The sequence below is a fragment of the Pagrus pagrus genome (genome assembly GCF_965226575.1).
Source record: "Pagrus pagrus genome assembly, chromosome: 9".
NCBI classification, from domain to species: Eukaryota; Metazoa; Chordata; class Actinopteri; order Spariformes; family Sparidae; genus Pagrus; species Pagrus pagrus.
In genome coordinates this window covers 18342757-18631114 of record NC_140193.1, presented here as the reverse complement: position 1 = coordinate 18631114, position 288358 = coordinate 18342757, and the positions used below count along the sequence as shown (strand labels likewise).

Here is a 288358-nt window from a genome sequence, read left to right as displayed (position 1 = left end):
CCTGTCTGTCTCCCTCTCTCCCTTCCTCTTTCCCTCTGGTGGTAAGTGCAATAATTATCCCATTATTCTTTGAAGTCTTCGTAAAAATCCAAAGCCCCCAAAACAATCCCCAAACATGTGAATACATGCTCCTTTTAAGTATTCGGGGTCCTACGTGGTTGCCCGCAGCTGGAATACTCCCTCTTTGAAATTCCAACAGGTCAAAATAAACCCACGAAAGAACATTGACTTCAGGATGGAAGAGGCATCCAGGAGCTTAAACGATACACAAACCTTTTCCTTGAGCAAAGGTGTGTACCGAAGGCCAGAATTCAACTTCCGAAGATTATCTCTGAACTCGTAGCAGTGTGTGCCTATTGAATCCTCATTACGCCGCCATTGCTTACTGCTTTTTTGAGAGAGAAAGCGCACACAGATGCCTCAAGGTAAAGTCTAATGTCTATAGAGCTCAGTGCTGAGATGAACAGGCTGAGCTTTTGGAGAGGGTGCTCGGATACCGATTTCTAAATGGCTTAATAGGGCGCTAATGTTTTAAAATGAAAATTTGTCTCTATTTTAGGACGGGTTGTATTGCCGGCTGCAGAGTCTCACACATTCACACATGTGCTAGACACAAGTTATTATCCCCTCATCCTTTTGAATTTGCAATTAAGTATGCAGTGCAGACTGTCATCTTGTGCAGAGAAGCCAGGCGAAATGAATATACCGGCATGTGTTCCTGTTTCTATGCATATCCAGATGAAATATTGATCATGAATGGCAGCTAGAAACCTGGGCTATTAGGTGGACTAACATTTCACAAACATGCACTCTCACCTTAATTGAGTAGAGACATTAATACGTCAGTGATGTACACATATCTGAGTCCTGCCTGCCACTAGGTATTACTCCGGGTTACTGCCTTAGGCTATACAAATATGAGCCGAAAATGAAAGCAACTCCATAACTGTTTGGATGGTGGATGGTCTGATAGACGTGATAGAAATACTCAAGCTGTTTATGTCGTCTGAGCCGGTGCTCTTCCCCTGCTTTATAACTAAATCCACAAGAGAGCAGGGAGAGAGGTGATGGTCAGCTGAATGATCATCGCTGGTGCGGAACAGGGACATAACAGCGAGCACGAAGCAACACATGTCGAGACATGCATGCAAACACGCGCAGGGCTTACAGACAACATGACACAGCACGCATGCCAATGTACACACTGCGAGCTAATTATCAAGTGTAAACAAATGCATGACACAGTATGCTTCCCATTGTAAAACGCATATTTGATGAGTGAAACATATGCAGCCACATAACTTATTGAATACACAGCAGCAGAATGAGTGCAGTGCGAGTTGGATACTATCATGGCTGCAAATGATCACCCAAAAGATGTGAGCAGAGGCTGTCATTAAAGGCACAATGTGTGTTACCGTGGCAACATCATAGAGGCCTCCATTTTTTTTAATGCTGTGGTTGTGAACAATCAGCGTTGCACCCAATCCCCTTGTGAATTAAAGGCACATAGCTAAATAAAGCTCAAGTACCCTGCTGCCTCACTATTACAATCCACTGTTTGTCTCTCCTCTGCGGGGAATTCTGTAACAACCTGTTTCAGCGGGGAAAAGTAGGTAAAGTATTAACACTCGACGGTGGACAAGATGGCTCTGTGTTAGCCAGAATTTCATTTAAAAACAATTACTGCGAGGACAGAAATGACAAAACTGTCAGATTTTGATTGTCACATATGTAGGTCGCAGCGATTAAACAGCTGTGTCTCTGCTCTCTTCTTCTTCTTCACTCATTTGTCACGATCACACAGCTGACAATATTCTTTCATTTAGTGTCCGTGGTTAAATGTAACTAAGTCCAACTCCCCACACAGTTACTTTTCCATTATGTTCCTCAACGACCTCTCTGACCAAGGTAATTACCTCGGCTCTTGAGTCATTGGAGTCAGAGATAAAGCCCGCAGAGATCTTCCTGCATCAGATTAGCAGTGTGGTTTTTGCAGTCCTCAGAGGGCTGAGGTGCAGTTGTTCATTCTGGACCTGCACTGTGATTTTTGCTTGTTTGTTTGTTCATTAGCATTTGATCTGTCAGCGAAAGGAAAGACGTCTTTAGTTTACAGGAGAGTCTTGACAGCGCTAGGAAACTGAGATAAGGTGAATGTAGTATTTAATTAAGAGGGAAAGGAGCCCTCCTGGTATCTGGCAACATACAGACACCACAGCAGCAATTGACCTTAGTGATCATGTCAAGACTTTATCTTGCTCCAATCAGCCCTGAGCTCGAGTTGTGAAGACTGTAAATAGAGACAGCCTTTTGATTTCCACAGGCAGAGCGTGTAGCATTTTCAAGTGGTGGCTCACGGTGTTTAGGTGTTATATTTCATCCAAGAGAGGCAACATTGTTTCATGCGTAGTGTTTCTAAATGCTAATTAATGCATGTCGTGTTTTTCTCCGTGCAGGCAAATTAACTCTTTGCTCTTTTTTTGCTTCAAAATATGTGTGACAGGAGGAAACAAATTGCACCGAATTTACCATCAGTTTAAGAGAGAATGTTTCCCCGAGCTGTGCTGCAAGTATATGACAGACTTAAGGGGAAAACACACTCAGAAACAGGATCTGCAACGTGCTAGTTTTGAACAATAAAACGCAACTCAGAGCATCAAGATTTGGGATTGAACATTTTATCATGTGACAGATTCTGAGTTGGTCCATCTTCATTTAATTAGTGAATCTGTGACATATTCAGTTCAAATCATTTATAAGTATTTTCCAGCTGTGAGTCAGTAAATGATCCTAACCCTAAACACAGACAGAGACAACAAAGGAAGGAGCAGGGAGGGTAAACTAACAAGATTCTTTCCTAAGTCAACAGTGCCACCTTGAGGTTTGAGGTGAAATTACACGTCATTTGCTAGATTGCATGGGTTGGTGCAGGTTAACTAAAAGATAATTGCCCAATCATATAATTCCAACATCTGCAGGAGTTAGGGAGAGAGTAAGAAAAGGTGAAAGAACAAGCATGAAAGGGAAAGAAAAGAAGAAGAATATTAAGAAAATATGAAACAGGAAAAAGGAACATGAAAACAACAAAAATAGACAAAAATAGACTTTAGTTTTGCCACAGGCACATTAAAGTGGGGCTATTTTGATTACTTCATATACTGCTATATAACTAAACCTATAACTAGAATGGCAATCGGGAGAGTGCATACCTCCATAAGGCCCGGCAGTCAACTTTAATCCAATCAAGCTTAATCCAATATCAAATCAGACATATTTAAATCCAGATTTTTATTACAATCCACATCAGATTGTACTCACTCATAGACACCAGTCACCAAAATCCGCCAGATTTTTCTCATCAAGATCCACGCGTTACTCCCTGAGAAATTAAGTAACATGTTGAAAAATGCCCTATCTCTCAATGTCAAAGAAAGTGAGAATAAATTCCTGGATCTGTACCAAAAGTTAATGGGGTCCATTCTGGGTTGAGACCCATCCTCCATACAAATTTTGTGGTAATCCATTCAGTAGTTATTGTGAAATCCTGCTGACAAACCAACCAACAAACGGACACAGATGAACAAACGTAACCTCCTTGGTGGAAGTAATACTGCATAATAATTTATTTGTTGATTTGTTGATCTGAATCCGAGGTAGAAATGTAAAGCAGCATAAAATGGAAAGCACAAGTACTACTGTACTGTACTGAAGTACAGTAGTTGAGTAAAAGTACTTAGTTATATTTCATCACTGCATTTGATACATGTATTTTTTGTGAGGATAAACTTTCTATTTCACTGAAATGTTCCTCTGAGTCACCATAAACCAGCAGCTGTTGGAGTGAAGCACTCACTGCTCTGGGTTCTTGTCAGAGATCAGACTGAAGCAAATGGACGTAACTGGAGTGAAATTGCTTGCAGTTACTTCCATTTGCTTTGGTTTGATCTCTTTTACTGCATGTCATAGAAATGAAGCAGTCACACTCAAGGATACCAATAGCTTTTCTTTTTTGGGGAGGGGGGGCAGTGACTGTTGGTAATAATTCTAGTTCTTGACCCTGGTGCTTCAGACGTGTACTCACATCTTCAACAAGCAGTTCTCTTCAGTTTTTTGGGTCACTCTTCAAGTGTTAACATGGCCAGGCAAGTTAAAAGAAATCTTGTTTTTCTTTTGTCGGTTTCTGATCTCCCAGCCACTTAAAGTGCTGTTTCATTCGTAGGGAAAATTTATTTCAAATATTTTTTTTTTCTCTCTTATTCTCTTCATTTCCAGCCAAAAATGCAGCAATACAGCACCAGCACAGGCTGACTATTCATCACAAACTGCCACGTCCATGTCATCTATACAGGTCAACTAAACGTATGATTAATTTATTGGTCAAGATGTGTTTTAAAGATAAATGTATTCATGATGTTCTACAGTGCACGAAACTATGTTTCTTCACAGGCAGAGAGGGAAATGAGAAGAGCTCTGCCTGCCAGTTTTATTCTGCTTGCCCTGACACAGTATGGATACAGCACCGTCATCCCCTCAGATATATAATCCCCACATTGTCTTTTATCTCCTCCTGCTTTTGTAGTTCTTAAATTTGACCAAGAGGTGGCGTCATAGCAGTTACCAAAGAAACAAACAAAAAACACAAAGGCTCTGAGTCTGCTCCTTGTTATGAGCAGTGGTGTCCGCACCGGGGTTCATGGACCACCAGCAGTCCTTGAAACCTTTCCAAGAGGTGTCAGGCAGACTGTGATGGAGCTACAGGGTGTTTTTACTTTAATTTCTCTGACAGGGAAGAACAGAGGACTTTCAGAGACAGCATCAGCACTTGCATCATAAACAAAAAGCGTAAAACATAAACATTCAAAGGCGTAAATAGGGCATCAGCAGTAAGAGGAGTATCTGTCAATGGGCCCTTGATATAAAAAATGTTATGATCTTGAGGATGTGGAATTATGGCATCATAAACGTTATAGATCCCACAAGGGAAAGCTAAAGTGACACTGCAGCAGGGCTAGTTGAGGAAATGACTGAGTAAGATCATATATATCAAAAATATATATACAACAACATTGTGCTTTAACATAAAAACTGAATCCAGCAGCAGTTTTCCATTGTTGACAATTGTATTTATTGCTGCTAATCCTACATCAAAATCTCAGTAGGAGAAATTTTGAAAAGAAAAAAACAGACCACAGGAGCACAGATTCAAAGAGAGCCCATCCCCCCTCAGGTGACTGGGGGTGTAGCTGGGAAAATGCCAATTATATAAAACAACAGGAAGTCCTCTGCAGGTCAAATGAATTAAGTCCAGTTTAATATTAGTTCTTCAAAAGTCCAGGCTGCCAGGTTGGAGGCATTACTGGATATTTCCACTATGTTCTTAAAAGATAAAGAAGCCTCATAACCATAAAAGAGAAAGAGCTGCCACGGGTAAAGACAACACAATGAAATTTAAGGGGTTGGAAGGATTTTAATGTCATATGCACATTATCTGCAGGCTTGAGGAGTACAGAATACATGTGACAGGATTACATAACTAGGATACAAAAAAAAGGATCACTGTATTCAGGTAAGGTTACAAAAAAAGGTGTAATTAGATTACAGATACATTCAGTAAATTACAGATACAGACCAAAAAAAGTGTGATTACTAACAGGACTACAATCCTAAAATACATTATAGACATTTTCTGTAACCATGCACAAGCACAACACTTCACAAGGCTCACACAGCATCGCTCTGCTCTCAAAGGGTAACTCTGAAACTTCCCATAATAAAACAATTGGACTCCTTTCAAAACCTGGCGCCTACATTACCCACAATGCAACTTAGCCATCGAGTGACATCACTAGAGGCAATTTAACAGATTTCCTCTGGAGCCGAAAAAGGCTTTAGTCTACTTATTTTTCCACGTACGCAGTAGTGCTCCCCAAGACCTGTGAACACACTTTAATGTTTAAAATTGCTGGAGTTACCCTTTAAGTGAATATACACACACTCAATATTAAAATTAAATAAGTGTTATTATTGACATTTCTTTTCTCTTTTCTTTATCTGCATATGTTTGATACTGAGGTAATCCAAAAGTAACGGAAAGTAATCAAGTTACGTTACTATTGTGATACTTGAATAACGTTACTAACTACATTTTTTAACAAAAGGTTTTTAAAGTAACCCCTCCCAACCTGGATTATATATGCACAATATAAATTAACACTATCACAGTGCATGAAAAGAATTAAATATATGAGTGTTGTGGAAAAAGGGGGAAAGTGTTCACAGATAACAGACTGCATTAGATAAACAATGTGTAATGAATATAATTTGATTTTAAATTTGCATTTTAATGAAAACGTAGTCAACAGCATTGTATACGTTTGACCAGATCTTGGACACTTATATATAATAGCTCAGAAAGCATTATTATATAAAATTACATCTTATTGTCTGGGGATTATTATGGTCTGCTGAGAACAGTGGAGACTGTGGAGCCTCGTAGCAGCAGAGATGAAAAACATGTTCTGTGTGCCTTTATTTATGGAGCTGCATGCCATAGAGAGAGCCGCCCTCGGCACAGGGATCCATGTGGGGGGTGAGAGGTGTTGTCCATGATGGCTGATAATGTGGCCATCATCTTTTTCTCCCCCAACCTCCTGGAGGGAGGTTGCAGATACCCTGGGAGGCATGTTCTCTGACTGCCTGCTGTTGGATTTCTTGTATACGAAGATGTTTTTCATGCCCCTACAAACTCGCTCACATTCCTCTGCTGCAGCCTGTCCTCAGTCTTCCTCCTGCTACAGCTTCTTTTTTTGACCTCGCTGATCTACCTCTTCTGCTTCCTCTGTACCCACCTCAGGTCCTCTTCGTCCCTGACATAAAATTCTTCTTTTTTGTCATTCAGTAGAGCCTTCAGTTGTGGGTCCCAGGACTTGTTGGAAAAACACTGCACCTCCCTGCTGGACACGTTTTCAAAGATTATGCATGATGCGGTGTGTCAGGCTGTCTGCAACCTCCTCCCCTTTGAAGCAGCTTCTGAGAGCCTAATCTGACCGTCTCCTTACTGTCCTCAGGGTCACAGGTTGTTTCTGCACCAGCTTCTTTTATGCAAGGTACAAGTACAGGGCGAAGGTGATTAATAAAGGAGTATTTTCTTTCTTTTTCTATATTACATCAATTTATAAGTAGACCACTTTTTGCAAGTATTCATGAGGCTAAAAGCTTTTAGAAACACAGATAATACCAATAGTAGATTCTGACAAAAGAGTACATATTACCCCACTGTTAGCTTTATAAACAGGGGCTACGGAGCTTTTGCATTCAGAGCACCATAAAATGTGCTTTTACTTTATTATTTTATTATAATTCATTTTAGATTATACCTAACGCTGCTGTAAGTGATACATTTTATTATAATAAGTGGTAAATAGCGCTATATTTCAACAGTAATCACTGTTATAGAGAGGGTCAGACACCCAGGTCTCTCCTCCCCTGCTCATGCAGTAAAAGAGAAAAACATGTTCTGGTATCCCTGCCCACTTCATCCAATCAGGACTGAGAACTCCAAAAAGAGGCGGTCCTGTCCTGAGAGCAGGATCCTCCTGTTTGCTGCCATGTCTGGTGTTTTACCACTCTACGTTCATATGGTGACGTAGAGATGAGGGAGGGGATTGCTAACTACAAAACAGACAGGAAGTTATCTAAAATGACAAAACACTTAGAGCAGCTTTAAAGGTATAATTCGTAGAATATGGTCGAAATGCAAAGGTTGCTCTAAAAACATAGCGGGCAGCATAACACCTGAGTAATGAACAACTGCCACTGTAGCTATCCCTAGCTACCATCAGCCGATTATATCATGGTTTGGTTTTTCGGTGTACTTGTTTTATTTTGGTTGATTGACCTTTATGTGTCATTTTTCATTCATGTGTCTTTCCACTTCCTGTCTTTAAGTTTTTCCTGCCTTTTTAAACTGCCCCATTATTTTCTGCTGTCTCTTATTAGTCTCCCCTCCCTTGTGTATTACGTCTGTGTCTTTCCCTCTCTTGTTGTCAGTTCATTTGTTTTGTTCCTGATGTTTGCTCTGTGCTTGTTCCTTGTGTTTCATCTGCGTTCCTGCCTGTGTTCCCCACACTTGACTCTGTTTGTACTTGGATTCACTTTTGAATGTTTTGTATTTCCTTGGTTCTTGTTTTTTTTTTCTTCTGGCTATTTTCTTATTTTTTGCCGCCTGCTTGTTTTTTGATATCAGGTTTTCATTAAAGCTGGCTTTTTTCTTCCTCCATTTGCCTGCTCGGAGCCTGCATTTGGGTCCTTTCTTTTGCTACAATAATAACATATTAGCTCATGGCTCACTTAGCCGTGGAGCCGGTGGCCCTAGAGTTTGTCTGGACCAGGACCTCAGATCACAGGGCGAGTCACCATGGGCGACAGGGCCCAGCTAAACCGGATTTGACTGCCTGACATGAGAGTGAAAACGGCTGGACACCGAACTGTGACTGAACACAGCCTCCAAAACCGACTGAGGTCAGTTTGACAACAGGGAATACAGTACAGAGGTGATTCACAGCAACTCTGACCAAGACTGTGACTTCAGGGATGACAAGACACGACAGGCGGGGATGAGAGAGGTGTGATGACGTGATGTGGAAAGACAAACCAAGACCGTTGGTGAGTTTTATGTCATTTATGTTGAGTTTGAATAAAGTGTGTTTAAGAGGATTATTGAGGCCCTTAAGCTCATCTTAGTTAGGTAAAAGAGAGTATGGTTGTATTTTTCTGTTTAGTAAGGAAACTAGAAGTAAGAGTATTTGATTTCTCGACATTTGTGGGTTTAATTTATTACTCTTAACAGCTGGCATATAGTGTATCTACCAACCTAAACTAGGATCGGCTGGGGCTAGCTGGTTAACTTCAGTAGATATCTATACAACTATTCTGATAATGTTAGTTCATTATTTGAATGATTTAAACAAAAAATCTGGCCATATCTCACAAATTGCTCCTTTAATTTCTGCGGACATTGTGAACACCTTTAAAGGTGCAATACGTAACAAATTGGGGGGGAAACATATCACTAGAGTAACCACCACTAACTGCTGCTAACTGCTGAAGTTAGCTAGATAGCTCAGTTAGCCGTGCAGCTAGTGGTCCGGACTGGGAGCCTGGAGCACCGGGGAAATGTTGGTATTTCCAACACTTGCCAAGGATCTTTGGACTAAGGCTAGTTGGTTAGCATGCCATCTTCCGTAGATGTCCGCGCAACACAATATGTAGACGTCATGACCTCAAAACTGTGATTTTTTTGTATGTTTTCAACTACAATAGGTGCAATATGGGAGAATATTGCACCTTTAGAAAGCTGCTCAAGAATCATTTGTTTCGACTTGCATTTGTGTGATTTATTTATTTACTACTTCTGTGTCTGTGAAGCACTTTGTGACGTCTCTTGCTCTTAAAATGTCTTATATAAATAAACAAAGTTGCTTACTTACTTATTATTACTATAACACCCCCCCCCCCCCCATGTTGCGCTGCTGACATAATAATCTGTGTCGTCTAGTCGTTGGCTGTGTAACATCACTTCTGATGCAACACAGAGCCCTGACAGTAATGTTGTGCCAGACAATAGCTCGGGATGCCGAGTGTTCTTGCATGCTCCAGCTGGACACAGTTGACAAAGTGCGACGCACCATCTGTAAGGAACATACATCAGAGGCACTACCCATCATCCTCTGTGGCACGGCTCCAACTCCATTTGTGTACTTCTGACCTTGGAGCACATAATTGTTAGTCATCATCATTTTCTTCCTCTCATTTGTTATGCTGATTTCTTCTTATGCGTGTGTGAGTGTGTGTGTAGAGAGACAGAGAGACAGAGAGAGTCTTCTGCTCCCAGTTGGAGATTATGTTCAGTGTCATGGAAAACTTGGAGAGATATTAAATGAGGCTCGTATCATGCATCGCCTGCGTGGGCCTCATGTTCCCTCTGCACATTGTGACCATGGACAAACATGACTTTTCATACTGCAGGGAGATGCAAACATATGTGAGAACAGCATCAAAATGCAAAGACACAACAGTCACACAGCCAAATTAAAGAGAATAATTAATTAATATTCAAACAAACACACCCCTCATTCAGATATCTGCAATGACGGCTATTTTAGTGAAATAAGATATAAACCAGCTGCATAATTTGATTATCACATTGCAACAAACATAAATGCTAATTTATGCAGGAATAGTGCTGTAATGATGGGGTTTAGCTAATGCTGAGGCTGTAGCCCAATATGCAGCGCGAATCTCTGAAGGCAGAGGAAACAGAAGCACAAATGAAATTGCATGCAGGCTGAATACAGCCTTCATACTCTTTAACACGAGCCACAGGCAGTGTCCCTGATGTGCCTGCTCTCCTCCCATGTGAGCAAGAGCCAAGTGGAGAGGATGATGGATATAGCTCCACGAGGACACAGCAATATACAACGATACTTGACGTGTTTCCACATCAGTGACACTGCATCAGGTTGAGCAGTGACAGGTCCCTTTCTTTACCTTTTGGCCCTGTCACTAAACCAACGCCACCTATTATTTGTATGCGACATGTGCCACCAGTTCAGATCTGATAAATTAAAATGAGAGGGTTGGATAATTCCCTCTAATTGCACCTCTGAGATAACACGGGCCGGGACGGTTTGGTTTTCATTAAGATCAGGTGAAAAGACACTCAGCAGAGGCCGATGAGTCATACTCTGTGTGACTCACAGTTTACGGTTTTAATTTCAATAAACCGCAAGGTAAATTGTTGCGCCGCCATTATTTTTCATTTCCAGGCTTTCTCTGCTGGCACAGGGTGATCAATACTCATCCTAGCATGGCAAAGCCCCAGTGTGTTCATGCATTATGCAGTGGATGACATGATTACTGAGGCTGTTCTGCACAGGCCATATAAGCACTTTAGTGCTGCTTTTGAGGAGTCGAAATGGGATCAGTGTGACAGTTTATTCAAGAATCTCCCGCTGTTACACGGATTGTGACAAAATTGTGACTGAACTGTAAACCTTTTAACAACCCCTGACCTCCTAGTGGCGCGTTGGATGTGGACAGAAAGTTTAAGAAGCCTGATCAGCCGACAGAGCACCTCAAGCACTCTGACTTAAGATGTCCAAAAATAGCAGCTGGGATAAATAAACTGCTGTCAGTGTGAGGGCTGGAGAGATGTAATCAATCCCTGTCAGGTCAAAATAAAGACACACTGTCACCGGTGTTCCAGGCTCCATCTCCCGCTCCCCAGCCACCAAACATTACAGGACAGGCAGAAAAAAAGCTGATGTAACCTGGCATACAGAGGAAGGCTTGTGTTTTATTTATTTTATTTTTTTGTATTTTTTCCTCCTTCTCAGGATGAATAACATGATAAGCGGTTTAACAACCCGCCTGAGCGCAGGAGCGCGCCTCGCCCCGTGAATTATTGATATTTTTTGGGACATCTTTTCCGTAGGTAGGTCAACATCTTTTTGGGGGGGTGGGGGGGTTGGATGTATCTCGGTATGATGCTCCACTGAGCTGATTCTTTGTGCATGAAATGACTTGACATCCTCCCGACCGACCACCGAGTGTGCGGGCGTGCGTGCGTTGCGCGCGTCCACGCAGAGAGAGAGCGCGCAAGAGAAAGAGAGAGAGAGAGAGAGAGAGAATAAGCAACTTTGTTAGCAGGCATAGCGGTGTCTCCTCTGGCACAGCTGGGTTAAAGAGAAGCATTTGGCAGTTATGGTTGATCAGCGTTTCTTTCATCCTCTCCGGTGCGTTAGAGGCGACATAGGAACGCGCTCCTCGCGTTGACTAGATCCCATTCTGCTATTTCCCTTTTTTTTCTCTTTTCTTTCTTTCTTTCTTTATTTGGACCGGGATTTTAAAAAAATTACAAGAAAAAAAAAAAAAGAAAAAAAAAAAAAAAAGATGCGCTGAAACAGCTGAAACGAGCCGACATCTTCATCAATGTGCGCGAGGTACGTATATCCTACCAGGAGTTATGAGACAGAAATTATGCGGGCTGTCTCATGTCTGACAAGGCGTGCACTGTGATGCAGAAATTTCCCAGCTAACCCTCTTTGTCGTTTTCATAGCTTTTTAAATTCAAACGCGTGATTTAATTGCATCTTTCATGTCTTAACAGGCAAATGCGATATGGCTTCCCCCAACTCCCCCCCCCCTCACACCGGATTTGGACCGTTGTTTCGTGCTTATATGTCTTGCTTTGACCTTGCTGTTTTGTGTTATTTACATAGCTTGAAGGAGTTGCTTTCTACCCTGCTTTTGTTTGAGCCATTTTAAATCAGCAGCCACACAGCCAGAAGTTACCTCTGGGTAACAGCAAATGAAGCTTTGACTCATGCAGGATACAGCTTGCTATGTGTGTGTGTGTGTGTGTGTGTGTGTGTGTGTGTGAGTAAGTTGCTTTCAATGCAAGCCCGCCTGTTTTCACATCACCTTGTATGTGTCTTTTGTTTCTAGATGACATTGAGGATATCTTAGCAGGACTGTGAGCTCGGCCCCCGTCATTTGCAGGAAAATGCATCTGTGGATGTCATATGTTTTGCTGAGTGCAACGTCGGTGTGCACTGTTGAGATGTTTGGCAGTTATGGAGAAATATGTCAAAGACTGTGTGCCTGCGAGGAGAGAGAGGGGATAGTCACGGTGAGCTGTGAAAACAGAGGAATTGTAAGTCTCTCCGACATAAAGCCGGTGCACTTCCCTCAGTATCATCTGCTGCTCACAGGGAACATTTTGAAAAAGCTATCTGCCAATGATTTTACTGAGTACAATGGACTTACAATACTACACCTGGGGAATAATGACATATCTGAGGTGGAAGCGGGAGCTTTTAATGGACTTCAGGGATTAAAACGATTGCATCTAAACAATAACAAGATTGATGCCTTGAAGGAAGAGTTTTTCTTTGGCCTTGAAAGTCTGGAGTATCTACAAATTGATTACAATTATATCACTCATGTGGCGCCCAATGCCTTCAGCAGACTTCGACATCTGGAAGTCCTGATTCTAAATGACAACTTAATATCTGCGTTGCCTGTGAACATTTTCCAGTATGTACCACTGACTCATTTGGACTTGAGGGGCAATCAGCTCAAAGTGCTCCCCTACTCAGGTCTGCTGGAGCACATGAACAGCGTTGTGGAGTTACAGCTGGAGGAGAACCCCTGGAACTGCTCCTGTGAGCTGATCGCTCTTAAAACCTGGCTGGAGAGCATATCCTACACAGCTTTAGTGGGCGATGTTGTTTGCGAGTTCCCTTTCCGTCTCCACGGGAGAGACCTTGATGAGGTTTCCAAACAGGAGTTGTGCCCGAGGAGAGCCATCGCTGAGTATGAGATGCCACCTCTGCCACATTTGAGCACCGATGCATATTATAGGACCACCCCGGCTCTAGTCACAGCCTCTTTCACCTCATCTGGGATTGCCCGGTCGTCATCGAGGCCCACTAAGGGGCCCCGCCAGTCAGGCAAATTAAAATCAAGGCCCACTTCTCGCATCCCATCTAATAAACCACAAAATTACGGCCAAATTATTTCATATCAAACCAAATCCCCTGTGCCTTTAGATTGCCCGACTGCCTGTACCTGCAATCTTCAAATTTCAGACCTGGGCCTGAACGTGAACTGCCAGGAGAGAAAAATTGAGCAGATCTCAGACTTAGATCCCAAACCTTACAATCCTAAAAAGATGTATCTAACAGGGAACTATATTCCTGTGGTGCGGAGATCAGATTTCATCGAAGCAACTGGATTAGATCTGCTTCATCTTGGTAACAATCGAATAGCTCGCATACACGACAGAGCTTTTGCCGATTTGACACATCTAAGAAGACTCTACCTTAACGGGAATCTGATTGACCGTCTTACGGCTGATATGTTTTACGGATTGGACACACTGCAGTTCTTATATTTAGAGTACAACGTCATCAAAGAAGTCGCCTCTGACACCTTTCAGCACATACCCAAACTTCAGCTTCTTTTCCTCAACAACAACCTCCTGAAAACTCTGCCAGTGGGAACATTTACCGGCCTGACATTAGCCAGACTGAATCTTCGCAACAACCATCTGCGGTATCTGCCTGTCAGCGGCGTGTTAGATCAGCTTACAGCGCTGGTGCAAGTCGATTTGTTTGAGAATCCCTGGGATTGCTCTTGTAGCATACTGGAGCTGAAGATGTGGCTCGAGCAGCTTAGCACAGGCACAGTTGTAAACAATGTCATCTGTGGCTCGCCTAAGAGGCTAGCTGGGGAGGATATGAGATACATTAAGACAGCTAATTTCTGCCCTAATAACTCTGATATACTTGCCTCCATGATCCCACCCTCTGAAGAATCTTTCCCTGGCAGCACTATCACCATAGAAACATCCTTGGACTCTGACACACAATACGGCGCCATTCCTTTATCTGTGATGATTCTTGCACTGCTCCTCATGTTCATTGTGTCTGTGTTCGTGGCTGCGGGGATGTTTGTGGCGATGAAAAAGAGACGCAAGAAGAGTCAAAACAAGCAGAATATCTCAATGAATGCCTGCATCAGCTCCCTCAACATGGAATATGGCCTTTACAAAAAGGCATCCATCCCCAAAGTCAGAACATCTGCCGGACATGTGTACGAGTACATCCCACCTCCCGCAGAGTCCACGTGCAGAAGTACCGCTCACACCCCGATGGACAGCAAATCAGTGGACGGATTTAGAGACTTTGACGAGTTGAGCGGCGCTTTTCTGGGTAACTCGGATGAAGAGGCAGCCAGTAATGTAATAAGCTCTGAATACAGTGCCACTACTCCTGAGCCTCTCAACAAGCCCTGCACCCCTCACCAAGATGATCTATGTTACTACAGAGATTCGCTCGAGCCTGACAAGCACACACGCTACAGCAATACGTTACCATGCAAGCACACAGCTCATGCATCGAGTCAGTATACCTCAGACTGTGATGCAAGGCATCAATATGTGCACCCGGAGAGAATACAACAGACAATACTTTATTGTACAGCACCAAGTACTGTTTATGTAGAGCCCAACAGGAGCGAGTACTGGGAACTGAAAGCAAAGCTTCATATTGATCCAGATTACCTCGAGGTTCTCGAGAAACGAACAACATTTACACAGTTTTGAAGAGACTGGGCCTCTGGACTGATGCATTGATACAATGTGTCCATTTTAATCAGGAATGAGACCATGTTTAAAAAGCAGGCGGAACTACTTTATCACCTTTATCAGTACAATGCATTGTGAGCTACAGGAAATGCTTTACAGGATTGAATCATAAAGGGGAACACTACTCATTAAAGTATCACTTAACTCTTCATCCCTGCGGTGTTTAACAGTTTGGTTTGGATTTGTAAATATGAACAGGCAACCAGAGATTCAGGGCTCTTATGACTCATCCCGCCATTAAATACATCCTGGAGGTGTTTCATTGACAATAATGAGAGACTGCACTGAGCTTACTCTCAAATTAGCTGCATTTCATGAGTGTTAATGAACCGTGCAGATGATATGTTCTTATCCCGAAATAACACAGGTTTTTGTTGCAGCTATGTGTCTGGCTCCCAGTCCTGTCTTTTCAAATTGATTCAAGGCAAAAACATACACATGAGCCTAAATCTGAAATAATCTGCACATAAATTTAGCTATAGCCGTGAATTCGACCACCATGTAGGTGTTGACAAAAGTCACACAGCCTGATCATGTGTTCGGAAATGTTTAGCTCCAGCGAGACACATTTAGCGAGGTAGTTTCTCCTCCAGTAGGCACAGCTCTGGGATGATAATTTTAAATGCATGAGATCATAAAACAAATTTCAATGTAATATCTCAAAGCACAGATTAGGCCATTAAATCTCTGCTGTCTTGTTTGCAGATTTGGGAGAGAATAATTAACGTATCCTAAAAATATACCGAACTGGCCTCGTGCATATACTGTAGGGTAATATGTGGTGTTCCCTCACAGCGTCCCCGTCTCCAAACCAACTGCTCTTGTGGATTATGGTCACATGTTGCACTTGTGTTGTTTAATTAATATGTTATGTAACTTTACTCAGATAATCACAACTGCATTCAGGTGTGTTGCAACTGAGAGAAAATGAGCTTTAACTGCAGGTTTACATCTATGGAAGAGGATAAGGGCGACTGTAACAAAAAAAAATTGAGTTCTGATTTTTTTTCACATCTCTGACTTAATTCTCAGAATTTATTCTTTTGTCTCTCAGAATTCTGACTTTTCAGAAATCTGAGAAGAAAAACTCCCAAATTGTGGAAATAAAAACGTCAGAACTTTCTTTTTTTCTTTTACAGTGGCCCTTATCCCCAAAATATGTACACATACGTTTCTTTTGGGGCATTTTACTAGTAGAAGCAGGTTGAAAACATACTTGTTGGAAATTGATGATCTGTATTTACCTGCACCTGAACCAAAGCACTTCACACTAAAATATCAACTCATAATATATGCAAAGTTTGAGAACAGAGGGTTACATCAAAGCACAATCCTGCGTTTTAATGTACCCTAACAACCTTTTTTTCCTTAATTATATGTCTGAATACAACCACAAAAATGTCTTCCAGTTGCAATACACTTGAGTACATTTGCATCACAACAAGGGTCTAATGTTTCTCCAGAAAGTTCTGTTAGAAATCTTTTAAATCTGTTGGTCCTGTGCCCATATGAAACATATTTTAAATGACTATTTTTATACAAACAAATATTTCCTTTCTTTGTTTTTTGGGTTTTTTCTTTTGCAAAAAATGCACTATTGACTTCTAAAGGTCAACAATGATGTCACTTTCTGAAATGCACAACATGGTAACACGTGCGTATAGCCATAGAAGTAGGTTTGATAACTGCATACGTCAAAGTAACTCATGTTTAAAAGATCTTGCACTATGCATAGATATACAGTAGAGTATACTTAGAGACAATCTGTACAAAAATGCAGCTCATCCCCTCAGTCACCAACCGACACTCATGATAATACATGATCAAACATGATATTAATAATAGTATCACATCCCATAAACACTTATCTGAAATTTAACAGACATGGATATTAATAATAGAGGTACTTTTGTGCCACATTTTGGATAATTCATATTTTCTAAAACTTCATATATTTTTAATTACATGTGTTTTTAGGGGACTACTGAGTGGATTTGTTTGTATTGCATTACCAAGAGAAACACTGTCTCATTATTTGGCATTGTTTGTTTCATCTGTTTGGTGCGGGCTCGTATGAAATCTGGCAATTTGACTGCAATTAGCAGTCTCTGTTGCTCTCCTTTCAAAGAGGGATTGATGGGATAGCGTGACAAATGCGTAAAGGTCCGTGGGAGCTTTAGCTATGAGATTGAAAAGCACAACAAATGAATGCAGGGGTTGAATGGCCATCTTTATACATAAAAATGTCCTATGCTCTAAAGCAAACTAAGCACATCATACAGTCTTAATGCAGTCTAACCAATTTCTGGGTCAATAGTATAAGCCCCAGAAATCTGACTATCCCTGAGAGTTTAATACACAGAGTAAATTCACATCATTTGCAGTATTATGCACCGAACCTGTCATCTTAGCTCAGCTAATTAGTGGACATGGTATATCTGGACCCTGTCTGCACGTCACCATGTATTACACACTGCAGCATTAGTCATGCTGTTTATCAACTATACAGTCTTGGTTTGTTGCCTTTCACATGTTCACAGTCCCTTTGTGATTATTTTGTCAGTTGACCTGTGTCTGCTCTTTGGAGTTTCATCAGAACTAAAACAAAATCTACACAGTGAAGCATGATGTAAACCTGCACAGGTTTGTACTTTGTTACATGTGGGATTTTGTGAATCAATATGTTGCTGTGAAGTTCGTGGTGAAAACACTGTAAAACCTGCAAACATGCACAGACAGATACACAGAACATGTTTTTATTGTGACCAGTGGCCAATATTTAGTTCATTGATGATTATTTTTTAAATGTCTGGTGAGTTTTGTATAGCTGAAACTAATGCAACGGAAAATACCACATCCAAAAAAGGGCAGACAGTTTAGTTTGCCGGTGTATCTGGAGGAAAATCCGACACTTTTAATTTTTATTTGTCATGGCATTTCTTTGAATTTGTAAGAATGTTGCAAAGACAACTGCATTTACTGTATATAACAGACATTTGTAATATGTTTTTTTGTAATCAATGACCAAATGCAGATTTCTGTCACATGTGAGACTACAAATTCTGATAATCCAAAAATATGTGGAACTGAAATGTGACTGTCCTGTGTACATGTGCAAATCTTTAATTTGCAAAGACGAGATGAGATCCGGTCAGTGTCTTATTCTTACTCCAATTCTTATGTTTGCTTTTGTTTGGTTTTCTTATGAAACAGTGATTTTTCTATATGTGTCAACCTCTGATTTGTAAATAGGACACTTCATCAGCATTTCCATGCAAACTCGCGTCGGCTCTGAAAAGCAAAAACCTAGTCTCTTATTGCAAAGACACAGTACAACTAGGAATATGTGGGGTAAATATATCTACAACGTGCTGTTTCTTTAGTTGTTAGCTGATGAATAAAAGATATGCATTAATTTGGTATACCCTTGTTTGTGTGTTCCCTTCACACTCTTAAAGCATGGTGTGTGCAGCAAATGTCACAGTGCACACAGAGGACACGTTTTAAAATGCTGCACAAAACCCCCATTGGCATTTTTTTTAGAACATTACTTAAATTACAATAGCCATTTTAAATGTTCAGATGAGGCCATTGTCATGGTTTCAATTAGGCAAATGGGAAATAACGAGTAGAGCTGCATTGCATAATCAACATCAGAACGACATGGTTCATACATTGTGATGCCTTAGTATCACCCAAAGACATTCTGACAAAGAACTTAAATGATCAAATCTCTCATGTATGAATGAAATGATTATCTGATGCCCAAAAAGTTCAAACAGCTGCACAAATCGCTGAACAGGCCTCAGGCAGAATGACAAAATGTAGTTTGATCAAATATGAGTTTCTTGTACACCTTTGAATTCAAAATGTTTGATCTCACGGCAACAAAGGAGGCATTTGTTGTGTCAAATGTAATGTGCATAATGCTGGGATAAGGACACCCGACCCCACTGTAACTGTGAAATATTATCAAATCTGCATGCACATGCTAGCAGAGGAACTTTATTCTTAGCAGACAGCCCAGTATCCATGGAAACATCCAATTACCTGACAGAGAAAAACAATTCTCGAGCGAGAGGTGCAACGCTGACACAGACTGAGAGCTAATTTGTAACTCAGCTTTTTGACATTTGTGTGATTACTGCAGCGGTAGAAGAAATACTCAGATATTCCACATAAAGGTAAAAGTAGCAGCACCACAGAGACACAAACTGCTGCAAATAAAAAGCTGTGCATTCAAAAGTTTACTACAAGTACAAAAGTATTGTCAGCAAAATGTATTTAGGCTATCAAAGTAAAAGTACTGGGATTTATGACATTATAAGATTGTTAATGAACGTTGCATCAAATTTTAAAAAAGCATTGTACTGTCGTAGCTGCTCAAGTGGAGCTAGTTTGAATTACTTTATATACATCTAGCAGGGGCGGGCTCAGGATGATTGAGGGGCAGGGGCGAAAAAAATTAAAAGGGCACCAGCTGTATGTGGCGGAGCACCAGCATGCAAAAAGGGCACTGAAAGGACACCCAAAGAGGCACTTCACCACATTTTGTCCCCTGAGTCCACCAGTGACAACGAGCTTAGTCCAGCCTCGGGTTTGGCTGCCTCCAAAAGGACATGAGATAAATCTAAATGGTCACGATATGATTGATGGGAGAAGAAAGACGATAAAACGCAATTCTGATACACCAGTCTGTATTCGAATTTGTGATTTGTTTTATGAGATTTTACATATCTTTGGGCCTCAAACTGTTATTTAAATGAAATGATCTGAAATCTGAATCTGAAAAGTTTAAAGGTGAAATGGCTCTGGTGAAGCTGCTAAAAACTCATCTGATATGCTGCTACACACTGCTTTTTTAAAAAAGAGGTCACAGACTCAAAGGGTTGGAAATCACTGGTTTAATCTTGTGAATTATGATTTTTATCATGTAAAATCTTAATGTGAAAAGTATCTTGTAACTATCAAATATAATGGAGCTCCAATGGATTATAAAGTAGCATAAATTGGAGTGTAAATAAAGTATCCTTTCAAGGGTAGCTCCACTAGTTTTACATGTTAAAGTGTGTTTACAGGTCGTCATTCTGCTTCAGAGGAAGCTGCATGTAATCTGATAAATTTCCCCCTGCGATGTCACTCACTGGCTTAATTGTATTGTGGGTAGTGTAGGCACCGGGACAGTGGACAGTTTAAAAGCAAATGAGCATTATTGGTACAGCAGAACCAGAACCATCGGCTCTTTTATTCCGTGCATTCTTCTTCCTTTTCAAAACGCGGCACCTACATTACCCAAAATGCAAATTAGCCACTGAGTGACATCACTGGACGCGATTTATCAGATTACATGCAGCTTCCTCTGCAGCCACAAAAGGCTTTATACTACTTTTCTCACATATGAAGTCCCCAAGGCCTGTAAACACACTCTCATGTCTAAAGTAAGTGGCGTTACACTTTGAGTAAATGTACTTTCCACCACTGTATTATTGTATGTTGCTTGTCTCTTAATTGTTCACATAGTGTACAAAAGACTAAAGACGACTTGCAAGGAAAACTATAATAATCTCCCCGCGTTGCATTCAGGCGTGACTGATGAACACAGGCTCTGTGTCTGCGGAGTGTCAATTTTAATAAGACAACTAACCACTGTGGATCATCTTTGACTCATCTGTTTGTCAGATTGATGGTGTTATGTTGCTTAGCCGCTTGAAGACCCCAATTTTGCGCGGGAGACGGAAATTAGGGCAGATCTGCATTATGTAAGCTTGAAGAGATGTGTCAGGCAGTGTGAAGACAGCATATGACTGTAAGCACTCACCAACGGGAAAACCTTTACTATCTGCTTACATCAGCCGAGCCAAGGCATTAGAAATACCACTGAGTCAAACACCCTTGATTTCTCTTTCCTTCATAGACGAGAACGGAATACATTCTCACATCTGGCGACATATGTATGGCTTCCAGTTGTTAGTCTTCAGTTTCTGTCCCTGAAGCTTTTTCAGTCCTCCGCTTGCCTGTGCAGCAACGCTCTGTTCTCTCTCTCTCTTTCACTTTGTATGTGTGTGTTTGAATGTGTGTGTCTGGCTGCATAAATTATTGACTGAGTGTATTCATGCTTGCCTCGAGGACTTCAGCCAAGCAATGTAGCAAGACCTTTATCCTCTCTCCTTTTTCGTCTTCCAACATTTTTTGTTTCTATAAGCCTTCACGCGGCTCGCCGGCGAAGCAAAGGGCCTCAGTAATAATTGATGCATTACATCCTGAACATAAACTGTCATTTATCTGTGTCCGGTGCACTTGTATATGCTGTTTGTCATGGCAGTGCCCATTGTTTTAGGTTGATTTGAAGAGAAATTGCTGCTGGGTTAGAGTGGTATTTGCACACTCAGCGAGGGGGGATTTGGATTTGGGATGTGCTAAACTTTGCCAGTATATTTGCAACAACTGTAACAGTATGTATGAGACACACTAATATTTATGAGGGCTTATCCAGGCTTATGACTGCCAACCTGAAAAAAGTAACAAAATCCTTCTTCATCCTCCCATTTATGGTAGTCTACACTAAACATGAGAATGATATTTTCACATTGAGGAAAAAGAAAAGCTTTGGCAAAAAGGCAAAATAAAATGTTGTGTTGTGCATACAGTCAATTGATGTTTATAAGAGGCTTTCATAGCTCTCAGGCGCTCTGTACTACAATGTCAGAATGCTGGCTGGATGCATAATATCAATCTCTTGAGATTTCCTGCCAGTATTCACACAAATGAATGACTCCCCAAATCGGAATATTAGCCGCTCTGTGTATCATGTTTCCCCTCCTTCAGTCACAAGCAGACTGTGCAGCTCGGAGCCGCTCATCTCACATTAACCTCTGCCCATGCCCGATATCCACCCTCTTTTTATCTGGCCCCATTTTCCTCATGGCTCTTCGGCACAACAAGGGCACGTCCTCCTCTGTATCCTGGCCTGAAGTGTCACTATAACTGCTACAACAGACTGACATGCTTTGGCCTGTAATTTATAGCGACAACAAAAATGCCTCGATGGACAGCGGGCCACATTTGGGAACATGTTGTGAAAATGTGTCTTTAAATTGAAACATTCAATCTGTTTTTCTTTTCTTTCTTTTTTTTTTTTCTCTTGCGGTGTATTTATTTATAAATGCGGCACACCAGCGGGATCCACTACAGCCCTGTCTCCTCCTGATTTGAAAAAGATGTGACCTGAAAGGGCCCTGTTTGTGTTCCCTCGTTCAGCTGAGAGACGGGAGAGACACAAATCTCACAATATAAAAAGCAGCCCTGTCTGAACAATAACGGTATACTCAAGATCAGAGGATAAAGGGCATGATTCTCTGCTGGAGCAAAGGCAACTGACCATAGAAACAAAACTGCAGGCAAGATCATACATTTACTTTTAATGTCTTGGATTACTATCGATGCATTCAAACTGTGCTTTTATTTTCAGAGCTAAAACAATTTACAGTTGTATCTGGTATTATTTTATACAGTCTTTTCTGTGTCAAAATCCCTCACACTGAGATAAATCTGACTTGGCTGTGAAGCTTTTGAATCAAGTGCTATGATGTGTGAGCGCACTATTACAGACTGCCCATGTACTGTGGCAGCCTGGATTTAAATGCAGCCACTGCTGCTCTGTTGCACATTTCCTTCTTCTCTTTCCTGACCATCTCCTAAAAGCAAGCTGACAGCTGGAGGAAGGCGGCTAACCGCCCGCCTTTGTTCAAACGTTCAGTTTGTTCTGACACGAAGCACTTCAATCTGATTAAACCTTTCCATAGTAGGAGTGACTAACTGGAATAATTATTCGCCCTGAACATATTTCCCGTTGAGTATTTCTTTGAGGGGCACAGTAATAGTGTCAGAAATTGTACTGGATGATCTAAATGAGTTCATGTAATGATACATCAGTCCTGCATTCCCTATAGAGGGCTAACATTGAATATATAAGTGTAAGTGTTGAGGATTAAACCTTATATTAATGGTCAGTGGAAGCGATGGCAGCTAAGAGACACAGATGTAATGTAACAATATTCTGAAATGACCCATTTTATGGTTTCTAAACCATTATTTTATCAGTATCATGATTGTCACAAGTATCTTTTCTAAATACATTTCTGTTGTTTATTGTCATTGCTGAAGTTTCTGTGGACAGACTGGAAAAGACTCGATCTGCAACGCTCTACATTTATATGGAAATACTTGTGTATAATACTCGATAAACCTCAATCATAACCCTGTAAATGGACTTAAAGCACACTGGAGAAAATATCCGCCAGCACCTAGGCCTTTTATTTCACTATAAGTTTTTATATATACCGAGTATATTCCTCAACCACAAAACTCACACAGGCACTATGAGTGGAAAGAGGATCACTGTTGGAAATGAAATATTTTCATCCTGGCACACTGTCAGATGAGTGATACGACACCTACTGAGCAGATAAGGGTTGCTCAAGGACACTGCAGTAGAATAGACCCTTTAGGTGACAGGAGAAAGCTACTGTGACCCTCAACACCACACTGCACAAAGTTCTGTGCTGGAATCAAGATTTAAGGTGATGTATTTCTCATTTTACAAAACAGGGTTGAAAAACAAAAGGAAAGTTTGTAAATGTCTTCATGCTACAACATATATTCTATTATTTATATACATGTACATAAATAGATATATAAAATTTGGAAACATGAGATTAATTACCTCATTTTACTGAATGAATATGTCTTTTAAGCCTCAAACAGGATAATAACTAACTGAAAAAAGATTGAAAAGAAAAAAGCAAATTAGGTCTCCTTTAAGAGAGGAGATTGTTAGCGATATACAGACAGAGGAGGAGTTTTCGTTTTAGATTGTCACGCTGGATGTATTTATGCTTACATGCACGTGTTGGGGGTGCTTGCGCAGACTGAGGTCACTACAGGGGAATATGAGTGCTACATATAAATACTGCTGATTCTGTGGTGTTGGTATGTCAGTTCTGATGCCTGCAGTGCACCATAGGAGCATTAAATGATGCCCTTCAATTGAGGTGTATCATTTATCGCTGTCAGTGTGTGGGCATCTGAGTAAATGTCTAAGATTAAGATGTAATATACCACATTTCTGCATTAAAATGTCTAATCAACAACTGGCCTACATCATCCCAAATGTTTCCAACACCGTTCAAGCGCAGAAAAATCTGTAAGTTTACTTGTAGTGTAACGGTGCGTTTCAATTGGTTGCCTGTCAATGTAACTTCCAGGAGAGTCAGGAAGGAAGAGAGGAAGGAAGGAAGGAAGTCAGCTGAAGAGAATGAACGTTAACAAACCTTTAAATCATGACCTCGTCTGTGAACATGTCTGCCCGCGTCGTTGGTTGTTGTTAAACAATGAAGACAACAACCCCCATGATCCCACGCTACTTATATCTTTTGTTGTTTTGTTTTTATTGAGAGACCCCTAGTGGCAGAAGTCACAGACTGTGCATTTAAATTATTTGCTGATTTATTTTTTGGTGTCTTGGCTTTAATTTTTTCAGTGAGCTGAAATTCAAGAATGCAAAAAATACCTTTTTGCTGATATGCAGCGTATTTCACTTACAATTGTGCTGCAACGAGTAATTTGATCTAAAAACCAGCAATTTCCCCTTATTTCAAGCCTGTGAACACTTATCAGAGCCCATGTATTTCCAGACTGAACCAACGTTCTTCAAGATTTCTTGTAAAATAAAATGATCTACTACGCACTTCAATATCAAAGTCATTTTCTCCTCACATTCACTGTTTATTTCTTGTATTTCAGCCCCCCCCCCCTTTTTTCTTTGCAGTGCACACATGCTTTTTGCATCTAGTTCAGTAACTTCACAGCTGGTTTATAAAAATGCAACATAATCCCTGCCTTGCCTGACACAGGCTACTGTCCACTTAAATCAGTGTTCTTACTGAAAATCATAGAAAACAGCGAATACCTTCTAGTTATTTTCCTTTCCCTGTGTTTTTCTAATCTCTCCTTGTGTTGCCTTTGGCCACCATTCCTTACAACACACATTTCTTTGCAAGTAAATATAGAGTAACTCGACTACGATAGTAGCACTGTAAATTTAAATTTGAATGCAGTTTCATTGTTCATCCTATTTATGTATAAACACGTGTCCCTGTGCATCTCAGAATGCTCAGAAAGAAAGAGATATTTATGTACACAGCCATGTCTGCGCACACTAAAAGAAAACTCCCCTCTCTGTTCAATCGGTGGCAACTCAGACACTATTATATTTAAACCTGAGGATAACTTTTTATGCAGTGAATAGTTCATGGCAGAGCACGACTTTCATATCATACTCAACTCTCGTGACAGGCTGAGGGCGTGCTGAGGTTCCTAAAAGCACTTTTCCGTGTTTCTGTCTCTCTTCACTGTGACTATCCTTGTGGGATTTCCAACAAGCTACAATGGATCCAAACAGATGGCAAGGTGGGGGTGTTGGGTAACCATCTTCCTAACCCTAGGGAGCAGTGCCATATACAAGCTGTCAAACAAATGTCTTCACTCAGAGTTTTATCTCTTATAATATAATGAGATCCTGACTTTGATGTTCATTTTCAAAATTGTTCAGCCACCCAAAAGAACTGTGAATACAGTGTGAATGTTAAATCCTCTGGCTCTTGTTAAGAAGTTTACGCATACACTCCCCTTCTTAATTATATTGTTGTTATGCCAACAGCATCTTCATATCCTCTATGAATGCATCAGGGCAACAAGGCCATCAGGAATTTACATAAAGTGAAGTAGCAAATAGGTCATGAATATCATTAATATTCAAAACTCAGCACTTCAAAGAGTGGTAACTCAATGCCTCAGCGTTAACTGCATTTGACCATTCATATCTTTCCTCATTAACCACACTGGGATGCATTATTTGCTGAAGGCTGTGTACTGCGGGCTGGTGGCGAGTGCATCAAAACAGTTCTTTCAAGTTCCTCCCTGTGTTAAGCATCGTAGCTACACAACTCCTAACAAGCCAAAAGACCGAGGAGAGCCGCTGCCAGTATGTGTCAGCTCCGGCAATGCTGATGAAGCTCATAGCAATTTATGTAAGACACTACTTCAGTTGTTCACTCCTGACTGGATAATTGACAGGCTATTGTTGGTTGACTGCCAACACTCCCTAGATTTCCCAAAAGACATGTCAAATTTGTCCAGCCAACCGCTTAAAGACGTCACAAATCTTTGACAAGGATTGTTTCAGTTTTGCACGAACAAAAACGCGTGCCTTTAAATAAGTTGAGAGATGTCACCGAAAAATCAAAACATAACAAAACAAATACAAATAGCTGCTTCTAAATGTACCAAGTCCATTTAAATTCTTAAACGTCTTACTGTATGTGCCAAACCCGAACCATATCTTACCACTTGATTTCACTGGTCTCTATGACCTTGTGTGTACGACAGGGTTTCGTTCCATCCTCCATGCAGCCTCATAGTGTTGCATGACATAAACATGCCCGCCTGATATTGTTGATTTGCTTACTTGTTTATTTCCTTGATATCTGTGCTCGCACCATGAGTGAGCAGGCTACGCTGTTAAATTGTGTTTATTGTTATTATGTCTAACTTTATTGTGCTGAAGTTAAAACGTTTCTTTTTGTTGCAAATGTAAGCTTCTTCAGGGTTCGAGTTACAATCTGAGCTTCGTGGAGGTCTCTCAAATAACTAACCCTAACCAATGTAAGGGCGGAAATAGATAAATAGGATTATGGCGAATACAGCTGGTAAGTTCTGAGAGAGAGACACACAGAGAGGCTTTTCATGTTTGGTGTAACCATCTTATCATAAGTGGACAGCTTCAAGCCCGTCAATTCACACCTGACATTAAATTCGTCTCGAGTGGCCACTTGTGATCGGATCTCACTTCCCCACTCAATATGTAAATATAGGCCTACACCTGCATCATTATGGATACAAAGTTTTTTACACAAAAAATAATTATCTTCATGTATAATGGTTGCCGAATGAACAAGTAGGCCCAAATAGTTAAGAATTTGTTTGACAGCAATTCACAAAGATTATACAGTTTCTCCTGACGCAACAAGATTCAAAATTGAGTCTCTTTTTAAGGGAGTCCGGCGTCTTTCTCTGCTTTCTTCTTTTTCCAAAGAAGTCACAGGCTTTTACATCGATGCTGTGACAAACTGACTTTACACGCGGAAAGAAACACCTTAATGTTTTGTATTTATATCTGAATTTACAAGACAGCACCAATAAGTTAAAATTTGCCGCAGCCGTTTCACGAAGTTGATTAAGTTTCTCCTCATGCAACAACAAGCAGCCGCATCAAGATCACTCAATTTGTAAGGCAGTCTGGAAAATCGCTGTTACTTGTAACTTCACTTCATTACTTTCACAGACACAGACACACACACACACACACACACACACACACACACACACACACACACACACACACACACACACACACACACACACACACACACACACACACACACAGCAGCCCACTTCTTATAACAATCCCTTCAAGAAGATCACAACAACAGTTATTTAATTCAATTTAAATAAGGTATCACATCAGCACCCAGGAGAGAGAGAGTTAGGTTTTACCTTTAACCTGTTTATATCATTAATGTAAAAAATACTCTTTTGCAGTAGTAATACTATTGAACAGTTATTTGTGATTAAAATAAAGGTTGGTAATGTATTAGTGACCCGCACAGATCTGTGATTTTGCTGCTTTCAAGTACCTCGAACCCTGAGATTGTTTAGGTTCAATCTTCAATTTTCCTCTTGTGTGCTGTGCTTATGCTCTGGTTAGGTTCAGGCACAAAACCCACTTGATTTGGGTTAGGAAAACATGTTTTGTTTTATGGCTGGAAATTGTTTCGCGGTCTCCTTAAATATCAGTCGACAAAAATAGTCAGTGGTTTCGCACCTACTTAAAAATGTTGCAATGCAGACTCAAACTGCCGTGTCAGCCTTTGTCGCCTGAAACTCCATCACCGTCCACTCCAGCTCACGACCTGAAAGTCAGGTAACAAACAGGTAGTGTGAACGTTATGTGGCATGTTTTGTGGAAATGTAAATAAGGTACATAGCCTATGACACGTACAATTTGATTTGATCCGCATGTATTCCCTGTGGAGCAGAGCAGAGCAAAGAGCAGCTTCTGGAACACTTCTGAAATGTGCATGGCACACCTGGTGGTACCATCGTCTGGACCGGCTGCGATTAGCTCATCGTGGCGGGAATGCGACGCAGACGTGTCCTGTGGGATCTGAGAGTTAGTCTGCACACATTCCAATCCAATCGCCAGAAATAACTTGGGCAATTTATGTTTCTGCAAACCACAGATATGTTGAAATTTTGCATTCCTGTACGTTGCAAATTACCACTTGGTTAGGATTAGGAAAATATCCTGTTTTGGCTCACCTGGTTCTGTTGGCACAAATATGATTGGAAAACCTCCCGTTAAAAATACCAGATCTGGCCCACACAGATACATTCATCTGGCCCACACACAGCTTGGAATGATGGAACTGGAGCATTCCTGCAGCTCCTGGAGCTCCTGGCCATGCCACCAGCAGGCCATAGCATGGCCAGATGTCAGCCAAGAGCGAAACAAATAAACCAGATCTGGGCCACAGCTCAATCTATTCTGATGGGCTGGATCTGACCCAAACTTGGGCCAGTTTTTGTTTATCTGGTTCGCTCTTGACTGACATCTGGCCATGCTATGGCCTGCTTGTTCCAGGAGCCCATTGCACATGGTACGTGGTCCAGATGAGGGAGTCCGCTAAAGTTTGCAATCTTGGATGGATGGATTGGCAAAAAAGCACATGTTCAAGATTCTCTGACTATGAATCTGAATTATTTTGTTGATCATTTGATCTTTCCTCTAGCGCCACCATAAGGCTGACGTTTTGAGGATTTTAGGTGTTGACAACTATGGGATAGATTGCAATTACATTTGGTACAGACAGTCATGTTCCCCTCAAGATGAATTGTAATCACTTTGGCGATTCATTATCTGAGAAACATCAGCATGTTAGCATTGTCCTTGTTTTGCCATGCTAGTATTATTTAGCTCAAACATTGTCCAAGTACATTCCCACAGCAGGAATGTAGACCTTAGTTTTGCTCTATTATGCATTCCTCGCATGAACAATGAAACCATGAAAGCACAGCACCACAAATGCTTTTTGATATTTTTTCAAAAATATATCTAATAAAAAACAATTGAAATACTGGCATGAATTTGAGTCCACACAAACCAAACAGAGAACAAGCAAAAAGAGGACTGTGTTCAAACACAAAAGAAATGACACAAAGCTGAGGTTAGCACTAAAATGGTGCAGAACACATCTAAAGAGAACACTGTCATTCCCTGATGAGTCTTGAACACAGCTGGATCTGCCACTGCAGCATCAGCTACACCAACCCAGGTGACTGCAGGCCTGACTCACTCCATACAGATCACTTAACAATGTTCAGCCCTGGTGACTAAGAGAAGAAAAGTAAATCCCTTTTGTGGCTGTGATGGCCTTAATTAAAAGATCAAATGAAGTACTTTTTTAGTGAGACCCAAAGAGAGCGGGCTTGTTGACTGCGCGTATAATACAGGGAAGAGGACAGATATTCTTGCAATAACCGAAAGGCAGTCTGGTTACAGGTTCGTCTTTTTGTTTACCGTCACAGAAGAATGCGAGCTTACCACCACAGGCACAGAGGCGCTGCTCTGCTAGGCTCCTTGAAAGTACAGTACACTCTTGTGGCGACACATCCAGGTGTAAACTAAGGGATTGCCCTTCTGGAAAGCATGAAAAAAGATATTAGTGTCTACTCTGTAACCCTGAAGTCACCTGCTGCAGCTGAGCTCAGTGAGACACAGAAGGCTCCTCTGCGCTCTAATTAAAAGGTAATAATGTTGCTGTTGAAATTAATACAAATTCTTTAACAATGTGTGATGGCAAATCAATCTCCACAGTATTTTACAATGGGTAACACATAAGAATGTAAAAATGAATTATTCAAAGGCACTATTTTAGATTTCACAATGTCTGTTAATAATTCATCACATATCCTGCATATTTGAAAATACCTGAGTTTCTGTGGAGGTTTACATGCATATTTATAGTGTCTTTGAATGCACAAAAATCAACGTGGCAATCCTGCACCAAAAAAAAATGAAAACGTGTTTGAGAAGCCAGAAGATAGATCTCCATTTCTGTGTCTGTGTCCTTTCAGAAATGTCATGCAATGAAATACTGGAGCTCTTTCAAAGAAGGCAATCGATCGCGAGAAGATGATAAACTCATACGAGCAGATTACAACAGATTTACTCTCCTTTAATCTGAGTGCTGATTGCCATCTTGATGGCTTCTTCTGCCTACGGGGAGAATTCTCCCACTGGTTATAACACAGTTAAACTCCTCACCTAGCCACTGGCTACTAGATCAAAGCAACATCCACTCACAGGAAAACAGTCAAGCACGGAAAAATGCTGGTTGCTATAGCAACTTATACCACTTCTTGTATGGTCTCACACTACAATTTTATTATTAGGACAGGAGCATATTAACTACATTAATCAACCTGAGCCCTCGTCGTAGAGCAACAACACCTGCTGGGATGATTGCAGATGGCAGCAGCAGGTTTTGTTTACAGACTCTTATTTACAGACGCTACAATGAACCGAGCTCTAAATTTAAAACTGTTTGACACAATGAAGGAAATATTCTTCACAGGATAGTACAGTATATATAGGTTACGTCCATAATATCCATCTTTGAACATGAGATTTCTTCCATCCATGTATGAATAAATCACATTCACTCTGCATGTATGCCCCTCTGTCCCTCCCAGGAGGAGACTGAATTTCTATGGCACAGGAGGATGACAACATCAAATATTCACACTTGGATTTACCACACTCTGTGGTAAGAGCGTCCTTGGAAGTCTGACATCTCCTGTATAATTAAGTTGTCCGGATTAAAGCAGGAATGCAACCTAATCAGCAGCAGGATGCGTTGATAAGCATTAAGCCACGAAGGCAGAAATTATTAAAAACTCCTTCTGATCAGAAGGTCCCATAATGCGTCAATCCGCACGAATGAGGTCAACCACTTTGGGTTTGCGTTCAGTCAAATCCATTAAATATGTGGTTTTGACAGCTGTGGAAACCTGCGCTGGCAGCTCAGTGAGGAAGAAAGACAATAAAAAAATGTCCTTCTTCCCGCAGTGTCATTGATTATGGTTTGTTATTTCTGGGAATGTAAAACAAGATGACCCTGAAATGCAAGACCTGCGGTTTCTAACACAACTTGACATTTCCGGGCAACTTAAAATAGCTCCTATTTTTCAATCTCTCTTTTGAATGCGAAGCTTCCTTACAGTGTTTTGTTGCCGTGCCCTGACATTTGTCCTTTCTCTTCTGCTAGACCCTCTTATTTACTGTCCTCCTCAGCCTTTTGCTAACTGAGCACCCATTTTAAATGTCCCTTTGAGTCTGATTGCAGCACTTTGGCACCTACTGTCGCACGGATAAATGCCCTTCCTGCACACCACTTTTTGTTGAAATGGCTATTACTCATTATTTGTCATGAGGAGGGTATGAATCAGATAGCAGAATTCCTGTTTTTAAGTGAGCATATCACACCATCCCTTTTCCCATCTTCTTCTTTCCCCCTTCTCCACGGTCACGAAATGGAAATGTTCGACAATAACGTGCAGCGGAGCACAATGTTTTGCAATGTCAAGGCAATGTGAATGTACTGTAAAATTCATCTATTATTTATAAAAGGAAGTCGGAACATTGGAAAGATTTTAAATTTCTCCAGCTCTTTCATCCACTGTCTTCCCCAGCATGCCTCATGATGATATAATGTAGTACGGGCAGAATTCATTTATAAACAGCTCTGGGTTTTTCCGACTAGTGTGCAGCTTGTGTGTCTGCCCTCTCTCACATCTCAATACCTGATCTCCAAGTGTTCGAGATAATGCAATTAATCATTACGGAATCATTAACACATCACTTTAAATCTGTCTACTAGGCGTACTGGAGTCTAATTACAGACTAAAATATGAATTCCCATTAAGCAGAAGATGGGTTCCGTGCACTTAAAAGCAATTGATGTGGACAGGCTTAATTCATGCTCAGGGGTGGGCTGCGCATCACTCTGAGCTACAACATTAAAGCATAATGTGCTTCTTAATTTTATGAGACAAATTCTGATTATGCTCCTGCACTATTTTGTAATTCCATCCTGCAGTAAACGCAACTTTGAGACCAAAAAAAGCTGCAGCTGATTACATAGCATAATAGAGAAACCGGTTTTACATCAGAGGCATGTAGAATCAAACTTTCATGGTTGGATGTTTGCTCCAGCTCCTGATGTTGCAACTGCTGCATCACCCCTTTGTGGCATTTGTACCTCTATTTATGACTACAAATTACACTCATACATAACATAAATAAACCATGAATTTGTCATGCAGAGGAAACGCATGTCCTAAAGTCTAATTTAAACTGCCAACATTATATATCGTCACATATTGATATTAACCTGGAGGCTAAATGTCTGTTTGTGTGATGAGCTTGTAGTGTTTGAGAAGGCAGGATAAACATGATGAGCAGAGCCTGTCAGTATTTCGTTTTCATAATGTGGGCGCCCATTATAATTTGTATTTCAGCACAGGGTAGTCATCACTGGAGAGTTATTAGGAATAAACAACTGGGTAAAAAAAAAAGAAAATGCAGCAAAGGCTCTTCTTTCTAAGAAAACTGAAGAAGTTCAGAGCTAGACTACTGTCAGCTTTTACAGACGAGCAACAGAAAGCATCCCGACTGGAAACATCACAAACTGGTATGGTTCATGCACGGCCCAGGACACGAAGTCTCTGTAGCGGGTGATTAAAACCGCCCACACCATCATTGGCACCCATCTACAAAGCATCAGTGATATCGATGAGGTGAGGTGTCTGCACAGAGCACAAAGGATACTAAAAGACAACACCCACCCCATCCACAGCCTGTTCACCCTGCTGCTACCACCAGACTACGGAGCAGCTTTCCCCAGACCGCATCCGATCCACACTCCACTCCATATAATTGTTTTGTGTTGTTGTGTTTTGATTCTCCTGTGCAACGTAGAGGAAATTTCAAAATTTCATCTTTCATAATTCTGTTTTTCCTTCACATCATTTTACCAGGCTGGGTAACAGATCCCTGCAGGGACATACAGTATTATCAATTAATGTTCAAACAGTGTAGCCTACTACATATTTAAAACACATTAATATCCACAGTGGAATTGTATACTTTCCTTTACAGCACTTAAACACAGGACACTAGCTGAGCAAAATGCAAATCCATTGACATTTTTCAAATCGGTCAAAGCTTCACCCCAGCTCAACATTTGTGTTAGTCATTAATGGGTTAATTAGGTCCTGAACATACTTTACTTCAGTGACCATCATGCTATTGGTGTCTTTTCGACAATGACCTAATGCTCATTTATATGCAAATGAAACTAAAATCCCTGCAAGTGCTCCGTATCCTAATATATGTGCATTTGGTGCACTGAGCTATCTTCTAAGTGCGTCCAAAATTAGGATGTCATTGATCCAAACCAAAATTGTTCTTCCGGTCTGTCCATTTCAGCTGTTTCTCATCTTCACCCATCCTGCACAGTAAGCATCCTGAATCCTGATATGTGTCAGACTGAAGTTACAATGCAGTGACTCAGCTCTTCTTGAAAGTTTTTAATTCCTAATAACTGAAAGAGGATACACAAACCCATTTAATATCCATATAAAGAATGAGTCCATCCATCTGAAACTGTCAATAAAAGCTTACAAGTAGGTTCTACTCCTGTGTATTCTGCCTTGCGTTGATTAATTGTTCAAAGCCACACATGCTTGGTGTAGTTTGCTGTCCTTTTTTTTCTTTTTGCATTTTTGCAGTGTAATGAGTCTCAATAATTTGAGGGTTGAACAGAGGCTTTTTTTGCCTTTTTTTCTGCATTAATTACTATCTAACATTAAACACATTCTTATACTTTTATATCAAAAAAGAAAAATGACCACCCATAACAAATTTTCACAGTGACAAACCAACAATGAATTAGCACCTGACTTAAAAGTCCCATTCAGCACTATGGAGCGTTTTAGCATCTTTCAGCTCGTTGTTTTGGTTTCAGCCTCAAACTGTCGCCGCTCGCTTTAACCTATGTTTCAGCAGCAGCAGACAGCTGTGCTCTATACCTACCACAGCAGACAGACACAGCTAACAACAAGCTGGTGAACATAGTCGACCATTTACAGGTGAAGAGCCAGATATTTCCCTCAGGGGGTGGTGGAGACTAAAATAGAGTTCAAAACAGGATGAGTGCACATTGGATTTATATCCACCAGGTCTATGACTAGAAACACAACTCATAATGTTGATGCTGCTCTGCACTTACCGGATTCGAAGGTGATCGTTTTTTTATCAACTTTATAAAGTGATTTTGTGTGAATGTTACAGCTTGTAGCACTACCGCCAAAAAACTCAAAGTATGATTAAAGATATAATGTGTTCTTGGCTCCAGTTTTGGCGGTGCATCCCGCATTGTTGGCACTAGTCAGACCTTGTCGACCTTGTCGGCTTTTTGGCTTATTCAACATGTAGAATCGATTGTGGAGCCCATTGGTGAGAGTAATCAGTCTGATTGGATGTTAAGCTGAGCGAATCAGTGTACGATGGTATCCATGATTTAACCCATTTAGTGCTGTTTCTCCTTCTTTTTCCACCTCCGCCTCTTCAGTCCATTTGCAACCTTTAATCAGACATATTCTTGATTAGAAGTGGCTATAAGAGCGGGACTTATTTCCTCTGAGGTAGGAGGAGAACGTAAGTTGTTCGCTGTATTGTCTCAAGTGCAGCTTTTTTGCTGGAACTGGTTACGTGAAACAATGCAAGAGCTGGCTTTCGTTGGCGCTGGCTTTCGTTGGCGCTCGTTCTTTGACGTCTTTGTCATTGTTTTAACAAAGAATACAGTTAGTGGTGTTGCCTGACACCAACTTTCACATCACATCCACATTGTACATCCATCTTTTCCCTTGTGCACTGGTAGCAAACTTGAATCCTACAGCATAGCAGGCTCCACCAATAACAGTGAAATTATAATGACGAGAAGCAATTACAGCGCACAGATTCACAGATGGGATTTTCCTGAAATATCAGGCATAAATAGCACCGAAAATGGTATTTGAAGTAATAACATCTCGTAGCACTGTCATGCAGTAAACCCAAACTGACCTTGAAACGCCTTCAGATACGCCCGCCAAAACGTACATGATTATGGAGTTTTTTTAACAGCATAACCTCCCTGAATATGCCATGTGGAACTGTATTACAGTGACTCTGCAGTACACTTCAACTCTGTTTAGTGACCTCACATCAATCCTGCTTTGAGCTGTAATGATCTGTGTGACCAACTGATGAGAGTGTGGAGGGACAGCCACACGGTTACGCAACACAATGCTGCTCTGCACAAGTGTCATCTTGAACTTGTCTCACACAGAGAGCAGGGACATATAATGTTAATTAGCTCAAAAACACAGAACTGTTTTTCTTCCGATACCTTCATCTTTTTTTTTTACAAGCGCGCTAAAAATAGTCGCTGCAGTGTGATCGAGGGGATTTTTTAATTACAACAGCATATGCTTTAATTAGTTCTCTGCAAATGTTTATTTCTGTTGAACTTGTGAACTGAGTTGCCAAACCACATTTTATCATTATTATTGTTGTTTGTGTTCAGCCCTCTTTCTTTAATGCGCCTTCAGGTCATGATGGATCTTTTCATGGGCCACCTGCTAATGTTTCTATGGGTAGCTTGAATTAACAAAATCCATCATAGGGAGCAAGATCTGTACACAAATGGAAATCTCTGGCGACCCACTGCTATGCAATGTCCATTGCTTGCGCAGAATATAAGTGCTCCTGGTTAGATAGTCATATATTACTCTATATGGGAGACTATAGTTTGAGTAATAGTGCATGAAATTCTTCTGAAACGTGCACTTTATTTCATAAGGGGACAAAAATACAACAGTAATAATCTAAATCCAGCCAAATCCACTGTGTTCTCGAGGTGAAAAGGTTTATCCCCTAATAAATGGGGAACGGAGCGAGCAAATCTTGAACTCGGTTAAGTTAATAAAGGTCTATCAATAGCAGCACAGACAGGCACTGAATGCAAACACTCCCTGTCAGTCGTGTCCCTGCAGCAGTTGGTTTAGCAGAGAGTGTGTGTTTGGAATCTTAAAGGCAGAGATCCAGACACATTATTGAATGCCACCGAAAGGGTCAGAAAGGAAGTCACGCTGAGATTGAGTGATAGAGAAACATTAACTGGCAGTAGTTAGCACCACCTTGCGCAAAAAAAGAAAAATGAGATGCCGATGATTTGTCGGTACTCTCCAGGGAAGATCATTTGCATGTCTCTGGTTAATCCCTACCTGTTTGGCTCACTAAATAAAGGATCCGAGCCTGTGAAGTGGATTTTTCTGTGACAAGTAGAAGCAGGGGTCTTGCACCAATGCTTAAAGAATATGTGACATAAGGATTTGCCTGTTTCACACAATAAACTAAAGAAAGGCATTATGCCAGACAGAGTGGTATCTCTATGTTGAGATAACTTAAGAAATGTTGATGCAAGTTTAGCCTACATTCACACTGCGCTGGATTAGCTTCCAGGCTGAGAAAAGCAAAAGAATTGAAATGCAAATAAGACGGGGATTACTGAGAGAGCATTCAGTCTAGCAGAGCCTCCTCCATTAGCGGGTGAAATACTGGTCACATTTTGAAAATAGTGTCTAAGCCTAATGATTATTCCCTATGTGTTCACTTTTGTTTATAGCAAGTTAATAACTCAATAAATGTCTTGTCAACGGTGAGTCATGAACAAGTAAGAGAGTGTTTAGCACCTTTCCTGGTAGATTACACACAGAATAGAATATAATAACAGCATAATGATCCAATCTAAGCCGATAATCATCCCCATTACTCCACACACACACGCGCTAATAAAACTAGTGCGCTGTGGCAGGCAGTCCCTATTCCCTAAACATGTTTGCCCTTGTTAGCATCAAACCTGCGAACATAATACAGCTGACACAACATCAGTGAGAGAGGTAGTCTAGCTAACATTTTCTCCCTATATAGGCTTCGTGGATAAGGGATTTATTTGGCTATCCGGTGAGTTGCATTTGAATCCAAAGAAAATGGTGCTAAATGAGAAACTGAATCATCTCAACTTCAAAAGCATGATTCCTGCACACCCAGAAGTGTGAAATCAGTAGCTGCAGGGGTGGCGCTGACATGAAAGTGGCCAAATGTGAATTCCCTTTTATAGTTTTTCAGATCTGTGGAGAATAGGAGAGTCATTTATTGACTCTTCCCTACATTAAAATGTGCTCACTGCACTCAAATCTGTTTCTGTCTTCTTTTGTTAGATCTGCAAATTGACTGTATTGTTGAAACATTATGGTATTGACAAAACGTTAAACACATTTTCTTTGAAAACGTCCTTTTAAGCTTGTTTTCCCTCCATTTGTCTGAAGACAGTGGTGCACACCTTGCTTTTATATTAATATGAGTTACATGAAAAGTAGGTGCCATGGGAGTATTTAATCATTGTGAGTCAGACATAACGTGCAGATTCCTAAATAGAGACTGCCCTCTGCTGGCTAATTGTGATCACAGCGCAACTATCATCCTCCTCTCATTCATCCTGATGAGGGAGAAGTAGCAACAGTGAAACCAAAGTGTCCCTTTTCCCCAGCAGCTTCCTCCAGCTCCCCCACGGGGATCATCAAGCGCCCCCACGCATGCTGACAGATGTAGTAGTGTTGATTGAATTTGTCTTTCCTACTGCTCATTTCCTTTCCTCCCTTCATGCCACTTGTCTCTCATCAGGAAGCGAGGGAATGAGGCAGCAGTGAAGAGAATTACGACAGTTGTTTACTGATATGTAAATTCACCGGTCTTGACTTAAAAATTCAATCTAATAACCAATTATTAAATCAGTTATTCCAAATTATGTGTTGGTTTCTACTTCTCAAGACAACAAACATACAAACTGCATAGGGAAACCCTTTACACACCTTAAAGTTTGCTACATGTAAGAAATGTATGTAGTTTAAAACATAAAAAAATGAACTAAAACTATCAACAGAATGGAAACAAACAGTTGTAACATGCTTTAAAATTCTTACATATCGTACCTTTAATGCTGCTGGACTGTGGATTTCTCCATGAAGGACTCGGGTCGGCTTTCCAGCGACAGTCCAAAGGATGCGACTCTCTCCACTCCGCCTTTACAGAGAGAAACAGTAGCTAATGTTAGTTTAGAAATGGAGTCAGTACACCTAAACAGCTACCACAACACAGAGTCCCTTTAAAGTAGGGGAAATGAACTAATGGGCATGCCATTAAAAAAACATTTCTACCTGCAGGCTTTTCTTGCATTTCCTTCAGGAGACCTTGAAGCTGTTTTTGACTCCGACAGCATTGGGACACCTGGTAAGATGGAAGCACTAACTCCAGTTTCTGGGTCACAAAGGATTTGAGGAGTTATAGAGGGAAAGAAAGAGAAACATTTTAAGGGGAAGACAACACACCTGTAGTCTCTCTGGTGTGTCTTTACCCCTGCAGCTTTTTCTTCAAGGAGAAATGAGGATATCCTGTTTACGGATGTTTCCGTACCTTGATATGACAGTCTAGCTGACTTTGGTTCAAAATTAGTTTCATTGTTATGCGTTTGAAGACCGGTAAATAAATAAAAATGTCCATCGACCACCTAAAAATCTATTCTGTCTTGACGAAAGGCCAAAGTGGTGGTTTTATACATTGTAAGTCTACAAATATATTTACATACTTGTATGATTTATAAAGTTTAAATATTCTCCTTCATTCCAGGCAGCCACTAATTTCCATTCATGTCAATATACCATGAAAATCAACTTCAAACAAAATCTCGCCTGAGCTGGGCAATTCATCACAGTGATACCAGTATATCTACTTTAAATTTTTTGTCAAAGTTACTCTAACCTTGTGCGGTAATGTGTTTGAAAAGGGCCGACTCCTTTGAAATTTCTCCCGTTGATTTATGCGTCTTGATGGGAGGCATCTCAAACCTTCGGCTGTCGGACTGAATTGCATTCACGAGTTACGCTGTCAGAAAACCAAAACCCTGGAAAACTTAAACATGTTGAATTTGTGAGCCTGACAGCTCTTTATAATAAAACAAATCTGTTCAGGTGCCAACTTTTGTTGCTCTGCTATTCTTACAACACCTCGTGTTTACACAAGCTGACAGAACAATATGCTAAAAATGTGTCAAAGGAAAAAAGTCTGACAAATTCTTTCTACCTCAAAGATACAGATAAAAAAACAAACAGTGGCATCTGTGAACACCCCTAATCCTGCTGCAGTGGTGCAACGAGAGATGGACAGATGACCTCCACAATGAGGTCATCCCGTAACGGCTTGGAGGAGTCAAACATGGAAACATCAATTCCATCCCAGTGTGAAAGGATTAATGTCCCAGAGTCAGTGGGGCTGTGACCAGTCTGTCACTTGGCACGCTCTGACAGTTTCAGAGGTGTTGTTCACAGTTTTGCACAATCTGATATAAAAATCATGGTTTGCATCGTTTGTCACAAAAAAAGTGACAGTGGAATTTATTTATGTAGTGTCGCAGATTCTATTTTTGAGAAGCCTTGAACAATTTATACCTTTCGAACCTTTCAGAGAGGTCTCGGCACAATGCTACAGTCCCTCTGGGGTTGTAGTCACTGGTAGTATTGCATTATACAGTACTCCACCCTCTGAAAAAATAAACATATTTATATAGAATGCCATTCACCGATAAGGTGTCTGTTATTTGGAAGGTTTTTAAGCTTGAAAAGAAGCTGAAAGCTATAAATTCTGACAAAAATCAACTGTTACATAAATGTAGCTTCTGTACTTTCAAAGTTTATTTGATTCAGGGTTTATGGACAGTTTTGACATTTATTCTTTTTGTTAAACAGTGTCTGTTCATCTTAGTTTAACAAGGACACCACTCTGATTATCCATGGTGTAGAAATATTCAGTAAATCTTTCATACTTAATATAAAGAATATATTTTACAAGAACAGGGATTTAGACGCTGTGCAACAAGTGTCCCACTTTAAAAATGTATCTGTTCTTCCTCATGGGAAACATAATGGTTAAATTTTCTTTTGACATTAACATTCTAAACAGAAAGCTGTTCAAAATATGAGTATGCCGAGTAACAAAGGTGCCAATTTTATTTAGAACATGAAGAGAAAAAACGCCTGCAAGAAAAAAGCAAATGGGTCTCTGAGAGCTTTCTGACAGACAAGGCAGCTATTATATACAGATGCTTCACTGAAATGAATTATTTGCCTCCCCTTTGATAATAATTTGTGAGGGTTTTAATCCTTGCTTTATCAAATTACATAACTGATTCTTCTAGTCGGGAGCATCTGTTTCATTCCACACTCACGTCAGTTCAAAAGATCAAGTTTGACCTTTGCCGTGCAAAGTGGGCAGCAGAAACGGGCACACTGACCTCATGCATGAGTGAATGTGATTAAGCATCATGCAAAACAAGTTTCTCTTTATACTTCTGCAGATCCTCGAGGGCAAAAGCAAAACAAAATACATTCCAAATTTCTACTGACTGAATCCTTTTTTTATTTGCATTATTTTCAGAAAAATATCTTTAAATGTCACACATTTTGAAAAAAACAATCCTTAAGAAATGTGTTTAGAACTAAACATGTAAAAGTAAATAGTGGGTGAGGGTAAACAGCCGAGTAAACTGTTGATGGTTAACGTTTCTGCAAACCACTGATACATTCACATTTGTACGTTTCATACGCACCATATATACAATATACATATACAATAAACGTGGTATCACATTCACATTACATGTTTATGACCTGACTTTCTTATTGGAAGAAAAATGTTGAAGACTGCCACAAAAACGTATATTTTTGACGAGGAATCATCACATCTCCGGCCAACAAAACCAGGTAATTTAAGCCAAAACATGATCTTTTCCTAACCCTAAAAACATGTTTTTTGTGCCTAAACCTAACCAATACATAAGTACAGCATTTTCAAAAACACAAAAATGAAGTGTCAACATATACATGGTTTGCAGAAACCTTCACTGCCAACATTTATTCTGGCAATTGTGTTGGGAAAAACAAATGTCAGTCCATCGCCATAACTGAACTGTTTCTGTGTGTTGCAGATACAGTATATACATAACGAACTAGAGATTGCCCAGAAGCCAAAGTGCCCACATAGTTTGCATTGCAGTCTGAGATTTTCCTGTTATTTCTTTTGGCTCTTGGAGGTCAAAGAATCATGACAGACTGTTGTAGATTTTGCAGTGCAGGTATGCCAGCTTCTCAGTCCTGCTTTTCCTCAGCATGGGAAACCACTCCTGATAGCTAAGCTCAACAACCCTGTAGCCTGCCAACTTCAACTGCCTCCTTTTCATTTCATGAAGGCCCAACAACTGCTGTGAACTGTAGCAGTAGTGGTTCCTATTGGGTACCTGGATTGCAAGTTTGACGGTGCCGTCGGATTTCTCGGGGGCTGAGGCGGGCCTGCTGGGTCTGATGAGAGCGTCTCTAATGTCACTGGTCAGGACTAGCCCTGTGTCAAACAGACTGACACCTTCATCAGGCTGTACTCTGTGAAGAGAAGGTGGTTTAGCGGTAGCAGATGGAGTTAGAGGTTCTTTGGTGTTTTTAGTACTCGTGAGCTGTGCAAAAAGTTCGTCAGTTATAGCTACTCCTATATCTGTTCCATCCCAGCTCTGATGAGAGGGAGATTTGGATGAACTGTTCTCTGGAGATAACATGGCTGTGCCAGATGGGTTCACAGGTACAGGCTGTCCAGTAGAGTCCAAATGTACTTCCAGGTCGATGGAGCGAGTGTGGGGCAGGATCATCCTCTTGCATACAAACTTCTCTCCTCCGAACAGATCCTTCAGGGCAGATTCTGCCTCCTGCACCTCTGCTTTCTGGCACACATCTGATTGAGCAAACTTCCACAACATTTCTGTCACCTCCTCTCTCAGTTCACGGCTCAGCTGCGGGCCAGTCCACTGAGGCAGCTCAAGCGCCACAGCCCTGTCTAAAGTGAACAAGTCTTTTTTCAGCTCCAGCTGCGTGGATTTCAGTGCTATGTTGACAAACTCAGGGCTCAAAGCTAATGCAATTAGGTCCTCTGGGAAGTAAGAGACAAAGGCCATGCCGAGAAGACCAGTCAGCAGATGTTCTGGGTAACGCTGGAATTCAGCTTTCCTCTGTCTCAGGGCCTCTGTCAGGCTTGGGTAGAAACTTGGGCTCTGAGTGGGGAGAAACCTTAATGTGCCAAATGCCCACAGCAGTTTGCATGAATCTTTACTCCTACAGTGTGGCGTCAGCGAGGGAACTCTTTCAGCAATTGCCATTAGGATTTGATCACTGTGGTGATGCAGTGCCGAGCATGTCAATGCCACATGCATCAGTCCCTGGACACCCATCCCGTGGGCCCGTCGAGGAAGTTCCTGTGCCATGGTCTCCAGCCACAGCCTGTGGTATAAGTAGCTGAAACGCATGAATTTTAGCACATTCACCATGGCAAAATCGCTCATCTCCTCCACAAAATAGTGTGCCATATCGACAATACGCGTCGCTGCAGCCTCAGATATTGAAGTCTGGGATTTGAAGAGACCCAAGCAGACAGTACCAACCTCCTCGGGGTGCAGTTGGTGTAAATGAAGCATGAGAAGCTGCTCTACAGGACGGATCATGTCTTTTGGGCACTGCCTACCCTCTCCCATTATATACAACAGGTGAACAAGCTCACAAACCTCCATCTGTCCAAGGTACGGGCGGACTGAATCATAGAGGTGCTTTAAGAACTGGGGTACCTTTCTCCCAAAACAGCGCCACAAGTCGGCTGCAAAAAGCAGCTGGTGCAGACTCATCTGGTCGGCCCGGCGGCTCAGCTCGGCCTCATACAGCCCGAGCACAGTGTGAGCTGAGGGTATGTCTATCCTCATGAATGCCTGCAGCACCTCCAGCAGCTGAAGCAGAGTAAAGAGGTGAAGGTGTTCCACAGAATATCTGAGGAGCATGATGAAGCGTTGGTCACTCCTCACTAATGGCATCGTGTCAGGGTGCAAGCGGCTGAGCTCCACAAGGAATTGAGACACATTAGATGGCTTCATGCTGCCCTTTAAAACAGTCACTTTCTGCAGCAGCACCACAGCCTCTTCCCATTTGATTGGGTGAGGCCGCTTCTTGAGGTCGAGGGTCATGCAGGCATACTCTGGCCGGCATTTCAGGAAGGCACGTGTATCTACTTTAACATCTGGCGGTATGTGTTTGCTGTTGTACAGTGACGCTGATGGCATCGTAGGTTTAGAGCTTTTGTCGAAAGCCAAGTCAAGAAGTGTGTTTTTTGAGCTGGAGAGATGTCGTGAGCAATTCACACTGTAGCGATTGCTCTGTTGCCAGAAGAAAGGCGCAAGCATGGAGAGACACTCGTCCTCATCATTATCTGTTTGGCTCCGGGAGGTTGCAGCGTGCCACGCAGAGTTCCACACAGAGTGATATGAGCTGGGGTTGTAATACAGCCTGTATCCTGCTTGAAGAGAGGCTTCATGGTGTTGCACCACTTCTTTCTTTCCTTCTTGATCATCAGTCTCATCCACTCGTTTGACAAGCACATGCTGAGCCTGGATAAAATCCTTTCTCAAGCCTGGGAGGTAACGTAGCCTGGGCACACGTCGACACAGCACACAGGTAGCCATTGATCTGCCAGACTACGAAGACAAAGACATGACTTTAAAAGACAGCTAAGAAATGCCAAATTAAAAGTTGTATGTCAACCAAAACATGCAAACATGCAAGATCTAATATGCATGGTCCAGTTTTGAGGCACCTTATTTTGATTTGAACAATAAAAACAAATATTAACAAGAAGGTTTTAGTGTATAAACCCATTACTGTCTGAAATCTTCGTAGAACACAGATAAAAGTGATTCATGTCACAATCTTAAATTTAATTGAAAATTTCATTCAGTTCAGCTTGCTGCCGGTTAGGGGTGGGACAAAATATTGATGTCATATTGCTGCTTCTTACGATACAATTATCAATACACTGGTGCCAAGTATCGATATTTTTACTGCAGAATTGCTATATTATGGGCAACACATCTTGAATCATATTGTATCATGAGTACTGTGATTCCCAGCGCTACTACTCATATACATTTTTATGTACAACACCACTTATGACCAACTGTTATGAACATTTCCTGCCTGAAACTGAGAATCCCACTTGTTGGAGTGGATGAATACATATACACACAGCATATACAATAATATCCAGGTGAAACAGGCAGGTAAGTACCATTTACTGTTGTCATTTTGCTTCTTCAATTTGTCCATGACCTATGACTAGCTGTGTCGAGACATGGCCTTTAAGAAATCCTTCTAACAAGTTGACAGCCAGCTCATCTTTTAACTCTGAAAATGTACCTACTTAGTATCACTTTAAGTGCTGTGCTATTACATGCACATAGGGTTAGACATCAGTGAGACAACAGGGAACATTACTATTTTACATTTTTCACAGTCATATTGTACTTTTTTCATATTTTACTGGCAATTTTCTGTTTATGTTTCATGACTTGCAGTATTTCCCTTTCATCTTTATTTCCATTTTCTACTTACTGTGTTTATTGTTACGCACCATAACCTCAAGGCCTTGATCCTTGTACTGTATGTATGTGAAAACCTATTTGTCAGTTACCCTGATTGTGATTATGTCCATGAACAGGCACACTTTAGCTATGTGGTTTCGGACAGCAGGTGACGTTGATTTGGCTTACGTTGCTGAATAACTTCACACTAATCAGATAACACACATCCGTATAACATGCAAGTACTATGTTTAACTCACCTTTATCCCCCCAGCATCGACGCCGGCCTGTTATTCACAGTTTGACATGTAAAAGCCTCACGAAGTTAGTAAGAGACGGAGCCATGCTGCGGTGACACCGGAACTCAAGTATTTCAACCTTCAAAATAAAACAGCTAGACATTGTAAGCTACACGATGTAGCCATCGATGTACTAAAAACAAGTTAAAACATTGTACTGTGATGAACACGTTGTAATAAGCTATCGGAATATTCAACATAAGTGTAAGATTAAGGGTAAATGACTGAAAAATATGGTGTCGGACTTGGGGTGTAACATTATTGTGGCAGGTCGACGTGGCTTCCGTGCTGGGCAGCCATAACTGAACACAGTATGACCTATGGCAGCCGGGTAGGTTAAAACATAAAGACGACGAAAAGCAATTTTTAAACAAAACGCTGAACATGGTAGTTTAATTTAGTTTAGTAATACAGATCCACCGTATTATTGTGTTTAAATGATTTTTTAGTTAAGATTCATGTCACTGAAAAGTCAGTTCAAGCCCTCTGTTTTTCTTTCATCAGCTGAAAAGCACATTGAGAAAAGATTCTTACAACAAACAAATGTTTAAACAGGTTTTCAGACTTAACCTATATCAATTGTGTTCAATTCAATTGTTAAAACTAAAACATAAAAAATAGACATTTTAAAGAACTCAAATTTATCACAACTTTACAATACATTTTTTAGCATAATTACAACACCAAAAAACAGTTCATTTAACAGACAAGGCCTACTTAATTACTGTAATTGTATAGTTATGATAGAATACATTCAGCAACCGAAAACTATTTTTTGGCTTAAAAAGAGAAAAACCTTTAAGAACAAAAGAGCAGGTCAGACAGTAATTACTTTTCTTTGTTCCCTCTGTATTTTCTGAAGTTCAATATCCTTATTGGAACATAATATTTAGGCCTCACATTACAATTGAAAAAAAATCCCTTTCAGTTCACTGTAAAGCTTATTTAAATTACTGTAGCACATATATTGGTTTTGGAGTTAGGTTTTCTTGCAACACTTGTAACTTAAAAGATCAATTATTAGTTGTATGTTTCTGTTAAAATGATGTAACTTTAAACTGGCCTAAAACTGAAAGAAGTAAGAGAGGACAAATGTCTTTTTTAAGCATGACATAGATTTGAACTTAATTCAGTTCAATCAGCCATTGGGACTACTCCTAAGATCACAACTCTACTGGCTCAAAGCACAGGTTTAAATAAAATGAATGAAGACTGATTTTCTTTTAGCTGCTTCAGTTTCAGGGCCCTGGTATTACTGTGGTTCACTATCACACTGTCGTGGCTTACAACGACACATGAATATTAGTCACACATGCTTTTCCTGCTTTGAGGAGTAAAACAAAGTTGCTGTGAAAAGGCCTATTGGTGGGAGTTAAAATGATTTGGTGATGAGTTTTGAACAAGGTCATTTTTTTTTCATTTGCATTGTAAAAAGAATGTATTTATTTTTTTTATGTAAGCTGTATATATGTCAGGATCTATGCTACAGGCTATTATTAGCTCTTTTTTCCCCCACTAATCGGGAATCATACTGCAATTGTAATACTGTCAAAATAATTGTGATATATCTTTTTTACCATAATGTGCAGCCCTGAGCTGCATCAGTGAGCACATCAAAGTTTTGATCATCCCCACAACAATCATAATCCACTTCACTTTGTGGTCTGATGCAGTAAAATGTCTGTATTAGGCAAAAAACGGCTGAGGGTGGCTTATACTGTTTTAAACCTACAGTATGTCTGCATCTGTATCCCTTTTGGTGTTAGTGAGTCAAAATGATTTACTTTTTTAAAACTGAGTTAAGGCTTGTATTGCTTTGAAATGTTTTTGGAAATTATTGCCCAACAATTGTCTTTGTATTCATAATATTTCAAATGTAATAACTTATACTCTCTATTTAATGCCATTTTAATTACATCTATAATCTCTCTTCATTTTGTCAACATAATCTCTGTGATAGTTCAGACATTAATATCAAATTTGTTTAATTTGTTGAAAGAAAACTACACTCATTACACCAGTAATGTCCCCCAGCCCCTCTTGTGTTTAAGAGAGAAGTCGTTTTTGACATCTAAAAAATTAGTTATATTTTTAACATAATTGGTGGATTTAAGTAGAGAACATTGTGTGTCTCTCAGCTGATTTACAATATATGTTTTAATAACTGCCTTTATACCTTTAACCACAGTTTTTATAGAGGTGAAAACATTCAGTGTTATGTCGTCCCCACTTCCTCACCATTATAGGCTACTTGGTTTTTATACACAACTAAAGTGAAGTAAGTGTAAGTGTATGTCACACGTATGCATCAAAGTTGATTTAGAAGTTTAACTCTTTGGAATTACATTATATTTAGTGTTTCTTTTAATTTTGTTGTGGCTTTATATTGTCACATTTAACCCAAAACACTAACAATAATACTTTAACAATAATCATAATGCTTACAATCAGACTGCAGTACTTCTTAACATTCTTGCATGGTCCATCTGTGTGAGCAGGGGGCGACTTCAAATTCTGTGCCTCCATTGTGTGACTTCACACATGGCTGAATCTAGAGGTGAAAGGTGAACTAGACTGACCCACGGTCATAAGCAAGACAATCCCCCTGCGTTTCTGCTTGAAGGAGGAACACTCCTCCGCCCTTTCAGTGGGAGGAGCCTCGGCAACAGATGCTTTAAACCATGTTGGTGGCAGTTACATCCACTTTTATTAAAAGTCTGTGCTGACTACTTGTGCGTCAAATATATTGACTGCAATTAAGTTTCATACTGAAACTGCATATTTTCTCAGTAAAATATGTGGCCTTGAGTAAAAGAGTAACTTAACACTAAAGCAGGCCACAATAAACCTGCACTGTCTTTGTAACTCTGTTGAATTTAATGCTGAAGGATTAGTTTTGTTGTAAAATGTTGATACAAGTTACAATTATGATCATCCAAAAACCACATCATGATGATGCAGAAATACATCTACAGAGGATGGAACAAATTGTTTGTGTGCGTGCTATTAAAGTCTTACTTTCTCTTATTTTTTCTTTTCTTTTCTTTTAAAGTTAATGTTCACGTAAATAAACTTTTTTTCCAACAATATCAAATGAAAATGATGTTTCAACAGCGGTTTGTATCAGCAAAATAGACTCTAAGATATGAATTTATTTTATATTTATAGTCTATCAAAAGGCATGGTTATTAGGTAATATTTTTAACTCAGGCACATCAATCCAACAATCATGTTTCATTTATGAGGCATGTGTGCAACTCTCACTTAATTAATAAACATGCATCCTATGTTTTGATAAATAAAGGATTAAATTTAGTTAACAGATTACAATAGAAATACCTCATATATTGTGCAGATACACTCGAAATACTACCTGACACTAGAGCTGAGGGAAACTATTGTAAAGATTATATTGTAAAGTTAAAGACTATATGGAAAATAGAATTATGCACCAGCAATGTGCCAGATTGTTACTAAAGACTACAACAAATTAATCTGAGTAGATAATTTTTCGTTAGAATAACATGCTACATTAATTTCTCACGTCTATCTATACTCATAAAATATTCTGATATTTACATTAAGCAGGGAAACGTCAACAAAATCATGTTACAAAACTTTATGGGCGTCGACTTTCAGCTGCTCGTGTGTTGACGCTGCCTTCAGTGGCGGCCTGCCTGTTTCCTTGTTCTTAAGGCTGTTTTTTAAGTGTTATTTGTGTTTTTTTTTCCCCAAACGATGAATTTTTAGCTGGTAGTTTATATATTTCGCTGCCGCTGCGTGTTTACCAACAGCCTGGAAATCAAGTGGTGAAACTTGAGAGTCGCACTTGGAGAGGAAGTAGTTGATTTATGCTAATGAAGGAGTTGGGGTTTAGCTACGCTGGCTGGGAGCCGCCCTTCATTCACCACATGGTTAAACCTCGAGTGTACTCGCGCCACTTTCGCAATCTTACTACGATTCCCAAACTCCTAGCAAATCATAATAGTAGCACATGGTTGTGCTTTTTGGATTATACGTCCTAGCTGCTACTCTTTCGGCGAAGTCTTTTTTTCCTCAGCTTTTTGTGCAGATGCCCCCCGAAACAGAGTGAGTAAACGGTAAGTCCGCACAAGTGAGTGAAGATGGTGGATTTTTTAGAAGCCAGTGTCTTATTACGCGCATGTTATTGGCAAGAAACCTGTTGTTAGCCCCCTTTTTTCGGAGAGATGCGGTAAAACGGCGAGGGAAAAAAGTGAAATGCTCGGCGACGTATGCGACACGGGAGCCGCACTTTCACGTTAACACCGGGGGGACGAAAAAAACCCCGCTTTTAATCGTCAGTTTCCGCATTTGGAAACACTGTTGTAAAGAGGCGCATGGCAACCTCTCCTCCATGGTTGGAGAATGAGGGAGATTTGAAAAGCATGTGTTGCTGCTGCACCTCTAGTCGGGGAAGTCGTACTCACCCGTCAAAAAATGTGCATTTACAACACTTTGGTGGCAGCTGCGAGTCGTGGACTCGTGTGCTCCTGTTGTCGGGCACATGTTGATGGAAATTGGAAGTTTTGGGTCGATGTGTGCGCCGTGGTGTACACTTAAAAGTGCCCCCAGAACAAAGCAGCAGCACATGGGGCTGCAAGCAGGCCGCGCGCCTTTGCTATCCCGCGAGCTTGCTGCGTTAGCTAGCTGCTAATGCTAACGCATCGATGGGGGGAAGATAATCGCTTAAATTACATTGACACGGGCTCGACCGGCCGTGCTGTGCACTCTTTAGTGAAAATATAAGCATTTACAACCACTCCAAACCTTTACATTCATATTTAATGTTGTGTTAGCGTGCACGAGTAGGCTACATCCAAGCAGCTAAGTTGGCTAAGATAAGAGAATGCTCTGAAGTGGACGGGGAGGGTGTTAGCCAACATTAGCCCGCAGACTTAACGTGTCTTAACGTGTCTTTTTTTAAAAGCGTTTCGCCCACATGCTGTGTTTTATTAAAACCGACCTGTGGTGTTATTAATCTTTATTGGATATCGGTCTTTTCTGCAAGCCTAGCCGCACTCGCAAGGCTACACGCGCTAGCCTGTTTGGCTAGCACATGCTCGCATCGGACTGTTTTGATGGAGCCCTCGGGTGCTGCTAGCTTGTTGTGTGCTTTGCTTTCTTACTTTAACTTTGCAGTAGCTCGTATCATACGCTTGGTGCGCCCAGTCACAATGAGCGCACGCTTCGCATGGACGTGATTTCACTTGTTAAGTGCACGGACGGTCTCGGCGCCACTAATGTAGTCACACTTGTGATGTTATCCAGTCGGTGGAAGTAGGTTTTTTAAAACGCTCAAAATGTGGACTACTGGGCGCCATGTTAGCGCATGGGGGAGGGGTAACGTTACAGCGGTGTGAATGGGGCGCAAGTGTTGCTATCCTCAAGCAGTCCTGGCTCACACTCAGGCTTCCCTTGTGAACTTTGTTATTGGAGACATTTCACCATGTGGTCCTTTTTTCTTATTTCGTGTTAGTATTAAACACTTGTGTGTGACAGCAGCATGATGCTGGATTACCATCTGGACCCATAGCTTTAGCAAAATACACAGTAATGGGGCAATTTGGCGGGTTGTAGGGTGCCTCCATCCTCGGAGTATAAGGGCCTTGTGCACGGATGAATGTGTTAAATTGACCCCCCCTGGCACGATGGTAGAAACACTTCGTATTGTTGCAGTGAAATGGTAACATGTGCCACAGGATCTTCTGCAGTCTGCTGCGTCATCCTATGTGTTGCGGATGTAAGAAATGAAATATGCTTTTGTAAAAGCAAAATAACCCCTGACTGGATTTAAAATCAGTTTTTGCGAGCAAGAAAGTTAGGTTTTTCTTAAATGTGCACACAGGATTTTTGTTTTTTGAGAGATCTTCAAAGCTAACAGACAAAATCAGCAGTGTAAACATAACCTCCTTATTGGAGCTTACGACACAAGGCTGACATAACAAGGGTCATTCTGGTGGGAGACGAGTCATACAATGCACTCTTTGCCTACTGGTAATTTGTATGAGTACTGAAGTTATTTAAATACAATGAATCAATGATTTTTTTTTTTTAATGCGTAATTAGTCTTTTATCAGTCGAATGCCTGATAGTCTCTGGTTTGTAGTTGTGAGGATGTGCTGCTTGCCCCTGTTTTTATATAGTTGTAAATTAAAAGTAATTTTAGTGATAATGAAATTCATTTATTTCAGGCTTGAATTGAAGTTGCTGACATTTTCTTGCTGACATGTCTCATTTATGCTTGCAGACCCCTGTGCACACCTGTATCTCCCATGGAAAGCCCCTCACCGTGGATTGAAAGGCATCCTAATTGATTCCTGAAAACTCCCCACCAACAGTTTGGAGTCAATGTAGTGTCAAAGTGCTTACAGTGCAGGTAGTTTTAACAAATCTACTGCAGTGAAGGCACTTTCAGCACTATTCTGATAATGGTAACTAAAGGACCGGGCCTATTCACAGACACAGCTGGTTCATGCCAGTCCCAGGAAAGACTGAACCTGAATACTTGTGAGTACACATCTGGCAGGACCTCATCCTCCATCCAGCTGTGAGGTTCGGTTCCCTGCTGTACAGAGTGAAGCAACTGTGTTCTGGAGCGAGGCCTCTATGTCAAACATGCTTGATATTTGTGAGCCATCGTGCATCTTGTTACTTTTAACCGCATTTAATTCAACAGCACATGAAGTCTGTGTGGCTACAGAGATATTTTCTTTTTAATTTAATAATTAAGTCCCATGTAATACAAACAACATGACATAAATGTAACTTTTTCTTGCATTTTATTGCAAATGTACTGTTATGATTTGTTAAACAGGTGTTCACCATTGCACAACTTGCTCTCGCGTGCCTTCCACTAGTGCTTATGCTAAGGTGCATCTAGTGCAGATAGTGAAGTAGACTAGCACCTACTGCCCTAAGTGCTCCTTCTGGCATAAGGAGCTGGGACTCTCATCTGCTCTGTATTTTTTTTTGTGTGTGTGTATATATACGCACTTAAAATTGTGGCAGCTCTCTGTTAGTTTTGCATAGTTGCGCTGCAAGAAGAATTAAGTTGTGCAAATCTATGCAAAACTGATGGTGTTCTGTGCTTCCATCTGAGTCCGTTTGGTGGCTACTGATCCTTCCTCCATGGTGGTCAGTCACCTTCTGTTAATCAGGTACAGACAGGTTTCAGTAGTATTAAAGTGCTTATAGTGCAGGTAGTTTTATGAAAATCTACTGCAGTGTGAGCACTTAAAGTACTTCTAGACGCGTGTTTCTTCTCGGAAAGACTGCAGAGGTTGCGCGGGCACATGGGTCTCTGGTTAGTTTTGCTGGTTTGCTTTCAGCTTTTCGTTGTACTGCTGTGCAAATCCATGCAAAACTGATCATAGAACTGAAATCAATCCATCAGATGTGATCCCTTTCTGTGCAGGTTGGGAGAGGTAGCAATGCTCTCAATTTGCGTGGTATTGCACTTGTCCCGGCCTGTTGAGGAAATGGGGAATTGTTCTGCACAAAGTTCTCCAATGAAGTCCAAGTTCTCCACAAAGTTTGCTTCAGAGTTAAGCTTATATGTGACCACCGAATGTAATGTAGATGACATGAAAATTTTTTTTTCTTACAAAGTGTGTAAATACAGTAATATTTTGGAAATAAAATGTTTCAATTGCTCACTGAGGTATTTGTTGCCTTTTTTGACCAGAAATCCCACTAATATACCGAATAATGCCTGAGGAGATTTAAACAACAAATGGTGATTTATCTTTTATTTTATTTAAGAGTATACCCCCTTTTGGGGATATTTTGGATTTATCATCTAAATATGAAATTAATCCTTTTGTTTTATGGTACATCAGTGAAGTATTGCTGTCATGAAGGTGTGTGTAAAAACAACTGATCTCATTTTAAACTTTAATGACACATTTTATTCATTTTCCCTTAGATTTTATTAAATGTCTGGACAGCCTTAGATTACTTGTTATTAATCTTTAAAAAATCCCTTTCTGTTGTATAATCTATTAACAAAATATCTTAAATGCCTTTTAAGCCTTTGTAGAGTGCACAGTTTGTTCAAGTATTATGAAATGATAGATCTTTTATCATACACCAGATATGCAATAGTTTGGATAACGTGGAGGGAGATTTGGACATTGGCCCTTAAAGTAAACTCTTTTTGGATAATAAAAATACAGCAATACCCAGATAATACAGATTTGATGAGGTCATAAGCATTTTACTTAATATTAAATGGTCCTGTAAAACAATTTTAAAATGAAACTACATAAGTTTAGATTGCATATTGGTACAAATTATTAAAAATAAAAGAAAATGGTGTTTAACATTTAGATGCCAAATGTTTGGCAAAAATGGGTCGTTAATGTTCATAAACATCTAAGTTTTACATGTACAATGAAGAAGACATTGTGTAAATTATATATATAAACTATTTACCGCAAAAAAAAAAAAAAAGATAAAGCTATTGGCTGGTATTTCACCCTTTGCTGCAAGAAGTGTTGGTGTGGGGATATTAAATTATGTGTTTTTGTATTTTACAGTGTCAGTCGTGCTTTTTCATTTGGATTGATGCTCTAAATAGAATTTGCAGTTTGAAGAGTGCAGTTTTGCCTTCTGTCCAGTAGAGGGAGGTATCTGTACACTAAATAGTGTCCACTGATTTAAGGGTAAGTGGCCAATCTGAGCTGAATGTAATGTCAGTGTAAAGTGAATCAAGCAGCAAGCAATTTAAAACAAATATTCCAACTTCAGACACTGGATACTGTGTAAAAAATAATGGCTGCATGCGTTTTGGGGCTTTGAGCGAGTATTTAAAATAAAGGTAACGTGCAGTTGAACTGTATCACCAAATGTTGATCAATATATAAAAATCAAGATTATGTTCTTGGTGCTTTTCCCCCTTATTCTTAATATTATGGCCTCTGTGTTTTGAATTGTCGCACCGTGTGAGCTGGAAGAATGTTTTCCGTTGCTATTTCCCTAAATCCCATTGTCACAAGAAGATGAATGCACCACCTATCCTACACACACCACACACACAAGTACACATCCAACATCCAGCCACCCTCTGGCCAATGAGCAGAGTTTTCATTATACGGCATTGTATGGTAGGCTGGCAGTGAGAGCCATTCACTGGAGTGTTCACCTTTCATTATCATGTCCTCTTTACTTGACAGTCAAGATAAATGGGAAGCATCAAGAAAGGACATGAACTCAAAGATGCATTTCTGCTTGTCAGCCCATGCCGATTGCTCTAGCAACCTCTATTTACTTTGATGACTGGAAACTCGTATGCCTTTATTAGACACAGAATGTGGCATGATGGTGGCTTGTCAGCTAGATGGCACCTGCTGTTTTCAAGTTGTTGTGCTAATGTGGCCAAACTGTCAGAGCTCAACTAATGCAGTCATTGTCCTTATTCCAAATACATGATATTTAAACAAAACACTCCAAGGGAAGCTAGCGGTAGAGAAATGTGTGCATTACAGCTGAACACTGTTTTCTTTTTATCCATGCTTGTGGTACGGCTCTAGGGGTGGCAGCACCTGTCTTCACCTTTGTCTTTGCTCCAGATCAGATTATATCAACAGCTATCAAATTGTTTATTCATGACATTTTGAAAATCCCAGAAGATGAAGCCTAATGACTTTTGCTGATCACCTGACTTTTCCTCTACTGCCACTTTTGGTGGGTTTGCATGAATTGTCAGAAATAATTGTGTGGAGTGACATCAAATTCGGGATGAACTGTAAACACTTTGCACATCCCTGACTCCTTGACATCTTACGCCAACTATCGATCAACTCCAATTTGTGAAAAATATTCTGGTTTGTGACTAAACACCTGCAAAATGAATTCCCATCAGCTTGAGCTGCACTTCTTCAGTCCTCTTTGGCAAATGCTAGCATGCTAGCACGCAGATCAAAGATGGTGAATGGTGTAAACATTATACCTGCTTAACATCAGCATGTAACCATTGTGTTTTAAAGTCACAGTTCACCCAAAATCTAAAATACATGTGCTCAAATCACCAAAAATTTTATTTGCGAAAACTCTCCATAAATCTAGACCCAAAAATTATCCACAAACCTTGGTGTGAGTTTTTCACATCAGAGCTATTTTCTTTTCATATCACCGCACAGAACGAAGTGGCCATCATGGCAGAGCGGCTAGCTAACGTCACAAGCATGAGCCTCTCGTCCATGAGCAACTCAGTTGCACAAAATAATTGTTAGCTAAATATGTCTCTGCAAAACCATAGATAAGTTCAAATGTAACATTTTCTTTATGTTACAACTTTACTTTTGTTTAGGTTCAATTTTCTATTTCTCTTGTCATAATGCTGTGCTTATGCTTTAGGCACAAGTATCACTTGGTTAGGGTAAGGAAAACGTTACGGTTTGGCTAAAAACACCTGTTATGGTTGTCAGAAAAGCACTTGGAGATGGCCTGACTTTTCTGTGAAAAACAACTGGGTTTGGTCGCCAGAAAAGAAAAAGCCTGTCCCCACAGAGTCAAACTGCGGTTGCTTGTTTTGTTAGTTTCTTATAACGTCACCTCCTTCCAATCCACCTACTGGTGTGAAAGTCCACTAATAAGCATATAATGTGAGCTTGAAATGCCACATCTGGTACAATTGTCAACCTCGGACGTGTCTGTGGTTTGCAGAAACCTTTAACTGCTAACATTATATCCTGGTGACTGGGCTGCCATGAGTAGATGCACGTTTCCTCCAGGTGTGGCTCGTCAGAAAAAGAAAATAGTTCCTACATGAAACTGCTCACAAGAAGGTCCATGGATGTCTTGAGTGACTGGGTCATGATTATAGGAAAGAGACATATAGTTTTTCTATTTCTTTTCTTTTAGCTTTGAGCACCACAAGCCGAGTGCCATCTAGTTCCATTATATTTGAGAGAAGTGATTCATCTCTACGGCCGATATCTCCAAAACCTAACAACTCACACCAAAACAGTCTAGATAGATAAATAGCACTACAGACAAGAGGAAAAATATCTGATTTTCCTTTTGGAGTGAACTGTCCCTTTAAAATTAAGCAAAGCACCACTTTGTGCATGCAGTAAGTGCAGCTGTAGACTGTCAGTCTTGTTAATTATTTTTCACCCTAAAGGAAGCTGAAAAGAAGTCATGTCACTCATTCCAATAAATGTGCAATAAATGGTGAAATGGCCTCATTTTAGTGAATAATACTCTCACTTGATTGACTTTGTCGGCTGTATTATAACAGAAATCATAAGTGATTACTCCTCAGTGGGCCATGCTGAACAGAAGAATGAAGGTGATGAAACGTGTGGTGGCGAGCTCATGTTATTAATATTTCAATATGTTGTTTGGGACATGTCTTCACATTACATTTGTTATGGGACGGCGATGTGAGAATATCTGCTCGTGAGCCATTAGGTGTAGCCATGGGAAATGAACGGTGGTCTCCTTGCAGATGCCAGTTGTCTCGAGTCATTCAAAGGCAGACTCTAATTAAGACACAATCCTCTCAGCACAAAAGTGCTCTCTGCGAGATGTGTTTGGGCTTCCTGCCTTTCTGCTTGATTGTGTTGCTCATCTCCGACTCGTTCCTCCCTGATCTGTATTCAGAGTTCAACCTCTCCCTCTCTCTCTCTCTCTCTCTCTCACCCTCTCTTTCTCTCTCTCTTCATCCATGGATGGGAAAAGATAGAAATTTTACTAGCCCCTGAACCCGTCACTGGTATTTTTCATCTCTGGTTTATGCAAAACTGACCTTTTATTGTGAAGTTATCGCCCTCACTCTACCTGAATTAGAGATGATATAGGACACAACGGCCTAATTAACAAGACTGTTCAGCCATTGTCTGGATCTGATGTGCTCTCCTTTCCTGGGAGCAACAACCGAAATCAGGAAACAAGAAAATCAATATGGTGTGATTTCCTGATGATCGCGCTGATGGGAGTCTTTCTGCACACGCTTGTGAAGTTGTCGGCCTCCTCGTCGGCCTCCTCGTGCAGTTATTGTTCCTTGTTCATTCCTCTCGGAGGCTTGCTCTTCATGAGCTTCTTTTTGTCATCGGTGATGCCGTTTAGGATACACATGTAGTGTAGCAGATCTCTTCTTGGAGTTCTCCGTCCAAATTGCAGTATGGTGAAACGAAATGTCTTTTTATAGATTTTGGAGGAGCTGGTTGGCAGTGAAATTGGGTACTGCCTCTCGGGTTTGGGTTTGTCGAAAGGCCACACGGGGCAAACGGTGGTGAAACATCTGTGTGTGTTTGATCAGTCTGAGTCATTCTTAATGGAGCTTTGGCTGCTTTCTCCCACATTCAATAGCCTCCAACTCTCCGCAGACGGCCTCAAACACTTAATCATAATACAGTACGCCTCGAACACAGACTCTTGTCCTGATAGTAATTACTCAAGCCCTGTGTTTCTGACTACAGAGTAATATGTGGCGCAGTGTAGCAGCTATCAACTTGAAAAGTCTTTAACCCAGAGTACTTTCATATCAGGATGACTGATTTTTAGACAAACCTGGTTACCTCCTCTTAGTACTTGTAGGCCTAATTGAATATTCAGAGGGGACCTTGTGTGTGTTGATGTTATGTCTCAGGGGATTGTTTCATTCTGCTAACAGACACAAAAAAGCCTGTGTCAGCCATGCTGCTGAGGCTGCAATTCACTGCCGGCATTCACCCTGATGGGGGTCTGTTCCTTCAGCTGACCTCTGCGAGCTAACCGTGGCTCCGTCTCCGGGATCGCGCCCGACCGGAGGTTGAACTCCCATTTTTAAGTATGCATATGGCAATCCGCAGCTGTCAATTTATGCTAATGCGCTTTTGAATTAGCAATGAAAACAAATTAATTTTCAGAGCAGGTTGATGAGGAGTATTCACAAGGAGCTTAATCACAATCTTTTGTGCTCGAACACTTGCTGACTGTGTGGCTTGTGAGACGAGACACGGGCAGAATTCAAAGAACGTCCAATCGAGATTAGGAAACAATCTCTCGCCTGCTTAGTATACTGTACGCACACATGATCTGTTGGGATGTCGAGATGGACCTTTGTGATTTTTTTGAGTTAGTAATGATTACATCAGTGATTCCAGGTTGCCAGTAACACAGACATCCAAAATAAAAGATCTCTCACAAGTTTGAGAACATTTGACAGCAGTGCATATTGAACCAACTGAAGAATCAAAACTACTTTAAGACCTTGAATAAGATTATACAAAATTACTGGCAAATCCAGTAAAACCGGACAGATGATCACCCTGCTAAAGCTATGGTAACAGAGGGCTGACAACACCCATACTAACAAGCGTACCACGCGTAGGGTGATAAAAGCAGAACGATCACCATCAACATTCAGCGCATGGAGTGCAATCTGCTCCCAAAAATGAAGTTTTCTGTCTCTGTTGGGAGTGTTTTCATCTGATAAAGCTCAGGATGGACGACAGATCGAATACATGATTGTTTGCCTGAATGAAAGTGGCGGTTACTCCACCAAAGCCTTTTCTAAAAAAGGTGGATTGTCTGAAAAAAAAAAAACACTACCTGGACACGGGCCCTATCAACTTTAAGCCTGATATTAATATGGGTTGGCAGAAGTTACTATATTTATTATTTATTAGAAAAATATTTACAGAACAGCCTCAGAATTGAGCTTCAGATCGATATTTTTGATCACTTAAAGCTCAGGCTGCCAAGTTAGTGACCACAGTTTAAGACTGCATTTTAACATTTATAGGTGAATCATTGGATATTTTTAAGGGGACCTTGGGAAAATGTCCAGCCATGTTTGTGGCAACAATAAACAGATATTTTGGAGGGGGTGTTGGAACATCTCCATCTCCAAACCGAATGTTTATAAGCATGTTCGAAAAAACACAGCAAAAGTGCCCTTTTCAATGCCTCTGTGGTAGAAGCAACATGGTAAAGTGCCCTCTATTCACCTTGAATATATCGTGACTTTCTGCGCACTGGTGCCCTTTTTATTTATTTGTTTTAACATCCTGTGTCTGCCACTGTCTCCAGCCATGTTTGTGGGGTCAAAAGCAGTTATTTTAAGCCGAAACATGATGCTTTCCTGAACCTAACCTAAGTGTTTTTATGCCTTAAACCTAAACTGATCATAGGCACAGTGTTGTGACAAGGTAATATTGAAAATTGAACCTAAAGAAACATAAATTGCAACATGAAGAAATGTAAAGTTTAAACATATCCGTGGTTTGCAGAAATGTACATTGCCATTACAAACACACATTACGTTTATTCTGATAATAGGATTGTGTTGTGTTCTGCTTAAGCTATTTCACTCACATAAGCTTTGACAAAAAAAAAACACTGTCAAAATGCAATTACTCCTATACAATAGATTATGAACATATGATTTGGGCAATATACCATCATCGCATATGCCCGAGTTATTTGTGGATCTTGACAATTACTTCTCCGAAGAACGTCCTTGTAAAATATAGGCCAGTTTGAGGATGGTTGTGGGAAGCTGCAGTCACTATAGGGCCCCAAAGGCACTGTGTGCAAGCACTGCTGTGGTTATAGACTGGGCTGCTAAATCACACAAAATGTCTTTAACCACACTATTTCACAGCTATCAGCAATCTGTGTCCTATTTTTCACTCAGCCTCACTGTCACCTGTCTCTCATTTCCTATCCCTGGGGAGTCAAGTTCCCATTGGCTTGAAAACCTCTCCAATCTTTTTTCATCTGCTCAACTAATTTCCAGTATAGGCCAGGCTGTAAGATGGTACTGGCAGAGATTTCAGCAGTGCAGATGTTGAAGCACTAACTGCTGTACAGTTTTCTGGCCCTGCAGTCTGAGAGACAATTTCAGGGTTGTTACTGAGGGGACAGCGCTATCTAGCACGGACAGTGTTTACTCTATTAGCGATTGTGTATTTCCTAAGCAGCCTTTTCAAATGATGCCGTTCAGGATATACTGCTAGCAAAGCACATGTCTCTATTATGGGTTTTCTGTCCAAATTGCAGTTTGGAGGAACATAATGTCTTTTTATGGATTTGGGGAAGCTACATGGCAATGACATTTGGCACCGTCTCCTCAGTTTGGGTTGTCAAAAGACCACACGGGGCAAATGGTGGTGAAACATCTGTGTGTATTCCATCAGTATTATATGGTGTGAACTATCCAAAATTAACCATCTGGGCTTTTGGTCTGTTGGTAACGTTTCCACGTTATCTTTATCCATCAAATATCTTCCATGTTACCCTGTTGCTGAAGACTTTTAGCCTTTTGCTTTAAAGATTGCAGCGTACACTAGATTACAGTGGGTTTATTAAAAGCCGTTCACTGAAAACAACTGCCTTCTGCTGCTGCTGGAAACAGGTTGATGTGAGCAGTGAGACTGAACCAAAACAGTAAAGTTGCGGGCTGTAAAACTGAAACAGCGGTGAGCTGAAAGGCACTAAAATGCTCTGTAGAGCTGAGGGGAACGGTAGATTAAAGTGATAAATCTGTGCAAAGAAGCCATTTTTATTGAAAACATTCTTATTTTAACCAAGTATTTTTGTTGGGTCACTTTGTGTTGAAAGGTGCTTGAGTCATAGGGTCTTCACAATTTATGCATTGTGAAAGAAAATTACATTGCGCCTTTAGCTGTTAAGTTTAACTGGTTTTTGCTTCAATGCTTAAAAATTCCTCCTGTCATTATCATGAATCAGGAACATGAAGGAAACTGTAACAAGGTCAAATCAAATCATTGATTTGATTTTGAATTCTTCTGAAATTCCACACAATTAATGACACATTTCACACAATTTAATACCACTCTCTCAATCTCTGCCACTTGGGGCCACTACATAATAAATCATAGAAATATACAGAGGCTTGGTGGTGGTGGATGTTTGTGGGGCAGTTGCAAAGAATTTTTTAAGTTGTGATACACTTTATCATGTTTCGTCTACTGGAAGGGCACCCTAGAGGGCACTTTAGCTGCATTTTAGGGTGCTGTAACCCACTATCTTTTCATGTAGGCTACCATAAAAAACAAACAAAAAAAAAAATAGTGAATAAGATGCAATACTCTTACTATGTTTGCAAACCTGAGGATATTCCTAATCAGTCCATCTAATGTATTACACCCTGATTTTATAGTATATGCTCATAATATCTGTCTTCCTATGAACAGCAACAGTTATTCTGCGCATGCTGTAGGCTTTTGCTGCACTTTAACTTATGATGGCACCCAAATGACCTAAGTCAAATTATCAGAACTATCCGATCAGTCTGCTTACAGAGGATCTGCCAGATCAGAAAATATATGTGTCATAAATATGTTGTTGTGGAGAAGAATAACAAACATGTAGGACGTACAGACAGGCAACTAATTAAAGGAAAAACCTGAATAAATGCGTTGAGAAATATGACAGATGCAGATGCTTTATACACAGAAATCGAGGGAGCATTGAACGGTTTGATGAGAATGACTCAATTGAACACCTATAGAAAATAATCTGTATCTTCATTATGTTGGTAGAAGTTACCTATAGAACTATAAATAGATGTTTCACTCAGGAACAAAGCGACAAACGGCGGCACAGCTGGTGGGTCACAGATCACCGCCATTACTGTGACATTCAGCTAAACCTCACTGCAGAGTTAAATAGCTTTAATAAATTCTCCTTAGTATTTTAACTGCAAGAAAATGGCCCCCACACACAAGATTTTTACAGTATTTTGCCTCCAGACTGGGTTTTGTGGGAGGAAATCTAGTGGATTACTGTATAACACAAAACAGGAAGCAGGCTGTTTCCAGAACAAATACAGTGAATGTTTTCTGAAGCTTTCTGAATGGCAGATGGTGGATCAAGTGAAAGCCACTACAGAAATCCTTTTGAAGTATTTCCTCCTTATAAAAGAGAGAGAATACTTTGAAGTGAAGGATCCTAATTAAGACTAAAAGTAAACTGGTTTATGATAAATGCGGTGATGAGATGGAAGCTGCCTTCTACCTCAACCAGAGTTTCACATTTATGTACGTTGAAACATCAGCTTCATTAGCTCACGATTCCCACAGTATATCACATTTTCTTTTACATTTTCTGTTCACTGAGTGAGCTGAGAGCTTATTCACACTTCTACCGAAATAGCATCCAGGCTGACACATCCTCACAAATGGTGTCTCACGTTTCCATCACCTTATTCTTTGTCCTCGGTTGCACCACCAGTCGTGGCCAACAGCAACACTGAAAGATAAATGATAGAATGTGCCACTGAGGCCGTGTGTCTGCAAGACGTAAGGCACATTTTTTTTACAGAAATATGTATTTATTTTCCAACAGACAAAGAAGAGAAAAGATTGCAGCCGAGTCTTTTCAGCCCATTCTTATGTTTGATAATGGCAACATGAAACATTGGCTTAGCCTTATCTCACTTAAGGCATTTCACTGCGAGAGTTATGTTCAATCAAAGAGAGCTAAAGCTTTTCTCTTTAGTTCTGAGTATAACTCACGTCCGCTCAAAGAACAGCTTCTCTCCACACACGTACGTGCTTGAAGTTAAACTCCTTTTGGTATTAAATCTCTTAAGTTCTGCATTCATGGACGATTATCTACGAGAGTGTCACACTGACAACGGATCAACTCAAGGAATACTCCACTGATTTTATTGTTGGCAGTGATAAATAAGTTGGGGAAGTGCGAGCTGATTTATTTTAGACTTCCTCCCTGAGACTCTTGCGACTGCCTGCCTGGCGAGGGTCACACGAGGTAACATGCATTGATCCATTCAAGTCGAAGCTGAACCACGAGGCTGTTTTGGTCCGTTAGGGTTTTTGTCATTGCATTGTCAGTCTGGGGTGCTCTTGATAGGCTGCCTTCTGTGTTTACAGATTTTGCACCATTATAGTTGCTTGTACCATCGACCATATTCACACAACGGCCATTTTCCTCTAACATCACGCTCAGTGTAGGCAGCTCAAATGTCGTCCATGTCCTATTAACATTGGGAATTTAACTTTAAAACAATTCCCAGCATTCAAGCTTCCCACCCATCTAACGAAATTTGGCTGCTGTGTTAATATGGTCTATTCACCTGAATTATTCGAAGTGGCTGTGAGTTCTCCGACACTTGTGCCCTGATCTCTGACCGTGTGCGAGGATGCTGTCTCATCGCCTGACATTTTCCTTTGTCCTCCTGCACACTTTATCAAAAGTTTGATACAGAGGTCTCTGGGAAATGAAACCTTGTGGCAGCAGAGATTTATTGACAGCTCAAATGACACATTGATTTTCTCTGAGGAAACCAACCCGAGAAGAGAAAGACCCAAGCCCCTTAGCAGTGTCTCATTAATTAATAACGTGTCTCAGAGGGAAAACGAAGTGGTCTTGTAACACTGCATCTTGTGGCTCTGCGGGTGAGAAGCAGAAAACCTCAGTGATTTATAAAACCACTGTCCATGTGTCAACTATAATTAAGAGACATTTTGATGATGGGGCGATGCTCAGGCCATTTTTAGTCCTCAATCGGAATTTCAATCGGGAGAGACAAGTGAAGGAAGTAAGGGTAATGTTTATTACAGCAAATGATGTGTGATAATTGAGTCTTGGCAGAAAGTCTTTGGTGCTTTAAACTCTGCAGGGACGTCTGCCCTGCGGAGAAGAAGAAATATCCCCTATGTGGAGTTCAGACACTGGTGGTGGTGTTGATGGTGTTGGCTGATGATGAAGCTGATGAAGCTGGTGAATCTGCGAAGACTGGGCGGTGATGGGGAGGTGGAGGGGGCATACAAAACAGCAACATGGATGAAATAAAGGCAGAGAAAGAATCCTTTTTAAGAAGACAGCAGCTACATGATAGGCTGACGGTGTAGATGTGTTGCCCTGCTATTGGATAGATGTGGTCGGCTGATGTGAACAGCTGATATCAATTGACAGCCCCAGATAATGACCGGAAGGTAATTATAATTGAACATAAGAGGTTTGGAGGACTGAAACTGCCAAAAACTGCTAAAAACAAGGGAGGAGGAGCAGGGGCGATTTTAGGATTCAAGAACATCAGGGGCTAAGGGGACTAGAACAGGGGCTGAAGTTGTGCGCGCGCAAAGGACATTTTTTGGTGTGTGTGTGCCCTCACACTCTGTTTGCGCTGCTTCCCTCTCCAAGATGCACGGAGAAGGATTTATGTGACTTGGGCCTACACATTATCAATCACAACAAAACTACACTCACATCTGCACAATGTTTTTTTCAAAAAATGTGAAATCAGAGTATTCACAGTTGAAACATAGTAGCTACAGCTTCATGAGGGTCAACACTTTATGATGTATGCTGCTTTCTTTAATTTTTAAGGATCTACGGATCTGAAATAAAGTATTACTATTAAATCTGGTCTGCATTACATGATTTACTGAATTTTAGGGCTTCTAGTTGTAGCCCATGAGGTAGAAATTGAATTGTAGCCTATAAATACAACTCCAATACATCTTGAAACCGAAAATGTTGGAGCCAAAAATAATGTTTTAATTTGAAAGTTGGAGGAAGTGATTCCTCTACACACATACAAATTCTGACAAAGTATGTTGAAGTATGAACTTTGTACATACACTGATCACATCACACACACAACATAATTTTGCCATTTTGAGGAATACTTTCCTTCAACGGATAGCCCGGTGCCGCTTGTCTGGACTAACACAGAAGATAAACTGACGTAGCTAACAGTTTGTTTGGAACAACACGTGTGGAAGGGCATGTACAGACTCGCGTGACGTGAGTAAACAAACCGGCTGGTTAGCAGCTTAGCCTATTTGACAGCTCCTGAGTTGTGCAGGCAGCTGTGCTAAACAGTTGCCTAGCCAAGTAACGTTAACGTTATGTCATGTGGTTGCAATTAATCTGAGGTTAAGCTGTTGTTGCGACTCTCATAGCAAAACACAATAATTTACTGCAAGCCTAACTGTTACTCTGTTTCCACGTTAAGAGAAAATACCACTGTGCAGATGAATAGCCTACAGGTGAGGTGCTATCTAACGTTATCGTTACCTAATGTAACGTTACCTGAAGTTCGTTCTTGATTCTTTGCCAGCATTGCCTTTGGCCTGAAAAAGCTACGGATATCCATGTCTGCGACGTCATGCTCTGTTAAGTAGTTACTTTTACGTAGTTGAGGCGACTTCTCACGCGCAGTGATCTGTGCAGTTAGTGTCTGGGTTCGTGTCGGCGAAGGGGGCAGGTGAGAGTTGTGACCAGAGTCATAGGGTTGTGACTCTGGTCGATTTGATGTGTCTATTTCTGTATTAAAAACTGTAATTTTTGCCAGAAAAAAATGTCCGGGGCTAGGTTTAAAACATCGGGGGCTCTAGTCCCGGAAGCCCAGGGCTAACGACGCCACCAAGGAGGAGGAAGTTTTCATGAAGTGATAAGAATCAGCTAACATGACTGCTACCTGCTAATGAAAGCGAATGCTAAAGTTAGCAGCAGCTAGCCGTTAATTGAACAAGTAAAGCTATATGTCCATCTGAAAAACCTCGAGCAGCTGGAGGACATCAGAGGGAAACCCAGTGAGAACTCTCTCCATAAAATATTGGTGAGTCTGAAACTGTCTCTGACGGCCTCAGTTTTTTTTCTCCCAAGAATTTTTCCACTATTCCTGCCCTGCTGTGCTGTGATTTTCTCTGAATGACAGCTGCCTCAAATGCATAATGAACGAGAAATACATGAAAAAATGTAAAAAAGAAATACAGGAATAAGTTGAATGGGGGAAATACAAAGGGAAATGTATACAGAAATGCATTGAATTACCAAAGTTAAATAAATACAGCAGCAGATTAAAGCAGAAATATCTAGTTATGTCACATTATAGAAAATAATTAATGACTTTTATTGTTGGTGCATTTAATGGCATATTATGTTGCTTAGGGAGCCTAGGGGTGACATGATATACTTGTATTTACGATAACTGATGATTTTAAAGAATGAAATATTGATACTGTATTAATAATACTATATAATAAGTCATTTCTGTTTCTTTCCATTCTCACTTTTTCATAGGTGGCAATTTCATTTGAATTCATAACAATAGTCTTATCTTTCATTAGACAACAATGTACAAAACACACCGAGTTAGATTGATTATACTGATAAGATTATTTTTCTCAAACATTTAACAGAAATCGTGATAATATCGTTATCATGAATTCTTCAGGCCACAATAATTATTATTTTTATAATTATGTGTGAAAATCTTATATGGGTACAGCCCTTATTGAGCCATTAATTTATTTCTTTATTTGTTTTTAATTTTGGCAGTTTTAGTCCTCCACATAGAGGAGTGCATAACAGGAAGGCATGAGAAATAAACTAAAAAACGTATCCCCTGACTTAACTTTTGCTGGAGTCTCAATAGTCATCACAGCATGGTGTATTATATAGTCTGCTTCTAAATGTAAACTGGTTTGTGCCATGTTAAAAGCATTAATTGACAAGTACCTACTGCATTTAACCTCTTTAAATAACCTGAAACTGTCACTGATGATGCAAATTCGACATGCAAATGCGTATTGTTGAAGACACATATGAGCATTTGCAATACTCCTCCTACCTCGCTCACAGTGAAAAGATGTGTTTACAGTTCCACTGTGGCCAATGAATCATATAATTTGTCATCGCAGTGATTCCCCTCTGAGCAACTATTAGATTACTATGTCCCCTAATTGCTCCGACTGAATTAGCATAATATTTCAGCTCTATCCTCTGAAAGTTTACAAAGTAAAGCTGCGAGCAATTATCTGTCACCATCTTCAGTCGGGAGAATTGATGGTTTGACCCCACTTGTCTGAAAATCACACTTGACATGCGTACTCCTGCAGGCAATGTCAAATGAGACAGCTGGGGCCAACTCTGGCTGACACACATCACTGACTGCTGCTAAAGATGTACCATTTGTCAGAAATAAACTAATATTTCCTTTCAGCAACAGCTCTCTGTCCCTTAACGTTTCATAATTGCTGCAAGGCAGTTCTGACTGCGCGCTAGATCGGAAAGATCTCCTGTGGTACACACACAGCTCTTGTGCTGGCATGCCCTTTGTCCTAGATGTAAGAAGCAGTCTTTCTGCTAATGTGATCCAAAGGCTGCTCATGGAGTCTGGTCGAGTTTCGCTGTTCGACAGTTTTGACAAGAATCTTGGCGATGCTGCCAGACTGAGTTCTCGAAAGACTTTGAGTTGCCCACCAGAGAGACGGGCATCACAAAGCATTGGGCCAGACATTCTGAAGACTACAGTAAGGTTGATCATGACCTGCCTCGCTGGCACAATCCAGCACTCTCTTCACAACATGCCAGAATATATCTTGGTCTTTATACACAATGGACTTCGATGTAGAGATTTGAACTGCTTCATGCATGCATTTCATTGTAAGATAAGAGTGGAAATCAAAGAAGAATTCCCACTATAGAAATGCGTGGGATTACATGAAAACAGGAGGCTTGAAAGGCTTATTGACGAATTAGTGGGTGGATATCTAGACCTGCATAAGTGCATCTTTAGTGCCTTGTTTCAGGGTGTTTTTCATTAGAAATCAAGCAATTTCGGTACATTAAAGCAGATCTTTACCACAAGTAACAGCTGAGCATCATTATAGTGTACATTAACCTGTAAGAGATGTACACAATGATGGAATCCACCTTAAGCCAAGAGCATCGCTTAGAAGGGTATTGTTCTATAAATAAGAGCCTCTGGTTTAACCTTCATCATCCCACTACAAGCAATACAGGCTTTGAATTAATGAGCTGTAGCCTTTGTGGCAGCGCCATCTTGGTAATGAGGCGTGGACTGAGCAAGTTCACATCGTCTCACTGTAGCTGAGTGAGAGGCCCGGGGAAACCAGGTGAGACTGATGTGGATTTTAGTTTAAGGTTGGGCATATGTATCGTGTGCCAGGCTATATAATAAAATCCTTAATTATATTTTAAAGCATCCTGAAGAAGGGAAAAACAGGAGATCCTTGATTACGCTAAAATTACATTGAAAAAAATGATACTAAACATAATTAAATCAACAATGTTACCCCTAAATCCTGTTTTCCTGCCTTGTTACACTGTAATAATGTTACTTTACTCTGTAATTTAAAAGTATAAATTATATACAGTATAAACATACTGTATATATATATATATATATATATATATATGCAGAGTTTTATTGAAATTCATTTTTTTAAAACAATTTACTAGACCTTTGTTTTATCTTTTGTTGAGTTGTGTACTTACATTATCTTAAATGTTTCCGACAATGTTTTGAATCCAATATTTTGCACAAGGTAATGGTGCGTTTCATTTGGTCGCCTGTCGTGAGGAAGAAAGTCAGTGTATGAGACTTAACATGAATAAAATTATGTATTTAACGATGTATTCACCACCAGCAAGGCGAGTTGGATCATTTGTGTTTAGTGTTGATTTTCCCCAAACAGCCATATTAATTTTCTGTACATTAACCATAAATAGCAAACATCGGCATGCACTGAGGATGTGTGTCTGTGTGTTTAAATTTGGGTCAACTTTTACTGAGCTCAGCACTCACCATAGACTCCGGTTCTGTCTTTTCTTTTCCTGTGTCGTCTCGTTATGTTCACGAAGTATTTCCCCTCTCACTTCAGTCAGCAGTTAACATTACAGTACCTAAACACACGGCAGTGGTCAGTTTGATAAACGGAAGTGAAGATAAATCCACTTTTACATCAAAGATAAAAAGTAATGTCTGAGCTCTCCTCTCATCAGTAAATTACTCAGGAACAGAGGCGAATCTTATCCGAAAAAAATGTGTAATAGCCAAAAAATTGTAATAGCCAGATAAGATACCTGTTGTAAGTTGTGTTTTAAGTCCAAATGAATAAAACTGCTTATTGCCTGATACAAAATATCAGAAATATGAAAAAAACAACTTACCAAGACGTGGAATAAACTCCAAACATACTACTTTTCAGTGGCCAACGTCTGTCTACCAAACACCCACGACTACCTGAGAATATGTCCCTCTGCTCAATTATATTCCATCTAATAAAATGTGTTTGGAGGTGAGGTACCAAGGCCACTGAGGCTAAAGAAAGAGGCAGGGCTGTGTGCAAGAGCTTTCAGGACTATCACGTAACCAAGTTTAATACTGCAAAATAACACATATCCTCATCTCTGCGCCATCATTTTATAATAGTCGCTCGACCAAACCTCTATCACAGCTTCAAGTTGAGGATGTTATACCTGCCTCATAGCACAGAATGACCTCTAATAGGTGCTGATGTTTTCCAAAATGGCAAAGCCTGATGCGCTTAGAATCTTTCATTAAGACATACATGGCTTCTTCATTAGATCTGATCCATTGATTCTCCTCTTTAATTAGCTGGTTTACTGGCTGGCTTATTTATTTCAATTACAGGCTCCTGTAAACTGCCAGAAATCTGTCGATTGCTGATGCAATTTCTTGGCTACAGATAGAAGTCGATTAATGTACCATTTGCTTTTTAATTTCATTATCTTTTTGCCCTTGAGTTACATCATTTTTTGTCTTTGACTGCACCAGCATTGAGTTCGCCTACAGTATGGATTGATCCAAAGCATTTCTGCTGCCAGTTATGTTCATTTACAACTGATTTGCACTTGGAGCAGTGGTCTGAAAATCTACATGATTCCAGCAGAAATGTTCATAGACGAGGTTATGTATTAAAGTTTTATTCACATTGAGTTTGGTCATGTCAACCAACTTCCTTCCTCTTTCTCTGACTCTGTTGTTATAGCAACAGACAGCCAAATGAACTGCACTGAAACATTTATGAAGAAATGTCACATAGTATATCATTAACCAAGCACTACAATACCTTTACTAAGTGATTCAGTCCCCTTGCCTTCAGTAATTATTAATTAACTACAGTACTGTAAGGTAGTGGTGAATGTTAGTAACCTGAAATGTGCTGAGCTTTATCATAAGAAACAAAAATGGATTACAAAAAAAGTCTAATTAGACAATTAGACTTATTAGACACTAATTAATTAGTATTCAGATCATCTAATCTGAATACTTTTGGATTACTTCGAAATAGTCCAGTGTATAGTGTTCTATCTTTTTCCCCCTTTAAACGTCTCAAAACTTTTGCAATGCACATACATTGTGTTTCGTATAATCTGCATTAAATTCAGAGTTAAATCGAATGACCCTCACAGAAACAGTAGTAGCACAAACCATAAGTGTACTGTGTGAGTTCTACAAAGTGGGATGGTGTTTTCTTTAGTGTAAGTGTTTCTTCAGATTCGAAGCTGAGGTCTTGGCAGATGAGAGCGACTTCAGTTTTGGCTTGCAGAAATTGTACCTGACACAGACGTTCTTGTGTTGCTCATTTTTAAGTGATGGCAATATTTCCAAGAATGAAAGGCTGTTTGAGAGAGACTGCTGCTGCTTGAACCGTCCATCTTGACTGAACACCGGTTCTTTTTCCTCTCGCCACGTCTGCCTCAAAGTGAAGCACCAAGAAACTCCATATGTTACACACGATTAAAAGAGCATCGAATTTCCTGGAAAAAAGTGTCATAATTTCTTAATTAAAAATTGCCATATTTTAAAGGCATTATCAAAAATGTAATCAAGTAATCGTTTACAATGTTGACAACCTAATTACACATTTTTTAAGTGTAATCTGCTGCTATAGTTATATTTTTGTTAGTAATCTGGTTATTCAATTTAGATAACATGTTACTTACTACCCTGCCCCATTTGTATGTATGTAAAATGTAAAAGGGCCATGATGGATGTAATGTTCTCTCTGATGTAAATGTCGTGCTTGATAACATATTCAGTCTATTCACTGTACTGAAACTTGCACTCAGATGTGCCACAGTTCAGCCGAAGAAATATACGTCAGTTGAAAAAGTATCGCTGCATACGATGAAATACCTTTGAGCTCAATCTCACCTTTACTGTGAAAGGAAGACATCTGATTCTAAACTTCCTGCCTTTTCTCCAAGCTTGAATAAGTTTGTGACTTTCAAATAAAAGATCGCCTAATTAAAAAATTGGACCATACATGAGCTCATAACATTGAGGCCGATAGTGTTTCAAACTTGTCAAGGATTCCTTAAGGTTTTCCCCCCTCACATCCAGCTTCCATTCATTCAAAGGGTTTCTCATTTTTGTTGCAAGCAGTTTGATGTTTGAAATTGAATGTATTCTTGATGAGGGGAGCTGGGAATTGGCTGGCTGTCAGATCAGCACTATTATCTGCCTTTTAGGTTTGAAGCAAATTAGACTTGGGGTCCCCAAGGTGCCTGGACCCTTGCATACTGGCGGTGTTGAATTCTCAGAGCGTGTCACTTCCTTGATGGAAATTCACTTTAATCAGAAGAAGATTCACAGCCCCTCTGGACTTGTTCACAGCTTTTTGATTTGTTTTCAGGGCATGTCAGATAGCACATTTTTCACCTGAAACTAAGGAGGGGTAAAGTGTATCAATTAAATATCTTATGACATTTTTGGCTGGTTATTATTCTGGTGTAGGCACACAAAAATTCAGGTTATTATTTAGCTATCATACCCAATAAAACACATGTGTAACCTCAACACTTGACAGACCCATATTAAAAATACTTTGATGCTGCAACATGGAACAGGATTATGACAGGAAAGTGAAATGGTAACACTTTGCAATAATGACACATTGATTAGCATTAGACTTTTCAGTTAATGCATGCAATAGTTCATTAATATAACAATATATTTTAGTACATGTTAACAAATGTTGGGTAACACCTCATTTAAAAGATCTGGGAATTTAATGGTAAGTAGGTTGTAATTACCAAGCAACATTCATGTCTTGTATAAATGTCTTTGAAATTATCCCAATAATAAAAGTACTTCCTTCCTTTCATGCCAGTATAACATAATAAATCCTATGAATTATCGTGCATGTTATACTGTGTAAGCATTTCTTAACCATAATGAATGAATGAATGTTCTTTGTAACATTTACTGTAATGTTTAAAACCCAGCCCATATTACTTTCACACTTCGCAAATGCATCAGACTGCTGAATAAGCATTCATTTAAAACATAATTAATTTATTATTAACAACTGTAAATCAGTTAGTCAGGACAGCCAATTAACTGTAAGTTAATACTAACTAATGTATTAACTAATGTTAAAAGCATCTTTAAAAACTATTAACTATTGATTTATAGATGAGTTAAGTTAAGATGAACACCATTTGTAAATATTACTATCCACATTAATTAACTGTTAGTGCATGCTTAATACTACATTTATTCATGTTAATCAATGTATCCTTGTTGTAATGTGTTACCACTTAAAGTAAAATCAATAATATAGGCAAAATAGTGGCTAACAGGGGGCTGGAGTTCATACAGCAACAGAAACTTTCCTTGAAACATTGATTAGGAACAAAAAACACAGTTAATTACATTGTTGGATACACACTGCACATTGGAATTGAGTTGTTTGAATTGTGTTTATATTCAGAGGTACGCCAGCACAGTTTGGTGCAGAGCCTGAGCAACATATACAAAATTGCCTGGCTGGTGCATCTGTGAAACACACAATCAAGTTTTCTATGGTGGCCTTTGTTGAGGCACAGAGAGGCAGACAATCATGTTTTTCTTCCACTTCTTGCAAAGGAGAAGGAAATGCTATCGTCTGAGACACTGAGGATATCCCAGGTGAGAAGGCTTTGAAAATGTAAATATATCTGAGGTACTGAATTTTAATACTGAAGTACACGCTGTAGTTTGACTTGAGAAAGAAATAAAAACAACACAGTAGTGTTAATAGAAAGAGCTGTGAGTCTTTTTGATTGATTGTTGAGAAAGAATCAACAGATTCAGTGCCCTGCATAAGTTTGTTCGCGGTAACACAAATAACAGCGGTAAAGGATTGCCTGTAATAGCCTGACCTTGATTGTTGGGCTGCTTTGATGTAAAATGCATGATTTTTAACTGCAGTGAAGGGATTTTTGTTTTGGAATCCGCCTCTTGGAAGTTAAGGACAAAAATACACCCCAACTCACAACACACACATGCCCACACGATGACATGCACAGATGCTGTTTCCATACTTCTTTCCTGCCTCTTCTTTTCCAAAGACATGCACGTGCGCACATCAACGCAAATGAAACACACGCTATCAGTGCGCCAACTTGAACATTTCAGTAGCAGCACAGTTTGGATCTCGGCGCTCCTTCTCCGCTGCCATCCATCTTGTCTTATCTGTGTTTATAAGCCATCAGGTGTGTTGTGTCTTGCTGATTCCCACAGGTAATTTGATTATTTGATTAATTTTTTCAGAACATCTTCCAGGCGCCCAGAATAGTCCAAATCATTACGGTTTCTGGCAGATGCACAGCTAGCGAAGGATTAAACCAGAAAGGAGCCAAGGAGTGTCAGGATTTGGTTTGTTTGTCCCAGCTGTGTTGTTTACAAGCCCCTATGCTATAGTCCGCTCAGCCCAGCATAACAGACAGCAAAGAGGCGTCGGACCGCCAGAGCTTTGTCAAGCCTATCTCCACTCACACTTATTTGCAGGCGCTGTGTGTCCACCATTGGAGAGTGATTGACCACTAGCCTTAGATTGGAATTGATTGCATAAGGGCTATAACAATGAAAGACTGTTGATATTCTGGCAGTGGCAGTGGAGGAGTGTCAAAGGATGGGATACTGCTGTCACTAGGACAACTAGGTTTTATATTAGCGTATTGTCTAGTAGTCAGATGCCTAAGAGTGGAGTGGGCCCTTGATCCCAGAGATACTGTGTGTTCTAATTGGGTTCTATTGATCCACCCTGCCTCCGTTCATGACAAGCACAGTCATGATGAATGTCAGTCTGCTGTGCTGAATGAAAAACTGAAGTTACCAGCCGATTGTTGCCTCGAGTTCGGCTGGCTTTTCCGGGCGATGTGTGGCGCCAGGTTCTGGACATTTATAAACGAGAGAAATTTAATTGGGTGGAAAATCGCTGGCATCGTTACCTGTCTGCTCTAAAGTTTTGGATTGCTGTTGTTGGAAGATTTGAAGCCGGTTCAGTGTCCAGTACCAGTTTGTTACAAATGATTCAGTTGATTATAATCTAATTTATTACCTGAATGAGAAAAAAACATCCTTGCTTTCTTCCAATCACTAAGAATAATAATAATAATAATGATAATAATAATAATAATAATAATAATAATAATAATAATAATAAAAAGAATGATGCTAATGATGCCATGTTTCTACAGTAGCTCAGAAAGGACATTAAAAAAGAGTTGTTTTTAGGGGCCACCTGACCGAGGGTGAGACGAGGGGTGTTAAGTTGGTTGCTGTCTGCACCCTTACCACTACATGATACTAACACCTCAGCCCAGGCACCAGGATAAAATGCTTGCAGTTAATGTTTCTGCAAACCGCTGATACTTCCATACATTCAGATTACATGTTTATTACCTGACTTTCAAATCAGGTGGTTGCGTTACAGGCGACAAGGCTGCCACCAGGCTGTGTTTTGGCATTTGGACATGTGAAACTACAGAATATTTTTGATGAAGGAAGACGGCGTTTCAGCATTTGTAAGCATGACAGCATTGTATATATTTAAGGAGACTTTGGGACAATTACCAGCCATGTTTGCAACAACAAAATTAGCTTTTTTCCAACAGGTATTTTAAGCCAAACCTGAATGTTTTCCTAGATCTAACCAAGTGGGTTTTGTTCCTAAATCAAAACCAGAGGGAAGTAGAAATTTAACCCTGAAGAAGCTTAAAGTTTGAATCTATCTGTGGTTTTGCACAAATGTGCTTTGCTAACATTTATTCTGGTGATTTGGTTGAATTCCTACAAACTGGACCTTGAAGGTCTGGCAGAGAGAAGGCTAATAAAAATATTAAATAGCTCTAAGCAGCTCTGTCATGGTAAAAAAAAAAATGCCACTAAAAGATATATAATATTTCAAGTCTAGTTTGAGTTTATTTCCCTTTAACACACACACAGTAACATTTTAAAGCACCTATTGGATAATACAATGTAATTATGATCAGATGATAATGAGAAGAAAATGATAAACCTATTTTGCCCTGAAGCCACTGATTTCATGTTGCATTTATAATTCTGACATTTGTATATGACTATAGACTATAGAGAGTTACATAACCAACGCACTGTTCGGCATTTGTGTTTGCTTCTCTGAGCAACTGACATTAACTAATTAGTCAGCTCAAAGCATGTCTCTGAAAATTCATCTGCCATTTCGAATGAGCACGGCAGTAGTGTCCAACTGCACGATATGTTTGGGATCATGTCATAGGAAGTGTCATAGATCCATACCATTGACACTGACATGATCTTCATCTTAGAGCATCTGCCGTTGATTCATTATGCTGCATTAGATGCCCGAGGAGGAGCGAAGGGGCAAAACTTGAAGGATTGCACAGCATATTAAATGTGTCTTGCTGAACATCAGTTGAATGAGGAAATCCAATGAAGATCCAAATGCAGATATAAAATAACAAGTCGCTGGTTGAAATGCATGACTTTTAACTCACATGCAATCCGGGGAAATGGATTGCAGGCGGTGACATAACAGATAAAACAAGCAGGTTAATGTAATGTCACTTACTGTATGAATGGATGAATTTACTGATAGAGCTTTGTTGCCTGCAATGTTGTTGTGCTATTATTATTTTTTAAAACCCTGCCCATCTCCCTCTGCAGTCTCCAGATGAGTCAGTGTCATAATTACAGAGGAATTGCAGATCATCAAATTCAATTATAACCATTTAAGTAATCAATCTTCTAATATTTGCAAAACCTGCAGCAAGATAATGAAAAGTTCTTAATTATGGCCAGCTGAGTGTTTGTACTTGAAACAAACCACAGTGTTTAAACAGCACCGCCATAAAAGAGCCCAGACTAAACCAGGGCAGCCAAGGCCATCAGACTAAAGATAAATCAGTGAAATGGTCAGGTCTAATGACAGCACACTCATCTTTATGTGCTAATCTACCTGGCTTTATTGCTTTGCCCGGGCTGTTTGCTAGTGTTTGCAGGCCCTGTCAGGCGGAAGTCCTTTAGTCATGGTTGTCCACATTCAGAGTAGACTGCAATCCAATGTTATGAGAAAGCTAATTAGTTTTCTAAGTCGACAGCTTCCATGGAGGAAGGAGTTTGGGCTTTGTTCGGTGCAAAATTTGAACCTGTTGTGAAAAGTTGTAGAGCAAAAGTTGTAAAAGTAAACATATCGCGTTGACAGACTACTTTGGTTAAAGTGGAAGTCTCCCATACAAAGTTGACTTGAGTAAAAGTCTATATTAAATGTACTTAAAGGTACAATATGTGAGAAATTACATGTAAAAACTTTGAGAATGAACTCAAATTATATACAGAATGTAAATGTAATGTACATTAGAGTTGGTTATTTCCAAACCCCAGCCCGCCCTTTTTTCATAATACTACTCCCAGCAGTATAAAGTAGTAGAAAATCGAAATACTCGAAGTACAAGCACCACAAAATTGGTTTAAAAGCAACATTATGAAACTTTTTGACCTTAAAATAACAGCTTAAAAATCATGTTGATGGTACAGTGTCTTGTAACAGGGTGAATGGTGTCTCTGTCCCAGCCACTTCGCCCCCCCATCACTTGTTTCTGCACTGTGTAACTTCAGTGGGAGGGTAGGATCACAGCGTTACATACATGTTTACTTCAACATACAAGTTTTCAGCACATTAAATTGTTATGATGTAATGAGTTTTGTTTGAAGTTAGCACCGACGTTACGTCTGACAGACCTAGAATTTGTGTTTACAACGGTGTTGTTGCACTCAGAAACCATGGGGGGCGCTAAATCACACATAATACCAATTCCTAAATAATGTTGCTTTGAGGACAGTACTTGACTAAATAGCCTTAGTCAGGCAGTCACATTCAGTTGTTATTTTAAGCTGTGAATTTCAAATGTTTGAATTTCTGCTTTTGAGCTTTTCAAACTGCGGTACATTTTGGTTCAGATGGTACGACAGTCGATAACAGCAGACACAGGATTTATCATGGACTTAACTTGTTTTGTTGTTCGCTGTATTTGCATACAGTAACTGTTGATCGTTCTTCATTATATAATGGATTCATTTCTCGCAGACAGCCCGAGACATGCCCCAAAGACATGCTTGTTTCTAATGCAATGAACAATTGCTGAGGTGATGCAGAATGAGTAATGAAAATATATGCAGGCTTCCTTTGCCCCGGGCTTTTGGGTAATGTGTGGGACCTCTCTGGCCATACTTTGTGGAAGCTTCATTTCTGAAGTGCTGATGCTGTCGTAGACGCACTCACACTTGCCTTGATTTTCACACTTTTATCAGGTGTAGGTTCCAATGTAACATTTTATCTGAGTCATAGTTAGAATAATGAACTTTATGGAAATTAATGAATAGTATTGTGTGTATTACAATGGCTCTATAACAAGCAAGCAAGATGTTGTACAGCAGTTTCATCTTATAGCCATAAAGCTAAAGAAAGATTCAGAGAAATATGTGTTTCTATAGACCTTAATAAAACATATTTCCATGGTATTGGTTGAACTGCTTCAGATGTCTCTTTTATTTAGCACTGGGTAAGACATGAATGAAGACAGCGTAACCCTGACACCTTTCATCCTTGATGGCATCATATGATTTTGCCTTTAATATTAATAAGCAGAGTACGTCCTCCGCTTATTAATGTATGACTACTATCCTGCTCTGCAGCAGTTACTGTGCTCTGTATGAGCTGGGCAGTGCTGATCTTTTAAAATACATGATTTATGGAGAACTTCTTACGTAATTATGACAAGACTAAAGGTTCACATTAGCACAAAGCACAAAAAATGGATATTATTACTATCATTATTATCATATTTATAAATTAGCTTGACTTGTCATATTATTAGTGTATTCTTGAGGCTTGTGGGTATATTTAAGGTCATTTTGGGGTTCTTGTTTATAAGCTTTATCCTTGTCGCCATCCATCATGGTGGAGCAGCCTGAAATTAATCATCAAGAGTCTTATGACTTCAGATTTCCTCTGGTTAATTAGGGTTTTCATTTCTTTCCAAAGTATAATTAATGCCTGTAAATGATCTTTCTTTCTTTCTTTCTTTCTTTGTCCTAATCTGAACCTTTTGGAAATGAAATCATAAACATGATGTTGAAAGTAGCAGATTATTACAGTTACTTGAGTCTGAATAAGGAAACCCTCAGTGTATTTGTAGTTAAAAACTGATTTAATTAGAATTGCTTGATTTGATTTCAGGTGGCGGCGAATAGCTTTGTGTCTGTTGTCGAATGTGATTAGTTCATTTTAAACATAATTACAATCCGTGTTCAAGTGAGTTGTTTTAGTTTTCAGTTTTTAATGAGTCATGTTATCCCTACAGGAATGTAGGAAACTGATGTTGCCCTATAATATAATATAGTAACATAAAATAATTTACACAATCAGTATAGTGTCCCATTAGATTATGATACCTTCTTATTACAGTTAGCACTTACAATTGTGACTCGGACATGAATACATTTAAGAATAAGCTGGATGAGTTATAAATCAAGAGGAATTCATAAAAGGAAAATGAAGATAACTCGGCTTAGCATCAATTTTGTCAATGTCATGGCTGTACCCAATTAAGGGAGCTTTGTTGTGTCCAATTAAGGGAGCATCACAGTCTCATTAACGTACACTTTAAACTACATTTTAAAACTCACACTTTCAACACGTTCTCAGACACATGTCAATTGGCAGATATTTGAACTGCTTTCATCTTTTACTCTTCAAATGCTTTCAGGACCTCACTCAGGGGCCTCATTTATAAAATAGACCCACAATCAATTTTAACCTCAAGCATGACTTAAAGTGACAAAAGACAGTTGGACTCCATCCATTATTATGCAATTCATTATGCAATTCACAATCATTTGAAGCAGAAAACTAGTTATTTATAAAACTTGAACCTGAAAATGATCTTATGGTCCAAGCCTGTTGTGAACTTCGCATGAGCTTTACGAACAATGTGCATCTGCAACACATTCCCACACTGCATGTTTGGCTTTGCTTGTCAACCTCTATTAAGTCCACTCAATAACACTTGTTGGCTGGCGTCGATCTCCTCTGCCATCGCCACAATCTCGTCTTCCAAAAAGCTTGATTTTCTCTTTTGGTCCATGGCTATTCCTGACTAAACCCTTAATTGTGCTCAGGCAGGTGACACAAGGCAGGTGCTGTCAATCGAAGTCATTTGAGATTTATAGATCACAGGTGCCTCAGAGACAAATGGGATTTGTAGAACGTGCTTTAGCAAGTTCTTTTCTGCTTAGCATCGTGTATGAATCAAATGTAAGCGCACAGTCGAAAATTATCTTAAAGGTGCAATATGTAAGTATTGGCCACCTGTCAAACTCATACTCCAAACCAATAGGGGGCAGCATATCACCACAGTAACTGCTAGCTGTAGCCAGACAGCCAGCGGTCCAGACTTGGAGCTTGGCTTTAGACCAGGGTGAGCCAGGGCTAGCTGTTTAGCATGCTAGCTTCAGTAGATATCGCTCCAGCAACACAGATATCATAACATCAAAACTGTTATTTCCTTGCCCTCTGTTGACAATCTTTTGGTCAGATTTCAACATCAAATTTATTTGCAGAGCGCTTAAAAACAAACAGTTTGTACCGAAGTGCATATAGTTCAGTTTTTAATGTTATCAACTAAAATTCTTACATATTGCACCTTTAAGTCTAAGTATAAGTCCAAGTAAACTTTGTTTTATTTTATAAATGATGCTTCAGGCGTTCAACTTCATTCTCACACTTAAAATGCAACCTAAACCTCTTTCAGCACTTCCGCTTCACCTGTTTAAACCTCTTTTAGTTAAGTTAACTGTTCCGGTAGTTACTCTGTTCAAAGTGTTTCCAAACGCAGCAGCAAGAACATTCAAAATTTCTTCAATAAATATATCATTTTCAAGTTCTGCTTGGTCTCCATCTTCTGCTATAAATAACACAATTTGCTACGTGTTCTTGTGAGCAATAATGTTTAATACTTAATTGATGACATGTTTTTTTTTTATTATTCTTTGCATGAGACACACAGGTTGGAATAGGAATAATACAGTTGATTAAACAGAATTTATTCCTGTGGCTCATCCTACCTGAAGTTGCAGACTGATTACAGTGGAGTGCTTTGTGAGCCTCAGTAACTATGAGGTTGATTTGAGCATCATGCTCCTTGTAAGGACACCCAGGGTAGAGCGGTCTCAGGTGGAAGTCTAGGCGATAGCAATTCAAGAAGGACTCTACAAGTTATTTAATAAAACCCAATGAACCTCTGGTGCCCACTCCCGGCTTAGGAGCTGTGCATGCAGTGAAGGGTTCTGTATTAGGCTCAGGAAAAGCCTAATCATTTTGATTGCTAATTTAGCATTCGCGAAGTCGTTGTTTGTTTATTCTTGTCTCTGTGGGTCTCTGCCTCCCCGCTCTGCTTGAAACACAGCCGCTCGTTGCACTGGGAGTGGATTAAGAGTCCCTGTCCTCCTCTGAGCATCTGTTCAGTGCAGCAGGATCTGTTCTGTCTCCCCGCAGCTCCTGACTACTCATGCAAAAGCCTGTTTTCACATCTCAGAGAAATCTGAATGGGGGCGCAGGTGCCAAAGATATAGAGTGATACAAACTATTTCTCCCAGGAAGCGTTTCAATTTTTCAATGCATGAAAATACAACTAAAAAACAAACATCAAATAGACAAAAACTTTTTCATATGCACTTATTTCCCAGTTTGTAGATGCTCAGAGTCCCCCAGGGAGGGCTGGGTTGGTTTGGCAGGTTGAGAAGTTCAGTGCATAAAAACAGTTGAAAGCAGCTGATTTTTAAATGACTGTTCAGAGGCTCTCAGTTTGAAGCAGGTTGGTTTGTGGAGAGCTTCTTTCACTTGAAAGGCGTCGGAGTGAGAATAAAACATAGATTTTGTTTTTAGAAAGTATTTTTTTGTTTAGAATTTTCTGTGTATTTGACTCCAGCGGGAGCGTTTAGGAAGTGTGTGCAGTTCATTGCACTTTAACAAAGTAAGTAATAAAAACTTTATGGAGGAGATTATGAATGTATAGACATTGATTTTGGCTACATTTGTTTATACCTCAGCTTTTTCTTCTCTTTGTCTCTTTTTTTTTTCACTTTTAATCTCCTCTTGTAGGGCTGAGAATCTCAAGGTAATCAAGATTACAAACTCTATGGTATATGACATATTACAGATGATTCATCTACAATGCAACATAAAATCTGTGTAACTATCACATTTTTTGATTTGTTATTTTCTGCTGAGATCTGTTTGACCGTAAAAATTGAAAGAAACTATTGCATACTATCACATTCTTCATGAAACCTTTTGAAAGTGGTGTTTGAATGCCTGATACTGTTGTGGCACAGCTGCGATTCTATGAGAAGTTGATCTCTCAATTTTTCTCAAGGCAACACTGCACCAAATGAAAACACATTTTGGCTTTGGAGTTTAGAATAGACCATCTGCAAACTCAAGTTTAGAAACAGGAGAATGCATGGGCGGTCAATCCAGTTCAAATGTCAGCTTCCAAAAAATATTAAAATACAGTTTTTTCTCTCGAGGCTATGAGCTAACACTAAATGTGTTTTCAGTGACAGACTCTTGTGTCTTACTCTGGGAAAACATCCCTTCACACTCAAATATACAAACGCTTCTGTTAAATGAGTATCTGACAACATAGATTTATCTCAGTATCTGCAAAAACATAGCCAAAAGCCTCTAGCCTGCTATGGTAGCAGCATGACATGAAGATTACATGATGCTGGGGGGAAACTGTGACTTTGACATGTATTGTGAAGAGGAACTCTTCAGCCATTAACCAGTGTATGCTAATGATTCCAGGATTACGATGGAAACAGTCCTTTAAACATCTTAACTGTAGCAATGCTTTGCTCTGATTGCTGTTGTGTTATATCAGCATCTAAAGAAGACCACTGGCTGTTGAGGTAAATAATTGAGGATGTCTGTTTTAGTTGTTTGGATTCATTGTTATCACTGATGACAGAATGTCTTTCAACAGCGATGAGAAGGATTACACAGGGACAAAAGCTTGGAGGGGGTCTTTGATACCACAAGTCTCAACTATAATTACCTCAGGGACATGCACCGACGTTTGATTGGCAGTGACTCAGCTATCATTATTACTTTCAACATGGCTTTCCAGTACCAAGATATCTTACCAGCAGTCACATCCAATCGGAATTTCACCACTAGATAGCTTCAAGGCTGACAGATATGACCACAGATTTATTTAAGAACTGGATACCAGATGGAAAGATGGCACCCATTCCATCCAGTGACAATTGCCCGTCTTGGTTTTTGCTCATCCAAAACATTTTCTGCGTTTACTTCCAGGTTATGCAGCCCTTTAGATATGCACATTAAAGTTTCCACCACTGGTCCCGCCTGCAAGTTCCTCTTCGGCCCGTAGACTTTACATTGTGATGACTTCATGGTCCTTTAACAGATGTCTCTTTTATAATAGCAGTGTATTGGGTATTGCAATCACATGAAGACAATATGAGGCCAAATCAGTCTGTTATCTTTCTGTCTGTTAAATGTCTCATCAGATGACTCATCTGACATCATGGCTTCACTTTTACCCTCTGTGGTTGAAACATCACATTAGTAGTCTGTCTTTTTTTTTTTCCATGTGCATAATTTATTCTCTGCTTTTCTCTCCATCAGGCTACACCCGTAAGCGTGACTGATTAAATGCACGTGCAAGCTAGAATATCCAGCTACATTACAGCATAAAGTAGTAGTAGTAGTTTTGAAGCACGCACTGTGTGTGCATATATATTCAACTTATAAGTTTAAAGAGAACAGACACACTCTCACGCTCTCTGTCAGCCCGGTTCTCTACTGACTTCACAGCTGCAGCTTCTGCCATGATGCTGCTTTGAACAGTCATGCGGAGGTGTGGCTGCGGTGGAATAACAGAGCGCCAGCAGACCTTGGACCAGCTGACCAACAGATAATAGATAAATACATGTAGTGCTGCCACACAGACTTTAAAGATTGACCAGATGTTTCAACTCTTGATCATACATTTATATAGTGCTGTTTTGTTTTGTTTTTTTAATTCTAATTTTATATCTCAACGTAAATATAGGCCTATTTTTTAGGAAATAATTACAGAGGTCCAGACCTCCGTGACCTCATAGCTGGCTACAGCCATGGGTTTGAGTCACTATTGCCAACATCCCTGCTTCATCCATTTCTATATATCTGTGAATGCAGGTAATCCCTGCACGTCCAAACAGCTGACCCCAATGCCATAATCCCAGTGGACAGCTGCCAACACTCACAATAATCTCAGTACATCCACAACAACTGGACACCTTTGTGGGTGTGATTGTGAAGGCATGATTAGTCTTTTGTGCACAATAATGCACAATACACAGTGTTTTCACTTGAAAGCGATAATCAAGGGACCACAGGCATATGCTGATTTTCTACGTGTATTGATGATTTGGTTAAGACACATATGGAGTCACAGTGAGAGAGAGCTGCCTTCATTTTCTTAAGCCAGTCTGTTTTTTGTCCATGACATTATCCTTCAGGTTTCATTAGATCATGGAATCAGCTCTGGGATCGCCTCGTCTGACACCTCGGTTACTGCCATGAATAAACATGGGTCTCCTCGTCCATATAAGGAGTGAGCAGCTGCCCCAAGTACAGACATCAAAGCCCATCAGGATGCCAGGTTTGACATAATATCAACATTCTTCATATCAGTTTTCAATTTACATCCAACAGCATAAATCCCTCTGAGCACAGAACACTTCTCTTTTCATCTACTCGTACTACACTCGTACTTATTTTGCCCGTCTTATTTAGTGAACTACACATGCACCTACAGTATAACCCCGACAACTAAAACACACAATAATAAACAGAATCACTATACTAAGTCAGTTCTCAGACCTACTAACGTGCATAAAAACAAATGAAACTTGATGTTTTTCAGTTGATTTTGGCTCTTACAGGTTGAAGTAAAACAGGCAACTTTGACTTCATTGTCAGTAAGAGGACATTTGTCTTGCAGCCCATGGATCTACCAAGAGAAATCTGATTACAACATCATAGGTGGAGTCCCGTTCATTCATATAAAGCTGCTCAGTGGCATATGTAGCCAACAAAGCCGGACTTCCCAGGTATGAAAATAACCCAGATCTTCTGTATTGTGTGGCCCATAGAGCATGCGCACCAAATGTTATCGGAGGGTTGTGACGGCAAAAAAAAAAATCATCTGCAGTTTTACAGCTGTTTCTTTCACAATGTAGGCTTATGGGAAAAAGTCTTTTTGGCTCCCTGTGCATCACGTGATGTGAGTGAAACACTGTACACATACAAACTTTAATATGAAACATCAGATACATTAAATACATCACATAAGTATGTGCTTAAACCTAGACAAGCTCACATGATGATCATAATGCTCACACTGGATATTTCCACTAAAAACTGAACATATGAATGGAAATTTGAACATGCAAAATTTACATTTAACATATGACTAGATACAATCATCATCAATTTTTACTCATGTTCACATACAAATGGCTATTTTCACTCATGAACAAATATGTAATAAAACAAAATTGACATTTTCACAAGTGATTGGCTTTTCTCACATGTGGTGACAACCCGGTGCACATCCGGCCATCATGGCTGACTTACCATCAGCTGGCTCATCCTGAGCTTTCAACAGCTAGGGGTCTCAACAGCAGTGATGCATGCTGGATCATGTAGAGATCAATCCTCTCTACTTAATGTTTAATCTTATTTATGACCCCACACAAGCTTGACCACAAGAATAAGGTTTGCAGATACAAGCAGCCAAACATGGACTCTCCACAGGTGGTTGGTCTCACCATGAGATGTGGTGAAAAGTTTCAGTAAGCTCGGATGATCTCGAGGCTGCACGATTGTCTCTCCACATCAGCTGGACCTACATGACGTGGTTCGGGCACCTGGTGAGGGTGTAGCGCTCTCCAAGGTGCTGATTAAGCACAGGAACACAGGAAGTGTCAGAACTGACTCAGGCGCCAGGTCGAACGTGCCAGCTGGAAGATGCCAGACAAACACCAAAGCTGTTTAATTATTGGATCCACCTATTCATGTGGCTACGTGAGTTATTTCTCTTGGTCTTCACTAGCTGTTCCTGGTGTGCCTTTACCTGATAACATGTTCTTCACAGGTACAATTAAAGTGTGATAGTTAGCAGTATGATTCTGTACTTTTGAGGCATTGCCAAAGTTTAGTCACCACGATGGCTGCAGCACCTGCTGTTTTGCAAAGTAGTGTTTGTGGTTTTTTCCAAAGGTAATAAAACTAAATTTTTAGCGCATGCCCATCTCCTTTTTTTTAACTGCACTTGAGTTGGTGACTGACTCTGACTGACTGACTTTTATTTTCCTTTGGAGGAGAACTGGAAATGACCAGCTGGAAGGAGACCCCAAGATAAACTCTCTGCACACATGGGGGGACTACATCTCTAGCTAGTCTCGGAGTGCCTGGGAATCCCATAAAAGCCGGAGAAAAACATTTCTTGGCAACCCAAAGCATCTGAAATGGAAAATGCATACATTATATAACAAACGGTGTGCACAGGCAGCACCGGAGGCAGCCCACATGCCTGCACACACACATGGATACAGACGCCCTTCATGGAGCGCTTTACAGTCTAGTTAGGTAACTTGACAGCTATCTTAGCTGAGAATTTCCCATGAAATTAATTTTTCATTGTATTAAAAATGTTCATTTGGATGAAACCGTCCCCCGAGTTCAAAACTCGGATACATTAATTAACTGTGCCATGTTCAGGTCAAAAAGTCTCACTTTAAAAAGTAGAGCAGAGGATTTGTGGAGGGAGCTGAAGGATGGCTTAGATGAACCCCTGTCAGCATGTGAGAGCAGATTCATGCCTAAGATTTAATAAACAACAGTGTTCAGCTGATTAATTTTGAATATTTACGACATCGTGCACAAGACCACGTACGCATGAATCACCTGAGACAGAAACACACAGGAGTATAAATTTGTTTTTTTAAGACTGGTATTTTACAAGGTTTCTGACTCATCCTCTACCAAAGTTCACATGCCAACTATGTTTTTGGTGCTATTTATGTGTTTTGGTTCAGGAGAAGATACAAAACTTCTCCTGTGTTCAAAGGACATACTGCAACAAACATATTATTATTGAATAATAAAAGTATATTCTTAAATTATGTTTGCAAAAATCATTGAAAAAACAATGCACCATGACCTTATAAAAGAGGGGTAAGGGTTCTCTTACCACCCCAAAAGGAGACCCTCCTTCCCCCCATTCCTGAACCAATGTGATATGTGCTATCTGTCGCCCTCTTTCACAATGTGGTATCCCATAGCAATAGGACTCGTGCACAGGGACTGTAGCCATGTTAATCCACTGTTGATCTACCCTCGGATCAAGCTGTTCTGAAATCAATAAAGCCATGAAAGCTTGCCTTCTGGTCTTCATCACATCCTTTACATCTTCTGGTTAATGCACTTTGATACAGTGCTGCTCTTGTTGTTTCGCTTTGGTGCCAGAAAAAAAAAAAAAAAAAAAAGCATTTACATTTTCTGGATTCAGTAAAATCCCCATCACTGGAACACAAGACAGCAGGAGGTCCTGGAAAAGGATGGTAAAGTGTTTCAAACTGTGTTTAGAAACTGAAGACAGAAGGCCAAAAACCCACGTGGTCACAAATATTCAAATATATTATATAAACAAAACCTCAAATGTTATATCAAAAAACAAAATATTCCTATAAGGATTTAAGTAGTGATATGTCTCTTATTACCTTATTACATTGCTAATATTCCCAAAAATTCCTAGGGTTTTAAAGATTTGCTGTAATGGTTGGAAGTTCGTGAACACCGGGGTCAAAAATTTTGAGATCACTCTTTAGAATACTTCTATTACATTATATTTGTTTAAAATGTAATGCTATTTTTCCCCCTTTCCCCTTGCAGAAGAACAATTTGAATGAAAAGTTGAATCTTCGAAAAAAAAGTCCATGAATTTCAGAATATCACAGTATTTGGTTTGTCCCCCCTTTCGTTCTTCATTTGAGCGTAAACTCAAGCTGGCATAGACTCCACAAGTTTGTGCAAGCGTTCTGCCACATCACAAGAAGCTTTGTGGAACACTGTCAAATCATGTTGAGTCCATGCCAGCTCGAGTGCACGCCGTCATTAAAGCAAAGGGACGAAATTTTAAATACTAAGATTCACGGACATTTTCTAAAGATTCTACTTTTCACTCAACTTGTTAAACGTAATCGTTTGTAATGAACAAAAAAGTGTTTTGCAAAATAGTTTTAGTAATAGTATTTTGTCCGACTTTTTGACTATACTGTATATTGAAGACAATTAGGGACACTATACAAAAGTTTGTATATACGTATACATATTTTTCAAAATTCTGAAAGTCTGAGAAAGAAGTCAGAACTTTTTTCTGTGTCCCCAATCATCTTCCATACATACACTTGTAAACTGTATCAAAATTCATAAAATATACTCAATTTAAGTAGTATTTGTCTTTTTGTCTGATTAAACTGTTACATATTGCTGCACAACCCAATGGTATTTTCTTTTACCACATGTACTATACAACTTGAAAGAGATGGAACATGGGCAAACAATTTGGCAACCTAGATTATTTTGGTTTGATTACATCTTTCCTTTCCTTACTGCACAAAAAAACACAAATATAATAATAAAAACTACCTTGTGTTACCTCGAGGTTGTCAGTGTGTTTAAAAATACCATTGTCTCAAAAAATGGCAGCGGCAAATGCATCGGGCTGAAATAAACTTTAAAGGTGCGCTTGTCGTTTTGGAAAACACAAGAGAAAGCTCTTCACTGACTGATTTTTGTATGCGTAAACAAACTAAATAAATAAACTCTCTTCATTTTCATGACTGAATAAACTGAATATACAAACTGATCCTAAAGGACAACACAGTTTAACTTTGTTTATATTTGGCGGACCCTGCCACCTTTCTAGCTTCAAACAGTGTTCTGGGGACCTTATTTTCCTCTGAGAACAGCTTGATTATAGAGTTATAGAAACAAATTAATATTTCTGAGTTTGTATTGTTACCTCATTGATTTTATAAACATTACAATTCTGAGTTTGAATTTCTTCTCCTGAACTACACAGTGTCCCTTTAAAGTATGAGGAATCCATCTAATTTGGTTGCATATCAACGAATGATGAATGTATGAAGTTACTGTGAATTATCAGTCCTTATTGTAAAATACTGTTAAGATACTGACTAACCTTTTTGTTGCAGGACCGATACACCCTGCGTTAATTCGTGCATTGAATCACCATGAGTCATGCACTGGTTGATATGAAGGAGCCTATATGATTTGCACTCTTACATTTCGGCGGTGCCATTTATGTCCACCACATCTGTATCGGTAGGTCCCAGCCTGCAGCCCCCACCGAGGCTGGATTCCACTCCACATTTTGTGTCCCGCTTTGCCTCGCCAGTATATGTAACGTGCACACGGAGCGCTCCCCTCCACACAGCGCCTCCACCTTAACGCAGCCAGCAGCGGCTCCAGTCTGCGGAGCGAAGTTGAGTCAGCGCGTAACGCGGGGAGAGAGACGCACCGCCCGGATTCATGTGGCACCTCCACGCTCGCAGTCTTCTTCTCTTCTGCTGCGCCGGGGGGACTTTTTTTTTTTTTTTTCTTTTCACGACAGAAACCGCTTTGCTTTGGAGAAAATGTGTTGGTAGACACCAATAGTTGAGTTGCAACCGTTTTTTAAAAAGGCCAGTCTTTTTAAGTAGCTACCTGCGGATACCGCAGGGGAGTTTTGCGAGCAAGGATACTGCAGAGACCCCTCAACAAATAAAGGATCCTCTCAGAAGTGAACAATGCTTAGACTAGAGACCATCATTTGCACTTTTTCTGTGCTGTCTGTGGCGGCGAGGGCAGATTTTAAGGCGCGGAATTGCAGCGAGGTGAGGGAGGCTTGCACCGCGAAGGGCTTCAGCTTCGCACATGTTCCTCTTCAGGAGATCCCAGGTAAGCCGTCAATTCCCATACTTAATAATAATTACAATAATAATATTAATAATAAAGGCTTTTGTGGAATAACGTTCAAAAGTTACAAATCCGTGCAACTCATGTGTGATGCAGAGTCATTCCTGGGACTGCATCAGACGCATCAACCACCTGTCACGCACAAAGTTGCGCAAGAGTCAGTCTGACCAAACTTTTAAACAAGAGACACATGAATAATTAAAATCGCCCTATGACCTGCTGGATGAGCTCCTGCACCCAGCTCCCCTCCTCAGTGGAGTGACAGACCTGCTGTTATCAGGAGAGAGAAAAAAAAACCTCATTTGAACACACAACCCCGGGGCTATCAGTTTACGTGAACTGGTTTGCTGATCGTGTATTCATGCAGCGATAACATTATACCATCAGCCAGCGTATAGTGAATGTAGGGAAAAAAAGAGTCCCCCCAGGCAGCTGTGGCAGAGATGTGTCTGCGTGTGTCCGGCAGAGGTCTCCGACTGTGCTAACCAAGCAGAGATAATGAATGGTCAACTCTGCAGATTAACTCCTGTCCTGCGAAAATGAAGTGAGAAGGTGAAGTGGAACTGCTGGCTCCTGCAGTGGCTCAGCAGCAGCAGCAGCAGCAGCAGTCCATAACCACGAGTCAGTCGTTCTGCATAATCTCAGCCATTACCCTCAGGAGCAATTATTTTAAATACCTTATTGAATGAATGGCATATTAAGGCCTGTTTGCATATGGGTCCTGTGACGCCAGAGCCTGTGTGGAATGAATCATTCATGCAAATGATACAGGTATGAAAACGTTTAGTTGGATCCTCCACCGGCTCTCAGGAAACTAAAGTAGAGCTTTGACCGATTAGCTGTCGACTATTAAATTAATCGCCAACTATTTTGGTAATCGATTAATCGGTTTGTCTGAATTTTAAGGAACAACATTTCACAATTATCTGATTCCAGTTTCTTAAACATGAATATTTTCTGGTTTCTTTACACTTCCTCTGAGATTAACCTCAATATCTTTGGGTTGAAACACTTTTTCGCCATTTTCTCACATTTCAAAGACCAAGCAACAAAGTTAATCGAGAAAATGATTAACGGATTATTCGACAATGAAGATGAATAGCCTACAAGTTTCAAAACACATCTGTATTCTCTATAACTGGATGTAAATACATTCATTAACTGTGACATGGATATTAAAACATTCTGTTTGAGCAGTTGAGATCATTTTAATTAAAATAACCTCAGCAATAATATTTTACATGTCAGTGAATACAGTGTGTTCAGTTATGTGCTTCCACACAATTAGTAACATGATGATCATCTGTTGTCATACTGTACTGTATTGTTATTATTTTAATCTGAATCTGAGGAAAAATAATTAGGTTTTGTTAAAAGGTGGGGATTTTTTCTCTCGTAGTGCCCCAGCTGAGTCGTCTCTCCAGGTCATTGTTATGCTTCAGTGCCAGTGATTCTCTCTGTAAAGCAGGAAATCTGGCACAAGTAAAAGCCTGCATATTTGATAACAGGCACACCTGTTCAGAGATGGGCTGAATAACCAACTGATTAAATCCTTTGGATCCGTGACTCTGACATCACAGCTAATCTCCCAAATGAGTGAAAAATTCAATCTCTCTCATCTGCGAATGATGCCATCCTGAATAATTGTCTTTTGATCTGGTCTTTGAAAGAGTCATAACCTTACATGTCTGCTGGAGAGACAACGCATTATCAACAGCTCAGCACATTCGCACAGTGATGATGGGCATGTCCTTCAGGCTGCAACGTATTGCCTCTCGCAGCATTCGAGCTAAGCCAAGACTGGAGTAACAGTGGAGAGACGTTCATTTAAAAACTACAATAAAGAAATAAGTATCCGAGCAGAGACGCAGCTGAGCTGTTCAAACTCTGAAGTTTAATAATTTTGAGCCGATTTTAGATTGATTTACTAATTCCACTGAGTCTACTAATGATTGAGACGTTTGATATTTTATCTTTTGGTTAAATACAACAAAATCTCAAGAATAAATGTTTCTGAAAACCACGGTTATTTTGAAAAACCTTTATTTTTCTAAAGGTTAAACTTTATGCTGTGACAATGCTGTATCAACGGTTCTGGTTAGGTTTAGGACCAAAACCACCTCAGGGGTTGGGTTCAGAAAATATCATGTTTTGGCTTACCTGGTTTTGTCACCACAGACTCAGCCAAAAATTGTCCCAACATCTTTTCTTTTTGTTAAAAATATCTGGACTGCAGTGTCGAACAGTGGTCTCTTGTTAAAAGAATCCAGTGGTTTCATGCTTAAAAGAGGGAAACACTGGGATCTCATTGAAAATCCAGCGGTTTCATGTTATGACAGGTACAAATTTGAACCTATCCATAGTTTGCAGGAATGTAAACTGCCATTGTTTCATTCATTGCCTGTTCTGAATTGTCTCTGAAAACAGGCTGTTGAACAGTGTTCTCTCGTTTAAGATATCCAGTGGTTTCATGCTTAAAAATGTTTAAACGCGGTGTCAAACAGTGATCTCTCATAAAGAATATCCAGTGGTTTCATGCTTAAAAAGGTATAAACATTGAGTTCTTGTTAAAAATATCCAGTGGTTTTGTGCCATGACAGGTACTATCCATGGTTTACAGTAACGTAAACTGTCTGTTCTGAATCATCATTGAATTAACACAGTTTCTCCAATTAAAGTGATCTCAGTGCTTTGAACATTTCATCCATTTCATTGCCTTTTGATATACTGTGCTTGTTTGAGCATTTCAATGACAAATTGCTCCACAGAAAAAACACATTCCTGCAGCCTTTATATTCATTATTTTCATGCAGCAGGTTTGTAATATTAGCTGTTTAGGAGGAGGCACTGCAGGGGTTAAGAGCGTCCATATGGCAGACGGCGAGCCTCTTCAGTGATTACATTACATTGGAGTTAATATTCCCCTACTTGTTGATCAGTTGGTCCTTGTGGTACTCGGTGTAGCGTGGCTCTTTAAGCTTCCCCTATAGCTTATTGTAGTCCGTCAGACTTACAGCTGCCATCTCACCCAATTAACTCTGATGATCTGGCAAACACGTCTGCCTTCATGCCACTGGTCCACCATGGGAAATGATGCTTTTACATACATTCATGTCAAATTACTGCTCTTTGCAGTCGGATTTCTCGAAATCTCTGTCATTATATGAAATATGCGGAGCCTCCAACATCAAATTGTACCGACTGATGGATGTGTATGTGCTCTTGTAGCTTTTGATATAAGATGCCATCAAAGACGATATTTTGTAGAAAATTATGTGACTTACATTATCTGTCTCAAGTTAATTCCATCACACTGCTGTTAAATTCTACATTTACACTAATCTTTGCCTTTCGAGTTATGATCCTATGGCAGGCTTTATGGCCAATTTGAGGCACTCATTGCAGCCATTACAAATATAAAACAGAAATAACAGCAGGGTATTTTTCCACGAGTATTGTGTTCAGCACCACTTAGAATGCTCAAGCACTGCTACAGTATGTTTTTCATGGAAAGCTTATGGAGCCCAGATTTTTTTGTTGTTGGTGTTTGGTCAAACAGAAGGGACCAGGTCAGGTGGAATGACAGCAGTGGGGTCAGTGTTATTGACAGAAATGCTGTTATGATCCAAAGCCTAAAGGCTCAGTCGGTGCAGTAATTCCACAAGACTTAGGCGATGCTTCTGCCTGCTGACCAGGCCGCGGCTGGAGGCTGTCAACAGCTACGAGGTGAAACCACGGGGGCATGAACTTGAGGTTTGCTCTAAAAGTCTTTGACTGTTCGCATGTCGAAAAAATGCCCAGTGCAAGTCCCTCAACAAAGGTTTTATTTAAATCTATTTTATTTTTTAAATCTGGAACACCTAGCCTTTAAAATCCACTTCTTCATCCTCCGGTTAAAGATCAGACCTACACCCCGTCATGTCCCTGCCGTCTCAGTTTCAACTCGACGTCTGAGACAAGATGGCAAGATATGGAAAGTGAGTCATGCAGCAGACTTCTGGATTCAATGGGAACTTCTTAGCATGTCATATTCTGTGCTATCATTTGACGTCCGGCTCTGTTTACTCCCAGCCAGGAGATGGAGATGGGACAGAAATAACGGTGCTGATATTTTATGTGATACTTGGCCGCCTGCACACTGAGGCAAACGATCTCTGCTGAAGCGTGTAATGTGCACAGGTTCTCTACTGTCATGTAATGGGATGGGGAGGATTAAAAAGCGCTAAATGGGAGTGCCTAGAGACGGAATGGCCAGGTGACTTTGTTAGCCCCTGCAGCATACGGCAGTATTGCTGTGATGTATTGTCAGATCATTGTGACCTTCCTGTCTGTCACACATGTGGAGGCAGATCTGCCAAGGAAGTCCTGAGGGCGCTTAATGGGTTTATGGTGTGTTTTTGCTTTCGCATTTCCTTTATCAAACATAAAAATATTTGTGATAGATTTGCAGATAATTGGACATCTGGGATTGATAGTTATTGTTTGAGTTTGTCTACAGTAGTACCAGCGTTTGAGGCTGCATTGGGCTCTATAATGTAATGTGAATGTGTCCTACTGAGACGCAGAGGGGGGCCACTATCAGGGGAGAAGAATCCAAACAATCATCATTTTTCCGGCGGCAGAGGGGATTTCTCAAACTCTGCCTCCATCTCTGTGTCATCAATCATGCTTATGAATGCCAAAATGGCCTCATGATGGGCTCTCTCTGCGGGTGTTCCCGCTGAGAGCTGCAGGAAACATTGTGTCCTGCAATTGTTTCAGGGTTGCAGCATTGGAGGCAGAACAACAAAACACTTAAAGCATATCAAAAAGCTTAAGGAAGTGTGATGTGAACATTTTTATTCATTTATTTTACTTGTGTGCCTCATTTTAAATTGATGAGATACATTTTAATTTACCATTAAATCAGGTTGTATATGATACTGAATGAGTGTGGAGGTGTGTTCGGTACATCTGTACAATTTACTGCCCACACAATACATGCATGCATGAAAGACCATGAAAACTTATCTTCTTACTTGGTTTTCTCTTGGGATTCTGCATGAGCACAAACATAAAGTTCACATGTGAGATTTCTGTATTTGTGGCTTTGCCCTTCCGTTTGAATCAAAATCTAATGGCAGGTTGTTTGCTTCAGCTGCTAGCAGTCACATGCAAATGTGATTAAACCGCACCAACACGTCATGATTAAGCACATTAACTAGAGTGTTAATCTTGAATTAGTAACTATAAAATGTTTTCCATAGCTGTGAATTTAATGTCAATAAAGTAGCCATGAATATTTAAACAAGGAATTTTTAAGCAGTTATGAAACCATCTCCATTTAATAACACTGGAAAATGTCTCTTTTGTGTTTCAACCTAAAGGTCCAATTTTTAAAAGAAAGTTGATTTTTGAGTCTCATTCCAAACTCGTCAGCCGACCCGACCTACAACTTCAAAGCGTCAGTATTTGACGAGCCCGGAATGAGACTCAAAAATCAACTGTCTTACAAATTGGACCTTCAAGTGAGAATGGGTTTAAGTTATAGCTAACTCCAGGGCTAAACGCTCTTCACTCTAATGAGAAGGTGACAAGTGAGACAAAAGAACTTGGCTCTGGTCTTGAGGAGTTGAAGCATTTATTTTCAGACAAATAGCCCAACTTTACACAAACACTGCAAGTTTACAGCTGACGTTACTGCGCACTCCATACTCATTGTTGCACACGCACTTTCTCTTTCTCTTGACAGCATATCTGCTAACATTACACACTCAATGTATGCCTCGAGTAATTCCTTAAAACTAATTGCTACTTAAAAAAAAAACAAAAAAAAAAACATACCACCACAAAATCCCTGAGGATGAATTGAGGGGTCTCACATCCTGAGGAAAGACGCTGCTCTGTAGTCCGTAGTGGTACAGCAGCAGACGGCAGCAACAGCTGGCTTATAATGTAACGTTTATATTGGCTTTGCTACTGAGCTATATCTTGCTGCTGATTGATTAATATTAAGACATAGTATTACAAGGGATTGTCGACAACTTTAGCTTGCATAATAATATTACTACTACTGAGCTGTGAATCTGTTATGCCTCGGCCTCACTACACAACTTTCTGTCTTGTTGTCGGGCTTTGCACACTACATGACTGATCAGTGAGGGGGGGTCACACATTATAGGATCCACACACAGAGACATGGCATGGGAATGACACAAGGCCAAGTTGTTTGTGGGCTGATTTGCAGTGAAAAGACGAGGAAGAAAAAGAAAAGATTATGAGTTAGAGGACGGATTAGGATGCACAGGCAGCGTGGATTATTTTTTCACTGAAGTCGTAAAACTGCCTGCTTGAATTGTGGTACAGCGAGGATGAAACGCTTACAAATACTGAAAAGCTTATGTGAATTCTTGTAGACTGTAGGCTATTACTGTGCCTGCTCCTTACAAATAGATGCATGATAAGAGGAGAGAGGGAGAAAGGAAATAGAGCCCGACCGATATATCGGCTGGCCGATATTATCGGCCGATATTAGGCATTTTCCAAACTATCGGTATCGGCATTTATAATGGCCGATAAATGAATATTTAAAAATTAAAATAAGAACGGATGAAACACCCTTCAACCATGTTATGAGTGTTGGCGTTGCATATTTTGTCCACCAGAGGACACTCTACAACGTCCCTGTTGGTGGCACTCGTGTTTAGAACGCCACAAACCCGACAACCAGCTGATCCAGCCAGAGTCGGGCAGAGCGAACCAGTTACCCACGACTGAGATCATCGGTGGAGTGTGTTCATGGCAACTGTCACGAGAAATACATTGCTTGAATGACAATTAAAAGAACATCCTCATCAGTTCTCTTAACTCAAATAAGCATGACAAAATTTGTGACTACCATGTCCAGTTTTGCTGCTGTTACATGTAAGCCGAGAGTGAAACTGAATTAGCAAGTAATTTTGATGTTCCTCTGTTCTGTTGTGACAATAAAACAAACAAGTTTATTTTTAAACTGCATTATCATATTATTTCAGTGAGGACTCATAAATAACTACAAATAACTAATGTTACGGAAATCTGTTGTATGTTTTGTTACACGTTTCTGGATTTTTTTTTTATATATATATATATATATCGGCTGATATATCGGAATATCGGATTTTTAAATCACCAAATATTTGTATCGGTATCGGCCTTAAAAATCCTTTATCGGTCGGGCTCTAAAAGGAAAGGAGTGTCTGCTCTCATTGGCTGGCATGTTTGACCCCCAAAGTCCAGTTTGTTTGACTAGTGTGAGTGCTCAGTACACTTCCTTGGCCCTGGCATGGTTGGAAGAGGTGTGGTACAATTGCTCATGCACAAGCACAAGCACAAGCATGAGTGCACAGCATGGACATGAAGTATAGTTCTGCGTATTACGCCGCCTTGAATAGTCAAGAAATCCAGGCATGTGAGAGGGCCGTCTATGACCAAAACGACACAAAATAAGCCACAAATAAGTCAGTTAAGTTAGTCATGTTCTCTGTGATGATGTATGTACTAGAGATAACCGTGCTCAGGCCCGGTTGCGGCCAGAGCAGTGTGAGCGCAGGCCAGCGGGGGACTGGGGAGGAGGGACAATTGTGCACGATACGGAGCAACTGGACCGAGTGTGAGCGTGCCCTTAACCAAATTAGCCTGCTGGACATCCTGCAGGGAGTGGCAATGCAACAGCAAGCAGACGACAAGCTCCTGGATCGTGTCTTTGAACAGTTCTCACATGTTGATCGTCGCACATGGCTTGCCTCTGATCTCTGGCTTTTTGTCAGCAATCTCCAAAAACAGTCGGCGAATGGAAAATCAGGGTCAAAATCCTGAAGCGTGAACTTAGTTTTAGCTGTAGGCTTACAGTATGAACGCCACTGTGCAATATGTAAGAATTTCTGTCAATGTATCATGTATTGACTTTCTGTCAAATTCATACTCAAAACAAATAAGGGCAGCATATCACGAGAGTGACAGCTAACTGCTGCTAACTGTAGCTGCCGTTAGCTTGTTAGCTCAGTTAGCCATGCAGCTAGCTCGGGAGCTCGGGAACCAGGGGAGAGTTAGTGTTTCCACCACTAAACTGGGATGGGCCGGGGCTAGCTGGTTAGCATGCTAACTGTAGTAGATAGCTCTCCAACACATTACATAGACATCATAATGTCAAAACTGCTATTTATTCAAATGTGATAATAGGATGATCCTAATTGATTTTCTTAATGTTTTCAACTAAAATTATAACATATTGCCCCTTTAATAACTGTAATATAATGATGGCCATACATTTCCACATTGCTATACATCCTGCAAACAACTATGTTTAAAAAAAGAAAACAGAATCAGATATACGTTGCGTCTTTCTTTCACTTGCTTCCAAAACCAATGCACAGGCTATCCGGATCAAGATCTTTTCAACAGGAGGTGATGGTGTTGATACCTCTTTTGTCCACAGGGGTCGCCAGAGTCAATAGATTGAAAACTTCTTGTAGCTGCTTTAATGTGAGTGAGAAATACGAAGTTTTCTGGGGCATACCATTGTGAAGCTAATGTGCTGTTGACCTTTAGTCAGAGACGTGTCTACACTGCATTCTACTGACATTTCTTTACACGCACGAGAGGAGCAGGTGTTTTTCATAAAGTATTGATCATATTTTCTTCCATTTTCCTTCATTTCTTACTCGTACAGTATCTGTTCTTTTGGAGGTTTTTTGTTTTGTTTTTTGCTTGAATTCATTAGTTAATATTCACAGCATGTCCATGTCAGTTATACAGCCTTCATGATGCTATTAGTTTTGTTGTCTGACCAGCAGTCCAAAACCCAAGTTATTTGATTCTGTCAGCCTTCAGTCTACGCAACAATTCTGTTTAAGCTCTCAAAAGTTAGATATCTTCAGATGTGAATTTTGACGTGTTTGGGTTTTCTTTTGAAAACTCACGTCTTCGGGGGGCTACTGTTTTTTTAACAGCAGAAGTAGCTTGTGGATAATATTTCTAAACCTTAATCCTGTCTGTGACCCAAACTGTTTATTCTGTTTTTTGGCCTTCAGCAGGGTTTATGTCCAACTCGCTGCTGCTCATAACTCCAATTGCTGTAATGTTAAAACAGCCTGCACTGTTTAAAATCAGATGAGATTCTATTAAAGATTCTGTTTGTTTCGCTAATTCACAGAGCATATTCTATGAAAAAGGAAATCATAATTCATTTTAAGTTACATTTAATTTGCTTCAATATGGCAACAAAGCTTTACAAGCACATGAAAGAGATAGTACTGTAGTCTATTGAGGCTTGACCAAATACTGTAAGCCCAGCATGCGTTGATAAGCAGCTGTTAACATATAGGTTAGTGGAGGAATGATGCTGCGAACACAGCCATGAAGAATTAATGTTTGTGAAAACTCATTTGAGATAAATCGACTGTGAAAAACAAGGAAATGGATTGAAGTGATTCTCCTGAGACGACGTGGCAATAGCTGTTTAATGGTTTAAGAATCATTTGAAATGTGAAAGAATGAGTGCTCACGCTGTCAACCAGAGATTGAATAGATGTTATTTTGATCTATTAGTTCCTGTCAACAACTGTCCAATTAAATTCTAACCTGGAGCCATTGAGAAGGCGCTTTTTTTCATTCCTCACTTAAGAAGCTGGCATAAACACATTTCCACTACCGATCCTGTTTTCTTTTCTTTCTTCCTTGTCTTTAAAATACTTTTGACCAGTATAGACGACATATACATGAGTGCTGCATGCTTGATTTATTACAAAAATAGCATTCAGCTCCTTTCGGTGGGTTACATCTCTCTCTATTTCAACCAAATCAGTCAAAATCTATCTGTTCAAGCTCAAAATGGACTTATTCATGTCCCCACATCGAAGTGGAAGGTAGTTGAGAGGTGTTACTTCTGGATAAATTGTGATATTGACTGTCATATTTTTCTCGCCCGCAAATCCCAAATCATAAAATGCCACCAGAGTTATGTTGTTCTGTGAGATTATCAGATGACTGGTGTTGTTATTCAGACATTTTTGGCACATATCTCTTACTTGATACCTGACTGCCTTGTCTGATTTATTTATTTATTTTTCAGCATTGTTTACACGCTTTCCAGTAGTTGACTTTTTTTTTTTTTTTTTTCACGCCACCCGCTGATCCTCGCTGACTTTCAGAAAACAAATCCTCAGGATCAACGTGCGCTTCTTCATTGACATGTGGATCAAATTTGTAGCTTTTGGCTGTGACGTATAGCTGGTGCTTTTTCCCCGACACCTCATCTGCCTGTCAAAACCTAGCCACCGTGAAACAAAGCCCCCCCTCAAATGCCTCGTTGCTGTCGTTGGATCTATCTTTAGCTACCCGTCTGCCACTCCTGTCTTGTTGACAACGTCTGACTAGACATGATGTGCAACTGGAGAGGATGTTTGCCATTACGCTGCTCCTGAGGACGCTCCGGTGTGGTGTGTCTGAGCGAGCCGTTGTTGTGCAGTTCAGCTGTGTCCTCTTGCTCCCAGTTAAGCACTCTGTTGACCGGAGGACACTTCCACTGTAACAAGGTATCAGGGCTAATAATGGCCAGTGTGGGTAAACTAAGCTGTAAATGCTGAGTGAAAGGTAATGATCAGTGCCGGTCTCAAGGCCCTGCAGGGCTCCAAACAGCCACCAGCTGCTACCTGTAGTGCAATCCTCTGCCATGCTCCACTTAGCAGGCTGACGCAGAAGAGAGTGGCTTGCCTGCTCGCGCCTCGTTCTCAGGGGCTTCTAGGCGTGCTGCCCATGTGGATCGAGTATCCACAACCGGCTCCAAGTGCCTCCACAAGACTTTTTTATTAGATACTCCTCAATAAATATCAAAGCCTAGGCATAGTGCTACATGTGCTGATTATGCCGCGCTTGTCATTCCTAAATGTGCTGCACATAGTGTTAGGGAAATCCATACATTAATCTCAGCTGTAATGATATTGCTGCACCTTGCAGAAGGGTATGGTACATGAATATTCCACGGCTATTACCCTCGAGGTCAAACATGTTGTACTTCTTGGGTTGTATATTTATCTTCTTGGCAAAGATTTATACAAGGATAAGTCCAGTCTTACTGGGTTTTTTTCACATGCAGGCGATTGTCTCACTGTACAATATACAGCAGGGCTGAAACATTTTCTTTATAATATATTTATCTGCTGAATATTTTCTCAATGAATCATTTGGTCTGTTAAAAATAGCAAATACTCCACATCACAATTTTCCAGAGCCCAAGGAGCAAATCTTCATATTTAACACGCTGGAGGTTGGCTTATTGACAGAAACATTCAGATAGCAAAGTTAAGGTGGGCGATGTCTACCGAATTGCAGCCCAGTCTCCAGGATATACTGTCAGCAGTCAGTGTTCCTTCAAACCACAGATGCTGAGGTTGACATTTGTGGCAAACGTGGCAAATCAAGTTCACATTATATGCTTATTAGCTGACTTTCACATTGGGAGGTGGCGTTATTACAGACAACAAGGCGGCCAAAAGGCCAACAGCAGTTTCAGTCACACACCTGGACACCTGGGGATATTTCGAGGCCATTTTTGTGGCGTGAAAGGCGGATGTTTTTTTACGGGAAGTTGGTCCATCTCCGTCTGTGATCACGGTGACCAAAATCTGTATTTTAAGCCAAACTGTGATGTTTTTCTTACCCTAACCAAGTGGTTTTGTGCCTAAACCTAAGAAGAACATAAGCACAGAGAGAGAAACAGAACATTCAACCTAAGCGAAGGTAAAGTTGCAACATAAAGGAATGCCCAGTTTGAACTTATCTGTGGTTTAGCAGAAATGGGTTGCAAATTGGTAAATGATGATGTCCACACTGAGACATCATGATGATGACGATATAGGGGGTTTGGTGGGGCGGGTTCAGGAAGGCTGCCCTGTAGCAGGAAAGTCGACTTGCTCAAGCGAGCAGGGAGAATCATCGCTTCCTCTCGCTGTCGCACTGACGGCAATCTCCAACTGTCTCACTCAGCCGAGAAAACTCTGGCTACAGTCACTAGCGAAGGAAGCGGGCCCCATGCCAGGTTTAAAAGTGTCTTTGTTTCCAGAACAGGTGTCAAAAACTTATTTATGTTTGGTCTCTGAAGCTTGAAACAAATTTGGACCAGGGTGAATGACAATATGGTTGGCAGTCTGCCTCTCCTCGTCGGCTCTGAACACGGTTCACCTGTTGAGTGCACCAGTTTGAACCAGGATGTTGAGTTGGAGACAGGTCTCTGTAAAGATGCGGAAACAACAGTTTTTGGTTGCTGGTTGCTTGAACAGTGTCAGAGAGTCCCATTTGTCCATTTCCGGTGACCAGACATTAGCAAGATATCGTCTCAGTGTCTGCTGCTCTTAATCCAAAGCCTGTGCTTTCTTCTCCAATGCTGATGAAAGTATTTCTGCCATAGGCAATAGGTGTTTCAGCAATTAAGCCCCAAAAGTTTAAAAACAGAAAATGTAGCAAAATTTGAAGGCGCTACCAGTCGCTGCATCTGCATGCACAAACTTTGCCGACGCCATAATTGAAACAAACACACAGATAGCAGAAAAGCAACACTGCTGCTCAGTGTAACCGATCCAAAACAAACTGGACATGGAGACTCAGTGCATTGACCAGAAACAGCTACTTTTTTTTATTATTATTAAAATCCAAAAACTCTAATCAATTGCTAACCCAAATCAAAATTGTTACCGATTAATTATTTGAAGATCAAGTAATCATTGATCTAATTATGTGTTCAGCTCAAGTGGGCTGTAATCACTTTAAACATCCCTGTATGAGAAAAACCCAGAATCATCCTCTTTGAACTCAAAGCAGCAGGTATCAGTTGCAGCTTCAGAGGCAGTTTTATGTTCCAATGTCACAGCGAAGCCTAGTTTTGGGAACGATTGACTTGCAAACAAAATATATTGTTTAGAAAACCTATTCCTCCACAACACTTCCTTCAAAGCCTCTTAAAAATATTTTTCTGCGGTGACAGAGGGCAGTTGTGCATTTATATTTCTCTCCTCAAAGACGTTTTTTTTTACCACCCATTTAAAAATATTTCAATATGAAAAAGCGTACCGTTGAATCAAGCCGTGGCTGTTTTATCATGCACACAGCCTTGCACATGGCATGTTGCAGTGGAATATCTTGACACATTTGGGGGAAAAAAATATAGTGACACATTTGCTAGGAGTATGAAACTGTTCCAACATCTTTATTCCTGTCCTTTTTCCCTTCACGCCGACTCTCCCGAGGATGAAGAATACCATCATACCATTGTACTGTGCTGCTGTTATTGTAGACTGTTTTATGTCAGTGAGAATTCATTTCCTTTTGAACCTGTCCTCATTCACCCAAGGACATATACTCCTCTGTATCAGCATCCCCCAGTTATTTAAAACGCGAGCATGCCTTTCATTATGACTTCTGACATGACCCAAAATGTGATAGGAATAATGTCATTCAGTTGTGATTGATGCAAGCTCTAACTTGAGCGAGAAACTTGGCTATTCTGTACACAAACCCTCTGGAGACGTTATTAAAAGCACGAAGGAAAGACTGTGTGGAATACACAGATTTATAGATCCATACTGATGTTCATATGGATTGCATTTCATCCTCAAGCAGAGCGGCTCCTCAGGATATGATGTAGTTTCCTTGTCGAAGTCTGATTATCCATCAGTTGGGGGGCATGTGTGAGTGTGCTATACAGTCTGAGGGGTGAAAGAGAAAATGTATGAATGTCTACTACACTCAAACTTTGTACATTTAGTACCCTGGATGTCTGAAAGCATATGACATTGAGCTAATATGATGAGTGTTGCATAGAATAGTGATTTACATCCACCTCTGGCTAACCTCTTGAGTTAGATCTAACAAGGAAGTGAAAGGCGTGAGCACACTTCATCTGTTAGGGTCAAATATAATGAGACCCTTACAGTGCACCGTTCCTAGATATGATGCTCATGAAGCCAGAATGCAACTAGCACATGAATTAATTCGTACAGTAATATTATCCACCCACTTACTCCCTCGCAGACGGACTAATTCATTAATTCATCTGGTCGTGCATTTGTTCACACTTAGCCTGCCGAGGCATATGTCCCGAGTTAGCCAGCCTCATTAATTTGCTTCCTCTCTGCTGCCGTAGTGTTTTAAAGTGCAGGCTGCTTTGTGTTTGTGCCCAGGCTGTGGATTTCAGCCGAAATGTCAAACTTTACAACGAGATGTTTATCAGGAATAACTTCCAGTGAAAATCGAAAAGGCGTACGGAAGCTGTCTATATGATGAACAGCAGTAGTGGACTCAGAGAGAGGGGCACTTAACCATGTTTTGTCCACTGGAGGGGCAACCTGGGGGGCACTTGCGCAGCGTTTTTCCAAACATAGGGGCACCAGGGGGGGTAGATTTCCAGATTTCAGATACTTGGACCCTGTTCACTTAAGATTGTTAATAAGTTTTTGTATTTTCACATGTATTTTGGATTGGAAATAAATTAAGTAATTGGTGTGCAGCTGAGCCTGGTCGAAGACCAATCCTGTTAACCATCGGCAAGGCAGGGAATTGGATTATCCAACCTTTTTCTTTTTTCTTGAGCTAAACTAACCTAAGCAACCGTCAAAGGAGCCACTTCATACCAAAGTAAGCGATGCCAAATCGAAAAAAAAAGAAATGGAATCAAATTGCTTAATTTCACTTGTTTTCCATAAAGGTTTTCTTGTTTTTAAGCATTTTCTTCCAGCAAATTACTTTCTTTGCTCAATCAAGGAGGATAAATCCCACATCACCAAGATGAGTGGTGAGAACAGGATGTCTTTTATTACTCAGAAAACCATTTCTTGCAATCTTTTGTTATGGCTGTATCACCCGGAGCACCAGTGAAGCTATCAATCCAAACATTTTCAGAGCTTGGCTAAAGTGAGAGGATGGGATGGCAGATAAAATGCAAGATGGCAACAACAGGGTTTGGTAGGAACGACAGGCAGATACTTGGACCCTGTTTACTTAATAGTCTGGATTCTGACTAATGATGATTAAAACCTAAGATGCCTGATTTTTGTTGACTTAAAATTGACCGAAAATATTGAGGAAGTGACACATTCTGACAAAAAAACACAGACTCTAGATATAAGGAGTATGTTTTTTGGATTGGAAATAAGTGAAATAATTTGTGTGCAGTTCAGCCTGGTTGAAGACCGATCCTGTTAAACAAACCTAAGCAAATGTCAAGGGAGCCACTTCAGACCACAGTAAGCGAAGCAAAATGTAAGAAATGAAAACAAAGTCACTGGTTTTCATTAAGGTTTAATTGTTTTTCACATTTTCTTTCAATAAGTGACTTTATTTGCTAAATGAGGAAGGATAAATCCCAAATCACCAGCATGATTGATGACAACGGGATGTCTTTTATTGGCCAGAAAACCATTTTTTTGCAATCATTTGTCATGTCTGTATCACCTGGAGCACCAGGGAAGCAATAAATCTGATCATTTTCAGAGCTTGGATAAAGTGAGACGATGGGATGGCAGATAAAATGCATGATAGCAACAACAGGGTTTGGTAGGAAAAATAGGCAGATACTTGGACCCTGTTTACTTAATAATCTGGAGGGTGTATTTCTGACTAAATTTTAAGATGTCAAAAGTTTTTGTTGACCTAAAATTGACCCTAAATATTAAGGAAATGTCAAAGTCTGACTGAAACACTGTAGTAAGCGTAGGATTGTGTCTAAAAAAAAAAAAGCTGCCAAAACCTAGATGAATTTGCAGTTGCCTTTTGGTGATGAAATGATGTGACAAGGAAGAAGAAGGAACTGTACTGCACTGACACGAGGAATGCTGATCTCATTAGGGCTGAGTGTGGCTCCGAGTGTGAATCCATAAAAAGTTTGTCAGGGGGAACCATGGGACACAGCAGATGGCAGAGCACATATGCTGTGGGTCTCTTTGGCCAGGTACACTGATGAATACTTCTGAGAGTTGGCCTACCTTTGCGGCTATGCTGTGCTCGGACACTTGAATCTGCAAGCTGATTCATAAGTTGAGCCTTTAAAAGATGTACAAGCCATAACGTCTTCATATAGACTGAAAAGTTATTGCACTAATAGGCTTTTGAGTATTTCTAAAGTAATGTGATAATTTTACTTAAAGGGACATGATTATTTGGTGATTGCATCCCTCCCAGTGTCTCCCACACATAGAATTTACTTGGATGGGCTGCCCAGGTATATTAACGGCCACCAAAGTATATTTGGCGACCCATTTTAGCATTTTTATACTGTTATTCTCTATTTGTCCCAGAGAACCACACCATCCACAATTGGTTAACTAGGTGACAACCTGCCCTCACTCTACCCCCTCTACGAATCACAGATTCACTGCAAGGAAATGAGAAGGAGAATTAAAGACACTCTCTTAGGCTACATCCCTCCTGTACAAGCATTGATTTTGATGTGACCACTCCTATTTAATGTAGGCCTACGTATGCCGTTGTTTCATTCAAGCTTAAAGCGCCCCTGGTTGTTGAGATGCCATTCGGCACCACGTTGATTTTGACAGGCTACGTAATTAAGGACGAGCATCCTCCTTACACATGATGGGAGAGAGAAGCAGAAATGCAAGGCAACTGACTAGCATTCACATTTAATGTTGTAAAATTTTCTCTCTTCATTATATCAAAAGTGGAAATGCTTGCATGGAAAGTTGAGTCTTGTAACTTTCAAACAGACTCTTAGAGAGCCAGGGGTTAGGTGCAAGGCTGCAAGATCTCTAAAAAGGGCAATTAAATGTGACAGACTAGGACCAATTATGTGTTAATGTATGCACTTTTGAAATGATAATTTGCTACACCACTAATTATTGTGATGGGGGTAGCAGAGAAAACTAAGGAGTGTGGATATGAAAGGATCGGTGTGTGGTGTTTAGCAGCATGTAGCGGTGAAGTTGCAGATTGCAACCAGCTGAATACCCCTCACTCAGAGAGGCAGGTCCAGGGGTTCATCACAAACTTAAAGGAGATCTATTACGCGTTTTCGTTTTTTCCTGTCCTTTAGTGTTTTATGTTTTTGTGCATGTAAAAGATCTTGAAAGTTCAAAAAGGTCAAAGTTCGCACCAACAGAAGCTCCTCTGTCCCACAGAAAACATTGCTCCTGAAACGCCCCGTCAGTAGTCCCGCCTTTAATTCTGTGACTTTGTGACATCACACTACGTCACCATGTCACACATTTGAATAATTTATGCCTCGCTGCTAGTTTGGCACGTAAGAATTGATTTAGCACAGCTGTTGTCGTTAGCAGTGCTGGCTCAGGCATGTGTGAGCTGACCAATCAGAGGAGAGTGGGTGTTCAGGAGGACAGGCCCTTAAAGAGACAGGAGCTAAAACAGAGCAATTCAGACAGAGGGGGACACAGTGCTGCAGCACTGGACAGTTTGAGATGTGTTTTTTGAGCATTGAAGCATATAAACCTCTTTACTAAATACCTAAACCTCTAGTAGTGAGCCAAAATAGAATTATGATCCTTAAAACATATGTCTCCTTTAATAAACAAAAACATGAACGCAACAGTGAGTATGGCTAAAAGCAACAGAAAAACTATTTAATTCTATAAAGTATGAATATTATTCCACAAACAACATCCCTCAACTTGCTGCCAGCAGGCAGAAGCTTCACAATTGGAAACCACTTAACCCTGGTGAGCGATGGGGAAAAGAATATTTATATTGTATTTAAAGTGCATAAAATATAATGCTGAAATCTAAAATGGCAGTTATGCATTATAACATGTGAGCACATCTCAGCAGGAAGACTGTAGACTTTAAACATCTCTGCACTGCCTCATCAGCATTGTTAATAAGCCAGCTGATTGACACTCCACTGGCAATTTGATTACAGACAGGGAGGTGACATGAAGTAATTACAACGTATGATGACAGCTTGTATAGGTGTTAATAAACCTCTAAGTGCATGCATAAAACCTCACTCATTAAATCTCAACTTTGCATTTTTCACCATGTGGAAACACTGGTGACATAAAATTAGTATGTATTTTGTCTGCTTTTGTTATTAATATGTTAATGTGAGTTGGAGCTGCTGCTCTATATGCATGTTAAACATGATCTGGTGTCATGGCTCGATGTAAACTGATACATCCTCCTGTTAGAGGACAGGGAATGGGTTAGTACAGTAAAGTAAAGCTGGGGCAAGTCTCCTTGTTTCACCCTCAGAGTCATCTGAATTCAGAATGACTCTCCAAGAGCCAGCTTTGATACAAGGCTATTAGTGGGAAATATTTCCCCCTCAGCAGCTGAAGTGTGGCTTGCTCGGGATCGACTTCAGGTGGAAATCATACTTGGTACCATACCAGCAAAATAAAACAACAAACAGAAACCCCGTCTGCATAAGACTTGGCTCAGTGCAGATCCAGTGAGTAAAGAAACAAGTGATCCCAAAGCTGTCATAAGACATTTATCTGAAGAAGAAAGTCTTTCCACAAACCCTTTCCAACTCTCCTGAGCATTAGCACATCATTCTGTTTTTCTGTTCAAAAGATAGCGAAGCTGACAAAGTTTTGAAACAATAGTACAGCATATTTTAAAGTCTGAAATATGGCAGTGTTTCCCACACATATATTTTACTTGGGTGGTCCGCAAGTTGGGTTTTTTGGCGACTTTCTAAAACTTATTGCTGATGAAGAGAGCAGATAATGTTGCTGGTAGAGAGAAACAGTGAGGAGAGAGAAACAGAAAGGAGAGGCAAGCCAATGTGCATTCATGAAGGTAGACAATTAAAACAACACTATGTAGGATGATTAACGCAGGCTAAGACAGAAAGAAAGAAAGAAAGAAAGAAAGTTGATTTTTGAGTGTCATTCACCCCCAACCCCTTCATATGTCTCAAGATGACAGAAGGAGAGTGAGAAGCATGCCTGAAAATTTTAGCAACGCCAACCAGATGTTTATTGTTTCACCTCTGTCCAAATGCTGCAGCCCTCACAGTAGATCATGTGTTTATGTGTTGTAGTTGTGCAGTAAATGGTAGAAAATACAGCTCTATATCAGCGCCAGTTTTTATTTGGAGAAACTTGCTGAGTTCCATAGAAAAGCTAACAATGGAACTGTATTCAGCCAATTATGTCTGGCAGCGGGCTTAAGTGCAGCACCAGCTCTCATCTCCAACTACTCACAGCACAGCAGACTGTCCCTTTTCACAAAGCCATGAACCAGCAACGTAAACACAACTCCCAGTTCCAAAAAAAAGTTGGGCTGCTGTGTAAAATGGAAGTAAAAACAGAATGCAATCATTTGTAAACAAACTGTGTTTACCAACAATGGTTTCCCAAGCAGTGATATCCTTTATACAATCATGTGTTTCATGCCTTTCCTGGATGCCCCTTTCATACCCAATCATGAAACTATTACCTGTTGCCAATGAACCCGTTTACCTGTAGAACGTTCCAAACAGGTGTATTGGGAGCATTTCACAACTTTCAAAGTGAAAATAAGCATATATTTTAAAAAACAATAAAAAAGTTGATGAGATAAATCATTAAATATAATGTCTTTGTACTGTTTTCAGTCGACATTATGTCAAAAAGGATTAGAAACGCTTAAAAGATTCTGTTTGATTTGTGTTTTGAAAAGCATCCCAACTGGTATCGGGGCTGATTGTCATGAACAAACTGAGCATACAAATCAATGGCAGAGAAGTAGATTATGCCACAGGACTGGTTTGAGAAGTTTCTGTTCCATCACATGCTTTCATCTATTGCGGGGGTGTTACAGGGTGACACTTCTCACTTACCGTGAACATTTTCTGAAGACAAATGTGGTGTTATACTGCTGGGAGATCAACAGCTGGGGAAGCTGGTCGATGAGCTGTATTGCTGGAAAAGCTGTGAGGGAAGAAGCAGCCGAGTGTTAACTGTCAGAACAGGAGTCCTATGTGCGTACTGTATGTGTATAGGGTGTAAAGATATGAATAGAAACAAAAGTGCAAGCACTGTCACCAACTTAGTGTTCGGGGAAATTTAATCTGTAGTTCATTAAAATGGGTTTGTGCCCTTTGGATTTTATTAGTGGACAGGAAGTGAAGTGTCAGTCTAAGAGCCCACACATCTAACTGACATTAGTACTAGCGGAGAGGACGACCGACTGCTGCGTTGCCTCAGGTCTCGGCCAAACATCTGCACTTGAACACACCACAAGGACCAGAGAAAATAAATTTCCATACCAACAGATCGCGGTAGTTTGTATTTGTCATTCAAAAAGTTAAAACAAAAAACTCTGGACTGCAGATATATGAATCGTTTTTGCAGCATTTTACACCACTCTCGCTAATATAGCCGCTTCTAATTGAGAATATGCCTGACAGAAAGTTGCAAATGGCACTGGTGAAGAATCAGAGGTGAAAAAACAAGGAGAAACCACACTACATGGGTGAAAACGTGGATACCACAGCAACAGGCTCAAGGGCTTTTCCATTCCTTTTTTTCCGTTTCTCTTTTTGTGCACCGGATCACTTATCTAGACAGCCAATCAGAGTGATTTCTCTTCAAAAAAGCTGCCAACAATTACCTCCTCTCCTCCTCATCTTCAGCAGCAGCGGTCAGATTTAAACAGCAGCGCGTTGCCACTGCTATTTGCATGTAGGGGAAACACTGTAGTCATGTAAACAACTACAACACTACCCTGGTTCACCGGTCCCAGTCTGAACCACTTGTGCACAGCTCACCACAAGCTAACTAGCTGACGGCAGCTACAGACAGCTGTTAGTCTGGTGGTATTCTGCCCCCTGTTTGTTTTGAGTGTAAATGGTGGCCAATTCTTACATATTGCGCCTTTAAATTGTCACCAAACTGTATGTGGTACAGTTTAGTAACTTATAATGTGCTTGAAATACTGCACTGCTTAAAACACCAAATTATAGCATGTGATTTATGAGCAGTTTAAAATACAGTATACATATAGTAATTTATGAGGTGATAGCAACTCACTACTCACTGTTGAGTACATACAGAGTTTCTAATATTTTTCTCGTAATATTACAGTAACCGTGCGTCTTATCTGCAGTCTCCTCAGATAATGGGTTTAGGTTCAGATTTGCCTGCCGGTCACAGGTGCAGCATCAACAACATTAACATTACTCCAGTATCAAGGAGAGCCCACACCACAACTCCGATTTGATCAAAAACAAGTCTTTACTCTTTAAAACCACAGCAGCGATATATACCATCCTCACTGTAAGATCAGCAGAACAGTTTACAGCCACAAATCCACCACAGTTATCTAGTTGTTTTCTAGTACTGTCACTCTTACAACAACAGAAAAACACACACACAAAAATATTTATTTTCACTTACCTGTCTGTGTGCTCCTCAAAGATACCTGCTGGCTCAACTTCAAGATAATGAAAAACAATGAATTATTCAGTGAACTCCAAACAACAAACTAAACGCAAGTTAATATCCACTTTTAGATGTCCAGAAGACACAAACAAGATTCACAATAAAAGCTCCTTTGTCTACCACATCTGTGAAGCAGATTTCTGTTTTTACGACATTTTGCAATTTAACAGTAGACCTTGAAGTGAAATGAATTTAAAAAACAGGTCAAAAATGTATGTCAAATGCATTTTGCGACTGACTCATTAATATCAAGTTAAAGTAAGTTAAAATTAAAAAAACACTTTTGCTGAGTGTTTTCAACGCAGTCCACAAAAAGAGAAAAAATAAGTCAGGGGGCCCCTTTATAGTGTTGCTTTAATTTCCTCTCAATCAAAAAAATGTTCCCTCCCCATCACTTTTAAAATGACAGCCAGACTGAGAAATAATTGGAAAAACTAAACTGAAAACATGAAATGAAGACAGACAACACCAGGTCAAGTCCCGAGTCAGTGCGTGTCACTTAGACAATAACATTTATTTTTAGAATATAAAATATCCTGCTTCCATTACATTTTTTTGTCACAAGCGATTGATAACCACATTTGAAGGATCATTTATACAAATTTGTGCATGCCGATATATCAATACCTGAATATTTTACCCCCTAAATCCTCATTGGCATCAGCCCCAAACATCGTAGTCCTTAACTTCCTAAGAGAACACGTTATGTGATGTATAGAACAAATACGTACGTTCAAATCCATAAAAATCACAAACAAAATGCAAATTCATTTCAGTTGTACGCTAATAGGAATTCTAGCCTTTGTGGTACTGGCAAAAGGCTGACTGATTCAAAATAATCTGCAGTGCCTGTGTTCATCCTTAAAAAGGAACATATCAACAATTCGGTTCACACATTTGTTTGTAAAGGTTTCTGGACAACAATGGAAGTCCATGACTAAAAAGGACTATACTTTATCAGGCTTCTGCTGCAAGCAAAACTTGTTAGAAGGATCAATTCATTGTAGGTTTCGAACTTTTCATGTCTTTCACAATAAAAGAAGTGTCGAAATAATAACAAATAGTAATGAATGGTAACTAGAAGTAAAATAGGTTAATAAGCTGTAAAATCTTGCATAGTTTCTCTTCGCTCCATCTACTCCATCCTGTATCTTGCTAATGTGTGGTCTGTGTTCCAGTAGATAGATTATCTGTGAGGCCACAGTGCTGTTTTAACCTTGGCTGGGAAGGTCGTGGCTCTTTGCTGAGTGGTGAAGTCCCTTGAAAGCTCCTTCCCATATGTTGATGTACGACAGGCTTATTTTTAAGTGATGTTTTGCTCTGTTGAGACTACTGGAGCACACAGTAGGTTTGTTGTGTCAAGATGGATTTTTTTTTCCCTCCTCTTGACATATCTGATGAAAAGGCTGCACTCCAAATGTGTTTTGCTGCTCGAGGGACTGCCCAGCAGCCAATTCTCTTTATATATATACAGTATATCTATACACCTATATATATATATATATATATATATAGCTGTATTTTAAAGTGTAGATTTAAAGCACTAATTTCAGCTGCTTTTCAGTCAGTGCTGGCCGGATCACTGGAGGGAGTGTGAAGAGTGATTCTTGAATTCTGATCCAAATTTTCCTTATTTAGCCAAACACCTGCAGTGGGTGGTCCAATGAATGCTCCAATTACATATTCGCACTGGCAACACATTCTCACTCCCAACTCTTCAAGATAGTTAGCTCAGTCAGCGGCCTTCAGCCTCAAACTACGACAATCTACTTAGCCCTCTCGTGTCAGTTTTTCACGTGAAGGCTCTTGGCTGTCGAGTTCATCACAGAAACTACTTAGAACGTCTGGTAACACTTATGACTTTTATACTGTTATTAATGTTGTCAGTGGTTAGGTTTTACTTGGTAAGGCGTACAAAAACATCCCCCTTTGTGTTAAAATAACAGCATGTCATGTCAAGTATGTTGTGTCAATTTACACTTCAATTATGACACCCTCACACAGGGGACGTGAACCCTCGTCATCTGTATTGGGAAAGTCCTGCAGATGATCCGACCAAACAACCCAACCACCCCCTCTTTGTACTAGAGAAGCTAGAGGAGAGCTTCCAGAAATGAGGCTAATGGGGGAATTACAGCGTTGACCAGGCTGCTGTATTTGACAAGTTGGGAGTGCGAACGGGCTGGCACTAATGCGTTTCTTTTGGTGGTACATAACCTAAATCTCTCCGTAGATTTGTAAAGTGAGAGATGTTTATTCAATTGATCCTGAAATTTCCTATTGACATGCCATTTCTTATTATCTTGACAGTGATTGAAAACAAACACCCATTGTGAGAATGATGAATCATTTAAAAAGTCATACCATATAGAGAAGACATAAGGCAAGTGTTAGCGTGGTTTAACACCCTCTGTTCCCCTATATCCCTTGAATACCATCACACACAAAGACGCTACTTCACTATACACCATCTTTATACAGTTGATCTGTCTGTTGAAAAAGATTTACATTCAGTTTGCTGACAAGAGAAATAAACCACCGTTTTAGTTACATTTTTACCCAAGCATGTGTTGCTCTAGCCAGCAACAAAAGCATTCTTGTTATGCACAGTAGCAGATGTTTAGCAGGACCCAGAAGCGGACGCCAAGACTGAGGCAGATTGAAGGGTTTTTACTGAAACACACTTTGTATGATGGAGGCAAGTTGAGGCTCTGGAGAATGGCTCCGCTGGTGTAGAGAGAGAGACTCACAGTGGCGCAGGTGGAGGGCTTGAGTGAGTGAGTGAGTGAGTGAGTGAGCTCGGACACTCTGAGGTTAGAGGACACTGGTGACAGAGGTGCTGGAGGCCGGGTCGCGGTGTGGCATGAGCTGGATCCAGAGAAGGTCTTCTCTCACTGGCAAGGAGGAAGAGAGGGGGCAAGATTAGTGACTATCAGAAAACAGTAGAAAACAACAGAGGCTCAAGAAGTACAAGTGTAGCTGGTTGACCATGTACCACGTCTAGTTGATGATATAATATGGCAGCAAGCACAGTGGAGACCAGGGTTCTTAAGCAGGGGCTGATGAATTAAATGCGCTGCAGGTGTGTGAGAGTCAGCAGCTCCGTGCCAATCAGGAAAACCACGCCCAGCCGCCACAAAATCCAAATCATGACAATTCTGTCTGTGTGTCTCAAGGTCCCTAGTGTGCTACACACACACACACACACACACACACACACACACACACACACACACACACACACACACACACACACACACACACACACACAAACATCCCCCAACAAAAACTGCTATACTAACTGAACATCATTAAAATGAAATGATCAGCATTGCAGTTTTCTGTTGTGTTATGTCAGCCAGTATTAAGCTCAATAAAGGACAAACATAAATCACGTTGTTATTGAATGTCCAATTGCTCAAAAAGAGTGTTTTGACTTTTTCATGCCACAAATAATTATTCTACTGGTACAGTTTAAATATATGTACTTATATACTCTCTCTATATATATAAATATATATATATATATATATAAATAAATAAATATATATATATATATATATATATATATATATATATATATATATATATATATATATATATATGATATATGAACCACAGACTTGGACCCAAATGCAGACTCAGACATGGTGTTAAAGGTTCACAATCAGTTCTTTCATGACAACTGAGGTCAGCACACAGGAGATCAATCAGCAAGGCAGAGGGGCACAAAAATTGGCAGGCTAAAGGCAGGGTCAAAACACTCAGGCTCACAAAAACTCACACAAAGGGAATGCTAGGATGCTGTTACTGAACGATGAACTGGCAAGGAAGAGAGGGAACACTGAGACTATATTCAGGGGGAGTGGACACAAGACACAGGTGCGACACATCAGGGCAGGGCAGGTAACCACTAACGAGACAAGAGGTGAGTATCAACATAAAACAGGAAGTACAAGACAATGAAACACGAGGAGACAAAAATGGTAACTAAACTAGCAGGATGAGACCTGACACCCAAAGTTGAAAATTAAGTCATTATAAACTCACCCTCATGGCGATGGGAAGTCAGATGAAGTTTTGCAGTCGACAAAACATTTCTGGAGCTTCACAGCAAAACAGCGTTGCAGCATTCTCCTAAACAACTAAAGTAGATGGGGACCTAAAATATAAAAAGCGTAAAAAAACAAACAAAAAAACATTTATTGGTTCCATACAGCTCCATCCTTTAGTTCCATCCTAAATTGATCTAATATTATTCATACTTTTGGCTGAGTCAACATCAATTATCTGGGCGATCATTATAGAGACATCAAAGCAAACTTCAGAGAACTTATCAGCACCAAAGACCGTTTGGCAGTATGTCTCAGGTAAAGGCTTTATTATCTGTAATTTGGAGCTGAGTATACATTACATAAGTGTTGAATAATAAGTTGTATAAATATCCACAACAGAGTTAGAGTTGACCATCCAAAAAGTGTCTAAAATGCCATCGATTAGCTTACATCAAAGAGGTCGGCTACAGTTAGAAACCGATTTTATAAGCACTCTGTGACTTCAGTGTTTCTAATGTTCATCAAATTGCTCTAAAAGTGATTTCAAGCGATATTGTGCTCGACTGTCGTTGTCTTTATAGTTGTGATGTGGACTTCGCTATTCAGTTGAGTTAGAACGACTTTTCAAACATTATATTCATAGTTAATTTAAGTTAACAGCCCCTCAGTGACGTCTTTTAGACCTTTTAGGACTGCCGGTTCAGCTCCATGGTGCTCTGGAAACACTGGTGTATCATTGTAACAGTGACGTTACAATAACGCCAGCTGTGGGCTGATTAATAGCCATGAACATATACATTATGTCTAAAGTACCTCTCACACTGTAATCATTTTCATTTTTTCACTTTCCCTGTCTATAAAAAGATGTAAAGCAGCCTCACTCATAGACAGCCATAATGCTCTACAGGTACTATGTAATCAAAATAATTCAAGAATCATTGAGGCGGACATTTAATCTTTAATAGGAATTAATGAAAGTGATTTTCTGACAGGTTTGGTTTACTAAATGCTCTTGCCCTTTTGCTGTTTTTAAAAATGCTGCTTCGTTTCCGTGCAGGCGCCAACCTGCACTGCGATTTCGTGCTCATGTCGCATTGTTAGTCACTCAGTATGGTGCGCGCTACGTGAAATCCATTTCTCGTTCTGCTGCTGTGCAATCTATCTGTTGCCGCATGCGGTGAGAATCTTACAGAGGCCATCTGCTTACAGCTGCTCGCCTGATTGGAAGCTTGTGCTCATAGTAGACGAGGTACGTTAGACTGAAATCTGGTTTCATTGTGCTCTGTGTCGGGAAGAAAAATCAGATAGGCCTGTTAATGTGTGTGCAGTTGAAGAAATCACCCATTTAGGTCATATCATGCCATAATCCAGATACGGGAGGCTATAAACACACATGCACGTTGTACGACATGTGACTTACTCTCTTTAAAGAGACAGAACTTAGATTTGTTTTGAGACCGCTGGAAGTCACGTCAGCTCAGTTCATAGCTTGATGGAATCCCAATATTGTTCTCAATCACTCTCTGGTTTTGATGATTTTATCACCTGATTGCGTTTCCATTTCGTTTCCTGTTTTGCTCAGCCTCCCACGGCGTTGTAGGGCTCTTACGGACGTTTGTTTCCGACAAAAGATTTGTGAAAGCACAACTCAGTCAGCAAGTCAACATTTGAGAGCGCACAGATCCGTAAAAGCAGAAACAGATTTGAGTGTGCTATACCGATCATGTGCATTCTTGTTTCTGAGTCTGCTCTTCAAGGTTTTCTCCTGCTGTTTTGCAGCTTTTGACGGCTCGAGATTGCGGGAGATCTCTTACCAGCCATTTTTGACTAGCAAGCTGCAACAGCACAAAAGGAAGAAAGTTTGAATATATTGCTCCTCTGTAAGGAGAGATTGGAAACGACATGACTATTTAGGAGAGCACGTCAGTTACATGTTTTATGTTTATGCCCTGTCATTCATATCATTACTGTGGACATGGATCTGCACTTTAGATCGAAGTTCAGACAAATTATGTTGCCTAGTTTATTTGCACCACACCTTTGAATATCACGCTGGCAGACGTAGCAAGATGGAAACCAGCAGGGAGAGAGAGACTACTTCTATTTTTTTATTTTTTTTTACACAAGTATCTGTACTTCTACTTGAGTAAAGAATGTGTGGACCTTCACTACCTCTGGCCGCAACCCATAATAATTTTATTGTAAGTGTTAGTGTTATTTATTTGACTTAATCACACAGTCGGATCTGATCACATCAACCTCTAACTGCCCCATATCAGGCTCAGCTGTCTGCCCAAAAGGGATGATGAGCCTTATTCATCAATATTTGTCTTGAAACGGTAATAATAATATTCTGTTAAACGTATTCATAAAAATGTTGGGAAAGCGAAAAAGAAAGGCTACATTTGGTTTAGAAAATCTTCCAAGAAATAAAAGTACAGGAGAAGAACACAATGCCGTCACGGCCAGTGTAATGTATAGCTAGTAACTATTTTAGAATTAACAAGTACCACCAGCGATTCATCTGATGGTTGAAAGTCGTCAGTGTCTCAGCATCTGTTCTGAAAGTAGGAGGAAGGGTCAAACATTTTGACCTTCCCTTCCAGTAATGAATTGACCCTGTGCTGTCAGTGTGAGTTTGTGCTCAGTGGATTCAGACTGCTAAGAAATGAATGCGAGCAGCTTTGAGACTCCCTATTGTTGGCTCATATGTATTCACACAATTCATCTTACTTGCTCAAATCTTCTGATATGCTCATGATTCCTGTTGTTCCTTGTACACCGATCTCATTCTGGTCTTACAGATCCATGCATATCCAGATCTGCAGGACTTGCAGACTGAATTGCCCTCAAATCTTTGTACTTTCTAGAAATCTGTCATCGTCACTACACCACAGTAGGTTTTTGACTGTGAAATGAAGAAATGGATGCCATTAAAGACCAGTTCTGCTGTGTCTATGGTTCTTTTTAAATGGCTGCTTGGGAGAAGGGAATGATGTAGATCATTAACTTTAGATTCACCTCAGTATTTCCCCAATGTCATCAATTATGTAATGTGTGGGAGAATATTTTAAAGGAATGTATTATCTGTTCTCCCCACTGATTTGTCTTTGATACCCCCTCATCATCTTCTTATTATCAGACCGAATGAGAAAAGAGAACTTTTCTTCTGTTCTTCTCCTACACAGCATCATGTTAAAGATCCTACAGGAAACAAGCCATTGTTTACTCTGTCCATTTCTATAAAGAGTAAATTACAGTGAAAATGTATTTCTAATTTCCTGGGGGATAAATGGTCCCCGACAAGGTTTTTGTGTCGGTGACAATTTAAATGTCAGTTGGTTTGTGAGCGACTGAGCAACTAATGCTTATGTAGAATGGGAGAAACTATAATTAATTTGCATGTGGTTAATGCACATCTGCTCTGACCTGCTCATTTTGTATGCCGTTTAGTTTAAAAATCTTAAAAATGTTTAATGGGGTATCTAACAAATTGAAGTTACCTTATTCATGCACATTAACTTCACAAAAAGGCTGCAAAAAAAAAAAAAATCACATTTGTGTTTGCCACTGTATTTCATTATTGACTCTTTGTGTTGCCAGAAAAGCCAAAAAGTGAAGTCTAAACACTGTATGTCTATGGTCAGGGGCGGACTCAGGGTGTTTAGGGGGCAGGGGTGAAAAGAAATATAATGGGCATCAGTTGTATGCCGTGCAAAAAGGACACTGAGAGGGAACCTTAGAGGGTATTTTTTTCATGATTTATGCGCTGGAATAGGCGTATTTCAAGAGGAAACAAACCTAAATAGTCAGTTAAATCATTTACACACATTCATTTACACACAGGTGCACACATTCACAGTTCATTCACGGCTCTATGTCAATACTGATTGGTCGACTGAATATGCTAGCTCCATGCAAACAGGAACAGTGCCGATTCTGGTGAAGATGCTAACATTTTGCCCCGGGCGTGAGGCTCTAGCCTCAATCTTTTAGCTTATCATGTACCATATGTAGCTATCAAGAACATATTTAAAACCCATTCTTTGAAAACTAGTCAACTAGCTGAAACACAAAACAAAAATGTTAGCTGGGAAACAGGATTTTCAATCAGCTCAAACTCAATGAAGCTAATGTTAGCTGAATGACCTAGCTAGCTAGCAACAGCTGGTTAAATCTGCTGGTGACAGTTTCAAGTGGCGGCATTGCGATTACCAGGTAGAAATAAGAAGTCTGCTTCTCCTGTCTGAAATCTCAAACCTGTTGTTTTTGATTAGTTAATCTCGGAAGGCATAGCAACAGTTGCTAAGGGGGGTTGAGGCTCAGCAAACAGTCACTTTGAATGCACTGCTGTTAATTAAGACCCGATGCTGGAATTTTAATATCCCTCACTCTTTTCCCGTTGCTGAGAAAGGCTTTGCGGGAGAAAATAAAAGTTAAATACTGTAATCAACCCAAATTATTATGTGCCCAAATGAGACCTGTTGCTGTAAAAGTTTTATTGAATCATTGAGTAATTTTAAGCACCCAACCTGCTGGAGTGAGAGCTCTGGCATTTAGTGCCATTGAATTTCCTGTGAATTTGTCCCCACCTTGTTAGATAAAAAACAAAAATTCAAATGGATGCCAATTTTAACCTACAATAAGGAAGATGTTTAGGATTTCTTGAAGGTTTAGCTTTGTTGAATGTTCTAATTTCTTGTGTATCATGTTTGGTATGGAGCCTAAAACACTGTTTTCTGTCTGATTTGCAGGTGACCATCTCCGTGTATGTCCTCAGGGAAACACATGTTGCACCCAGGAAATGGAGGACACATTTGGTCAACAGAGTAAACAGGACTTTGAGAGTCTTGTTGATGAAATGAGTCACGAACTGAGAAGCACTTTTGTTTCCAGACATAAAAGATTTGATGGTAAGTCTTTTCTTTTGCTTAATGCTTTACGCTGAATATTTTTCCTATTTTGTCTGCTTTTTTCAGCAGTTTTAATGGTCAGTCTGTAGAACAAAATGCTGCAGAAAGGGAAATCAAAGGACTGAGAGTGTATGAGTTAATTTGAAAAGGTTCACTGTTTGTAGTTCTGTAGCTGTCCTCCCTCAAGAGGAGACGAGATGTGAAAATCTCATTAATATGCCTCAGAGTGGAGAACCCTCATGTTGGATTAGACAAACATGGCCTCTTGCACAGCAGATTGACAGCTTGAACAGCAGTACAGAGCCAAATTCTATATTATTAAGGTTGTTTGGTGGTCTTGTGCTGTGTGTGATCTTGTCTCAGCCCCATGGTGACTGTCTTGACCACAACACATCCACTGAGCTCCTGCTATGGAGGGGGGTGCACTCATTACTGAACCCTGCCTCACTCTACCTCTCCACTTCTCCCTCTTGGTATCCTTCTCCGTGGAGTCAGCTCCTTCCAGTTACAGCGTAATGAGAAATGATAATCCCTCCAGCTCCAAATATTACACTTGATGGGAAGCAGCAGCTTATCACTTTGGACAATGGTGAAGGGTGGTGGTGGTGAAAATTGGCGAGCCACCCATCAGCATTGTCAAACAATTTATTAGGAATCTAGCATAAATTAATTAGTTAACACTCAGAAATCTTTCAGATTACTGTACTGTTCTATATACAGTATACATATATAGATACACACACAAACACAGACACACACATTAGATTAGGGAACTCATAGTAATCATTAACTATTTGCTTTTTAGCACGTAGCTTATTGGCTCTTTATTAGCCAATATAATGCCTTATTCTGCATTAGCACCTTCTACAACTAGGAGTTTTCCCTCAAAAACCTCTTTATTTCTGCTTATTGATAGTTAGTGAGTAAGTTGTGTGCATGACTTACACTCTTAAAGTCTATAGTGTTGAATCTGTTGACATATAGAAGCCTGTTGGCAAATTGCAACCCGTAAAATAACCCTTGTGTCACATTGGCTGCTAGAGATGTGAAAAAAGCAAATAGGCCTCTCCAGAGCCAGTGTTTTTTTTTTTTTTTAAATTGTTGTCCTTTCCAGGCAACTATAGCGAAGATCAAAAAATATATGATTTTTATTTTCAGGGGACTATACACGAAAATGTAATTATGAATATTGTGTTCCATTCATGCCAATAGGTCCTCCTAAATCCCCATAAAACTTACACACTGGACCTTTAATATGCTTTAATCAGTACAGGCTTCATATGATGGTAGTACCACAAGAATACTCATTCTCACTTATTAACATTTAATAAATATGGTCTATTTTTATGAAAAAAAGACACATCTACAAGTGTTAAATAAGTGCAAAATTACTCAAAATTAAAGGGGCTTTCTTTTATGGGCCATATGTGAGAGGATTGTAAGATTGCGTAAAAAAAAGGGGGCTTTGCGGTGTCCATCGGTCTCCTACACAAGCCTGTGACAGTTCATTTAAGTTAATGCTGCTGGACTGTGGGCTGTGGAGAGCAACAGGAGCTAACTTTAATTTAGAAATGGAAATCCACCGAGCTCCTTTAAGTCTTTCTAACTGAGAAAATGTTCCCCATTCTATAGCGAGGTCCTTCTCATAACTAATTCACCATCCAACTCAAACTACGGGTCAATTAATTATGAGCAAGAGCTCACTGTAGAATGGGAAACGTATTCTGAGTTAGAAAGACTTCATTTAGAGTAATTTGGACACTACAGACACTTGCATTTTTTGTGTTAAGTTAAGGGAGATTGAATATTCTTTTGGTACTACAACCGTATAAGGCCATACTGAGCAAAGCTTATTAAAATCGCAATTCATGTACAAAAACTTCCTCACTTGCTGTCAATAAACTTTAATTAAGAGGTTATTCAGGGGAAACTGTTGGTGATCTAGTAGTTTAAGAACATGGTCGTGCAGAATAAGGCATTAATAAGTATTTATAATTCATAGAAAATTCCAATATGCTACGAAAATGCATTTTGAACAACTAGTTAGTGGTTAATACAATATGTGTTCCTTTATCTATAGTCATACCCAATAATGTAATCAGTACCCTTGGCATATACTGTGTTTAAATAACAAACCCCAATATGAAAAAGATCAGCTCTTGCCCCCCATTTTTTGAAAAATGCATAGTTTAATAATGTCTAGTTGTCATTATGAGGAAATGGCTGCCTGTAACCATCAAGCTTTGAAGACCTTAACTGACAAAATACATAATTCATCAGTGCCAGTATAATAAAATGTAATATAGCACTCCCTAAAATAGTGGACACACAGTGCTTTATAGAAGAACGAAATGAGAAATGTAGAAACCACACAATGTAAAGTTTAACAATCCAGTAAAGCCAAAGGAAACAAACGAGTTTAAAGTTTAAAGCTGCGTTTTGAGAGTGAGCTGAGACTTCTGCAGGAGTCTATTGAAAGAGCAGCAACAGAGGGAGCAGAGTGACCTGATTAAAAGGATATCATATGCCCAGCATGTTGCCATCTACAAGTACTGTACCGCTGTGGTTGATAGAAGTTGACATTATGAAATTAAGCTCATTTATTCTACAGTGAACGAAGCACATTCAGTATGACTAATTTATTTTCTTCTTCTCCCTGTGACATGATTTGCTCTTACAGGAACACAGAAACAAACTCCCTGCTTTCATGTACGAACACTGCTCATAAACGACATAAATCAAAGTTGATTTTGAGTGGTATTAGCAAATCAAGCATCCGAGAGCTGCACTTCTGCTGACATTTTTCCACTCTTCATTTCAAATCTATTTACTTGCTTGTCATCTGTGGGATTTAAATTGCAAAACGACCATCTCACTGTGAAACTGGAGGAGACTAGGGACCATGAATCTTAAATTACTTCTGAATTCAAAATTGTACCAGTGCAGAGCTGAGACTACTGAACCAGTGGTACATAACATCAGATTAATAATGCAAAATGGATGTCACTGACTACACGTACATGCACATGAATATTACACTATTATTTCGAGTATGACAATATTCAGAATTTGATTTGAGTCATGTAAACAGCACATCATCACTGAGTTTAAGCTTTTGTTCTGAATGTAGCATTTTCTCGTAAAGACAGTCAGTTTTTAGTTTTAATTTTGCATGCACAAAAGAAAAGCCCATGTTTCTAGTCAGAAAGTGAAACACAGCTACATTTAAGCCTTATGAATGACTTATCAAAGGTTTTTATATTGGATATGCACAACTGTAACAATGCCCACCTTTTCTAAAAGGTGTTTAAATGGATAAAAGAGGGAAGATGTGTTCGTAAACAGTAGTATGCATGGATGCATGTAAACAGGGATGTTAGTGGAATATTCAGTTTCCTTATTCCTACTCCATACTCGTTTTTTGAGGCCCAACACTGATTATGTCTGAAAACATATGTTTCAAATTGGTTAATATTGGACAACATATACGCCGATACTAATATCTGTGAAAGGCCGATATCGTCTGATAAAATCGGCGGATATGTTGGTCACACTAAAGTAGGAATACTGTCTTTTTCAGAATAAAAATATTTTTATGTATATGTATAGGTTTTCAGCTTTCATTTGTTGGTTGGTTTGTCAGCAGGATAAGAAAAAAACTACTGAAAGGATTTCCACAAATCTTGGATTGGGGTTGGTTCTTAGCCCAGAATAGACCCCATTACCTTTTGGTACTGATCCAGATAAAGGGACGGATCCAGGCAACTTTTCTTTTCACTTTCTTTAACATGGCGAGATAAGCTGTTTAACAACATTTATTGTTAATTTCTCAGGAATAATACATGGATCTTGAAAAGAATATGCTATGTACTGTATCTATGAGGAAGTACAAATACAAATCTGGATCTACACTGTAAATCTGACAAGGTAATCTTACTTTTAAAAAAAGATGGAGGAAACTAAAACCTCAAAATTAAAAGTAAAAAAGTAAAGTAGACTTATCAAGTTGTTCAAAGTTTTCACCTCGTACGTTACCTGCAACTTACAGTGTACACAATTTTGGTTGCACAAGCTAAAAAGGTAATAACATCTTAAAATGATAAGTCTACTGAACAATTTTTTCTTTCTATATATATAAATATATATATATTATGACAACACAAATATAACCTCCTCTTAGATCACAACTTTGAACAAAGACTCAGTCCAAAAGTACAAAAGTTAAGAGTCCAAAGTAGGAGGTCGAAGCACGACACATCGAGGTATATAGATATATCCAGTGTCAACAACTAAATTATGTTTGAGTGATTAATAGCGCAATTTGATCCTCACCAGTCAATGTCTTGTCTTTCTAACCTCATTCTTCTCAAACTATTCAGCATATTAAATGAAACGAAGACTATTCAGTTACAGCATGTGACTCTCAGATGATTGCACATTGCCCAGAAACTCAATGTCACAATGCCTGGGTGGTGTCTGTCTTGTGTTTTTTCCAGGAAAGATACACTTTCTTAGCTCACATGTGATTCCTGGAAGCGTGCATAAATAAATGAGTGTTATTTTGATCGGCCGCTGTCAGGATGGAGAATGTCAACGGGAGGACTCCACTGAGGGGAGGAAATGGGGTTTGTCCAGCAGCACTTAGATGCATGACTCCAGGCACCCGCTCTTCCTCTTGGGGTTTGCTGCCACTTTCCATAATTTCATCAGCGTCAAGGCAGATGCCATATGGAGGTTTCAGCTGTCTAGAGACTTTGTGTCTGCGGAGGTACTCGACTGACCACCCACTCGGGAAATCGGAGATATTGATCACTAGATTTGAATTTCACCCTTATCTGAATGTGTTGTTTATTGAATCAGAGTGGTTGTGTGGTTTTAAAAAAGAAATATCACGGATTTAACAAGCAAGTATTTGAAGGGTGACATAAGAGTCTGACTATATGGTCCTTAAAGAGTATTTTCTTTTCACAAAGCAACGCTACCAAAATAATTGCGTTGGCCTTGATACTCAGTCAGAGCACATAGTTAAAGATCTAAGCAAAACAGAGCTGTTAGTTCATTAGATGGTATTTTCCATCTATTTAGCACCTGGCTCTGGAGTCTGTGTATGTGTATATTTTCTTCTGTTTATGCAGAGTTTGTGGTGAGTGTTACTGTAGCTGACAGTAGCTGGCCAGCCCACGCATACCTGACACCGTAGCCTATGTGTCACAGTGAGAGGGCACAGTCTGACTATGCCAAGACCATCCGAGCAGAAATACAGAAATATCCACACAATAACCTGTGTTACACAGTCAGTGTGGTTGTGTAAATCTAAGAGACAAACAGCATCATCTGAAAACATCTGCAATGCAAAACATGCAGCAAAATCATGTGCGAATGTTCTTATTATTTTCACTGTAATACTCCTCAGACCCCAGAAAACAACTACTCTGAGAAATTAGAGAAATCTTTTCCACTTCCTCATTAAGGACTAAGTTAATTGCTAATCAATCGTTGCCCCCCTCTGACCATGAACACCGTGGTTCTGGGTAGCCAAACAGAATATTAATGTAGTTCAGCATCCACAGTTGATCTTTTAGAGTTATTCACTGTTAACACCGGTCAAAAATCTCCTGGCAGTCTATTAGGTTGATGTTAAGCAACTGGCACAAAATGGCATTAATTGTATTGTTGCACACTTAAAATCACTGGGTCGAAATGGACACCAAATTGCAAACTTAACATTGCCAACACCCATGTGTAGAAAACCATCAAGAATAATTTTGAAATCTTAGTCCTTATAAAGATTGGGCTATGTCTAATTCCTGTTAAAATTATTTTAAAGTTGCATGTCACTATTTGTTCATGATTGTCTAATATGTGAATCCTTTGCAGTGTTAAAAGTAATTTGCACACAATTTCTTTTGATGATAGATTTGTTCTAATGTTAGCTTGTTGTGTGTGACTCAGAGTCATAATAATATAATTTAAGTCTGGAGAAATAGCCAAGCATTAAAGGTCCAGCATGTAGGATTCAGTGGCATCAGGCTGTGAGGTTGCAAGTTGCAACCAACTGAGCACCCCTCGTTACAACCTCACTCAGCAGCTCACCCCTCTCTCCTCCCCCTGTGTGTGTGTGTGTGTGTGTTTTTCATTTGAAAAACACAAAAGAGTCTCTTTAGAGCCATAATGAAAAAAATAAATCATAATTTTACAGACAATAGCTCAAATTTTTAGTAGTTTTCTGTTTTAAATGCATATAAAACGATGTAGAATTACAGTGTTTCTTTGTAAAACGTTTAGTGTTATCATTTTATTGAAGGTATTCAATTGTGGAAATAATGGGAAAAATCTATAAAACAACAGTGTTTCACTGTTAAACTTATATTTAAATTATAGCACTTTATTTGAATTAGGATATTTTACACTAATTTCATGTTTTTGGGTTTGGCAGCCGTTGCTGTGAGTCTTCTGACCGGTTTTTGCTGTGGGTTTTTTATGTTTTTTCCATTCTGGGCTACTGTAGAAACATGGCAGTGCAACATAGCGGACTCTGTTTAAGAGGACCCACTCCCTCTGTATATGAAAAGACTCATTTAAAGATAACAAAAACATGTTGTTCCTTTGTTTCAGGTGGTTATGCACAAAAGAAAATGAATCCCCCTAAACCCTATAGACTGGACCTTTAATATAAAAAATAGCACTAACTCTGCGTAAAACCAACTGGTTTTGGATAAAGTTAACCCAGTTTTGCTATATTGACCACAACATGCAACCCCGTGATTTTTAGTATGAGGTTCCTTGTATCCTTATACAAAAGCATACAATGAAAAAGTATAAATAGATTCTCTCCTAACTCAGCAGCTATTATCCAGGTACCCTTGAGCAAAGCACTCCCCCTCAAGCCAGAAATCCCCCCTCAAAAGATGCCATCCATAGAAGGCCGAGCTGTGCTGGCGAGCTACCAGGTGTGATTGTGTGTGACTAGATGAATGTGAAGCTTGGTGTTGCTGAAAAGGGCATGCTTGCTCAGCAAATCCCTTCATCTGTTCAGAAGTCCTATTGGACAATCCAGTTGGAGACCGGAAGAGCTGGTGGGATTCAAGTCCCACAGTATCTCTGCACACTGTTGGATTTTTTATTAGGAAACATCTGTGACTGTAGAAATTCCTCTCAGTAGGATTTCTGATGGACAAGCTTTGATGTTTTTGGAAATACATGAGATTTACTTTAATTTTGTCAAATTCTGGTTTCTGTTTTTGAATTTTCACAGGAGTCAGGTGTGATAAAGACAGTATGTCAGTGGTCTAGCTGATATCGCTGTTGGTGTTCCCAGAACATCAGAATTATTCTGTTCAAGGGCCGTCATTGCAACTGACCAGTTTTTTACCTTTTTATTTAAAAAGAATAAGCTCACTACAAAAGCTCAGAATGTTATTTTCTGGTGTTTTATGTGTCATTGACGTAGCCTTTATCTCCAGCTTATGGCCCAGTAAGTGTTTGTGCATTTAAAAACATTTCTACATTATTATATTTTTTAAAAACGAATGTCGTGCGGACATATATATATACATATATATATATTTTCTAAACAGGGTGGAAACATATCCATATAAAAAGATATTCCTGTGGATAAGGCTTGGATTAGATCTCTCCCAAGCATACCATTTACAGTTAAATGTTTTTAATTGCCATTGTGCAACTCACAATAGGTCCCCTACAGTAATTAACACAAGAAAATGGAGACATAAAAGGTTCATGCTCTCAAGAGTAACACAGCACGCATAGCAGCTATATCAATGACCAACTGATGACTCGGCTTATGATTGGCATGTGGAATTAAAGTGGCCTTTTGGCAGCAACGTTTCTTGTTTCATGTACAGACACGAGAACTCAAGGAGTAGTCGTGTTATATTATGCTTTTTCAATGATCGCTCTTTGATTCTCCTGTTGGAGAAGACTCTGCTGGAGATAACAGACGGTTTACTCTGCTGCATGAGGGCCAAACAAGTCATTTTTTTCCCCCAGTTTATTCAGAGCAGCTTCACTGATACATTACAGAAAGTTCTGACAAGGTGTTGCTTACAGGAATGTGTTTTTCATGGACAACATCTGACACATCTTGCATTGAATTCATTAACTACCAATGAGTGCATTTGGCTGTTTCAGTACTTTTTGTGTCAAGGAGTGAGGCCTTGAAATCAAATGCTGCACTCAAAATAATAGATTGTAAAATTATAACAACACACAGGTTTCATTGCATAGTAGCTACCAAAGGACCTCTACAACGGTAGAGATTTTTTAATATGCAGAATTTTAGTAAGCGCCTCAAGGACTCTGTGATTTGATATTCACAAGAATAAATGCAAATTAAACCAGTATTTTTTTTTTTACTGGTTTATGCAGTTCCACAATATTTCTGCAAAAAATACTCAAATTGGAACAATACTTACAAATGCATGAAAATAACCCAGCCAACGTTACAAGCAGGTCAAACAAAATCCTTCCTGGACCTCAACATACCAACATGCTAGGTTGTCTTCTCAGGCAGAGGTGTGGACTGTTCAGCCTCCACGCCGTGGCAAGTTTTTAAAATCTCCTCCATCAAACACAAAATGAATCAAAAGTTTCACCAATTGAATCGACTCTTTATCAAGAAAGCCACTGAAAATTAATTAATTTCTGCCTGAAATGATCACAAAATCTCTTTCGGGGCTGATTGGTGAAGGGTTGTACAGAGGCCACATCTTTGACGAATGAAGGTGAACCAATGATCTATGTTCTCCAGATTTTTGCTGTAATTACATGACCTGATTGTATTGATTCCTAAATTGCTCTCTGCTCAAAAGCACCCAGCCAGTTGTAATCAGCTGCTCAAGATGTAAGACTGAAGCTTAACTGCGCTTCTGTTTAAGGATTTTATCAAGTTTTAGGAGTATTAAACCACAGATATCCCATTCAGGTGTTGATTGCACCCTGATTTATGGTTTTGATTAGTGTGTTTGAGCACAAATACGATTTCTGCTGGCACAGATGTTGAAGTGGCCCAGTGAGAATGTGTTCAGGAAGCTAATGACCGCACTGTGTTCTTTTTTTTATCATAGATTGTAATTACTCAAATTAAGAAGAATGAATTGTGGTGGAAAAACACGTTTTATCCTCCTGGTCACAGTTCAGAAGACTTTGCAGTAATTAACTCTGGAAGATGGAATCCCACGAGGTTCCCTCACAGTAGATGCCATCCAATCCACAGCTACCTCTGTTGGTTATGTGCTTATGACTAAAGGCCTCTGCACACCAAGTCTGTTATTTTCATTTGCATTTTTTAAATCCATTGATTTTAAAACATTATGCACGTAAACCTTGTCTGATGTGTGTATCCTCTAACAAAATGGAGCTTTAAAGCAGTGAAGATGACTTCTTGAAAAAAAAAAGAAAATACTTGGTCTATCCGCTCCTGAAAACAAGACAAGAGCAAAGAGAGTTTCGGAGGAGCTGTGGACTTACCCCGATTGCTTCCAGTTGTATTTCACGATGGATTGGGTCTATTTTATCACACTTCATCACACTGTTTTGTCACACTACGGTGGCTCTGAATAGTCAAACAACCCTCAAAATGCTTTTGACAGGCACGGAACAATGCAAAAAAAATCAAACCTGTTCGGAGAAAAATCACGAGTCAGTGTGCACGCATGACTGACACGCTGTGAAACATATTTATTTTTAAACGACTCAGTGTGTAAAGGCCTTAAATAAAGTAGACCCCGTCGTCTCTATTGTCTGCACGCAACTCGCCTTCTTCCATCATCCAGCCCAAAGATTTAAAATAAGAATGCTCTGTTTCAAAATTGCTGATATAAAGACAACTGACATCTCTGACATCCTGGAGAGCGTCCGCCAGGAGGTTTCTGTGAGAGGGAGCAGCTGTGGAAGCACAGAAACACAGGTTTTATCTTTATCACAGAGGAAAATGCCTCCGTGTAACCTCTGCACAGCTCCGTGCGCACAGTGAAAAGCCGGAGCCAAACTGAGCTTTATCAGCGAAGTGTTAAGAACTCTGTGCAAGTATTAGAATAAAACCCTGTCCAGCATTTCAGAATCATTATCCTCCGTCTGCAGCTCTTAATTACCGAGGATTTATGTTAGCCTTCCTCATCATTTTTACTCTCTGACATTTCACTAAATTTGCTATTGTAAAATATGATCCCTCACATGAATTTTCACAAATGAGATTAAGTTGTCTTTTTTATCTAAATATTTTAGTCACTCTACTGTTTTAGCCATCACTCCGAGGCCGTCCGCAATGCAATAATTCACTGTAATCACTCCAAAACAGAGCTTGGAGTTATATTGAATATACCGTCCACATTAAGGATAAATTTAGCCTTAATTACATGGGTTATATTCAATTAATATTTCAGCTGACGCACTGGGCTGAGGAGTTGACTGCATTAAGTTTTTTTTTTCTTCCTAAAATGCGCATTTTGAAATGAAATTAGTTTTGAAGTCTGTCATTAATCAGTGGGCATATCGCTCGGCACCACTGACTATTAAAAATAAGTCGCTGAGGGACAAATCATGCTCCAGGCTTTGCATATTTAAATAACTCACTGCTCACTGTAGTCTTTCGTTCATTATAGTTTCAAGAATGCTTAAAACAAAAGCCACATCACGAGTACAACGGAGCGTATGTGCTACAACAAGTCGTGTCCTCTTAAGATAACAGGAAATTATGTGTGAACGTAAAGTTAATTTTATCTGATCCCCAGAGGAAGTCGTACAGTTTACACTCGCTAGCACCTGATAAGACATGCTAATGGACGATAATTAAGTGCGATAGGCAAAGGGAACGACTGTAACGAGCATGAGGCATGTGATAGATCAGATTCATGCAGGATTAGAAGCTAGCATTTCTCCCGTGAACTTTACCCTCCAAGCTAACATCAAGTGAGTTATAATAGCTGCTTGCTGCCGGCAGCTAAAAATACATTCGTCTCAGTCAGGTAATAACATTGTGAGACAACGTCCTGTGTTTTCCACCCTAGCAGATGAGTCTTGCTTTCTTTCTGTTCTTCATATCGCTAACCAGATGTGATTTGGTGCGGTATAATGGACAGGCATGCCATTTTGTTTCTCCGCTGCCGTAGTATGCAATCTCCCCTGCACTGCTGAGCACTTACGACCTCTTCAGATCCATTACAGTTTTGTAAGGGCTGCTCTGATGAGTGACAGGGCTCAGAGAGACGGATCTCTCAGTGGATATGAGGTCAGAGTGTGTCATGTGGCCTCGTTACCATGAATTGTTTTACAAATGCTAATTCAGAGCATACTGATTGTGAGATACACAGGGGTATTGTATTAACAACGGACTAAATGACTGTGTGTAAAGTGGAAGGCGTTGCTTGTAGTGATGAATTCGCAGAGAATTATCACCCAGTTCTGTCGTTTTGCTCAACTCTACAAGGTTTTTTAGAGCAATTGAGGTGATTGCAACTTTACTGTTTTTGCTTCAGTTTCTCTGCTCTCATCAAGCATTTTTCATATGTATTTTAGTCACCGAAACTTGAGCCTTGAGAAAACAACATAGAGGAAACATGAAATGGCTCCATACAGTCCATCCATTTTAATACATGTCTTTCAGAAGCCCTGCAATCCCAAATGTTTTGTAAAGCTGTTATTTACACCATTGATGGCTTGCGCGCTAACACTTTTACCTCAGCAGCTTCCGTGAAGATTCCATCTTAAAAAGGTGTGTAAATAACATCTTTTCAAATCAGTTTGGGATCTCTGTGCTTCAAGGGACTTGGATTACACAAGCTGTATGGAGTCATTTCATGTTTTTTTTTCTTTTTCTTTAAGTTGTTTTCCATTCTGAAACGAGTCCCCATATTCTTCGGTTGTTTACGAGGACGCTGCAACGCTGTTTTGCTGTGAAGCTCAAGAAATGTTTTGTGGACTACATAACTTCAAGCTGAACTTTGAGCACTTTGAGCTCTGCATGCAGTAATTGTATAAATAGAATAAATAGAATCATGAAGAAAATAGTCAGCAGATGAAAGTAATCATTAGTTGCAGACCTACAAAATACTAAATAGAGCTCCTACTCAACCACCTAACACCGTGTAATCCTGCTTTAACAGCAATGCATGAGTAATAATAATCTAATGATTTCATACAGCAAATCAAATCAAATCAATTTTATTTATATAGCTCAAAATCACAATCACATTGCCTCAGTGGGCTTTACGAAACTGTACAGTGAAACGACATCCTCTGTCCTTAGACCCTCGATTCGAGTAAGGAAAAACTCAGCATATTGAGAAAAAAACCCTTTTAACAGGCGAAAAAAAGATGGAAGAAACCTCAGGAAGAGCCACAGAGGAGAGAAGCCTGCAGAACAGTCACAAGGGGCATTTTTCCGCATTGAGTACTACGTAACATTTACAATGCAGGACTTTTGATTACTACTAGGAGAGTCCTTATAGCTTTTCCACCACTGGCCGCAGGTCGCTGTTTTCAGTGACAAATCTCTAATAATCTGCCCCGCAGCAAACAGCAGATACACAACGCTAGCGACTGGCTGGCGGACAAAGTGCCGCATTCAGCAGAATGTTTCTGGTGGGATTTGTCAAGAGGCCAAAACGAAACTTCAAGAAAAACGCATATTGGGCTTGAATTTGTTTGGAACCAAGCTCCAAAGAAATGTTAATCAGTCTGTCACAAAAACAGGCAATCGTTTGCTAACATTTGTGCAATATTGTCTTTATGAGGTGCTAATATGTCAATATTTAATGTGCCTACAGCTCTTTCCGCTGCATCAAAGTGGCCAAAAAAATCAATTAATACTGCTTTAAAGCTTTGGATTGGACATATCACCCTATAAAAGACAATAACTGAGGAATATAAAAGACCTTCGGCCGTCTCCACTGTGCTTTATGGGACTGGAGTCTCCTCTGAAAGGTCTTGAACTATTTCACTTTGCAGTTAAATGTGCAGAGTTTTGAAGCCTATTTAAATTTTAATCTCGGCCCTTGAAAGACAGGACTATCATTATGGATACCAGATGGTGAGAACTATTATCATCTCATCCCAATTTCTGGTGAGTCGTAGAGGTCACAAGGCAAACAACAAGTGGAGCCTAAAAAGGAGCATGCGGGCAAACTTTAATGTGGAATTCTAATCATATTGAAGGATTATTTATTGCGCTTCATCCGACAGCATTCTGCTTGCTATATATGGGGCCGTATCCCAGTGCAAACCTGTATATAGGAAGTCGTATCGTCTCTATCACTGTACAGAGATGTGTTTTCAGGTTTACCGGTGAGCTATGGACAACACAGACCTCATAGTCTGCAAACACAGAGCTTATTGCTTTCCAGAAATACACGAGGAAGGCTCCCAATGCAATGTCAAACGTGGTTTGCTGGAGATAAGAATCAACAAAGATGTGAAGTCTCTTCAAAATGAAATCAACATCAGCAGCCATAATTGATTTGCTATTTTGGTATTTTTTGGTTGTCGGCGTGTTTGCTTTCGACTTTCTTTCCTTTTTTTAAGCAGCGTTGTAGCTCGCAATCTGACACTTTTAATGTACCTTTGCTGCATTTCTGGTTTAATCTCAAATTTAGGCAAGGTTCCCAGTGCATCTTATCAACCTACATGTATGCCATGTGCAGTACAATCTACACCAACACAGTCACACATGAAAGAAAATGAAGTTACACTGTTTTTCTTTTCTTTTTCCTCCACCCAGAATTCTTCCTGGAGCTACTGGAGAACACAGAGAGGTCCCTGCACGAGATGTTTGTGAGGACTTACGGCAAGCCTTACATGCAGAACTCGGCGGTCTTCGAGAACCTTTTCGCCGAGCTGAAGCGCTATTACACGGGGGGGAACGTTAACCTGGAGGAAATGCTTAATGACTTCTGGTCGCGGCTGCTGGAGCGTATGTTCACACTGCTCAACTCCCAGTACGTCATCACTGAGGACTATCTGGAGTGTATCAGCAAGTACACCGACCAGCTCAAGCCCTTTGGAGACGTGCCCAGGAAGCTCAAGGCTCAGGTTACCAGGGCATTCATCGCTGCACGCACATTTGTCCAAGGGCTGTCTGTCGGCCGGGAGGTGGCCCAGAGAGTGTCAAAGGTAAAAGTGCTTACCAAGACCTGATTAAAGGTGCATTATGTTGTTTTAGGGAAGATATTTTAATCAGAAGAGAAAGATCTTCGTTCATTGATCGTCACGACTGAAGAAAGTGAATAAGCAAACTGTCATCAAAGGACATTTCTGAGTTTTAAATTAATATTTTCTAAAACTACAGAGTGCACCTTTAACTGCTTTCTTCTGTCATTTACAAAACCTGAAACAAAACTATATTTCGGCTGATTTCACTTGCTGATCCAGTTGAGAAACAGCATTTGACCTGAGCTGAAATTAAGACTTGCTGTGTATCCTGCACAAATTCTCAACAAGCCCAAGGTCTTGTGTGGTGTTTATGCAGCAAGCACACATTTCCCCCTGGTTTTCCACATGAACAAGTTCCTCCAAGATACTTTTCTATCTAATGTGTTCTCTCTCGGCGCCTGTCTTCAGGAAGTTTGGGCCTCAAGGCGCCTTGTTCAGGTGCAGTGTTGAAGGTTTATGTGGATTGCTCAGGAGAAACAATGAAAAAGTGGAGAAAAAGAAATTCCTGCCATCACGGTTTATTGCTCTATCGCCTAATATTTGTTCACCCCGTATATACAGGCGCCATTAATCATGCGTTGCCTCAGTATTCTGTTTGATGCGATGTAATCTTAATGTAGCTTCTGCAGTATATCACACTGCCCTGGGAGTGTGTGTAGTTCTGATCATGTACGAAGTAAGATTAAAGGGAAAAGCAAGAGGGCTGAGGCTTGGATTTAGTCACACTCGACAACAACAGGGCTGTTTCTGCACGCCTTCTTATGGGATGAGAGAAGCACCGATAAACACTGCACCGCAAATCCCCAGCCACCCTGGTTTCCTTTCACTACTGTATTGATATCAGATAGATTGGATTATCAACACTATTATAAATATTTATAGACCTGCTGTAGAGTATATAAACAGAAGGCAATGAAAATATTGTAGCCCTCAATCATCAGAGACGGGGAGGCAGACCTGTGGAGGAGATAGAAACTCAACATTCATTCTCGTGCACTCGGTGAACTTTCACCATGTTCCCTTCGCTGTGTGTGTCACCCCCCCCCCCCCTCCTCCTCGGCAGTAGTAGCGGTGGGGCTCATTTAGGAGCTGCCACAGACGATGTGTTGTTAGTATGCGTTTACTGAGTTACACCTCGCGCTTCTTACAAGCCAGCATGTCCCAGCTTCCCCTCTTGACATTTCAGTGAGACCCGAGATCCAGGTCATGTGTCTGGGACTGCAGCTCTTTGATCCCTCGGGGTATAAACTCATCACGAGGGCTTGGGTGTAAGCATAATGGAATAAGACACCCCGCTGGAGGTGACTGTTGCACAGCGCCTCTAAGATGTGACACCCATGCTTAAAGCTGCTGAGATATATATTGAATAAAAGTAGATGTTGTAGTGCTTTATTTTCTTTTCACAGCTTAGGTGACAAAACACAAAATCCAGCGTAACTTTGAAGAAGCAGGAGTCTGGATCTCTCCCTGATCATTACCCAAACACTACGTCTGCTTCTGTTTCTTTGAAGTGATTAAAATCTTATAATCATGTGTCTGGTTATTTATATTATATTATATGTGAGTGTATGAGTGCGCACGCTGTAATAACATGGCAACGGGTTTGACAGATGCAAATGTGCAAACAACACTGTGCTGTGTTTCTGTTAAAGCCAATGTGCGTCAACTTTTTAAAATGAAAATGTTTCAGTGTTGCTCATTATGTTGCGGGTGTATACACAAATCCAAGGACGCAGCGTTGTAAAAAGTATCTAAAAGTCATACTTGAGAAAAAGTAAAGATGAAATGTCAAAATGTTATTTTTTTAAAAGTGAAAGTCTCACATATACGAATAGTAAAAGTCTTAAAGTATCTGGTAATAAAGGTACTTACGCATCAAAACCCATTTAAAAGTCATGTTTTCATATATTTATGTACATGTATGTACAGACTGTATACCATGTGACAACCAGTTATCAGATGGTCGATTATAGGATCAGATATTCAGCATTTTTATAAATGTGCTACATCTGCAAAGTAACTAGTAACTAAAGTTATCAAATAAATTTAGTGGAGTAAAAAGAACAATATTCACCTGTAAAAATGTACTGCAGTGGAAATATAAAGTAGCAGAAAATGGTAACACTCATGTAAAGTGCAAGTACCTTAAAAATAAATAAATAAATGTACTTAAATGTAAGTACAGTACTTGTAAATGTACTTAGTTACATCACAACACTGACCGAAAGTAGACTGTAAGTTGCCATTACTGTGATGCTGTCTCCCTTCAATTTTTGCGCCTTTAAAATCATTTTTCTCCTTTAACCTTTACTTTTTATGTAATGTTACTTGTGACACAATGTGCCTGTGCAGTTCTCAGCTGAATGTGAACAACACGAGCCTTTACTTCATGAAAAGTGCCTCTGTGAGACCTTTCAGTTCACAGAGATTCCCTGGGCGTGCAGATGACCAAGATGTTCACCAGAGGAGGATCAAAAGCAACTGTTTATTATAGTTTAACTAATATTAGTCAGTCTGACACTCTACAAGTGACCAGTTGGTGTTTAGTTGCTCATCACCAGGCAATTAATAACATCTTACAAAGAAGAAAAACATGACATGTCTGACAAACTGTTACAGACCTGGGATCTGTATTTACCACAGTGGCGTTTCCCTCAGGAACTGTGGGGGGCGCTAAATTGCACAAATTTCTACACAATGTTGCTTTAAGACCGGCATCTGTAAAATACCCTCATCAGTAACTGGGGGCCTGCTGTCTGACATCGTCAATCCAACTACCCATACTACTGTCCCTGTCAGCAGGCAGCAGCAGACACTGAGTCTCTACGACTCGCCGTCACAGTAATGGCGGCACCGTTAGATGGCAGAACACACAAATCGGTCGCCATAAGTGAATCATTGTCACGGGGGGAATCATTCATGCTGGCGCTTAATTGGATTTTTCAAAATTCATACAATAGAGTGAAAAACAAGTCCATTTGTTATTATTATTTGGAAGATTCCCAGAACTTAAAATGTGAGGAAAGGTGACACACTAATCTGTATTTGTGGAAAGTTATTAGAATGTGGAAGATAAATATACGTAGTTGATATAATTAGCTAAACTAAATCTATCTAACTTTGGTAAAATAAGATCTGGATGAGGAACTTTAACAACCACAACCGCACTACTTCTTCTGCGCTGAATAATTATGATTAAAAATAATAATGCTAATTGCAAAAACAGTGATTATTTCTCCCCTGGCGTCTGAATCTGCTGAGAACAGACTCTGTGAGGCTGCCTGATACCTGTGTGAGGTGTGATAGATGTTGGCGGGAGCATTTTTACAATATTTAGTGTTGATTTCGTATGTGACAAGTCACAGCGGTCTTCTGTGAGGTCGTGTGTGAGGGTTTGTTATTATCAGAGCCAGACTCTGTGGGGCTATAGGAAAAATATCTCCTCTCCTCTCTTTATGACACTTACCACTGGGCTGAGAGAGGGGAAAGGATCCGGGCACATCAAACATTAACACATATCGCCGAGAGAAGGTCATCCATGTTTTTGTCTCCCCCAGGCTGTACTGTAGCTCACTTTATTCTGGTCTTACAGGGCAAAATATCCACACTGCTTTATGAGAACATGTTGAATTGATCATAATGAGCCAATCATTGCTGCGCTGCACTTACCTTTCCTTTTCAGAGCTGATTTTGAGATATTATTGCTTGTTTTTAAAACATTTTTCATGGTCATGGCCCCTCAGCTACTTCCCCAAAAGCCTAATTGGCGCTTGACATCTTTTGGCAGGGCCCATTTAGCCTTTAAGTGTGTCCAAAATCACAGTTTGTCACAAAGAGGCTTTGTTGTCGAGGCCCCTCAGGCAGGCAACATCGTGTTTTATTATTATTATGTCGCTGGTGTTTGTGGAATGCTGTCATCTCATTTTTTATATTTATTAATTTGCTTATTTAGTATTTTCTTTAGCATCTATTGCTGTATTAACCTTGTTTTGGCTGCAAATCACTTTTTATAAATAGATAAAAAGCTGTTACAGTCAGACACCACTCAGCAGGAAAGCCTCAGCGTGAAAGTGTAACTTCGTATCTCCCTTTACTTAAACGTTGGTGGCCTACAGAGGGGAAGTTACACAGAAACTAGGTAGAAAATAAAAATAGAAAGATCAGCCTGAGTTAAGCAGTAACCATTGGTCAAATGAATTATCATCTATTTACTAACTGCTTATTTGAGAATAGAATATTAATATTATATAATAGTGGGGTTATTTCCTTTTTTTCAGGTTATTGCTGTAATTTGTGGGTAATTTCAAAGATATTATTAATGCTATGTAAATATGCAATCTGGTAATTAAATCCTATTTACCATGAAATTTGTGTTACCCAGTGGCACATGATACAGGTGCAGTATATGTGTGGGAATCTGTTGTTGGTGGCTGATCTCCAGTCAGTAACTCAAACAAAGGATATTTTAGACATTCTCCCTACTGAATAAAATAAACACACATTCATAAGAGAGATACAGCTTTCGGTGTCTCCCTAAGGAATCACCTCCAGAGTGGGGCCGCTGTAGCTCGGGAGATAGAGCAGGTCGCTCAGCACTCGGAAGGTCGCGGGTTCAAATCCCTGTCTCCCCCGGCTGCATATCAAAGCATCCTCGAGCAAGATACTGAACCAAATTGCTACCTTGCATGGCAGCCTCTGCCATCAGTGTGTGAATGTGACAAGTGCTGTAAAGTGCTCTGAGTAGACTGGAAACTGCTATAGAAATGCAAGGCCATTTACCGAAGTTGATGTTAGATTTTTGCCCCGGCACATTTCCTTTTTCACATTCTTCACATTTTAGCAGAAGCTTCTGTCCAAAGCAACTTGTGATAAGTGCATGTAACATGAGCTGGATGTCGCCAAAAGTCTTTTCTGCATCTCCCCTACAAAAACGAGATTGTGCAGTGTCTGGGTTTAATTTGTATTTTTGTAAACGAAAGGAGGCATTAATAAGTGCTCGCATGCTGTGTCTGTTTAATCCGAAAATGTGGATTTCAGATGCTTAATAAGATGCTTGTTGGTGCTTCATGGAAAACAGAAAGAAGTCCATTAGCAGCGACCCAGGAGCCTTCACTTCAGACATTTTGACAGGGCTCCAGAGTGCCCAAGCGTTCAGCCTGCATTTTAGAAGTTACCCAAAAAAAAATCATTAAAGTTAGCAGGTCACACAGTCAGGTTTGTATTTGCTATCTGAAATTTCAGTGTACTTGCTTGGCACGTGGCAAAAACAGATGGTCAGTGATAAGAGGTTGCACTTTGGTCCGTTCAGAGTTGAACAGCTGATACAGCCAATGGTCAGATCTTTTGTGTAGTACCATCACAAAACCTTCTAAATGAGACAAATAAAAACGTAACACCAGTCGAGTCGATTTTGATTTAGGCCTAAGAGGGCTTAATAATGTGCACAACATAACATATTCTCTGTTGTTATCCATTGAAGCACTGAGCTTTAAAAGAGCCAGAATGAGCCGAAGCTTAGTTTGGATCAGCTACTTGTGCCACAATGCTTCAATAGGCTGCTTCTCCCTAAAAGGACTTAAGAATCTGTAGTTCTGTGCATCTTTCTCTTTGTAGGCAATCTGTCCATAATGATCATCTGTCTTGGAAAACCTTTAAAAAGCCTTATGTTTAGGGATTTGTTTAATGTAGAGCTTATTTTTAGGATTAGACACAGCAACACTATATGAAACAAATTCAAACACTCACTTTAGTGGCCTGATTGATTGTTAAACTTGTCCATTGTGTGGTTGTTTTCCACCATTTTAAAATGCATTAAGAGTTTACTCGTGGCTAATAAATTACTTTAAATTTTATCCACTAAAGTAGTCCTGTGGTTCAGACCAAAACAACTCGACGGGGAGCGAGGATACTGTGGTAAAATACATCTATTAAATACAACATAAGTCATCGGTGTGGGTACTGATTATATGTCTAGAAATACATTATTTTATTTTAGCATTCTTAAGCAGTTCATGTGTGATTGCTGATTTATTTAGCTAAATTTATGATACAAATATCAACAGAATACTTTTCTTAAGAGGTGCTTTGAATATCTGTCAAGCAAACCAAACAAGAAGCTAAAGTTAGGGCTAGGTGCTAAAATGACATATAAAACTTTATTGCTGTGAAGTAATCTGTGAAAAACACACCCAAAGAAATATTGTGTCAGTGATTTTCCTTGTTTAAAGTACGTGTTATGTATTAATTTGGGCTTTGTATTTCTCAACGTGTTTTTAGCTTAATGACAAATAGAACTGTCTCGAGAGAAAGATAGAAAAACTGAGATACAAAATGCTGGAAAATTAATTCTAGCTGATGAGCGAGCAAATAAGTATTTCTCTTTATCTAATAATTAACATTTAAATGCAGATGAAACTCTCTGACAATGATCACACACACTGTGATTGACACCCGAAAGTGCTGGGTCAGCAGAACGTCCCTCTTATCTCAGCTCTAGTGCCACACTAATATTAATCTTTTCAGCTGACTGATTATTCTGATGAAATTCAATTTTTTTTCTAACTTCGAATCCTCGATTGTGTTGCATTGAGGTAAAATAAAAAGGGAAGTGACAAACATGTAAATCCTCCTGGAATCGATGCAGTCACTAAATGACAGAAGTGTTTTGAGACGTGTTTTCCCGGTGCTAACGACCGCTGTCACACTCTGTGCTCTTGCAGGTGAGCAGCACTCCGCCATGTATCCGAGCACAGACCAAGATGTCGTACTGCACCTACTGTCAGGCCATGCCAAGAGTCAAAGCCTGTAAGAACTACTGCCTGAATGTCATGAAGGGCTGTCTGGCTAATCAAGCTGATCTGGACCCAGAGTGGAACCTGTACATCGGTAAGTCTTATCAAGCGTGACTCCTTCACCTGTCATTTACAATCATACCAATTAGATGTCTTCTATAAATATGTATACCTGGGTGTGTGGCTTGTATGGCTCTTCAGTAAATGGGACTCATTTCTTAAATTGCACTAAAAATGATTTCTGTTAAATAATCTTTCAAGTTGCATGTTTACAACCAGCAAACTACTGCAAAACAATGAGCTGAAAGCCGTTTTAAGAGTGTTGAGTTGGAGGGATCGAGAATAGCCGCAAGCAACACTCTTACATTACAGGGACTAACTGGATTCAGTTTAGCGATAATGTAGATTTACACCTTTTGTCTGTCATGCTCATGAAAGAACAAAAACAAAGAGTCGAAAGAGAAATCATTCAGGCACTTTCATGTTGATGTCTGATGGAGGTAAAGAGAGGTCACAATTATCACGCCATTTGCATCACGTGGTTTCTTTCAAGAGCAAGGATGTTATAATTACACCCGGACACAGCCATGGAGGCGAAGTCCCATTCATTTCGATGAAAGCTGCTCAGTGGCGCATGAAGCCAAAATGACTCGACCGTCTTCCGCATAATTTCCGCATTGTGGGGCCCACAGAGCATGCAGACCTCACCGTGTTAGCTTATGGGGAAAAGTCATTTTGGGCCCCTGTGCATCACATGACAATGTAAATACTGTACACTGTTTGGCCACAACAAAAGTTGGCTTCAAAGCCTGGCGCTCCTCCTGGGGGATTGGTCAAGACTCTTGGTAGGTTTAGGGTAGTTGCCAGTTTGCCAGTTTTTGGAGAGAAAAAAAAGGAAAAAGTTCTACAGTATGCATCCAAATACTAAACTGCCCTAACATTAACAACATAAATGTTAGCTAGTGTTAGCAATGTTAACGTTAGCTAACTAGCATTAGCAACATTAACGTTGGCTAGATAGATAGTGTTAGCAATGTTAAAGTTTGCTAGTGTTAGCGTTAGCAATGTTAATGCAACAAACTGTCAACCACATCACAACAGTGGTGTTTTGATGTGAATACAGTGGAAGGAGGGAGATGTTCCACATTGAGTGGGTAAATGTTATCAATACCATCTTAACATTTTAAATGTTCACGTTAATGAATCAGGATTTTTAGCACATAAAATGATTTCTTCTTCATAAACAATAGATCTGAATTTACATTGTTCAGGTTTCCCCTCGCTGAAATCTCCAGGATGCCAAATTAACACAATTAGGTGTTGAGGTGCTAATAGAATTCAAATATCCGGCCTGCCTTTGCTTCCATGATGTTGGGTGTTTCTATCGGCCCAAGCATGTTGAATGTATGTAAATCAATAGTAAAGAATTTTACCACGGTTTTCTTCAAAATTTCAAAATGAGTTGATATGATAAATAAAGTAAAAGAAGCTCAGGTTAAAATGTTTACCTTGCAGCTCTGCAGGATTACAGAAATAGGTGTGTTATGCTGTCATGTCTTACTTTCTATTCTAAGCGAGGTTACAGCTGGTGCTGTGTTGTTATCATGTTTTGACAACATCAGTTCCATCGACACGCAGTGGGCTCCTTCGGATAAGAAGGCGCTTTATTTGTCATTCTTTTATCAACATTTTTTTCCTGCATAATAAAAAGATTTTATTCATGGGATTCTGCCCTCCTGCTGGGCTAAATGGGGACTTGTAATAGGGCAGAAGTGCACCACGGGGAGTGTCAGGTTTTGTGAAGAGAAGTTCAATAAGAACTTGTTCAGCTCAGAGACAAGAAGTACACACATGAATGTAATATTTATATATTTATTTAATATTTCATAGAATACCTTACACAAATGACTCCTGCTGTCATTTAGATAGGCTCGTCCCGCAGGATTGAACGAAGGCTCCGACAGTGAAAACGTGACCAGGCTGCTGTGAGAAACAGAAAGGAGGAGCTCTGAAAACACTCAATACTAAAATTGTTTGTTTATAAAGAAAACATGATGCAGCAGTCTTGTGAAGAAGTTGGCAAATATATTCGGTTCACTGTTTTCTTACCTCGTGTTTGAAATTCTCTTTTCTCTTCCCGTGAAATGTTGAAACTTTTTCACATGACTCATTCAGCCCTCCGGGGTGTTTGCACAAATGTATCTAATCAATTGTGATTAGGGCCAATTAAACGTCACGGAGCAAAACTTTTGATTTAACATTTCTAAATTAAGGAAGGGGCTGAGAGGTTTGTTTATCACTTCTTTTCACTGGATTTCTGCAAAAACGAATGCTCTTAAGTCATGCAATTGAAATCTGCGAAAGATTTGATCAATTCTATCTCGATTTATCCACCTGCCTATATACTGTTTAACTCTGAAATATGCCATGTGTTGGGTAAATCGAGTTAGTTATTCTACTGTAATAGTAGTATTGGCCCTGACATAAACCAAAGCGGTCAGCTCCTAAACAGAACCTCAGGATGCTCTAACTACCTTCTACTGGGATTTAAAGTGATATCTGACCACTGTGGGACAGAAACACACACAGCAACAGAGCCCTCTTTTCTATTTTTTTCAGCTGTTGGCAAACAAATGCCTACAAACGCATCCCGCAGAGTCAGAGCACCTGATGACTCTACCTCCAGTGTTCACTCCCCTTTTATACTGATTTTCCCGAGAAAACATTGTCTGTTTTTTTTTTGTTTTTTTTTTTTGCTTTTGGCTCTCTTGATGTTCAGTCATCCTCACCAGTCCCTCGTTGTCTTTGGCGCTCGGCCATTTTACGCTGGGCATGTAGTGCACAACCAGCTTGTGTAAGCTTATGACCTTGGAGCGGCTGCACAAAGTTTCGTGCCAGTCTTTGTGAGAGCCACTGGGACTGTGTGGACCAGCAGACCAAAACAATGAGCAGCTCAAAGAGGGTGAAAGCTTCAAAGAGCTCGGGGGTGGAAAGTTTTTATACATATTTACAATTTTACATTTATACAAGGTAGACATATGAAGAATAGAAAAAAATCAAACAACCACAACAAAACAAAAACAGCACCAACAACAAAGAGTACAGAACAGTATAACATCAATAACGTACACTACAATGCATCACAATTAAATATTTATTTCATTATTATAGATTGTACTTTGCCTACAGTATATAGGAGGAGCCAAGGTTTCAAAATAAAAGTCAAATAGGGCTGCTCAGAACATGTCTTTATTAATTGCAAATACACAATGCTGAAACACAAAATCCCCGATTCATAACAGAATTGTATTTGGTATCGCTGATCATGTTGACTATTCGTTCCACATTGGGACACTTGAAACATAAATAAAAACATAATGTCATAATCTGCTAATCCTTTCTGACATAGGCTCAACTGAAAACAGTACAAAGGCAAGATTTTTAATGTTTTAGCTCATCAGCTTCATTGATTTTTACCTTCACAAGGAGGTTATAGGTTAAGATAGGGCTTTTTTTTTCTGAGGGACGTATATAGGTGGCTGGTATCTAGAGTCCACTTTGATGTGATCCTAGATCTGGTGAGCTTAAAGAGGCAGTATGTAGTTTTGGACATGAAATTCAGGCTCAGAAATATTTAAATATTAAATATAAATATTTATTTTTTCCATAACTGAATAAACAAGCTGTTCTCAGAGGAAAATAAGGCCCCCAGAGAACCGTTTGAAGCTAGAAAGGTGGCAGGGTCCGCCAAATATAAACAAAGTAAAACAGTATGAAGCTGTGTTGTTCTTTAAGGTCAGATTGTTTATTCAAAATATTCAGTGATGAAAACAGAAGAGTTTACTTTGTGTAGGCATACAACATCAGTCAATGAAGATCTTTCTCTTCTGATTAAATTCTTTATTTCTAATTTAAAACTACATAGTGCACCTTTAAATCATAGTTACACAGTTTGATAGTGGATTAGGCTTCAATGAATCATAGGGGACTTTGAAGTATGCACTCTGAGTGCTAATGTAATTGCAAATAAACGCTTATTTTGAGTTTGATGCCAGAAACTGTTTCAAACAGGAGCAACAAAAGACTGAGAAAGTTGTGGAACGCTCAAAAAACCCCTGTTTGGATCGTTCTACAGGTAAACAGGTTCACTGGTAACAAGTTATAGCATCATGACTGCGTATGAAAGGGCCATCCTTGAAAGCCTCAGTCATTCACAAGCAGGGATGGAGCGAGGTTCATCACTTTGACATGATTATATAAAGGATATTACTTCATAGGCTGTTTTTTTCATTTATGTTTAACACCGCATAACAACTTTTTTGGAATCAGGGTTGTAAAGAAATAATTTTTTCAAGCATATTATTTTCCTTTCTTTTTACCTTGGCCCTGTGCAGCACACAAAAAACAGGACAAGGAGAGAGACGTATATTCATTATTGCTGAAATCGAGTGAAACCCTTCTGTCTAAAAGGAGCTGACTGCAGGGCAGTGCCACAGCAAATGAATCAAAGTTCCCACTTGTCCACAACCATGCCAGCAGAGATCAGAGGAGCTTGGGTCTGTTTTTTTTTTTTTTAGTTTGAAAGGAGTGATATTTGCTTTGTGAAGGATTTTCTATTGCGTAACTCTGAATCTCACTGGCTTGGAAATTACTGCAGGGTCCCAACACTTTCCTTCCTCCTCTGCAGAGGTGAGTAAAACCCCTAAATCTTGTTCCCATAAGGACTGAGTCTGAATGTTGAGATTTAAGGAGTGATATAACATCCTATAGTTGTTTACAGGCCTGTGACAGAATTGTCTATATGTCTCATAATTATAGTTAAAGTATTCTTTCTCCTTAAATTGGGCCTGTGTTTGTTTTTGTGTTCACGTTATATGTCTTCTTAAAGGATAAAATCTCTCTTTTCTCCACCATGAATTTTCTGCAATATTAAGTTTCTATCAAATACATGCCAATACAAGCTGCTTTACAAGCTGCATTGTGCCATACTGGACAGGATGGTGAAACAGTGACTGTGATGATATTTTTTTCTGGACTATACATCACACAAGAATTCATTAACACCATAATCAAGTTTTCTGAGTGGAACACAGTGATGATGAAGAGATAATTTTTTACTGAGATACTGCTGCAGCCAATCCCAACTACCTGTGTTTCTATCTGTTCTAAATAAAGGGGATATCTGGCGTTTAATGCAAGGGAATACAGGTTTACATCTGGGAGTCCAAGACCCACTCTGTCTCTCTCAGTACTAGTTTTCTTCTGATTAATTCAAGGCTTTTTGTCCTTTCAAAATAAGGAACAAAACATTGTGTTTATAATCAAACCAAGGTTTGATTTTAGGAATGTACAAAGGAACAGAGTGAAATAAAAAGTTAATCTTGGAGGAATATTCATCTTTAGCACTTCAGCTCCGTCCTAGACCACCTTCTAAGTTGTTCCTTTGTAGAAAATGATTAAGACTGTGTATTCAAATCAGTTTCTTTTATTAAAAGGTGTTCTAATCATTATACCAGGGTGGAGGGTCGATTCACAGTGGGATCAGCAGCACTTCAGTGTTGAAATCAACACAATGGAGCTCTAAATGTGAATTTGAGACAGACGTGTGCATGTACACTCTGAGGACAAAGGCGAGTCTTCCTGTTGTTGAGGCAAAATACACAAACCCATGACTTCATGATCACATACGATATATCCTCACAAAATGACAAAGTAACTGGTCGGATAGTTTGACATTTTCCATCAGGTAACGCCAACCAATGAGGTCAAGGGTGCGTCTATTTTTTTGCAAAGTTTTGGAGAACACCCAGTTGTAACAGATTATAGTGAAGACATTATACAATATGTGCTGCACCTCCATCTGCGGTGTGTGGCAGTATATTTCCGTGACTATACATTGCATTGCAGGCAGGAAAGGAAGTAAGATCTATGGGTGTTTGCTGAGGACACATGCATTCAGTAACGTGGACGTGGCAGCAGATCTGTTTCATGAATGATCCACGGTGGCCTGAATGCCTCTATGTGTTCATCAAGCACGGGGCAGAGCAGCTGCAGTGCGGAGGGAGAAAGGACAAGACTGACAGATTCCGGCACGTGTTTCCCCTAAAAGCAGGGACGTAGTGGAGTGTGTACACACATTAATGAAGTTTATGAACCCCCCTCGAAAGCTGGAATAGCATATACGCAGATTGCATTGCTCTCTGGCAAACTCTCGGGTCGGTCATTTCCATTGCATCATGGTATTCTCACAAGAGTTGGAGCAAAGCACCACAAAAGTGGGAATAAAATGAAATACTTCACTCGGCTGAACAAAGCAAAAACATCAACTGGTGCAGATTTGAAGAAACACAGAAGACACCGGAATTGACGACGGAGATCTGAGAGCAAAAAGGTCCTGTACATGTTGTTAGATCTTCTTTTGGTTTCAAGCAAAGAGACAAATACTGAGGAAGATTGAGCAGCTTCAGGCTGCTTGAGGCAATGTTTTATGTAGTGATCAATTCGGAGTATAATGAGGATATATGGAGCAAATATTTAGAGTTATTTGGACAATTAAACTTCACCAACTTCACCAACTTTGTGTCCTGCTGATATACTTTCACCATTATGAAAATGAGATAGAAACATAACTGAAGATTTTATTTGCTCACTCCATCTTCCTGCAAATAATACACATTATTAGATGGTGGCACGACGTAGTTTTGGAGAAGGATTATATTTACATTATTAATGTGGTAATAATACAAACTCAGAAATATGTATTTTTGTCCATAACTGAATAAACAAGCTGTTCTCAGAGGAAAACAAGGTCCCCAGAACACTGTTTGAAGCTAGAAAGGTGGCAGAGTCCGCCAAATATAAAGATCAGTTTGTTTATTCAGTCATGAAAACAAAGAGAGTTTGTTTGTTTGGTTTGTTTAGGCATAACAAAAAAAATCAGGCAATAAAGATCTTTCTCTTCTGATTAAAATGTCTTCCCCTAAACTACATAGTGCTCCTTTAACATGAATATTATTCTTTGTATGTATTCCAGGACTATATTTATTAGCTTTAACTGGGAAGCACTAGTATACAGTCATAGTGCACATATACATGACTAATTCAGTAGCGGTTTATTTGGGTTATATTTTTGGGGTTTCTTAGTCACGGCTCTTAATGACACATGATGTGTTTTATCATAGTTTGTAATGTGTCTCTCTCCGTTGATCACATACTTTAAAGAACAGGCTTCCATATTCGGTCTTTCCTGACACAGGGGCACATTGAACATTTTTGTTGTTTCGACCTAAATTATTTAACTTTTGTTTTCGGTTCAAAATTAGAAAAGAATTCAGCCAGAAATTGATCAAACAGCATACGAGAGTGGCTAAATACATGAGTTGGCCGCAGTAAGGGCTCTGATGAAAGGTAACAGGGTGAGCTTCTGCTTTTGTTGGTGTGTATTCAGTGTGTTTGTGCATTTGTTTGACAGATCCATCATTGTTTTTAGTATTCTATTTGTTTAATATTCACTTTATTTATTAGTTTATGTTGATCACTGTGAGAGAGTTGTTTGAGTGAAATTGTGATATTAGCTTTACACTTCATGACTGAACCTCATGTTTGGCTTACGCTGCTTATCAGCAGAACATTCGGTGTAGACAGAGCTTCTTCCAGGCTTGTGTTTTGACAAAAAACACATGACCTTTCATAGGTGACAGCAGCTTATAGCATTTGGTAAAAAATCATGGAAAATGCCTCAACAGGTCCATCATGACGATTCCCACTGATACAACCTGACCACATTTAGGCTCCTACAGAATTAACTGTTACCAAAATAAATTCATGACTGTGATAGTGACTGAAGTCATGAATTTGAAGAAATCCATTGTGATTGCACTTCAATCACCATACTTCAAAATTACATTGCATTATTCTAGAGTGCACACTTTGGTGAGATAATATAATAATTAACAAGCCGAGAGAAGCGAGGGATGTCTACAGCGCTGAATGTCAACTTGTTGAGCTGTAGAGGAAAGATGATGATGGTGCGTCTGCTTTGCAAAAATGTGACCTGGATATTTCGCCAGTCATTGACCCAATTACGTATTTCAAATGAATCCAACTAGTATATTAATTTTGAAGGGCCAGGCCCAGAGGTTATGACTGTGTGTGGTGACTTTAGACTCACTGTTCCCAAAATTACATGACTGTTGCGGCATACCAGCAACACGCGTACTGCACCCTCATCGAAAGCTTGCAGTTTGGATACATGTATGTTTAGGCAAGAAAACTAAGGTTTCGGAGAACATCATGGTTTGGATTCAGATAATTAAGTTACTTACTTCAGTTATGAATAAAGGCTACCTATGTTAGGTGTATAACTAAAGTTATGTAATGCACTTTATGCTTTATAGTTATACACAAAATTATGTTTCCCACAACAGATGCAACACAATACAAAAAGTGACTCAAATATAAATATATGTCTTTATATCATATCATAATACCTAATTGCAATGAAAATGCAAATAGATTATTGACTCAATAAATGTATATAAATCTGTGTATGTGTTGGGCATTTTTATGTATTTTCTGGTATTTTATTTACCAGAAGATGAATTAAGAAAAAAAAATCACAGAGAAAAATCAATAATGAAAAGAATTGTAAATGAAAGAAAATAGCCAATGTTGAATAAATCGTAAATATAAAATTGTACCAAAATAAACCACTGCAAGTCTGCTGTTACTGTTGCATCTGCTGTAATTGAAGCCCAGTCATGCTCGCTGTCACAGCTTACCTTCAACAAGCAATCAAACAAGGTAAACATGGCAACATCAAAAGCTGTAACAGCAGTAATGAAAGCTTCAACAGGCTCTACAGTGAATTAATCTTAGCTGTCAGTCTGTCTTTAAGTGTGTTTGCATGTATTGTAATGTTAATCTCCATCCATCTATTTAAAAACCACTTATCCTGTTCAGGGTCTTGTGGGTTGCCAGAGGGACACCCTGCAGTACTTGAGTGCGATAGCACATATAAACAGATTTTCACACTCACATTCACACCTACAGACATTTAAGAGTCACCTTTTCACCTTAGCAGCATTTCTTTGGAAAAACCCACGCGGAAAGAGGGAGAAAGATACGAGCTCAAACTCTGTCTGTGGCTCTACGAATATATTATACTTTTCTTGAGTTTCAGTAAGATGACACAGGCCAACCGAGTGCATTTCAATCCCGCTAGAAATGTCGACATTTACTCCGCTAACAAAGGATAAATTTCAGTCATGGCTCCGCTCAGCTTTGACAACTTTGCATTTCTGCCATTAATCCTGGAGCAACAGTCATTCTGTCTTCATCAAGACTCTTGTCAATCGGATTATTGTTCCCCAGCGTAGATTAAATGCCAGTTCTATACCTTTTGTCTCTGACATTTCATGCTCATTATGGATGAAAGATTTTCAATTAGCTTCAGGTCTCACCACACAGAAGGTATTGAATTGGCTCTTGGTGTTAAATTATCCAGAAGGCTCCTTCATGTTTAGCACAGATGGACAGACTGTTGTAATGTGTAACACCATGTACTAGATTACTAGTTTGCTGATATGAACCATACCGTATGAATGTGTCATTTGAATACATAACAGTCAATGATTATCACTCGGACACGGTACGGGGCCAGAACTGTGATTTGAAAACAAAACCTGAGCTAAAAATGACCTTTCTTAATGTCAGCTGTAACAACTAATGTTAGCGAATGCTTGCTTACGTTAGCTATGATTGCTAACGTTTGCTCACACTAGCCCCATTCACACTGCCTTTTGTCCTACGACTCTGTAAGGACTCTCCCAGTTGCCTACAATACAGCACTTAGAAGGCATGGCTTGTTTCAGCAGACCTCAGTTTCAAATACTGTAGAAAAAACTGACAGCTTAAAAAAATGTCAATAAAAAACAAAGACATGAGGAAAAAATCTAATCATATTGTCATTGAAAAACACATAAAATACCAAAAATATCTAAATAGAAATGTTTTTTGTTTTTTTTTACTGTTTTAATGTTAACTTAACCTTTATCAGGTCAGGTTTTGTCATCAATGCCAAATTTTAATGTCACTGACATGGCCCCGTCACGTGGCACTTAGCCGTCCTCTCAACTTAAACTGGGTCGTATCAGCTCACTGAAAAAGAATAAGGAGCTTTGGCTCAAGAGCTCAGAGAGAAATTGTGAAAAATACCTGAGAGTCCCGACACAGAGACTTGAAGCTAAGATATTCATCTTGATTCCTGTGCCATCCATTCAGACCAACATCATATACCTGCTCCACTGACCAGAGAAGACAAGATATTGGGGAGGCGAAAAACTAATCCAACCAAAGAGCAAGAAATCCTTAAGACCTCGAGGCTGTGCGCCTGATAGCAATGATTTTCCCCTTGCAACCCCTTCTCACCAAACAGTTCCACTTGCAGGAAATAACATCCTCCAATTGAATAAATTCCAACTTGTGAAAAAAACAGAAAAAACAGCGTGCCAGTTCACATAAACCAAGGCCTCACCTTCATTTAACCATGATGTGAGTCTGAGGCAGAAAGTCGCTGTTGTGGCTTAGCCAGAGGCAAGCTGAGACAGATGTGTGTTTGAAGAGCAGCTGCATTGCTATATTCCTGTGAAATGTTTCACAATGTCTGTGAAGCTATTCGCCAGTTTGCTGCAGTCTGCTTCTGTACTGCATTTTAACAGCAAAAAAAAAAAACAGCTGGTAAAAATTTCTCACTTTTGGATGTTTTGATTTTATTCCAAAAAATATTCTTTGTTTTTTAAGGGAGGCGACATACTGTATGCATGTGCAGGATATTTTTTAGATATCCGCTAACAACCTCCGATCAAATGTCCTTGTGCATGTGTTTGTTTTTGCTTGCCCCGAAGCGAGAGATTAATTAGACAAGCAAATACAATATGACCAAGAAATTTCATTAAAACACGAGCTGACTCCGGGCTCCGAAAGGCCAATGTCAATTACATCGGTCTCACATTGTCATTTCAGATTCATTTGGAAAGGTGTTGTTCCTGGAACCAATATAGCTTTAGTTCCAGTGTGTCGCCCTAATTATTAATAATGACACGAATCACTATCGATCCGTTGTGTTGCTAAGCGTTTGTTTGACGCGCAGCAGCTATAGTTTTAGGAGACAGAGCTAAAATGTCAGTGTGTAATCAGTGTTTCTTCTTGAGTGTTACACTGTATAAATCAAATGTGAATAAATCATACAGTAGATTAAATGGGCTCTGCTGAGTACAGCCAGTCTTAAATCCGTTTGTTCCCACTGGAGGACAAATCCTTGCTGACCTCTCCTCGTTCTGCTCTTAAAGACAAGACTCGCTCAGGGCGTTAATTACTGAAACAGATGCTAATTATAGTGTGTTTTTAAGCGGTATATCGTATGCATTCTTGCAATAAATCCACTGCGAATACCAGATTTTTATGGAGAGATTCACTTGTAGTAAACGCTGCTTTGCTTATCACGATAACCAGGTGTTTAAAAAAGTCGCCCATGTGCAATTTGACGAGATTAAGAGTGGGATTAGGTTTTAATTACATGAATTAAGTGAAGCATGAAAAGACTGATGAACAGCTGTCAGTCTGTTTTTTCCGCACTTGAGAGTCTCTACGCTGATCATAATCACGACCCACACGCCAAGTCCTCTGGGATATATGGTGCGTTGCGCTGTCTGCATAAATCACTGGATATCTGTTTTAAGATGATCACTTTGACAGTGTTTACTTGACTTTGTGTTGTTTAAAAGCTCTTCTGGTTGGCTGTTCTTTTTGTTGGAGAATGTTCAGAAGCAGGCTGTTTTTAACCATTTTTGATGTTATTTGTCAGGCTGTCGGCAAGAACGTTCCTCTCGGGTCATTTGAATATCAGTCGCACGCCGCGGTGATGAATATCGTCCACAGCAGTTTACACCCCACGTGTCATTATCATTTTTTTGCGCTGACAGGTAGTCGACACCTGTGATGGAGCTTTTCCCTCCCGCACATTCACAATGTGCGCAGCGAGACTTTAAGTAATTTATAAGTGAACTGGTTGACACTGCCACGGCTTTATTCGCAGTCTGTTGCACTGGTGTTTACAGGCTGTTGTTGTTCTCTCCGGAGAGACGTGTCACCACATTGGAAGTGATCTGCATCGATTCTATCTGCTCATTTCTTTTTAATTAGGTGATTTGTTTCACTTGGTAACAGGAGCCAGCCACAACCTCACTGTTTATGAAAATTCAAGCCAGCAAACATATCCTTTGCTTTGTGAAAAAAATTCCTCATGAATAAAATATTGAGTAGAAAAACCTTCTCCTAACACGCCGTGTGTGAGCGGACAGCCAATGGCTCGTAGTCAGACCACACAAATAGACCAGAATTTATTTTATTTTATGCTTTTACCAGCATGCGTTAAAACACTGATATATCTCACATCTTTACACATGACCAGAAAGGTGAGCTGATGCTCCTTTCACATCGTACATCATCCAACCAACACGCTTCATCCAGCCTGGCCTAAAGACCCTTCTCCCGACAAGGGTTGGATGTGCTTCAGATTGTAGTGACCAGGCGATTCTGTTAAGCACGATTTAATTCAGTGGTGTTAATGTTTAAAATAGATTCAACCATCTACAAAAGAAGAGAGAGACAGAGGGTGCATGAGTGGGCGAGTGAGAGAGCAAGTGCATTGAAGGAGCTAAAACTTACCTCTATTTGGTACTTATGTAATATAATAGCACATAGAGCTAACGCTGCAGACCTGAGTCTCCGTTAATGGTGACAGCTGTTACAATTTGTAGGTCGGTATTCTGGACCTGAAAGTGGACACCAAGACAGGGGAAAGGTTTAAAGGAATTTATTGGTCTGCTCAGGAGAAAGGGTTGTAGACGATGGCTCAGGCGAGTGGCACAGCAGGTGGTGTAGCTGGGGCTCACGGTACTGGAAGCTAGAGGCTGAGGTGGAGTTTGTCTTGTGGCCAAGGTGCAGGAGGTTGTGTGGCAGGAGGTTGCACAGGCTCTGAGAATGACGAGGAGATTTCAACAGTTAGTCATAAGATTCAACAAAGAGTCACGAGAGCAAAAAATCACTAGTGGTTGCACGAGTCGTTTGGCCACAAATACCACGGCGATGAGTGGAAACAATCGGGCAGCGAGCAGAGAGAAGACCAGAGTGTTTAAGCTGATGATTAGATGGGCTGCAGGTGTGTGAGAGGCAGGCGCTCCAGCCAACCAGGGAAGCCACGGCCAGCCTCTGCAAAACACCTCAGAGCACACAGAAACAAAACAAAGAGCACGAAGCACAGAAAAAAACACCACACAAAGTCCATAATCATCAAAGACAGCCACCGATTGTCCTGTAACAGCAGCCCCCTAATGAAGTAACCAGCGGCGGAGAAAGTATAAAGATCCAAGTACGAGTACGAGTACAACACTGTAAAATCACTTCCTTACAAATAAAATTCCTGCTTTGGTAGTGTGTCTTAAAATGGAAACTAAAACTTGCTCCTCCAATTCCAAGTGGTATTACTGTTGGCAGTGCTTCCCTCGGAGTAGCAACTACAGCCAGCGGGACAAAACATGCCTTTTTATTCATTCATTTAGTCTATAATGGAGACGTGAAAGCAGATAGAAATGTTTCGAGGCTGCCAGTCTGACTTGATCACCAGTCAGCTTCATTTTCCTGGGAGATTTCATGCCCAGTGGCTTACAGAAGAGCACAGTGAAAATGAGGTTTATAGAAAACCAATCTAAACGCAGATGTTGTCAACGTTTACATGATAATGACATGCAAAAGCAAAAGGAAAATGTCTATTGCCAGCTTAGGTAAAAGTAAGTATAACAGGTACTTAAAGTAAAAGTACTTATAAAAATACCACCTGTTAGTGTTTAGCGTTTATATGTAATACCAATGCCTTAATGTGTAAGCAGCAATTTAATGTTATAGTTGGTTGAGGTACAGCTTGTCTTAACTATTTTGTATAGGACTGCAACTAATGATTATTTTCATTGTTTGGTTTGGCAGAAAATAGTGAGAAATGCCGTCACAATAACCCAGAACCCAAAGTGACACTGTCATATTGTGTGTTTCGTCCAACCTGTGGCATTTCCATAAGTTAAGTGTCATCAGTGTCCTTCCTCACCAGAGTTGTTCAGATGAATGACAATTCATCAACGCGATCAACAGTACAAACCTCTTTTAAGATGCCTGTTATGTTGATTGTTATGTTAATTTAAAGAAAAGAGCAGCAGGTCCTCACATTTGTGAAGCCACAGCCATGAAATCTTTGGCATGTACAGTATGCGTAAAAAATGACTAACAAAACAGCTGATAGTTAATTTTCGTTCAATCAACTAATCAGTTAATTGACCAATCACTTCAGCTCTAATTGTATATGCTGCTGGCTTGTTTAATTTGCAACAGTGTCACATTTTATAGCGCTGTTTTATATGCAGATATTATAAATAACTACTAGCTCCAGCTGTCAGACAACTGTGGTGAAGGAAAAAATGCAATCGTTCCCTCATAAATGCAGTTAAAGTATAAAATGTCATGAAAATAAGTTATTAAAGTAAAGCACAAGTATCTCAAGTTCCTGTTTAACTACAGTACTTGATTTGAACTGTATTTATTAGATCCATGGCTGTAAATAATGGTTTATTTTTGAAAAGGTTTTCAATTATTATCTTTGTTCATCTTATGAAACAAAGATTGCAGAGAAGCTGACAATCGTTTGCTCTTACTGAATTTCATAAATCAAATTTCTTATAAATATGGCCTTAATACCACATTTCATCACTACCTAATCTCCCAGTGTAAATGCTGCATCTGTTGTGTGGTATTTAAAATCTGGAGCCTTTTTCCCTGCTGTGCTGGAGATTGCTGTCTTTGTTTTTTATGAAATTGACTTATTATTTGAAACAACCATTGACTAGTACACAGATATCTTGATGAGCCTCTGTGCTTTCTGTGCATTCTGTATCAGTGATTTATTAGATGCCCTCCGAGGAAACGGCAGACGGAAAGCCTCACGGCATCTGATGTGCTCCTAATCACACATCTGATTGTGCAATCAAAGCTAACAGTAGATTTGAAATCAGAGAGCTTGAGCGCTCACCAGCAGCAGAATGCAACCACAGGTCTTTACATTCAGTTGGCATTTCAGCTTCACAAACCTGCAACACCCACAGCTAAAGGAATTCAGTTTAATAGAATATATAAATGTCTTACAGCTCACCGTCATCATCACCTTGTGTGGGGTCCAATCTCTGACGTGCTGTCAAAAGAAAATGAATGTCAGGTGTATCTGCAAACTAGCCGCATCCTCTGTTCTCTTTGTGTTTTTCCTTCATGTGTGAGGTCTGAGTTTAATTTTGTACAGCGACGATTTAGAACAGTGGTGCCTAAAAGCTATTTTACCTGCACCTCTGGAGTTAAATGGATTTATAATGGTTGTTTGTACTGTCTAATCTTTGTGGCTTGTTTCACCACCCGTAGGCAGAAAATACAAAGCTGCACTGCAAAAAAATCCACCTCTACAAACAATTTGCTAGTATCAAAAAAAAAAAATGTGTCAAAAAAATCGTGTCAAAAATCTGCCCTTAAAGGTGTTCAACATTCAGCCTCTAAATGTGGCATTTCATCTCCCCCTTCCAATGCATTAATGTTGCTGATGCATTTTTTCAATTATTGATTCACGATCAACATAATGTTTCTAGGGATAGAGTGTTATTCTGCACCTTTCGACAAGCTCTGTAGATGATTTGTCTACATAAAAATGTTAACAATATGACCTTTAAATCTTTCAAAAGAAAAAAAATCATGCATAGATACTGAAACATGAGAAATTCAACATGCATTTCCCTCTGGAGGTGGTGGAGACCAAAACAGAGCTAAAAGAGGGGTGAATATTGGACTTAATTCCACAGTCCCCACTGGTTGCCTGGTAACTGGTCTTGAACAAGATATAGTATCAATTATAATGTGTGTTTACAATAAATTCTTTACATGATTTAATTTCAAAGTATGTACAGCTAATTAATCCAAAATGCATGTTTGATGCTTTCATATCTCATTGATATCAACACTGTCACTAATGTTACATTGGGGACCTAACTTACCTGTTGGGCCACAGACTAAAGAAAATGCCAGGTTGAATTTACTTAATCTGAGATGTCAGTGTTATGTTTATATTGAAGATGCTAACAAAGCTACACAGTACATAAATAAATGCAGCAGAAACCTTGCATGGGTCGATCCAGCATATTTAACCATATATCTTTCAAAGAAAAATAAAACAGAAATAAACAAGTTTGCAGATGACACATATCTCAGCAATGCAAACCAACTGCCAACCATCTACCCAGAAGAGACTGTTGCTGTTGGCACGACTTATTCCATTGGTCAATTTAAAAAAAATAAATGTTTTTTTTCTTATTTCAAGTAAAAACACCTTGGAGTTGTATTTTCTTTTTTTGTTAATGTTTTTACTTGTTTTGGAGGTGGGATTTTTCCAGTGTAGCATTATATTAAACAGACAGAGATGAGAGTAATATTGATCTTGGGTTCAGCTCTGGTCACCTGCCTGCTCTCCGTCACTCAGCCACACACACACTACACACTCCTGTATTACTTAAAGAAGCCGCGCTACTCTTAAAAGCCATACACTTGAGCCAATGGCTCACATTTTGGGAGACACTGCCAGTGCCTCTATTGCTTCTCAAATTGGCTTCTCAGTGTGCTGGCGCAAGCTTGGAGGATGAAATATGACTCTCAGTTTCTACTATAGTCATATATCATTGATTCGTTCTAGGACCAGCTTTTTAAGCTTGAGCACAAAAGTTATTAGTCAAGAAATATTGTATTATATATATTTTTATATGTATATTTTTAACATTGTGGCTAATCAACATTGTTAGGAAATGATTATCATGAAATTAAACATTTTATCAATAAAAATGCCAAAATACACTATAATGGGGATTTAAGTTCAGAAGCTAATACGAGGCTTCAGCTGAGTTAGTCAAATCTAGTGTGGCTCTTCATCCTGGTAGTTACAACTATCAGGCGGTATAGACGTCTTGGCCAAGAAACACTAAGCAGACGAATACCACAATAGACTTTCGAAGGTTTTCACTTAATTTAGTAATGAATTATTGAATTATTAATGCGAGTCCAGTAAGTTTGGTTTGATGGAATAAAAAAAATAAAATAGATGTTTGATATATGAGAACTGATAATTGACAGCCGAGGATATTACATTATATCATGTACCTTCCACACATACAGGAGATATTTCTGGCGGAGTATAGACCTGGCCTGTGCCACCCTTTTACGTCATCCGTCTGCAAAAGTCAAACAAATATTACAGAACATATTGCGCTCCTTCACAAGGCAGCAAAGGGTGAGCATTGTGCTCTCCTCGCTCTGTTTTATGTGTGAAGGCATCTGTAGCGACAACATTAATTTCCATTTTGTTTTATTGTTTTATAGTTCCCTGCTTTCCTAATCGCTCACAGCTACATGAGGATGTGGTTGAGTGGATCTAATTACAGATTCACTTCCCACCTGTGCAATTACAAATCTGCACAAAGAGAGAAATTTTGTGGAGAGAAAGAAATTATTCTCTCTGGTGTCTTTATGAGCAATGGGGCCTATCATTGTCTTTGCTCAGAGCGGCTCCATTGTCTTTGTGTCCAGATCATATCAGAGTTTTGTGGAGGTGATACGCTCTGAAACGTGTTGCTTTTATTCAAACAAGGATGCTCGTTGGGGGAAAGGACATCTTTGAAATATTTGTGAGCAAAATAGTTGAAACCCTCATGTCAGCATTCATAGGCGGAAATTCCAAGACATTTACAACACCATAAAAAACATGATCTGCTTTTGAATGCTTCACTTCATTAGATAATGCTGCTTAGTGTCAGTGCAGTGCAGTACCGCTTCAGCATCACTCCAGTATATGGCTTGTACATACTCTTTGGTGTTCATGTATCACTTCATTGCTAATATGTGCAGGAACAATGGAAAAAGAAGTTATTTTTTTCTGAGTTGCTTTTGTTGACATGCTATTATGCTCGCAGTGATAATCCATGATGATCTTTGGTAGGTAACATTTACCATGTTAACCATCCCAGCCTATTAGCATGCTAACATTTGCTAGTTGGACAGTAGTGGATATAGTAGGTGGAGTTTGCAGGTCTGAAAAGTGAAGCTAATGTAGAAGTTGTCTAAACCTGCATTCTTTCTAATGGCCAGCAGGGGGCGACTCCACTGGTTCCCAACAAAAGTCTGATTAAAGCTAAGCTTATGAGAAAATGACCCTATACTTTTTATTTATTTTATTTATTATTATTTATTATTAATTGCTAGTTTAACTTCTGTACTCTGGCTTGATGTTCGTTTTGTCAATTATGGTCCTATATAGAGCAAAAATAGACGATAAAGGAGGGTATGCTTTAGGGCATAGCTGCCTTGTGATTGACAAATGCCACAGCTGTTCCCCAGGTTCACAATCAGAGGAAGCATGTGAGCAGAGTGAAGCGGTGATAATTTTTGTTCTTTGGTCCCGGAGCTCTTAGTTCCTCACGCTCATTATCACTCGCTTACCGCTTTACCACCCGCTTCAAAAGACGAAAAAATCTGCCTTGTATTTTGATTTTAGCTTAGACTGTAACCTTGCATCCGCAATAAGTGAGCAGCCAAAACCACATTTTCCAAGCAGAAACAATTTATATCAAAATACACTTTGATGCATTCTGGGTCAGGCAAGCTTCTGACTCATGATGTGAGCGTTACCGGAGCTAACTTGGAGCGGGAGAGAAGGTGACGCTCCGGCTTTTTAGAAAAGGTGCTCTGCACTTCACCCGAGCTCCTCCCACTCGCTCCCTGCTCGCTAACATTATGCTCAACTCACATGCTCTGGTCAGATCCAATCAGCATCCTTCCTACCTATACCATCTCATCCAAATATGGTCATTCTGGCTCCGGAAAAAACAAGATGGTGACGAACGTAATGAAAAACTTTGAGGCTTTTAAATGGCTGTCCACAAACCAGTGGGTGACGTAATGGTGGGCTTACACTTGTAATAAACACAGAGTACAGCTGCACTGCAAAAAAAAGGAAGGCTATAATAGAATAAATAAGCACAGAGTTTAAGGAGAAAATGACCTTATATTAGTGAGATTGTCCGTCCATGCAGCAAGATAATTCTACTTGACAAGAAATCTTGAAATAAGTTGGTTCAGTAGGCTCTGATAAGAGTTCAAAGGTTTGAAATAAGCGGAAAATGCTGGTTGTTAGATCAAACTACTTGAGATCAGATATGCTTCAGCACAGCAATAAGTGAAATACTACACAGAATAGCCAGTCATTCTACATTCAATATTTTGGCGTTCTTAATTTAAGCACAGTGAAAACAAACAAGAAAATAACACTGGATTAAAGTGGAAATGACTTAATATCATTGGAGTAGTCTATAATTGTATAAATAAAAAAATTTGGTATATGATATTAGCGGTATTTGACACAATTTTAAGATTTACTGACCAATTGAGACATAAAAGAAATATTTGTGATCGATGTAATCAATCAATATAAGAATAAAACATGAATCTACAAACTAGAAACTAAAACGTAACTTAATCTCATATTTCCAAATCTAAGATTTAAATCTTGGCAAGCAAAGAACACAGAAAAATAAATGAATTAAATAAAACAAAACAAAACAAAGCATTGGAGAAAAAAAAACATTTTAACCTGGTGATGGCACTAGATCAGGGATGCCCAAAGTGGGGCACAGGGGTCGTCTTTGGCCGGCCGTAAGACTTAATTTGGCTCGCCACACAATGTTTTTTTATTTGTTGTTGTTATTTTTTTTAAATCTGTTAAAACAAAGAATACTTTTTATGCTTTAATTTCTTTCTTTGTTTTTATTTTTTTGTAGGTAAAATGCTCTTTAAATAGGATTCCTGATTATTAAATGTTTTTCATGATCTGATCACAGCAGGAAGAGTAACACGTTGCCCACAAAGTCAGTCAATTAAGGAAATTTGGGATTCCAGTAGGTCCACCTTTTTGCACCTTAATAATACAATACGCCTTTGGTCCATCGCCCACCACTAAGTTTCAGTTTTGGCCCTCCAAGGGAAAAATTTTGAAAAAAAGTGAGATTGAAAGTCAGGAAGAACATGAATGTTTGTAGCAAATTTCACGGCAATCCATCTCAGATATTTCAGCCTTGACATCAGTGGTCAAGTGACTGACAGACCGGCAGTGCCATGCACACAGCAAAGCCGCTATGGTTAAAAACCTTCTGCTTTCACCTCAATAGATTGCATTTACAGCGATAAGCTGCATTCTGTGGGCTCCTATGGGCAACACCTGTCCAAGATTCCCATTATTTTTTCTTGTGGATGTGATATGGTAGACCAGAGCAGGACCTGTTTAATAGGGTTTAAAATTCATCTGTATGTTTGAGGTAGGGGTATTTCCCAGCAGAGCAGATGTTCTCATACAGGACTACACATCTATAGCATATTGTTATCATCCATCTTGTAAAAATACAGTATATTTCTCGTTGTGTTCTTATTGTTACAGTCAAGATATGCTCTTTTTAATCCTTGCATCATGAGGATGCTTTTCATATACAGTATATGGACCTTTTCTGTGAATGTCGGCAGCAAGTCACTGGAGAAAGAAGACAAGCATTGTACCGCCCTGTCTGGAGAAATTGATTTTCAATATGAAGTTTTTATAGAAGAAGAAATTATCATTTTGAAAAGCTTTTAAGGGTTTGTAAGAAAAATGAACTCCTGGTGGTATGAGTGGGCTGTCTCTGTTTTACCGTTGTTAATACTTTCACAGTGAAAGCTTATTTCTGTCTTATTTTACCGTGAGAACGTTTGCAAATGTATGTGTGTCTGTATCTGTGCACAAATGTGTTTGTTCAAGGACTTTTCACATCAGGACAAAGTATGACCAAGGAACAACATGCATTTTTTTCTTTCCCATTTTGATACCGTTTCATACAGCACCATCCGTTGGTTGACTGAACCACAGATGAGCAATGCTTTACAGAATCCAAATTACACTAGAGCCATTTTTCATTCTCCGGAGCTCTTCACAGGCAAAGAGCCATAGATGGGCCTGTTCACTTTCCTTATTTGTCCTTGTCTGCTGGAGGTTGCCGCTGGCTGACATAGCCTGAATTTAAGTGGACATCAATCTCGATAAAGAGGCAGAGCCCAGAGTAATATTACCTCCTCAGATTTTTTTTTAGCTGTTTAGCAAGACAGCGCAAATAAGCATGTTTCACATCACAAACTGAAACATTAACCTCCAGTTTGAAACTGAATCATACAGGAACACGCTGTGGTTTCGCAGCATGGTGTCATTTAGTTTTACATGTCTATATCCAGTAAGGCACGGTCTCAGTTGTTGTTTTAAACCCTCCCGGCTCAGAATAGGACAAGATGTGTCTATTTGCATGGCTGTGTCGTGATGATAAAAAGATTTCCTCCGGCTGGCCGGTGGCCTATCTCACTGCTGCAAAAGTGACGCAGGGAAAATTTGGCTCAGAAGTGGCAGCCATGCCACAGCGGACTGGACTTCATGCACTCCTCGTAAATGAGAGTCATTAATTCTCCATGTAGGTAGAGTTTTTCCACATGCAGGAGCCCCTCTTCCTCGGGGACAAACCCTGGCCTGACACAACCCAATCAGCACCACTTCTCCTTCTCCTGCTCTCGTCTTCCTCGCTCTCCTTCGTCTCCGTCTGCTCCCCCTCAGTTATATATGAAGACAAAGATCCAGGCTCCCCCTGTTTGTCGAGCCCATCTGATAAGTTGCAGATAAGTCACCATTGTTGAGAAAGATTGCCATCGTCTCTGATGCTAGAGGCACTCCTTTTTTTTCTCTTATTATGAAGTATGAGTTGTTCCCAGTTGGCTCCCTTGACCTAAATTTCAGTATTTACGTTTGAATTCAGATTTTTTTTTTTTTTTTTTATGTGTGTGTGTGTTTGTCATAAAGTAAAGAGACATACCTGAGGCAGTTGAATGCATTTACATCCTAAACAGATTAAATAGCAAGCTGTACGTCAGTGAAATTCAAATTGTTTTCAAGAGAGAACACAAAAAGAAAGTATTCGGCCACAATTGTGTCAAGACGCACATTATAGCAACTGATTAGCATCAAAGCTAATATACAATGGTAGCCATTATCTATGTATTTTTTTCTTTGCTTCATTGTTCTGCTAGTGCAAGTGTCAACCACACTTAGACCATATGGTTGCAAAGCAGTGCAATTGAAGTGCTACTATTTGGCACTGATATAGTCTGTATATTAAAATCTCAGCGAGCATCACAGGCTATTTGCAGTCCACAGTGTAAACAAACAGAAGAGCTCTTCAAAGGCTCAGACTTCAACATAATTGGAGAGGAAATGGAGCCAGAGCTGAGCTAATGTTTCTCAGCTTTTTTCCTCTGCCATTAGTGATCACAGGTCCCAGAAGAATGAGCTGGACAGGCCCGCTATCAAAGAAAGCAGGGATACTTTAGATTGTTTTTTCTTCTCACGTACACTATTTGCCTCCCATTTTTCCATTTAACATTCGTTTCTGGGGGATTTTATCGATTCCTTTTCATGAATATGTTTTTTTCACACAGTTTCATTCAATGCTTTGTGTTTCATTCTCTGGAATATTATCTGTGCCGTCACAGTTTGGGAATATAAATATAAGGGCTTACGTAAACCTGGTACTTCACCCCGGATGGGCGTGGTTTTGCAGGACGTTGCATTGCATGCTTCAGCGAGCTCCATGAAAGTCTCAGCCTTCTTCTCTGGGTGTACGTTGTTCTCAGAAATGCGTGTATTTGATCTCATATCTCTGTTCATGGAAAGTGATTATCTGCATTCTGCCAGAAAACATTTAGGAAAGGTAGGCTTTAGGTTATGTAGTATAAAAATGCACATTACCTTCCTCACAGTTAGTTGCTCCAGGACAAATGGATCCCGCTCGGGAGACTAGAATTACCCGTGGGTAATCAGAGTTTTGTTTTATGGAATTTCACTTTTACTTTATTGTTGTCAGGTATTTCAAATAATATTCTCAGATCTCAGTCACAGTAAAGTGAGGATTAGACCTCGGTTAGGTTTAGGCAATAACATTTCTTGGTTAAGGTCAAAAAGCTACTCAGTTAGGTTTAGGGGGGTGGTGTGAACAGCAAGCCATACGCAACACATAAATATTGTTTAAAAACTACCTGCTGCATACTTCATTTAAGTGCAGTTTAATAAACCGTCACGAGCATGTGAGGATCCATTGATTTTGTAGCCGCCAAATGACAGCATGGCCTTATTTAGTCAGGAGGTAATTGAAGAGTCATTATGACAGCCTGCCGGTGAGGTCTTGTCCTGGGAGGTCTGTGGATGGAGAAACCTCTCCTGACAGACTGACTAAGTGCTGTCTCCAGATCTGGGTCTTGCTCAGTTATGAGTTAGTGGTTTGGTGATGTCCAACTCCCCGTGGCATGTCATTCAAATGCAGAACTGCCATTACAGAGACACATTAGGGCTGAGAGCACTTAAGCGCTATTTCATGGCAATATCAATTAACCCACTTAGCCTCTAAAGGGTAACAGCTGTTTCCTAACTAGTTTGAGTGAAATCTGAACCACCACAGCTGGAAATATTAAATATTTTGAATGCTGCTTCTTCACACGAAAGGATCTGCGGTGTTAATTGAAAGTGATGAAAGCAAAACGGATTCTGTGGAGGTGATAATGTTAAGTGCCTCATGTTCAACAAGGCCTTCTGGCTTGTGTCCACACAGGGACATTAATGAGCCGCTGACCTTATAGTGTTCATTTCCCGCAGAGGATGTAAATAAATGCTTGGCTTTTCAAAAGTTCTATTAAATCAATGACTCATCAGCGGTTTTCGTTGCACGCTGCATAACCAAATTTTGTCGACTTGATTGAGTTGATCTGCATAAAAATTGAATTTGCCCCAAGAAGCATTCATGCTTCATAAGTGTCTTCATAATTGTGTGTTGCTGGAGTGTGAGGAGAAGGAGGAGGTAATTGACAATGCTGTGTAGCAATCAGAAAGCAACACACATCGGTTTGCTGCTTGAGACCGTGACCTTTGGTGAAACGTTGCATAAGAAGCTAACAATCCATTATTGGTTTGTTTTAATATATTGATTCATTAGTCTTTTAAATGTCAGGAGGTAGTGATTTCTCTGAGCCCATGTGACCTCTTCAGGTTGCTTGTTTTTATCCAACCAACAGCCAAAAGTATTCAGATTACAGTGGTATAAAACAGAGAAAGCCCAGTAAATCCTCACATTTTAGAACCTGGAAAAAATAAAAAAATAAAATAAAAAATTGGTGATTAATATGTTTTTAGTGAACTGATTTTTTACTAATCATGTAGGTATAAATCCAAATTAAAACTGCGAGCAGTGATGTACGGGCCCTCGCAGTCCACGCGTGTCGGGGCATGCTGCCGTCGGGGCTTGTTCATGCAACAACTTCCGTTGAGTAATGAAAAGTGAAGGCAGTCAAGGGAAAAACGGTTTTGTCTTGATAACAGCGCCACCTAGTGGTAATTTTTGGTGTGTGAGTTACAGGGGCCAGTGTGTACCACCCCAATGAATTTCATATCCATAAGTGTTATGGTGTGGGCACAGTGCCAAAAACAAAATGAAACTGCCGCCAGAGCGCCACCTAGTGTCGGAGCGGTAAGACCTTCGTCAGCCATCCTCAGGAGGGCATTTGCAATAAGTGTACCAAGTTTCATGTCAATCAGACAAACGGATGTGGAGATATAAATTACTTCAATTTAAAGAGCGCCACCTAGTGGTGGTCGGCCACAATTTGGCACAGAGCCTTAGGGGCTCATGGGGAAGTATTATCCTGAGTTTCATGTAATTCGGACACACCAATGTGGAGATATGCAACACTTCCTGTTTTGACCGAAATCTGCAGGAAGTTGTTATTTAATAACTTGAGTATCCTTTGGAATATCAAAATTCTTTTAATAACTTTGAGTCAGGAGGGTCCACAGATGCTGTGTGCAAAGTTTGGTGCAAATCGGTGAAACTGCCTGGGAGGAGTTTGAAAAAGTAGGTTTACGACATTTTGCGAGCTAGCGAAAAAAAACGGTAGGCGGATATGGGCGTGGCCTATATCAGGAGATTCAGCAGAATTCACTGAACGCGTGGATATGAGGTTTTTGAATGTGCGAGAAAGTATGTGGGAGTTATTAGCCAAAACGCACTTTCCTTGATAATAGCGCCACCTAGTGGCGAAAATTCACAATGACAACAGATTATAAAATTTTTCGCGAGGCCTGATCTATTTACCAAATAAAATCGCGTTTTCATCCATGTTCAGGCAGTGAAAAATGCGATCATTTGGGACAAAGGAAAATAATAATAATAATTAAAACTGCGAGCAGTGATGTACGGGCCCTCGCAGTCCACGCGCGTCGGGGTATGCTGCTGTCAGGGCATGCTGCTGTCGGGGCTTGCTCATGTAACAACTTCCGTTGAGGAATGAGAAGTGAAGGCAGTAAAGCTGTTATTTTGTCATTTAGATAGCACCACCTGCTGGTCATTTTTGGTGTGTGAGTTACAGGGGCCAGTCTATACCACCCCAATGAGTTTCATATCCATAAGTGTTATGGTGTGGGCACAGTGCCAAATGTAAAATGAAACTGCCACAAGAGCGCCACCTAGTGTGGGATCGGTATGACCTTCGTCAGCTATCCTCAGGAGGGCATTGGCAATGAGTGTACCAAGTTTCATGTTAATCCGACAAACGGATGTGGAGATATAAATTACTTCAATTTAAAGAGCGCCACCTAGTGGTGATGTCCCGAAATTCTGTACAGAGCCTTAGGGGCTCATGGGGAAGTAGTATCCTGAGTTTGATGTGATTGGGACAAACCAATGTGGAGATATGCAACACTTCCTGTTTGGTGCGAAATCAGCAGGAAGTTGTTATTTAATAACTTGAGTATTCTTTGGCATATCAAAATTCTTTTAATAACTTTGAGTCAGGAGGGTCCACAGATGCTGTGTGCAAAGTTTGGTGCAAATCGGTGAAACTGCCTGGGAGGAGTTTGAAAAAGTAGGTTTACGACATTTTGCGAGCTAGGAAAAAAAAACGGTAGGCGGATATGGGCGTGGCCTATATCAGGAGATTCAGCAGAATTCACTGAACGCGTGGATATGAGGTTTTTGAATGTGCGACAAAGTATGTGGGAGTTATTAGCCAAAAGGCACTTTCCTTGATAATAACGCCACCTAGTGGTGAAAATTCACAACGACAACAGATTATAAAATTTTTCGCGAGGCCTGATGTATTTAACAAATAAAATCGCGTTTTCATCCATGTTCAGGCAGTGAAAAATGCGATCATTTGGGACAAAGGAAAATAATAATAATAATAATCATTACAATTACAATAGGGACCTCGCAGGTTTCCTGCTCGGGCCCTAATTAAAACTGCAAGCAGTGATGAACGGGCCCTCGCCCCCCCACGTACGTTGGGCTGTGGCGCCGTCGGAAGCCGCACGCCCAGATGTGTGCTTGCCCCTTGCCTGTGTGTAAATGTCCTACCTAAATGGGATTAATGTCAAACAAAACACAACAGTGACATCTTCAGTGACTTCCTGCGTCCAGTGGGTGGCACTATAGATACGACGTAGTATCGATGCAGAGACGTATTTTGGGTGAAGAATTTGCAGAAAAAGCAGATTTTTTCAAAAGCTGAAAAGGAAGCAAGGCTGAAAAGTAATAGGTTGAAAGAGCTTAAAAAGCTGAACATTTTGATAGTTGAACGGTTTCTCTAGCTGAACATGAAGCTGAATGTTTTGATAGTTGAATGGTTTCTATAGCTGAACATAAAGCAGAATTTTTGAAAAAGCTGGTCCAGAATGCTGCAGCACGTGTACTGACAGGAACTAAGAAAAGAGACCATGTTACTCCTGTACTGGCCTCTCTGCACTGGCTCCCTGTAAAATCAAGAATAGAGTTTAAAATCCTTCTCCTCACTTACAAAGCTGTTAATGGTCAGGCACCATCATATCTCCAGGAGCTCATATTACCCTATCACCCAACTAGAGCATTACGCTCCCAGAACGCAGGATTACTTGTAGTTCCTAAAGTCTCCAAAAGTAGAATGGGAGCCAGAGCCTTCAGTTATCAAGCTCCTCTTCTGTGGAACCATCTTCCTGTTTTGGTCCGGGAGGCGGACACCCTCTCTACCTTTAAGAGTAGACTTAAGACCTTCCTCTTCGATAGAGCTTATAGTTAGGGCTGGTCCAGGACAGGCCCAGGCCTGTCCTGGACGAGCTCTTAGTTATGCTGCTATAGGCCTAGTCCGGGGGACAATGACACACTGAGCTTCTCTCTCCTCCCCTCTCCTCTCCTCTCCATCTGTATACATTATGCCTGTATACATGCCCCATCTCTGCATGTCACTGACTTGCTTCTTCCCCGGAGTCCTTGTGCTTTCTAGTCCTACAGGCTCCCTTGGATCCTGGCCGCGCCCGGGTCGTGGATCGTGGATGCGCCCACTGCTATGGCCCTGCCTGATCGTGGATGCGCCCACTGCTATGGCCCTGCCTGATCGTGGATGCGCCTACTGCTATGGCCCTGCCTGATCGTGGATGCACCTACTGCCATGACCCTGCCTGACACCCACCACTACTGTCGCTAATATTAGTCACATCTCTGTTACATACGTTCCACTACTATTATCGTACTGCATTGCTACATACCATCCTTGCCATTGATCATTACTACTGTTATCACTAGGAATCACATTTCCATGTGCATTTCATCATTATTGCTGTAATACATCTTTGTGTACTTTCACTCCTGTCAACCATCGCTTATAATTGAATACATTGTGATCTCGTTGATCTGCTCTGTACATGCGACATCTATTGCACGTCTGTCCGTCCTGGGAGAGGGATCCCTCCTCTGTGGCTCTCCCTGAGGTTTCTTCCGCATTTTTTCCCTGTTAAAAGGGCTTTTTTTGGGGCAAGTTTTTCCTCACTCGAATCGAGGGTCGAAGGACAGAGGGTGTCGTCTCTGTACAGATTGTAAAGCCCTCTGAGGCAAACTGTGATTTGTGAATTTGGGCTATACAAATAAAATTTGATTTGATTTGATTTGATTTGAAAAGGTTGAAAAGCTGAAAGTAATAGTCTGAAAGAGCTTAAAAAGCTGAACAGTTTGACAGCCAAACAGTTTCTGTAGCTGCACAGATGCTGGAGCAGTAGCAGAACCAAAGGTGAAAATGTCCCCATAAGAATGAATGGGAAAACACCTCCCAAACACCTGCAGGTTTAGAAAAAAGTGTAATGGTTATGGCCAAAATATGTATACAGTGAGTAACAGGAGACATTGCTGAACCATGTGATGTATTTTTTATTTCTGTAGAGTGAAAAATGAGGGCACAAGAGCGAGAGACAAAACCGGTACCGTCTGCTCCGCTCCAGAGATTTAGGCTCAAAGTTAACACTGCGGCTTATGGCGGAGTTGCTGGAGTTCTTGTCGCTCTAGGGCTTCCACAGCCAAAACTTTAAGTCGCACATCTGAAATAAGATGATCATATGAAAGCCAACAAGATTTCCTACATTTCTATGTATATATTGTCTATGTGAAGTAAAAGGTGTGGGACCCAAATCAAGCGGAAGAGAGTTTTTTCTAAAGTTTTTGCAGCTGCTCTGCACTCTAGCGATGATGTCACCCACTCTAGCTCACGCAATACACACCCATTATAAACCCAGAAGAGGAGCTAAAAATCCTTCAAACTAGCTGTTCTTTCATCATTTAGCAATAAAAGCGCCACCTATTGGTTGATTTGCACCAAATTTTGTACAAACTCTCATCAGGCCATCCAACACAATTACAAAAAGTTTAGTGTTAATTGGACTGTATTTCATCAAGATAGGCAAGACTGTGTGTTTGGCCACAATGTGCAGGAAATTGTTGTTTTATATTTTGGGCGTTCTTTGGACTATCACAATTCTTTTAATAACTTTTTGTCAGGAGGGTCCATAGATGCTGTGTGCAAAGTTTTGTGGAAATGGGATAAATTGCCTAGGAGGAGTTCGGAAAAATGGGTTAGCGGTATTTAGCGAATTTGCGAATGGAATTCTGGCGCGAAAGTGGGCGTGGCCTACATCACACAATTCAGCTGAATGCAGGGAACACATGGACATAAGATTTAACAATATGCACCATGTTATGTGGGAGTTATTAGCCAAAAACGGTTTTGTCTTGATAACAGCGCCACCTGCTGGTCATTTTTGGTGTGTGAGTTACAGGGGCCAGTCTATACCACCCCAATGAGTTTCATATCCATAAGTGTTATGGTGTTGGCACAGTGCCAAATCTAAGATGAAGCTGCCACCAGAGCGCCACCTAGTGTCGGATCGGTAACACATTCGTCAGGTATCCTCTGGAGGGCACTGGCAATGAGTGTACCAAGTCTTGTGTTAATCCGACCAACCGGTGTTGAGATATAAAATAGTTGAATTTAAACAGCGCCACCTGGTGGTCATCATCCCAAATTTTGAACAGAGCCTTAGGGCCTCATGTGGAAGTAGGATCCTGAGTTTGAAGTCATTCGGACACACCGACGTGGAGATATGCAACACTTCCTGTCTGGAGCGAAATCTGCAGGAAGTTATAATTTAATAACTCGAGTATTCTTTGGTATATCAAAATTCTTTTAATAACTTTTTGTCAGGAGGGTCCACAGATGCTGTGTGCAAAGTTTGGTGCAAATCGGTCAAAGTGCCTGGGAGGAGTTCGAAAAAGTAGGTTTGCGACGTTTCGCGAGCTAGCGAAAAAAAACGGTAGGCGGATATGGGCGTGGCCTATACCCAGAGATTCAGGAGGATTCACTGAACGCGTGGATATAAGGTTTTTGAATGTGCGACAAAGTATGTGGGAGTTATTAGGCAAAACGCACTTTCCTTGATAATAGCGCCACCTAGTGGCGAAAATTGACAACGACAACAGATTATAAAATTTTTCGCCAGGTGTGACGTATATTCCAAGTTTGGTGAGTTTTGGGGTATGTTCAGGCAGTGAAAAATGCGATTTTGGGGATGGAACAATAATAATAATAATCCTAGCGAATCCAATAGGTCCTCGCACGAGATTCGTGCTCGGGCCCTAATTAAAACTGCGAGCAGTGATGTACGGGCCCTCGCAGTCCACGCGTGTCGGGGCATGCTGCCGTCGGGGCTTGTTCATGCATCAACTTCCGTTGAGTAATGAAAAGTGAAGGCAGTCAAGGGAAAAACGGTTTTGTCTTGATAACAGCGCCACCTAGTGGTAATTTTTGGTGTGTGAGTTACAGGGGCCAGTGTGTACCACCCCAATGAATTTCATATCGATAAGTATTATGGTGTGGGCACTGTGCCAAAAAGAAAATGAAACTGCCGCCAGAGCGCCACCTAGTGTCGGAGCGGTAAGACCTTCGTCAGCCATCCTCAGGAGGGCATTTGCAATAAGTGTACCAAGTTTCATGTCAATCAGACAAACGGATGTGGAGATATAAATTACTTCAATTTAAAGAGCGCCACCTAGTGGTGGTCGGCCAAAATTTGGCACAGAGCCTTAGGGGCTCATGGGGAAGTATTATCCTGAGTTTCATGTCATTCGGACAAACCAATGTGGAGATATGCAACACTTCCTGTTTTGACCGAAATCTGCAGGAAATTGTTATTTAATAACTTGAGTATTCTTTGGAATATCAAAATTCTTTTAATAACTTTTTGTCAGGAGGGTCCACAGATGCTGTGTGCAAAGTTTCGTGCAAATCGGTTGAATTCCCTGGGAGGAGTTAGAAAAAGTAGGTTTGCGACATTTTGCGAGCTAGCGAAAAAAAACGGTAGGCGGATGTGGGCGTGGCCTATATCAGGAGATTCAGCAGAATTCACTGAACGCGTGGATATAAGTTTTTTGAATATGCGACAAAGTACGTGGGAGTTATTAGCCAAAACGCACTTTCCTTGATAATAGCGCCACCTAGTGGCGAAAATTCACAATGACAACAGATTGTAAAATTTTTCGCGAGGCCTGATGTATTTACCAAATAAAATCGCGTTTTCGTCCATGTTCAGGCAGTGAAAAATGCGATCATTTGGGACAAAGGAAAATAATAATAATAATAATCATTACAATTACAATAGGGACCTCGCAGGTTTCCTGCTCGGGCCCTAATTAAAACTGCAAGCAGTGATGAACGGGCCCTCGCAGTCCACGCGTGTCGGGGTGTGCTGCGGTCGGGGCCTGCCAGTTACCCGGCCGCATTGCCCGATTATTGTGTATGTATGTCTTAACTGTCCGTGTGTTAATGGGACTGCATTTGGTGAAGATATGGAAGACTGTCTGAATTTGCAGGAAATTGTTGTTTCATATTATGGCCGTTGTTTGGACTATCACAATTCTTTTAATAACTTTTTGTCAGGAGGGTCCACAGATGATGTGTGCAAAGTTTGGTGGAAATGGGATTAATTGCATAGGTGGAGTTCGGAGAAGAAGGTTTGTGACATTCCGGAATTTTCAAATGGAAGTGTGACGCGAAAGTGGGCGTGGCCTACATCACACAATTCAGCTGAATGCAGGGAACACATAGATATAAGGTTTAAGAATTCACACCATGTTATGTGGGAGTTATTAGGCAAAAACGGTTTTGTGTTGATAATAGCGCCACCTGCTGGTCATTTTTGGTGTATGAGTTACAGGGGCCAGTTTATAGCACCCCTATGAGTTTCATATCCATAAGTGTTATGGTGTGGGCACAGTGGCAAATAAAAAATGAAACTGCCACCAGAGCGCCACCTAGTGTTGGATCGGTAAGACCTTCGTCAGCTATCCTCAGGAGGGCATTGGCAATGAGTGTACCAAGTTTCATGTTAATCCGACAAACCAATGTGGAGATATAAATTACTCCAATTTAAAGAGCGCCACCTAGTGGTCATCGGGCAAAATTTTGAACAGAGCCTTAGGGCCTCATAGGGAAGTAGGATCCTGAGTTTGAAGTCATTCGGACACACCAATGTGGAGATATGCAAAACTTCCTGTTATGAGCGAAATCTGCAGGAATTTGTAATTTAATAAGTTGAGTATTTTTTGGTATATCAAAATTCTTTTAATAACTTTTTGTCAGGAGGGTCCACAGATGCTGTGTGCAAAGTTTCGTGCAAATCGGTGAAATTGCCTGGGAGGAGTTCGAAAAAGTAGGTTTGCGACATTTTGCGAGCTAGCGAAAAAAAACGGTAGGCGGATATGGGCGTGGCCTATACCCAGAGATTCAGGAGGATTCACTGAACGCGTGGATATAAGGATTTAGAATGTGCGACAAAGTATGTGGGAGTTATTAGGCAAAACGCACTTTCCTTGATAACAGCGCCACCTAGTGGTGAAAATTCACAACGACGACAGATTATAAAATTTTTCGCCAGGTGTGACGTATATTCCAAGTTTGGCGAGTTTTGGGGTATGTTAAGGCAGTGAAAAATGCGATCATTTGGGATAAATAAAAATAATAATAATAAACATTACAATTACAATAGGGACCTCGCAGGTTTCCTGCTCGGGCCCTAATTAAAACTGCGAGCAGTGATGTACGGGCCCTCGCAGTCCACGCGTGTCGGGGCATGCTGCCGTCGGGGCTTGTTCATGCAACAACTTCCGTTGAGTAATGAAAAGTGAAGGCAGTCAAGGGAAAAACGGTTTTGTCTTGATAACAGCGCCACCTAGTGGTAATTTTTGGTGTGTGAGTTACAGGGGCCAGTGTGTACCACCCCAATGAATTTCATATCCATAAGTGTTATGGTGTGGGCACAGTGCCAAAAACAAAATGAAACTGCCGCCAGAGCGCCACCTAGTGTCGGAGCGGTAAGACCTTCGTCAGCCATCCTCAGGAGGGCATTTGCAATAAGTGTACCAAGTTTCATGTCAATCAGACAAACGGATGTGGAGATATAAATTACTTCAATTTAAAGAGCGCCACCTAGTGGTGGTCGGCCACAATTTGGCACAGAGCCTTAGGGGCTCATGGGGAAGTATTATCCTGAGTTTCATGTAATTCGGACACACCAATGTGGAGATATGCAACACTTCCTGTTTTGACCGAAATCTGCAGGAAGTTGTTATTTAATAACTTGAGTATCCTTTGGAATATCAAAATTCTTTTAATAACTTTGAGTCAGGAGGGTCCACAGATGCTGTGTGCAAAGTTTGGTGCAAATCGGTGAAACTGCCTGGGAGGAGTTTGAAAAAGTAGGTTTACGACATTTTGCGAGCTAGCGAAAAAAAACGGTAGGCGGATATGGGCGTGGCCTATATCAGGAGATTCAGCAGAATTCACTGAACGCGTGGATATGAGGTTTTTGAATGTGCGAGAAAGTATGTGGGAGTTATTAGCCAAAACGCACTTTCCTTGATAATAGCGCCACCTAGTGGCGAAAATTCACAATGACAACAGATTATAAAATTTTTCGCGAGGCCTGATCTATTTACCAAATAAAATCGCGTTTTCATCCATGTTCAGGCAGTGAAAAATGCGATCATTTGGGACAAAGGAAAATAATAATAATAATAATAATCATTACAATTACAATAGGGTCCTTGCAGGTTCCCTGCTCGGGCCCTAATAATTAAAACTGCGAGCAGTGATGAACGGGCCCTCGCAGTCCACGCGTGTCGGGGTGTGCTGCGGTCGGGGCCTGCCAGTTACCCGGCCGCATTGCCCGATTATTGTGTATGTATGTCTTAACTGTCCGTGTGTTAATGGGACTGCATTTGGTGAAGATATGGAAGACTGTCTGTTTGAACAGAATTTGCAGGAAATTGTTGTTTCATATTATGGCCGTTGTTTGGACTATCACAATTCTTTTAATAACTTTTTGTCAGGAGGGTCCGCAGATGATGTGTGCAAAGTTTGGTGGAAATGGGATTAATTGCATAGGTGGAGTTCGGAGAAGAAGGTTTGTGACATTCCGGAATTTTCAAATGGAAGTGTGACGCGAAAGTGGGCGTGGCCTACATCACACAATTCAGCTGAATGCAGGGAACACATAGATATAAGGTTTAAGAATTCACACCATGTTATGTGGGAGTTATTAGGCAAAAACGGTTTTGTGTTGATAATAGCGCCACCTGCTGGTCATTTTTGGTGTGTGAGTTACAGGGGCCAGTTTATAGCACCCCTATGAGTTTCATATCCATAAGTGTTATGGTGTGGGCACAGTGGCAAATAAAAAATGAAACTGCCACCAGAGCGCCACCTAGTGTTGGATCGGTAAGACCTTCGTCAGCTATCCTCAGGAGGGCATTGGCAATGAGTGTACCAAGTTTCATGTTAATCCGACAAACCAATGTGGAGATATAAATTACTCCAATTTAAAGAGCGCCACCTAGTGGTCATCGGGCAAAATTTTGAACAGAGCCTTAGGGCCTCATAGGGAAGTAGGATCCTGAGTTTGAAGTCATTCGGACACACCAATGTGGAGATATGCAAAACTTCCTGTTATGAGCGAAATCTGCAGGAATTTGTAATTTAATAAGTTGAGTATTTTTTGGTATATCAAAATTCTTTTAATAACTTTTTGTCAGGAGGGTCCACAGATGCTGTGTGCAAAGTTTCGTGCAAATCGGTGAAATTGCCTGGGAGGAGTTCGAAAAAGTAGGTTTGCGACATTTTGCGAGCTAGCGAAAAAAAACGGTAGGCGGATATGGGCGTGGCCTATACCCAGAGATTCAGGAGGATTCACTGAACGCGTGGATATAAGGATTTAGAATGTGCGACAAAGTATGTGGGAGTTATTAGGCAAAACGCACTTTCCTTGATAACAGCGCCACCTAGTGGTGAAAATTCACAACGACGACAGATTATAAAATTTTTCGCCAGGTGTGACGTATATTCCAAGTTTGGCGAGTTTTGGGGTATGTTAAGGCAGTGAAAAATGCGATCATTTGGGATAAATAAAAATAATAATAAACATTACAATTACAATAGGGACCTCGCAGGTTTCCTGCTCGGGCCCTAATTAAAACTGCAAGCAGTGATGAACGGGCCCTCGCACTCCCACGTAAATTGGGCTGTGGCGCTGTTGAAGGGCGCGCTCATACTTCCTTTTGACAATTAAAGACAAACATCATTTCAGCTGTGAATAGCTGTTTGGCAAAATGTTTGAGCAAAGTTTAAATTTTGATAGTTGAACGGTTTCTCTAGCTGAACATGAAGCTGAATGTTTTGATAGTTGAATGGTTTCTATAGCTGAACATAAAGCAGAATTTTTGAAAAAGTTGAAAAGGTTGAAGAGCTGAAAGTAATAGGCTGAAAGAGCTTAAAAAGCTGAACAGTTTGGCAGCCAAACAGTTTCTGTAGCTGCACAGATGCTGGAGCAGTAGCAGAACCAAAGTTGAAAATGTCCCCATAAGAATGAATGGGACAACACCTCTCAAATACCTGCAGGTTTAGAAAAAAGTGTAATGGTTATGGCCAAAATATGCATACAGTGAGTAACAGGAGACATTGCTGAACCATGTGATGTATTTTTTATTTCTGTAGAGTGAAAAATGAGGGCACAAGAGCAAGAGACAAAACCGGTACCGTCTGGTCCACTCCAGAGATTTAGGCTCAAAGTTAACACTGCGGCTTATGGCGGAGTTGCTGGAGTTGTTGTCACTCTAGGGCTTCCACAGCCAAAAGTTTAAGTCGCACATCTGAAATAAGATGATCATGTGAAAGCCAACAAGATTTCCTACATTTCTATGTATATATTGTCTATGTGAAGTAAAAGCTGTGGGACCCAAATCAAGCGGAAGAGAGTTTTTTCTAAAGTTTTTGCAGCTGCTCTGCACTCTAGCGATGATGTCACCCACTCTAGCTCACGCAATACACACCCATTATAAACCCAGAAGAGGAGCTAAAAATCCTTCAAACTAGCTGTTCTTTCATCATTTAGCAATAAAAGCGCCACCTATTGGTTGATTTGCACCAAATTTTGTACAAACCCTCATCAGGCCATCCAACACAATTACAAAAAGTTTAGTGTTAATTGGACTGTATTTCATCAAGATAGGCAAGACTGTGTGTTTGGCCACAATGTGCAGGAAATTGTTGTTTTATATTTTGGGCGTTCTTTGGACTATCACAATTCTTTTAATAACTTTTTGTCAGGAGGGTCCATAGATGCTGTGTGCAAAGTTTTGTGGAAATGGGATAAATTGCCTAGGAGGAGTTCGAAAAAATGGGTTAGCGGTATTTAGCGAATTTGCGAATGGAATTCTGGCGCGAAAGTGGGCACGGCCTACATCAATCAATTCATCTGGATTCAGGGAACACGTAGACATAGGGTTTTAAACTGTGCGACATATTATGTGGGAGTTATTAGCCAAAAACGGTTTTGTCTTGATAACAGCGCCACCTGCTGGTCATTTTTGGTGTGTGAGTTACAGGGGCCAGTCTATACCACCCCAATGAGTTTCATATCCATAAGTGTTATGGTGTTGGCACAGTGCCAAATCTAAGATGAAACTGCCACCAGAGCGCCACCTAGTGTCAGATCGGTAACACATTCGTCAGGTATCCTCAGGAGGCCATTGGCAACGAGTGTACCAAGTTTTGTGTTAATCCGACCAACCGATGTTGAGATATAAAATAGTTGAATTTAAACAGCGCCACCTGGTGGTCATCATCCCAAATTTTGACCAGAGCCTTAGGGCCTCATGTGGAAGTAGGATCCTGAGGTTGAAGTCATTCGGACACACCGACGTGGAGATATGCAACACTTCCTGTCTGGAGCGAAATCTGCAGGAAGTTATAATTTAATAACTCGAGTATTCTTTGGTATATCAAAATTCTTTTAATAACTTTTTGTCAGGAGGGTCCACAGATGCTGTGTGCAAAATTTGGTGCACGTCGGTCAAAATGCCTGGGAGGAGTTCGAAAAAGTAGGTTTGCGACATTTGGCGAGCTAGCGAAAAAAAACGTTAGGCGGAAGTGGGCGTGGCCTATATCAGGTGATTCAGCACAATTCACTGAAGGCGGGGATATAAGGTTTTTGAATGTGTGATAAATTATGCGGGAGTTATTAGCCAAAACGCACTTTCCTTGAGTATAGCGCCACCTAGTGGTGAAAATTCACAACAACAATAGATTATAAAATTTTTCGCCAGGTCTGATCTATCTTCCAAGTTTGGCGAGTTTTGGGGTATGTTCAGGCAGTGAAAAATGCGATTTTGGGGATGGAACAATAATAATAATTAAAACTGCGAGCAGTGATGTACGGGCCCTCGCAGTCCACGCGTGTCGGGGCATGCTGCCGTCGGGGCTTGTTCATGCAACAACTTCCGTTGAGTAATGAAAAGTGAAGGCAGTCAAGGGAAAAACGGTTTTGTCTTGATAACAGCGCCACCTAGTGGTAATTTTTGGTGTGTGAGTTACAGGGGCCAGTGTGTACCACCCCAATGAATTTCATATCCATAAGTATTATGGTGTGGGCACAGTGCCAAAAAGAAAATGAAACTGCCGCCAGAGCGCCACCTAGTGTCGGAGCGGTAAGACCTTTGTCAGCCATCCTCAGGAGGGCATTTGCAATAAGTGTACCAAGTTTCATGTCAATCAGACAAACGGATGTGGAGATATAAATTACTTCAATTTAAAGAGCGCCACCTAGTGGTGGTCGGCCAAAATTTGGCACAGAGCCTTAGGGGCTCATGGGGAAGTATTATCCTGAGTTTCATGTCATTCGGACACACCAATGTGGAGATATGCAAAACTTCCTGTGTTGAGCGAAATCTGCAGGAATTTGTAATTTAATAACTTGAGTATTTTTTGGTATATCAAAATTCTTTTAATAACTTTTTGTCAGGAGGGTCCACAGATGCTGTGTGCAAAGTTTGGTGCAAATCGGTGAAATTACCTGGGAGGAGTTCGAAAAAGTAGGTTTGCGACATTTTGCGAGCTAGCGAAAAAAAACGGTAGGCGGATATGGGCGTGGCCTATACCCAGAGATTCAGGAGGATTCACTGAAGGCGTGGATATAAGGTTTTTGAATGTGCGACAAAGTATGTGTGAGTTATAAGGCAAAACGCACTTTCCTTGATAACAGCGCCACCTAGTGGCGAAAATTCACAACGACGACAGATTATAAAATTTTTCGCCAGGTGTGACGTATATTCCAAGTTTGGCGAGTTTTGGGGTATGTTCAGGCAGTGAAAAATGCGATCATTTGGGATAAATAAAAATAATAATAATAATTAAAGCTGCAAGCAGCGATGAACGGGCCCTCGCAGTCCACGTGTGTCCGGGCGTGCTGCTGTCGCTACATGCTGCCGTCGGGGCATGCTGCTGTCGGGGCTTGCTCATGCAACAACTTCCGTTGAGGAGTCAAAAGTGGAGGCAGTCAAGCTGTTGTTTCGTAATTTAGCAATAAAAGCGCCCCCTATTGGCCGCTTTGCACCAAATTTTTCACAAACGGTCATCGGGCCATGGAACACAATTAAAACTAGAAAAATTGTATTTCCTGCGAAAATACAGTGTGAATGCTGACGGCAGAAGTGATTTTGCAAAATCTGCTGGATGCGCTGGAAAACGCTTGCCTAATGCATAAAAAAATGCCTAAAACTATGAGAATGAATGGTCAAGAATTTGCAGAAAAAGCAGATTTTTTCAAAAGCTGAAAAGGAAGAAAGGCTTAAAAGTAATAGGTTGAAAGAGCTTAAAAAGCTGAACATTTTGATAGTTGAACGGTTTCTCTAGCTGAACATGAAGCTGAATGTTTTGATAGTTGAATGGTTTCTATAGCTGAACATAAAGCTGAATGTTTTGATAGTTGAACAGTTTCTCTAGCTGAACATAAAGCTGAATGTTTTGATAGTTGAACAGATTCTCTAGCTGAACATGAAGCAGAATTTTTGAAAAAGCTGAAAAGGTTGAAAAGCTGAAAGTAATAGGCTGAAAGAGCTTAATGAGCTGAACAGTTTGACAGCCAAACAGTTTCTGTAGCTGCACATATGCTGGAGCAGTAGCAGAACCAAAGTTGAAAATGTCCCCATAAGAATGAATGGGAAAACACCTCCCAAACACCTGCAGGTTTAGAAAAAAGTGTAATGGTCATGGCCAAAATATGTATACAGTGAGTAACAGGAGACATTGCTGAACCATGTGATGTGTTTTTAATTTCTGTAGAGTGAAAAATGAGGGCACAAGAGCGAGAGGCAAAACCGGTACCGTCTGCTCCACTCCAGAGATTTAGGCTCAAAGTTAACACTGCGGCTTATGGCGGAGTTGCTGGAGTTCTCGTCGCTCTAGGGCTTCCACAGCCAAAAGTTTAAGTCGCACATCTGAAATAAGACGATCATATGAAAGCCAACAAGATTTCCTACATTTCTATGTATATATTGTCTATGTGAAGTAAAAGCTGTGGGACCCAAATCAAGCGGAAGAGAGTTTTTTCTAAAGTTTTTGCAGCTGCTCTCCACTCTAGCGATGATGTCACCCACTCTAGCTCACGCAATACACACCCATTATAAACCCAGAAGAGGAGCTAAAAATCCTTCAAACTAGCTGTTCTTTCATCATTTAGCAATAAAAGCGCCACCTATTGGTTGATTTGCACCAAATTTTGTACAAACCCTCATCAGGCCATCCAACACAATTACAAAAAGTTTAGTGTTAATTGGACTGTATTTCATCAAGATAGGCAAGACTGTGTGTTTGGCCACAATGTGCAGGAAATTGTTGTTTTATATTTTGGGCGTTCTTTGGACTATCACAATTCTTTTAATAACTTTTTGTCAGGAGGGTCCATAGATGCTGTGTGCAAAGTTTTGTGGAAATGGGACAATTTGCCTAGGAGGAGTTCGAAAAAATAGGTTAGCGGCATTTAGCGAATTTGCGAATGGAATTCTGGCGCGCAAGTGGGCGTGGCCTACATCAATCAATTCATCTGGATTCAGGGAACACGTAGACATAGGGTTTTAAACTGTGCGACATATTATGTGGGAGTTATTAGCCAAAAACGGTTTTGTCTTGATAACAGCGCCACCTGCTGGTCATTTTTGGTGTGTGAGTTACAGGGGCCAGTCTATACCACCCCAATGAGTTTCATATCCATAAGTGTTATGGTGTTGGCACAGTGCCAAATCTAAGATGAAACTGCCACCAGAGCGCCACCTAGTGTCAGATCGGTAACACATTCGTCAGGTATCCTCAAGAGGGCATTGGCAACGAGTGTACCAAGTTTTGTGTTAATCCGACCAACCGATGTTGAGATATAAAATAGTTGAATTTAAACAGTGCCACCTGGTGGTCATCATCCCACATTTTTAACAGAGCCTTAGGGCCTCATGTGGAAGTAGGATCCTGAGTTTGAAGTCATTCGGACACACCGACGTGGAGATATGCAACACTTCCTCTCTGGAGCGAAATCTGCAGGAAGTTATAATTTAATAACTCGAGTATTCTTTGGTATATCAAAATTCTTTTAATAACTTTTTGTCACGAGGGTCCACAGATGCTGTGTGCAAAATTTGGTGCCAATTGCTGAAAATGCCTGGGAGGAGTTCGAAAAAGTAGGTTTGCGACATTTGGCGAGCTAGCGAAAAAAAACGCTGGGCGGAAGTGGGCGTGGCCTATATCAGGAGATTCAGCACAATTCACTGAAGGCGGGGATACAAGGTTTTTGAATGTGTGATAAATTATGCGGGAGTTATTAGCCAAAACGCACTTTCCTTGACTATAGCGCCACCTAGTGGTGAAAATTCACAACAACAATAGATTATAAAATTTTTCGCCAGGTCTGATCTATATTCCAAGTTTGGTGAGTTTTGGGGTATGTTCAGGCAGTGAAAAATGCGATTTTGGGGATGGAAGAATAATAATAATCCGAGCGGATCCAATAGGGCCTCGCACGAGATTCGTGCTCGGGCCCTAATTAAAGCTGCAAGCAGCGATGAACGGGCCCTCGCAGTCCACGTACGTTGGGCTGTGGCGGCGTCGGAGGCCTGTGCGCCCAGTTGTGTGCTTGCCCGTTGGCTGTGGAAATGTGGTACCTAATGTAAATGGGATCCGTGGCACACAAAACACAACAGTGACATCTTCAGTGACTTGCTGTGTCCAGAGGGTGGCGCTATAGATATGACACAGTATTGATGTAGAGACGTGTTCAGGGCGAGCCCCTCTACATGTGTGAGCAATTTGATGCCGATGGGAAATTGTATGTTGAAGTTATCAGGACTTCCTACTTGATGGCAAAAGATTGAATTTGAAGGAAAATGGCGGACTTCCTGTTGGACTGAGGGTATGTGTCCAAGAGGGTTTTTTGTGCGTCTGGTGATGATACATAAGCCTACTGAATTTGGTTCATGTACATGCATTTAGGAGGCAGGGCTTCAATTTTGAAATATTCCAGGGGGCGCTATGGAGCCATTTAGCGCCACCTGCTTGTCATTTTTGGTGTGAGAGTTACAGGGGCCAGTCTCTAACACCCCTATGAGTTTCATATCCATAAGTGTTATGGTGTGGGCACAGTGGCAAATAAAAAATGAAACTGCCACCAGGGCGCCACCTAGTGTCGGATCAGTATGACCTTCGTCAGCTATCCTCAGGAGGGCATTGGCAATGAGTGTAGCAAGTTTCATGTTAATCCGACAAACGGATGTGGAGATCTAAATTACTTAAATTTAAAGAGTGCCACCTAGTGGTCATTGGCCAAAACTTTGCACAGAGCCTTAGGGGCTCATGTCGAAGTAGTATCCTGAGTTTCATGTCATTCGGACACACTAATGTGGAGATATGCAACTCTTCCTGTTTTGAGGTAAATCTGCAGGAAGTTGTCATTTAATAACTTGGTTATTGTTTGGAGTATCAAAATTCTTTTAATAACTTTTTGTCAGGACGGTCCACAGATGCTGTGTGCAAAGTTTGGTGCAAATCGGTCAAACTGCCTGGGAGGAGTTCGAAAAAGTAGGTTTGCGACGTTTCGCGAGCTAGCGAAAAAAAACGGTAGGCGGATATGGGCGTGGCCTACATCAGGAGATTCAGCACAATTCACTGAACGCGTGGATATGAGGTTTTTGAATGTGCGACAAAGTATATGGGAGTTATTAGCCAAAACGCACTTCCCTTGATAATAGCGCCACCTAGTGGTGGAAATTCACAACGACAACAGATTATAAAATTTTTCGCGAGGCCTGATGTATTTACCAAATAAAATCGCGATTTCATCCATGTTCAGGCAGTGAAAAATGCGATCATTTGGGACAAAGGAAAATAATAATAATAATAATAATCATTACAATTACAATAGGGACCTCGCAGGTTTCCTGCTCGGGCCCTAATAATAATTAAAACTGCAAGCAGTGATGAACGGGCCCTCGCCCCCCCACGTACGTTGGGCTGTGGCGCCGTCAGAAGCCGCACGCCCAGATGTGTGCTTGCCCCTTGCCTGTGGAAATGTCCTACCTAAATGGGATTCGTGTCACACAAAACACAACAGTGACACCTTCAGTGACTTCCTGTGTCCAGTGGGTGGCACTATAGATACGACGTAGTATTGATGCAGAGACGTATTTTGGGTGAAGAATTTGCAGAAAAAGCAGATTTTTTCAAAAGCTGAAAAGGAAGAAAGGCTGAAAAGTAATAGGTTGAAAGAGCTTAAAAAGCTGAACATTTTGATAGTTGAACTGTTTCTCTAGCTGAACATGAAGCTGAATGTTTTGATAGCTGAATGGTTTCTATAGCTGAACATGAAGCAGAATTTTTGAAAAAGCTGAAAAGGTTGAAAAGCTGAAAGTAATAGGCTGAAAGAGCTTAAAAAGCTGAACAGTTTGACAGCCAGACAGTTTCTGTAGCTGCACAGATGCTGGAGCAGTAGCAGAACCAAAGTTGAAAATGTCCCAATAAGAATGAATGGGAAAACACCTCCCAAACACCTGCAGGTTTAGAAAAAAGTGTAATGGTTATGGCCAAAATATGTATACAGTGAGTAACAGGAGACATTGCTGAACCATGTGATGTATTTTTTATTTCTGTAGAGTGAAAAATGAGGGCACAACAGCGAGAGACAAAACCGGTACCGTCTGCTCCACTCCAGAGATTTAGGCTCAAAGTTAACACTGCGGCTTATGGCGGAGTTGCTGGAGTTCTTGTCACTCTAGGGCTTCCACAGCCAAAAGTTTAAGTCGCACATCTGAAATAAGATGATCATGTGAAAGCCAACAAGATTTCCTACATTTCTATGTATATATTGTCTATGTGAAGTAAAAGCTGTGGGACCCAAATCAAGCGGAAGAGAGTTTTTTCTAAAGTTTTTGCAGCTGCTCTGCACTCTAGCGATGATGTCACCCACTCTAGCTCACGCAATACACACCCATTATAAACCTAGAAGAGGAGCTAAAAATCCTTCAAACTAGCTGTTCTTTCATCATTTAGCAATAAAAGCGCCACCTATTGGTTGATTTGCACCAAATTTTGTACAAACCCTCATCAGCCCATCCAACACAATTACAAAAAGTTTAGTGTTAATTGGACTCTATTTCATCAAGATAGGCAAGACTGTGTGTTTGGCCACAATGTGCAGGAAATTGTTGTTTTATATTTTTTATATTCTTTGGACTATCACAATTCTTTTGATAACTTTTTGTCAGGAGGGTCCATAGATGCCGTGTGCAAAGTTTTGTGGAAATGGGATAAATTGCCTAGGAGGAGTTCGAAAAAATGGGTTAGCGGTATTTAGCGAATTTGCGAATGGAATTCTGGCGCGAAAGTGGGCGTGGCCTACATCACACAATTCAGCTGAATGCAGGGAACACATAGACATACGATTTAACAATATGCACCATGTTATGTGGGAGTTATTAGCCAAAAACGGTTTTGTCTTGATAACAGCGCCACCTGCTGGTCATTTTTGGTGTGTGAGTTACAGGGGCCAGTCTATACCACCCCAATGACTTTCATATCCATAAGTGTTATGGTGTTGGCACAGTGCCAAATCTCAGATGAAACTGCCACCAGAGCGCCACCTAGTGTCGGATCGGTAACACATTCGTCAGGTATCCTCTGAAGGGCACTGGCAATGAGTGTACCAAGTCTTGTGTTAATCCGACCAACCGGTGTTGAGATATAAAATAGTTGAATTTAAACAGCGCCACCTGGTGGTCATCATCCCAAATTTTGAACAGAGCCTTAGGGCCTCATCTGGAAGTAGGATCCTGAGTTTGAAGTCATTCGGACACACTGACGTGGAGATATGCAACACTTCCTGTCTGGAGCGAAATCTGCAGGAAGTTATAATTTAATAACTCGAGTATTCTTTGGCATATGAAAATTCTTTTAATAACTTTTTGTCAGGAGGGTCCACAGATGCTGTGTGCAAAGTTTGGTGCAAATCGGTAAAAAGTGCCTGGGAGGAGTTCGAAAAAGTAGGTTTGCGACGTTTCACGAGCTAGCGAAAAAAAACGGTAGGCGGATATGGGCGTGGCCTATACCCAGAGATTCAGGAGGATTCACTGAACGCGTGGATATAAGGTTTTTGTATGTGCGACAAAGTATGTGGGAGTTATTAGGCAAAACGCACGTTCCTTGATAATAGCGCCACCTAGTGGCGAAAATTGACAACGACAACAGATTATAAAATTTTTCGCTAGGTGTGACGTATATTCCAAGTTTGGTGAGTTTTGGGGTATGTTCAGGCAGTGAAAAATGCGATTTTGGGGATGGAACAATAATAATAATAATCCTAGCGAATCCAATAGGTCCTCGCACGAGATTCGTGCTCGGGCCCTAATAAACATTACAATTACAATAGGGTCCTCGCAGGTTCCCTGCTCGGGCCCTAATTAAAACTGCGAGCAGTGATGTACGGGCCCTCGCAGTCCACGCGTGTCGGGGCATGCTGCCGTCGGGGCTTGTTCATGCAACAACTTCCGTTGAGTAATGAAAAGTGAAGGCAGTCAAGGGAAAAACGGTTTTGTCTTGATAACAGCGCCACCTAGTGGCAATTTTTGGTGTGTGAGTTACAGGGGCCAGTGTGTACCACCCCAATGAATTTCATATCCATAAGTATTATGGTGTGGGCACAGTGCCAAAAACAAAATGAAACTGCCGCCAGAGCGCCACCTAGTGTCGGAGCGGTAAGACCTTCGTCAGTCATCCTCAGGAGGGCATTTGCAATAAGTGTACCAAGTTTCATGTCAAGCAGACAAACGGATGTGGAGATATAAATTACTTCAATTTAAAGAGCGCCACCTAGTGGTGGTCGGCCACAATTTGGCACAGAGCCTTAGGGGCTCATGGGGAAGTATTATCCTGAGTTTCATGTCATTCGGACACACCAATGTGGAGATATGCAACACTTCCTGTTTTGACCGAAATCTGCAGGAAGTTGTTATTTAATCACTTGAGTATCCTTTGGAATATCAAAATTCTTTTAATAAGTTTGAGTCAGGAGGGTCCACAGATGCTGTGTGCAAAGTTTGGTGCAAATCGGTGAAACTGCCTGGGAGGAGTTTGAAAAAGTAGGTTTACGACATTTTGCGAGCTAGCGAAAAAAAACGGTAGGCGGATATGGGCGTGGCCTATATCAGGAGATTCAGCAGAATTCACTGAACGCGTGGATATGAGGTTTTTGAATGTGCGACAAAGTATGTGGGAGTTATTAGCCAAAACGCACTTTCCTTGATAATAGCGCCACCTAGTGGCGAAAATTCACAACGACAACAGATTATAAAATTTTTCGCGAGGCCTGATCTATTTACCAAATAAAATGGCGTTTTCATCCATGTTCAGGCAGCGAAAAATGCGATCATTTGGGACAAAGGAAAATAATAATAATAATAATTAAAACTGCAAGCAGTGATGATCGGGCCCTCGCAGGGTATGCTCCCGTCGGGGCATGCTGCTGTCGAGGCATGCTGCTGTCGGGGCATGCAGCTGTCGGGGCTTCTTCATGCAACAACTTCTGTTGAGGAATGAAAAGTGAAGGCAGTCAAGCTGTTCTTTCATCATTTAGCAATAAAAGCGCCATCTATTGGCCGATTTGCACCAAATTTAGCACAAGCCGTCAGTTGGCCATGGAACACAATAAGTTAAAGTCTTGTGTTAATCGGACTGTATTTCGTCAATATACGCAAGATTGACTGTTTGACCACAATGTGCAGGAAATTGTAATTCTATATTTTGGGTGTTTATTGGACTATCAAAATTGTTTTAATAACTTTTTGTGGTCAGCATCCACAGATGGTGTGTGCAAAATTTGGTGCACATCGGTGAAATTGCCTGGGAGGAGTTCGAAAAAGTAGGTTTGAGACATTCCGGAATGTGCAAATGGAAATGTACGTCGAAAGTGGGCGTGGCCGACATCACACAATTCAGCTGAATGCAGGGAACACATAGATATAAGGTTTAACAATGTGCTCCATATTATGTGGGAGTTATTAGCCAAAAACGGTTTTGTGTTGAAAATAGCGCCACCTGCTGGTCATTTTTGGTGTGTGAGTTACAGGGGCCAGTCTATAGCACCCCTATGAATTTCATATCCATAAGTGTTATGGTGTGGGCACAGTGCGAAATATAAAATGAGACGGCCACCAGAGCGCCACCTAGTGTCGGATCTGGAACACATTTGTCAGCTATCCTCAGGAGGGCATTGGGAATAACTGTACCAAGTTTTGTGATAATCCGACCAACCGATGTTGAGATATAAAATAGTTCAATTTAAACAGCGCCACCTGGTGGTCATCGTCCCAAATTTTGCACAGAGCCTTAGGGGCTCATGGGGAAGTACTATCCTGAGTTTGAAGTCATTCGGACACACCAATGTGGAGAAATGCAACACTTCCTGTTTTGAGCGAAATCTGCAGGAAGTTGTAATTTAATAACTTGAGTATTATTTGGAATATCAAAATTATTTTAATAAGTTTTTGTCAGGAGGGTCCACAGATGCTGTGTGCAAAGTTTGGTGCAAATTGGTGAAATTGCCTGGGAGGAGTTCGAAAAAGTAGGTTTGCGACATTTTGCGAGATAGCGAAAAAAAACGGTAGGCGGATATGGGCGTGGCCTATACCCAGAGATTCAGGAGGATTCACTGAACGCGTGGATATAAGGTTTTTGAATGTGCGACAAAGTATGTGGGAGTTATTAGGCAAAACGCACTTTCCTTGATAATAGCGCCACCTAGTGGTGAAAATTTACAATGACAACAGATTATAAAATTTTTCGCGAGGCCTGATGTATTTACCAAATAAAATCGCGATTTCATCCATGTTCAGGCAGTGAAAAATGCGATCATTTGGGACAAAGGAAAATAATAATAATTAAAGCTGCAAGCAGCGATGAACGGGCCCTCGCAGTCCACGTGTGTCCGGGCGTGCTGCTGTCGCTACATGCTGCCGTCGGGGCATGCTGCTGTCGGGGCATGCTGCTGTCGGGGCTTGCTCATGCAACAACTTCCGTTGAGGAGTCAAAAGTGGAGGCAGTCAAGCTGTTGTTTCGTAATTTAGCAATAAAAGCGCCCCCTATTGGCCGCTTTGCACCAAATTTTTCACAAACGGTCATCGGGCCATGGAACACAATTAAAACTAGAAAAATTGTATTTCTTGCGAAAATACAGTGTGAATGCTGACGGCTGAAGTGATTTTGCAAAATCTGCTGGATGCGCTGGAAAACGCTTGCCTAATGCATAAAAAAATGCCTAAAACTATGAGAATGAATGGTCAAGAATTTGCAGAAAAAGCAGATTTTTTCAAAAGCTGAAAAGGAAGAAAGGCTTAAAAGTAATAGGTTGAAAGAGCTTAAAAAGCTGAACATTTTGATAATTGAACGGTTTCTCTAGCTGAACATGAAGCTGAATGTTTTGATAGTTGAATGGTTTCTATAGCTGAACATAAAGCTGAATGTTTTGATAGTTGAACAGTTTCTCTAGCTGAACATAAAGCTGAATGTTTTGATAGTTGAACAGATTCTCTAGCTGAACATGAAGCTGAATTTTTGAAAAAGCTGAAAAGGTTGAAAAGCTGAAAGTAATAGGCTGAAAGAGCTTAATGAGCTGAACAGTTTGACAGCCAAACAGTTTCTGTAGCTGCACATATGCTGGAGCAGTAGCAGAACCAAAGCTGAAAATGTCCCCATAAGAATGAATGGGAAAAGACCTCCCAAACACCTGCAGGTTTAGAAAAAAGTGTAATGGTTATGGCCAAAATATGTATACAGTGAGTAACAGGAGACATTGCTGAACCATGTGATGTATTTTTTATTTCTGTAGAGTGAAAAATGAGGGCACAAGAGCAAGAGACAAAACCGGTACCGTCTGCTCCACTCCAGAGATTTAGGCTCAAAGTTAACACTGCGGCTTATGGCGGAGTTGCTGGAGTTCTTGTCACTCTAAGGCTTCCACAGCCAAAAGTTTAAGTCGCACATCTGAAATAAGATGATCATATGAAAGCCAACAAGATTTCCTACATTTCTATGTATATATTGTCTATGTGAAGTAAAAGCTGTGGGACCCAAATCAAGCGGAAGAGAGTTTTTTCTAAAGTTTTTGCAGCTGCTCTCCACTCTAGCGATGATGTCACCCACTCTAGCTCACGCAATACACACCCATTATAAACCCAGAAGAGGAGCTAAAAATCCTTCAAACTAGCTGTTCTTTCATCATTTAGCAAAAAGCGCCACCTATTGGTTGATTTGCACCAAATTTTGTACAAACCCCCATCAGGCCATCCAACACAATTACAAAAAGTTTAGTGTTAATTGGACTGTATTTCATCAAGATAGGCAAGACTGTGTGTTTGGCCACAATGTGCAGGAAATTGTTGTTTTATATTTTGGGCGTTCTTTGGACTATCACAATTCTTTTAATAACTTTTTGTCAGGAGGGTCCATAGATGCTGTGTGCAAAGTTTTGTGGAAATGGGATAAATTGCCTAGGAGGAGTTCGAAAAAATAGGTTAGCGGTATTTAGCGAATTTGCGAATGGAATTCTGGCGCGAAAGTGGGCGTGGCCTACATCAATCAATTCATCTGGATTCAGGGAACATGTAGACATAGGGTTTTAAACTGTGTGACATATTATGTGGGAGTTATTAGCCAAAAACGGTTTTGTCTTGATAACAGCGCCACCTGCTGGTCATTTTTGGTGTGTGAGTTACAGGGGCCAGTCTATACCACCCCAATGAGTTTCATATCCATAAGTGTTATGGTGTTGGCACAGTGCCAAATCTAAGATGAAGCTGCCACCAGAGCGCCACCTAGTGTCAGATCGGCAACACATTCGTCAGGTATCCTCAAGAGGGCATTGGCAACGAGTGTACCAAGTTTTGTGTTAATCCGACCAACCGATGTTGAGATATAAAATAGTTGAATTTAAACAGTGCCACCTGGTGGTCATCATCCCACATTTTTAACAGAGCCTTAGGGCCTCATGTGGAAGTAGGATCCTGAGTTTGAAGTCATTCGGACACACCGACGTGGAGATATGCAACACTTCCTGTCTGGAGCGAAATCTGCAGGAAGTTATAATTTAATAACTCGAGTATTCTTTGGTATATCAAAATTCTTTTAATAACTTTTTGTCAGGAGGGTCCACAGATGCTGTGTGCAAAGTTTGGTGCACATCTGTGAAAATGCCTGGGAGGAGTTCGAAAAAGTAGGTTTGCGACATTTGGCGAGCTAGCGAAAAAAAACGTTAGGCGGAAGTGGGCGTGGCCTATATCAGGAGATTCAGCACAATTCACTGAAGGCGGGGATATAAGGTTTTTGAATGTGTGATAAATTATGCGGGAGTTATTAGCCAAAACGCACTTTCCTTGATAATAGCGCCACCTAGTGGCGAAAATTCACAATGACAACAGATTATAAAATTTTTCGCGAGGCCTGATCTATTTACCAAATAAAATCGCGTTTTCATCCATGTTCAGGCAGTGAAAAATGCGATCATTTGGGACAAAGGAAAATAATAATAATTAAAGCTGCAAGCAGCGATGAACGGGCCCTCGCAGTCCACGTACGTTGGGCTGTGGCGCCGTCGGAGGCCTGTGCGCCCAGTTGTGTGCTTGCCCGTTGGCTTTGGAAATGTCCTACCTAATGTAAATGGGATCCGTGTCACACAAAACACAACAGTGACATCTTCAGTGACTTGCTGTGTCCAGAGGGTGGCGCTATAGATATGACATAGTATTGATGCAGAGACGTGTTCAGGGCGAGCCCCTCTACATGTGTGAGCAATTTGATGCCGATGGGAAATTGTATGTTGAAGTTATCAGGACTTCCTGCTTGATGGCAAAGGGTTGAATTTGAAGGAAAATGGCGGACTTCCTGTTGGACTGAGGGTATGTGTCCAAGAGGGTTTTTTGTGCGTCTGGTGATGATACATAAACCTACCGAATTTGGTTCATGTACGTGCATGTAGGAGGCAGGGCTTCAATTTTGAAATATTCCAGGGGGCGCTATGGAGCCATTTAGCGCCACCTGCTGGTCATTTTTGGTGTGTGAGTTACAGGGGCCAGTCTCTAACACCCCAATGAATTTCATATCCATAAGTGTTATGGTGTGGGCACAGTGGCAAGTAAACTGCCACCAGAGCGCCACCCAGTGTCGGATCGGTAAGATCTTTGTCAGCCATCCTCTGGAGGGCACTGACAATGAGTGTACCAAGTTTCATGTCAATCCGAACAACCGATGTGGAGATATAAATTACTTAAATTTAAAGAGCGCCACCTAGGGGTCATGAGATAAAATTTAGTACAGAGCCTAAGGGGCTCATGTGGAAGTAGTATCCTGAGTTTCATGTCCTTCGGACAAAGCAATGTGGAGATATGCAACACTTCCTGTTTGGTGCAAAATCAGCAGGAAGTTGTTATTTAATAACTTGAGTATTCTTTGGAATATTAAAATTCTTTTAATAACTTTTTGTCATGAGGGTCCACAGATGCTGTGTGCAAAGTTTCATGCAAATCGGTCGAACTGCCTGGGAGGAGTTCGAAAAAGTAGGTTTTGGACATTTTGCGAGCTAGCGAAAAAAAATGGTAGGCGGATATGGGCGTGGCCTATATCAGGAGATTCAGCAGAATTCACTGAACGCGTGGATATGAGGTTTTTGAATGTGCGACAAAGTATGTGGGAGTTATTAGCCAAAACGCAGTTTCCTTGATAATAGCGCCCCCTAGTGGTGAAAATTCACAACAACAACAGATTATCAAATTTTTCGCCAAGCCGAATGACTTTGCCAAATAAAATCGCGTTTTCATTCATGTTCAGGCATTGAAAAATGCGATCATTTGCGACAAAGAAAAAAAAAAATAATAATAATCATTACAATTACAATAGGGACCTCGCAGGTTCCCTGCTCGGGCCCTAATAATCATTACAATTACAATAGGGTCCTTGCAGGTTCCCTGCTCGGGCCCTAATAATAATCCGAGCGAATCCAATAGGTCCTCGCACGAGATTCGTGCTCAACAACAATAGATTATAAAATTTTTCGCCAGGTCTGATCTATCTTCCAAGTTTGGCGAGTTTTGGGGTATGTTCAGGCAGTGAAAAATGCGATTTTGGGGATGGAACAATAATAATAATAATAATCCGAGCGAATCCAATAGGTCCTCGCACGAGATTCGTGCTCGGGCCCTAATTAAAACTGCAAGCAGTGATGATCGGGCCCTCGCAGGGTATGCTACCGTCGGGGCATGCTGCTGTCGAGGCATGCTGCTGTTGGGGCATGTTGCTGTCGGTGCATGCTGCTGTTCAGGCTTGTTCATGCAACAACTTCCATTGAGTAATGAAAAGTGAAGGCAGTCAAGCTGTTCTTTCATCATTTAGCAATAAAAGCGCCATCTATTGGCCGATTTGCACCAAATTTAGCACAAACCGTCAGTTGGCCATGGAACACAATAAGTTAAAGTCTTGTGTTAACGGACTGTATTTCGTCAACATACGCAAGATTGACTGTTTGACCACAATGTGCAGGAAATTGTAATTCTATATTTTGGGTGTTTATTGGACTATCAAAATTCTTTTAATAACTTTTTGTGGTCAGCATCCACAGATGGTGTGTGCAAAATTTGGTGCACATCGGTGAAATTGTCTGGGAGGAGTTCGAAAAAGTAGGTTTGAGACATTCGGGAATGTGCAAATGGAAATGTACCTCGAAAGTGGGCGTGGCCTACATCAATCAATTCATCTGGATTCAGGGAACACGAAGATATAAGGCTTTAAACTGTGCGACATATTATGTGGGAGTTATTCACCGAAAACGCTTTTCCCTTGATAACAGCGCCACCTGCTGGTCATTTTTTGTGTGTGAGTTACAGGTGCCAGTCTATACCACCCCAATGAGTTTCATATCCATAAGTGTTATGGTGTGGGCACAGTGCCAAATCTAAAATGAAACTGCCACCAGAGCGCCACCTAGTGTCGGATCGGTAAGTCCTTCATGAGCTGTCCTCAGGAGGGCATTGGCAATGAGTGTACCAAGTTTCATGTTAATCCGACAAACCAATGTGGAGATATAAATTACTCCAATTTAAAGAGCGCCACCTAGTGGTCATCGGCCAAAATTTTGAACAGAGCCTTAGGGCCTCTCAGGGAAGTAGGATCCTGAGTTTGAAGTCATTCGGACACACCAATGTGGAGATATGCAAAACTTCCTGTTTTGAGCGAAATCTGCAGGAATTTGTAATTTAATAACTTGAGTATTTTTTGGTATATCCAAATTCTTTTAATAACTTTTTGTCAGGAGGGTCCACAGATGCTGTGTGCAAAGTTTGGTGCAAATCGGTGAAATGACCTGGGAGGAGTTCGAAAAAGTAGGTTTGCGACATTTTGCGAGCTAGCGAAAAAAAACGGTAGGCGGATATGGGCGTGGCCTATACCCAGAGATTCAGGAGGATTCACTGAACGCGTGGATATAAGGTTTTTGAATGTGCGACAAAGTATGTGGGAGTTATAAGGCAAAACGCACTTTCCTTGATAACAGCGCCACCTAGTGGCGAAAATTCACAACGACGACAGATTATAAAATTTTTCGCCAGGTGTGACGTATATTCCAAGTTTGGCGAGTTTTGGGGTATGTTCAGGCAGTGAAAAATGCGATCATTTGGGATAAATAAAAATAATAATAATAATAATAATTAAAACTGCGAGCAGTGATGTACGGGCCCTCGCAGTCCACGCGTGTCGGGGCATGCTGCCGTCGGGGCTTGTTCATGCAACAACTTCCGTTGAGTAATGAAAAGTGAAGGCAGTCAAGGGAAAAACGGTTTTGTCTTGATAACAGCGCCACCTAGTGGTAATTTTTGGTGTGTGAGTTACAGGGGCCAGTGTGTACCACCCCAATGAATTTCATATCCATAAGTGTTATGGTGTGGGCACAGTGCCAAAAACAAAATGAAACTGCCGCCAGAGCGCCACCTAGTGTCGGAGCGGTAAGACCTTCGTCAGCCATCCTCAGGAGGGCATTTGCAATAAGTGTACCAAGTTTCATGTCAATCAGACAAACGGATGTGGAGATATAAATTACTTCAATTTAAAGAGCGCCACCTAGTGGTGGTCGGCCACAATTTGGCACAGAGCCTTAGGGGCTCATGGGGAAGTATTATCCTGAGTTTCATGTAATTCGGACACACCAATGTGGAGATATGCAACACTTCCTGTTTTGACGGAAATCTGCAGGAAGTTGTTATTTAATAACTTGAGTATCCTTTGGAATATCAAAATTCTTTTAATAACTTTGAGTCAGGAGGGTCCACAGATGCTGTGTGCAAAGTTTGGTGCAAATCGGTGAAACTGCCTGGGAGGAGTTTGAAAAAGTAGGTTTACGACATTTTGCGAGCTAGCGAAAAAAAACGGTAGGCGGATATGGGCGTGGCCTATATCAGGAGATTCAGCAGAATTCACTGAACGCGTGGATATGATGTTTTTGAATGTGCGAGAAAGTATGTGGGAGTTATTAGCCAAAACGCACTTTCCTTGATAATAGCGCCACCTAGTGGCGAAAATTCACAATGACAACAGATTATAAAATTTTTCGCGAGGCCTGATCTATTTACCAAATAAAATCGCGTTTTCATCCATGTTCAGGCAGTGAAAAATGCGATCATTTGGGACAAAGGAAAATTATAATAATTAAAACTGCGAGCAGTGATGTACGGGCCCTCGCAGTCCACGTACGTTGGGCTGTGGCGCCGTCGGAGGCCTGTGCGCCCAGTTGTGTGCTTGCCCGTTGCCTGTGGAAATGTCCTACCTAAATGGGATTCGTGTCACACAAAACACAACAGTGACATCTTCATTGACTTCCTGTGTCCAGTGGGTGGCGCTATAGATATGACATAGTATTGATGCAGAGACGTGTTCAGGGCGAGCCCCTCTACATGTGTGAGCAATTTGATGCCGATGGGAAATTGTATGTTGAAGTTATCAGGACTTCCTGATTGATGGCAAAAGATTGAATTTGAAGGAAAATGGCGGACTTCCTGTTGGACTGAGGGTATGTGTCCAAGAGGGTTTTTTGTGCGTCTGGTGATGATACATAATCCTACCGAATTTGGTTCATGTACGTGCATGTAGGAGGCAGGGCTTCAATTTTGAAATATTCCAGGGGGCGCTATGGAGCCATTTAGCGCCACCTGCTCGTCATTTTTGGTGTGTGAGTTGCAGGGGCCAGTGTCTAACACCCCTATGAGTTTCATATCCATAAGTGTTATGGTGTGGGCACAGTGGCAAATAAAAAATGAAACTGCCACCAGAGCGCCACCTAGTGTTGGATCGGTAAGACCTTCGTCAGCTATCCTCAGGAGGGCATTGGCAATGAGTGTACCAAGTTTCATGTTAATCCGACAAACCAATGTGGAGATATAAATTACTCCAATTTAAAGAGCGCCACCTAGTGGTCATCGGGCAAAATTTTGAACAGAGCCTTAGGGCCTCATAGGGAAGTAGGATCCTGAGTTTGAAGTCATTCGGACACACCAATGTGGAGATATGCAAAACTTCCTGTTATGAGCGAAATCTGCAGGAATTTGTAATTTAATAAGTTGAGTATTTTTTGGTATATCAAAATTCTTTTAATAACTTTTTGTCAGGAGGGTCCACAGATGCTGTGTGCAAAGTTTCGTGCAAATCGGTGAAATTGCCTGGGAGGAGTTCGAAAAAGTAGGTTTGCGACATTTTGCGAGCTAGCGAAAAAAAACGGTAGGCGGATATGGGCGTGGCCTATACCCAGAGATTCAGGAGGATTCACTGAACGCGTGGATATAAGGATTTAGAATGTGCGACAAAGTATGTGGGAGTTATTAGGCAAAACGCACTTTCCTTGATAACAGCGCCACCTAGTGGTGAAAATTCACAACGACGACAGATTATAAAATTTTTCGCCAGGTGTGACGTATATTCCAAGTTTGGCGAGTTTTGGGGTATGTTAAGGCAGTGAAAAATGCGATCATTTGGGATAAATAAAAATAATAATAAACATTACAATTACAATAGGGACCTCGCAGGTTTCCTGCTCGGGCCCTAATTAAAGCTGCAAGCAGCGATGAACGGGCCCTCGCAGTCCACGTACGTTGGGCTGTGGCGCCGTCGGAGGCCTGTGCGCCCAGTTGTGTGCTTGCCCGTTGCCTGTGGAAATGTCCTACCTAATGTAAATGGGGTCCGTGTCAAACAAATCACAACAGTGACATCTTCAGTGACTTCCTGTGTCCAGAGGGTGGCGCTATAGATATGACAGAGTATTGATGCAGAGACGTGTTCAGGGCGAGCCCCTGTACATGTGTGAGCAATTTGATGCCGATGGGAAATTGTATGTTGAAGGTATCAGGACTTCCTGCTTGATGGCGAAGGATTGAATTTGAAGGAAAATGGCGGACTTCCTGTTGGACTGAGGGTATGTGTCCAAGAGGGTTTTTTGTGCGGCTGGTGATGATACATAAGCCTACCGAATTTTGTTCATGTACGTGCATGTAGGGGGCAGGGCTTCAATTTAGAAATATTCCGGGGGGCGCTATGGAGCCATTTAGCGCCACCTGCTCGTCATTTTTGGTGTGTGAGTTACAGGGGCCAGTCTGTAACACCCCAATGAATTTCATATCCATAAGTGTTATGGTGTGGGCACAGTGCCAAATCTAAGATGAAACTGCCACCAGAGCGCCACCTAGTGTCGGATCGGTAAGACCTTTGTGAGCTATCCTCAGGAGGGCACTGGCAATGAGTGTACCAAGTGTCATGTTAATCAGAGAAACGGATATGGAGATTTAAATTACTTCAATTTAAAGAGCGCCACCTAGTGGTCGTCGGCCAAAATTTTTCACAGAGCCTTAGAGGTTCATGGGGAAGTAGTATCCTGAGTTTCATGTCCTTCGGACAAACCAATGTGGAGATATGCAACACTTCCTGTTTGGAACGAAATCTGCAGGAAGTTGTAATTTAATAACTTGAGTATTCTTTGGAATATTAAAATTCTTTTAATAACTTTTTGTCAGGAGGGTCCACAGATGCTGTGTGCAAAGTTTTGTGCAAATTGGTGAAATTCGCTGGGAGGAGTTCGAAAAAGTAGGTTTGCGACATTTTGCGAGCTAGCGAAAAAAAACGGTAGGCGGATATGGGCGTGGCCTATACCCAGAGATTCAGGAGGATTCACTGAACGCGTGGATATAAGGTTTTTGATTGTGCGACAAAGTATGTGGGAGTTATTAGGCAAAACGCACTTTCCTTGATAATAGCGCCACCTAGTGGCGAAAATTCACAATGACAACAGATTATAAAATTTTTCGCCAGGTGTGACGTATATTCCAAGTTTGGCGAGTTTTGGGGTATGTTCAGGCAGTGAAAAATGCGATCATTTTGGAAGAAGGAATAAAATAATAATAATAATAATCACTACAAAAACAATAGGGACCTCGCAGGTTTCCTGCTCGGGCCCTAATTAAAGCTGCAAGCAGCGATGAACGGGCCCTCGCAGTCCACGTACGTTGGGCTGTGGCGCCGTCGGAGGCCTGTGCGCCCAGTTGTGTGCTTGCCTATTGCCTGTGGAAATGTCCTACCTAATGTAAATGTGATCCGTGTCAGACAAAACACAACAGTGACAAGATAAGTGACTTCCTGTGTCCAGAGGGTGGCGCTATAGATATGACACAGTATTGATGCAGAGACGTGTTGAGGGCGAGCCCCTCTACATGTGTGAGCAATTTGATGGCGATGGGAAATTGTATGTTGGAGTTATCAGGACTTCCTGCTTGATGGCGAAGGATTGAATTTGAAGGAAAATGGCGGACTTCCTGTTGGACTGAGGGTATGTGTCCAAGAGAGTTTTTTGTGCGGCTGGTGATGATACATAAGCCTACCGAATTTTGTTTATGTACATGCATGTAGGGGGCAGGGTTTCAATTTTGAAATATTCCAGGGGGCGCTATGGAGCCATTTAGCGCCACCTGCTCGTCATTTTTGGTGTGTGAGTTACCGGGGCCAGTCTCTAACACCCCAATGAATTTCATATCCATAAGTGTTATGGTGTTGGCACAGTGCCAAATGTAAGATGAAACTGCCACCAGAGCGCCACCTAGTGGCAGATCTGTAACCCCTTTTTCAGCTATGCTCAGGAGGGCATTGGCAATGAGTGTACCAAGTTTCATGTTAATCCGACGAACCAATGTGGAGATATAAATTACTTCAATTTAAAGAGCGCCACCTAGTGGTCATCGGCCAAAATTTTAAACAGAGCCTTAGGGCCTCATAGGGAAGTAGGATCCTGAGTTTGAAGTCATTCGGACACACCAATGTGGAGATATGCAACACTTCCTGTTAAGAACTAAATCTGCAGGAAGATGTTTTTTAATAACTTGAGTATTCTTTGGAATATCAAAATTCTTTTAATAACTCTTTGTCAGAAGGGTCCACAGATGCTGTGTGCAAAGTTTGGTGCAAATCGGTGAAATTACCTGGGAGGAGTTCGAAAAAGTAGGTTTGCGACATTTTGCGAGCTAGCGAAAAAAAACGGTAGGCGGATATGGGCGTGGCCTACACCCAGAGATTCAGGAGGATTCACTGGACGCGTGGATATAAGGTTTTTGAATGTGCGACAAAGTATGTGGGAGTTATTAGGCAAAACGCACTTTCCTTGATAATAGCGCCACCTAGTGGCGAAAATTCACAATGACAACAGATTATAAAATTTTTCGCCAGGTGTGACATATATTCCAAGTTTGGCGAGTTTTGGGGTATGTTCAGGCAGTGAAAAATGCGATCATTTCGGCTGAAGGAAAAAAACTAAAAATAATAATAATAATCACTACAAAAACAATAGGGTCCTTGCAGGTTCCCTGCTCGGGCCCTAATAAACATTACAATTACAATAGGGTCCTCGCAGGTTCCCTGCTCGGGCCCTAATAATCATTACAATTACAATAGGGTCCTTGCAGGTTCCCTGCTCGGGCCCTAATAAATGGAAGCCTGCTATGGAAATGAACCCGCTGTCTCTTTGCTCGTCTGTGGGATCGACCTTCTGTGCGAGCTGACAGAGCCTGACACGCAGCAACTTAAGAAAACACAAGCAACAAGAGCAAACAGACACAAATAAGGAAAACGTATTCACCAGCTTGACAACTTATGCATTGCATTTCGAGAAAGAGCCCTTTATATATACGACAAACACAAGCAAATACAAAAGACCCGCATCAACAAAATGCAAGCAATCATGTAAAACACCAGCAGAAGCAAACAAAGAATACAAGCAAATATAGAAACAGTGCAAGTGTACAGTGGGCTGTGACACACTAGAAATGAAAAGCAGTTTCAAGTGCCTGTTTTTTATGATTATATTTTTCATTACATCTTCTAAATGTGTAATCAAATTGGAATATGTATGTATGTATTTTCTTGTCAAAATACAGACTGATATAGAGGTGGTCAGTTACTTTCCACAGCAATCAATTCCCGGTTAGATGAAAGGAGACCTGTTACGCTTCTTTGTTTTCTTTGCTTTCCCTCAATGTTTTGTAAATGTTCCTGTGCATGTAAAAGATCTTGAAAGTTAAAAAAGTCAAAGTCAACAGAAGCTCCTCTTTCCCACAGAAAACACTGCTCCAGAAACGCCTCGTCAGTCTAGTCCCGCCTTTAATTCTGTGACTTTGTGACATCACACTGCGTCGCCATGTCACACATTTTCATCATTTATGCCTAGCGGCTGGTTTGGCACGTAAGAATTGATTTAGCACAGCTAGTCTGTGGTTTTGTTAGCTGTGCTGGGTCAGGCGTGTGCGAGCTGACCAATCGGAGCAGACTGGATATTTGCAAGAGCTAAAACAGAGCGTTTCAGACTGAGGGGTAAACAGAGCTGCAGCACTGGACAGTATGAAAGAACTGATGTGTTTTTTGGAAATATTAGCATGTAAACCAATTCTAGTAGCAACCCAAAATAAAATGATGAGCCTGAAAGTGAGCAGAATATGTCTCCTTGAAAACAAGACTATTTTTACACCTGTGAAAATTGTGTTTACCAACTAAATATGTGTCTCTTTGCACCTCTGCTTCTCCTCCCTGCAACACCCCATCCTTTTTTTTCTCCCCACTGTTGTGACAGACGCCATGCTGCTGGTGGCACAGAGGCTGGAAGGACCTTTCAACATTGAATCTGTCATGGAGCCTATTGATGTCAAGATCTCAGAGGCCATCATGAATATGCAAGATAACAGTGCCCAGGTCTCCTACAGGGTATGTCAATTAGGTGTATTCCCAGAGAACAAAAGTAACAGTTGAAAAGTTGCTGAAGTCCAGAACTGTAAAGAAACTCAGAGGGGAGCTCGCTTTGAGTCATACTGGGCTGTGTCGAAGGTGTGCAGTACGACACGTTCTAATTAAGTCCAAGTTTAGGTCTTGTATTTGAATTATACGTTTCAATTTGGTCAGATAATCTTAGTTCAACTAACAGTAGTTAATGTGTTTCCTGTGTTTTACTGCATTTTTCTCTCCCCACAAAATTGTAGTCAGAAAGGAAAAAAAAAAAAAATGTAGGTGGTTGTGAAGAATTTTTTCAGCCTACACAGCTTTGGATGCCAGTTCTCATTCAAAGCTAAATGCTCTGTTGGCTTTCCCATGCACCAGATGCAGTTTTGTTTATGGTTTAAGTATATGTGGTCTTTTCCCAAACCCCGTAAAAACGTAACTCTATCATCCTAAATAGCATCGGTCACAGCTCCTAGTTGAATCACCTATCGACGTGGTTACCTCGACTTGACGTAGAGCACTGTCACGCTGGTAATGTGGGGTGAACCCTTCACAGGACCTTAACAAAACAGCATGTTTTCCCTATTTTCTGCATCCAGAGCAATTTCAACCCCTGACAATTGGGTGCCCATGTTTTTCTAATTGCAGGTTTTTCAAGGCTGTGGCCAGCCAAAGCCCGCAGGAATGACTAGGTCTACCCGCGGCGTTTCGGATGTGTTCAACGCTCGCTTCAGGCCGTACAGCCCAGAGGAGCGGCCTACCACTGCAGCTGGCACAAGCCTAGACAGACTGGTAAGGAGACAGAGCCAATGCTGCTGCTTTCAGGCGAGACACTGCATCAGTGTAAACATCATTTGTCTTTCTGACTTGACACTGTTGATTAAAGCTGGTGATTTGCCATCGTAAGCCCCTGGAGCCGGAAATTAATTCTTTGTACTTGTCCTCCATTCAGGCCCCTCTATCGATCTGTGTTTGTTAACGAATCAACAGCCTTACCCCGAGAGGGCAGTGGAAGGTGTGGCGAGCCGCGTTCGGTGCCCTTCTCATCTCTGTGTGCTTGGCAAACAGAAAAGGGAGGGTTGAAAGAATTGATGGATAGATTCTGCAAGGCTGACCATATCAATTGTTTGCTGTAAAGCACACCTTTATTTTCGATCAGATTAGCTGCATGTTTGTCGGATTGGATCTTGATACATGGATTTCCATCCCAAACAACCTTGAAAGCTAAAATGCTGCATCAGGGTAAAGGTTAACACGGAGCTGACAGACCAATTCAGCTGAGAGACAGTTCTCATCACGGATTACCTTTGCAGCCGCTGTGCCCTTCCTTGCTCCCCTCTGAATCCTTTTAAATTGTGTCTCAGTTATGCTGGTGTTTAGAGCTATTTCAGTCAGAAACCAAGACAAATATTTTTTCATTATTGACCTTTGAAAAGAACCACATTTATTAAATCAGTGAAGTGGAACGGCAGCTTCACCCACAGTGTTTAAATCACGCTAAATCAATGTGTCTCTGCATTGTGTCAGGTTAATAATAGGTTATTTACTTAATGAATACATAATTTGGAAAAGCAGCACTTTCTTGCCATCTGGCTCTTAGAATCCCACAGCAATAAATGACTTATTTGTTTTATTCAACACTAATTATGTTTTTTTCCCCTCAATCTAATTAATTCTGCACTCATTTTTGATGTTTTCCATACAGCAGCTGCCTTTTTAGTTTTTATACTGTATGTCCATCAACGATTTCTTCCACCTACACTGAATTAATTAAGACTTTCTGTTTCCCTGCCTTTATGCTGCGAACCAGAGGATTGTTTGGAATGCAATGCAACACAGTGTAAGGTTCAACATTTTATACTCATTTTCGTTGTTTATGCCGGGTCCATTGCTTGCAACTGTTTTGATGTACTTTGTGTGGAAGCAAAAATGATGTTTTAATATTGTGTGGTTGGGGGATGCACAGGATTGTGTTCCAAGCGTTGAAGATTTACTGTAAGCCAGCAGTGGGACCTGTAAATCCCAGTGGTATGCAGCAGTTGGTGCGTTAAGTCTCAGTCATAGTCTCATTTACAGTGAGTCCAATATGTATTTGATCCCTTGCTGATTTTGCCGGTTTGCCCACTAATAAAGACATGATCAGTCTATAAATTTATGATAATATGTATTCAAACATGGAGAGACAGAATATCAAAAAAAAAATCCAGAAAATGAAACTAAGGAATATATATTAATTGATTTGTATTTCATTGAGGGAAATAAGTATTTGATCCCTTAGTATTCATTAGGAGTTCTGGCTTTTACAGACCAGGTAGACACTCCCAATCGACTTGTTACCTGAACTGAAGCCACCTGTTCTCACTAATCACCCGTGTGAAAAACACCTGTTCACAGAATCAGACAATCAGACAGATTCCAAACTGTTCACCATGGGGAAGACCAAAGAGCTGTCTCAGGACCTCAGAGTCAGGATTGTTGATCTCCACAAAGCTGGAATGGGGTACAAAAAGATTAGCAAGGTGTTGGATTTGAAGGTAACAACCATTGGTGCAATTGTAAGAAAATTTAAAAAGCATAACATGATCATCAACAGACCTCGGTCCGGTGCTCCTAAGAAGATTCCACCTCGTGGGGTAGCAATGATTCTGAGAACGGTCAAAAATCATCCTGCAACCACTCGGCAGGAGTTGGCAAATGACCTGAAGGCAGCTGGGACCACAGTTTGCAAGGAAACAATAGGCAACACTTTGCGCAGCAATGGGTTAACATCCCGCAGTGCCCGAAAGGTACCCCTTCTCAAGAAGGCACATGTGGACGCGCGCCTTAAGTACGCCAATGATCACCTGAAAGATGAACCAAGTTATTGGGAGAAAGTTATGTGGTCGGACGAGACCAAAATTGAGCTTTTTGGCCTCAATTCTACCCGTCATGTGTGGAGGAAAGAAAATGCTGCTTATGACCCCAAGAACACTGTGCCCACCGTCAAGCATGGAGGTGGAAGCATAATGTTTTGGGGGTGTTTCTCCGCCAAGGGTACAGGGCTACTTCACCGCATCACTGGGAAGATGGATGGAGCCATGTACCGTACAATCCTGAAGGACAACCTCCTCCCCTCTGCCAGGAAGCTGAAAATTGGCCGTGGTTGGGTCTTCCAACATGATAATGACCCGAAGCACACAGCAAAGGCAACAAAGGATTGGCTCAAGAAACATCACATCAAGGTCATGGAATGGCCCAGCCAGTCACCGGACCTCAATCCGATCGAAAATCTATGGAGGGAGCTGAAGGTCAGAGTGGCCAGGCGACAGCCCACCAACCTTCATGATTTAGAGAGGATCTGCAAAGAAGAGTGGGCCAAAATTCCACCTGGTGTGTGTGCTAAACTTGTGGTTAACTACAAAAAACGTCTCACTGCTGTGCTTGCAAACAAAGGCTTTGCCACTAAGTATTGAGTGTGTTTGGCCAGAGGGATCAAATACTTATTTCCCTCAATGATATACAAATTAATTAAAATATATTCTTTAAAGTTATTTTCTGGAATTTCTTTTTGATATTTTGTCTCTCCATGTTTGAATACATATTATCATAAATTTATAGACTGATCATGTCTTTATTAGTGGGCAAACCGGCAAAATCAGCAAGGGATCAAATACATATTGGACTCACTGTACATCTGAGAGTCAGTGTCAGCTAGTCACATTGAATTTGCCATGACTGAGCATTTTATTTCTGATTTATTAACGTAGGAAATCTTCAGACCTTGATAATAGCCAATGTGGCAAAGCATCAGCTATTAAACACGCTATTTAATAGTAGCGTTGAACACATGCCAGTGTCCTCAGCTTCCTCTCAGGAGATCCAACATGGACCTCCGACAGCCATCATATCTATTCTAGACACATCCCAGTCCAACACCCTCATTGCCATAGCTAATGGAGTCAACTCCTCGAGCAAGCCGACCAATCAGCAGGTGACCTGCTCCGTCATAGCTGGCAGAGAGGAGAGCTGTGAAGAGTCGGTGGTGGTGTAGGTGTGGGGGTGTTGCAACCAGCATCTGCTCTGACGGTACAATGAAGTGGGGGCTCCAGACCTCTCATGAATAACCGGGCAATTAGCCTACTCGGAGAATCTCACAAGATGGAGCTCAGTGACAGGAGCTTATTTTTGACGTATGATAACTAGTGCAGTGTACCTGAGCGGAAAATTCCATTATCAACATCCGTGTGCTCGAGGAGGCCATGCTGATCATAGTGGCCGCAGGAAGCTGTGAATCGTGACACTTCTGTAATGTGGTGTAATGAGGGTTGTTTGGTCCGTGGAAAGTGGAAGAAAATGCTTGGTTTGTGTTTTGGCTCGGTCCAGCTCACAGCCATTGTTTTGCATTGTTGTTAGGAATCTTAGTTTGCATGCCTCCACGCTGGCGCTAGCAGTGGCCAGCGGCATTATGTTTTCAGGTTGTCCATCTCATCCATCCATCTGTCCATCCGTCCTGTTGTCATGAATGCAATATCTCATGAAATCCTGTTTTTCTTTGGGTTTGGCTTAGTTAAAATCTGGCATTTCTTCAAATTTGGCACAATCTCCGCTTGGATTCACGTATACGCTGATTAGGATTTAGTCGTCAAAGGTCGCCCCACATATGACCTTACAAACACATTTTTGGCTCTAACTCGAAAATTGATTCGCTGAATATGACAAGTTTTACACAAATGTCTAAAAGGATAAAATTATTAAGCGTCATTTATTATCCAAAAAGTCAAAGGTCAAATGTCAACTATGAGATTATAAATTGACACTTAAGTCATTAACTCTCAATACTATATATAGTCACCTCAAAATCGCAGAAAAAGTAAATGTAAAAACAGCCGACAACATCTGTGGTTTTTTTTTATATACTCTCTGTGGATTAGGTTTCTGATAATGAGCTGTGAAAAGCAGTGTTAAAGAAAAACAAAAAGCGTCTGCTGCATCTGTAAACGTGGGAGGCGTAACCTCACTGAGCTGTAGGCCTGTGCGATAAAATAATTAGCTCAGGGGCATCCTGGTGGTTGAGTGGTTAAGAAGCAAACCGCGACATTTCTGGTTCAAATCATGTCATTAGCCCGTGTTTCATGTTTTCAGTCTCACTCTTTGCTCTTGTAATATCACAAAAGAAAAAAAGTATCATAAAAATGTGTTTGAAAAAAAAAGAGAAAAACAGCATCATGTCACATGGCCTTTATGATCCCGACAGACACGTGTGTGACATAAACCTGTTTCCTATTAATAAAAGCACACTAGCAGTATACACTGTCTTTACTGTGGTCTTTAACAGCTGCTGAAATAATCCTCCTGCGCAGCCTGTTTGATACAACCTAGAAGGTTTATTTAAACGATTATGTTGCACTTTTGCTTGTCAAAACTAGTTAGAATTGCGATGACAGTAGCATTCATTTATTTACGCCCAAAAAAAGCACTGACTGCAGTACAGTTGTTGGTTTCACTCAATGAAACCGCCGCAGTCGTAGAGTTTTACTCATCTTTCAGTGTCATCAACTAAAGATGCAAATTTATTCCGTGAAAAATGACCTTCGTGAGAGAGAGCGATGAGTCATTTTACGGAAATATCGTTTAACGGTGGCAGTGGTTTCTTCAACTAACATTGAATTATGTTGGTTGACGTCATGTGTTTCTGATACCGCACACATTGCTGTGAGCTCACTCCTGCAGTTTCCTCCAACATCCAACAGTGTGACACAGGTTTACAAAGAGCAAGAATACAAAGGCATGGCGATGACACACAGAAAGATTTCCGGGAAAAAGCATTTCCATTTTGATGTATATCTGTTGAGGTTCTTCTGTTGGCATCGTAGCCTCAAACAACCACCGTACAGACAGCCAGAAGACATGCTGTTCTCAGTCTTGCAAGATTTACTGTGGATGCATCCACACTGAAGTAGCTAGTTCACATGAGATAATCTAACAAAAGGAGATTTTGAAGCAAAGAAGTACCTTTGCAGTAATCGTTTGAAAATAATGGCTTCTCAATTTCAAAAGTTAACTGGAGACATTCTTCAAGAGAGAAAGAATAATTTGAATGTGTTGCTGAAAGTAAAGTAGAATGACGTTTATTGAACAGAAGATGGTCTGCATCATCATGAGCCATTGAATAAGTGTGATTGTGCCAGAATCGAGTCCTTCCACAAGACTTTTGTTTCAATTCTTGGTCACTTAGCCATTCTTGGGTCAAATGAAGCCTTCAGCAGGGGCGTCCCCAAAAACTTTTTATAGGGGGGCCAGAAGGATTAAAGTCTTGGGGTGGCCATCAAAAGGCTGCGGGGAAGGGGTGTACATATATTATTATTTATATTTTCATTATTATTGTTATTTTATTATAATTTACAGGATGTGATCTTCACTAAGCTGAGTATTTAGCTTCTCATTATATTTATCAACAAACATATGCTTCTTCCAACCCAAATGCCATAATAAATGTTGCCAAAATACCGTTTTGCAAACCATAGATACTGTATTGAAACTTAACATTTTTTATGTTGCAACTTTATGTTTCTTTAGGTTAAATATGTATATTTTATTTTGTGACAATACTGAGAGTATGCTCTGGTTAGGTTAAGGCACAAAAAACACTTAGTTGAGGTTAGTAAAAGATCACGAGTTGGCTTAAAATTGTTATCACGACAAAGATGACTTGAGATGTCCTGACTTCCTGTCAAAATTTGTCACCACAGACACAGCTGGGTATTGTCCCGAGGTCTTCTTAAAAATATCCAGTGATGTCACGCTTGCAAATGTTGAAACGCAGACTCAAACTGTTGTCACTGGCTTGACAGCCCTCTCGCCTGTAACTCCTCCACCATCCCCTCAGTCACTCATGTCGTAAACATGTGATGTGATTGGATATGACAGGCTTTTTAGAAATTTCAATATGATACGTAGGTATAAGGTACAAATGCGAATGTGTCAGTGGTTTGCAGAAACATTAACTGCCAACATTTTCTCCTTGCGACTGGGCTGATTTCTTCTCTTCACCTCTGCAGTGCAGGAGGATGGTTTACCTGCCTAGATGCAAATATTTCCTGTTTATTCGGTCGCGGTTGCATAAAGATGCATGCTTCTACTAGTTTGGTGTATAAAATGCATCTTTGCGGCTCATTAAAGCTACGGCTGAACAGGTGGTCAGTGGGTGGCTTTTATGAAAAACAATTTATCAGCAATTATTTTATTTATGAACCCAGTTTTTGCTTCTCACCTTCAACATGACAGTGTATCAGTGTTAGTAATCATTTCGAAGGGGTGTCTCCGATGTGTGACGTTCAAATGCAGGTTTTGACCAATAGCAGCTCTTTGGAGGCCTGCTATACAGTAAAGAATAGGGGAAACTTTCTGTGAGTGCATATCTTCATTGAAACTGTTTCATGTCCCTGTGCGGTATGCAAGGTTTAGATTAAAGGTGTTAGTCTGTTCCAGCAGCCGCCTTGTGCCGTCATTAGTCTGGCAGCATCTATGTGTTTATCTTGCTGCAAGGACATGACTGGGTTCCCTGTGGGAGTAAATCTTTGTTGTCCCACACACTGTCCTCCTTTACATTCTGGCACAGGATAATTACCCACGACAGTGACACTGCTCAGCCCTGTGAATGTTGACAATAGTTTAAAGTGTCCTTTGATAAGACCTTCTTGTCTGGATTTACCGCTAAGTTTGTGAGTCAAAGCCTGTGAGAGGGATAGTCGGGAGTGCCTGCATTCATTTGGTTCTGTTGCCTATAGAGGAGCCTGGAGGAGCGGGCCCACCTCCAGCTCAATGAGCCATGACTGTTTAATTGCCTGACATTCTGTCAGAGCACACACCCTCAAAGCTCGGAGAGAAATGGAGATTTGAAAGTCCAAAGAGGGGATAAAGGCACAGAAGACTGTCAGGCTCAGAGGCGCATTATAGATAAGAGGTGGAGCTTTTAATTTGACATTTGTAACAAGTTTGGTGCAGTTCAATTTGGTGTAATTTTATTGGTGCTTTTTGTCTCCCTTGTGTAATAAACGCCTCACATTTTATCAGCATGGCGCTATAAACAAGGAGCAGGATGCAAACAAGACTAGACTGTCGAAAGAGCCTGGAGGGGACAATATTTGTTATAAATGAACCCTTTGAACTTTGTGTCCATAAATGGGTCGCTCTATAGAAGCTGTTCAGATTGGACCTTGAAATTTAAAGATTTTTAATCCTAACCAAACAGAATTTTATATTTCATAGCATTAAGAATTAGTTAGACCTGCAATAAACCATGTTTGTATGCTCAGGCACGTTTTTTTTTTTTAACACATTTGGTCACATCAAAGGTCCACTTTGTAATAAAGTTGATTTTTGAGTCTCATTACCAACTTTTTAAAAACTGACATTTTGGGATTGTGGCCAACCTACAATCCCAAAGCGTCAGTATTTGAAGAGTTGGTAATTAGACTCAAAAATCATCTTTCTCAAAAATTGGACCTCTCAGCCCCCTGTGAAATTTTCATAGTAATATGGCCAAAATTCTCTCTATGGTCAAAGCTAACACCACACTCACCATCCAGCCAAATGAAGAAAAACACGTTTCATACAAATGCATTCTGAAAATTTCATGAAAAACAAAATTCCATTGCTGATGGGGTGACTGATGTTATGCTTGGGAAGGTTTTAAAAGAAAAATGTACCAAAACATTTTGCTAAAACTAAATAAAACTCCCATCTTAAAACTCTTATAGGTGCAATAACAATTGGCCACCTGTCGAACCTATAGCACAAACAGACATGGGGCAGCATATCACCAGAGTAGCTGCCGCTGCTAAGTGAAGCTGCAGTTAGCTAGTAAGCTCAGTTAGCCATGCAGCTTGCAGCTCTATTAGCTGACTGCCTGTGTTAGGGGCCCGGAGCACTGCAGGAGAGCTGGTGTTGTATACACTGCTAACACAGGGCCGAGACAAGTATGTCAGGGCTAGCTGGATAGCATACCAACTATCACAGTAGATATCTCTGCAACACAATACATAGACCTGTTTGATATAACATCAAAACTATTATTTCCTCACATTCTGTTGTAGGATTCAGTTTGAATGCTTTTAAAGTTAAATTCTTACATATCGAACCTTCAAACGATGTCATTTCCTCATGTGGTGTGTACCCACAGAAAGCAAAGCTATTTTTTGCACGTCTAGATTACTTACCAAGATAATGCAAAGATGTGACTAGACTTGAATTTGCATTACTTGCAGAAATGTACTGTCACGGACGGACAGTGGAGACGGGGACAAGAAGAGAATGAACAAAAGTAATTTAGATGTAATATTTAATATTATTACTAATAACTCATTTAATATTTAATATACCTTTAAACTATTGGGACCTAAACAGAACACTTTTCATGTAATGACCCATATAGTACTCATGTAGCTTAGTTACATCTGAGCCTTCAGAAGAATTGTCTCAAAAATTAGACATATCAAGTATTTTTTCATTTAACTGATTAAGTCATTACCAACAACAAGGTCATTTGTTTATGTGCTTTTCCACGGCCAGCTCATAAAATCCATGCTGAATCCAGAGAGCTATAGGTCAAATTAAACAATGTGTTTGTCTAAGACTTGCTGAGTTCATACAGACTCTCACTGACAAATATCTGGAATTTATGGTATTTATAGAAGGTTTGATTAATTTTGTTTTCATCTGTGTAGCGCTACAAGAAGACACTGTTGTCAGTTCACATTAAACAAGATGCATTCAGTAATTCCCAGAGAATGTTCCTAGTAATAGAAGAGACAAACAGGAGAAAATATACCTGAGGTTCTGTTTCATGAAATTTGATTTTCACCCAAATGGTTTCATTTCCTTAAATCCCGTTTTCACCAGCTTCATCTTATTATTCAAATTTGATATTTTTGTTTTTCTGTGCACACACACGCACATGATAGCTGCTTGATGATCGTGACTGCACATTAAAAAGAAAAGCTATAATTGCAAACAAATTGTGGCTCCCTTTTCATCGGTGCAGATATAATTTACCCCTGCCAGTCTCCTTTCTCCTGCCTGTCTCGCCCTGTCAAACTTCTTCTTTTTTTTTTTGTACTGCTGGATAAAGTCAACATTTTTCAAAACCCAAGTCAACAATCAACAGTGCGTTCAGGAATACACCCCAAGGTTAGTCTGAGCCTACCACAACAATTCCAACCTCTCCAGCTCCGAGCAGAAAAACACTGCACAAAATGTCGGAGAAAATACTCTCCATGGAAACTGCCAGACTCTCAGAGTGGTTCCCAACCTGAGGTCACACAATAAGAATGAGAGGTCGCATGAGGATTAAGAAAATAAACAGAACATCGTGTGTTTATTTCTCTGGGTTTCGTCTAAACTTTGCTTCTTTTGTCCTTTAGCCTTTTTCCCATGAAAAACTGAATATTTCTACCCCTCCAGGCCTCTGATAGTTACGCAAATATAACAACCTGAGATTAAAAAAATCCCACCTGGGTTGAAGTGCTTGCTGTTTTTTGAAACTGGCACCTGCTGGAATCTGATTGGCCAAACGAGTTGAGATGTCACAGATCATGCTCTCACTTACTCAGATTCAAGGTGAGCTCAGAGAAGCGTTCCCTCTTCAGCAGGTGAATGTGGAAACTAGTCTTAAACTCTGGACGCACTTTATCCAAGTGAGCAAAACAGATTTGGTAACACTTTACGATAAGTGCACAAACCATATACTTAGGTAACACATGACTCATGATGATTTAATGTATGAATTATGCATCAGGATGTATCATGAATTCCTATTGCTCACCATTAACAAATGATCACTTTATGCAGATCATCAGTTCAGGAATGTTAACACAGTTACTTCATACATCAATTCACATGTGACCAAATCAGCTGAATGCCTCTTACATAAAAATGTATTTTAGACTTGTGTATTTGCTCAGCCTCTCTGAAAGCTGAACAGCACCCCTTCTCATAACAAGGTGATGCTTTTTTATTTGTCAAAGTGCAAACATTTACATTTCACAGAAATAAACGTTTATGTAACTGAAATCCAGATAACCTCACAGATCAGTTCATGTGTGAAGTAACTCTGAATTAACTTTCATTAAGTGATGAACTTTTAAGAGGGAAGTAATCACATAAAGTCACAGTAAATGAATACTGGTTGTACTGGTGTGGCTAATTTTTTTCACATAGGTGCACTAGCAAATAATTTAGCTGCACTCAGTTAATACATTTTCATGTTTTCTTTCTTTCTTTTAATATTGTGGATTTATCTGTTATTGTTTTTTCTCTTTTTTGTTTAGTTTATAATTTTGACTGCAGATTATCTTTGTTATGAATTATAAACTAGAAAGCAGCTAGTTGTATGAAAACGGCATGGAAAAAAAAAAAGTACAAAAAAATAATAATACATTTGAATTTGATTTCTAGACAAATCGTGTAAATGATTTTTAACAGGAATAAGGTGCAGATAAATGTTTTCATTTAAATCACAGCACGCGCAACAAGACATCACATTAAGTTTGACAGTGCTGATATTTAAAGTACTGGAGAAACTCAAACAACCTACAGTATTATTGCTCCGGCCAATGAAAATATTAAGTTGCACTTGACAGATTCTTGGGTGCATGTGCGACCAAAATAGTTGCACCCTGGAGCCTTGAATCACTGTGTTAACAACATGGTTGTTGCTAGCTGCCTGGCTACTGTCCAAAGCCAAAAAAAACTTTTTAAAAAAGAACCTCAGTTTGACCTAGAAATCCAGATCTCAAGGCTATGCCGTGCTAAATTATTTAAAGTTAAACACCTGGTTGTATTACAAAGTAGGCAGGTTTTGTTGAGGTGGTGAAAGAAAACACACATCAGACTTTGACACAACACCGGGGCTATCCATTGAGTGAAAGCCCGTCCTTTCCTTCTTGCTTAACCTCGGTTTCTATCACTCTCCCTCTCCGTCTTTGCCGGCGGTGTTCTTTTTTTTCAACATTCCTACATTTTTCCACAGTCAAACACTGTGCAATTAGTATTGACTTTGAGATGATAAGTTAAAGAAACAAGCTGCCTGTTGCCAGTTTAAATATATAATTTGGACCCTTAGGGTTTGGGCTACGGTTACCACATGGAGCGGAATGAAAACAACCAAGGTCCACCTCTGTCACTGTGACATTAGATCGAGAGCAGTTAGTTGAGTGTTATATCCGCAGGTCTGCTGTGCCTAATAGTGCCAGTGCGCATTTCAGCGGTGAGGAGAAATTCAAGTCCGAAAGACACAATCGCTCTTATCCTCTTGGCTAGCCCTCTCAGTTAGAAAATGTGGCACCCCAGTGGATCAATGCTTAGAATTGCTGCCTCACAGCAAGAAAGTTTTGCACTTGAATTCTAGTTTTCCCAATGTTTGCTCTTTTTTTGTTGTTTTTCCTCCAGGCACTCCCGCAGCCGTGCCGTGCAGCTCAATAAACTGCTGTTAGGTGGATTGTCTGTCTAGGTTTGTTATCATTGTGAGAGACCAGCGATCTGCCCAGGGTTTTTTTTCTTTGCTTTTATCCGATACATGGGCTCCAGCCGTCCATGACTCTGATTAGCTGTAAGTGTGTGAAGAAGGTGCGAAAAGGTTTTTTTCAGCTCGCCCAGAAAAGTCTGTCAAGCCGCAGTCTGAACATGCTGAGCTTCTTTTTTTTAAATTTAAACAATAATATCTATTTTATTCTCTGCTCACTTTCATCTCCGATTTAATTATTCATTCACATAGCGCACGGATAACTTGTATAGCATTAAGTGAAACTGAATATTCATGCACACAATCTTTTCTCTTCTCTTCCTCTCTCATTCTTTGCCATGTCCGCTAGGAAACACTGAGTAAAACATCCGCGTGTGGTTTTGTGAAGTCAGTTGTCAGGAAAAGAGCGCAACCACTCCTTTCCCAAAATCTTGACCCAGGCATTATATTTGTGCAGTCCAGGAACATGTCAAGCCACTGAAACATTCTTGTTTTGGATACAGCTTAATGGAAGTAAAGTGGGCCTGTCCACAGCTCCGTCCTCCGAGCTGTTGTATCTACAGACTCCTGCCCGAGCTGTGCAATTATGGAGATTCCACAGATTCTCTCTAAGACCACACAAAAATAAATAGTCTAGAAGTGCATATGTGGCAACGTTGTTTAGGGCATTGTTTGACCATAAATTAAACAATTCTCTCAGGGAGGAGTGGCTCTCAAGCATAAATATTTGTCTGCCGTAAAATGATAAAAAACAACAAATCCCAAATTTGTCTGAACATGTAAATCGCCCTCGGATGCTGGGGTTTTTCTTCTGTTCGCTTTGTTTTGGATGATTTATTACCAGAGAAGTGTGGAAAACAAACACACCACTGTAGTCACCACTGTTTCCCACTGTCAGTAGAGAAAGCTGTCTCCATTTGACAGGTTTAAAAGTGCCTTCGTCTCCGCACCACACGTCTGTAACTTATGTGTTCAGCCTCAGAAGCTTAAAACAAGGGTTAGCAGGCTGTCTGTGCACAGGAACCTCAACAAAGAAAGAACGTGCAAATAACAACAGCAGGATTGAGACACACTAATAGCAGTCCACAGAAAAGAAACACCACCGCTGCCACCACCAATGTAACCAAGTGTCCTGCTGTAGGTTTGCCTAAATAGGCAGGTTTAATAATAAACAAGACATGGAGGCGTAAAGTTAGTACATTGAGCAGCACTGAATTTATTTTCTCTCCCACATGTCACAAACGGCAACAACTCCTGCCTTACAGTACTGCAACTCTGAAGGCCCACACGCACTGAAAGCGATAATTGATGCGCCTCAACCGAAGCGCATCGTTTAATGCTCCTGTGCACTGGGTCTTCATTCGACGCTCCGAAATTGAAACGAGGTTGTAGTATGAGCATCAAGGCAGTTTGACGCGCACCATAAACATTTTTTTATTATTTAAAACAATAGGTGTACTTCAAAACGTGCACGTCAGACAGTTTCAGTGCATTTAGCCCTTGAGGGGTCACACTTGTCATCAGTGATGGATGATGGTTTGTCTTTTGGTCCAACCCTAGTTAGGGTAAGGAAAATATGTTTTGCCTTGACTGGTTCTGTTGACACAAACACAGCTGGAAATTATCCCAACGTCTCGTTAAAAAGATCCAGTGGTTTCATGCTTACAAATGTTAAAACGCGATCTAAACAGTGGTCTCTAGCTTGGCAGCTGTCTGAGCGTGCTGTCAGGCCACCACCATCCCCTCATTACATGCATCGACATGCGTCTTGAGTGACAGCTTGTGATCTTGTGAACACCTACATCACTGGAACAAACAGATACACCGTTTTTTACACAAAGAAAGAATTATCTTCATGTATAACGTTTGCCAGACGTACAAGTGGGCTCAAATAGTTAAGAATGTGTTGTAGACAGCAATTCACAAAGATTATACAGTTTCTACTGACGCAAGAACTTTCAAAATGGAGGGTTTTTTTAAGGGCATCTGGCGACTTTCTACACTTCTTTCTACCAAAGAAGTAACGAGCTTTTACAGTGATATCGCAACAAACTGACACTTTTAACAGATAAAGAAACTTTTTGCCGTAGTCGTTTCACAAAGTTGATCAAGTTTCTCCTCATACGACAACTCTTAAAATCACACGATTTGTCAAGGGAGTTTTGAATATTAGTGACTTCACTTCATTACTCGGTCCATGTCCAGGACTTTCACACAAAAACAGCAGCCCACTTCTCGCAACAATTGTGTCAAGTAGATCACAACAACAGTTAATTCATATAAATATGAAAAAGCTGCGACATCGCACAACCCAGAGAGAGAAACGTACGTGGTCGTTATCACTGTCATTCACGAGGGAATATGTTGCGTAGTTCCTCTGGAAAACAGGTTTGAACCTGTTTATATTATTAATGTAAAAAATGCTCATCGCATTGAAAAATTCATTATTTGTGATTAAAATAATGATGTTGGTGATGTATGAGTGACCCCCACAGATCTGTGTGATATGATGCATATTGTACAAACGTTGATATAATATGCATAAAACATACAGTTTTAATCCGTGGCTTACAGAAACGTATAATGACAACATATCATTCTGGCAACTTTGCTAATTAGTGACTGATTTGTGTTATGGACCTTCTCTTACACTTTAAATTCATGATCTGTTCCCTTTTCAAGCTTACCACCTACACTTTACACACCAGTCATGTTTCTATACTAGTTAACGGGCTTTGCGATGCCATTTAAACATCAAAGACCAAAACATAAAGAGCTTACCGAAGCAGACGTGATGTCAAGGCCTGTTTTCTGAGCCAAACCGATGTGTTTACTGCTCATGAGGTAAGTAACTAGCATGATACTCTGGTCTGATGCAAATATGAAAAGCTGTGGCCTTACACAACATGCAGATATTCTTTATTTCACAATAGGAGCACAGCTAAAGGCACTGACATAATGTGCATCTGCATTGTTTGTGCCCACACAGTGATAGTACTGCATGTTCTGTTCTTTAAGCGTTCACATTAGTGTCTCAAAAGAGGCAACATGCACAAGCATTATCCACTTATACGTACTGACTCAGTGTCATGAGTCAGTACGTATATAAGTAGGTAGTGTCATGACATGTTAGGTTACTGCTCATTGCCGGTTAGGGAAACAGGGGAGTTTGGGTGGAACTGATGTGGCAGAGGGTTGAATGCCAGTAACTGAGATCTGTGGGATTTCCCATTTGGGAAACCAGGATTTTGAGCCTTTATAGAGCATTTTTAAGCACATGGCACTAAATCATTACCTTATTTCAGTATTCTGACAGAGTAGCAGAATCAGTCGGGATCTAATGGTAATTACTGTCTCGTGACGTGATCATTTTCAGCAAGAAAATCAAAATCAAAAAGTCTACTCTTAACACGAATGGCTCTTCTGCTGCCTTAAACTAATGAATATGGAAAAGAAATGTCAGAAAATCGAATAAATAGATATCTAAATAAAAAAACATAATCTAAATTCGATGATTTCTACAATAATGTTAAGATTAGCTTCTTGTGGGGGAAAAAACAATATTACAGGGACATTTAGACTTGAGAGAAAGTGTCATGGCCTTGAGAGGAGCTGCAGCTGCAAGTGCTTCTTCATGCTTCAGTATTCATCCACGATGCGACAATCATAAACGTGTCTGAAAATTGGAAAAGTAAACAGATCTTTAACTGGACAGATTGGATTTTGAGCAGAGGAGTTCGGACAATATTCTCTGAATGCTAATTACGCCAAGGGACAGTCATGATGTGTAGGAGACATTTAGGTCCCCACTCAGAGGAATATCTTGCATTATTTATGTCTGTTAATGATCTGAATTCAGATTGCTGTTTGGTCTTTATGTGTCAGACTGTCTGTCAGTAAAATTAACTATTCACTGCTTTAATCTTAACTTATCATTATACCAGATCCAGTAAGTAAGTAACCAAGCACATTTATTCAGTTGCATTGAAGTAATTCAAGTATGTCAATGCTATGCTACTTTATACTTCTACTACAACATTTGAAAGGGAAATATTGTGCTTTTCACTTTACTCAGTTTATTTGACAGATATCCCAGATAGCAAAAGTTACAAAACACCGGACCACATACAGCGGGGAATGATGTTACTTTGGCAGTCCACCATTCCACGCGGTATGTGGGCCAAAGTTTTCATACAGAAGATATGATCGTCTTATATAATATGATGAAGATTAAACTAACCAGCAGTATATAAAGTAGTTAAACCTTTAGCTGCAACATTAAAATACTGCTTACATGTCAATTAATCATTAAAAAGCATCCAAAATTATTATATATAAAATGATAATTACTACTTTTACTTTCGGTCATAAAGTACGGAAGCCCTAAAGGGCCATGCATTCATGCATTTTATTTCCTCCATTTTCCCATGATAACGAGTTCATTTCATTTGTTTTCTCGAGATTCCGAGTTATTATCTCGAAATAACAACTGCCGTTTTCCCGAGATAACAGGATAATTTTCTCGAGATAACGAGATCTCGAGATAGCGAAACTTTGTTTTCCCGACGATATAATTAATTTGAGATCTCGAGATAATGACTGTGATATGATAGGCCTGAGAAACAAAACGATAGTGTAGTGTATTAAATCATTGCAGGAAACATCATTCAGTGTAGCAATGTCAGAGGAGCAGGAGCATATCGATCACCACGTCACATATCTTTTCAATCAAGGCCTGACACAGGCTGAAATAGCATTATGCCTTGCTATTACAGATAATATACACATTAGTGTACGTAATCTAAAAAGGCTTCCGCTATATCGGCTGCACAATCTAAGTGAGCCTGATGTCGTCGTTAACTACATAGCTGACCAGCTATGAGGTCCCGGGGCGTCTCCATAATCTCAGGCCTATCATATCACAGTCATTATCTCGAGATCTCGAATTAATTATATTGTTATCTCGGGAAAACAAAGTTTCATGATCTCGAGAAAATTATCTCGTTGTCTCGGGAAAACGGCAGTTGTTATTTCGAGATAATACCTTGAGAGCTCGAGAAAACAAATGAAATTAACTCGGTATCACAGGAAAACGGAGGAAATAAAATGTATGAATGCATGGCCCTTTAGGGCTTCCGTACTAAAGTAAATTTTGCTGACAATATTGTTTTTGTGTTGTTTTTTGCTTTTTTGCTTTTAATTACATAAGGGTTTAAATACTGTACTTTTACTTGTGATGGTATTTTCATAACAACCAGACCTTCATTAAAGATGCAATGTATAAGAGTTTACCCATGTTTTAAATTAATACTCAGTTAATCTTGCAGCTAGCAGAGCTCATAGTTACGGGTAGTGTTGGTGTTGTTAAATATCGACGTACGATATACCTCTTGACGTACACCGGCTAGGGGCTAGCTTGTTAGCATGCTAACTTCAATAGATATATCTTCATCACACAGATGTTCTCGACATAATGTCAAAACTGTTATTTCTTCACATTTTGCTCACAAATTGAGTTAATTATTTCATCTTTAAACTAAAATTCTTACAAATTGCACCTTTAACTGTTAATTCAGATGTGGAGAACTGCCGGCTAATATCAGGGTGGACAAGTGGGTCTTTGAAAATCTTTTAAAATGTCTTAAATAAAGTTCACTAATAAGAGACCATAAAAAGTATTACATTGTCTTAAATTCCTTCTTCTTCCGCCAGAAGAAGAAGGATTTTTTTTCACGTATGCACGTGTCATCAGACAGGATTGAAGCCGTATACAGGTCAAACTATAACTAGCTGGCCAGCCTACTAGCAAATATGTTACCACAGATGTTGGGAATTCACAGCTTAAAACACCATCATCTGACCACTGAACAACTTTCGGCTCTAAGCCACCACTCAGAGCTGAGGTGATTTGGGTGCTGATTATTGAGAGTCTGCAGCTTATGTTGATTGTTGATTGTCCGGCCTCAGCTGGACAATAAAGTTAAGTTTCGACGTTGCTCCAGCTTTACTCCCATGCGTTGAACTGTGGGCGGACATTAGGCTAACGTTACTTATGTAAGAGGTATGTCGGAAGGAGGCAGAGATCATCTGAGAGTGATGAAATGTATATGTATTTCCATTGCAGGTTTGGTCTTAAATTTCATATAGAATGGTATTAAAAGTCTTAAAAAGTCTTAACTTGTTATATCTGTAGACACATCAGTTTGATCCCTAGATAAGAGAGCACTAAAAGGTGCATATCTACATCCTCTACAGCAGCATGTTAACACAGTCAGCTCCACTGTTGGCAGCTCTAACCACCAACTGCTCCACTATAGCTGCTCAGCGGCCAACAGATCAACCATAATAGCACTGGACAGCTTCCAGCTCTTAATGTATGTAATGTAAAGCATGGCCTCCCATGAAAAGAGCATCATCCTCACTGAAACTAAATAAAGCTTTTTCAAAAAAGGCCTGCTTGTGTGGGAGTGTAACCATGCAAATGAGTCTATCACTCAGTACATACCGCTGCACAGGTTTTTTTGAATGGACCTCTGGGATCTGTACTATATTAAAACCCACTTAGGATGACCAGTAACCACAGTAACCACAAATCACAGCATCAGCCGAAGCAGATGAGTTGTGGCTGTAAGCGTTTTTCTCTGATTCCACGAGTGAAAGTCTCACCTTTTGAGAGGGAGAAAGGAGCTGCGCATGCAGATGAACAGGAAGCTCTCCTTCGTTACTCTCTCATCACATTGTGTCAGGCGTAATTAAATAATGTGTCTGACGAACATGCAAGAAGACATTTCCCACAGTGACACATCTCACTCACGCTATCAGAGAACCGGGTTTACAGCCACACAGCACACCAAAGCTCTCTGACCTTGGTCCTGTGTTGAGATAAAGACATCACACATGCTGTATTAAGCCAAAAGGTGCAACAACGATAGAATACTTATCAGCTGCAGTTCAGTGTTGTCATTCACAAGACAGCACGAGAAATGTTGTGAAGGAGATAGGCAGCATTACAACACTGTGGGCCTGGTGCTGGAAACAGTTCAGGCTTTGGTAATATATTATAATTATAGAGAGGAATTGTAGAGGTAAAAGACAGTCAACAGTATTAAATATTCACCAGGCTGATATAGTTAATGCATACATTTGTCTGTGTAGTGTGAAACAAAACCATTTCCAAAGCCTTGTCTAGTGTGGTTGAAAGTAAACTTCAAAAAGGAAAACTTGAGTCGGTATCACAAAGAGCGTTCTCGGCTCATATTTATCAAAGTTCTGCAAAGTACATTTACAATATGAAACTCTTTTTTCACCATTTCAGTTCCACTTACAGCAAAGTGCAGCAGGCACAAGAAGACGCTCTCTCAGTCGTCTGTTAATTGGCAAATGTTTGTATTTGTTTAACTTTTGCATTTGAGCAGCAATGATCATGTGAAATTCACAAATACTAACCATAAAAATGGGGAAAAAAACTAGATGGTCTGTCTTTGGATGGGATCACCAGCCGTGACACAAGTCGACATGTTCACGTTTCAACCTGTCAGTACTCAGCAGTCATTATTACATTATTACATGAGTATTCAGTTGTCGGTACTACATTACATGAGTACTTAGTCATTGCTACATAAATATTTGAATATTTACTAGTCTTCATGACATTATTACATGAGCATTTACAGTAGTAGTCACTGCTACATAGGTCAATGAGTCTTCATTAGTTGTTACTACATTATAACGAGTACTCTATATTATTACATGAGTACTCAGTAGTCATTGCTACAGGGGTCGTACCACACCCATCCTTGGTCTCAGTTACACACCTGAAGTTTCATGACTGTATCTTGCGCTGACAAAATCACCCCTGTGTTTGTTCCCTATAGAGGTTGTTACCACTGACACATTTTGCCATGATGACACACACATAGAGACTCACATTACCAGCCGTGCTGTCGCGGAAACTTGCCAAAATTAAAATGATAAGGAAACCAAATTGGAGTTCAGAGGAAAGTCTGCTGCTGAAAGAGCATATGAAAAAGTATATTGTGTGGGAGCAATATGTGTGACAGAAAAATATCAACTCAAAGGTCAGCTTACTATCGTACGACTTAATATCTCACTGTTCTGCGGTTTGATGAATATGGGCCCTGGCTTTCTTTGGGTTACTTGGTTTTTCAACGTTACTCCTTTAAATGTAAAGTGAAAAGGTTGAAGCTACATTAAACACGCCTCTCATCCTGTCTAAAATACAAGAAATTCAGAGTCTTTAATATGCAGCTATTATAAACACTATTCATCTAGAGTCAACCATGATAAACTGTGATCTTGCTGTTTGTCTGAAGCCTTGTCAGTAGGCAGATGGTTGTGCAGTGATCTTATATAACGCAGAATGGAGACGTTCAACAGAGTCAGATGGGAAAGAGTCTTTTAGTTAGGTCAATTTTCTATGAGGTCGAGTCTGTGAATATTTAAACTGCTTCTGATATCCAAAAGGCTTTTATACCTTATTTCCACCTGATAAAAACAAATCATATTGTCAGATCGTTTCCAGAGAAGAAAACATGTCTGTATCTAAGCTGCAGAATGCATCGCATGGAATGTGAGCGGACCCGCTGGACCACATCTGACGGTGCATCTGTGCCAGATGCAACTGTACAGTTCGGTCACATCCTTAAAGAAATATCCCCAACATGTTGAAAGGTCGCCTGTAGCGCTGCCTCCTTCAGCAGTTTCAAGTAAGCCTGACAAAAAGTCATACCATAGGAATCTACCCATAGGAAAAACCACAATGGATGCAGTCACATGTGTGATCAGAGTTATGAAGGCAGTTGTTTGGGTTACATTGTAAACATAAATTTCATCTGGATTTATTTACACATGGATATAGAAAACATTTCATGATAACATAGCTAAAATGGTTCAGTTCACTCATTTTCATATGCCGTCATCATGACGATAATCGCTACAGCTTCCTTTTCAAGGTATAATCAGGAGCCAAGTAAGCTGGCAGTTATTATGCCAGGACAAAAAAAGGTCAGTTATTAAAATCATTACATCCATTGTCCCTTCTTTCTCTGCGACTAATGCCCGTGCCATAAAGGCTCTGCTACTTTTCATATCTGTCGATACATTAATGAGACACATTGGCCCTGTTGCACTCTAGGCTGCCTGCCTCTCTGGGGAGCAGGGGCAGCAGGGAGAGCGCGGGCCTGCCGATGATTGCTCTGTTCTCCACAGTGCATTGCTTCCCTTTAATCATCTCCCTTTTTCAAACTTCTCCTGTCATGGCCTCGGGCGAATCGCACGCACAAACTCACCACTGTTTCATCAATATGCTGTCACATTTTCTCACTGTGGGATCGTCGTGTGATAAATTCTGCTCACCATGATGCACCATATTGGCTAACTGTGTAGATACCATGGGACTGAGCAAATGGTTTGAGGCAATATTATGTAAAATGGGGCACTGAATGTGTTGTATTGTACATTGTCAGTATGTAAATACTACACGAGCTACAACAACACACAGTGATTTATCATTTGAATCTCTGGGTTACCACAAAAGGAAAGCTGCTTCATTTTCTTAAGTGTAAGATATTAGTTTTTGGGTGCTTATTTGAAATGTTGTGTTTTTGGAGATTATTTTTATGACTCGGTAGAGAGATCAAACCTGATCAAATTAGCATAAAGAGACGAAAGTGGACGTTGGTTTGTAATTATGCATCTCTTGTAGCAACACAGCTTCGGCTATTTTTGGCATTCGGCATTATTTCTTTTCCTTTTTGTGTTTTTTCAAGGTACACAGCGATTTCACTGTCACATTAAATTAACACCATGACGAGTTATTTTCTCCTACAGCAGTTATGAGGACTGTTGAAAGTTGAAAATAAAGTTATACCTCCGGGGTGTCACAGAAGTGAGCGATCGAATTCAGTATGAGGCTTTTTTCTCACCGCAATAGTCAGACATTATGGGAGGAAATCCAATATGATGTACTTTTGCAATTGCAATTACATCAACTAACTGCATAGTATTTCTTAAGGCAGTTTTTAAACCATAAACTATGTGCAACACTGATAAGTGATAAATATTCATTACTAGTGTTTATTGCCTCAGTGAGATCTGCATCCTTGCCTCGCTCTCTGTCAGATATACCATTAAGATGGATCCCACAGCATTTCTGCTGCTGCACCATCCAAACAAACGCTAAATAATAGCCGGTTTTGAATAACAATAAGAGTTTTGCTGTACATCAAGTATCCATTCCCAAGGAGCAGCATAATAACAATCTCACAGTGCTGTCATTGCTGTCACCAGGAGATATAAGAGAGATATATTCGCTGCTCCGGCTGAGGCTTTGTCGAGATGTTCAATCAAGTTGTAGTTTTTCTTGCCGTGGCAGATTTATGCTACGACATGATCAGTCGTAATCAAGGCAAAACAAGGAGGGCGGCTCCAGCTGAGGGTCGAAAAAAGTGCGATGGCCCGCAGAATGATGCTAAAAATGGGTTTATCCTGAACACATGGCGTGTAGCCCAGCAGCAGAGGACGGCAGCAGCCACCGCTGCACTGTCATATCAAAGCACATTTTCGTTTGCAAGCGGTTGTGCTGTTTTGCTTTGGTGTACCATTCCCATCTGTGTTAGTACTGCAAGATAAACAGCTGGGCGATGTCTTTCTAGTCTCATCTATTGTGCAGTCGCAGAGGGGAAACCTATTTGCTTTGGCCCCCGTGTTGATGGGTATTGATTGGACTAAAACAGCCTACATCTACATGCACTTTGTTAGTGACCTGCTCAGAGCAACGCCGCCAGTCACCTCTGAGGTGAATGCTTCCAGACAAGGACAAAAGAGACCTGACAAAGAGGAGACAAGTGCTACTCAAAACATTATCGCAGAGGTCGTTTACTTGGTGTGCTTTGGGAGAGCCAATGTTATTTCTACTCTGCTGATTTTTTAATGCGCTAAAAATGCTTTCGGAGCCAGATGGCAGGTCTTGGTTGAGGGAATCTGCTGTTTATGGGGAGACCTAAACCAATGAGCGGGACTTTATGACATGTTAGACAGCAGATTAAATAGCCTTGTCCAGGGACATACACCCACAGGGCCTCAGCACCCTGATACTCGACACTGTAGCAGTTGATCTGTTGGCGCCCAGACTTAGAAAGCAGCGTGTATTAGTGTTGGGGATTGGCTCGGCCAACAATATAACTTTGATTCAGAATGTGATGAAGATGCAGAGTTATTCTTACTGTGGCCTTTCCTCCTTGTGAGAAAGTATTCAGTCCGTCCTCAAAGTGGTCACTGGTCAGGGAGAGACTCATGGCACGGCCAAGGCCTCGGTATGAGCCGAACCGACTGCCTGACCTCTGTAATTGAGATGCAGGAAGAAAACTGCATTCGTATCAAATGAAAAACTATTTTAACGCAGACAGGAGGAGCAGTTGCCAGGGAAAATAAGTTGATCGAGGAGTTGTCTGCCCCTTGTGGTTTAGTGGTGAGACCTGCTGCCGAGTCTATGATTAGATTGAACATGCACTAATTTAGCTCAGACTCGCAGCAGAGGGATACGCTCTGTGTCAAGCTGCGACGACATCCCCAGATAGGTGCATGAAAAGGGACTGTTAATTTAACAAGATAGAGGTGTTTTAACTAGCATGAGGCAGAATGTCTGCTGGAGGGTGTGTGTGTGTCTGTGTGTGTGTGTGAGAGAGAGAAAGAGATTTACCAGCTGACAGAGCAGCCAGGGGAGACAGTGAACACTGTAGGTCAGCGCTGTGAGCGTGATGTGTTTTGAGAGTAAAAGTTAGACAGATAGTCGGGCCTCATGTTTTGGTTGTTTTTATTGAAAGGCAGATAGCACGTCTGGGCATCGTCCCACGGCCAGATAAGAGCTCAGGGCCCCGACATTGTGCTGTTGCCGTGAGTGTGACTGCGGCTTCAAAGCAAGCGACACGTCAGCTTTTGATCCGAGGGTAGGCAAGGGCGTCTAAAAAACCACTGGTCAAAGTACGGTTCATTCGCTTTTCTGTGTCTGTGGCTGAAAGGTGGCACGCAGCTGCGTGCACGCAGGAAAAAGTCGTGCGCGCTGAGGTGCATGCACCCGAAAACAAGACCGATGGTAAATACTTGGAGTATCTGTAAACACGCGGACTTTAAGCCTGCTAACACCGTTATCTCATTGGCCCATGCTGTTGTTTTTGGAAATAATTATTATCTGCAAACATTTCCTCATGTTTGTTCACTCGAGCTTGCCAATTACTTTTTACAGCGGGTAAACATTGTACTGTATATCCGGCATGTTTGGTTGGATTATATTTGTTGTGGGGGGGGGGGAAATAGAGCGAGTTTAAAGGTGAGGTTATGTTTGGAACAAGCTGTGTGAGCTGTAATACATTACAGTTTGCTTCCCAGTGCTGTTTACTGCTGAAAAATCTTCGTCTTTATTGTGGTTTCCTGTCTTCCTGTTCCCGAAGAGACAGGAATAGCAGGAAGAGAGAGAGAGATTACATTTATGATTAAATTCATAAATATACAAAAGATGAATCATACATTAAGTGGCAGAACAATTAAGGGCAATCACAATTATGCCAGACAGCTTATTTCCATTGTTGCACTGGAGATGGAGAAAAGGTGGAAGGGGACAGATGCTTCACAGTCCAGAGATGACCGAGCATACACACTGTTCAATCACAGCTGAGAGACAGAGGCCAGGGGCTTTATTCACAAAGCTCCTTAGAATAGGAGTCTGGTTTAAGATCACGGGTCAGCTAGCCATGAAACCTTCACTTTCACTTAGGCCTGTTGTACCAGAGAGAAAGACCAAAGAGAGAAGAGACCAGAGTCATAGAGAGGGAAACGAGAGAAAGAGAGGGAACACAATGAAGTTATGTATGGTTCATGACAGGAAGCAGGGAGACAGAAGGCGAAAGAGAAAAAGGAAGAAAGAGTGGGCGAAAGTACACCTTGATGCATCTTTTCATCCTCAAGGTTTACATTGACACTTAATCTTGAATATTTTATCTTCTTGTTTTAGCTTAACGCACCCGCTTTTTTTAAAGGAATAGTTCTGGTGATGTTTTGCATTTTGGGCATTGATATCAGGTCCCATGAGAAGACCAAAACCAGAAATGAAATGAATCTTTAACTGTTCAGGTAGCCTGGCCTGATCTAAAGTAGCTCATAAAATTCCTCTGTGCCACAGAGCCCATTTTTTTTATCCAAACACTATTAAAGCACATCAGTGAGCCTCACTGCTGCACTGAATGGCATGTACCTTCATTACAATACACACAACACAACACTGTACCCTCCTGCTGCCGTAAATACTCACCAGGACATTAAACGTGTTGTTCACCCGCTGCTGAAAATGGTCCTCAACAAAAGCACTGTTCACACCTGTTTCAGTAACTTTTGCTAGAAACTACAGTCCCCAGCTGATTTAGAAGAAAATTGCTGAAGCTACATTGTGTGAAAGATTTACACTTACATATTAAGTAGGAACCAATGCGCTTTGGGTTGAGTCCTATAGATGGAGTCGGTAATTATTAAAAGAGACACTAAAGCAGTGTTGGTTTTGGTCTTTTGATGAGGTTTGATGAGTATAAGAAACATTTCGAAAAACACCAGACTTATTCTTTTGAATTTTCTTTTTCACACTGTTGTATTTGTGTGCACTGTGTTAGACAGATATCTAAAGTGTCCCCCTTCAACCCTGAAACAACTCCAGTCACTTCTGACTTAAATATTACACTACACTACTGTACATGGATGACTGCCTTCATACAGTGGTCCTTCATTTAAAGCAGAATATTCAATTACAGTTCTCTCTTTAAACATCTTCAGGTATGCACTTTCACAAAACTGTAAGGAACATTTCATATCATGCCTTTAAGAAACATAGAATATAGATGATGTGATGCATAAAACAGAAAGAGAGCAAGGCCATGTACAGCCCTGTAGGATGAGTCTTCTGTGAAAAGACCTTGGCAAAGTAGAAATGTATTCTGTTCTTTCTTCAAGTGCAGGACGCTGTGAGATGGAAACTGATAGAATATTCAAAAATCGGATCGTACAATCATCGAATCATTGCAAAATGACAGAAACAGGTCTTTTTTCTGACACATTTAATTTCAAGTCCCCCATATTTAATATTGAAACTTTAAAGGAGATCTATTATGCTTTTTCCTTTTTTGCTTTTCCTTCAGTGTGTTATATTTGCTCTTGAAAGTTAAAAATATCCAAGTCCGCACCAACAGTTGCTCCTCTCTCCCACGGAAAACACTGCTCTTGAAACGCCTCGTCAATAGTCTTCTTGACATCGCGCATCACCATGTCACACATTTGCATGATTTATACTTACATATATTTATATTTATGGTTGAACTGAAGCTAACTGGAAGCTGAAAAAGCGACAGAGCCGACCAAAGACACAGTGAGCAGTGCTGGCTCAGGTGTGTGTGAGCTGACCAATCAGAGCAGACTGTGCATTCGGGAGGGGGGCCCTTAAAGAGACAGGAGCTAAAAAAGTCTTGCAGGACTGTACAGTATGAGAAAACTGATGTGTTTTTTTAACATTAAAGCAGTAGTAACTCAAAATAAAATTATGAACCTGAAAATGAGCAAAATATAAGGAAACACCTTTTAATTAATGGTTTATAACAAACAATAATTTGATTGTAAGCAGAGTAATAAGAGTTTAATGTTTTGTTTTTTTAACTACAGACGGATAATAAAACTACTATATAATGAATTACTGTTGTAATGATATATAATATGTCTTCACAGGAGAGGTTAATTGTCGATAACAATGCTGTACATTTAAAATGTGTTACAAACCACTTACACATTTTTTATATACTGCTTAAAGGTGCAATATGTAGGAATTTTAGTTGAAAACATTCAAAATGAAGTAAAATGTTCAACAGAATGTGAAGAAATAACAGTTTTGACATTATGTCGACTATGTATTGTGTTGCAGAGATTTCCACTTCAACACCAACACTTCCCCAGTGCTCCCAGTCCAGACTGCTAGCTGCACAGCTAATTAAGCTAACTAGCTAATGGCTTTTAGGTGGTTTATTTAGCTTAAGAAATGTATTTAGCTAAAAGAAAAGAGACCTTTTATATATGAAATATGTGTGAGAGTTCAGGCAGTATGTCTAAATGAAATGCTTCATTATTCTGTCATGTTTAAAACTTTATTCTGTGTCATTTATTCAGTGAAAAACATCCGTACAGTTACAGTGATTTCTAATACCTTAAGATCCTTAAGATTTTGCTGAAGTTCATAAAGTAACGTGCAGGAAAAACGATAATACAAATGATCACGGGTCACACATCCATTGAGTAAATGCTTCCATCAACTGCCTTGTCATCCCTTATTACACAACCATAGGTATCACACGCTTAATAACACCTATAATGTCATCAGGGGTTGAAATAGCTGTCACACATGATAATAATAGTAATCCTTTTAGTTGTCACTGAAAACAAATACAGTTTAATATCCTGATGTGAGACGAGGGGGAGGTGTTTGTGTCTGTGATCTTCATTGTGATTTTTTAATGAGAATATCAAGCATGTCAGTAAATAGGCAGCTGATTATGATGAGGATCTCGGCACCAGGCACACTTCCCTTATTGTCTCCTTCCTCACATACCATCACCTGACTGAGATGTTAAAATAGACGTTTTCTTGTTTATACTGAAGATTTTCACAAGTCTTCATATGTTTCAATGGCAAATTCAGTCTCTGCGTGAGAACGCAGGGGGATTCGTGTGAGCGTGTGAAAAAGTTTGATGTGAAACAAACATCATTAGTAAGGATAATTGGTTTCAATTTAAAATGTGTTTACTCACTTTCATCTCCCCTCTGTATTATCTCTCTGGTTGCTCTCATCGCCTCATTTCTCAACGACATAGTGCCATCTAGTGTGCGTTGCAGGTGGTTGCATGCCAGGGCTGCTTGTTGCAGTCATATTATTTATTCATGGGCAATGCGCAATGAGGTGAGGGGCAGACTTTTTTCCCAGAGGCGTATTTATTATTGTGTGGAAAAGGCTTAACCTTTTGTCCTCTTTTTAAACTTTCACCTTTTGAGTATTTCAGTTAGTTTAATGCATTTCTTCGAGTTAAGTGTCTCGATAGGGAGTTTTATATAACTGCCAAAGACTGTTTACTGGTTTGAATAGGAAAAATTCAACTTTCAGTCAGTCTGTATAATGGATATGTGGCTGAGTAAAGCTTAATGTGCCAATAATGCACAGAATATTATGGAGTGTAATAATCTTTAAGGTACAGTCAGTGATCTCAGGCCTTTAAAGGTGCAATACAAAGTTGTACGGAATACAGTTTAATCATTGACTTGACTTTTTTATGCCCAAACAAACAAAATAAACAAATTCTCTTTGTTTTCATGACTGAATAAACAGAATAAACAAACTGACCTTAAAGGACAACACAATTTCATGCTCTTTTACTTGTTTACATGTGGCGGACCCTGCCTCTACCTTAAAACAGTGTTCGGGGACCTTATTTTCCTCTGAGAACAGCTTGTTTATTCAGTTATGGAAAAAATTAATATTTCTGAGTTTGTATTATTACCTCATTCTTATATTCTTAATATTCTTTTTAATATTAAAATTTGGAGTTTGAATTTCTTCTCCAAAAACTGAACAGTGCCCCTTTAAATAAATTGGAAGAAGTTAAATATATATATACATAACATATTTATATAACTTAATCTATTTTCAGCCACATGAAACACGGCAGCACAATGTTTCATGAAGGTGCTGATTAAATATTTTCATGGCAAAAACATTACATTGTCATTCCCAGTTTATTTCACACTTTACCCGGCCTGGTTTTGCCAGCTGATCCTGAGAGAAACTCTGAATCTCTCACTTGTTAAACTAAACTTAATGTGTGAGGTTTTAGTCAAACATTGCCAGTCAATCTCTCGCATTGAGTGCAGCCTTGACCCTCTGGGCAGTATCACAGCTGCTGAAGTGCTTTGGCATCAGTGTGACAGGATTAACACATCAAAAGCAGAGTCGGGGCCTACAGCGGCGTCACACAGTCAGTACAGCACCTTTCATGTTCTGCTCAGGTTCACTACAATTTCACGTAAGCCAACAGCAAGTCAGACGGAAAAAGATAATGGGGCCAACCTGCTGCTATCAGGCTTTCCCTCAGCTTCAGTGAAATATGTCAAATTCTGTGTTTGATGAAAGATTGGAGTTCAACAGGCTGAAGTCAGGGAACGATATCTGACTGTGTCACATGGCCGGGATGCAAAGGAGCATTTAAGTCTGACATTCAAGCTGAAATTATTGCTGCAAGCCTGCATGGTCTTACTTTCCATGATGCAAACATTCGATAGTCAATACGGAGGGAAAATTAAGCCCAAATCAGTTTTCTGGAGTCACAGAGTTTAAATGTCTCAGGGTTAAACCCTGAGATTTATAATCTCTTTGATAAGATGTGGTAATATGTGAGAGTGGTGCAGTTTAATAATTAGTTTACAAAACTGAGATGCTTTCAATAACATTAAGATTCTCAACATAGCGTTTTTATATACTTCAAGGATATTTCTCATTGTATTTTCTCTCAGATGCTTTTACAAGAATATATAAAATTGTTTTGATTGTTGTAAGGCTTCCAGGCAACAGTATGAATGCAGGTATGGGAGGAGTGTCAGTGTCAACACTGTGCTGTCTTTTGTACTTGCTTTTCACACTCAGGAGAAATAATGTCTTAGCAAGCTTTGGTACTGCTTCGCACTTTGCACTGACAATCACTATTAATCAAAATCTTATAGAAATCCCAATATGGTAGTTTAATATCCAGATGTTGCATTTGCTTTACTTAATGTTCGACAAAAAAGCATTACAACGAAGTTCTGTAGTGCCGCAGGGATGTCCTGCCCTACAAATCGTCCAGATGTAAGAAAACATGTTCTGACATCTGTCACATCGTCATCATGATTTTCATTCAGTGGAAATTAAAAATTGTGATGCAAAAATTCATCATTCCGACTAGTCATGAATCATATCGCAGTCATAGTGTCTGTCATAAAATTGCAATACTATGTATGTTTTTGCCACATAATGCTCCACTACAATGTTGCATTTTACTTCATTTCATGCACTCTATTTTCAGCTTTATTTGTATTATTATTGTTATTCAGTGGGTTTAATTCTCCATACTATGTTATGCATTTGTTGTATTTTCCATTCATCCTTAGTTTTATCTCATATCTGCTATTATTATATTTTTATATGAAGCACTTGGTATTTATACAATTTCTGTGTCAAAATACAGTTTGAGCTCCATTTCTTGTATAAACAGTGCTTTTATTATTATTATTATTATTATTATTATTATTATTGTTTGCAGTGGTAATGTGTTGCCACTTCTTGTAAGATGTAAAGGGTTCTGGCTCGTGTAGTCGACCATGTCCACTTTTTAAAAGCACATCCGGAGGCTAATAACTCCCCTTGATTGGCTATCCAATGATGAACCACAGGGCAGTGAGTAAAAAACGTTTTATTCCAATACATGGCCAAAATTAAAATAAACATGTATCCGTATGAAGGAGAAGAAGGCAGACTTTATTAATCCCCATGGGGAAATACACACACATGCATATGTACCTACAGTATACACATGAGTGAGGGGGCTGCGCTGTAATCAGCAGTTAGGGGTCCGGTGTTCTGCTCAAGGGGATCTCATCAGTGCCCAGCAGGTGAACTGGCACTTTTCCAGCTCCCAGTCCACGCTCTGTACTGTCTGGTCCGAGTGTGTCTTGAACTGGCCACACTCTGGTCCCCAAGCCAAGTTGAGTTACTGCCGCCCCTATGCATGATTGATTATCCAAACTGACCTTGAAATTTTAATAATTCAAGTTTAAAATCTACAGTCAGTTACTCCACATCCTGCTCTGCTGAGGCTGTACACTGCACCTAAAGGACCAAACCCTAATTGCCCGGGAGCAGGACAGACGAGTGGAGCACAAATCTTAATGGGGAAAAACACATCAATCAAAAATATTATCCAATAAAACACACTTGAAAGCAGCTCTTACATTAGCATGAGCAATTACCTTGATTCTTATATGTATATTAAATATTTTAAATGGCATAACAGGATTTTCTTTCACAATGAGAATTAAATACAAGAACTGTAACGAAATATAGCTTTTATGTAATTATTATTATTAATAATAATAATAATAATAATAATAATAATAACATTATCAAAGAAATTCCAAATTGGTTAAAATTGTGCATCCAAGTAATGTTTCCCCTTCAGATGATATTCAATTCAGTATTTAGTGACTGCATTTCCTGTTTATGTTCTGTATAAATACAGTATACAAATCATTATCAGCTGTAACTCTAAGGCTGCCACTGCTTTATTGCAACACTTGGAATATTTGATTTATTTATACTGTATTTTGTCTTTCCTGTTCCGACTCCTCTCTGTGTTTAAGGTTGTTGACATAAAAGAGAAACTGAAGCTGTCGAAAAAATTTTGGTCCAACCTGCCCGAGGCGATGTGCGTGGAGGACAGAGTGACCGCTGGAAATGCCAGCGATGACGAGTGCTGGAATGGCCACACCAAGGGCAGGTAAGTGCACCAGTCCCCGGGGGCTTTTCAGGCTCACACAAAATGTTACTAAGAAGTCCAAAGTCTGTTTTCAACTCTAATCAGTCTAATCCTAGAATTAGAACAAGATTATTTACTTTCACTGACTTATACTCGGCTATATAAGAGCTTGGCATACTTTTCGTATTCATCGGGACGTGGTCTCATAAACGCTCAATAGCAGATAATTCTGGTTCAGATCCTCCGTTTATCATATAGTACGATTTGCTTTGATCCTTTTTGCATTTTTTCTCAGTGTTATTTTATGGATTTGTGTTTTCATTCTCCTTTAAAATGCTCAACCAGCATGGGGAGCCCTTGTTAATCTGATTTAATTTTCAAGGAAAATATTTGCCGAGCTCGCCAAATGCCCCCGGCCATGACTGAGGTCACGGTTAATTGATTGTGCCGCTTTTATTCATAACATCAACTGTACGATCAAAAGATGTTCAGCATTCATGTGTCTAAATTCTTTGACTAACCCCTTAAAGCGAATACTTAAACCCTGTGTATTGGTATCAAATGTGGAAGCTGAAGCCAATTTCTGTGATCGCAAAGAAAAGAATATCACCAGTGAAATCAGTCAAACGCTACCTCTTATGACTCACTGAGTTTTCAGAGGTGTAAATTACCCAGACTGACCTGAGCTTAGGGGAAACAAATGCTGTTGTGTGAGACGGTTCGTGGAATGCCCTCACATGACGGCCTGCTGCTTATTTATCAAGCAGGAGTGCAGGCAGCTGACATGCTTTCCCCGGAGAAATATCTCAAAAGTATGTCAGAACGTTGCCCGACATGATTGGGTCATATGTTGATTTGCAAACGCTGTCATAACCTCGAAAAGCTTCTCTTAAGTGCACCCTTTCTCTGCCCCTCTCTGGAGTAATGATTATGAGAATGATATACGCACTAGAGCCCTCAGGGTCTCGTGTCACAAATATGAATTTGTATTGACTGATGAGCACTTGTACTTTTAACGAGCAACTTGTCAAAGGGGATACTTCTCATTTTTTTTGTTTTTTTGTAATGTAAAAGGTACTTTCCAGAAGTTCAAAAGGACGGCCTGACCAACCAGGTGAATAACCCTGAGGTGCTCGTGGACATCACCCGCCCAGACACCTTAATCCGCCAGCAGATCATGGCCCTGAGGGTGATGACCAACAAGTTGAAAAATGCCTACAACGGCAATGATATCTACTTTCAAGACTCAAGTAAGCAATTTGACGCTTTTCCTCGGCACACACATGCGACTTAAGGCAGGGAATATATTTTAATTAGTCTCGCCCTCCACGACCTGGTTGGTCAAGTTCATGCTCCAACGTGCCACTCATCTTTAATGTCTGTCTGCTCTGAAATACTACCTGACCTTCAAGCAGTGTCATCAGTAATGCCACAAGAGGCACTGATAGAAATAACTTACACAGGCAGTGTGTAACAAAAAGCAATGCCAACAATTCAGACGGTTAGAGCGCAGTTTGGAGGCAGAACATTGGGTGTGCAGTCCTTCATTCAGATACACTGCTGAGATAAAGCCAAACCATCACAGAAAATTTGGATGTGAAAAGATTTATAACAGTCACCACACAAACACAGACTTGTCGTAAATGTTTTTTTATTTTAAATCTCTATTAACTGACTTTTTTGGCACTTGAGGCAGCAGAAACAAGCTGTAAACAAACACTGGCATACTGTGTTATCACCTTGAAGTTGTTAAAGTGAGCTTGTTAGCAAACAAGTAGACCACCATGGAACCTTATTTCTGAAAAAAATACGTGTGGCAGTTGGAGAGAGATGTTTGTTCACTTTAAAGACTATTTTTTCAGCTCGAGAAGGTGGCAGTGTGCCATAAAATTAATGAAGTGTGAGACTGTTAAAATACATAATGAGGCTACATACCCAACAGTCGCGTGAGTGATGTTGTCCAATATCCAATAAACCAATAGCCTAAGCCAGTAGAGCCCATGAATTTAAATATTCACAATATTAATGAGGTAATAATACAAACTCAGAAATATGTATTTTGTCTACAACTGAATAAACAAGCTGTTCTCAGAGGAAAATAAGGTCCCCAGAACACTGTTTGAAGCTAGAAAGGTGGCAGGGTCCGCCACATATAAACAAAGTAAAACAGTATGAAATTGTGTTGTCCTTCAAGGTCAGTTTGTTTATTCAATTTATTCAGTCATTAATTAAATTAAAATGTGTTCCCCAAAATTGCAGAGTGCCCCTTTAAAGATGGTTTTGTCTGATGACATTTTTTTCTCCATGTTTTCTGGAGATAAAACAATGATATCATGATCTTGAATTAGGCCACAAAAATCATGTAGTAAAAATCACATATTATCATAATAGTGTCATATTCAGCATTGCATTGCGCAACACCCTCCGTTGATGACGCATGCTTTATTATAATGGTTCAGCTCTAATCTGGTGGAAGGCGGGTTTGCTAGATCGCACCAAGCTCCCAAGAATCTTGACCAAACTTGTTCAAGACCTAGAGCTAATGTTGTAAAAAAAAAAGGGCTATATGTTCATCAGCTAGTCGCCAACTTTGTCTGCCTACCACTTGGTGCTGGGCAGGTCCATCTGAGCACAGAACCAAAACAAAGTTGGAGGCTGTAAAGCCAAAACAATGAGCTAAAGGACACTAAAGTACTCCATAGAGCTGACGAGAACTGCTGATAAAGGTGATAATTCTCTGAGGGTTCATCACTATGAACAAAACCTTTCACAAACAGTACACATAATGATTTTATGCTTTATTAATATATAATAATAGCAGCTGTAACTTTAAAGTGACAAAGTTGTATATTGAACCCTGAAAGCAACAGTTTAGGGTTGTAAAATTTGGCTTAATAGTTGAATAACGTTTCATTTTCAGTGCTGGTGCTCAGTCTGGCTTGTGTTTTGTTTTGCTGTTGCAGGCGATGAAGGCAGCGGCGGCTCAGGCAGTGGCAGCGGCTGCACAGAGGTCTGCCCCACAGACATGGACGCTGCTGCCAGCGAAGCCCCGGTGGTGGAAGCCGACCGGAGTGGGCCTGTAGATGACTCTGCCCCGCTCCATGCACCCTCTGTAGCTCTGCCAACCATGCTGGCCCTCTCAGTACTGGCACTCCACCGACAATGGAGATAATGCTGGAGGAACTGGCTAAACATGGACAGCAGGGTTCTTTTTTTTTTTCTTTTTTTTTTTTTGCAGTTTTTGTATTCAGGCAGATTGGAGCTACTGTCAAGCAGGCAGTATTCAGGCTGCCAGCCTCGGGGCGAGAGGAGTCTGCTCAGAAAAAGAGAGCAGTCATGCATCGTGATTTCCCACTTTCCCAAAGATCGTGCAGTGCCATCCTTTGACTTGATATTTTGCGGCATCGCTTCACCACCTAACACTGATGCCGACCCAACAAACTCTGTTTCAGAGATTTCTTGCACATATGGCAGGTATTAATGTAGGTCTCCATGTGGAAAAAATATAACACGCACTTTGATTGTTTTGATTTTTTTAATGCAAAAATTGTTTGTGTGTTTGAAAAATGTTGAGAATGTGGTTATTTGATTCACCTAAAAGAGGCACAGTAAGTTTAATATATGTTATATTTTGAAACAAATACAAAGGATAGCAAAAAATCAGGAACATGTGGCTTCCGCCGAAAATTTTAATTGAATCCTTGTTCCATTGTCATTAACTCATGTGCCAATTGTTGATTTTTGATGCGGAGCGATTATATTGATCAAAGTTGTCATAAATCCGAACTTATTTTGACAGCATCTGAATCATGTTGCTTGATCTTATGTTTCACAATAATTTCAATCATGAAGTTTGCCATAGGTTCAATACATCATGGGTTGGTCCTTTATCTGCTCTGCTCCTAGCTATCATATATCATTCAGAATACAACAGTCGCCTTGTGCTAAAACTCACATTTTGTTAAAAGGGATAAGGTTGGCATTTTTTATGTAATCACTTGCCTTGCAACCGTTTTATTATCTGCAAAATATTCTCATATCGTGTTGGTTTCCTCAGGCTTGGCTTCAGGAGGAGACTTTCTGGACAGAATTCATAGAGAGCAATTATTGACGCACAAATATACCGTAATGCCCTCGTAGTGATGCTGGTTCTGTAGTGCTGTGGGCTGGACATCCTGTGTTTAATGAATCACTTCTTGTCAGTTTCAGCTAAACAAACTCTAATCCTTGCGAATATATACATATTGATCGATAATATATTTGGGGTTTGTTTTGTATCAGAAGGGTTTATATACACAAATCAACAATCTCTAAAAGATGTTTTAATTGTGCAATATGTAAGAATTGGCCGTATACCAAACAAATAGGGGGCAGCAGATCATCAGAGTAGCTGCTAACTGCAGCTAACTTAGCTAACTGCCGCTAGTAAGCTCAACTATCTCATAACTGTGCAGCTAGCATTTGTATTAGCTGACTTTGACCGGACTGGGAGCTTGGAGCATTGGGGGATTGTTGGTGTTGTTTCGGACTATCGGCATACGAAGTGTCTAGGAGCGAGCTGGTTAGCATGCTAACCTGAATAGTTATCTCTGCAACAAGATACAGAGACATCTTTGACATCATTTTAAAACTAGTATTTCTTCACATTCTGTTGACTTTTTTAAGTTTAGTTATTTTTTTTGAACGGAAAAAATCTTACATACTGCACCTTTAAAAATACTATGCTGACATGATGAAGTCTTATCAAGGAAGTCCTACACACTAGTGGAAGATCATGACTCTGTGTCAATGAACATTAAAGTATGAAAGGCACACCCATTCAATACAGAATCACCATCAGAAGGAGGTCTTGTGCATCTGTAATCTTTATATAATTTTCAGTAATTGGGGCCTATAAAGTTTTCTTCTGCATTCTCTAAATATTCAGTATATTCAGTATTTCTACAAATATTAAACACTTTCAGAAGTTCCAGGAGTTCTGTCGTTGCGTAAATCCACTTTCGCATAAGTGATTGAATAACCAAAGGTTATCCCTTAATTGCTTTCACCGTTTGGATTAAAAAGTCATTAAAATTTGCATTGTACTGTTTGAAAAAGCTACCAAACAGAAATACTGACAGTTCAAAAGTCAAGTTAATTGTTGCCATTTCTAAATTTTTTATGACCACGGTTATGTAAAAGAGGTGAAGGATTTATGAAGAGAGGAAGTAGCAAACAGCACACGGTGGTTACTGGAAATGCAAAGAAAGGGTCCCTAAATTTATCTGTAAAGCTCGAATGGTTATGTCTGCAGCACAGACAGGCTTGAAGCCGACCACAGTCACCTGTGAAATGAGAATCTGTGGAGACCGGACAGGGCTGAATGCTTCAGTGAAGCTCCTCAGTAGAGCGTACTTACAGAGAATGTGAGAGGCCTGGCACTGCTGAGGGGGGCGGACAAAACCAGCCTGTATGTACGTCCACTGTTCTCTGAGAGCCCGTCAGCTCCATAACCACCAGGCCAGCTAAGCTTACATATCCAAGGAATTAACCAGTGTTATGCCCTTAGCAGTATATCAGTGAATATGTGTTCAGCTTTTTTCATTATTGCGTTTATGTCCGCATTTGCATCCACATTGCAAGAAGAAAAATGTAGACAAAATATGCTGTTTAAAGGGATTCTTTATTATGAATACTGATCTGACAGGATGCCCTTTTTATGTTTTGTATCATTGAACTTTTAATGGTAATATTTTTGCAATAAAATATCGAAAAATGGATGTCTGGTCGGACAAATTATCTGAAAAATAGAATTAGCAGGAAATACTATAGGTCAACATTTTTTACAATCAATGCATTGCTGTATGAAGTCGAATCCTAATGAGGTAACGTCTGTTTGGAGTTTGAATTTCAAACCAAGAGGGGTGAAGAACTAGTCGAGAGAATATGCCTTATTGTTTTTCAGTGCAATTCAGACGATTGCATTTGTGTTTTGTTACTGTTCTTGAGAATAAATATTTATTAAAAACATTCCAATAGATTTCTATTTGTGCTGACTATCATGGAGGAAATGTTGAAGGTACATAATCACGAAAGGAAGGGAGGTCGTGCTTTTGTGAGCTCACTATGAACAGTGAAAGTTCATTTTACATTTACATTAATTTACAGTCATTATGATTGGTCTCTTTTTTTCAGTGTATACTACATGATTCACATTGTTGTTATATGAATTAATTTCTAGGAAGTAAGATTGTTTGTTCACAGGATTAACATTTTCCTCTTGCTTCACAGTAGGGCCCACAGTACAGACGCCTGGCTGCTCCATTTTTCTTCGGTATGTAGTGTTTCAGAACAACAGGTGAAATCTATGCTTCCTCTGTGTACTTTCTATTTGTGAAGTCTGCTTTTATCAGAGGTTCAAAGCCTCTGTTTCTGCGCTGACGCAGGTAGAGCACAGAGATAAGGAGAAGCACCAGGAGACCGATGAAGACTCCCCCCAGAGTGGAGCCCATCACAAACACAGTCGGTCCTCCATCTGCGTCTGGAAAGATGAAGGACAGGTGGAGATATTCATAGATACCTTTCTGGCAGCAGTAAAATTACATGTAAATTGCAGTCATTAAAATAAGATTCTTAAAAACTTCTGGTCCAATATGACAAAGTGGGATTACATAGGTTTGATGAGGCGGAGAATCAACATCAGTGACTCCACTTTGCTCTGCAAAAACTTCTAATATCAGAGCTAACTTTCTTACTGAGGTTTGTAACAAAAACTCCTGACATAGGGCAATATTTCATAACACTAATCATTTTCCTTGGACTATATTGACTTTTTTTATAGACTTTATTATGTCAGTTACAGGTTGTCACACATGTCAATTCTGATCCCCGCCTGACAATCAGCTAATCACGTATGAACATAAGTAATTCACATTAATTAATATCTTATCAGTAAATTTTCATGTGAAAAAGATAATCACTTGTGAAATTGCAATTGAAATTGGAATTATTCTATTTTCACACGTTGAGATTTTAGTTTACAATTGAAAAATAGTCAATTGCAATTAAAAATGTGTGAAAATGTGGAATTCAAAGGTGCCATGTTTCGTTTCCACATGTGGAAAAAGCCAATCACTTCTGAAAATGTTCGGTTCACATGTGACGTTATTGTTTCTTTCACGTTAAAATTGTAGTTTACATGTAAAATTTGATTTATTTTTATATGGTTTACAGAGTTCATATGTATAATATTAATATATTAATAATAATAATAATACATTTACATATGGGATTATTTTCATTTTCACCTTTACAATTTTAGTTCACACGTGGGTCTAGTTTGCATGTGACATTATTTTTCTTTACACAAGTTAGAATTTTAGTTCACAAATTGTGAAATTGTGTTTTTTTTTTATTTGACATTTTTGTCACTTGTGCCAACAGTTTTGCTAATGTGACTGTTTTTCTCTTCTGAAAATGTCCAGTTCACATGTGACGTTATTTTCTTTAAACTCAGTTTTGGTTCACATGTCAAAACAGCCAATCACATCTAAAAATATTTATTTCACATGAGAAGAGGCAAAAATGTCACACTATTCCTTTAAACTCATCTTTTAAAACACTTTTTAAACACTCACCATCCAGGTCAACAGCGTAGGAATACCCCAGCTGCTCAGAGGTAATGTATATCTCCTCGTTGGTGATCGGAGGGAAGAAAGGAACCATGTTGTAGTCCCTGTTGTGACCGATGGGGGCCATCTCATCTGGAAAGGTGGCATTGGACGGAACAAACCTTCTCATCCACTCGTCGAAAATGGCATCAGTGAAAGCGTGGAGCACCTGCGACATCACCAACAAGAAACACCACAGTGATTTCGATGATAACAACTCCACAGCCGTGACGTTTCAGAGATAACAATGAAAACAGATTCTTACCACAAAGATGGGGTCGTTGGCTGCGGCGTGGGACAAGGAGCTGGTTCCATTGAGCATGGAGTGGACGAGGTTGTGAAGGTTGTTGACGGATTCATCCAGTTCTCCATCTGGTTTGTCGTAGCCCTCGAGAGCATTTCTGTTACAAAGCACAACGTCTGTTAAACTGTGGTTTTGCAAACCTAAACCTAAAGTCAAACTGGCATGCAAGCAGGTACACATTTAAAATGATTCAGATGCTAAACAACAGAGTTGTACCTAAAACTAAAGGAGGAGTTGGTGAAGTATGGAGGGCTGTCGAAGTCTCTGATACCAAGACAGCTCCTGACGTCACTCATGGTGGGCAGAGACGTGTTACCTCGCTCCATTATCCCTCTCTGAATGGAGCCCTCATTGGTGCCATTGCAAAGAGTCACCAGGCGATTGTATTCGTCCAAACTGGAGGAGAAAGCGATTCAATTATTATAAATGTTTCGCTGATCTCAATCAAATCACTTTAATTGTCCACACAATATTTGTTCCCTCATAATCCAGCCCATAATATACTGAGTCTTTTTCCCTTCCCATCAGTATGTGTGCTGACCTGTTACATACCACCCCCCATCTGGAGAATCTGGACTGGTTGCTGATGAGGGAAGGGTTGTCTGGGTTTCGGCCCCCCAGCATAGAGTCGGTACATACGTCACACTCACTTTGCCCCGTGGCAAAGTTCCAGTAGGGGATCGCAAAGTTCTCATCGCCAGTCATTCTCTGCAGGACAGACACATCAGTATCAAAAATTGCATGTTTTGGTCATCAACATGTGCTTGTAATGGCTAACATACGAGTCTTGACGTGGCTTTCTTGGTTTAGATCCAGTTTAGGATACATTACGATCATTTTGGACCAGTTCCCTGCATCTTCATTCAAAATGATGTAAGTCTTGGTTTTCCTTAAAGGACAGCTTGTGACATTAAAAACTCTTCCATCTGATGCAAATAAAATGTCTTTTAGGGAGGTAGAGCCTCGGGCAGAAAGATTCACTTCAGAAATTTAATGCAAGAGTTGTACGTGTGATTAATAAACTGAATGGATTAATTGTTAAGGAAAAATAGGCTTTTATGTAGCTGTCGTCTGGAAACAGCCTCAAAAATAACAGCCACAAATGTACAAATAATTGATATTTATTAAAATCCCAAATCATCATTTTATTTCCCTTCCATAAGCAAATATTATATATATGGTAATAACCCAATAAAAAGCTGATCATGTTTATCAAAAATAAACCCATGGAGTGTAACTGATCCCATCCAGTCATGCCAACATGAATTAGTCTAACAACATGTTTTCAGAAGATTACACATACCTGTAGCTCTCGTTCCAAGCTGAGGAGGTGATACCTGTGCCAGGTGATGAATGCTGGTCCTTTGTGTGAGAAATCAATGGCTTTGAATGGGCGACCAGGACCTGCAGGGAAACAAAGAGTTCAATGAGCACAATGTGTGATCGGAAGGCAGTAATGTGAACATCACACAGTGAAAGATCTATCTATACTTTATCATGAAAAACTGATCATTAAAGTCACGGTCGAATGTCTAAAAAATCAACCAAAGTCAAGACACAACCTTGGGGTTAGGGTTGCGGCATCAACAAACCAGTCCCAGTAGTTTTTTGTCCAGAAATGTGACCGTGCTCATTTACCCAGAAGAGTGTCTCGGACAGAATAGTAGTGTTGCCAGACAAAGAAGTCGTAGATGGAGATGTTGGTGACCTGGGGCTCAGTCCCATTTGGTCCCAGCAGTCCCAGCCAGTGCTGGGTGGCAATGACATAGTCTGGGTGGGTGGTGGTCTTAGCCAGCTCCAGAGCATTGAGGAACTCCTGGAGCTCCTCAGGGGTCAGGGAGTGGATGTTCTTCCGCACCACTGGAGCTTTCCTCTGGTCACAGTTTGGTCCGGTCCAGCCGAATTTACACAGACCACAGTCATGCCCTGCAAAGTTACCTTCAACACAAAGAGCAAACTAAAATGTATCAAATTATCTTAATGTTGTTGTGATGTTTCAGGTCCATCAACAGCCATTGTCTAACCATCATCTGAATAAAACTGTACATGACTCACCAGTACATCTGCAGGTCTGATTGAAGAATTTGGTGGGCCACCTCTCTCTGTCATCAACATTTCTCAGTCTGTACGGTCCTCCCCAGGGTTTGTTGTCGACCCGCACAGCCGAGCAGTTCCCTCTCCCCGACAGAGAGCCGCAAACATTGGCAGGATCAGAGCCGAGAGCGGGGCAGCACTGCTTGGACAGGATCCCCTCCACCGTGCAGCACACTCGAGGAAACTGAGCCTCCGCAGGCTCTGGCCAGAGGAGTAAACAAAAAAGGCCGAGACCCAGCGCGTTCATCATATTTCACCTGTTTGTTTCCTCCAGTCAGTGGCGACTAATCAGTTTCTACATCAACTTTGAGCAGTGAAACGGTCAATTAGTTCCCCCAGAGGAGTGTGGAATCACAGTCTGCTACGGTCCCCAGTTGTGTATCTTCGAATTAGATTCAGTGATAGTTTTAATAGGTGTGGAAACAACAAGTTAAAGCCAGATCATGTTGTGTTCCAGTTGGTTACATGCACATTAAGAAAGAATCTAATTTCTGCTCTTGCTTTTGTAGAGCGGAGGAGGATTAAGCCACCGGTCTTGTGATGATCACCTGACAGCAGAGCTATGAGCTGGACTAAGAACTGGAAGAATACCAAGGAACTGCCAGAGGGGACTATTAAAATGTTGTATAACCACTTTGTGCCAAAAGTCTGTGTCTCTGATTTGTTACTTAGAGTTAATCAGTAAAAAAGATAACAAAACAGGTAATGCATCAGATTTGCCTCAGACAGAACAGCCAACTGTACACACAGTTGGTCAAATACAAAACTAATTGTGTTTTGAACCAACACCATTACTTCTGATAACACATTTAAAATAGAAACATTATCTCAAAACAAATTAATTGATTTGTTGAGTCATTCGGAGATATCGTAATAAAGGAACGAGGTTAAACAAAAGTCAGCTTTCGAGCCGAGGCCAGCCGGGATCTGTTGTGTAAATCTTAATAGGGGTCTAATCACTTTAATCCAGCCAGAAGATATAGTTTTCACAAGCTTTTTGGAGCTTGGTATTGTAGCGTGTCTACTCGCAGCTTTTTGTTCCATTCATGAAACTTTTCACCCCAGGTCTCAGCTGACACCCTCCGCTGTGCATGTGAGCTGAGAAAGGAGCAGCTGTAGGAGCTGTAGGATTACCATCATCTTCCACAGACTATCCCGCACTGGTATGGTCAAAAGTAATTCACTGTAATTTTCAGGGACTTCTTCTCTACTGGAGCATTTCCATTTGATGCTGCAAAATGGTAACTTGTATTTATATATGAGCACTTTTCTGGTCTACCAACCACTCACATGCCACATTCACCCACGCACACACACTGATGACAGCAGCTGGCTGGTAACCCGGTAAGGTCTTTGTAATAAGCTTTAGTTAATAGGAAAAAACACCTTATTAGATGCCTATTATCATTAATAAGACTATATAATTATTACCAATAGCATCATAATCTAATACATTGTTGGATGGTAAGACATTTATAAGCGTTTATAACTTGTTAATAGTTTATATACTGCTCAAGAATGTTATATATTTTTAATATTATTAATACAAATTACAAGGATTTCATTAATGTTTTTAAGCAGTCTATTAAAGCAACATTAAGCTTCAAAATCATGTTGATGGCACAGTGTCTTGTAACAAGGTGAATGGTGTCTCAGCTCCTATCACTTTTTTCTGCACTATGTAACTTCAGTCAGAGGGTAGGGTAGTTTTCAACACGAAGCATTGTTATGACGTCGTGAGTTTTCTTTGTAGTTGGCACCTACGTTACGTCTGACTAATTGCTACAGATCTGGGATTTGTATTTAATACAGTGGTGTTGCACACTTGCTCATATGATTGCTCATAAATTATTTATAATCTAACAATTAGGGTGTTTACTATGCTATTATCTACATTTACGTAGTCTTATTCATATTAATAAGCATCTTATAATGAGTATATTGCCTATTAACTAAGGACGTTGGACCTATTACAAGGACCTTGATATAAAGCGTTACCATGCCGACCTGCCCATCTTAAGCGATACAGCACTTTCTATCCAAAGTGTCCAGTATTTCTATGCTCTGACACTGGGAGCGGTTTAGGGTTCAGTATCTTGCCCAAGGACACTCAGCCGGAGCCGGTGATCATCAAACCACTGACCCTCTGATTAGTGGACGACCTGCTCTTTTTATATATATATATATATATATATATATATATATATACAAAAAATGAGGGGAAAAAAATCTAATTTGTGCATCAGACCTTTGCTTTTTCTCCTTTCCTTTCCAGTTAATCATCTCACTACTCCTCAGATTTATTTTATGACCCCTTAGGGGCCCGACCCACTAGATTGGGATCCACTGGACTAAAGTACTTACCTCTGAATAAACAATGTAACAATGTCATGTAGAATAATATAAAGTTCACTGCAGAGCCAGTTATTTGACTGTTGACAGTATATTTTGTGTGTAATACTTATTGCACTTTTGCTTCATTTAGGATATTGAATGCAGGACTTTTACTCAAGTTCAGCACTTCTTTGATCACTGGGTACACTATATGTCTTGACATTCACAAAACTACACAATAAATAACCACATTAATCAAGTCTATTAAAACCTTGCTTTAGCTTTATGCTGTAATAGAAGTACAACAGTGCAGTTTGTATTACAGTGCATGTAAAATTGATTAGTTAAAGCAGACATGGTGTTGAAAGTACCTTTCAGAGATAGCTGGCAGTAACGTAAAGGTTATGCAATTTGAACTGTAAATACGCAGAAAACAGACTAAAACTGTTGAGAACAATGAGCTCAAAGTTTGGTTTCTGAGAAAGAGTCTGAATCCCCAAAACCCCCTGTAGGCAGAATATGCCTCTCCTGTTAGTGGCTGATAGAGGACTAACTATGTCAAAGACTTCTTTGAACAATGGAGTCGATGATGCTGAGGATGCATGACCGGACTCCATGTGACTCATTCAACACTTACACTTACTACAATTCAGAGAGGTGAACATGTAGGTCTTAGAGTTTGTTTTTTTCATGTATGTTTTTACGTTACATTAGTCTATTGATTTAAAACACACAAAACTTGTCTATTGTCTTTCTTGTGTCATTTGTGTTTGTTTTTTAAAGCCTAATCCACCACTGCCCACACATTCTCACTCCCACGAGGTTTTACTTGTGACTAGAAACAGGACGATCACCTGCTCTGTGTTTTTCGTCAGCAGACATTTAGGAAGATCTAATCATATGGGCATGTTTTATTTCTCACTGCCAGTTTTAAATAAATATGACTCCGGCAGAGTTTCCTTTAAGCGGCCTTTGTTCAGAAGCAGGAGCTCCACACTCGTCAGAGAACCTCCTGATGCTTAAATGTGTGTCTTTGAACCACACTCCTGATGCATTCCAGCGGCCTGCATGTGACTGCTGACAGTTTAAGCACATGTGTTATTTAGAGTTAAGGGGAGCCTTTATCCTACTACACCAAAGGCAAAGTCTTACTGTTGTTAAGAAAGCTCTGAATTGAGCTTGAATTAACTTCTTGTTATCATAATTTGGAGTCCATTTTAAAGGTGTTCTTTCCTTTTCTTTCTACTATTTCAAATGATTGTTTTCTAAGTTTTTCCATAGAGACAGTTTTCCTTCTCAAATCCAATCAGATTACAGTAAGAAACTGTGCTAAAGTTCTCAATGTTGTGTCAATATTAGTTCAATATCAATTATTGAGCATATGATTTTACTGTAAATACAGTACATAGAACTAAAATAGTTAAGCTCTGTTATAGTAGAAAATGTGAGGATCCAGCAAAAGCGATATAAAATATATCACAAATCTTTTTGCAGTACGTCAAGAAATGTCATATTAATACATCATTGGATTAAGAGACAGATATAATATTCCACATTTTCAGATTTCTAGATCCAAGCGTTCAGATTTTAAAGCCTAAAATACCTACCTTAAATGTACAGTATGTAATTTCTGTCGCTAGGGGTCTCTCAATCAAAACAAAACTAAAGTCGTAGGTAGTGTGGGATCATGGGAGTTGTTGTCTTCAGTCAGCACTGCCAATGAACATCTACGTTACTAAGGCAGAAATGTTTGCGGATTAGGTAATGCTTAAAGTTTAATTTATGTTATGTTTAGTCACGTTTGCCGACTTCCCTCCTAACTCTCTGACTTGTTTATTTTTTTATTTATTTTTCAGGGACAGTGCATGCAAATGAACATTACTGTATCATACCAGGATTAGCTTAGTGAGCCTAGTTTTCATCTGTATTACCTGGCCAGGTGCAAGGTTGGCAACCGAAAATCAGTTTAAAGTTTAAAACAACAATCATGATGTGAGGTATGTCAACAACAGTAAAAGCAGGACAAAGACATTGGCAGCAATAAAAGCAGAGCTAACTACAGTGCAGCAGAGCAAATACAAACACAAGAAGAGGCGAACACAAGCAAGCACAGTCATGACACGTAAGTTACAGAATAACCTGCAAAAATAGACAGGAAGTCATGGCAACAGGCAACCCAATGAAACTCATTGACTTAAGTAAACTACAGATTTCTTTGAGTTTGAACGTTGTTGAACATTTGGTATAATGTAAGTACACAACTCGACAAAATACATAACAATGGTCTGTTCGTTTTTAGACATTTAAATGCAGAAATGTTACATATTATATATTTCAAGTGGTAAAGAAACACGAGAGTCCTTCTGGAGAACAGACGTAAACACGGCCTCATGAGAAAACTCATGTGTGACCACCGAGTCTTTTACACAACAGGTCCTGTGAGGTTCACTGCACTCAACAGGATTAGTGAGCAGAATTCCTGGAGGGAGTCAGATGGAATGTCTCTATAGAAATTATTGCACTTTAATTTCAGCAAACAAGCCTGTCGGCGTGTAAGTGAGAGGAAAATGAATGATCTGACCCAGGATCAGTCCATGTGTTTCTATTGAATTTACCAATGACCTCTTAAAGCTTCTGTAAAAAATACAGAATTCATTTCAGTGTAGTGCACACATTTAAATAAAAGACAAGATCAAATTAAATGTCATCAAAAGATAAAGACATACTTAAAGGTTTAACAAATGTTAAATGTGCAGAGACATGAATGAAGCACATTCAACACAGCATAAACACACTGTAAGTATGAGCTGCACGGTGAGTTTTTGAAGGTCAGGAGTCTTTTAAGATTTATTCTATGAATAAGAACATGTTTTTATGCTTGACAAAGAATGAGCATTTGCAGCAGAATTATTAGCCATTCGTGTACATTTTTAAAAGTACTCTAAAGCAGAACTGAAACAGAATTGTAAGTAAACTTACCTTACCAATAGTCACAAACACTGAGTAGGTAACATTTAAAAATAAGGAAAATACTATATATATATATATATATATATATATATATATATATATATATATAATGTTCTTTTTAATCACTTTTTAAAAATGGTAAGCATTCCAATAAAACAGCGTGTAAATATCAATGTAGTGTCAAATTAATATTTTCATTTTTCACTGGCTGCTGGAAATGTCATTTACCCCAAAACTGACTCCTGCAAAATGTGTAAATAAAAAGAATCCATTATTCCCACTGAAACACAGGATGGTGCCAGAGAGCCACGGAGAAACAAGCTACTACATACAGTTTAATGGCATGCAACACGCGACTGTGTGACTGAAAAATATTTTTATTGTACTGTAAGTGTAATGGGTCTACCAAAAATCTTCAATTTTAAACCTTCTGCTGACCCTCTGTCAATATATTTCTAAGGATAGTTTGAAGTGACAACATTGAAAGATATTTAGACACAATAAAGGGAAGAAGCAAGAGCAGATTTTTAATTGCATATCACTTAGGAAACTCAAATTCACTGTCTTCCTTTTCAGGTTCAATATGAGGATGTGCATAATGGTCCATAATGCATCTTCAGAGCCGGACAAATGAAACCATTCTGTTAATGGTCTTCCAAAGAGAATCACAGATGGAGGTGATTATTCATTTGTACTTTATTATCTACTTGTTACCATGTGGATGGAGCGATGCATCCATTTTCTTGACAGCTTTGTGTATATACTGCACTTAACCTACTCTGCGTATGTTTTGTAGGAATATGTGTTGGCTAAATAATAGGAGGCCTATTGAAATTTGAATTGAGGCCACTTCAGGTACATTAAGAGAGAAAGGAGCTCAGTGAGGTGGAAACTGGTGAAAAGCGACCGATTTAAATGTTTGCGCTTGTTTTTACGTGGTATTATTTCATTAATGATGTGTAATGTGAGGGGACACTCGACAGCCCCCGCTGGGCTTTTAGGTCTCTTCTCCATATTCAGATGAGTTTATTTTTAAGTGAGTGCAGAACAAATCTAAAACATGTTTACTCCTCTGAAAGAGCACAAATAAAACATGAATAACGTTAAAAAATACAGGAGAGTGGACAACTGGTCGGGTAAATGTTTTTGTGGTCCAGTCATTTCTTGCAAGAAATCTCACATACACAAAGTAAATTATAATAAAACAAACACATAAGACGATACAGAAATGACGCAATTAATTTTCAGAATAAAAGCATCCTGAAGTTCATAATAGATTGAAAAACATAGCACATGTCTAATACTTTCATGACAGCTATCTCTCAAACAAATTAAATAATTAAATATATCTAACAAAAAAAATGTAATTATTCCAATATTGAAATAAATCTCTTTGAATGCATGATCATATTTTAAAACATGCAAAATGTCCAAATCCACACCTCTCTCCACAACTGAAATCAGGGATGCTCGACATTCGATTTTTGCTGATATCCAATTTGCCGATACATATACAATCACATATTATTATCTAATATATCAATATTAAATAAGTTCATGTTAAAATGTACACATTCACTGGGCAAAATAAGAAAACTACTTTGTCAGTGGTTTGCGTTGTGTGCGCGTAATGAAAGCATCATCTTACCGGCCCGACATATTGTCAGAAATGCTCATTTTTGGCCGATACCAATGATATACCCAGGTGTTGGAAGGATTATAAAGAGGATCAGAAATTAGAAAACATCTAATACGCTTTTACATTTAAGCACACTTACTCTGTGTGTCATTGACTATGTGAATGTTTCTAGTTGTGGCATTGTGAAAGAGTGACGACAAAGGCAAGAAAGGTGCTAAATTAACCATAGTTGTGGTAGCTGTCCTTTAAATTCACTATAACAGTATTCTAGTGTGAGAGAAAGACTGAGCTGAGTGATGGAGATGCAGTATCTGTAGACAATAGCAGGGGGGCAGTGTTGCTGTTTCCGCTGGCCCTGGATCACTGGGAATGACTGGCCCTAACTATGCATTTCCTTCAGGATGCTCCAAGAAATATGCCATGAAATAGTCTAGGATTGGACATCTTTGTACTTTAACTGTCACCATTTCAAATCTCAACCATGCCGAGCGGTGACTGACAGCATATACACTGGGCTGGGTGGTATGCAGCCGTATGAAATGACTAGCCTGTATAGAGTTTTAATCCTCTTTAAGACTCCTATCCATCTCCAAATTAATATCTAGGGGCCACGTATCCGTCTGCACCAGTTTGTACTCTGCGTAACCCACTTCTCTCGCAAACTGATCAAATTATTCACTGGAAAATAAGATTAATAGTTATGCTGCGAAACATGCTCCAGGTCAATTATTTGGGAGATGGCGATGATATACTCATTACACCATAATGCCGATTCAAGGACGAGCAGCATGAAGGAGTGTGTTGTAGATTAATTGCCGCTAAAGGTCAACATGCGTTCAAATTGATGAAGATGCTATCCATTTTCGTCGGTTTCAAGTGCACTGTATATGGGAAACCTATAATGCTCATTACATGCATTTAAATGAGTCTGTCCTAATTACTAATCAGTCTCTTGTACCATTAGAGATGGAAATTAGAAATACAAAACAGACCCCTGGGCATCATTCACTCAGAATATATTAGAGTTTCTCTTTTTACACTGGCATTTTGAAAACCCTCGAAAACTTGATCAAATATTAAAACATTTCAGGAGTCTCACTTTTTATTACTTAATTTAAAAATCTCTGGGACACTAAAGAACTCCTTTTTGTGAATATAACAGAGTAGTGTGATATATTTTTGTTCAACCGGCTCCTAAAAAACAAAACTATACTGTTTATTTTGCTATACCCCAATCAGAATATTGGCTAGACCCTTCAGTGATTCTTTCTTCAGTGATTCCCGCCCACCTCTCTGGCAGCTTACCGATTTACATTTGAGCATAATGCAAGCATTAGAGGAGGCACAAGGCAGCCCTGATAAGTTACAAAGTGCTCCAGGGGTAAACCTCGTAAGAGAGGGTTTGGAGTTATTTACAGCGTTCAAATCCTTCAAAAATTCATGTCTGGAGGATGAGATTGGTTTTGCAGTTGATGCTTTGCACACAAAGCAAACACAATGCACACGGAGGGTGTTTAGCTGTAAATGACCAGATGACATTAATTCTAATTGACTGATCTCATCCCATGCTTAGGACCAGCGTGCGTGATACTGCTCAGGACACAAGGGTCCTGTCAAGGCACAATGTCACACACAAAGCAACAAAACAGAAACACTAAGATTGGCTTAAGCAACGAGGAACACAGGGGACCAAAAATGATTTTTAAATGCAATTTAATTTTCAATGAAGCAATACTTAAGTTGTATGGCATTTTCTATTCAGAGATATGTTTTGATTGTGCAATTCTCATAATAAGAGTGCTCAGAAATTGCAAAGCCATTACAAAGGAGGTTAAAGGCAATGGAATTCCTCCTTATCAGAAATGCTCTCTGTACAGTTGTTCCATTTGAAATGCATTTAATTGCAAATAGAAAAGAAGAGAGAGAAAGCCAACAATGCGAGGGTCTGAAGCATTTTTCTCGTCTGCTTTGAGTGAGCGTATTCAAATCTAAGCGGGCAGACAATGAAGGAAAGGAATCGTGCTCTGAATAGCCTCTCTCTCTCCCTCTCTCTCTCTCTCTCTTACTCTCTCTCTCTCCCTCCTTTTCATTCCCAGGCCAATTCACAGCCTTCCTCTTCTGTGCTGCGAGGGGCGGGCTTTCCACTCGCAGCTCAAACTTCCTCGCCACTGTAGAACAACACATCCACCTGATAGCACGGCAGCAGCACACATGAAGCCACCATTCATCATGTCACTGTGAGAGACCTGGCTGTGTGGGAGTCTGGCCTCCTCTCTGACAGTCTTCATGACTTGGAGTCCACGTTGGGCTTTTCACAGAGCTGTTCACCCACTTGTTTGACAAGGATGCCGCTCCTCGGTAGCATCGGGGCTTTGCCAGGCCCTTCCTCTAAAGCCACGGCCAAGCCCTGACCCGGGGATCCCCTCTCCCCACTCGTTCCACCGAGGGGAGGAGTATCAGGGGATCATGGGGCACAAAGTGCTTGAAGCCTGTGCCTTTGTTGGGGCAAGCTGGGAGAGAACACCCCCAGCAGATATGCTGACAGTCTCATGGGAGCAAGAGAAGAAGTTGAGGCAAGAAAGTGCACCCTTCAAACTTTTCAGTGCAGTGCTAGGAATTCTATTTTTTCTCAACAAAGATTTATACATATTTATACAAGCCCAAATACTGATAGGAAGGTGCTCGAAAAAAAAAATCTTGGAATTGCAGAGGTAAACTATATGTAAATGCCATAAAGTAATAGACTTGTAGTGCAAATCACACCATTTTATCTTTAATTTTGCTTTCGTACCCTCCCCACTCCCCCCCCAACCTCTTTCCTCTGGCTTAAAGGTGCATCAGAGATATGCATTTAAGCATATTCAGAACACGGGGCGTGAAATTAAATGTGTGGCAGAGTGAGAAAAATATACAGACGCTGGAGATGCCTTAAAAATAGTCATTTATGCAGATGGAGAGGAGTGAAATCATTTGCAATGGGATGACCCTCTCTCCAAGCATTTCTCCCCTCACTGTTCTTCCCTAATCTTGCACTGTATCTTCATTTTTCATTGAACTCGCCAGTTTGCTGCTAAGCAGCCTTGTAGATAAGGCAAAGTGCTAAAAGGAGACGACAGAAGGAGCTCAGTGGGCCCGTTTCTATTGCACTTTCACCCAAGGCAATGGGCAGAATTTAACGGATTCCTTCCAACATATGTTTTTGCCAGATAAGTAAACAGTGTGTGTCGGAAATGAAAAAAAAGCATTTGCAATTTAATGACATTACAGCTCCCAGCTTAGCCCGCCGTGCTGCGAGGCGAGGAGCAGAGAAAGGGGAGAGCGGAAGAATGGAACCGGGTGTCATCAATGTTTTTTTTTTCTTTCTCCCTTGCAAGAAGCAGCACTGAATTCTTCTTATTCTTTTCAAACCCCTTCCCTTCTCCATCCCTTCCTGCTATTTTGTTCTCTTGCCCATAGTTTCCTCGCCTTTGTTGGAATGAAATTATCTATTATTTTATTCAGAAAACTTGCCATCCCCTGCCATTCTACCCTCTCCAACATCTGATTCTCTCAGATTTTCTGAGCTAAAAACACAACTCACCCTGGCCATGGGTGCTCTCTCTCTCTCCCTCTCTATCTCCTTCTCTCCCCCACCCCACCCCCGCTCACCCTCCTTTGTCTGGCTTCATCAAAGTGCAATAGATGCTTGGCACAATAAAGAAGAGCAAGCCTCCATGTTGTCATAACGCTCAGACCTGATGTGAGGACCAGCAGTAGGTGATGAGTTGGAGAGAGAATCACCTCCTCGCAGTTTATATTTCAGCGGCAGTAAACGATCCATCCATCCTATGCGAAACTCAGTGATTTCCCTCTTTTCTCCCTGCCGGCTGTCAGGCAGCTGCCTTATTATAGAAGGCTAATTGTGCAGGAAAGCAGATTATGAGAGTGGTAGGATGTACTCCTTGACCATGTGCTAATGTGATGACAAGTTTGGGGACCCTCTAAGCAAAAGGCGTCGCACGCCAGGGCACTTTTGGCACTGGCTATAATCTGCCTTTGGTATTAACTCAGCAAACCGGCTTGTTTGAGTATGGATCAATCGCTCGCTCATTATTTTTACAAGAAAGCTTTATATTCAAGGCGCTTTCCTGGTGTTGATCTCTCATTAACCATGCTATGTAAATGCACTGGCAATCCCTGTGTAAGGGATACGTCACCCCAGGGCCCGGGCTTGCAGAAGCATGTTAAGGAGAAGAAGGGGCAGGAAATTTGGGTCAGTCGCCTTCGCCAAAACTTGAATTTCAGGTTTTCCTTAAAGCCCCCTGCTCAGCTTTTCTCTTTTAATGTGTTTTTGTTTGGTGATGTTATGTTTTAAATGTCAGCCCCGGAGCTGTCCAGCAATTTAGGAGGCACAAAAAGCCCTGTCTCAGTATCGCTTCCAAGCGTTCATGTTACCTCTGTAATCGCTGCTGGCTGCAACATTACACACACTCCATTCACTCGTGGTCTTTTATCACCACTGAGTGTATTGACTGTACAGGTAAAAGGTTAGATAGGGTCAGAAGGAGGTGATAATATTACAGGACAAATAGAAAAACGCCTGATTCACCATGTCGAGTGGCGATAGGGAGTTATTAACCGCCTGCTGCTAAACTAACTTGTTTATCTGATCAGAAAAGGGCCTGACATGTGACACTGGGTCTCTCATCTGCGTGAATTCAATTGGCTGTCAGGATGCATTGTGCATCAAATTAAAGGGGGGGAAATATTTCAACTTGTTTACTCATTTCTTACACACAAACATCCGACAATCCATGGCGCTCAGACATCTGTTCGCCTGACAAGAGATCGTGATGCACGTGGTATGAGAAATAGAGGCTTCTGCCATATTTGGCTCCAGTGTGCACTGGCATGGTGAATGACGCAACAGGAAAATAAACCTGACAGCACCAGGCAACGGCTCTGCGTTTCTTTTGCGCCCTACATACATAAATCTCTTATTATTGCTCTGTGTTAGCTATGTGTATTTTTACACCTGTCTGCGCTAATATCAAAGTGTAGAGGTTCGCTTTTAGACATTCAACTTCATTTGTGTCTCCTGTGAGAGTTTGTATGGGTGCCATCTCTTTGAGGAAGAGGGGGGGGGGAAACATGCCTCTATTCCCAGGTTTCATTCCATTTTTTGTAAAAGGGCTGTCAAAGGGCACTGTTCCACTTGACCCATTTTTATTTTTCATGCAAACAACTTCAGTGTGCTTGAATTAAAGCGCTGCAAGTTCCAGACTTTGCCATGGATCTGCCATAAGCAGCAACAGTTCAAAGTGATTCTCTTCGTTTATGTACTTTTAATTGCTACCGGTAACTCAGACTTAGCCGTGTACTTTGTGGAAGAAGAGGCTGAATAAAACCATGTATCCTGCATGTGGACTGAAAATAAAGAGAAACATTTAGAGAGGAGGACCTCTCAGTGGCTCAAAAGAGAGACACAGAAATGTCTCTCTGTCTGCAGGTACTTCAGCAGCTCCTAGCCTTGTAACATTTTTTGTTAGCAGCACAGTGCCAGCGAAGGCCAGACTTTTGATTGCTTTCCCTGTTTCACTTCCTTTTATAGATCCCCTTTCTTCCCACACACGAGCAAACAAAGCAAGTGTAAATACAATGTTGAAAAGCCATTACCTTCAATGTAACCCTTTCTGCGGTAACAAAGAAGATGGAAAATTTCCACAACACAATACGACAAGACACAGCGTGATGATGCGGCTGAAGAGTGCGGGGTGTCGGGGCGACCCCTCGCATGTGATGTCTAGTAGGACCATTCATAATAGATTTGTTCTGAGGACCCTCGCATTACTACCCAATTAAGGTATGAAGTCATGCTCCTTCATCAGTATAACTAATGGCACGTTTCAGGAAGCAGCCACGTCCTGAGATTAAAGACGTGGAAGTGTTGGATTTTCTGCTGAATACGATAAGGTGCCCGTACGAATTATTGCTTTGCTGTCATCCAGGTACGTACACTCGCATTCTTTATGTCGTCCATTATGGAGGCATCCGTATGGTTGTTCCAGTGCATTACACCATGGCTACAAACGCGTGTGTGGGAAAACAAATCTGACAGCCACAGACGTGACAGCAATACACTTGACAGTACACAATTCAACGCAGCTACAAAGCAATCACCTGGACTGGTATCGCTTTAAGAAGGAAAGTATGATGATAAGACACCCTCCACTGACGGAGACAAAATCCAAGTTTCCATCCACTGAAGGCACCCCTTCACCATTCCAGCATCTCAGTACTCAAAAATTAGCCGTGGAGCCACGACGTATCACTTGGCAGAGATCTATTTTGCCACTGTTAATTACGACAAGGCTGCAGAATTTGACTGCTAAACCACGCTATCACAATGCAGGGTGTGAATCCCAAATCAAGCTCGGCACACCATAATCCTGTTAAAATGTAATAAATAATCCCTGTGAATTAATGTTGGCAATATTTCATTTTAATAAGTTCTTCTAGAATCGAGACAGAGGGGGAAATTGATGGCATTAACAGCTCACTCACTTCAAGTGCAGTTGTGAGTGTGCAGGAGGAAATCACTCCTCCTCATTAAAGGTGCAATCTTCGAGCCCCCCAGATCTTTGTTGTAATAACTGGGGAGAAAAATAATCTCTTTTTATTGATAGGCACATGTAGCAGAAAGTATGCCAACTGACAGGTACTTATCTTTCGCCTGTGTCCTGTGTTATAGAAAGATATAATTCTTTGTGACTGCTCCTCGGGGCATCAGCTCTTCAACTTCATTATTTCTACTTATGATAGATATATTTTTCCTTGAAAACCTGAGAATTAATAGGAGAGCCAGCAATCTCTGCCAGCGGTCATTTGGAAATGGAACAAAAAATGTCATGTCAGTTTGAAGAACATTTTTTTAAGGCTGCTCACTGACATTATTCTAATTTATTGATGGATTCATAGAGTAATCCCATGCCTCATGTTTTAGGTTATTAACGTAATGATTCCAGTGACTACCTAGCAGCTATAGGATCTTTAGAAAAAAGTCTAATCTTGTCATAAATTCAATTGTGTCGGCCCACAACATCTGCACTCCCTTTTTCCCCCTCAAGTATAAATACATGTGCTCGTATGTAGCGTTCTCATATTAAATTGTACATTTTCAAACCAGCCTTTGTGATGTGTGAACATGGCTTGTAAAATAATGCTCCTTTTTATGACGCTGAATATGAATATGAAGTTATTAGTGCAGTGAGTTCATTTAGACAGCAGTGGGAGCTTTAGAGTCAGACGGCAGCACGCTGAGAGCAGAGTTCCTTCTGTTTTAACACTGACTGGGGTACAACACCCTCATGGTGATCTTTAAAGCACACCTACAAACTGTTGTGTGCAGAGAGACAGTAGATTATCTAGAGATGACGGCTGAAATCTGTTTTAAATCCTTCAGAGTTTAGAGGGCATTGATATCCATTGTTCATTTATTTCAATCTGATAAGAAGAGTCAAACCCTATACTTCCTGAGATCTCACTGCTGTATGTGCAAAAAATAATATAAAAGATCACAAATTCAACCTTTTTTTTGCATTCAAATATTTTGTTTTTCTTCCTTTGACCTCGTAGTAGTACCTCTTTCCTTTGCCAGTAAACTGGGAGTGCACGTTTCATGATGGTGACAAAATACAGAAATTATCCTAAAACTTTGTTATTACATCCAAAAATATCATCTTAAATGTATTATACATGAAGAAATACATATTTCCTTTGTTTACTAAATAGTCATTAACAAAGAAATACAGTATAGTGCTGTACTTTTTATTTCATTTTTTCATTTCCTATTTTATTTTTATTTTTTTACCAGAAAGCACTGAGATCAAGATCTCCTTTACAAGAGAGACCTGGCCAAGGTAGCAGTCGTACAAAATCACAATATACTAAAATACAACATGTAAAGCATGATTTGCAAAAATCACAATACAACAAGAAACTGGTATTAAAACACAGTGGCCTCTTAAAGGGGCACTGTGTAGTTTGGGAGAAGACATTAAAACTGTGTATTTAATATAAATGAATAATTACAATATTAATGAGGTAATAATACAAACTCAGAAATGTGTATTTTTGTCCATAACTGAATAAACAAGCTGTTCTCAGAGGAAAATAAGGTCCCCAGAACACTGTTTGAAGCTAGAAAGGTGGCAGGGTCCGCCAAATATAAAGTAAAACAGTATGAAATTGTGTTGTCCTTTAAGGCCAGTTTGTTTATTCAGTCATGGAAACAAAGAGTTTGTTTATTTAGTTTGTTTAGACATAAAAAAAAATCGGTCAATGAAGATCTGTCTCTTCTGATTAAAATGTCTTCCCCTAAACTCCATAGTGCACCTTTAGAAACAAATAACAACATGCCTCCTTCACCAGATTCATAATGACGCCCTTAAATTCATTAATGGATATAAATGTGTCTAATTTCAGATCTCTTTACAAGTTATTCCAGGACCAAGGTGCAAGGAATGAAAATGCATTTGTCCCTAAATCTGTCAAAACCCTTCTTACATCCTAAATCCCACACAGTGACATACTGTATTTTTGGAGTCGATTAGACCCAAGAGACGTTCAGCTCCCTGTGAGACGTCTTACGTACAAACGTCCAGTAACAGAAATCGAAATAGGATACTGACAAGCGTGTGTACGTTTAAGATTTGGGAGGGGGAGAGCTGAACAAAAACTACAGACATGGAGCACACGCCAATCCATTTTATTTAACCACGTTTTGCAGGTGAGTGACCCCAAAGAGGACTGACGTGTCGTTTTCTGAAAAATGTCATCTCAAAAATCAATTCTCACAAATTTAGGAGAAAAATATGATTGTTAAGTAGGCCTGGACAATTAATATGACATATATCATTATTGTGTCTTAGATTTTGGATATCGTTATATCGTGGTATGGCATAGGTGTTTTCTTTTCCTGGTTTTAATTACAGTAAAATGATGTCATTCTCTGAACTTACCAGACTGCTCTGCTTGTTCAAATACTTGCCTTTACCCTATCAAAACTCTCGTTGTTTTAATATTTTGTGAAAGCACCAATATTGAGCTCTACAACATTGTCGCTATACCGATATACCCTGGCTGTAAATGTCTCTATGTTGCACACAGCACACACTCATGCTACGACAACCAGGTGAGCAAGAAGCAGACTTTCCTGCAAACAAATGGAGAAAAAATGTCAAGACGATTATTTATCAAAAATCTCATTGTGTTAATATTTCGTGAAAGTACCAATATTGAGCTCCACAATATTGCCGCTAAATCAATATCGAGGTATTTGGTCAATAGTATTGTGATATATTTATTCATGGAGCACAGTTGAGGAGATATCAAAATATCGAGATATAGCCTTAAAATATCGCAATGTTATTTCAAGGCCATATCACCCTGACCTAATAATAAGCTCATAAAGCAATGTCATATATTTATTTTTTAGCTGTGAATGTCATAACAGCAATGAGCCGCTGTATGTTTCAACACAGGGATTTATCAAAGTGTGAGTTCATCAGCTAAGATCAGGGTATAAAAACTGAAGGAATATTCTACAGATATAAGAACCGTATTAATAAACATGTAGTGATAGAAAACAGCAAGGCTATAATACTGGAGTTAATGTTCCTGGATGCCAGTCTGGTAGACACTATGAGTGCAGCTCACTCGTCTCACCTGCAAAACTCATGATTACCTCAACCACCCCCCCAACCCATCAACGGCCCCCTCCTGCCTCCACTCACCTGCCCCCAACCTAATTCAAGCGTTCCCTCTCTGAACTCCGGCGGGGGTCCATCGACTTATTGCATTATGTACTATTAAACAAACTTGGACTTCTTAAAAGCAGAGTCAGACTTCAGAGGCTGTGTGGCATGTTTATAGGGATGGACTGTACAGTACACAGAGATTTCTCATTTCTCCCGGTGACCTTGGGCACAGTGACATGTACGGTTTTGAGGCTTTGATTTGCCACGTTGAGGTGTTGCGGAAAAGGTGCAATGCAAGATAATTTTGGCATTTTTTTCCCTCCTGGGAGCATAGAGAACTAAGAAATACAGCAGTTCATACTCCGGAGATTACAGGTAATATGGCACACAGCCTTCATAAACATTCTTGACCCAACCTGATGATGGAGATATTGCTTCAGGAGAGACTTTTCACACTTTGATTTGCCTAAAATGAGATGGAGAAGCCAGTGATCAGACTCTTTGAGGTTCCTCACAGAGAGGCCAGCCCTGGCTGTATATCTCTCAGTGTTGCACACATGCTACGACAGCCAGGTGAGCAAGAAGCTGACTTTTCCTGCAAACAAATAGAGAGGAAAATATCCTCAAAGAGATGATATTGATGTATTATTCATGTCAGAAAAAATACTAAAATGATCCATCTCGAGCCATTGAAGCCAGGTGATAATCCACATGCTTGTGGGGCAGCCCCGGGCGAATTAGGGATGAGGGAGCCATTGTACATCCCTCTAAGGTCAACATGGTTGAACCGGTGATACATATGTATGTTAATTTGCCTAATCTCACTTCTACAAATGTCTTACAGGCACATAAAGGGTTTAACACTAAGACATAATGATATCAGGGCATCAGACGGGGGGCTTATGGAAACATGAGGCAGCCATAGCTTTAAATCTTCTGCAGAAACCTTTGTATCGGCTGTCAGGAGGACACCAAGGCGAGTACTGTTGGCTCTTTAAATGTGTTAAAATATAAACTCCCATTTCTTTGTCTTTGTTTATCTATTTTATTGTGAAGTAACAGTTTGAATCATTGATATTTATTAAAAACACGGTGACACTTTTTTTCCCCAGCACTTCTCTCTGCATATCGTCTCCTTGAAACAGCACAAATAAAGGTTGAGTTAAAGCCATTAAACAGCGTTGTCATTTCAGATCCGAACCGCCTGTTTGTTCTGAATTAAACAGACGTCGATAAATATATGTCAGCAAAATGAATACACAGGAGGAGGACCAGTCTTTATCTCGTGTAAACACTCTCGCTAAATTTACTAAAGACATTCTTTAAAGGCGCACTATGTGGATTTGGGGAAGCAATTTTTAATCAGACGGGGAAAATATCCATTCACGATGGGATAAACTAGCAAACAGTCATTAGAGGACGAAACAATTTCAAACTGCTTTACTTTGTTTATATTTGCAAGACCCTTCAGCAGCCACCTTTCTGCCTCCACACAACGTTCCAGGGACCTGATTTCCCTCTGACGGCTTGTTTATTTTGTTACGGAAATACCCGATTTCAAATAAATATTTCTGAGTTTGTATTATTTATTACCTTAGTAATTTTGTAAATGCTACATTTCTGAGTTTTAATTTCTTTTCTAAAACTACATAGCGCACCTTTAATATTTAAAACTCTCCCAATGCCAGGATGAAGGCATTGTGATGGACGTGTGTGCGGCTACTATCACAGAATCCCAAGTGATAAATAAAATAAAGTCGTCATTTCGTCCGAGTAACCGCTTGAGTTTTTTTGCAGGGATTTTGTCCACGCTCCTTCACAGCTTTTTACGTCAGGGCCAGAATGCTCATCCGTCATCTATTAAACCACATTAAAACTTATTCCTATTATCCAGTTATGTGGATTGAGAATAAATACATTTCAAACAGTAATTTCCTTCATTACAATTATGAAATGTATCTTCAGGCCTTTATGAAGGCGAGAAAGCCAAACTCAGAAGGTGAAGCCCAGAAACAAGACTTCTGTTCGAGCAGTTTGCTTTAAAGGAAATATTTTCCACAATAATCACAACTACAACCTGATCCTGGGAAGCAGAATTTATTGCCCCAGAAGGAGGATCCTGGAATCAGGAGTGAAAAAAAAAAAAAAGATTTGACAAGAAAAACTTTTCTCCCACTTATTTCCATAGTTGCATCTCCACCTTTTCTCATTCATTCAGCCATCTTAGAGAAAAAAGAAAAAGAAGAAAAACATAGGCTATCTATTCAAAAGGCATTTAGTCCATTTCTTTCTTGGCCGGTAAACCTATTCATCAATTGTTCTGGCTTGTAGATTGCATTCTAATGCTAATCTAGCGTGTTAGATATCTTTTTGTTCCCCTTTCACCGTTTTGTCATTCAGTTTATCCAGTTTTGGCCACCCATTTTATTTATTTATGCGCCTGCTTCCATTCATGCGCTCATGTATTTTTTATTATGTTGTTTCACTGTCATGCAGTGTCAACTCACTCTATTCAATGTGGGCTACTTGAAGGGCTTGCAGGGACAAAGCGTGTACACATTGCAGTGCTATTCACTCCGGCCAGCTGGATCGGCTGAAAAAAAAAAAAAAAAAAAACCTTGTGAAAAGAAATCCTCCACAACGGACACAGAAGAAGTGCACAATGCTAACAGTTTTCCAAATACCACTGATTGCTTTCATCACAATGAGGGAGAGCAGCCGCTTTTGCTGAGCTCCACTTCAACAAACAACACTCTCACAAAACCTCCCAACCCACGTTTTGTTCCCAGACAAAACCCCCTCGACCGTCTAAACGCTCCCAGAGTTGAAAAAAAGTTCTTTCAGCTTTCTTTCCCCCCTTCTTCTTTTTTTTTTCCTCAAGAAAGAAAAATATAATAAAAAAAAGGGCCAGAGGAAGAGAAAGAAATGGCCACTGAACTCATAATGCGAGCTCTTTTTACTGACTTGACGACCTTCCTCTGTGTGCTGATCACACAGGGAGGGCCTGAGTTTAAAAATATGCTTTTTTTAAAAATTCTTAAATCAGCCTTGAACTTTTTAAAACAATTTCTTTTCTATTATCGAGGCATAAAAAAAAAATGAGTAGCTACAACCAACAAAAATGGGGAAAATAAAAAGTAATTTAAAAAAACACACACACAGGCCACTTTGAAGCAACACATTCCGGTGTGGACGATCAGCTGTGTGACCACTCTCTGACACCTCTCAGCCATTTCTCCTCTCCTCTTCCAGATTAACGCTCTGTATAAAACACGAGGTCAGTCGCGCGTTATTTTCCGGGGCCAAGAAGGAAGTTCCGTGGAGAGAGGAGTGATCGGGGTGTCACAATGGAGAACATAGCGGTGAAAGGGTTTAATTAACCGTGGCGGAGATAATTATCCCTGGACTGTCCAAATTAGTTTTGCATAATCGCTCTGATCCTTATGAATTAATCTCTCGGTGTAAACCCAGGGAAGGCTTGCTTTGCTAAAATAACACACATAAAACATCTTGACATGAATTGCAATTTTTTTTTTTATATATATGACACACCTGCAACACACACACACACACACACACACTGGCTGGACAGGTGAGCGTGTCCCCCCCTTTCTTTTTTTTTTTAAATTCTCACTTTGTACCGCAGCTCAGGTTGTTTTAAAGCCTCAAAGACGAGCTTGTTCTGCAGCCTTTAAAAAGCCCCCCTCTTTTTTTTTTTTTTTTTTTTTTTTTGTTGTCCCTGCATGGGAAAAAGAAAGCTCAGAGTAACCACACAGTTTTATCTTCCTCCCTATTCACGATTAAAATTGTGATAAATAAGGTTTTGGCTCTTGATTACAATGGGCTGATTTAGATCCCCCCCTCCCTCCCCTCCCTCATTCAGTAATGCCATTCAAAAGCGCGGGACAAAAGCGGCCTTTGGAGGATACCTTACACTTCACCTGGACTGAGGAGCAGGAGGAGGAAAAAAAAGAAAAAGAAGAAAAAAAAAAAAGAAAAGATAACAATCTTGTTCATCTCATCAAGAAGCACAGCCCGCGATTCCCTTTTCCGTTTTAATCCGAATACGCTTTATTGTAGTCCTTTTGCTCAACAAGTGAACAGTAGCAATAGGGTTGAAGTACATAACGGAGGTTAAAGAAAACACAAAACATACAAATTCCATAAGAGTTAGTTTAAAAAGGTTGTTTTTTTTGTTGGTTTTTTTTACTCTGCTGCACATGATACCAGAAGTGGGAGGGTGAGGTGAGGGGTCAGGAAATTCCTTCAATAAACTTCCATCTGCATTTAAATTGGAGCTTTTTTTTATTACTGTTTGGAGGGTTAAAAAAAAAAACGTCTTGATGCACTGGAAACTGAATGTCACCTTTAAAATAAATTACATCCTCTACGTTTCATGTGCAAAATGTCCTTTTTAAAATCGTCTTGAGGGGGGGAGGGAGGGAGGGAGGGATGGATGGGAGGGGGGGGAGGTCACCATAGAATCCACTAAACAATAAATATTACAGACATCTATAAAACGGTTTAAAAACTCAAAATATACACCGGATTTCTAGTGAAATACGCAGGTTTCCTGGGCCTATCTCAAACACTAAGCCTATAACGGCAAATAAACTAGAGTCATTTTTATCTGTACACATTTACAGTCACTCAAGAGGAGGGGTGTGGGGGGGGGGGAGAAATGTTGTGACAATCCTCCTTGATCCGTGGATTACAGCCCATCAGCCTGCAACAGCCTATCTGAGAGGAAAACGTTGTGATCCAGTGATTAATGTGGTCTGCCGGTGATTCCAACAGGTTAGTCGAGCAGGTGCAAAAGATAGAAATCGAAGCAGTGTGTACCTGTCAAACCATCTCCTCTCAAATGTGTGCCATCCTCCGAGTCCTCCTCCCCCTGGGCCGCGAGGGCTGATGGCTGAGTCATAATAGATTAGAGAGTTCTCTAAATAAGCATTACCTTAGATAAAGGCATTAATCAATATACATACACATGTGATATCTGAGACGACGAGCACTTCATCACATGTACAAGTTTTTGCATGCATAATAAAACTCTTGCATGAATAGCTTTTTTTAGTTTCTTGTTTTTGTTTGTTCTGTCCCGGGTGTTTTTTTTTTGTTTTGTTTTTTTTCACATTTCATGTTCTCAGCAGAAAAGTCCACAGTCGGGGCCTATCATAACGCCGCAGCGTATGCAGGGTACGGTTCAAGCTGAGGTTTTCCCATCCCGGGCAGCAGGATGTATGCTAAGGGCGGCTGGAGTCCCGCTGAGGGCCAGCCCGTACAGTTACAAGGGATCATGTAGCCTGGGTTTCCCGGGGACGGATGTGAGTGAGTGTGGGTGTGCGTCCCGCCACCTACACCGCCAGTCCCGGTGAAAGCCGTGCCCGCCGGCGGGTAGCCCAGCGGAGACGCGTACGGAAACGAAGGTGGGGAAAGCTCGGTCATCTTGGATCCCAGGTCGAAAAAGGAATAGGGGTTCGCGGACATGGACGGGTTGAAGAAGACCCTCGCCGCCGCGGCCGCCGCAGCCGCCGCCGCCTTGTCGGGGTTCCCAAGGACGGACTCGGAAAGTGCTCCGGAAAGCCCGCTAACTTTGAGCGCGTCGTGCTCCCCGAGGTTGTAGGGCACGGGGAAAGAAAACTTATCTTTCTTCATCAGAGTCTTGGGCTTCCGCCTCGGTCTGTATTTATAGTCTGGGTGTTCCTTCATGTGCATCGCTCGCAGTCGTTTGGCTTCGTCGATGAATGGCCTCTTCTCGGACTCGGTGAGAAGTTTCCACTCCGCTCCTAATCGCTTGCTGATCTCGGAGTTGTGCATTTTCGGGTTCTCCTGAGCCATTTTCCTGCGCTGGGCTCTGGACCAAACCATGAAAGCGTTCATCGGGCGTTTTACGTGATCCATTGGTTTAGACATGTTGGCACAAATCACTCTGCGGGGGACAGAAATGGAAGGGGAAAAAAAGAGAAAAGAAAAAAGGGTAAGTCTAAATAAGTCGCCCCCAAAAATCAGAGCACAAATCACACAACAAGGAGCGCTCTGAAAAGTTTCAGTCAAATTCATTCAACAACTCACGAACAGCTGCGAGCTCTCGTTTCTGGCTACTCACCTAAAGACTTCAGTTCCTCATCCCCACCGGTGATTATCTTCTGTAAAAGTACAAGTGGCAGCGTCCGCGCGAGCGCTCAACTTATGTTTTCTGCTCCATGGTGGCATCCATCAGTGATACGCCTTCAGCAGAGAGGAGAGAGGGGGGAAGCAGAGAGAGAGAGAGAGGGAGAGGAGGAAAAAAAAACGCTGTCTTGTTTTCCTCTTGTCGCCCGAGACTGTCAAACACCACTCAGCAGCAGCATTCACGCAAGTGGATGATAACTCCCGCTTGCCCCATGTGAAATACAGGCTTGTGTGGCAGGTAGTGAAAGTGGCAGTGGCGCATGCGCGGTTGCGCAGCGCACGCAGACGACCGCTGAAGGATTTTTTTTTTTTTTTTTTTAAATCCCACCCTGCTTAAAGAGGAAACGCATCTCGCCAGTCGTCATATATACATGTTTATTTACTATCTGAGAGTTTCTCCTCTCGCTCTGGGCGGTGGCCTCGCCATTGTTGGGACTCATTATATATTTTATTCTAATGAGCAACTTGTCGCGTCAGATCAATTAAAGTCATTAACTTCTTTACGTTAGAGACGGATGTACCAGGACTACCTGCTGGATGAGCCTCTTTACTGTCACAATAAGTGAGTGACTGCTGCAGACAGGTGCTTTTTTTATTATTATTATCGTTGAACTTCAGGTTCTGAATCCGAGCCATCAAATACTTGACAAGCACACGCACGCACGCACACTCCTCTCTTATTTAAAGCGCGTATCATTACACGCCTAATCGCCTCTTCCCTCTCTGTTTTCATTTGTTTAATTGACAGTCAAGAAGCAGCCTGAATGTGCCACGGTGTCACTCCACTTTCTCACCTTTCCCTCCCCTCTCCTGCCCCCTTCTTCCTCTCCCTCTCTCCCCTTCCCTCATGGGTGGCACTGCCACAGAGAAGTATAGCGCGCGCACAGGGGGAGGTAAAGAATATCTTCTTTAATTTTCTGATATTGTTGCGTTTTGTCGTAAATACGCGCACGCAGAGGAGGGTCTCAAGTGTTTCTAATCGCGCTCGGTGAAATTAATTACTTTCCTGAAATCCCCCCTTTTCACTTTCACTTCAAAGGACTTTCCCAAGGGCAGCGAGTCGACAACTGAAATTAGGTTGTCGAATATTCAACTAAGCAATTACAGTTATCTGCAGGACTTGTTGAGTAAATTGTAGGTTTAAGTGGTTTGTTCTCACACCCTCACCGTTATACATAATTGTATGTGTACAAAAAAAAAAAAAAAAAGAAAGAAAGAAAGAAATGGAGAAGGGCTGTATCGAACAATATTATAAATGAGGAATTAGGCTGTAGGTCGAGCGTTTAAATTAGGATGTAAATGGATGTCAAAGTCAATTCAGCACACTGTTGTTCTCTTTCAACGCTTTAGCCTAATCTGAGGACAGTTCACACAACACATAATGCGGGACTGTTGTTGTTAGTATTAATATTAATAATAATAATAGTGTTGTTATTATTAAATAAAAATTGGACTCGTTTAATGAAAAAGAAAATGTCGACAGACTAAGGTAAAAGTTGAGTGATGACGCAATTTACAGGAGACAGCGCCTCTCCTTTCTTCTTCTTCTTCTTCTTCTTCTTCCTCAGCCTTGTCTTGAATTTTTTTTTTTTTTCTGTTAACAAGGATTAAGCTTGTTTTATCGCAGCTCAGTGAGGGATCGGCTCCTTTTTGTCTCAAGTAGGGGAGACCTGACAAGGTGAGGATGATCCGCGCGTCAGGAGGACCGGATGAGAGGCAGAGCTGCTGCTGCTGCTGCTGCTGCTGCACTAAACTGAGGCGCAGCATCTCTCAACACCGCGCGTCCCTTTTGTCGGCTTGTCATTCACCTCGATAACATTACAGCAATGAAGCGCTCCACTCACTCACTCACTCACTCACGCGGGAGCATGTGGCTCTCATGACGCGCACACACATAAAAAAAAAAAGCAAAATTGCAATGAATTATATGAATAAGTTACGGTGGAAAGTTCTTATCGGGAGGAAGCAATTCAGTGCGTCCTTTTCACTGGCCTCCCTGGAGAGTCCCCTCTTCTTCTTCTTTTGTTTTTTTTTTTTCAAATCCCTCTTTCCAGTTTTATCCAATTTATTTATTTATTTATTTTGCGAGTGATTTGTTTTACCCCTCCTTAAATCAATGCCCTCTGCTTTTCATTTGCTAACACGTGTTGGAGGACTGGAGCAGATGCCAGGGCCTTGCTGAGCCTGCTCTGACGGCAGCAGGCGCAGCCATCCAGCATGTTTCCTCCTCATCAAAATGTCAAGATTCGTCGTATCTACCTCACAAAACAGCTTATTATTTTTTTTTTTTGCAAGCTGAGAAAACAGTAATTTACTCAATTTTAATGATATCTGATTTGTAAAAAAAAAAATCCAGTGTGTGTGTGTGTGTGTGTGTGTGTGTGTGTGTGTGTGTATGTGTTTCCCCCCACCTCTTTTACCTCTGCCAGGGTCCCTGGAAATAACACTTAAATAATTCAAGATGAGTTAGTGAGAGTGGGAGAATTACCTGCCGATAAAGCCCGGGTCCAGCCTCTGAGACGGAGCCAGCACTCCCACCTCACAGCACACTGATGATAAGACTGAATAGAAAAATATCATGCAAATAGAAGGCAGACAGCAGCAACAACAAGCCCATGGGGACATTTTTTTCCCTCTACCCGCAGAGATCGCACACAGTTCACTCTAAAGTGCTAAAGCCATCACTCTGAAATAGGAGACCCCCTGGAGGTGCAGGAATCTTCATGATAGCACCAAAACAGTTTATTCTGCGTGCTCGACACTCCACTAACTCTGGGAGAAAGCGCAGGAAATTACAAAGGGAGTTGATGAGGATCCCTGGATAATCCCAGTTTGCATAAAAAAGCCCTCTAATGTACCTTCTTTTTCTTTACAAAGTGTTTATTCTCTGAAGGAGGAGGAAGCCTTTAAATAAATTGATCTGAAGATAACATAAGTTGAACTCTTCCTATCAGATGGCTTCTCTTTGACTGGGTAAACAACAATATCTGGTGTTTGCCACTTCAAACAGGAGAGGAGAGTGAGTATTTACAGCCACATGAAAGTTTGCTCATTATCGGGGAGGGTTTGAAGAAAGGGAGAGGGAGGGGTCCTGATTGTGTACCTGATGTGGTTTTCTTTCTGCCTGTCTGATCACAGCTCTGCCTGGATCTTCCCCTTCCCTTTTCTCCAGCAGGAGCTGCTCCCTTACGCGCAGGCCGGGGCCAAGACGTACAGAAAGAGGCAGCAGATGCAAAAAGGAAAAAAAGAAAAGAAGCAAAAAAAAAATAACAATAAAGGTATCATCTCGTTTTCATCTGAGGATTTTCATTAATCCTTATATGAAGATGCAAATTGCTCCACTTTTTACAGCCGATTTTCAGATTAAGGATTTACGCTGCGTGAATCTGGAGCAAAATATTTCATTAGTTTTGCTACAAACCTATTTAAAAGCGTGACTGAAAGAAGGAGAAATGTGATATTGTTTGAAACATAATTACCGTCTGTGTTCAGTTCACTCTTTTCATCGTGCAGCCTATTTTTATGAGTCCTTCTCTGAAATAAATTTGCAGAAGATTAAGACAAAGGTATTCATATTTTTGAACAAGGAAACAAAATCTTGAAAAAAAAACAAAAAAAAAATCAAAGCAAACATGTCGCACACACACCGAAGGACAAGAGTGTTTCCCGCCTGATGTGGAGCGTATTGAAAGTCAATTTGTCCCTATCAAGCGCCATTAGCCGCAGGATCTTATCTTAAGTGAGCCTTTGATAAAGTGCTAATGACAAACAGCGCAGTGTTGTAAGGGAGCCGATTGATTACTATTTAAAGATGATTGCATTTAGATTAGAAGTCATTTTGTCTAATGAGCTTTCTTTACAGCCCCGACAATACGTAGAAAATATGCTTAAGTGCAAGGCGACATAATGATCGGATTGGTGGAGGGACAATGAGAGACTCCAGCATCACTTCAAATGACTCACACACAGGCGTCTGAATAAATGCATAATTAATGTGAATAAAGTTAATATTTTTTTGTGGTTTAAATATGTGACCTATTTTGAACGTTGTGTTCTCAAAATACATTCAATAAGTGCCAAATTAGTTGTGCAGTTCTTTAATCATTCTAATTATACAGTCTTTATTGCTCCTTAGGGCAGACTTTCGTGTCTTTGTCTCACTGGGAATTATTTTGGTGAAGAACCAAAATGTTTACTCAACCACAACCTAAATATTACGCATATCAAGAGGAATTGAGAAATAATCCTCTCATAGAGCACAGTATTAACTTAATCACATTAGTGCAAATACTATTGATAGTGGTCATGATCCCGAGCGGAGGGAATCTGTAATTCACAATGAAACAGCCATACAAGCTAGAACAGACTGCGCACGCTAGTATGTGTTAAAGACTGGGGAGTGGAACAGGGAAAAAAAAAAAAATGGCCCTGAGGACTGAGCAAGTGTGCGTGAGTGAATGCTTGAATGATGGTAAAGAGGCAGTGGAAGAGGAGTGATTGTCAGCTCAATCTTCGAGGACCTGTGCTGACAGATACAACAAACTTTGAAAGCACATTATGGAAGGGAGAATGGCGACACAGAAGGATGTGGAGTCCGCGAGGTTGATAAGACCTTCATCTTTAAACCGCCGCTTGTCAAAGTATTATATGTAATCTCACACTGCAGAATATCTGCGCACCCTGAGGGGCAAACAAAATAGCAGCGGCGGCAATCAAACAGCTTCCTGGATCATTAGGAGAAAAAAAAACAGCCTATCCTAGCCTCTGTGAGAAGTCAGATTTTTGAACTCTGATTGCTGCCACCCCCCCCCCCCCCCACGGGTTGTGTGTTTAGCTTAAACCTTCCTCGTAGTCTCGGTCGCAGGGCCCTGTGGTCCAAATCCACAGATACTTGTTTCCCTTCAGGCGCAGAGATGACTTTTCCCATGATAGACTATTTTGAGCCATTTAGCGGATACATTATCGCTGGCCTTTCTTCCTCATTATATTCCCCTTATCGCCACAGCATCGCTGCAAAGCCCCAAATAGAGAGTTGTAATTACCCCGACTGCCACCTGATAGCAGCCCTTCTATCAGCTTTATCACTCCAGGTCCTGCTAACTCATCACAGGGACAGAAGGGAAGAAAAGGCCCTGCTTGTGGCACAGCACCGCCACAGATAGCTCATCTCTCAGATACATTTATAGTTCCAGTTGGGATCAGAGAAAACTGATGCACCAAAGCAATTTTTTTTTTTTTTTTTACCCACCTCTTCCCTTCAACCCCACAAAGACTGCTCTCTCTCAGTCCTTTCCTCGTCTCTCTCTCTTTATGTGGAAGCTGAATTGAAGCCGCCCGGCAAACAAAAAGTGATCCAATCTCCTTGAACCCGTGGCAGCGCAGTAACATGCTATTCCGGCTTTTCATAGTGTGCCATCGTCCTTCAAAGTGAGAGAGAGAGAGAGAGAGAAAAAATCCAGAGGGCAACTTGTTCATCTTAAACATCGCACACAACATCAAACGCGCTCGTATAAAAGTTGACAGTATAGTGCCTCCAGCTTATTAACCACCTCTGACCCCCGTTGCAAGTTTCCCTCACGTTATGAATAGGAAATGAAGAACTGAATCTAAGGATTTGTGTTCGTCCGGGTTAAATGAACAGAAGTTAAGCTTTAAAGGTCAAGATCCATTCAAATTCACAGCCTTTTCAATGCACACATCTGAAAAAATGTTAAATGTGATCACAAATCTCAAAACTGTTCAAAGTATTCACAGGTCTGCTATTTAAGATGAACTTCTGTGCTTTCTTTGCTTTCTTTTTTGTGCAAATTGTTGCCCATTGTCAGGCCCTCGCGCTCCATTCGACAGTGATTTGTGAAAAACAGACTAAATAAAGTTACACCCAAAGGAAGTACAAAAAGCTGACGTTTTAATTAAGCTTGCACCAGAATGCTGACCTTGACAGCAGGTACCAAACGACCCTGTGAATAAATATTCCCTTAAAGCGAGCGTTACTCTAAGTGTTGTGCACAATGCTTGAAGTGTTCTGAGGAGTTTGGGGAATTTGGTGGACAACTATTGCAATGAAGACATAACATTTAATCTTGCTGAGGTATCCTGAGAATCTGAGAAAGACAGAAGCGTCCATGCGCTTGTGCTGAACTGAACATTCACATGTGTAAATAATTTCTGTTTGTGTTTTGCTTACTTGTTAATCACCTGTTAGCGCGAAGACAAAGACAGCGAGGAAGCTGGAAAAGTTCTTGTTATTATCCATAATTATCTTTCTATTCAGGATCTTTGTATTTGCATGACACACTCACAACCCCGCATCCCTTCCTGTCGCGCATTGTGCACGTCGCTGTGCTCTTCTCTATTACTTGTAACAATGAAAGGGCCTTTGTGCGTGCACTCATCAGTATGTCAAAGAAGCAGCTCGGAGTGACTGTGACCTCCATCAAATGGGAAAATTGTGAGGATGCATTGGAACTCTATGGGTTCCCATGGCCCGAGCGCCTTCTGACAGAGGCACTCTAACGCAGCCTGAAAGGACAAATCAATCTTATTTGAGGAGATTAAGTGACCAAGATAATAACCATGTCATTGAGAGGGAGAGAGAGAGAGAGAGGGAAAAGTCCCACTTTTCAAAAGGAGAGAGATGACCGAGCTCCTGCAGATGGCTCATTGTGGCGGCTGAATGTCACATCTCTGTAGGTGAGCCCTTTTATAGCCGCGTTGTCTGACACACCTCAGGGACAAAACATGTGGCTGGAGGAAGAGTTCATAACACGGGGAAAAGATTAGTGATCATTTGCGCTGCATTTCCCGGTTTGCATCCGTGGGTGTGTGTGTGTGTGTGTGTGTTTCCTAAGCACGGGCTTGAATGACAATATGATCAATTGGAGGGCAAGTGTCCTGTCAGCACGTCCTGTTGGAGAGGGTGGGGGTGACGGTGGCTGTCTCAGGTGATCTCATTATTTGATGGACGCAGCAGTGGAGGAGAGGCTGCGTTCACACCGGCCTCTCTCAAGCTTAATCAGGCCATTACTCATGCAGAGCAGCGGGGGGGCTCTTATAGGAATTATTGATCATATTTTGACGGAGTATTCTCCCCTCTCCGTAATCAGCAATGCATTACTGCTCGTTCCGTGCACACAGCACACGTGACAGCATCGTTACATGCCGTTGCAGAGAGGGGGTTACACTTATCAGCATTCCAAAACAGGCCGGCGTTAAGATGTCTGCCTAATGATTTTAACTAATCTGTTTATTTCCAATGTTTATCTAAACAGCCTGTGAGGGGAGGGGGATACCGAAGGAAGGAGCACGGCTTTTCAAAATCAAGGACTTCAAAGCGCTAATCGCCTGCGTGAAGATTAATGAATTACTCTTACGAATGCTCCTCTCAGATTTCACTCGTGGAGTTGTTTTTTTTTTTTTTTTTTCAATGTCTGGCTAAAGTCAATACCCGTGCAGAGCAGCTCCCTGAACCCAAAGGCCAGGACCCCGATCGTGGTCCCGTGGGACGTTTGCTAAAGATGCCGTGACACGCCTAAAGAGCAAAGCTCCGGCGGGGGCCCCGAGGGCTGTTTGGCAGCATAAGCCAAAAGTATCTTCTCTGTCCAATTTAAGCCCCGCCAAGGGGTCAAGTGAAATCAATATGTTAATCCATAAATTGTCCGGTGTGATAATTACTAAGGGGAACAGTAATTACAAAAGACATTAATTTACTTCTTAGATTTTGTGCCAGGGGAGAGTTTCACCCTGATTCATCTGGAGGCAAACAATTCACAGAGGAAGCGTCCCTTTTTTTTAAGCATTGGTCGATTCCTTTAAGGCGCACACACAGGCTCTCAGTCAAAGCACTTTTGGATATGCTAAGAGGAGCTTGTTTGAAGGTTTTCTGAACCCCTGTGTAGTCAGCTCCAGGGTTCTTACATTGATCAGTCAGTGTCGACAAAGCTTTCACAAAATGCACACTTGTTCCACCCGACAATGTGTCTTGGACATTAGCATAATAATAATATAAAAAATCTATACGGGCTGTTAAGGGAATAAAACCTTGATGTCGTCAGCTAAAGACACATGGAGCGCCACACAAAAGCCGCCATGCTTTAATAGGGCGACAACCTGTATACATTTTGATCTTTTTCATCCCGGCCACTTTGAGGCATGGCACAAACATTGCACAGGCATTCTTTTCTAAACCCCAGGTTGCAGCTGGTCTGCCACTCGCTGTGCACTGCCAAGTGCAAGAAATGGGTCTCTTTTATCAGGATGGAGCAAATCTGGGCTAATGTGTCTGCTAGAGAGTGTCCCAGGGAGCCTCGCTCTCCCATTCTTTGGCCATTCTTTCCACTTTTCTCCTCTCCTGCTCTTGGGATAATTGCAGTTTAATTGGGTGACAAGAAATGAAAACTGTGTCCACATTATCTAGGATTATCTCTTTTTCCTCCAGCCTGCCATCAATTCAAAGAAGCCCATTTATCAGCACAGGGAAGCCGATGCTTGGTCAGCGGAGGAGAAGCTTTGAGCACCAGTTAGCAAAATGAAGAGAGAAAGGGGCTGGGAGCGATGGGAGGGGGACCTGACAGCTAAGAAAAATACTCTTTGTATCTTATCGTGACCGTACATTCATCTTGAAGATGCATATCGTCTGCGCACTCTAAATCAATGAAAATACAATAATATTATTCGAGAGAATGATTTCACCCCAAAAAGGAAGAAAACTGTATCAGTTCTCTGACTCAGATTCAAGGGTAATCGTTTCAGCGTTGAATACGAGTTTAATTATCCAGAAACATTTCACAAACCTGCATCACATCACTTTAGCAACATGGACAAAACGTGTTAATGAATACCAATAAGCCTCCCAGCATTGTGGCTCGGATGTGCTTTATAGCAGGCTTCATTCATTTCCGCTGCATTCTTGAATTCTGTACGCCAAGGTTATAAACTTTGAGTCATACTCAGGCCAGCAGTAGCTCACATTCCTTTTTGTTTGAGCTGTACTCAACCTTAAAAGCCTCTTTCAGGATGCATGAATGAACTTCATTTTCTCTCTGAGAACTTTGCTCTGATAGCTGAAAAAAGGAAGGTTGTTTAGACAAGGAAGGAGAGACAATGAGGGGAAAAATGAAAGCTTTCAGATTCCATTATGAGCATTGCCCTCTATTCTTTTCAGCTGTGTACACTGTACATTTTCTTTACAGTTCCACTTTCCCTTAATATGCTTCTGTGTCGCTCGGGCACAATCCTAAGTGGGCCTTGCATCAGGGTTATGGTAATACAGTAAATACTAGAAAAATGATGGAGAGGCATCCTAAGGGAGGATCAGGGTAAAGAGAGCAGATCAGAAAACGGCTTCATTAATACTTCGCTAGCCTCTGCACAGAAGCAGATGAAAGAAAACAGACCTTGCGAATGCTCTACATACATGCCCATTCAGTCTCAGGTGCAACATTAAGATGGCCTGATCATTTGGTGGAAAGAGCACGCTTTGTGTAGCATTAAAGCACGAAAATCTGCTGTACAATGACCAAACTGAAGTGCCTTCCACTCTGAATGCAACAGGGGACCTACTCTAAACACAATACGTTTGAAGGTTACAGGATGTATTGTCTGCTCTCAGCAGTGTGTGCTTGTGTGTGAATACGCGTCTGTGTGCGCATATGCATGTGGTGCACATATGGGGGCACACGAAATAATACAAACATTGTAAAGGAAAAAGGCATATATAAAGTAATTTTTGCTGATCGGGTGGAAAATGTTGACCCCCCTAATGGTTTACCACTGGATACATCGATACAAAGCTGGGTCACATAAGCTTGAATTCAAGCTAGCGTTATTCGTCAAACCCAACCATATAAAGCACTGGTTTTGTGCTGTTTTGTGATGATTTTCCACACTGTTCTCATCCGATATCGAATAATTAAGTAGTTTTTGACCAGAGCTTTTAAATTCGGGCAGAGCAGTTGGTCGCTTAGGGGCTTTGTTAGCTTTGTTCCAAAGCCACCTGCTTCTGTAGACCCCAGCTTGCTAATAAATTCTGCAAAATGGCTTTTAACTTAAAGCAGCGACAAGGAACTTTCTTTCTGTTGATTCTGGCGCCCCCTGTGGACAAAAGTAGTAACAGCAACACAACCTCTTGTTGAAAAGATCTTGATTTGACTAGCATGTGCATTTCTTTTTGGAGCAGGTGACAGAAAGACGCAACTTATTTTTAATATTTTTTTCCCTCTGTAACCACAGCATGTAAATCGATGAGGTAATGCATCTACTTGTGGTTATGCAAGACTAATAAATGTAATATGATGATGGTGAAACAAAGCAAACTTTGTTTTAGTGCCATGCCACCAAAATACACATCAGCTTCTTCCCTCAGGCTGTGAGACTCCTAATTTTAACAAGGTGACAGACATTAAAGGTTCAATATGTAAGAATTGGCCACCTGTCGAACTTATACTCTAAACAACTCCGAACAAAGTTGCTAACTGCTAGATGTAGCTGCTGTTAGATAGTAAGCTCAGTTAACCGTGCAGCTAGCAGTCGTGTCACTTCAACCCATTTTATCATACAATATACAAAGATGAGAGCCGTAGCTATTGCCAGTAATACATATGAAAGCAGTACTTTTTAAACAGGTATTTGCATTACTTTGTATAAACCCTATGACCTGTACATGCGTGTGTGATCTTTAAAGGATAGGTTCACCCAAAAATGAGAACGCATTATCAAGTAAGCTTTCAAGTCTACAAAACATTTCTGCAGCTTCACGGCAAAACAGCGTTGCATCATTCTCCTAAATAACTGAAGTAGATGGGGACAAACCCCCCCCCCCCCCCCCCCCCAAAAAAAGGCTCCATACAGCTCGTCGTTAGGTTATTTACACCCTTGATGCGCAGTAGACCTCGTGCACCAACTTCAGGCGGTGTGCGCGCTAACGTTGTAGCTTTGCAGCTACAGTGAAGATTAGCTGCTAAGCTAGCATCTTTTCAAATCAATTTGGGATTTCAGGGCTTTCAGAGACTTGGTTTACGCTAGATGGGCTGTAGGAGCCATTCAATGTTTTTTTGGGTCATTTTTTTTACATTGTTAAAGAAGTCCCCAGCTTCTTCAGAGTAGATAGGGTTTTATATTTTGGGTGAACTTATCCTTTAATGGTCATGTTGCGCACGTCTTCTGTATTCTATTTTTTTATTTTGCCATTTCAAATATTATTTCTGCCTGAATGAGTGACGATTTACTCAACATCAACTGACACAGGAAATAGACATATTGATTGTTTTAGGTGTTAAATTCATTTCATCTTCAGCTGGCAAACTAGAAGATGAGATCAATTTGTGTGAGAGATATTGAGAGGTGGAAGGGGGGCAGTGTTTTCAGTCATCCATACAATAAGGAATTATGCATTAAAAAAAGGCCTCTTTTTTCTTACTCTGGTGTGACTAATTGAGGAAACAGTGTACGTTTTATGATGACTTCCATAAAGCTTTTATAAATATTGAGTATGTTTATTAGATCTGTTGGCTCACAGCAACAGGACTGATGCCTGTTCAGTATCAGGTCTATGAAGAAATATGGCTGTGGTGAATGACTGCCACACATTCATCCAGGCAGTGTTAATCATTTTTACGCAGGGCAGCAGTATCAAATTGCTAAAGGAGAATTGCTTCAGCCTGGTCAGTGCAGGGAGCAGTTTGTCTAATCAGAGTGCAAATAAGGTTTGATCACTGTCCAACGTAATCTGGCCCACAAGCAGCATTTACAGCACTAAATCAAGCGTCGGGGAAGCTGCAGGTGCTGCCTCACAGACAGCCCTCCCCCTGGGGGCCCTGTGCTGGGGAATAAACAGCAAATAAATGGCAGTGCTGGGAGAGCGATGAGCTGATTAACTCACTGCAGGGCAGTTTCTCATTATCCCCTTAACCCAGACGGAGACCTACCCAATCTTACACCCTGTCTCACTTACAGTAGGGCTCTGTCCTGCGTCAACCTGGCTGACATTGTCTGGGTTATACTTTCAGTGAGATAGAGTCAGTAGAGATGATGTGTAAAAAAGTGAGAATATATGTATGTATATGTGTGTGTGTGTGTGTGTGTGCACAAGTGTGTGTGTGTGGGTGTGTGTGCTGTGTGGTCCATCTCTGGGGAGACTGCTAATGTGTCAGCTCCATGGCTCATTTCTTTCAATTACAGCAGGCTGGACTAGGAGAGCCCACCAGCAGTCCACTGACAGCTCCATATGGGTCCCATCAGCGCTTATCACGGGGCCACTCGTGGATAATTCATTTACCCTTCATTGAATATGACATATTAGCACCAACAAAAGCAGTTATATATCACACAATCCACACATTGTTCATTAAGAGCTGGTTATAGTGACAGTCGTTTTCAGATGCAAAATTATTCTATTGAAGGAGAGGGGAGGTTATTTAAAGGGGCACTATGCAGTTTTGGAGAAGAAATTCAAACTTGGAATAGTAATTTTTACAATATTAATGAGGTAATAATACAAACTCAGAAATATTTATTTTGTCCATAACTGAATAAACAAGCTATTAAATAAGGTCCCAGAACACTGTTTGAAGCTAGAAAGGTGGCAGGGTCTGCCACATATAAACAAAGTAAAACAGTATGAAACTGTGTTGTCCTTTAAGGTCAGTTTGTTTATTCAGTTTATTCAGTCATGAAAACAAAGAGAGTTTTAAAAAAAGCATTAAAAAAATCAGTCGATGAAGAAATTTCTTCCCCAAAACTGCGTAGTGCACCTTTAACTGAGGCATGGAATATGGAATTTGCCACCAAACATGGAGAAAGAAACTGTGAATAATATTATTTTAAAATGATATTTCTACAGTATAAAGTTTTCTTTCCATAAGTGAAAAACTTGCTAAAAGAAATGTGCTTTATCCAAATTTTAAAGTCACTTTTTGACTGTCTCTGGCGCTCCGGAGGAAAAAAACTGTGATTTTTCTATTGTAAGGTGTTGATTTAGTATGTCACCTGAATATAAAGCATCCTCAGACATACTTTGAAATGAGCTGCACAGTTTTCCATTGTGCCTTCCCCATGGTTTCAAAGCAAATTAATTAACATGATACAGAAATAGGTAGAATGCAAATGCTGGAGCCCTCACTTTATGCCTGGGTATCCTTTTGTTCCCCTTTATTGTACCAAATTATTTAATTGGGTCTCTCTGATTGTGCACAGACACAGGAAGGAACACAGGCCATTGTTGGCCTCCATACAAGCCACAATACGGTATCAAATTCAATTCCCATCAAAACGGCAGGCTGCTGTAGAGCCCACAGCGGCCCCGGAGATTAATGAAGATCTGCATCAAGGCAAAGCGCTGGTCTGAGATGGGAGATTTCTCCCAAATAAAAGACCCCTTCACCAAGAACAAAGGGGGCCCTGAAAAGCAACGGGATGTTCTGAGAGGATGAAATAAATCAAAACAAAGACAAGAGTTTGGGGTGGGGAGGGGGGGAAGCTCTGAATTAAACAATTTTTTTCCTCTTTTTGTCATTTGATTTACTTAATTCAGTCAACAAGTTGAAATAAATATTAAAACTTTGCATTAGCACAATGATGCATCACATTTAAATCCTTGCACCAGAAAGGGAATTTCATAGCCTCTGTAAAACCATACTCCAGTCTAAGATGACATTGTGCAGGTATGAATAGGCGGTGATGAAAAACACGTTACTCACTGCCTTAAAGAATCAAACAAGTCATGGTTCACCTTGATTGCTGTGTGTTCATCAAAGCGTGAGAGACAAACAGTGGAGTGAAAGCAACGGCTGACAGCGTCTGACGCGAATTAATACGCGGCCTTTCTCCGTTTTTGTTTCCTTCGAATAACAGTCATCTGAGGAGAGACACACTTCAACTGTATTCAGAGTGTGTGAATGGATTTTCTTCTCTTCACTCGCTTTGTATGAACGGCAACAACTGGATGACTTGTTCTCTGAATGCGGCGTGTCGACAGGTGGGCTCTTTCAACTCAACTCCGCACAACACTTGTTTTGTTTTTGCCTGAGAGATTCCAGGCTCCATGTTGGACTCATCGTCGTCTGATGAGCCACAAATAGGAGACATTTTTCTGGAGGAAGATATTCAATTGCTATTTCCTAACACGTTGGATTTTTATCTGCAGTAAATCCAGCACAGCGCTTTTTAAAACTTCAATTCAAAACGCATCTAATTGTTATAATAGCTAATGTTAAAGAGGCTAAAAGACGGCCACAAAGGAAAAGGATTTTGAAGTTTTTGGTCAGTGCCACCTAAACGCCGGGCTCCACTCTTTCACATTCAGCACATGGTGTGTCCCAGCCAGCCATATTTACTTCATTTCCCCCGATTCATAGATGCTGCTCGCTGGACCAGAACATTCCAGCTGCCACCTCAACATCTCATTATTTTTTTGAAATATCAAGCTTGTATCTTCTTGATAAATAATTCGCAGTAGTATAATGTATCAGACTAAAACATATTTTCAGGGGGGCACCGAGGTTAAAGTGCCAATCTCACCTTTTTAATTTTTTTTCGCCCCCAAGACAGAGATTTCCATATATAGAGTGACCATGGTTTGTGTTGAACACGAGCAATCGGGATGAAGCGCGGCGGCGACACATATTGCTGTCAGAGATTGGAAATGAGGCCTGCTAACCTGTAGGCAGCCTCCCCAGACCAATCAGCTTTACACATTGCCAATGCATTTGCCGCCTCTAAAGAGAATTGTGACTGTGAAGTTTTTATCGGCGTAGTTGACAAACATTACTCTTTAATGCAGTTTTGTAGAAATGCATTCTTATCCCTCTTGGAAGGCATTTATCTACTTGAAACCTGCAAAACGGTTGCCACAGGGAAGGATTTCTTTTAATAGACTACAATAGGCTCAGTATGGGACACATTCTGATTTTGGTGATAGATAGGGGGCCCGGCCATATATTCATGGGAAATTGTTTATCTTCAAGCGGGGAGGAGAGAAAGGCCATTTTACAATAGCATTTTCAACTTTCATCTGAAATGATTCCTTTGACTCATATGAATCGCTCTGTAGAATTTCAGTGCTTTTCGTGGAAAATATCAATCTGCAAAAGGAGATGTCACAAAACATGAATACAAACCACCCCGATAGAAGAAAAAATGTGTGCGTATACATATAGCATAAAAAAATCATGTGTATTGTATATTTGTATATATTTTAACATATATCATATTTGATTCATATTTGTACTTAAAGGGGCACTATGTAGTTTTTTGGAGAAGAAATTCACACTCAGAATTTTAATATTTACAATATTAATGAGGTGATGATACAAACTCAGAAATATTTATTTTTTTCCATAACTGAATAAACAAGCTGTTTATTCGACGTTTGACGCTAGAAAGGTGGCAGGGTCCGCCAAATATAAATAGCGTAAAACAGTATGAACTAGTGTTGTCCTTTAAGGTCAGTTTGTTTATTCTGTCATCAAAATGAAGAAAGTTTGTTTATTTAGTTTGTTTAAAAAAATCTGTCAATAAAGATTTTTCTCATCTGATCAAAATTACTTCCCCCAAACTACATAGTGCACCTTTAAATATACACATTTCTGTTGATAATTAAACAGATGTCTCATTTTATTAGAGAACGCAGTAGAAAAAAAAACCCACCGTGGGAGGCAAAGGTCCCACGACGTCTGCTATTCAGACGCAGCCACATTGTGCCGCGGTGCTGCTGTCTCTCAGGCCTTCGTGCGGTGGCTGAGGCTTTTTTTTTTTTTTTTCTTCCCCTGTGAGGTCCTTGTGATGCTCGGGCAGGGCCTTTCCCTGCATGGCCCGTCTCTGAAACAGAAGCCAGCGACCGGGCGACACAATGTAAGAGCAAGGCCTGAAGCCGGCGGGGGGGCCTTGTGCGCTCTTAACGGCACTCTCAGGAAGCGGGGGACAATAAATCAATAGACTGTCCCTCTCCAGTAGGGGCCAAATGTAAACAAATTGAAAAGGATGGAGAACAAAACAGATTGGTGACTGAAACAGACATACTCAATAGGGGCACTGCTGCAAATGAAATGCCTTTGTGCTCGTTTCCTTCCAGCCTTCACCGTGATGTGTGCCATTCTCGGCAACATGACATGCGATAGTGAGTGTAACCAACTTCAAATTTTGACTAAAAAAAACAACAACAGGTGCACTGAATCTTACAGAATTCCTTATATTTTTGCTTATTCTGGTAGCGGCACACGCGTCTAAATGAACATCTGCAGTGCAATGAGATGCAGGTACTCTAATTTGTCAGTGCACGTCGTCTATGCCAACGAGCCACAGCAACATCTTACACCGTGTAACATACAGCGCTCAAGGGCACAAGCACAGAACTCTGTGCATGTCAGAGCTGCATGCCACAAGTTAAATTAATGAATCTTTAAAAGGTTTAGGTTTTTTTTTTAATGAGAGAATCTGTTGTAGCTTTTTATCAAACCTCTTCATATTTCACTGAGGTGGAATGGTGCACCACATTTGCGAGGCAGAACTAATGCTATATAAATCTCAAGTAATAAGCAGGCCCCGGGGACATCATCTAAATGAAGATTTTACACCAATTTAAACCTGCCTGCAATTTGATTCCTGCCTTAAGTGCATTTGTTTAACAGGTGCTGGAGATGCAAGCGTTTCCCTCCAAAGTGTCGCTATGTCTCCTTTATTAATTTCTGGATTGCAAGTGGGCGGGGGAGTATGAAGAGAAAGGGGAGTTGACAAACACTAATCAAAGGTTCAGAGTGGGCTGATTCTACCATAGAACCAATGTACTTTTGCTTCATTTGCAAACTAATGATTTTAAACCCCCACAATCTGTTTGAGGTCAGCTCCTGTGTATTTTGGATACGCTTGACTATTAGCATCACTGAAAGCTTCAGATGTGTCAAGCCTGCTCCCCCTCCAGTGATAGTCACCTACTTTAATTTCCCTGCAGGCCTCAGAGGGGGATGAATTCAACTAAAATCACAAGCTGTTTTGTTGGCAATCCTTTGTGGCCTATAATGAATCTAATGAATATAAAGAGAGGAGAAGGGAGGGAGGGGGGAGTAAGGGACAGAGGCGAATACATTTCAACCACGCTGTGTTGCTTTTACTTGACGATTTGTGACCCTCAACAATGGGACAATGGCGAGTGTTTTTGTACCCTTAATTTGCCTTTGTGTTTCAGCTTCATCTCTTTCACCGCCGCGCATTGAAAGTCGTCAGTTGAAAGAATAACTGCTGACTCCACGGTCCGTCAGACAAAGGGGAGGTTTTAAGATGAATCTCTAACTATCAGCAAGCCAGAGGAGCAGAAAGGGAAAGGGGGCTCAGAGACAACAACAGGCAAGTCAAAGGTAGAATTAGCCAGGGGTGGTGGGGGGGTTCCCAAACAAGCCCGGAGCACTTCCTCTCTCCACAAACAAGCGACTCCACTTCTTAAAGCTGCTGTATTCGCCCATCAGAGAGGTGAATTAAAGTGGCTCATCTGATAAGAGCGGAGGCTAGTGGAGGTGGAGGCCCGGTGGAGCTGTGGCGCTGCTGTTGAAGCTGGCGTGTTTCTGATTTCACAGGCCCCTCAGGTGGCGGGATCGTATTAACAGCCTTGTTGTTCTCAACCCACATTCAGGTTAGCACTTAAAGTCAGGCGGACTTATGTCTCTTAACACTCAACAAGCAAATAAATGTACAGAGAAAAAGAAATGACCACAGCTAAACTAATTCCACACTGAACATTTCCGCAAATGAACTTTTAAGTGCTGTAGTGCACACTGGGGTAGATGATAAAAAAGTTCTGTGTCACTGGTCCATGCCGGTATGCTCCCCAGTCCCTGTAATGATTTCTATTCATAAACATGCACTGTGCTATCCTCCACCTGGCAGCTGCCTCTGTGCATATGAGATTACTATTATGCATCTTCCAATCCCGGGGATAAACATCTCTCCACTTTTGAAGTTTGCAAGCACGAGGCATATTTTAGTGCCATACGACTTAAGCATCCCTTCAGGTATCACTCGCAATCTTTTCTCATTCTATATACATTGTTCAACTTTAATGGGTATCTAATTTGTGTTATCAGCTTACAGGGCAGTAAGTAATAATTTGCATGGCTGCCCTAAGCAAATATGCTTCCATAAGCATCCCATAGTATAGACACTAGAATGGATTAACCTCCATATTGGCTATGCCCCGACGGTCAATGCTTTTTTAGAAATAAGTACAACAGATGGTTTGGTTTGGTGGCACGGGTGCTGTAAAAGAAAAAAATAAATACCAGAAAACCCTTCCACCTTCAGATGCTTCATGATGGATTAAATCCCTGAACCAACAGTGAAAACGGTGACATGACATCTGCGCATGGTTAAAGGGGCACTATGTAGATCATATTTACAATGTTAATGAGGTAATACTACGAACTCAGAAATATTTATGTTTTCCATAACTAAATAAACAAGCTGTTCTCAGAGGAAAATAAGGCCCCCAGAACACTGTTTGAAGCTAGGAAGGTGGCAGGGTCCGCCAAATATAAACAAAGTAAAACAGTATGTTTATTCAGTTTGTTTAGGCATACGAATGCAGTCAGTGACAATCTTTCTCTTCTGATCTTTCTTCCCCAAAACTACACCTTTGAGAGTACTTCCTGGAACAAACGCATGATATTTGCAGTTTAATTGTTTTACTTCCTCGCGTGTCAGAAGTGGCCTCTTGTAAACCCACCAGGCTCACAATACGAATGACATATTCTTGCCTAAGCTGCGATTACAGTGCTGATAGTTTCAGTAGAATCGCTACTGAGACAGAGAGAAAAGCTCACTGAACAACTATGAGAGCTCTTTTCCTCCCTGACGAGGTCTCACACGTCCCTCACGTGGACGACGGCTCTCTCCATCTCTAGTGGTATTTCAAAAGCCAGTCGCACTCCAACTCAGACATAAACCCCCGCGTCGATACTGGTGGGAGTAAAGATCCTCAGTCCGCGGCTGCAAGTTAATCAACACTTGAACATGTGCACATGTGTGCCGTGTGTAGCACTACAGGGTAAACAGGGATACATCCAGGGAGAGTAGCTTGATATTCTACTGGCTTGCGTCAGGCATGTGTGTTCCGCTTGTTAGCTTAGTAGACAGTTAATTGCCATGGTGGGTGGTTAGAGTGCTAGGAGCCTGATCTTAGGAATATGTCATATTTGTTAATCGGACATGCAGATGCAAATAATGTGTGACAGACTGTGACCAACACTACCGGAACATAAATACTGTTAACTTCAGAAATGTTCTTGGCTCTGGAATGCCGCCGCATAAAGGCTATAAAGACAACCCACTGTTTATCTATTTATTTATTTTGTTTAGCTATTTCTGTTCGTGGGCCAACGTGACAAAAGATGTGTGATAACAAATAAAATCCTACTGGAATAGTAGCGTGCCAGATTAGGCTTTGTTGTGGGCTCTGTGTACTACGATCCCACGCTAGTTGGGGATTGTTGGCCTGATTACATTAGCCGGGTGCTAAGAATTCATGTAAACCAAGTGAAATCTGCACAGTGCACACCGTGAACGGGGAGGAACGCAACCCTAATTCATATTCCTACAAGGATTTGTAATTTGCAAAACACATCAGGTATCTGACAGGAGGGCACAGCCTCTTCAAAACGGCGCTATTCAAACTTGCGTACAGTTTTGAAAAGCTCGTCCATAAAGATTGATTAAAGTTGTAAAGATTTTGCATCAAAACTAGGGCTCTGATTAAAGCCATCCGCCGCCGCCGCCACCGAGATGCTACTCTTTTGCATCAGCGCGGTAATCTCTCTCACTTGGAGAAATTGTTGTTAATGCAGAAATAATATCAATGCAAACTATATTAATAACCATGGTGCGAGAGGCTGCAGCAATGTCACTTAATCAATGAAAACAAATCATGCACACCTTGCTTTGATTATCCGGAGGAGTGTGAATATTAATGTCTCGCTGTGAATCAATGTCGGGGTTGCATACATTGCCTCCTGTGTTTACTCATGGTTAAGACATTTCTTTCTTTTATATTTCTGCAGCACTCCTGAGAGCGATCAATGCAATACTAAATAGAGATATGATACCAGCTATTATAGTAATTCAACAACAGCAACAAAAACAGTAGCGATTGTGTTATTGTAAACTATAAAGATGGGATGTTCAAATTTCAATTAACTTTGGTTTGTGTTTGCTGATATTAATTAAGAGGGCTTGCAGAAGGACACAAAAGAGACGGGTTTATTGTCTCAGATTATTCTCATGAAAGTAGCATTAGTATGTAGTGCAACGCTACCTAATTAACTGGCATGGGAGGCAAGACATTACACTGCGAACCTTTTGATTTGTGGGAGGTAATAGCATTGGGCAAGAAGCAGATTCTTCATTTCATTATTTGATAAGGGGGCCTTTAATGAAAATATCAGCCCAGGAGCAACGCAAGTCAACATCACTACTAAAAAAAAAAAAAGCTTCAAGGAGTATTGTTGCAGGCGATGAATTACCTCATGACTACAGTTCATTAAATAAAATGTGAAACACACCTGGTGGGCTAATGGAGGTCAAATGTATAAGCAGCAGCGTGAGCGTAAGGGGATGTGGCAATCAAAGACAAAGCCACGTCTAGCCTCTCACTGACAGGTTAATGAAACGCCCGCTGCTAAGTGTCGCTGCAGTGAGACTCGGCTCAGTCACACTGGAGCTCCTCCCGCAGACTGTGTTGTATCAGTGTCACCGAGAGCAATCACAACATTCCTCTCCTCCGAGTCCAAAGGTTGTTTTAAACTCCCCTGGCAGCCGAATGCTTCAGGGGGTCAAACACACCAAAATCTCCCGACAATAATGGGCCAACTATCAGTTACATCACTCACCTGTAATCGCTGGCCGGCATTAAAAGCATCTTTTTTTTCTGCTCTGCATACTTGACTGCGAATGCTTTTGAAATGAGTATAATGTAATCGGTGCCGCAGATATCTTCTGCTTTTGTGCATCTATCCAAGGAGTGAATGGTTGGGCCTATCAGTTACTCTCTGGAGGTGATGTATACGCTCTCTAGAACAATGACACAAACAGATGAAGGCTATAATATGCTGCCCAATGCTGCTCTCTCAATTTTCAGGGGTTATTTTGTTTGCTTTTGGAGAGACATTTAAGGTGCCGCCAACTTTAGAGGAAGAGGTAGACGCTTATTTTTTTTTTTTTTTTTATCGAACTAAGAAATAAAAATGTCCAAGCGCTCTGGCAGCAACCTCAAGATATGTGCACAGTGAAGATGTTTACCAGCACAGGAACAGGAAACAGAATATATAGTCAAACTAGAAAGCACATAAACCGAACCAAATGCACTGTTTGTATGGTTTTCTTCTTATCATTTTACAAATCAGCTTAAAGGCGCACTATGTATTTTTGGGGTAGACATCTTTAATCAGAAGAGAAAGCTCTTAATTGACTGATTGTTATGCCTAAAAAACAAACAAACTCTCTTTGTTTTCATGACTGAATAAACCGAATAAACAAACTGACCTTAAAGGACAACACAGTTTCATACTGTTTACTTTGTTTATATTTGGCGGACCCTGCCACCTTCCTAGCTTCAAACAGTGTTCTGGGGACCTTATTTTCCTCTGAGAACAGCTTGTTTATTCATTTATGGAAAAAAATAATTACTTCTCTGTTTGTATCAGCACCTCATTAATATTATAAATACTAAAATTCCAAGTTTGAATTTTTTCCACAAAACTACGTACTGCCCCTTTAATCAATAAAGTTTTGGTACGAACACACAACAGGAATCCATGTTAAAGTTACTGATGGGAGTCATGAGACATACAGTTTCCATTACAAGACACATCATTTTGACATTATCTTCAAGATGTTAAAGTTTTTATTCTTTGACTGTGACGTGTGTCAGATTATCCACCTGGCTGTCTGTCTGTATTACCCCTTTTCATTTTCACCCTGACAGTTTGAAGAATAAAGACACAGGCTTTAAATGCATCTCCGCACTGAATAGGAATTCTTCAGCAGATGTGCAACAGATAGTGTCAGGCTAATCTTTCAGAGCAACAGTGACAAAACTTTACGATGTATTTATTGGAAAAAAAAAAAAGAGGATGATCCGCACAGATTATGATTTAAAATCAGTTTTGAGGTGAGGTTTGATGCTTGTCTCTAAACTTTCTTTTAATTGTTACATTTCCTCAGATCTTCTTTTAGAGGTGCACTTTGTAGTTTTGGAATAGAAATGAAAACGCTGAAATTTTATAAGGTGCTAATACAAAGTGAGAAATATTCATTTCTTCCATAACTGAATAAACAAGCTGTTCTCAGAGGAATGCACATTTTGAAGCTAGAGAGGTGGCAGGGTCCGCCAAATACAAACAAAGTAAAACTGCGTTGTGCTTTAGAGACAATTTGTTTATTCATAAAAAGTAAGACTATTTCTTTAGGCATGAATATCGGCTGATTAAAATGCCTTCCCTTAAAATACAAAGTGCACCTATAAGTCATCAAAATTAAATTAGAGAGGTCAGAGAAATAAATAAAATGATGGAACTACAAAGTTTAAGACGGATCTGTACAAAGCAGAGGAAGAAGCCGTTTGAGTAATTATAGAGGGACATGAAATGGGCCAGTTAGTATACTCTGTCCTACTTTATCAGGCATCTCCAGCATTGTCCATAGGGAGTTAACTTTTAGACTGTTTACTGGCTCAAAGGCCAGGCATGCATCTGAAGCCACATAGGCAAGATAATGTATCCCAGGCTACAAAAGCAGGCAAATCACTGTGCATTAAGACTGGACA

The 288358-nt window shown here is 40.5% G+C and overlaps 5 protein-coding genes and 1 long non-coding RNA gene across 8 annotated transcripts; 2 read left to right on the top strand and 4 right to left on the bottom strand.

Moving 5' to 3' along the window:
• Positions 1-11706: 11706 nt before the first annotated feature.
• On the top strand, positions 11707-18631 carry slitrk5b (SLIT and NTRK-like family, member 5b). The gene is made up of 2 exons (XM_084363007.1): positions 11707-12002; positions 12508-18631. Exon 2 carries the CDS (start codon positions 12566-12568, stop codon positions 15167-15169), a length of 2604 nt encoding a protein of 867 aa, XP_084219133.1. The 5' UTR covers positions 11707-12002; positions 12508-12565; the 3' UTR covers positions 15170-18631.
• Positions 18632-40286: 21655 nt separating this feature from the next.
• fastkd5 (FAST kinase domains 5) lies at positions 40287-49778 on the bottom strand. 2 transcript variants are annotated; one of them, XM_084362393.1, is made up of 3 exons: positions 49733-49778; positions 45246-45363; positions 40287-44123 (listed from the first exon to the last, which is right to left on the bottom strand). In XM_084362393.1, exon 3 carries the CDS (start codon positions 44089-44091, stop codon positions 41647-41649), a length of 2445 nt encoding a protein of 814 aa, XP_084218519.1. In that variant the 5' UTR covers positions 44092-44123; positions 45246-45363; positions 49733-49778; the 3' UTR covers positions 40287-41646. The 2 variants fall into 2 exon arrangements, with proteins under 2 accessions (XP_084218519.1, XP_084218518.1); XM_084362392.1 differs by having other exon boundaries at positions 40288-44103; positions 49733-49777.
• Positions 49779-88959: 39181 nt separating this feature from the next.
• On the top strand, positions 88960-238678 carry gpc6b (glypican 6b). Of its 2 annotated transcripts, XM_084362757.1 has the most exons (10): positions 88960-89434; positions 119669-119827; positions 133563-133954; positions 140713-140878; positions 200417-200547; positions 201208-201351; positions 202370-202399; positions 232544-232680; positions 233734-233909; positions 235623-238678. In XM_084362757.1, exons 1-10 carry the CDS (start codon positions 89284-89286, stop codon positions 235829-235831), a joined length of 1695 nt encoding a protein of 564 aa, XP_084218883.1. In that variant the 5' UTR covers positions 88960-89283; the 3' UTR covers positions 235832-238678. The 2 variants fall into 2 exon arrangements, with proteins under 2 accessions (XP_084218883.1, XP_084218884.1); XM_084362758.1 differs by lacking the exon at positions 202370-202399.
• On the bottom strand, positions 113088-119183 carry LOC311262983. Its single transcript, XR_014623306.1, has 3 exons — positions 119130-119183; positions 114910-115021; positions 113088-113753 (listed from the first exon to the last, which is right to left on the bottom strand). It is a non-coding gene; the product is annotated as an uncharacterized lncRNA (long non-coding RNA).
• On the bottom strand, positions 238303-243302 carry dct (dopachrome tautomerase). Its single transcript, XM_084362765.1, has 8 exons — positions 242668-243302; positions 242251-242550; positions 241916-242016; positions 241154-241320; positions 240829-241008; positions 240574-240709; positions 240276-240477; positions 238303-239179 (listed from the first exon to the last, which is right to left on the bottom strand). Exons 1-8 carry the CDS (start codon positions 242954-242956, stop codon positions 239004-239006), a joined length of 1551 nt encoding a protein of 516 aa, XP_084218891.1. The 5' UTR covers positions 242957-243302; the 3' UTR covers positions 238303-239003.
• Positions 243303-263249: 19947 nt separating this feature from the next.
• Positions 263250-265826, bottom strand: sox21b (SRY-box transcription factor 21b). The gene is made up of 2 exons (XM_084362400.1): positions 265496-265826; positions 263250-265318 (listed from the first exon to the last, which is right to left on the bottom strand). Exon 2 carries the CDS (start codon positions 265300-265302, stop codon positions 264562-264564), a length of 741 nt encoding a protein of 246 aa, XP_084218526.1. The 5' UTR covers positions 265303-265318; positions 265496-265826; the 3' UTR covers positions 263250-264561.
• Positions 265827-288358: the final 22532 nt, after the last annotated feature.

What these genes read in the sequence shown, in the direction of transcription:
- slitrk5b (XM_084363007.1), top strand. Translation starts at nt 12,566, where the DNA reads ATGCATCTGTGGATGTCATATGTTTTGCTGAGTGCAACGTCGGTGTGC.
- fastkd5 (XM_084362393.1), bottom strand. Translation starts at nt 44,091, where the DNA reads ATGGCTACCTGTGTGCTGTGTCGACGTGTGCCCAGGCTACGTTACCTC.
- gpc6b (XM_084362757.1), top strand. Translation starts at nt 89,284, where the DNA reads ATGCTTAGACTAGAGACCATCATTTGCACTTTTTCTGTGCTGTCTGTG. An exon ending in TGGCCCAGAGAGTGTCAAAG is followed by an intron (nt 133,955 to 140,712) that starts GTAAAAGTGCTT and finishes GTGCTCTTGCAG; the next exon opens with GTGAGCAGCACTCCGCCATG. An exon ending in AATGGCCACACCAAGGGCAG is followed by an intron (nt 232,681 to 233,733) that starts GTAAGTGCACCA and finishes GTAATGTAAAAG; the next exon opens with GTACTTTCCAGAAGTTCAAA.
- dct (XM_084362765.1), bottom strand. Translation starts at nt 242,956, where the DNA reads ATGATGAACGCGCTGGGTCTCGGCCTTTTTTGTTTACTCCTCTGGCCA. An exon ending in TGTCCGAGACACTCTTCTGG is followed by an intron (nt 242,017 to 242,250) that starts GTAAATGAGCAC and finishes GTTTCCCTGCAG; the next exon opens with GTCCTGGTCGCCCATTCAAA. An exon ending in CTACGCTGTTGACCTGGATG is followed by an intron (nt 239,180 to 240,275) that starts GTGAGTGTTTAA and finishes TCATCTTTCCAG; the next exon opens with ACGCAGATGGAGGACCGACT.
- sox21b (XM_084362400.1), bottom strand. Translation starts at nt 265,302, where the DNA reads ATGTCTAAACCAATGGATCACGTAAAACGCCCGATGAACGCTTTCATG.